General features: G+C 39.0%; 2 protein-coding genes and 1 pseudogene across 3 annotated transcripts; 1 reads left to right on the top strand and 2 right to left on the bottom strand.

The window, feature by feature from the left end:
* Positions 1-14,709: 14,709 nt before the first annotated feature.
* Positions 14,710-49,690, top strand: LOC128488524 (tyrosine-protein phosphatase non-receptor type 9-like; annotated as a pseudogene).
* Positions 49,691-65,471: 15,781 nt separating this feature from the next.
* Positions 65,472-88,994, bottom strand: ANXA3 (annexin A3). Of its 2 annotated transcripts, XM_053461677.1 has the most exons (13): positions 88,917-88,994; positions 85,806-85,837; positions 82,778-82,865; positions 81,686-81,780; positions 81,039-81,152; positions 79,938-80,028; positions 79,390-79,469; positions 69,607-69,663; positions 68,101-68,194; positions 67,276-67,371; positions 66,530-66,588; positions 66,067-66,189; positions 65,472-65,547 (listed from the first exon to the last, which is right to left on the bottom strand). In XM_053461677.1, exons 2-13 carry the CDS (start codon positions 85,818-85,820, stop codon positions 65,488-65,490), a joined length of 972 nt encoding a protein of 323 aa, XP_053317652.1. In that variant the 5' UTR covers positions 85,821-85,837; positions 88,917-88,994; the 3' UTR covers positions 65,472-65,487. The 2 variants fall into 2 exon arrangements, with proteins under 2 accessions (XP_053317652.1, XP_053317653.1); XM_053461678.1 differs by lacking the exon at positions 69,607-69,663.
* Positions 88,995-95,852: 6,858 nt separating this feature from the next.
* Positions 95,853-267,648, bottom strand: FRAS1 (Fraser extracellular matrix complex subunit 1). Its single transcript, XM_053461676.1, has 74 exons — positions 267,229-267,648; positions 254,674-254,705; positions 207,706-207,813; positions 206,814-206,906; positions 202,882-203,041; positions 199,138-199,271; positions 198,109-198,192; positions 196,521-196,622; positions 195,955-196,146; positions 191,481-191,570; positions 190,222-190,260; positions 188,195-188,342; positions 187,589-187,732; positions 184,745-184,879; positions 183,218-183,361; positions 180,257-180,397; positions 177,537-177,677; positions 176,139-176,312; positions 168,322-168,462; positions 166,811-166,954; positions 161,629-161,781; positions 161,119-161,262; positions 158,703-158,849; positions 155,676-155,816; positions 150,191-150,331; positions 149,481-149,621; positions 148,467-148,737; positions 145,334-145,418; positions 144,615-144,935; positions 141,348-141,501; positions 140,762-140,943; positions 138,677-138,793; positions 137,342-137,456; positions 135,357-135,494; positions 134,432-134,464; positions 133,940-134,071; positions 132,888-133,013; positions 132,196-132,443; positions 131,071-131,222; positions 130,299-130,461; positions 129,737-129,869; positions 128,982-129,172; positions 128,742-128,895; positions 127,923-128,186; positions 126,880-127,068; positions 126,498-126,617; positions 126,038-126,217; positions 124,923-125,047; positions 123,450-123,590; positions 122,432-122,659; positions 121,553-121,666; positions 121,053-121,203; positions 120,543-120,702; positions 119,792-119,960; positions 119,406-119,652; positions 116,147-116,491; positions 115,648-115,808; positions 114,681-114,828; positions 114,036-114,241; positions 113,302-113,458; positions 111,693-111,893; positions 110,729-110,916; positions 109,960-110,235; positions 109,521-109,753; positions 108,645-108,805; positions 107,626-107,840; positions 107,082-107,232; positions 106,300-106,407; positions 105,767-105,926; positions 105,352-105,468; positions 105,039-105,205; positions 103,981-104,186; positions 97,632-97,778; positions 95,853-97,174 (listed from the first exon to the last, which is right to left on the bottom strand). The coding sequence occupies exons 1-74, from the start codon at positions 267,329-267,331 to the stop codon at positions 96,587-96,589; spliced, it is 12,054 nt and encodes a 4,017-aa protein (XP_053317651.1). The 5' UTR covers positions 267,332-267,648; the 3' UTR covers positions 95,853-96,586.
* Between the last annotated feature and the right edge of the window lie 19,429 nt (positions 267,649-287,077).

Here is a 287,077-nt window from a genome sequence, read left to right as displayed (position 1 = left end):
AGCTTAAAGGGGGGCATAAAATACACTGCTACATAAGTAATACATCTTGACAACAGGGCTGTCTTATAGCATTGTGGGTCTTGGGCAAAGCGATGCACTGGGGACCCTGCCCACCAAAAAACATGTGAAGCAAGTATTATACCTTGAAAATAAACTTTTGAACATTATTAGCCTTAAATATTTCAGCATATAAATGATAATTAATATTTGGTTTATTCAGAAAAAAAGCACCTGATTGATCAAACTGATTGAATGGGTGCTCTGCATTGCCTTACTGACATCCCAATCCGATGCTGGTCTGCTCTCGTTATCCAGCTTGGGCGACACCTCACCAGATTACATGGGACGTGTACAATATGCATATACTGTATGTGTGTACATGTAAGGGAAAGTCGGGGAGGGCTGGCTTCTTTCAATACAGCGGACAAGCAGAGGCAAATGGCCCACATAGAAATTTAGAGGTCAACTGAAAAAATCCTGCATTGCGGGTATAGATCAAATGAGAACCACATAGAAAGAGAGATCAACTGAATAATGTGCAAATCCTGCATTTCAGTTATAGATCAAATGAGAAGGACATGGAAACAGATCAGCTGAATGTCACATGCAAACCCTGCATTTTGAGCATAGAAGAACTGAGAAACATATACATTAACATTAATATCCTAACAAGATCTATAAAATTGTAAAGTGTTTAGAGTGTATGTGTGCAATTGTAAGAGTGTATGTGTAAGTGTATGGTGTTGGAGTGGCTGTGTGTGCATGTATGTGCAAGTATATGGCGTTGGAGTGGCTGTGTGTATGTTAAGTGTAAGTGTAGAGGTGTCCCTGACCATCTTCATACCCACATCATAATTCTTATGTCGCCCAACCACCATATTCATACCTCCACCATCATTTCCGTCCCCTATGATTACTCTGTATTGCACCAAAATATCCCCTACATCTATACTCAGCATCATTTTCCCTTAATACCCTCCCCCAGCATGTCCCGATTCATATTTTTTGTGTAAGGTGTTAAAATAGATACTGATTAAAATTAAGGATAAAAAAATATAACCAATAAACAGAGGTATTGCTACAAAGCCTCCAATCAGGAAAGGCAGATTATTGCACATACTCAGGGTAGGGATAAAGTGTCTGTCATCTCCTAGGGTAGGGTGAAACATCAGAGAAACATCTACCTTTTCCATATTATTATGTGGTTATAGGCACAGCCACCTCAGCCTTTATTGCATGTAGTCATCTGATCCCAAGATGCTTTGGGGCACAAGTGCTCCCATTTCATTCACACCTTCCCTGCAATGCCTCTGAAATGGGATAGCTGTACACGGGTGCTGGAATCTTGTAGTAGACCCTAGTGTGGAAGTGGGCTTAACCACACACTGTTCCAGTGCAATACTGCGCTTTAAGGCTCCAAGTAAAAGCTCATAAATTCCCAGCCCTGCTTTGGTTAGAGTTGCTGCCTATTCTGAAAAAATAAGTTAAATTTTCACCTGCAAGGGGACAACCCGGACTGTAGTGCTAGCTATAAACCTCTCTAACCTTGGAGTTGACAGCAACTGTTGTAATTTTCCTCCATAACAAAGGGAACCACCTCTGAACTGATACATTGAAAGAGTAATAAATATTTGTAAACAATTCAAACTTGAAGCAGGATTTGCACCAACATTGCTCATGGTGGACATTTACTGATGTCTGTCTTGGTCAATTTAATGATGCTCTATGGACCTTCACAAACCTTGCCACAGACACTGGTGTCCTTGTACAGATACTTTGCCTATCCATGACTTGAAGTCATATGTGCATCTAAGTAGATGAAGAGTTCTATTGACATTTTCAGCCACTGGCTTTGAAGATTCAAGACTTACTGGGAGCTGAAGTTGTGGAAAGATTTGCACCTTGGCCTATGTTATGCTTGTTATAATAGTGCTGGGGAATTTAACTGATACAATAATCTTCCTTGAGTCATTTGTAAGAGAATAGGTTAAACCTGGAAAATGCCCAGATATGCTAAGGTGCATACCAGTAAACTACAGATACTCACGTCTTACATTTGGACATTAACACCAAAAGCTGTACATCTTGAAGGAACTGGTTATTGACATAGGCTATCAGTTGCCAAGAACACAGAGTGCTCTAAAATCATAAGATCTTGTCAATACGTTAGAAACAATGTTTTTTTTTATTCAACCAGTTACAATATTATTTGTAAATTGAATGAAAAATAATGGCTTTCTGGAAGTTTCCTGTTAAATTGATTAAGTTATTCGTAAAGATGTCTAGTTTCAGGATGTATGCGTTCTAATCAATAATTGTTATTTCACAGTATCCCTTCATTCAGGTTATTTTCTTTTCGCAAAGGAAGCTATGAATGATGTAACATTATTGATCATCATTTAAACAAGCTGGGATTAGTTTCATTGGAACTGGATGCACACATGAATGGATATTCAGAAGTAAAACAATGTGTGCATTTTTTTGGATGCACATTGTGTTAATCTTTTTTATGCATTTTTGCTTTGCTTTAGTAACCTTTTGGCTAAGTGTATGCTACACAACTGAGTATTAATAACTATAAGTAGAGTTGCACTCTTGTTAAGTTTTACAATTTATATACATTTTGTGATGTTACTCACACATCCTGGTAATTACTTGATGTCACACACATTCTGGTAACTACATAATTGGTGTTATTAGTAGTTTGGATCAGAAATTTTTGGTTTTGGATTTAGTCATTGTCTTCTCTGTAATTTGTCATCCACTGCTATTATTATGGCTTTTACGTTTTCTGGAAATAATCCTGGCTATGTTATTGCTTTCAATTTATTAGAATTGAGTATAATCTACTGTTTATTGTCTGGAAAAAAACCACTCCCTAAATTACAACTGGAATCTCTCTATATCTACGGTAATAGTCTTGGCACGGTGAGAATTGTTGATCATACTGGAAGGGGCTTAAAGTAAGGATCAATCAGAGTGCAAGTGATAATGTTCGGATGGACCTTTGTGTTAAGCCTCACCCAATGTAAGTAGTAATTTCAGCGGTGATGCATATGAAGAGGGAGAGATAGATGATGTGATAGAGTTGGGTTTTACTCCTTAACGACCAATGATACATTATAACATCACAAAAAGTGGTCCTACAGGACCCATGATGTACATGTATGTCATGATAACTTTACATTAGAAGGGCTAAGTCCACAGAAGATCAGACACGTATACATGTGGGAGATGAGTATACCTTGGCTTTATCAGAGGCCAGAAGGCAACAGCCCTCCCTTGGGGCAGTTGAGTATTTGCCACAAAATGATGCACAGTATGCCTTAAACATGATTGGTGTTTTTACCGTATTTGCTTGAAATAAGACAAGGTTTTTTCAGAGCGAATGCTATGAAAAATACCTATCGTTGTCAGGACTCGGGTGATCAGGTCGGGTAGGAGCCCATGCGCAGGGGATACTTGGGGTTCAGTATGTAACCCACGGTGCATGATTATGCAAACAAAGACACCACAAACAGAAATCCAGGTAAAGCAGTGTATATTATGTATATAACAGGACCAGCAAATAAGGGTAATATAGTCTAAGCAAGTAACCGGACGTATGGCAAAATAAAATACAGGTAATAAGTCTTTTGGCAGGGAGCCCGCTTAGAAGGGCACGACAGACAGAGAGCCCGCTTAGAAGGGCACGACAGACAGAGAGCCCGCTTGGAAGGGCACGACAGACAGAGAGCCCGCTTGGAAGGGCACGACAGACGGAGAGCCCGCTTGGAAGGGCACGACAGACAGAGAGCCCGCTTGGAAGGGCACAAAAGGCACACAGCCCACTTGGAAGGGTACAAAAGGCACAAAAGCAGGGAGTCCACTTGGAAGGACACAATAGCAGGGAGTCCACTTGGAAGGACACAATAGCAGGGAGTCCACTTGAAAGGACACAAAAGCAGGGAACCAGAAACGGTACAGGTGCAGAGCCACAGCAGGAAGGTCCATAGACTTCAATACAAAGGCCCTGCCTGAAGGGCAGGTTCATAAAGGCAGGGTAATCCAGGTAACAAGGCCAGCTGGATGTATGGACTAGGGCTCAACCCAGGTAACAAGGCACACCTGATCCCAGTAATTGAGTTCTGAGTGCTCCAGAGGGCGGAGGGTGGCCACTAGTGGTAGCAGAGTTCTATACAACAGGTATGAAAAAGCGATGGTTCAGGCAGTGAAAAAGTGGTTCCTGACAATCGTCTTATATTCCAGGTCATTTTATAATCCGATTTTAAATAGATGTTTGACTATAACACTAAGATCCAGATCCCCTGCAGCGCTGCAGGGGACCTGGATCCTCCTATCTGGCAGCCGGTGAACGTCTGTGCGATGCACGCAGACAACCTCCGCAGCTGCACTTCTGCTGGGGCTTCTATGATGAAGCACCGGTGTCATATGACCTTCCGGTGCTCAGTCATAGAAGCCCCGGCGAAAGTGGCGGGTAGCAGCGAAGGTTGTCTATGTGCATCATGCAGACGTTCAGAGTGGCAATTAGGGGGGTATAAGGCATATCTGGGAGGAAGAGTGGTATATAAGGGAGGCAGAGTGGCATATGGGGGGGTATAATGCATATCTGGGGTGCATATGTGCATAACCAGGGGGCAGGTTGGCAAAAAAAAGGAAATAAAAACAAGAAATACATTTTGCTTAATCATAGTTTTTATGAAATATTAAAAAATTGTTTACATGTATTTACTTTTTTTCCTATAGAGTAGTCTTATCTTCAGGCTTTTTCTTTTTTTCTTTTTTTGGGGGGGGTTAATCTTATATTCGAGCAAACACGTTAGTAGTTTGAATCAGTAATAAGTAATTGAAAAATGAGTAGTAGTTTGGATATAGTCATTGCCTTGTCTATAATTTGTCATGGTATGATTTTGGTCATTTTCTGGAAATAATGCTGGCTATGTTTTTGAGTCCATATTTTTATTCCATATTTCACATTATTAGTTAAGCTGTGAATAGGTTAACTTACTTTTATATATATGTTTCCCTGTATAAAGTAAAAGATGTTTCTAAACTTGGCCTGGCCTCCCAGAAACAAAAATCGATTGTGACACCTACCACTTAAAAGAAAAAGAACACTGTTACAATAGATATAAAACATTATTACATTGTGTATGATGTTTCTATATCCAACAGGGTCCTCATGTACCCGAGCTATAAGTAGCAGGAGGTTATCAATACATAAATCAGAAGACTTTCATTTCAATTGAGACATTGCTAATTTCTGTGGAGGAAACTGTCAGATTACATTACATTGTGTTATACCAGCAGATTCCATAACATTTTACAGACATTATATAAAATTAACAATAATATGACCAATGTTAAAATAGATAAAAAAACAATATTTAACAAAATAAGGCCCTGCTATCTCTCCTTCTAATGCAGTTCCTGGAGTCAATAGTCACGTAACAGGATTTACCCCTTTGCAGTTTTTGCAGCTTTTTCTGGAAGATGATATCCTGGGGACATTGTCTCCTAATCTAACCTTTACCCTCAGCAAATTAGCAACAACAACCTGTGCTCTCCTAGGGTACACCCCTAGGTTGTCAGACTGTATTAAATCCACCCCCTGATTACCCACCTCACTGCCAGCTTTGCGGAAGATTATACACCCGTAAGGTGTGTGGATGAATCCCTGTTGACATATAAGGTAAGGTTGGGATTCAAGCAGGATATTCCTTCCAAGTGAAGTGAAGGTGTGTAACCTCAATGAGACCGAAACTGGGTATACTTAGGCACTTCCAGGTATACGAGGGAAAGGATAGCTACCTTGATCCTCCAGATTGCCCAGAACATCTGAGAACCAGTGCCAAGATTGCTTGGGACCTAATATCTCCCTTTTAAAAAAAAGGTACCACTTGTATGTCACTTTGTTCAAGCTACTGTATTGTTTTGATACAGTAGTTTACTGTAGGTAAAATACCACCATTTAACATAGTCTGGTTTATGTTGGTAATTGACTAACTGCAAAAATGTCCCAAATAGGACACAAGTGCAGGGTAACCAATTCCAAATAAAAAAATGCACACCTCCCAAATGTGGCATTTTACTAGAACATGAAAATGAACACTGTTCCTGAATTAGGTTAAAGACATTTACACAAAACAAAAAATCATTAATATTGGTGATAAATTAGGCAGGCCAGGGCAGTGCAGTGCAGTGTGTTTTAGTTCTTGAAATACTATTCTTGAATAGGGTTTAAGGCAGTTGCATGTTTATGCTAGCAGCAAAACCTCTAGCTTGTGGACAACACAAAATAACAAATCATTACTATTGGTGACAAATTAGACAGGGCAGGGGGCAGTGCAAAGCGTGCAGTATGTTTTTGTTTTTTTTAATAATGTTCCTGAATTGGGTTTAAGTTGCAGGTTTACACTACCAGCAGAACGTCTTCATTTTGGACAACACAAATAATAAATCAGACAATATTGGTGGCAAATTAGGTGGGGCAGGGGACTTTTTGTTCCATTTTTAACGGTGACTACAATCAATTAGGAAATGTCTGTGAAATTGAATTATTCTAGTTTTAGTGTCAGGTGTGTATGAAAAAGTAGTCAGATAAATCCTGGAATCCCAGTCTCTTCAGTAGGCTGAAGCCTTCTTGCCTTGAGTCAGAAAGACAACCAGCCGCATACAGCAGCAGTACTACCAAATATCCTGGTTGTAGTAGTGGTGAAATATTCTCCACCCCAATTACCAACGAGAGGTGCAATTTTAGTCACTACCAAAGACTCACAGGGGGTCATGTTCTGGTGCCTTGTTGGTTTAAAAGTGAAGATTGCTTGTACGTTTTTCTATAGTCAAGCACAGAATAAAACAACCATCGGTGCCACCACAACCGCCACTGGTGCCGGGGCTACCGTAAGCACTGCCATCGCTGGAATGTTTTTAAATCCCCATTGTAAATATGGGTAGTCACTGTAAGATGATAGCTGACAGAAATATGTTTGAGCCAGAAGAAAGTAACTTACTTCCTTCTGGCTCAGACATAGATCTGGTTGCAGCAGTAGTAGGTTTTGCCTCGTGCACAAGTGGAAAAGGATATGGCCATCGACAATGTCAATGACCTGGACTTACAGTCAGAGGAGAACAAGTCAAGCAACACATCTTCACGCATCTTCACATCAATGTCAATAATGACACTGTAAAAGTATGCCCCTTAAGAGTGACCTGTATGTGTACCGTGTCAAAGTAAATTAGTTCATATTTTGGGGGCCCTTTGCTTTGCAGAAACACAGCTCAGTGCTTACAAACTAATTAAAGAGTCCCACTGCATTTTTTAGTGATGACACAGTTCCTTGTATATTAGGGACCCTAAACCAAGTCACATGGACTCAAAGTTTACTTACCGAATTTTCACTTTAACCATGTTAAACTATGTAAATGTAAATACATTTAGGCTGTTCATATTTATTGTAATTTAAAGGTGTGATTTTACTTTAGGTTGTTTATGTCACTAATATTGCCATTACATATACAGGATTTTTTATTTACCAGTAACAATTAGTACAAAAAACATTACTAAAGATTCTGAATGGTTCGGGAGGAGATCCAGGGGTGATACCATTAGTTATAGCACAAGGTGACACCAACCCTAGTGACAGCACTAAGGAAGTATAGTGACCATGAATATCCAGAATAAGCCAAGGTGAAGGTTGAATATCTTCAGGGTCAGGATAAGCGGCAAGTCCCACAGGCGAGTGCTCAAATGATTCAGACCAGCAACAGGAAAACAGTAAAAATATAATATAGCCAGCTCAAAATCAAACATTCGTAGCAAAGGCTCTAAATACAGAGATGGAGAACTCAACCCAAGCAGAAAAACAATCTACAATATTATTATGTATTGATTTATAAAGCACCATCATATTCCACAGTGCTGTACAACAGGGCATAACTAATAGTACATAACAACTTTCACTTACAGAAACAAAAGGTAAGGCGGGACCTTCTCAAATGAACTCACAGTAGGTTGTATAAGAATACAAGAAAAGTACAGATACCTTTATTTTTCTAGTGCTGCTTGATGGGGTCAGCAGGTGCTTGTACCTAGCTATACAAATAGGCATTTTCCTTAATTATTAGAATCAAAATTGTGAATATCCAATTCTTTTGGACTTTTTTTAAGTTTTAGGGCAAGGCCAATGTCAGCATATGCATTCAGTCAAGTATTCCCTTTATCTTAAACAGCTTAACCATTTGCTTTAGAAATTGTGATGGTATATTTATTGCCGTGTTATCAAGTTTGTCTCTTCAGATATTTTGAAAAGGACCCAATCTGACTCAATAAACTAAGTTGTAGATGCCAAGTTTATTACAATAGTATTAAACATAGTATTTAAACACAGACAAGGTCCCCTTTGTGACTGCAGCTTATAAAACATAGAAAAAAAGGACTTGTGTTATAACCTTGCATATAATGTAACAGATATTTCTTTCTTTCCCAGAGTTTGAGAGGATGACATGAATGCAAGCCTTTGATGACCACATGTGTACGCTCAGCCAATGGAATTACATCATTATGGAAGGTCAAGACAAAATGAAAGCACACTAAAGCTATTTCTGCATATTTTGTACTTTAAGGTCACACTTTTAACCATTTCAGTATGCTTCATTACCTCAAGACATGGGCCAGCTGTATGTTAATTGACATGCATTTGTCAACTTTAACCATTTCCACTTCCCATTTTCTGGTCTTGAAAACAAACAAAATAAGATGGGAAATAAGATGGGCTCTCGGATACAATAACAGGGGTACATAACACAGATGGTCACCAATAAGCCCATCTCATCAGTCCTTTTATAATCACCACTTACATCTTCTTTAGGATAGCTTTGTGCAGATCCCAAAAATGCTTGAAGAGATACTTGAGGTTCTTCTAGAATATTGAGAGGGAAGGTGAAAACTAAAGGTTAGGAGTAAGTAAGTCCCAGGGGTATTACCTCTTTGAGGTAATAGGGAGCTAGTGGAGGAAGCAAATAAAAAACGTTGTGTTGAGAAGTTAAGCCTAGCAGCAGCATCTTTGATAGATCGTAGACTAAAGAAGGCCAGGGAGGAAATTAGAGAAGAAGATAGTTAAGCGATTTTACATAATCAATTTAAGCAATTCAATTTGAAAAGTGGGATCTAGGGAGGATTTTTTACAATAGGTATGATAAGGGCATACTTAAAGGATGTTGTTACAATTCCAGAAAAAAGGGAAAGGTTGAAAAGGTGGGTAAGTGATCACACAGTCTGGAGTGTGTATTGTGGGGACTTGTATATCTCCTTTCCTAGAAAAAAAATCTCAAAAGGAATACAAGCAATTGGGAACTGAACTGGGAGTAGGATAGGTGGTAACGGGATTGGTAGAATTGGTCTCAGGTTGGACGTAAGTAATGATAGCGGAGTTTGGGGTCCCCACAGGAAGTCTCGCAGTGTGGCATTTTTTGTTACGCCATTGGGTTTCACATCCATAAAAAGAGGCATGCATAAAGGCTGCAAATTCCATTTCTGGATATCATTATGCCACTAGCACAAGCGTGTATTTTATAATTGCAGTATCTTTATAAATCAACCCCATTGTGCCACCTACCTGTATGCAAGTGGCCATTATTGCAATCGGGCAATAATAACCCAAGGCAAGAATGTTTTTGTATTTCTTTTCATAAGGTGGCAGCCACTACACTATTAAGAAAATAAATGGGTAGCTTTTTTGTGTTTAGATTTTACAACGTGAATACATGAAGACCTAGAACGTCCTGAAAGTTTGCAATCCATTATACGTCATTATACTTAATCAATAAAGGTACCATATTTTTTTATTATTTTTTTTTAGCGGTAACATGGTCAGTGGCATAATCTGGCCTAGGCAGACCCCTTACTGCTAGGGTGACCACATTTTTTCTGCCATTCAGGGACACACTATGAAGCAGATGAGATTAAACACACAGGTATATATATATATATATATATATATATACACACTGATTCACATATGCACACCGTCACATACACATAAATAGATTATATATATATATATTGTGACAGTGTGAACCCCAGGGAGATGATTAGCATGGCATCTGAGTACAGCTGCTATGCAGATTATACATATGGGTCCCTGGGGTGGAGCAATTGGAGAGCAGGGTGGGCCAATGCTCCATTTCCCCATTCTGTGGAAACTCCATGCCGGGTTTTCCAGGAGGCAAGAAATCTGCAGGATCCGGTCCGGGATTTCTATGAGGCCGGCGTCAGGCCCAGGTGCTGGGCATTAAAAACCCCTGGAGCCTGATACTCAGAGAGACTGCTGAGGGAAGAAGAAGTTTCCCTGCGCTCCCAGGGCAAGGAGAAGCCCCGTACAAGACCATCCCTGAGCCAAGTGAGGCAATACCTGCCTGGACATTTTGTGTGCTGTCTGGGGGAGGATTTCCAGAGCCTGGCGTAGCTGGGTCTGGCTGGGAGGTTGAGGTAGTAGGTGATAAGGCTGGTCAGTCTCGACCAGCATAGTTTAGTTAGAAAGGGCTCCAATTGGGAGCTAGGTTTTGTTTTTATGATTTGGTTTTGGGGTTTGAGCGATTAAAAATAAAGCGCTATTTTGTTCAAAGCTGCTGTTCCTGACTCTAATTGCCCTAGAGGACTGTGCTTAGGACCCCTAAAAGTGACATGTATTGCCCTCATGCTATAGGGTTTGTCACAATATATATATATATATATATATATATATATATATATATATATATCGTATTTGCTCGATTATAAGACGAGGTTTTTTCCAGAGCAAATGCTCTGAAAAATCCCCCTCGTCTTATAATCGGGGTCGTCTTATAATCAGACCTCAAATAGATCTGACAATGAGACTAAGATCCAGATCCCCCGCGGCGATGCAGGGGACCTGGATCCTCCTGTGTTATGCCCCCCCCCAACATACCGGTGCATCTGAGTCCCCGGTGCTTAGTCTGGGCAGCGTGTAGAGCTCTACACCATTCGCGTAGACAACTTCCGCTGCAACTAATCGCGTAGAGCTCTACACGCTGCCCGGACACGCTGCCCGGACTAAGCACCAGGGACTCAGAAGCACCGGTAAGTTTGGAGGAGGGAGTGTTAAACGGGGGGCATAAGGCATTTCTGGAGGCAGAGTGCTCTGTGAAATGCCTTTTAACCCCCTTAATGCCAGTCTGCCTCCAGAAATGCCTTTTAACCCTCTATACGCCACTCTGCCTCCTGAAATGCCTTATACCTCCCTATATGCCACTCTGCCCCATAATATGCCTTTTAACCCCCTAAATGCCAGAGTGGCATATAGGGGTATAAGGCAATTCTGGAGGCAGAGTGGCACATATGGGGTCAAAAGGCATATCATGGGGCACAGTGGCATATAGAGGGTTAAAAGGCGTATCATGGGGCACAGTGGCATATAGGGGGTATAAGGCATTTCTGGGGCAGAGTGGCAAGCCTGGGGGCAGATGTGCATAACTGGGGGGGGCAGGTTGTAAAAAAAGGAAATAAAAACAAAATATTTTTCTCAATCATAGCTTTTATTAACAAACAATTGTTCACATAGTTTACATGAATTAACATTTACTGGTAAAACTTTTTTCTATAGGGTCATCTTATATTCAGGTTTTTTCTTTTTTTCCTAAATTAATATTCAGATTTTGGGGGGTCGTCTTATAATCAGGGTCGTCTTATAATTGAGGAAATACGGTATATATATTTATCTCTCTTCCAATTCACAAATACAAAAAAAATCACACAAACACAGTGACAAACAGTCACACAAACAAACACTGTCACAAACTAACAAACACAGTCACACACATTGTCAAACACACATACATGGTGCTGGCTGCAGCTTACACTGAGTTGGTGTGAAGGAGGGACTTAGCCTATCAGGAGAGGCTTCTGAATTCTCAGGCAATCAGGAGAGTTGAGAAATCTCTCCTGATTGGCTGAGACCTCCTTCACTCAGACTCTTCGTTCCTGGAGAATGCATTGTCCTGGATTGAGGCCGCCCGGGACCCGGGATTTAAAGTCCCATTGCAGGACTGTCCCAGGCAATCTGGGATGTGTGGTCACCCTACTGCTAAACAGGGGGTCGGATTGATCAGACACCTTGGTGTGTTGCTGCTCAATGGGCCCATTTAAACTACAGCATAGTCTGCTTTAAAACGGTGCTGTTCGCGTTGGAGATCTGGTATTTAATAAAATATTCTGGTGGTCCTCAGTGATAATTGGTTTGTTTTTTTTGATGAGGAGGAGAGAGAGGGGTGCCGAGTGGTCGCAGTGCCGGCATTTCATGCTGAGCACCAGAATGTTCTCACCTCAGGACCTCTACAAGGTAAGTGAACTAAAGGGGGGGGGGGTAGAAAGTGAGGAAGTGGGTAGTAAGAGTATTGAAATAAATAAAGAGTGAGAATGAGTGAGAAAATGTATTAATGTGTGGATGAATTGTGTGAATGAGTGAGAGTATAAATTAATGTGTGGGTGAAATGTCTAAATGAGTGAGAGTATGAATTAATGTGCGGATTAATTTGTGAGAATGCATTAATGAATATGTGTAAATGATTTGTGGAAAGGCAAAGATGGCACAAGCAGGGTGTTTGAGCCTTGGGGACCAAGATGGCATAGGCGGGGACAAAGTGGACTAATGCTGGGCTGTTTGGGAACAAAGATGGCAAGTCTTATGTGTGTTATCTGGATGCTGGTCAGGTTCTATGTGGGCAGTGTGGACGCCAGGGCTGGCTTTGGGACATGCGACCTGTGATCTATGCCTGATTGCAGATCCTGGCTGTCTGCCAGAGATAATCCCCTCAGCAAGAAATGGGATGATATACTGCTGGGGGTAGCCACAGAAGTCTTTACAAAGTCAGGGCCCATAGTCAGTAGGGAGGAGGATGGCAGTCAGGCCTCTCCAGTGGCCCCAGTGATGGAGGGTTCCGTCACAACCTATATCTGCTTTATGTGGCCGTACATTATTTTTGTATACCTGAAAATACAGGGTTTGTATGTCTTATTAAGTTGATCAATACCTGCAATACTGTTTCCATGTGTTTATTTGATCTATACCATCAGTGCTGAGTTTACATGGGATTTCCAGTTGATCTATACCTGCTGTGGATCTATACCTGCAATGCTGTTTCCATACATTATTATTGTATACCTTCAAATACATGATTTGTATGTCCGATTCAGTTAATTTGATCTATACCTTCAGCGCTGAGTTCACAGGTGAATTCCAATTGATCTATACATGCAAAGCTGAGTTTTGTGTGTTAATGTGTTGATCTATACCTGCAATGCTATGTTTCCATACATTATTTATGTTTACCTGCAAATACAGGGTTTGTATGTCTTATTCAGTTGATCTATACATGCAAGTGCTGTTTCGTGGGTTGTTTGATCTATACCTGAACTACAGGGAGTAAGTAAAAGAGAGGTATGGCTTAGTGAATGAGGGGACACTGAAATAATTATGGGAGAGAGGACCTCTCAATGTCACAGTAGGGTCAGAAGGAGGGAAGACTGCATTGACTCTTACAGTCTTCCCCTAATTATTATTATTTATTGTTTTATATAGCGCCATCAAATTCTGCAGTCAGTGTGGCAAATATGTTTTTTGGTGTGGCAGCAGAGGGAGTGATTGCATGCTAGGGAGCGTGGAACACTAAAATGTGTTAGCAGCAGGGTCTAATATTAATATATATTGGAAGCAGGGTCTAATATTTATATATATTGGAAGCAGGGTCTAATATTTATATATATTGGCAGCAGGGGCTAATATTTATATATATTGGCAGCAGGGGCTAATATAAAGATATATCGGCAGCAGGGTCTAATATTTATATATATTGTCAGCAGGGTCTAATATTTATATGTATTGTCAGCACGGTCTAATATTTATATATATATCGGCAGCAGGAGCTAATATTAATATATACATTGGCAGCAGGGTGTAATATTAATATATATCGGCAGCAGGGGCTAATATTAAAGAATGAAAACTAACTGCCAGTTCAGCTGTTATTTTGAAATCATATTTCAATCATGGTATTTACTTCAAAGAGATAAGTGCATATTACATAGATAAAAATGCATGTCTAATGTGCGTATATATATATATATATATATATATATATATATATATATATATATATATATATATATATATATATATATATATATATCTCTGTGTCTGTAATCTCTGGTCAGGCCTAGGTCAGGCCCAAAGTTAAATACCTGAATGCATATATGAATTCTATGGAATCTATACTAATAATACTATCTATGCTAACATTATGCCAGACATGAATAAACACTGGCACCAGATCTAAATGTGACTCTGCAGCAGCAACTTCAGCCTGTTGGCACGGATATGCCATTAAGAATGCAGTGGAGCAATACAACATAATCGATGGAGAGAGACAGCTGCCTCAACAGCAGGTAATGCATTTAGGAAACAATTTATGAATGGGGGACTGGAAGTCTAATTCAGAAGTAGCTGCCTCGATTCATAAAAAGCCCCAGAAATCCGCATTCATTCGGTATTCGCTGACGTAAGATCGCTTTCTAAAAGCGTGATTCAAAGCCTCTAGCAATTCCCTTACTAATTGCACAAACCTGGCTGCACATAGGAACTGAAAGCATTTTTGCCCACATCAAATATGGCGGCGACTGCCACTCCCTGGTCGATGGGCGGGACCATGACTTTGGCGTCACAGCCTCGCCTCCCTCTTGGTCCAAAGGGAGGAGGGTAGAGGACGGGACGCGCGGCGGTAGCTGTGACGTTGGTGCGGGCGCTCGGTGTGTTGGTTTGCAGGGCCAGAGAGACGCAGAGTTAGCCGCTCCCCGAGCAGCAGAGCCCGGAGCCACGGGAGGAGCCCGGATGTGCCGGAGTACCGTACCCGCGAAGCAAGATGGCGGAGAAACATCTAACGGCCCAAGAGGAGCGGGTGAGCCGAGAGACACCATATGTATTCACACACGCGACACTCGTGCATCCAGAACGGGAAAATGCTGCATTCATATATGGGGGAGGAATAAGCTGATCCGATGTGTGCATTTGTGTGTGATGTGTAACAACCTTAACGGAATTCAAGTATATGTGACATATAGGAAGGATTTGATTTATGCTTTATGTAGTGTTAACTACTGTCTCTAAAAAACTGGCATGTTCATGGCAAACTTGTGTGTGTGTGTATGTATGTGTAGTGTGTTTGCTGAAAGTGATACCCTTTATTGGGCCAACAGAGAAGATGCAGTATCACATATGCTTTGAGGTCAGCAAACTGCTTCTTCAGATGGAATGTTCTCTCCATCTTTTTCTGTGTTGCTTAATAGATGTATCCCCAAAAGACTATGGTGTAAGTATGTATATATGTATGTATGTATGCATGTGCACACACAGTCTGGAAGAAGCATATATTTATTCAGACACAGTGCATCATAGGGACTGCTGGAGTAGAGGGAGAATTAGGAATAACGGGAGGCATTGTGGTTCCTGTACCAATAAAATGTGGCTATTAAGTTTGGGATATAATTCCTGCCGGTTTCAGAAACCATTCCCGGGTGGTGTCGTAAAACTGCACATCCGTTCCATATGTACTTAACGCTGTGTGGATGATGATGTTGGAATGATGTTTTTTTGAGGTGTTCCACGTATCTTATTCATATGTGTAGAGTGCTAGTGATCATGCTACCGAAAAGTGTTGGGAACTCTGTAGTCTCCTCGCCCTAGTTCTGAGATTTGCTAATTATGACTCTTAGTGGTGGCTTTCAGATAAATCTCTAGGGTTTTCTTCTGGCCTTTTGTACTCTCTCCCTTCTTGCCGGAAGTATGGAACGTGCACAGCCTGTCTTGAGCCGACGGGGGGGAAAAAGTAATGGATCACAAGGAAAGCACCTTCCATTTTATTCTCAGATACTATTTTATAGATTTTTGTGCAGTTTCCATGAATAGTGATGTAACCTAGTGATGTGAAACACAGACTCTGTTTCCATACCTCCTTATAGTGCCCTAAAATAAGCATTAATTCCCATAACATTTTTTCTTTGATGACATCTGAGTTGACCTGGAGGAAAACCACAATGGCCAAGACTGGACTCTGTGTCCTCCCATGCTGCTTTGTACTTTCACCTTGTGCAGGAAAATCATGGAGACAGAAGTTAAAGATGCACATTACAGCCGAAGAGATTATAGTGGTGATGTAATACAGGCAATAGAATGATGCTTTGTGTATATGGAAAGCAGCGAGAGGAGGAAGTTATGTGTGGGATGATCAGAACGAAACTGATTGCACCGATCTCCTATGTTACATAGGTAGAAAAGAGAGAGAAAAATATGGTTCCTTTGGTGGACCATAGATGAGAAGCTGTGGAATTGGGAGTATAGGAGGGGTATAACTTAAAGGAGAGGTGCTAACACGAGACTGCCATTGAATAATATAGACCAGCTTCTGGATTGAGGGCAGTGGAAGTAAGCGGGGATTAAGATGTGGGAAGTAAAGCATAGAATTTGTGATTATAGGGATGATTAAATCAAGTATGGCAGTGGAGGTTAAGAGTTCAGAACGAGAATATGAGGTCATTTCAGCTGTAGGTCATAATGTGAAATGTACAAATTATGAGATGTATGGAGCAAAAGGTGTGATGGGAAGAAGATGATGCAGGCATTAAACGTTACAGATGGATGATGTATTAAGGTGTAAAAGTGTTTGGTGAAGTAGACATAGGGAGCAGACTACCATGGTACTCGAGGAAACATTTAAATTGTTTTGTACTGATATGCGAGATGAGTGGGGACTCGCCACAGGGAACACTATACATGTGAACCGGAATTATCACTGAAAACCACCTTTCTGTAAATATAACGTGACCGTGATTGGCTGGTGAATGGCAGTCAATCACAAAGGCCATTTCCAAGTTGAGACTATAACTACTGAAAGAGATGAATAATTTAGAAAGAACTCAAAGAGCCGCTTTTTATTTATGGAGTATGTCAAAAGAAACCTTAAAAAAAGTGCACATGAAGGGGAAGCGAAGGAAACATTCAACTACGTCAAGGGATTAAATGAAGTCCAAGTGGGAAGTATTTTAAATAGACATGTTGTAGAATGTTTGCTTTAATGTTAAAAGGTTAAAGACTGGAGGGTATTGTGAGAAAAGCCTACTTACAAGCGTTAATCGTTACCTGGAAGAGACTTCCAGTGGAAGTAGCGTAGCCAAACCTAGTCCGACGACTTCTTAGATTATATGAAAGTTGCGGATTAGCAGGATGAAGTAATATGCTGGAAGTAGCTTTTTAGATCTTCTTATCGGGCTCCCATCTCAGGTTGGCTGTAGGCTATCAAAAATTACCTTGTGGACCTAATGAGTTTTGAAAAATGGTGTACTATTTGATATGTCCTGCTTAGTCATTGGTTGGTGCAGTGGAATATTATGGTGCTTTATAAATAAATAGAAATTTAGTTGTGTGGGGTATCTTTTATGAAATACTTCGGGTCTCTGCCCCTATAAACCAACAAATAGGGCTGATTTGATTCCTATATACAAAGTTCTTGAGACAATGTCTGAGACCCAGTATGGGTCATGGGTAGGCGAAGTGTCCGTACCTGGACACCAGTGTCTGTGACAAGGCTTGTGGCAGTCACTGTTACTTTGGGGGCATTTAGTAAAATGTCCCTAACAGAATGTTGCTGCCTATCCCTGCATATGAAATATACCGTATTGGTTCGATTTATAGGCCGCACCCTCAAAGTTTTATTTTAAAGAAAAAATACGCAAATATATAGATATGCCACTCCCCAGACTTACCAATGCACCTCAGACTCCCTGGTGTCTAGAGGGGCCAGCCAATGGACGTCTGCACTTCCGCCAGGGCTTCTGTGGTGGAGCACCAGAAGGTTATGTCATGTCGGTGCTCTGTTCTAGAAGCCCTGACGGAAGTACCGGCAGCGAAGGTTGTCTATGCGCATCAACCGGCTGCCGGAGAGGAGGATCCAGGTCCCCTGCATGTGTGGTTTGCTCATGTAGGGGTGATATTGGTGAACCTGGCTCTCTATTGAGATTAAGGGCACAGGGATGATGTGCTTTTTGTACATGGTACACCAGCTTCTCTGGAGATGATCCTGCACAATAACTAACAAACATGTACAATTATGTTACATGGGTTACACTCTATTAAGTTGATTTTGGTTATTCTAGGGTAATCATTTACTAGCAGTGTTTGTGCCTTTGTGTTGTTAGTGCCATGTTTTTGATCTAAAATATTCTATATATGGCTAAGATTATGCTTGTTCCGGATTCATAATTTTTTATGACGAGTTAATACGTTCTCTTTAAGCAACTGTTCCATCTACGACTGGGCCCTTGTTAAGTAAATTAAATAACTAGATTCCTTGTACCGAACATTCTTGACTTAAATGACTGACTTTTTTTTTTTTTAAGGGCAGGGATCCAGCTATAAATGCTTAAATGCTCAGCTTGCAATCTGTTTCTGTGTACATGTGTTCCTGTTGCTGTTTTCCAAGAACTTGTTAAATTATCACCCTGATCATGTTGGAGACCTTGTCTGTCTTTGTAAATTCTTGTAAGGTCGGAACCAATCACCCTTGAAAATGCACCAGTCGTGGCAAAAAGCGTGGCAGCATGTGCCTTTTGATCCATACATTATTATAGCCACTCCCTAATTCATGAGAAAATGTATAGATCAATTTTATTAAGGTTTTTTTTGTTGTACCGATATGCTACCAGCTGCCCTGCATGTGCATCAGCAGTAGCCCAATCATGCGCGATGTGTATATAGAGGTTTTTATGGAGCTGTCATAGAAGCAGTCATCCACATGTTTGCAAATGTCAGACATGTTCTGATTTATTAAAGCCTTCCCATTTGAACCTGCTCAGCATGAGTTTTATTGTTACTGTTGCCTGTTTAGCAAAAGATATTCCAGTGTGTGGTATCGTAAGATCTATCTTGTATGCTAGCTTTTCTCCCCCCTGTGAATAAATCATACGTTTTATGTAACATAGTGCATTACACTTTTTGTTTAGCGTTCAATATCTCTTACCACTTAATCAAATATACCCTTGTCTATATTTGTCTAAGCTGAGGAGGTGGTGACAGCTGCTGGCGATCGCATGTAGAGGGTAGGGTGCCTTATTGATCCTACTATAAGACCCTCATAATATAATGAATCTTGGGATGCAGCTTTGATGGAGTCGCCGTTACGGGCAAAGGCTTTCCTTAAAGAACAGCAAATGGAAAGCAAGGTGCCTGCCCTGTACTTCATTGATGTTTCATGGACACCCTGGTATTTGTGTGCAGTTAACTCATGTTCCTATATGACACTTTGGTCATTCAGTGATTTGCGGTATGTACTCAGTCTGGCAAGTTCTTGCTTTGCACATGTTCACAAAGACATTGTTACGTCCTTTTGATAATAAGCCCAGACGGCCCATCAAATCTGTTTTTTCACCTCCCTGGGCCGGTTAGAGTATCTCTCCAACTGGTCAATGCTGCCTGTGAAATCAAGATGGTGCAAGAAAATCTTGCTGTCCCATGAAAAGAGTCTATTTTTTTTATGACTTTTAGACTCCTCCCTATGGAAACCAAAAAAAATTATTTTCTTTTTATCCACAAAAAACTAAGCAAAGCAAAATATTAGACCAGAATGCCATTTTGTTCCCTATGTAGTAAGAGAAACAAATGGTACACATAACTTACACAGTGCTAGTGTGTTGCACTGTATTCATTGTGTCCCATGGGTGCCTGTATCTTCTTGCTGTCAAAAGAGGACATCTAGATCATTATTATTTAGGAAAAGAAATATGATGGATAATAGAGATACAGTAGACTCTTTTATCCCCTAAATTGTGAACCTTACCCAACAGCCCATGTTGAATAGGGTGCACGGAGGATGAGAAAATATTTTTTTGATGAATGCAATGATTCAATGGCGCTTAAACATTCCTTGAGTATGGGGGTGCTTTGCATCTCGATCTTCTTGCTGTGGGTACCTTTTGTCTCTAATAGACTGTCTCCATCCAGCTTGCAGCCTGTGGATGGTTGATCCATTAGTAGGATGCTAGTACTGCTGTATCTACGTTTGCAGGGAGTAGGGTTGAGGGCAACGAGCATATCACATATTCGCTGGTGTCTAGAGATACTTTTTGAGCCGTCAACCATTTTTGACTTTAGTCTCGTATAAAGATGTGCAGGTGAGTTGGTATAGACGCGTGAATATCATTATACTGTCTACTCGTAAGTGATAGATGCGCACTTGGGGTTGCACCAGGGCTTGAAAAATGTTTGTGGGATTTAGGAGCTAGGGGCACCTTTGGAGTAGCCAACCTATGTAGGCAGTACAGTGTCGTATTCATTCCCCATAAAGGAAATGTTTCCAAGCAAACATTCAGTTTTCTCTTGGATGGAAGCTATGTTTTATTTTCTTTATGAACAGTTAATCATTATAAGAAAAGCCTTTTTGATCCCTATTTGGGGATTATTGTGCACAATTTCCCCCATGCATGTCTCCCCTTTAAACTGGGTATTTTTTTTGTGCGTGTTAATTACTGTGATTTGCTAAGTTTTATAGTATTGTACTCTGGCACAACTGAGAGATATGCTCTTACACCAAGACAGTGTTTTAAATTCTTGTTGAGCATTCAAGGGTCACTTGAATTGTGCAGCTTCTTGGAGTTCTTCACTACTGGTGCTTGCCATGGCTTTGATTTCTTTGTGTGGGTCAATATCAAATTAAACTCTGTGCTCTGTCATAAAAGACAAATCTGATTATAAGTGCTATAGGGTCCAACAGTTACACTATTTAGGCAATCTGTGTGGTACAATGTGTACTGTTAAGAGCCCACTGAGTATGTCTCTCTTTATGGTGTGTATGCTTGGAGTTTTTATAATAGGGGGGTTTGATGTACAGGGGACATAGTTTAGAGCAGGGCTCGACAAATTTGTTGTGAATCTAGGCGCCAGCTAAAAAAGTTAGGAGCCAGGATTTTTTTTTTTTAGACAGTTGGTTAGGAGTGATCTGATCATCATCAGCCCACTTACTAAACTCACAGCATTTGACCTGGAAGCACCCTGGACTTTCAAGTCAGTGCTGTTTTTTTTTTTTTTTTTTATTATTTTTTTTGATAAATAAATATATATATGTATATATATGTATATATATGTAACACTTTCAATACTGATGTTCCATTGGAGCACAGCATTGACTGATATTTAGTCCCCACAAGCTTGTGGGGACAAATGTTAACCCCTGCAATGCCACGAATGTGTTATACACAATTGTGGAATTGAAGGGGTTAACGCTGCACTATCGCTCTCATGGAGCGATCAGGCAGCAGAGGGGTGTTGACATGAGTGTGAAGACCAAAGAACCCTCTCCCCCTGTCCCTGAAGCTGCCTCTGGCAGCTGGGAAGCAATTGCTGGTCTATAGAGCAGCCATTGCAGGGGGGAGTCTCTGATGACTGCTGTAGGCTTCCATGCCTACAGGAATTATCAAAGGGCGGCGTTGAAGGGGTTAACGCTGCCCTGTCGCTCTCATGGAGCGATCAGGCAGCAGGGGGATGTTGTGTCAGGTCCCACTTGTGTGGGGACCCAATCAACACTCAACCCCTTTTCCTGAAGCTGCCTGTGGCAGCTGAAAACGCTATTGCAGGTTTTCCTGCAATTGCGGCATTGAAGGGGTTAACGCTGCACTGTCGCTCTCATGGAGCGATCAGGCAGCAGGGGAGGGTTGGGGCTGGTCTCCACACTCATGTGGAGACCAAAGAACCCTCTCCCCCTGTCCCTGAAGCTGCCTCTGGCAGCTGGGACGCGACTGCTGGTCTATAGACCAGCCACTGCAGGGGGGAGTCTCTCTGATGACTGCTGTAGGCTTCCATACCTACAGAAGTCATCAAAGGGCTTGTGGGGGGGCTCGTTTTTGCTGTTGCTGGCCTGCCTGGGCTTCCAGGCAGACCACCAGCAGCAGAGCCCCGTACAAAACGGGAATTAACCCCTAAATGCCGCGATCGCGGCATTGAAGGGGTTAACGCTGCCCTGTCGCTCTCATGGAGCGATCAGGCAGCAGGGGGATGTTGTGTCAGGTCCCCACACTTGTGATCTCAGGCTTGGGGGCGGGCTCTGAGTGGCTGTTTTGTCTGCCCAGACTTCTGGGCAGACAGCAGCGCCCCCGCGTGGTGACGCGGGGGCATTTTTTTGTGGACATAAGAGGCTGACAAACTCCTAGGTGCCAGGACGAAATTCTGAGTCGCCATGGCGACCTGGCGCCTGGCATTTGTCGAGCCCTGGTTTAGAGGACTCATTGTCCTGGCTGGTTTGGTTGAAGAAGTAAGGATGAAAGGGAGGCATGGTAATTGCATAGTTATGAGTGGTTGATGCTATAACAAGTCCTGTGATTGGTTGTAGTCCTAGAAGGACTGTTGACTTATCATGAAGTATAGTGTTGGGGGGCACTGCAGCTTACCCCTTTTCAAGGCAGAGGTAAAGATGGCAGCGGGAGGTTGTATGATATCCGCTTTATACCCATTCTCTGCTCTTGTTGATGCAAGCAGCAGCAGATGAGTCACTAAAGCCACATGGATTGTGCGTTTTCTTAGTGATGAGCTGTGACTTTGGGTGTTTATTTTTTGAGCTTGAAATAACTTCACTGCTAGGAATAACTTGCACAAAGGATTTATTTCCTTCCGTTGGCTCATTTTGTGTATTTGTTGGTTTCTCGATGAGAAATGATAAACAAATCCTAAACTAATCCCACACTTGCTTTGAGTGCTAGGTCACTTGAGCAATTTGAGTATCCGGTTTTGTTCTCTAAGTACTGTTCCATCTTAGCGTTGTTGAGTGTGTTTTTCATGTTAAGCAGAGAGACTTCTGTTTAAAACTATATATGTGCTTTATTTGCTGTTCAATGTCTTATTTCTTTGTGTGTTGGCATTCGAAAAGTAATGGATATATATTTCTAAGGTTGCATTTGGATGCAAAAGTTGTATATTGAGCATCACAGTTAAATACATAACCCCTCTATCCAGTTAGGATATTTATAATGTATGTAGAACAGAAATGTTCAATTTATTGTAAAGCTGTTCGTAGTGGAGCCATTCATTCAATACAGGAGGAATGTGTCAGTGTCTCAATAGCAAACCTCTGCAGTATTAACTTAAAGGTACATCTTATTTAATGTCCCTGACACCCCCTCTAAAGAAGATGGTATGTTGTATATTGCATTCTTCCAAAATGAAGCAGAAAAGCCTATGCCTGACCTAGAAGTTGCAGCAGCTGCCCTCCTTCTCTCTGGTCCAACTTTTGTTGCCATTGATTGGCTGCCTGAAGCAACCAACCGGTGGCAGGAAAGCACTGTCTGCAATGTTTGCCAAGCCAGCACTGTATCTGACTGGTGGTTACTGCACTGCAAATATCCACGGCACAGGGGCAAATGCATATGGGGGAATTCTGTATTTGCAAAACACCATGAAAATTTAAAGGGACCATGCAGCTATCCTATGCATTAAAGTGCATATGTTGGCTTGAGTGTTCCTTTAAAGCAGGGCTTGACAAATTTGTTGTGAATCTAGGCGCCAGGTAAAAAAGTTAGGAGCCAGGATTTTTTTTAAACTAACAGTTGGTCAGGAGGGATCCGATCATCATCAGCCCACTTACAAAACTCACAGCGTTTGACCTGGAAGCACCCTGGACTTTCAGGTCAGTGCTGTTTGTTTGTTTTTTTAAAAAACATTTTTTTTTCATTTTTTTAACTCTTTCGATGCTGATGTTTCATTGGAGCACAGCATTGACAGATATTTAGTCCCCAAAAGCTTGTGGGGACAAATGTTAACCCCTGCAATGCCACGAATGTGTCATACACAATTGTGGCATTGAAGGGGTTAACGCTGCACTGTCGCTCTCATGGAGTGATCAGGCAGCAGGGGGGTGTTGGGGCTGCTCTCCACACTCATGGCAGACCAAAGAACCCTCTCACCCTGTCCCTGAAGCTGCCTCTGGGAAGCAATTGCTGGTCTATAGACCAGCCACTGCAGGGGGGAGTCTATGATGACTGCTGTAGGCTTCTATGCCTACAGGAATCATCAAAGGGCTTGTGGGGGCTCGTTTTTTTGCTGTTGCTGGTCTGCCTGGGCTTCCAGGCAGACCACCGGCAGCAGAGCCCCTTACAAAACGGGAGTTAACCCCTAAAACGCCGCGATCGCGGCATTGAAGGGGTTAACGCTGCACTGTCGCTCTCGGGGAGCGATCAGGCAGCGGGGGGGGGGTGTTGGGGCTGGTCTCCACACTCATGTGGAGACCGAAGAACCCTCTCCCCTGTCCCTGAAGCTGCCTCTGGCAGCTGGGACTCAATTGCTGGTCTATGGACCAGCCATTGCAGAGGGAGTCTCTTTGATGACTGCTGTAGGCTTCCATACCTACAGGAGTCATCACAGGGCTTGTGGGGGCTCGTTTTTGCTGTTGCTGGTCTGTCTGAGCTTCCAGGCAGACCACCAGCAGCAGAGCCCCCAAAACGGGAATTAACCCCTAAATGCCGCGATCGCGGCATTGAAGGGGTTAACGCTGCGCTGTCGCTCCCATGGAGCGATCAGGCGGCTGGGGGGTGTTGGGTCAGGTCCCCAGACTTGTGTGGGGACCCAATCAACACACAAACCCCTTCCCTGAGGCTGCCTGTGGCAGCTGAAAACACGATTGCTGCTTTTCCAGCAACCGCGTTTTCAGCCTACAGGATCACTCCGTGGGAGTGATCTCAGGCTCGGGGGCGGGCTCTGAGTGGCTGTGCTGTCTGCCCAGACTTCTGGGCAGACAGTAGCAGCAGCGCCCCCGTGTGGTGACTCAGCCTCTTACATCCACAATTTTTTCTGGATGTAAGAGGCTGACAAAACCTAGGCGCCAGGACAAAATTCTCTGTCGCCATGGCGACCTGGCGCCTGGGATTTGTCGAACCCTGCTTTAAAGTACTGTTCTGCTGGGAGTTGCTGCTGTTTTAATTTTGCAAATCAGTAGCTTCCTAACATGCCAGATGTTATTGCATATCAGACGGTCACCTCCAAGGATCCTGGGACAAATAATAATGGTGCGGTTTCACCTTGTCTGCGGAATATAATACCTAAGGAATGAAATTTACTTCATCTTTCATGAAGATGCTTTCTAGGTTGGACGTTTGCTTTTCCATAGCAGCAGAACATTTTTTTTGTGTAATAAAACCAGATAATAAAATAAGAAAAAAGCTGATATTAAAAGCACCTAAATCGACGTGCCGGTTATCATGTGCACTTTAAAGTTTATGATAGCTGTGTGGTCCTTCTAAGTTTTCATGGTGTCCCCCTTTCTGTGCAGTGAACATATTCGGCTGATCACACCTCCTTGGACACAATATACTTCTTACTAGTTGGTTCAAGCTATTGTGTCCTTTAATATAAAAAATTATATATTAATATTGTTTATGGGACTGTAAACTATCCCTTTTAATGGCTTGTATTTGTACCGTCTCCGTTGAAACGCCTTGCATTGGTAGTCTTCATGCGATCGTTTACGCTTAAGTTTTCAAGTTGTCTAGAAAATACATATGAGTACCAGCACAAATACTGTATACTGTTCATATTCAATGATGTCTAAATTTAAATCCTTAATAGCATCGTTTTCATTAACATTTCAATGAAGCAATGATTTAAATCTGCAAATATAGCACTAATATTAAAGGAACTGTGTAGTCCCCAATATTGTATTTTTTATTTTTTTATCCATATTAGTATTTTTTTTTTATGGGCTCCAAAGCATTTTCTTGAAGACATTCTTTAGTTTTTGGAGATGGAAAATAAGACTTCTGTTTCATTTGGTTCCCCTTCCCCCAGCCGCTTCTATTGAAACCAGGGAGCATTTGTCAATACTTTACTCACGCATGCCCAGTAGCACGTCTATTAAAGTGAAAAGGAGCCGAGCACCCATTGAAATCAATGAGAGCGGCACACAATAACATGTACGTTGGCAAAACATCCGTGTTCAGCTAGCACAGGGGTCTGCAAATTTGGTTTACATTTTTGGCTAGATCCAAAGAGCTAACTCTTTTTTCCTTTCCAATTGTTTCTATTTTCGTATATTACCCCCTGGTCTGCAGTCTGCAAAAGGACAATACACCATAAAACACACCTCGTTGCTGCACTGTTGTGTAGTTAACCCCTTCATCATGGGAAGGGGTGTTACACCATAAATACTCAAGTTTGTATGTTTAACCATTATTCTTATACTTACACTGTACAGTCACGCACACGCACTAACTTCTTGCTTAAACACTAACACCTTACAGTAGCCAGCATTCTACACTCATGCACACACATGCTTACACCATACACTCATGCTAATACAATAATGTAACATGCAAAACACCACACATGCTAAAGTTATAGATGCGCGCGCACACACACTGGCTAACAAAATAAAATAAAATCGTTGCCAACGAATTTCATTATCGATTAGTTGAATACATTTTTATTGACTATAAAATGAAGGTTTTTTCAGAGCAAACACTCTGAAAAATACCCCTCGTTTTATAATCCGTTTGTGACTCGCAGCAGTTACTACTTACAGTCCCTCCCTGCAGTCACTGCTGATTGACTGCAAGGAGGGACAAGAAGAAAGAAAGGGGCGGGCCAATCGGCAGGGAGAAATAAAGGGGTGGGGCAAACTGTCGATTGGCCCTGCCCATTTCCTATAACGTCCACGTGGTTTAGGAACTCATCTAACGGAGTATAAAATTAATATTTGGGCTGTTGAAAGTTAGGGGAGGTGGGGGTTAATTTGGGGGCAGTTATGGTTAATGGGGTGTTTGGGGTTAATTTAGGGGCAGTTGTGGTTGATTGGGTCTTCGGGGTTAATTTTGGGGCAGTTGTGGTTGATGGGGTGTTTGGGGTTAATTTAGGGGAAGTTGTCGTTGATGGGGTCTTTAGGGTTAATTTAGGGGGAGTTGTGGTTGGGGTTAATTTAGGGGCAGTTGTGGTTGATGGGGTCTTTAGGGTTAATTTAGGGGCAGTTGTGGTTGATGGGGTCTTTAGGGTTAATTTAGGGGCAGTTGTGGTTGATGGGGTGTTTGGGGTTAATTTTGGGGCAGTTGTGGTTGATGGGGTGTTTAGGGTTAATTTAGGGGCAGCTGTGGTTGATGGGGTGTTTAGGGTTAATTTAGGGGCAGGTGTGGTTGATGGGAGGTCTTTAGGGTTAATTTATGGGCAGTTGTGGTTGATGGGGTGCCTTCAGGGTTAATTTAGGGGCAGCTGTGATTGATGGGGGGCCTTCAGGATTAATTTGGGGCAGTTCTGGTTAATGGGGTCTTCTCTTCAGGGTTAATTTAATGCTGAGGACTGAGGGTTAATTTAATTTAATAAGGTTAACTTAAGGTGCAGTTAGAGGTAAAGGGGGGGCAAACTAAGGGGAATCTAAATCCTGGAGGCAGTGAAGATTAACCCTGTATTTATTTATAAAAGTATTGTCTGTGAACGAGTCTGCAAATCTGAGTGCACTATGGCATATCGGGGGGGTTTACGGCATACCTGGGGAGGATGGAGTGACTTATCTGGGGGTATAAGGCATATAGGGTATATAAGGCTTATGTGGGGAGGGCAGTGTGGCATATCTGTGAGGCAGCATGGCAAGCCTGGGCTCAAATGTGCATAACTGGGCGGCAGGTTGGGAAATGAAAACGAGAAGTTTTTTTTTTTTATTCTGCCGTTTTGTTTTTAACATCCTACGTTGCTTTATTAAATAATTTTAAATAAATGAATCCGATTAATCGAGCAACTAAACAATTATGAAAATAATTGTTCGTTGCAGCCCTAATACACACTGACTGACACTACGGTATATACATATACACTACTCACCCTCGCCTCGTAGAGACCTGAGACACTGCTGCCCATCTTCTGCCATTGTGAATCCGGCACCCTATGATTTCCTACAGTGGCGCAGTGAAGAGGCGCCCAGCTGGGTCACGTAAAGCACGTAACCCTGCCCCCGTAGGAAAGCATAGGGTGCCATATTCACAATGGAACCCTGGCCATTTTTTTTTCTTCTTCAAGGAAGTGGTCCCTGGGTTTGAGCCCTGAGCTAGCATAAATGTGATGGTCTGCTGCTGCTCCTATTGACCAGAACAGAAGTGCAGCTGAGCATGTACACAATACTGCTTCCTGCGTTTGGTAGAGATAGACAAGTACAATGGACTCCAGTATGTATTTCATGTGAGCTCTCTTTAACGAGATCCTCTGTCCTATATCATATAATTATATTATGACGTGTGTGTTTGTCATTTTGTCACAGTGATTTAGCTCTGTGAATTTACGGCGCTCAATTATAGCCATAAAACATTTGACTTAAGTCTGAGTCCTCTGGCATTTTAATGCCGATGCTTTTTATGTATTTTTTTTCCCCTTCACTTAAAGTTCACCCGGAATAATTACATCTTAAATATGCCATGCGTTTGGCGAGAAGCGATTGGGTATGTAGTTGAGGCTGGAATGACTAATGGAAGATGCTGCTTCAGTTTCTGACAGATTAAGTTCCATTTGGAGGCCAGCACTTTTATCTTTTAAAGCACCGATGGAAATTTGTCAGTGGCCATGTAGCTTTTGGGCCCCCAGCTGGGAATGGGTAATGTGCACCTTTGGTTATTTTGACAGTGTCATGTTATTGCAAATGACTGCAAACTTCGATCTGCTGATGACCTTTCGTAGGCAAGAAGACTTCCTTCTTGGTATGTTCATGAATCTCATATCTTGGTCAACTGCTGGCTGATGCATGGGTAGGAACTGATTTGCCATATCTATAAACTTAAAAGCCTTGCTATCCTGAGGATTGAAAAGTAGGGGGCTGCATAAGTAAGACTGCTGTTTTTACTTTAAAGGATGTTTAGATCACTTTACAAAATACCCTATTTGCTCAATTATAAGAACCCCCCCAATAATTTGGATATTAATGAAAGAAAAGGCCTCAAGGTATGACGACCCTATCGGAAAAGGATCCTGCACACTTGCTTTCATGCTCTGTACTCTTTACCTACTCTGCCAACCGTTCCTGTATCCCAGTCTCCATTTTCCATAGCTCCGTTTTCCTGCTGCCTCTTGTTCTCTGTCTTCTTTATTCGTCAGCATCTCCCTTGGTGCCTATATAGAGCAGTTGCTGTGGAATTTAAATACGGCTGAATGGGTACAGTGGGTCCTGTGTGGTTGTGCGTGTGGCCCACGTGGCAGCCATGTGTGTGCTTTCTATTTAGTGCTGTCATAGAAATGGCAATAGAGATTTAAGGTCACATGACTTTTTATTCATGAATGGGCTAGTTACCCTCTGCAAAGTACCACTTTGTCATTTTTAATGACTGGTGCATGTTAAACTGCAAAATCTGATAGTCTTGCCTGTGCCTTTCCTGTTCTGACCTGTCATTCTTGGCCTTTTTTTGTTTTTTTTTAAGTTTATAATAGACGTGCCAGGTTTTTATTTTATTCTTGTAAAGGTTTCATCACGTAAGGACACCAAAAAAATGACATTTTCAGCATGAATGGCTGCTTTCATGTCTCATGACAGCATCCCCTGAATAAAATATGAATGAGGCAAGACTTTGGTTGATTAAATTATATCTGGGAAGGCTTTGGTCTTTCAGCAGTATTGGGAATGATGCTTCTAAAATTGCGTTTTAGTTGTAAAGGACTTTTATTTCAGCAAAGTAGGTGGAGCAGCACTTCAATTTATATCGCCTTACCAATCAACGAAATGTTCTTGCTTCATTGGTTTCTATAGTTACAAGATTGGTGTGGCCATGCTGATGCAAAGCTATTACCATAGCAACAAGTTGCATAGTCCTAATGAGTGGGCCATTCCACTGGTTGCTATGCAATTAAAAACAGGCAACCATTGCTCCAGCTTAACCACTTATACATATCCACCGATGACAGGCACCCATGGGAAATATCAAAATATATTGACTCGACCCCCAACAAATGATGCCGTTCATGGTTCAGATGCCTGCACAAGCATAGTGGTGAAATGGCCTGGCTACCTATGTAGTCTATGAAACTTTTTTTTTGGTTTTGTTATATATTAAGTATTAGTATCCTGACCTCTCTATTACAATAAAGTTTTTGGAAAAGCCTACTGCATGGCTGTCTATATAGTAAGGGTCTGGTATATTTTACTGGGCATTTGCTGCCTGGACCGATCTGAGGGGGGCAAATGGGCAAAATAGAGGGGATTCTGTACAAAACCCTTCATGCATGGGGACACCACAAAAATATAAAGGGACTTTTCAGACTGTATGTGCATAGGATGGCTGCCGTGTTCCTTTAAGAAAGTGTCAAATATACGGTGCTGTGCAAGAGTAAATGCTATAAAGTACGAACGCTTTATAATTTAACAAAATGCAAGGAGGAAATATCCTAAATCAAATCAATATTGCTGCTGCGACTGCCCTCTGCCTTCTAAATCGCAGCAATTTTTCTAGGTACGTGTATGTGTGTATTTTTTTTTTTGTTGACAATCTACCTGCCGAGGTCCTTAAAAAAAATTATTATATATATATATTATAATTTGTTTTTAAGGAACTCGGCAAGTAGATTGTCCCCAAAAAAAATATTACTATTTTTAAAGCATTCTTACTTTACTGCATACCTGCCATACAGTACTGTATATATCTAGGGGCAAACTACGCTTATCTCTGCTACATTTGGCTGGGATTACATCTCTGCTGTGCACAGAAATAATGTCCGATATGACCGGAGAACGTCTCTTCATGGGGTATGTATTGTATTAAACTGGCAAAACACTGTTGGCAACTGCTCTGAAATGCACGCTTCGTATGACATCGAGATGGCTGCTTTCCTTCTGGTATTGATTTTCTATATCCGTTACCCCGCTTGCCATTAATAACTGGCAATCCTGTGTATTGACAAGTCATTATCCGTTGCTATGAGAAGATTTCCTGATTGAAACAACTTCTGGGACTAGATTTCCGGCTATGCATGTCCGGTTATAGAAATGTATACACGTTAATCTAGATATATACATAATCAGATTTTGTCACATCCGTTGAAGGTGAGAATTATGTTTCGACGCACAGGTGTCTTACCTTTATGCAGCTCTGTCGTCCACAAATGTGTGAATGAGAAGGACCACTGCGCGCAAGTGTATTATGTTATATATGCCGTATATGTGCCCCCCCCCCAATTTAAGTATACATATTAAGAGTGTGCCCTATACTTGGGGTATAGCTATTCAGGGTGGAGTGTGGTTCTTTGTTACCTCTCCTGTGCTGAGTTCAATGAAATCGAGCACTTCTGTTACTCTGATCCAATTGGCAATGCAGCCCTGTGATAACGCAACTAGGGCTGCAACAACTAATCGATAAAATCGATAATCGATAATGAAATTCGTTGCCAACGAATTTCATTATCGATTAGTTGAATCGATTATAAAATGAGGGTTTTTTCAGATCAAACGATTTCTGAAAAATCCCCCTCATTATATAAACCGTTTGAGTGACTCACAGCAGCAGCTCCTACTTACCAGTCCCTCCCTGTAATCACTGTGACAACTGGCCCCGCCCCCTTCCTTCTCCCAGAAGGCCAGAACCACATGGCTGTGACACTCATCTAACTGTAAGTATAAAATTAATATTTGGGCTACTGAAAGTTAGGGGAGGTGGGGGTTAATTTAGGGGCAGCTATGGTTAATGGGGTGTTTAGGGGCAGCTATGGTTAATGGGGTGTTTAGGGGCAGTTATGTTTAATAGGGTGTTTAGGGTTAATTTAGGGGCAGCTATGGTTAATGGGGTGTTTAGGGTTAATTTAGGAGCAGCTGTGGTTAATGGGTTGTTTGAGGTTAATTTGAGGCAGTTGTGGTTAATGGTGTGTTTAGGGTTAATTTAGGGGCTGCTGTAGTTGACAGGGTCTTTAGGGTTAATTTAGGGGATGCTGTGGTTAATGGGGTGTTTAGGGTTAATTTAGGGGCAGTTATGGTTAATGGGGGTGTTTAGGGTTAATTTAATGATGAGGACTGAGGGTTAATTTAATAAAGTTAACTTAAGGTGCAGTTAGAGATAAAGGGGGGCAGACTAAAGGGAATCTAAATCCTGGGGACAGTGAAGATTAACCCAGTACTTCTTTATAAAAGTATGGTGTCAGTGTGCTGTGAACGGGTCTGTGACTCTATGAGGGGCCTATGAGATATCTGGGGGGGTATAAGGCATATCTGGGGAGGACGGAGTGACATATCTGGGGGTATAAGGCATATGCAGAATATAAGGCATATGTGGGGAGGGCAGCGTGGCATGTCTGGGGAGGATGGAGTGGTGTATCAGGGGGTATAAGGCGTATCAGGCACAGTGGCATATGTGGGGGTGGAGTGGTATATGTGGGAGGCAGCGTGGAGTGGTATATGTGGGAGGCAGCGTGGAGTGGCATATGTGGGAGGCAGCGTGGAGTGGCATATGTGGGAGGCAGCGTGGAGTGGCATATGTGGGAGGCAGCGTGGAGTGGCATATGTGGGAGGGAGCGTGGCATGTCTGGGAGGCAGCGTGGCAAGCCTGGGCTCAAATGTGCATAAATTGGGGGGGCTGGTTGGGAAATAAAGAGAAGAAATGCATTTTATCAAAGTTTTTTTTTTTTTATTCTGCGGTTTGTATTTAACATCATTTGTTTATTAAATTATTTTAAATAAATGAAAAATGTACATTTTTTTTATCCGATTAATCGACAAAATAATCGGCCAACTGATCAATTATGAAAATAATCGTTAGTTGCAGCCCTAAACGCAACCTCATAACATTACTTCTGCTCTTCTCTTTCTTAGAGGGTGCATCGTGAATTAAAAAGGCTATAAAGGATTTTATTGTAGCTCCATAATTTATAGCCTTCTTAAGGTCCCTTTCTTTAAAACGGCACCAAACTATAAGGGTGCGGCCTATAATCGGAGGTGTGTGTGGCCCCCAACACTAGCATATATGATTGAGACACACACACCAAGACTGCTTTTCTGTTCTGTCTCACAATTCTGTACATATGGTAGCATGCAAAGCATTTTGTGTCATGATTGATAAAATTGTGTGTGCATGGATGTACTCTGCTCACCCACCGGCTACACTTGGAGTTTTTATCTCTATGCCAGCACAGAGGTGATGGGGGGGGGGGGTTGAAGTGTTTAAATTTATTTCTACCTATACACTTCATTGCCAACTGGCTAACATGATGACTAGCTGAAAGTGTACCACCTCCAAAGTGAATCAGGCACACCTGATCAAAATGTATGTTTACTGAATCATCAATGTGAAAAGCTACTTAACCCCAAAATATAAATGGTTTCTAAGATAGTTTTTTTTTTCTTATCCTTTTAAAAATAGGCAATCGAAGAGTTTCTGGCAGAGTTGAAAAACCGGGAACAACCACAAGTGGTTTCAGTGCCTCCAAACACAGCTGTGAAATTTTTAATGGCTCGGAAGTTTGATGTTTCCAGAGCAATTGATTTATTCCAAGCCTATAGGGTGAGTATATAATTTCCTTTATTCATGAGACAGGTTTATGTGCCAAGTATTTATTGGATAGCAGCTCAAACATCTTTCCCTGATTTTATTGTCCTATGGCATGTCTGGTATCATGGACGGGGGGGGGGGGGGGTTGTGAAAATTTTTTGTTAATGTAGTGAGCACTGAAAAACTGGGGTTTGTTTCAAAAGATTTCAATAAACTTTATTGGTAAGTCTGTAGGTCACAATTGCCGGATTTCTCTAAGCACCACGCTGAGAAAGACACTTTATGTCAATGCTCATAAAGTCCTTCTTAAATTAATTGGCCCAAAGGATGATTCAGACTGAGACATTCTATTGCTTGACACAAGGCAGTAGGGAGAGATCTCAGTGTGTTTAGTAGATTGGGCACGGATAACAGGGGAAGAACTAAATAATTATCATTGTAAAACTGGAAACTACACCATATTTCAAAACTCAGATTTTCCAAAAAAGAGGCATGATGGCAGCCCCCTTAACGAGAAGGGCTGCAACAACTAATCGATAATTATTGATAATGAAACTCATTGCCAACGAATTTCGTTATCGATTAGTTGAATCAATTTTATCGATTTATAAAATGAGGGGTTTTTCCAGAGCAGACAACCTCCACTACTGTCCTCCATTTCCGCTGGGGCTTCTATGAACCAGCGGCTGAAGTGTCAACCAGCGTTGCGCAATGTTCAGCGGCTGCCAGAGAGGAGGATCCGCTGCAGGGGACCCGGATCATTCTCTCTGGCAGCCGGTGGGCGTCTGTGCGATGCGTGCGGACATCCTCGGCTGTTGCTGGCACTTCCACCGGGCCTTCTATGATGGAACACCGGTGTCACATAACCTTCCGGTGCTCAGTCATAGAGCACATTGCTCAGACGCTCCCCAGCTGCCCCTGCTAGACACCAAGGAGTCTGGAGCACGGGGAGGGCATATCAAGGGCACAGTGGTATATAGGGGGTTATAAGGCATATTTGATTTATAACATTGTTAATAACCTTAAAGTACTACAATTGGGTTATGTATTCAATTTCTTAACACATGTTGATTTCTAGAGGCAAATAATTTTTAATTGAATTACACATTGTATCAAGTAGATTTTCATAAGTTATCACATGAATTCTGCAAAGTAACTTTGAATCGTCAAAAGTTCCACAATGTTTCTTATTACACCATTTAACTGAACCCCATAATCTCTCATTTGTTTGTGTATGAGTACCTGTTTCTGAAACTGCAAAATTATATTTGATTCACTGTAAAATCCTGTTTGTAGTCTAATTTTATTTCGACAAGCATGCTTATTGCATTGCCATATACCACCATCTTTCAAGGACAAAATCATTTGGTACCCGTTTGTACATTTATATTCTAATGGAAAAAATAGTTTTCCTGGAAATATTTAATTACATGCTTTTTGATGTTGGGTAAATACCAAATTTTCATTGCAGTACTGTTACGGGACCTTCAAATAAAAACAAAAAATAGGTGGTGTCTGGAGAATCCCTGAGAACCCTCTTTATTTCCAAACTTTAATTATTACTTCTAGCTGTGTAGTTGGTATTTCACTTGCGTCATTGTGGCACAAGATTGCTCAGCATTGTAGATTGAGTAGTTCATCTGGTTTTACAGCCATTCGTTGCTACTTCTGAACAGTCGAGCTCCTTTTGCCCGGATCATACTCCGTAGACTGTATCTTTATAATAAATGACAGTGTATTAAGGATCTAACAAAAAGATAAGGTATTGAAGGCATTAATTGCCCACAATCCGGGTTGTTTATTGGAGCATTGTACAGTCATGTGCCAGGCATATAACTACATACTTGTGGTCCTTATATTGGGTCTCTGCTCCACTGCTTTCCTTTGGATGCTGCTACTCAAGCGATTGCTACTACATTGTACAGAGAGCCCTTATTTTACTTTCACTCCACTAAAGTCCATTAAAATGTTACCTTTATTTTACATTAAAAAAGACTTTACGTTTACGTCATCTATGTTCTGTCAACATAGGGTTCTCCATTAGGTATGCTGAAAAAAACAATTGAACTTTTGTCAAAATCATCTTGTAACACACTTTCCTGTAACCTGCCCTTATGTCCGTGTGAGGATGACTCCAGCCCTCTCCCACTGTGGCAGATGGAACCGTGTAAGGCAGTGGTTCCCAGGCCCGTCATCTAGGCATACAAACAGTCCAGGTTTTGTGGTGTATGGCAGTTACTGCCCTGTTAGTGTGCCTTGGAGACTGCGATGGGAATCACTGATGGAAGGAACGTGTGTGGGCTTGAGGCCCGTGCTGTCTGTGGCATACCATCAAAGAGTGTTTTGCAATTTTAGGTGAGCAACAGTGAAGCTGCGTTATCAGAACCTTGAAACATGTATAACCTCTTTTCTATCCGGTCACGCCTATTAATTTGCGTTGTATCGGCGTTACAGAACAGTTACTATCAAAGGGGTGGAATGATCACACATCTGTGAGATGCTAAGTTGGTGACTCGTCCATTTCAAACGGCAAACCTGCTTTGTGTAGTCATCCCTTACTTCCAGACCAAATCTCCTTTCTCCTCATGTACCATGTCATCGTTGTCTAACCAGTTTGGCTTCAGTGGCTTCTGAGTGAACAGCTGACCTTTCTTTCACGTGTGTTCATGGTATGGTGCATTTCATCACGTGTGCTATTAATAACCCGACACACACCCAGCCAATCATGAACTGCCTGTCGGGAATATCACAGAATCCTGACAGAAATGTTCAGTAGTCTCCAGACCAGCACCATAGTCTGACCACTGCGGTCATATGTGTTGATGGCAAAGCAATAAGGATCTATTGACACCTGTAAGCTTTTCCTTTTTAGCGTGTTGTGTGTGTGTGCGGGTGGGTATGTATAGTTAGTAGGATGGCTTTATTGCGCAGTCAGTGTATATTGTGTTTTATCAGTACCTGGATCCAGTTTGTTTTGGAGTGTTTTGCGGTTGGGATAAAAGATTATTGAGATACCTAGGGGCATATGATTTTTCTGTGTTAAGTAGTTTATGATGCCTTATCTACATTAGCTTCAGGTGTTTTCCAACACCCTTTTGAGAACGATACAAGAAAGAGAGCATTTGAAGATTGTGGGCTGTGTCCAAAGAGCTAATGCGTTCAGACATCTGTTTTTTTTTCTGTCTAATAGCCAGATATGGCCGTGCCCATTTGGATCACATGATCTTTTTTTTTTTTTTTTTTTTTTTTTTTTTTTATTAGGTTTCCATGTTTGTCGGATGCATGCTTGATGGTTTTTATATTTCCGTCTTCTGTAGGCTCACTGTGTCCGCTAGCTTAAATACATTGTGATTAAGTTGGTATGTCTCCATTATAGTAACATCAATAGCATGTTTGTGCTCTCTTATATCAGAACACAAGACTTAAGGAAGGGATCTACAATATAAATCCTGACGAAGAGCCTTTGCGATCCGAGCTGCTGAGTGGTAAATTTACAGTTTTGGTAAGAGTCTGACAAAAGTCTAACCGCAAGTCACAAGTTAGTGATGTAAAAGAAAATGTGTTTTTAATTTTTTTTTAAAAATCATGTGACTTGGTTACTGATCTTATTGAAACAAAAATCTCATGAAAATATTCAGAGAGATTGTCGCCCGCTAGGATATCATATGCTTCTATGGTATCCTCATGACAGGGCTCGACAAACCTCGGGTCGCTGTGGCGACTAAAAACCACTTTCTGGCGCCATCATGAATCCAGCACCCTATGCTTTCCTGCAGGAAAAGTGGGTGTTGTGAGGCTCACCACAGTCGCATCACAAGTCCGCAAGAAAGCGTTTGGTGGTGGATTCGTGATGGCACAAGGTGGGAGAGGGAGTAGTATATGTATACTTAGATTGTTTGTGTACACTGTAGTATCAGTATGTATGTGTGTATATGTACAGTGCTGGAGTCAGTATGTCTACTGTATTGTAGTGCCGGAGTCAGTGAGTGCGCGTTCATAGTGTTAGAGTGTGTAATTGTTGTATATATGTATAGTGTTAGCGAGTGTGTTCATGTGTGAGTGAGGTGCTAGCGTGTATGATGTTACAGTATCACTGAATGAGTGTATGGTGTTTGCACGTGTGTACATGAGGGTAGACTGTTAGTGTGTGTGTTACTGTATGGTGTTAGCGTTTGTGAGCATAAGATGTTAATGTCTGTTGCTGTATGGCTACTGTAGAGTGTGTAAATGTATGATAAGCAGTAACGGTGACCACACAAGGGTTAATGGTTAGTATTTAGCATTGTTTCTGTAACTTAAATTTTTTTTTATTCAATTGCAGCCCGGAAGGGATGCGAGTGGAGCGGCACTGGCTTTATTCACTGCTAGACTACATCGACCGGATGTTACCACTCATAAGGCAGTTTTGCAGGCTATTATCTATCAGTTAGATAAAGCCATTGAGAGGTAATTTATTAATGCTCATTGCTTTCTTGTCCACTGAGAAAGAGGAGGCCCAAAATTGGTCCTTGAGTAGTTCTGTGGTCTTTGCCAAGTATTTTTTCTGTAAAAAGTATTGCAGCGTTTCCTTTGACATTTACCTGTAGTTTAATCTAATCCATACGCAATGTGCTAATTTAACTGTTTTCTACTTAAACATCACTTTAGGCCCCACATTATTAAATTCTAGTTGTACTAAAATAATTGATGAAAAATGGAGCAGGCCACTATTGAAGCTCTAAACCTTTTTCGAATCCTGGAGACTGTATTTATCGTTTAGGGGTTCACCATGCAAGTTTTCTTGCCTTGTAGACGATTCATTGCTATTAGTGGCAAGAATTATAACAAGTCAATTTTGCAGTAATATTAAAATATGCATTAATCGTTGATGCGTGATGACCTATAGTAGTAAATATTCTGTGATATTCATTCTTTGTTACAGGGTGGAGACTCAGCGGAATGGACTCATATTCATATATGACATGATAAATTCCACATATGGGAATTTTGATTATGAGCTGTGTGTAAAGATACTGAACCTATTAAAGGTATGTCTCTCACATGTCTTATTGTTCCAAAGGAGTCTTAACACCTTTCACTTAAAATGTGTAGTAGGTTTCTGGGGAAAATTATTTATATATATAATATAATTTAGGAGTGTCTTCTGCAGCACTTTGCATTTGAGGCTGGTTATCTATTGATTAGCCGTTAAGTTCGTGTAGACCACTAAATATCTGCGGCACGGATGAAAGTGTGCTGCGCGTGCGCTATTAAATCAGATCTGAAACAATAGCCACGCATGGAATTTGAGCTCTGATCATCGGTGGGGGGGAGAAACTCCATTAGTTTATTAGTAAACAATCCTTACTGTTATTTTCCTCCTCGAGTTCTGAGAATGTGAATGAAATCCGACCCACGTGCTAATGGTTCCTGTAAAAGGAGGTGCAATGCTACATGCCTTTATTTCCTCCCTCACCTGCTGATATCTGCTCACCTACGGCTAATGACTATTATTGAAATGATATATTCAATCACGTTGATCTAACCGTGCGTTGTACAGGCTCCCCAAAAGCAATAGCCCTTTAACTCTCCTAACATGATGTATTGTGCATGTGTGTGTGAGCTTTGCGATGCTATACCAAAGTCTGCACCCGTAAATGTAATCGTACATGCCGTTCAGGGCTTATATACATTCCTTCGGATAGGACAAAATAATATAGACATTCAACTTCTGTACCTGTAACTTTTCAGTAATCTGTGTTTCTTATTCTGTAGGGTGCCTTCCCCGCAAGACTGAAGTGTGTCTTCATTGTATCTTCTCCACTTTGGTTTAGAGCTCCGTTTGCTGTTTTGCGGCTGTTTGTTAGAGAAAAACTACGTGAAAGGGTAATATATTGCTTTACCAAATTGTAGGGTTTTGCCAGACATGAAGGGTTTTGTCATCTAAACAATATCAAGTTTTTGTACGAGTTCAACTGAATGTTTTTGTTTGGTTTTATTATATATAACATGTTTGGTTATAAGTATCGTATTCTTTTATTGAACAATTCTCTGTTTTTCTTAATCACTCATGTAGCAATCTGCTTTTACCATTACCATTTGGTGGCTGGCATATTTCTAGATTATAGGTATTTGGCGGTTAATTAGGCATCTGTTTCTACAAAACCAGTTGTGCTATGTGTCCTGTGTCGTGTTTACCATTCTGCAATACAGTCTCTGGCTGCTATCACTAATTACTAGTTTCAACTCGTATAAGCTGAGATTCCAGACTTGGCACTTGGTGTGACATAGGAAACCAAGGTTCTATATCTTTTAATGGTGTCATTTCCTTTTACCATTTATAGTTTGAAATTAATATTCTGTATTTTTTTTTTTTTTTTTCTTCTTTGACATAGGTACGCACATTAAAAGCTCATGAACTGGTAAACCACATACCGAAGGACTCCTTACCGGAACATTTGGGTGGTACATCAAAAATAAGCCACGTTGCATGGATCCAGGCATGTGTCAATTCCAGACAAGGGCAAGAGAATGGCGACTGCATGGACCATCTGTTCCTTATATATGCTGCAGAACAGAACCCTGTGAGTGACAGACTTAATTCTAACTGCACCCAGCAGAATGTGACTGATAACACTAGACTTATACATAATCATTACCACGAAAACAGGACTAAAAATTACGCAGAGGCGCACAGAGCAGCTGGCTGCGTGCACTGGAATGGTTCTGCGCTCGGCGGCAACCACGACTGCTGTGACAAAAGCTCTAGCGGAAATACAAATTGCCGGAGGCCTCCGCCTCAGTCAGAGACCCCTCCGGACACTCCATTGTATAAGCAACCTGCTGACAATCCCTCCATCCCACCTTTACCCCAGAAATCTCGACCACTGCCTGCCGGCATGGAGCCATCTATACATATGCCAGAGGAAGGAGGGATGACTGTACTTGGTTTGGTCCAACACGTCAAGCGCATGAAAAAGAGGGGGATTTTTCAAGAATATGAAGAAATTAGGAAAGAGCCACCGGTTGGCGCTTTTGATGTATCAAAGTAAGTTTTTGAAATGTATTCTTCTGGAATGGCCTTTGGTTGTGACATTAGTAGAGAATGAAGCTTGTTTAGTTAGGATAATGATTGGGGGGAAAAACAAGAAGCCAAGAACAGTTTATAAAGGAGGATAAAATTGTAATTTTGTATGTGGTCACATCAGAGTTAGATGTCTTGTGTCTAAAATGCAATGTATTCCCAGCCAGATGAATGTAAAAAGCTGAATTCTGCCCCAGAGAAGTTGCATCGTAAACATGCTTATTCATTGCTTGCGTAAGAGCTATTGTTTTCTAATGTTAGCTGGGAGCGAGCAATTAATGCACATTTTCTAAAAATATTTTGGGATTTGATCTTCTGTTCCGACCTTTCTCTCACTTTATCTCCGTCTGGGAATACGTATTACTTAGGCCTGTCCCTTGGGTGATCTGGCGGTGACTGGTTCTTTGTGCCTACTTCCGACGATTACCGCAAAGAATATTTTCCCAGCAGCCTTGGTAACGGACTCAAGTGGCCATTAACGACAAGATAATAAGATTGTGTGCCATACCAGCATTTTTTTTAGCAAGGTGGAATCTAGACTAGATTGGCTGGATAGTTCTTATCAGCTAAATGGTGGAATTACATTATGGCTAATCCTACTCGTGCATGCTGTGGGTTATGAACCCGTGTTAAAGATACGTCTGATATGATGTACTTTTACTAGTGCGCACTGAGATCTGTTACTCATGTGTAGAACAGGCCATTAAATGGGTTTACTGATATGGAATGTGAGGACTTGCTTCATTTGTGTGATATATAAAACGTAGATATTTTTGAAACCACAGTTCTAATGAGGTGATGTGACAACATGTGTTTTAAAGGGGCGCTCCTGCAATCATATGCACCTTAATACATAGCTTAGTGTTGCCTTTAAATTTACTTTTTTTCCTCTTGAAAAATCCTTTGTTTCCCCTCTATGCATCTGCGTATTTTGTTATATTTTTTGTTTTGTTCTGGCCGAGGTGTTTGCATTGTAGGAGATGCATGTAGAAGCTTACCCATCAGCCTTTAATGGTCTGGAACTGTCTTCTAAAAGTGTGTGTATGTATTCTTTTGGGATATTAAACCTGCCTTTTATGCTTTCAATGACAGAAATTAATGATGTCCCAAGGGAATCCCCCCCCTTAAATATAGGTCCACTTTCCTCGAACCCCTAACTATATATTTTTGTAAATGCTTACATTTTCCCTTTTCTTTTTTTCCCCCCGCTTCCCTCCGACGTGACGTGGAGAGGATCGTCACGAGGAACTATTCTGTCAGCCACACGGTGTGCAAGCTGGCCGCCTAACAGTTAATAAAATTAAAGCGGCCGGCGTGCACACACGGCGGTCTTGGCACCTCACCTCGCGGCCGCACTGCGTGAACGTGGGCCGATAGACCAACATTCACATGGTAAGACCGCCGTGTGCGCACGCCGACCGATTTAACTTTATTAGGCGGCCGGCTTGCACACACCGTGCTGCACCAGACCGTATGTTGAAGTCCAGCGGGCCGCACGTTGGACACCTCTGACCTAAGCACCAGGACAAAATTCTCGGACCTGGTGCCTGGGATTTGTCGAGCCCTGCCAGAGTGCCAGCAAACTTTTTTTTTTTTTTTTTTTTTTTTTTTTTTTTACAGTTTGAATAACAGCGCCTTGCTGACTTTCCTCTGGGTTCCCACAGGTAGACCCAGAGCCTGAAGTTTCTTAACCCCTTAAGGACAATGGGCGGTCCCTAAACCCATTGAAGACAATGCATTTTGAGGCTTTGTACGGGCTTTGTCATTAAGGGGTTAAAGCATTGACAGAGCCTTACAGTCAGAAGAGGGAGCACGCAAAGCTGTTTCCACCAAGTGTGTTCTTGTTTTTTTTGTTTGCACGTGGACTTGTATTGTTAAGACCCCTTTGTCACAAAAACACATAGCTGCAGCACGACCATGAATTTAAAAAATTGTGCTCTTCTAGAAGACAAGCAGGGGCCTTTTGGGTTTTTTTACATTTTTTTCCTCTGGATTGTGATGTCTTGGTTTCACTAAACCAGGGCTCGACAAATCCCAGGCGCCAGGTCGCCATGGCGACAGAGAATTTTGTCCTGGCGCCTAGGTTTTGTCAGCCTCTTACATCCAGAAAAAATTGTGGATGTAAGAGGCTGAGTCACCACATGGGGGCGCTGTTCCTGTCTGCCCAGAAGTCTGGGCAGACAGCACAGCCACTCCGAGCCCGCCCCCGAGCCTGAGATCACTCCCACGGAGTGATCCTGTAGGCTGAAAACGCGGTTGCTGGAAAAGCAGCACTCGTGTTTTCAGCTGCCACAGGCAGCCTCAGGGAAGGGGTTTGTGTGTTGATTGGGTCCCCACACAAGTCTGGGGACCTCACCCAACACCCCCCAGCTGCCTGATCGCTCCATGGGAGCGACAGCGCAGCGTTAACCCCTTCAATGCCGCGATCGCGGCATTTAGGGGTTAATTCCCGTTTTGGGGGCTTTGCTGCTGGTGGTCTGCCTGGAAGCCCAGGCAGACCAGCAACAGCAAAAACGAGCCCCCACAAGCCCTTTGATGACTTCTGTAGGTATGGAAGCCTACAGCAGTCATCAAAGAGACTCCCTCTGCAATGGCTGGTCCATAGACCAGCAATTGAGTCCCAGCTGCCAGAGGCAGCTTCAGGGACAGGGGAGAGGGTTCTTCGGTCTCCACATGAGTGTGGAGACCAGCCCCAACACCCCCCTGCTGCTTGATCGCTCCCTGAGAGCGACAGTGGAGCGTTAACCCCTTCAATGCCGCGATCGCGGCGTTTTAGGGGTTAACTCCCGTTTTGTAAGGGGCTCTGCTGCCGGTGGTCTGCCTGGAAGCCCAGGCAGACCAGCAACAGCAAAAAAACGAGCCCCCACAAGCCCTTTGATGATTCCTGTAGGCATAGAAGCCTACAGCAGTCATCAGAGACTCCCCCCTGCAGTGGCTGGTCTATAGACCAGCAATTGCTTCCCAGCTGCCAGAGGCAGCTTCAGGGACAGGGTGAGAGGGTTCTTTGGTCTCGCCATGAGTGTGGAGACCAACCCCAACAGCCCCCTGCTGCCTGATCACTCCATGAGAGCGACAGTGCAGCGTTAACCCCTTCAATGCCACAATTGTGTATGACACATTCGTGGCATTGCAGGGGTTAAAATTTGTCCCCACAAGCTTGTGGGGACTAAATATCTGTCAATGCTGTGCTCCAATGGAACATCAGCATCGAAAGAGTTAAAAAAATGAAAAAAATGTATTTAAAAAAAAAAACAAACAGCACTGACCTGAAAGCCCAGGGTGCTTCCAGGTCAAACGCTGTGAGTTTAGTAAGTGGGCTGATGATGATCAGATCACTCCTGACCAACTGTTAGTTTAAAAAAATCCTGGCTCCTAACTTTTTTACCTGGCGCCTAGATTCACAACAAATTTGTCAAGCCCTGCACTAAACATTACCTTAAGGACAAGATTTCTCGTGCAATACTGCTAGAAGTCGCCCACCCTGTTTACAACAGGCGGATACCAACTGTTTTGGATTTGTATTTACTGAATTAAGCTCTTAGGCTAGATTTCCACTTGGTTTTTTTTGCTAAAAACGCCTATAAAAACGCCAATAGCGCCACCTGGCGTTTTTTTTGTGAAAAACGGCTGCAGCCAGATGTTAGCTGTAATTCAATAGGAAATTGCAAAATGCCATTTCCACTTGGCGTTTTTCTGTTTGGCGTTTTTTCAGTCCTCTTTGGCGTTTTTCTGCTTTTTTGGGCTCTGTGGCAGTTTTTCAAAATCGCAGCATGTTGACACTCTGGCGTTTTTTGCAAGAAATCTTGGCGTTTTTCCTCCAATAGAAGTCTATGGGAGAGAAAAAACGCTATGAAAAAGCCATGTGGGTTTATTGCCTTGGCGTTTTTTATGGCGTTTTTTCCACAGTTACAATGCAGAGGATGGACCCAGTATCTGTGTGTCCTACGAGAAATAGGCTGAAAACAAACAGTGTCACACAAAACAAAGTCCTGGACTGGTTCGTATTGCATTTTACACCATTTGGAACAAACATGCCATTACAAACAAACATACCCAACGCATCAACTGGATCCTGCGTGTCAAAAGCAACAGCAAACAATTTGCACCATCATTTGGGGCCAATCTTCCCAGAGGGGCAGACATTCGGAATAAAGCATGCCTTACAAACCACAGAAAAGAGACAAAAGGGTCTACCAAGTAAATGACATCAGGAGAGGGCAGATACTTGCCATTTATCCTAATCCCTTTTAGCTGGGTGAAACTTCTAACTTGTACAGGCTGGAAAAACTGCCTAAGGTCAAAAAAAGCAATTTCCACAGAAAGGCTAAAACGCCAGAAAAAACTCCAGAAAAAACGCCAAAACGCAGGTAAATGCAGTGGCAGTTTTCTTGGCGTTTTTCCTGGCGTTTTTCATCAAGAAAAAAACGCAGGACAAAAACCCAAGTGGAAACCTAGCCTTATAGGAACTTTTCTCAGATGAGTAAAGGGCAAGAGACATCGTTTCAAACGCCATCACATACCCTAGCAGTAATGGAATGCAGTGCTCAACTTTTTATTTTTCTCCCTAAAGGGCTGTACTACAGAACAGTAGCTTTCTTTTAAGTTGTCTTGATTTTCACTGTCTACTTATAGATATGTATATTGGTTATGTTCTTTAATATGCCTTCTTTAACCCCGATTGGGGGGTACAAAGAGCTGCAGCAGAATACCCCTTCAGTTGTCAATTTGTTGAGCCACGGATTGGCTTAATGCAGCCAATAAGAGACAGGTAAGCACTTGTGTTTCTGCTTACGGACTGTGTCTTTTCAACAGGAAGCCGTGCAATCAAACAAAAAATAGATACAGTGATGTTCTCTGTTTGGATCAATCAAGAGTCAAGCTGGGAGTTATTGGCACAGACGAGGTAAGGATTTTTACTAAATGTTAAGGAAAAAAATACTGCTTTTTTTTTATAATTTTCTCTGTGAATATTCATGGTTTGCCACCATGAGATATCAGAGTTGTGTTGATCCAACAAGCCACCAGGTGGCACTAGGCATCTGGTGAATGTGCTACTACAGCAAGATGTGTGCTCTTTATACGGAATTTCAATAAACGATACATTAAATGAGTAGAAAAGATGATTAGTAAAACAGTATAGTGAAGGGGATGGTCACCTAAGTGCAGAAGTCAAACAGACACTATGAGCAATGTGCAGTAGGTATTAATGCATTGGGAAAGGAGGTCCCTGGCCCCACACGGCATACAGTTGGTTGAGGCAGCAGAGGCATTCCTTTAGAACTTTTAAATCCCTTTTTATGCTTGTGCCCAAGTGTTTTTTTTTCTCTTTAGTTTAGTTTATCTTGATGACCTAAGTTAGTTGGTAATTCCTGCAATTTCATATGTGCAAAGTCTCACACGAGACAAAAAATGGTGAGGTTATTGGTGTGTTTTTAACTAAGATTGGAATTTTACTCTCGCAGACAACAGATTATATTAATGCCAGTTTCATGGATGGATACAAAAGGAAAAATGCATACATTGCAACGCAAGGTAAGAGTGTCTTCTGAGCACTAGATGTCACTCTTGGTTATGTGTTTAACATGGGCATTGACAATAATTGTACTATTATAGAGATTTCTTGACACTATTACACTTTATTGTTAAAGTGTAATTGTATAGAAACCATAAAGTCCAGATTGCCAATCTGTCCTTTTCTTTATTTTTTAGGTCCCTTGCCAAAAACCTTTGACGATTTCTGGCGGATGGTGTGGGAGCAAAAAGTCTTAATTATTGTGATGACAACTAGGTAAATAGTCTTACTTTCTCATGCAGAAGTCCTGACCCACGTATCTATATTTATTAAATGCTGAATAAAATATTTCAATTTATTGGTGCAGTGCTTGTGTATGACAAGCGGCATGCAGGTTTATTCACTAACCGATGACTTTAAGTAAGATTAAGCGTTACAACTCCAAAATGCACAGTGAAATCAGGAAGAGCCAACTCAGTAAGCTTTTCCTGCAAGCATGGCTAAACTGGTCCTGTGTAATGCAACAAATAGTATCTCTGTAGACCGATTTAATCTTTATATAACCATTGTATTTTATTTGCAAAGGGTTATAGAAAGAGGACGAATAAAATGTGGACAATACTGGCCCCTCGAAGTTGGGAGGGGTGAAGATTCTGGACACTTCATCATTAGAAACATCCATATAGATCTCTTCCAAGACTTCAAGCTGACACACTTGGAATTGTACAATAAACAGGTAATTTATTCGTTCTCTGGTCTAGTTAAGGGGCCACAGAATATTTTCTCTCTAGGGACTCTTCCGTGTCCCAGGCAGCCTCCTAAACCGTGTACTTTTAATATGCATTCATCAAATCGAGGAAAAATGGCCCCTGCTTTCAGGAGAAGCTACAGCAGGATGCTTTCTCCATACCTCTTGAATTAGTTGATCAGTGTAAAGGGATCCCATTAACATCGGCAGGACTGTGTTCTTCACGTGTACGGGTAGTGTCTACTTAGACATGATGGGTTAAGGGAGAAGTAATTCTTAACCTTGCAGCTTAGGGTTTTCTCCTGCCATTATAGTAAATGTGACTTTGGGCCTGCAACACATGACTATTGCCTGCTTCATAAAAAGGTGGCAGTTGGCCCTGTTGGCTTTAATCATTTCCCCATTTTCCTTTACCTGATTAGAGTGGATGGATGCCCCTGGTGGTACAGTGGGGGTTATGAGTGGGGTTATGTCTTTCTTGATCCCTGTAGCCTCCATGTAACTCTTAAAGATCTAAGGTTCTTCTGTCACATTGTAGCACAGAGGCAGGCAATAGGAAGTAGTGGTAAGAGTTGCAGGCCCCTATTTTCTCCAGGAGACCGTTTGTCAGGGGCGTGCCAGGACTCGTAACTTTGTTGCAGTTCTAATTGCTTGACGCTCTTACAATTTCCGTGTGTGACATATACATCTGGTGGTTATATCTACATGTATGTCTTTGACAGTGGTTTATTCTGCTCTAGAGTGGTAGTTCCAGGGACCCTGCAGCTTAACCAGTGTGTCACTGCTCTTGGGTCAGCTGGGATCCTCTTACCAAGCCCTTGTGTATTCTTCATAAACCGCAATGTAACACATAGTGTTGACCTTTCAATTCCATTTTACTTCTTTAGACGGATGAAAGTAGAAGTGTTGCCCATTATCAGTACATGAGCTGGCCTGACTTTGGAGTGCCCAAATCTGCCTCTGCCATGCTGGATTTCCGATCCCAAGTGAAGCAACATCAGGCAGTGGCTGTGCAGTCCTTAGGCTCTGAGTGGACAGGACATCCTGCGGGGCCCCCGATTGTAATCCATTGTAGTGCCGGAATTGGGCGGACAGGTAAATACATGACATATACAAGGATGGAACGCGTTATCTCATTTTAACTTAAAGCAACCAACTCATACAGATCATCAACTTGAGTAGCGCTATATTCTGTACATTTGGGTTTCCTGGAGCAATAAGCTGCTGTTTAACCACCTGTGTGTGAAATGTTTTCATGTTTTGTATGGTTAATAAGTTGTGGTAACCTTATTTTCATCCCCGTTTCTGTTCAGGTACATTTTGTACTTTAGACATCTGCCTGTCCAGACTGGAAAACATTGGAACAGTGGACATACAGCAGACGGTGAAGAGGATGAGAACTCAGCGTGCTTTTAGTATTCAAACATGGGATCAGTACTACTTTTGTTACATGGCAGTTATTGAATATGCTCAAAGAAAAGGTCTTCTTGCCCCTGTGGAATGGTCAGACACTGAGTTTGAGACGGATAGCGAGTGATGATCACCTCTCCACGGTACTAAATGTATGCTGGTTATTCATGACAATGAGGCATAACCCCAATGGTTCTGGACACACCTGACACCCATTGCCTTGCAGTGGATTGAGAGCCCTCTTAATACAAGGGGCTTTAGCTAATAAAGCACTGGAAGGTGTCCTAATTTATTGTAGCATGATTGCGATGGAGTAACTTGCACAGTTTTCTAGACTTGAAGTTAACCGTATTTTTTTTCCTTTGCTGTTGTCCGCAAAAAAAGAATTAAGTATGTGAAAAGTGTCACAGATCCCTTTGTAAAGTGTGTAGTTATCGAGTAGATTTGGCTAGTCCTTTTTATGAATTTCTTGTAAATTGTAATGTGTTCTCTAAAGATAGCTTCAAAAAGTCTAACATTCAGCCAATGTTACCTAGTAAAAGTCCATGTACCAGGTTACTTGGGCACTATTGTATATTTCTGTATAGCTAACCAACAAAATACAAGTTTCAAGGTCGCAAGGACATGTATTAAAGGTTACGCGGCTTTCATGACTATGTTAGACATGGATTACTGGTTTAAAGTGTTATGCAAACTCTAAGTATTTTACCTTAACCCTTTCTACACTGAAAGGTTTAGGAAAACAACGGCCTTAAGCTATATTTGTATGTTTCTTTTTATTTTTGTTAATGATCTTGATCATAAGACTTTGAGGTGTATCTGTGATGATCTGGGTTTTTGTTGTCTTTTTCTGTTTACCAGACACTAATATATATATATATATATATATGTGTATGTATATTTTAGTGCTGAGTTTTGCATTTAAAACACTGCCTGCATTAATGTGCCTTTTTAATGTATGTGTAGCACAAACTACATAAATTATCCAAATTAAAAAAAAAATGCCTGCATTTATATTCTCAGGGGCCTATATTTTCCTCTCTTGTGGGACAGGAGTGAATTTTACTTTCCTTTACCCTTTTTTCTGTTCTTCAGTACATAATTCTTAAGTTATGTTTTTATCAATACTGTATTTTTTCCAATGTATGTAATTATGTGTACTTTAAGACAGTGTTATGTTTTTGTTTCTTTCCTCCTTTTTTTTTTGGTACGACTACAGGACAGTGGCAACATAATTTAGCTACTGTATTTATAAACCTACTTAATCAACATAAATGTTTTATGTATGCTTTCAGGTTGCAAAAAAACATGTGCATCTCCTTGCCATATTTAAACTTGTAGGATATGTTGGTACGAGGATTGCAAATTAATAGAAAGCATCTAGGTTGAAATTGTATTTGAAATTAAATATTTCTTTAGCCTTCATATTTTGTTTTCGTTTTTTTTTACCTCAATACATGCTCAGATACTATTCCATTAGCTTATATTGTGTTTTCCTAACCACTGATGCTCAAGACAGGCGATTTATATGGGTATCCCGCACATTCCTCAGTTGATGCTTCAGCTATTCTGTTAAATTAAATTGGTGGCTTTTTAATACGTTTAAATCTATTTAAGCTAATTGACAACGAAAGCCAAGCGGAAATGTAAGTGAAGCGGACATAACCCTGAAGGTTGCTCAAATGTAGTAGCTGCATAGTGGCTAAGGGATGAACCCCCCCCCCCCCAACTCATCACATATGGCATACCATTGTCAATGAATGACATGTCTATCATGTCAGCATTGCATCACTACTTTATGGTGTGTATCTAGATAAAAAAAAAATAATTTAAAAAAAATGCGATAGTTTGAATTGCTAGTTTCTTTAAAATGTCTCACAAGAAATAATTTTGAAAGAAACTAGGTTCTAGCTGCCATTTCTTTTGCACTCATGAGCTGCATGCTAAGCGTCTGAGTTAAAGCTGACAATACACTTCCTAAAAACAAAACCATGTACGGTGCTGCAGAATATGATGGTGCTATGTCAATAATAAAAAGTTATCATTTACATTCATTGTGCTAAATTGTATGGCTTTTCCCCTTTAAAGGGGAGCTGTTATCTTCCCAGCTTTAGCACAACTGCTTTTATTAACACCGTTTTAACAGGGCATGGGCCTTTGTTATATGCAACTGTTATATTTTCTGTTTTGTTAAGTGTATTGATGTTTTTAAAATGCAAATTCTATATTGGTTTAGTTGGCTATAATGTAGGGCCTGTGATTTAGGAATATTATTGGGACTATAACTTCACAGGATCCAAGAGCGCACTTTATTGGGACTGGGCATGGTTTATATAACCATTTTAGCAGCGGGGAAAGGGAGTTGACTTCGATAGGAAACAAAAAAGGATCAACGTAACGTACAAGCAAGGGATTATGCAGACATTGGCATCCGACTAAGTTGATCGCTCTTACCACACATAGAAATGCAAATAAGGATGAAAATACAAAATATCAGTCATAATTTTCTTAAAACCTGAGTCTAACATTATAACTATAACCAACTTAACAAATACGCAGTACTGAACTACTCAAACGTCATAAAAATATGGTAGAAATTTTAAATAAGAAAAAAACTCAACTTAATAGCTTTTGAGGTTAGCCAGAATTATGAGGAAAATCAAATGATCTCTCAGGTCCCCATTCTTATGAGGTTGTTTTTGTCACTAGGCGAGTCATAAAGCCTTGCATTAAACTCCTGCCTGATTTTTAGAAATGTCCTGTTTTGTTGTTGTACGTTGTACATTAATAACGTGATCATGCCCCGCCATGTTATTACAAAGGTACAGGTATCAAACACCACCTATGTATCTGATACTTGGATAACGCACTGTTATTTCTCAGGCCCTGCTTAACCCCCCCCCTGTTGCCATGTTTCAGGTCATTCTGGAGGTCACACTGTCGAGGACCTCCACACTGTCGAGGATGTTGGGTGCTGCATCCCCTGTGTAACAGCTAATCTTTGTAACAAAAACATTTTTAAATATTGAAAATGCATTTCCCTGGGCCCCCCTCCACACTCCCTAGCATGCAATCACTTCCTTTGCTCCAACACCAAAAAAAATCATTCATTCACTCCCCCAAATTTACACATTCATTAATGCATTCTCACAAATCATTCAAGCAATTCATCCACACTAATTCATTCACACAATTCATCCACACGTTTGTTCATTCTCTCAAACATGTCATCCACCCATTATTTCATTAATTCTCATTCATTCACATTTATCCACACATGAATTTATTCACGCATTAATTCCTTCATAAACACAATTCATTCATTATTTCATCTTTTCTCTTTATTTCAATATTCTACTACCCGTCTTTCTCACTATATATCACTTCCTTTCTCACTATGTCCCCCCCCCTCGCTCTTTGTAGTTCACTTAGCCTGCTGATGTCCCGTGGTGTGAGGCCTCTATCTCGCTGCTCTGCCGTCGTATTCCGGCGCTCAGCATGAAGCGGTGAGCGCTGGCACCGCAACCAAGGCCTCGCGCTCTTACCACTGCAGTCAGGGCAGCGCCGAGGTGGGGAGTGGCGGAGACACCTTTGCTCCCAGCCCACTGGAGGCCGTGCACCCGCCTCGGTCCTAGCCTTGGTGATGGGACGGCCTCCTAGCACCTCTGTTTTTATGGTGCCCTGTGTGGCCGCACAGCTTGCACACCCCAAAGGCCGGCTCTGATTATGTGATCACCAGCAGCTCTTCCGAAATAGTGGACTGGAATATGACTCTCATTGCTGAGAAAAGCTGCTAAGGTTTTGGCAAGAGTGGCAATGCAGTTTCTGGCCCAGCTGTTTTTCACACTATGTTCCGCTCAGCAATAAAACACTAAATGTAGTGATCATGGTGTGCAGTCTGTTATAGTTTTGCAAATGCTATCCATACACCATTAGCCATAACATTTTAATAACAGACAGGTGAAGGGAATAACACTGAAAATCTTGTTATCATGGCACCTGTCAGTGGGTGGGATATATTAGGCAGCAAGTAAACATTCATCCTTAAGGTGATGTGTTAGAAGGAGGAAAAAATGGTCAAGTGTAAGTTTCTGAACAACTTTGACAAAGGTCAAATTGTGATGGCTAGATGACTGGGTGACAGCATCTCCCAAACTGCAGCTTTTGTGTGGTGTTCCTGGTCTGCAGTGGTCAGTACCTATCAAAAGTGGTCCAAGGAAGGAAAACAGGGGAACCAACAACAGGGTCATAGATGGCCAAGGCTCACTGATGCATGGAGGGCGAGGGCTGGTCAAATCCAACAGACAAGCTACTGTAGCTCAAATTGCTGAAAAAAAGTTAATGCTGGTTCTGATAGAAAGGTGTCACAACACACAATTTGTTGCATATGGGGCTGCGTAACCACAGTCCAGTCAGGGTGCCCTTGCTGACTCTTGTTCGCTGCCAAATGCACTTACAATGGGCACGTGCGCATAAGAATTGGATTACGGAGCAATGGAAGAAGGCGGCCTGGTCTAAGGAATCCCGTTTTCTTTTACCTCACGTGGATGGCTGGGTTTGTGTGTGTCACTTACCTGGAGAACACATGACATGGCTTTACATGTCGCAATCTTATCACTAATATTTTGAACCAATTTTTGGAAATATTGACAAGAGCATCTTTGAGGGAGGCTATAGGGATCAGCTTCCAATATGAATTTGATTGTGAATTTATTTTATGAGTGACACGGCTTTGTGTTTTGGCTTTGTTTCTGAACCAGTTGTCCTCATTTTTTTTTTTTTCATTTATTATTTTTTTTATTATATTGTAAAATAGACAGTTACAAAAAAACCTTTCATTCTTAGAATGTACAAAGTAACATTAACAAATTACATTTATGACATTCAAATACAAAACGATGTCAAGACCAGATTACTTCCCAAGTCAACTAGGGAGGGGAGAGGAGAGAGATATTGATAATATTTCTATAGTAATAATAATTTAACTTAGCAATTGCCAGGATTATATAATATTTGGTATATTTAACCATTCCCGGAGAACCATCTTTGCCATGGAGACCAAATTGCATCATAATTCTTTATATTATTATGAAGACGGTAAAAATATTTCTCCATTGTATATTGATAATTTATTTGAGCTATAATTTGAGACCAAAGTGGAGCTTGTTCCGTTTTCCAAGATCGCGCTATGCATATTTTGGCGGCAGCTAAAATGTTAATAGCCAAATACGATTTCGATTTATTTTCCCAGGGCAAGTCAATATGAAAAAGAAAGGATTGCGGGTTCAATACCATATCAATATCAAATAAACTCTTAAATAAAATAATAATTTCAGATCTTACATTTAAAAGTTTATCACACTCCCACCAAATGTGTAACATTGAGCCCAGTTCTAATTTACATCTCCAGCACTTGTTGGAGGTAGTATTGTACATTTTGTGCAATGAGGATGGGACATAATACCATCTATGAAGAAGTTTGTAGTACTGTTCATGAAGATTTATGCAGTGTATCGCTTTTCTGAGTTTATTCCAGGATTCACACCATATATCAAAAGGGTAAGTAACACCCAAATCTCTTTCCCATTTCAGAATAGAATTTGGTTTATCTAACATATTCTCTTGATCCAAAATGTTCCTTAATCGCGTAATCAAATTTTTTTTATGATGACTATTTATAAACCTGTCTAAATTGGACGGAGAAACTAGTGGATTACTATTAATATAGTTTCTAATTCTTAAATAAGAAAAAAGTTCTTTACTTGGAAGATTATACTTAGTTTGAATTTCATTGAATGAAGACAAGTCAGAAAGAGTACAAATATCTGATATTTTATCTATACCATGAAGAATCCAAGATTTTAAATTAAGATCTTTTATCGTATATTGTATTGTTATCAATGGAGAAGATAATGAACAAAGTTCCGTGTTACCGAACTTTTTTTTAAAAGTAATCATATTACTTAAAACGTTAGAAACAATTGGATTAAGAATATTTAATCTATTTATATCATTTACATTAATCCAATAAAAAAGAAATGGGTCTAAATTTTGGCATTTCCACCGCTCATAGTTGTACCAAGGTAGTTCCGATTTCCGTTTTATGTCCCAAGCTAGAAAGTGATTAAATAGACAAATTTGTTGTAGAGTGCACAAACTGGGAAAATTAAGCCCCAATCTCGAGAGATTTCTAGTAAGAGTGGAACGTGAAATTCTAGATTTTTTACCCATCCATACATATGATGAAAAGGTTTTTTCAAACTGATTTAGAATTTTCACTGGAGTTAATAAAGGTATAGTTCTGAATAAATAAATCAATTTTGGCAAAACATATGACTTTAAGGTATTTAGTCTGCCCATCCAAGAAATTTCCAAGTTCTTCCATTGGATAAATTGAGTTTTAAAAAAATCTAAAAGAATCGAATAGTTGTTGGTTATAATGGCTGTGAGACTTTGATATATTTTAATTCCCAAATAATCGATATATTTTTGGTTCCAATGTATTGCAGACTTATTTTTAATATACTCAAACCAGGAATGTTCCATATTGAAATCAATAATTTGTGATTTGTCTAAATTTAATTTATAGTTAGAATATAATTTATATTTGTTAATACATTCCAAAACCTCTGAGAGTGAGTTTTCAGGGGAAGCCAAGGTGAGTAAAATATCGTCAGCATATAAAGAGATCTTATGCTCATATGGACCAGTACTTATGCCAATGATTTTATTCGACCGGCGTATTAATGTCGCAAGAGGCTCAATTGAGAGAACGTATAATAGAGGAGCTAGAGGACACCCTTGTCTTGTTCCATTATTAATAAAGAAACTAGTAGAGTTTAAATTAGGCCCTATAATTTTCGCTTGCAAATTCTTATATAACGCCATAGTAAGAGTTAGAAATTGACCCGTCAAACCGAAGGCAGTTAAAGTCTGTTCTAAAAATGACCAACTCACGCGGTCAAACGCCTTTTCGGCGTCAAGCGCGAGAAAGATAGCTGGCGTTTTACTTAGATGTAATTCGTAAATTAAGTTTAGTATTTTGCGTGTATTGTCCTCACCGCTTCTACCCAGTAAAAATCCTGTTTGATCTGGATGAACTAACTCACCCATAACAGAACTAAGTCTGTCAGCTAAAATTTTAGAATATATTTTGATGTCTAGATTTATCAGTGATATCGGACGGTAATTTGTGACTTTAGTTAGATCTTTCCCCCCTTTCGGAATAGGAGTTATTATAGTCTGTAACATCTCAGATGGAAAGTTGTTCCCGGAAGATATTCCATTAAATAATCTTAATAATAAGGGAGAAACAATAGATTCTAAAATTTGAAAAAGGGAGATGAAAATCCATCTGGACCCGGAGCTTTATGCAAAGGTAAGTTCTTTATAGTAGTATTTATCTCAGATAGTTTAATCGGAAGATTTAATTCTTGTAATTTTGTCTCAGAAATTTTCGGTAGGTTTAGAGTATTAAGAAAACCAATCGTTTGCGTTTTATCTTTCGCAACTACTGGTAAATTGTATAGTGTACTATAGTACTCTCTAAAGGCCTCACTAATTAATTTTGGAGTTAAATATGTTTTGCCGTTTAACACAATCTTATTTATTCTATTTTTAACATTTTTGTTTTTAATTTTATTCGTTAATTGTTTACTAGCTCTGTTACTACTATAGTACCACCCTTGTTTCAAAGATATCACATTTCTATTTATCTTCTCCATTAATTTTTCTTTAATCTTAAGTTGGATTTCTTTAATATCATCATAAGTCTGAATTAAAGGGTTTAATTTATTGGTAGCCTCTAATTTTGCTAATTTAATATAAAGGTCAGTAAGAGTAGCCCCTTTCAATTTCTTAACATATGCACCCCGTTTTATAAGATGACCCCTCATATTACTTTTAAAGGCACACCACAAAGTCGCGTCTGAAACCATACCGTTATCATTCGTCTCCATAAAGTCTATGGCTAACTTTCGAAGATGTTCTTTAAAGTCTTGAGAAAACAAAAGAGATTCATTTAACCTCCAGTTAGATCTTATGTTAAATTCCTCATTATTTTTAATTATTATGAAAATAGGAGCATGATCGGACCAGGACAAATTTCCTATACTAGACGATACACAAGATTCAATAGATTTAATATCAGACAAAAACATGTCAATTCTAGAATAAGAGTGATGTACAGCAGAATAATAGGTAAACTCCTTCGCAGATGGATTTTGTGTCCTCCAGATATCATATAATTTATTGCGAACAAAACAAAGAGAGAAAGATCTAGCCAAAGATTTCAATTTTGTATTTGGATGTGAGCCAAAAGAAAAACTTTTATCTAATTTGACGTCCGAAATACAGTTCATATCTCCACCTATCAATAGAAGGCCTTTTGAGATATTTTGAACTCTATCAAAAAATTTTTCCAAAAATTTTACTGTAAATACATTGGGTGCGTATAAATTAACAAGTGTATATAACACATCATTCAATTTACAGAGAAGAATAATATATCTTGCCTCATGATCGGTTTCCAAATATAGCTGTTCGAATTTAATTTTTTGATTAATCAAAATTGCGACGCCCCTTTTTTTTGTCCCACTTAGACTAGCTTGAGCAATAATAGGGAATCTCTTATATTTCCAACAGTGGGAAGCACCCTTCTTCCAATGGGTTTCTTGCACTAAGCATATATCCACTTGGTCTCGTGTTAACATATCATATAAAAAGCCCCTTTTATATGGAGAATTTAATCCTTGGCAATTAATAGATGCTAATTTAAGTGTCATTTATATTAAATACAATTACTCTCTCCTTCTCCCCCCCTAGATCTGGTCTACCGTCAAGACATAAACATACACTAACAATCAAAAACATTACATTTGCATTCATACTGTTTACACATGAAAACAATTCATGTGTTTGTTGCCCCATTTAATGTATCGGGCTAAATCAAGCATAAGTGCCGGTAGATGGATGCATCACAATCATGTATTTATGAAAAAAAAAAAAAAAATAAATAAATAAAAAAAAAGAAAAAATCATTAAATAAATAAACAAGCAAATATGCATATATATAAATAAATATATTAAATTATACTAATATTAACGTGCAAAAATACAGATTTAAAGTGCACGTACGAGCATATAAATAAATATGTAATAAATATTACTACTATTAGTGTGCACATAATTGTGGGGAAAAAAAAAAAAAAAAAATTTCATTGAATGAATAAACAAGCAGATATAAGTAAATAAATATATTAAATTATTCTAATATTAATGTGTGAAAGTACCAGTTTAAAGTGCACATCTTATAAATAGTTCTACTTACTACTCTGATTATAGTAAATTGATACTATTGTAATATACATGTTAAAGTGCCAATTGTGCAATTGTATAAAATATTGTTACATATACAAAGGATCTTTTCATGTATAAAATATAATAATAATTTAGGATTTTCTTACTATGTGCCATATATAATAATAAGTAATTATTTTACACTCAAAGAATACAAAAATAATAATAAATAAATAACTTAATAAATATATGCATAATAAATAAATTATTTTATCATAAAGATAATTAAAAAGATATCCATATATATAGATGTATATAATTTAAAGTGCCTATGCAATATTATATATGTGCAAATCCAATACTATGATATCATTTGCCCTAGTAAAGTGACTCTAAATAAGCAATTAATATAAAAGGAAAAAAGTTTCCTTCTGCATAAATTAGTGTACAAAGACACATAATATAAAATACCGTATTTTTCGCTCTATAAGACGCACCTGCTGATAAGACGCACCTAGATTTTAGAGGAGAAAAAAAAGGAAAAAATATTTTGAGCTAAAAAATGGGCTAAAATATTTATTACAATAACTGAATAAGCTATGAACACAGTAAGACACACACAGTAAGACACACACAGACACAGTAAGACACACAGACACAGTGAGACACACACAGACACAGTAAGATACACACACACACAGTAAGACACACACACACAGTAAGACACACACAGACACAGTAAGATACACACACACACAGTAAGACACACACACACACAGTAAGACACACACACACACAGTAAGACACACACACAGTAAGACACACACACACAGTAAGACACACACACACACACAGTAAGACACACACACACAAACACAGTAAGACACACACACACACAGTAAGACCTCCCTCCCTAACCCCCCTTCTCAGTATCTCCCCTCTAACTCCCTAACCCCCCCTTCTCAGGATCTCCCCTCTAACTCCCTAACCCCCCCTTCTCAGGATCTCCCCCCCCCCCCGCCCTGGTCACTTACCTTAAACTCCTGTGTTGGAAGCGTGAGGCGTTTGTCTCGGGTGCCGGCGCTTCACTGCTGAGCGCCGGCACCCGAGACAAACGCTTCCAACACAGGAGTTGAAGCGCTGAGGCAGGCGGCGGCGGCGGCGGCGGCCGCCGCCGCCGCCGCCGCCGCCAGCAAAGGATTCCTGTATATCTGTCAGGCAGGGGGGCCCGAGAGTTGCCGAGCGGTTGTCTTCAGCAACCGCTCGGCACCCCTTGGGCCCCCCTGACTGGCAGAAATTCAGGACTCCTCTGCTGGCGGCCGCCGCCTGCCTCAGTTGCGACCCCGGATTTATCGGCGTATAACACGCAGGTAGGGTTTAAGCTCCGGATTTTAGTTAAAAAAGTGCGTGTTATACGCCGATAAATACGGTATATCGTTGCCCCCCCCCCCCCCTGCCTGCATCTTCGCTCCCCCCCCCCTCCCTGCCTGCATCTTCGCTCCATAAGACGCGGCTGATTTTTCATCCTACTTTGGGAGGAAAAAAACTGCGTCTTATGGAGCGAAAAATACGGTATAAAGTGCATATGCAGGGGGGAAAAAAAAAAAAAAAAACTTTCATATTTTAAGATATTAAATATGTACAAATCAGCCGTTATTAAAGTGCCATTCACAAATAAAGTGATTTTAGTGCAAAAAAAAAACGAAAAAAAAAAAAAATAAAAATAAAAAGAAAATCGATATATAATCGAATATTGTACATCTATACTAAAGTTAAAGTGCCATTTGTGTATATAAAAATTATCAATCCACATAAAAATATATTATTATTAAATTATTACCTATTCAATACCAAAACAACAATTAATTAATTATGACTGTGGTTTAAACTAACTGATATCATGATTAATATATACTGCTATCCATACAAAGTTTCACAAGTAAATACATAAGTTAATAAATATATACAAGTGTAAATAGATAATACGTAAAAAAAAAAAAAAAAAAAAAAAAAAAAAAAACATAAAAAATAAAAATAAAAGTAAAAATAAAAATAACAACAATAAATAAATACATGATTCAAATAAGTTATGTAAATTAATTTGTGAGTGGGTTAACTACTCCGTCCATCATTGCCTTCCAAGCGAAGTTAAAGTGGCTAAAAAATCATCAAGTGCCGCAGGGTTGTTAATTATGTGCGCCCCACCCTCCTTAAACACAATCAATTTGGAGGGAGAGCCCCATTTATATCTGATGTTCAAATCTCGAAGTTTCTTAGTGCCTGTAGAGAATTGTTGCCTAAAGTTTCGTGTTGCTATAGAGAAATCTGGAAGCAACCTTAATTCCCGGTATTGTTCCTTTTGTTCCTTATTCTTATTGAATTCAGTTGTAAAAAGGTTCTTAAGATATAAGTTATTAAAGCGAACCATTACATCTCTAGGAGTGTCAATATTCAGCTCTTTCGGCTTCGGAATCCTGTGGAAATTTTCAAACATTTGATAAACTGAACAGTCCTGTTTTATAAAAATAGAAACAAGGCCATTTAAATATTCGCCCAAATTAGTAGTATCTTCAGAGATCCCTCTTATTCTGAGATTTTTACGCCTTGATCTATCCTCCAAATAAATGAGCTTTAATTCCATGGCTTGAACTTTATCTTTCATATCTTTACTCTTTTCTTGCAATTCCCAGTTCATGTTCTAATACCTGAATAGAGTTTGCCTGAGAGGTGAGTTTATCTAGGATAGAAGCGATGTCCTGTTTCAAAGAAGCTGTGTTGGATGTCATTTCTGCAGTGAGTTTGAGATATAGATCACTTATACTTTCAATTTTAGTGGAGTAAATTGAGTCAGGCTGTGGGATATCGGGACTGATATCCAAAGAGAGATCCACTGAGACGTCCGAAGAATCCTTTGAAGGACGTTTAGATATATGAGTTTTAGGAGAATAATATGTCGTCATGACTTTAGATTTATCCAAACTTATCCTCCTTTCCTTGTCTCTTTCCTTTTCTCGGTCTTTGTCTTTTTTAGGCGGCATTATTAGTAACAAATTGGAACAATTAGTGCATGTATATGCTTCGCCTCTTGTAAGTCTCTTCTATGGGTCTTTGTGTTTGTTTCAATTAAATTTCACCTTTATATCTGTTATCTTCGTCTCCACCTCTCCTTCTCCTATCCTCCCTTTAATCTACGGTCTTCCCCTCTTTTCAAAGATTTTAAGTTCTATATTGTAGGTTTTTTCCTTCTCAGCTATGTTGGTTTTTGTTTTTATGTGTCTAATATATTTCAGAGTATCTCCTCAGATGGTATTTAAGCGTATGACCAGGTATTAGCAATATGAGCAATATATATTATATTGAGGAGAAAAAAAATAAAAAATAAAAATAAATATTAAAAAATTATAAGTAGAATCATATAAAGACACTTAGCTTGAGAAGAAAGCCTTATGTGCACGTGGTGCGTGTTTATCTGGATGCTCTGGATACTGAAAAGGCATAGAAAAACTGAAGGTCAAGCTCTCATTCCTTGTCCAGCATGGAGGATTCCGTAGAGGGAGTAATAGAGAGGGAGGCTGTAAAATAGCTGAGGTGAAGAGGTGAAAATTTGATCCTGAAGACCCCGAAGACGATGTTCCAAATCAATCAGGCACGAAGCGGCAGCTCACAAAGATAAAGAGTCCTCGTATACGGGTTAAGTTTCCCCATTCACGGACGGTTGTTGGTGCATCTCCAAATGCCGGCACTAGCCGCGGACGTAGTTACGTGCTACGTCATCATCCTCTCCTCCCCCATCCAATCCGCCCCCGTAACCCCGTGTGTCACTTACCTGGAGAACACATGACATGGCTTTACATGTCGCAATCTTATCACTAATATTTTGAACCAATTTTTGGAAATATTGACAAGAGCATCTTTGAGGGAGGCTATAGGGATCAGCTTCCAATATGAATTTGATTGTGAATTTATTTTATGAGTGACACAGCTTTGTGTTTTGGCTTTGTTTCTGAACCAGTTGTCCTCATTTTTAACGCCTACATTCCCTTTGTAGGCCTCTGTGATAATAGCTGTGGGTTTGACCTTTACATGGCCTGCCACAGCATGTCTCTCTGTGACCTAATTGTTCTACCCAATATTCTGCTCTACTCCAGATGGTTAGCAACCGGTTTATTCACCACCTAACATGCAAATGCCACAGCTTCCTAGACAGCACCCTAGGACGATTCACCATCACTCTGCAGTAAGGGGCCAGTTGCAACATCATCAAGGTAGTTTAGGTGTAGGGTTTCTTTATGACAATCTATTTTCCTCATGTTGAGTAGATCAGATGCCTTGACACAGCCAGCTTAAGCTAAGGCAGCATAAAGAAAAGGAACAGCATTTTCATAATTTCCATCACCGTTTATGGTATTGAAGAAGGGCACTGACAATATTTCAGAAGCAGAAAGCACACACTGCCCTGATGGAATGTTTCCTCTTTTTTATGGAGGGATTTTGGCTCAGAATAGTTTTAATTTATCCACATTGCTTGTTTTTTTGCTTGTTTTTTTAGCATAAAATACCTTTTTATGGTCATGCCACATCGTCTCAATAGGGCTGCAACTATTATTTTCATAATCGATTAGTTGGCCGATTATTTTTTCGATTAATCAGATAAAAAAAAATGAATGTAAATTTTTCATTTATTTAAAAAAATTTAATAAGCAAATGATGTTAAATACAAACAGCAGAATAAAAAAAAACTTTGATAAAATGCATTTCTTGTCTTTATTTCCCAACCTGCCCTCCCCCAATTTATGCACATTTGAGCATGCCACGCTGCCTCCCAGACATGCCACTCTACCCCCACATATGTCACTCCACTCTACCCCCAGATATGCTACTGTGGCCCCTGATACACCACTCCATCCTCCCCACATATGCCACTCCACTCTACCCCCAGATATGCCTTATATATCCTGAAACACCACTTTGTCCTCCCAGACATGCCACACTGCCCTCCCAACATGTGCCTTATATACCCTAAATGCCTTATACCACTCCGTCCTCCCCAGATATGCCTTATACCCCCAGATATCTCATAGTCCCCTCATAGAGTCACAGACTCGATCACATCACACCGACACCATACTTTTATAAATAAGTACTGGGTTAATCTTCACTGCCCCCAGGATTTAGATTCCCCTTAGTTTACCCCCCTTTACCTCTAACTGCACTTTACGTTAACTTTATTAAATTAATTAAATTAACCCTCAGTCCTCATTAAATTAACACCCCATCAACCACAACTGCCCCTAAATTAACCCTAACTGCCCCTAAATTAACCCTAAACACCCGATTAACCATAGCTGCCCCTAAATTAACCCTAAAGACCCCATCAACCACGGCATCCCCTAAATTAACCCTAAAGACCCCATCAACCACAACTGCCCCTAAATTAACCCTAAACACACCATTATCCACAACTGCCCCTAAATTAACCCTAAACACCCCATTAACATAACTGCCCCTAAATTAACCCCCAACTCCCCTAACTTTCAGCAGCCCAAATATTAATTTTATACTTACAGTTAGATGAGTGTCACAGCCATGTGGTTCTGGTAGAAGGAAGGGGCGGGGCAAGTTCTCACAGTTACTGCAGGGAGGGACTGGTAAGTAGGAACTGCTGCTGTGAACAGATTATATAATGAGGGGTATTTTTCAGAGCGTTTGCTCTGAAAAAACCCTCATTTTATAATCGATAAAAATCGATTCAACTAATAGATAATGAAATTAGTTGGCAACGACTTTCATTATCAATTAGTTGTTGCAGCCCTAGACTCAAGTCAGGACTATGATTACACAACCTCTAATTGTTTCTTTTAAGCCATTCAGAGGTGAACTTGCTTGTCCGTTTTGTCCTACTGCATAAGCCAACTACGCTTGAGCTTTAGGCCAGAAAATGATAGCAGGACATTCCCCTTCAGGATTTTCTGGTAGACCGTAGAATTCATGTTTCCATCAATTAGAGCAAGTTGCCCGGGTCCTGAAGTAGCCCCAGACATCACACTGCCACTACCGTGTTTGACTGTTGTATGATGTTCTTATTGTGGAATGCTGTGTTAGCTTTACACCAGATTGTTACCCATATCTTCCAATAAGCCCCACTTTCTACTCATCAGGCCACCAAATAATATCCCACAAGTCTTGGGGGTCATCAAGATGTTTTTTTTTGGCAAACGTGCGATGAGCCTTTGTGTTCTATCTGGTCAGCAGTGGTTTTCGCCTTGCTCCCATGGATGCCTTTTTTGCACATTCTCTTTCTGTGAACACCGACCTTAATTGAGGCAAGTGAGGGCAGCAGTTCTTTTCAATTTAGTCTGGGTTCTTTAGTCTCCCAGAGCATTAGAAATGGCTAAGTAACCTATTCCAGAGTGATATGACAATGAGTTTATTTTTCGTTTGTCCTATCATTTCCTTAGCTTGCAGCATCATGTTCTGCTTTTTGAGACTTTTTAGCCTACTTCACTTTGCAAGACAGATTCTAATTAATTAGATTCATCAGGGCCTTGGTGTGTCTAGTAAAAAATAAACCAAGTTATAAATTTGGTTAATTACTTGATTTAGAGACAAAGGGGGCAATTAATCTTAATTAATTTTCACATAGGGCCAGGTAGCATTGGATAGGTTTTTTCCCTTCTATACAAGAAATCATCATTAAAAAAACTGCATTTTTAGTTATCTTTGTCTAATATTAAAAGTTTGATGATATGAAACGGTTAAGCGTGACAAAAATGCAAAAAACAGAAGAAACCGTGAAAGGGGCAAATAATGTTTCACAGCACTGTATGTCCTTGGCTTTAGTGAGAGCTTCCACATAAGGAAGAAATGTCTAGGCGTGATCAAGTCCAGACCAATATTAATTAGGCAAGTGGCATTTCCATTTGTAATGGAATTCTGTTTAATATAGGAGTAAGGAGTCAGTCAAAAATTAAGATAAAGGAAAAAGGGTGAGACAAGAGGTGGGAAATGAGTGAAATTAAAACCAGAGGCAAAAATGCCAGTACATAATACCATATACACCATCAAACAGAGCACCGTGTCCTACACAGTCTGCTTGTCCTCTACCTCCTGAGCCCATTGCCTTATGAAAAGCACTATGTTGGATTTTCAGGGCAAGGTGGGGAGCCATCTAGCTGTACATAGACATTTCAGCAGGATGTTTTGAACAAGAATATAGAAATTGGGGTATGTTAACCCCTTAATGACAAAGCTCGTACATGTACGGGCTCAAAATACTTTTTTTTTTATGGGTTTAGGGACCGCCCATTGCCCTAAAGGGTTTAAGTGGCTGCTGGAAACCCATCTGGTTAACTTTCACCTGTAATTTTACAACATTCATCGATTCCCAAAAGGAAGCTTAATCCCCTGGCAATCACACCTTCTCCAGCATACATGGTCAGGAAAATTGCCTGAGTTCTGAATGGATTCAGCTTAATACCAAATATGCAACAGTGGATGTAGAATGTAAATCTCTACCCAGTACTGTTAGCAGTTCTTGAAAGTAGGCCATTCTCTTTCTTATTTGAATCAATGTATCAGAAACATTTAAAAAAACTGGTCCGTACAATACAGGCTATGCTGCCCGTAGGGCTGTGCTCAAACAATCAAGGAGAAAGGATGTTTTCAAAGAGCACCAAGACACAAAAGCCCATACAGCAGCAATTCAGTCCCAGAGTATGTGATGACATAATGAATATGAGGCATGGACCTAAATAACACTGCACATCAGCTTTCCTGAAGTACAAAACACACTTTATATGTGTGATGATATTAACTCAGAATCACACAGACTACAGAATTTTAAATATTTAATTTCACAGATGCGAGTAGAGTGAAAAACACAGTGTAAACTTTTTTTGTTTTTAAAAAATTCTTTCCTTTTTCATTTAGTCGTCACCTCCGCAAAGTTTCAGGAGTGCTGCCCCATAATCCCCAGACGTATCAGACTGCAAGAAAATAAAAATGAACACAGCAGTTTGTAAATGAAACCAACCCCTCGATTAACCTGATCTCCTCTAACCTCATGCTTCACTTAAAAAAATGGAAGAAATTGATAGGGAGGAATAACCAAGCAAATTAGGTCCAGATGGATGCCTCTGATGAGTTAGCATATGATATGGTGTCCAGCTTCTTGGTTGAAGCTATTGGTTCAGTGCATGACATGATGAGATAAAACTATTTACTATAATGTGCCCAAATGAATTTTACCTGCTAATTAGGGTATTTTCCAAGAACCATATAAATACTTGAATTTAGATCTCTACACATTTGTGAATCAGAAGCAAGTCACTGGATGTTGTTAGACATTACAAAAACATAAACACACATATAGAAATACATAACATCCAGCAGCCTGGGTTCAGTGAGATTAATATCAGTCCAAAATAGTGTGTGTGTGTGTGTAGTGTGTGTGTAATGTGTATGTAATGTGTATGTAATGTGTTTGTATATATCCTGGTACTAACCTTGATTGCGGAATGCAGAGAGTACCCAGCCAGCTTCTTGTATTCAGAACGTATATCCAGAAGATCAGCTTCAGATCTAGAAACCATTATTCTTGTCAGGGTGAACTCATCTGTCCCGGCACCCTAATACATAACATATAAAAGCACATTTTATGCCAAATCTTCATGTGCATACCTGCTATGTGCAGATCTTCTCCCCTTGCACAATACAGATTCGGCTTCACAAACAAGCATGGGCACTAACAAATTATTTCATAAATCAATTTATTTACACAGAGGGAGAAAAAGGTGAACTTAATTCACTAGTCACCAAGCTGTTGTACAGGACACATTGAAAAAGGGCTTAAAGTCAAATTCAATAGGTTTTATAAAACACTAAAGAATAGTATCCATGCTATTTTTACAAATCCATCTGTTCAATTTACTTATTGCACACCTGCTTGTTTAATAAGATTATTCTCACCTTGAGTGATTTGTGTAACCTTTCAGCAAAAAAAGCTGGAGTGTTCCTTGCACATTTCACTGCAAGAAAACACAGTAAGTCATGTCATTGTGTTCCGGACTTGAATGAAATATAATTATGTATGTAAGAAAGCTTCTCTGTATACATATTTTAAAACATATTCATCTCAGCATAGAGCATTACAGCCCTCTGCAATCTCTTTATGATCACGAACACACCTCTCGCTCTAATCTCTCTACTTTACTACCCTATAAATCGTCCATCTGACTCATCCATACTTTCCTCTAACGGGAGCTCTAGCTCGCTACCAGCTTTACGGATTACAAATGGAACAGTTTTCCATGCAACCCACCAACGTTTCAATGTCACCAAACTTTCCACGGCAAGATATAAAATCTGTTCTGAAAGTTGTTAACAGATTGGTAAAATCCTATACACACTTCCCTAACATCCTTACTAACTGTGGACATCGCCATCAGTTTTCTATTACACTTGAATCAGTACCTATCGGTTAGACCATTTTGGGAGATACAAATGTCATTGAAAAGTATTGGAATTACTCTGCTCCAATCCATTCCACAAACCAGACTGCCCTGCTCATGGGACCTCAAAAGGTTCTTCTGCAGATGAAAGTTTTTGTAACGTTACATCTTTTTCTATAAAGTCCCAAAAAAGTATCAACTTTATCTACTCTTGAGCCATTTTTTTCTTATTGTTATTTAACCACAGATACTGCAATGTCTCACCTATGGCAAGAAGTAAATCTTCAAGATGGCCAGAGATTTCACCAGCAATGCTCTCTTCAATAGTTTTATTGCTGACTTTCTTGTACTCTTCAAATGCTGTTCACGGAAAATAAGACAAATATGGATAAAGTATATATCTTTGAATAATATCGGTTACATTAAAACTTGGATTTTTTAAACTGGCAATTTGTTTATCTAACATGATTTACTGAATTAAAGCAATTCTCCAAATATTGAATGAAAATATGAAAATTCACTTAAGAATAATAATAATATTTCTCCATAGGTTTTCCACTAGAGTTGCCACCAATATTTTACAGGTAGGCAAGGCAAAAAAAAAAATACCCTGGGACTAATAATTATCCTGTGAAACCAATATAACAGACACTATTTTTTCACTATTCACTATACGTCAAATTTCCAAAGAATTTGGGGGGGGAAACACACAAATTGTTATATAAAGATTAATTTAGATTTACATAATCCCAGGATTAGGTAAATATGTCTAACTTTTCACCAATAGGAAAAACTTTTTCGTTTTGTTATTACCAACAGAATCCATTCCTTACACAATCAACTTTGCTTCTTTTACATTCTTAATTTGTCTGGTGGAGTTAGCAGTTCTCCTCAACTTTCTCTGGAATCTGCTTTAAACATGTATTACTTTACTATGTGCTTAGGTTCTGCATCTCTGATAAAATAATTTAGCATTTTCTCCACTAGCAAAAAAAATGATATTATAATTAAATAGGATTGAGAACATGAGCATTTCTGAACCAACCTTTCAACTATTATGAAACAAAATTGCAATGTGATGTGTCATACTTAGTCTGAGTTGGGGAAAGCTTCTCAAACAGAGAACTTCAATAAATTTATCTTCATCTGTTCCCCATTTTTTCTCCCCTGCATTGTATAGGACCTAGAAAGAAAATGCAACATCACAAGAGTCAATAGATTTGTGTTTATACCGTGTCACTTATATAATTGTGTTCTAGTGGCAAAGTCAAATGTATCGACCAGGGGGCCTAGAGTAGCCAGGACTCAAGGCAGAATTTAAACCCTTATAGAGTCCTTTATGTGCCTTTCTATCAATTTGTTTTGGACATGATTGGATAGTGCACACTGAATATGTTGCCTGCCCTTAATATGTTTTTAGCTATTTGGGGGGTTTGCTGGGTTTAGGGGACAGATAAAGAAAATTGACTCTTGTTACATGCCTCTCACTAATTTGAAGGGCTTGTTATTTGGGTCCTTTCCACCTGTTGTTTTTAAACAACGTAATTTGGAGGGATTTTCATTAGAAGCGTATAGCATCTCTGTCCAGACATTGAAGGTGGTAAATTTGAGACCGGCAGAAGCCTCCAATATCAATTGGCGAGTTATATCACGAAAAGCTTATTTGATTTGATTATGATAATTTTATATAAATATATGCAGGGCCAATATAAACAACTCTTCAGTGACCTGTTCATTAACAGAAATATACAAAGATCACCCTCTGAGACTGAAAGAGCGGAGATTTCATAGACGACAAAGGAAGGGATTCTTTACAGTAAGGACAATAAAGTCATGGAATTCACTGCCAAGGGAGGTGGTGTTACCCAATACATTAGATGCCTTCAAAAGGGGTCTGGATATATTTTTTAGCAAGACATGACATACAGAGCTTCTTGATCCAAGGAGAAATCCAAGTGCCTTTTGGAGTCAAGAAGGAATGTTTCCCCATTTGCCTTCTTTTGGATCAAGAGTAGAAGGTAGAAGGGTTGAACATGATGACTTGAATTTTACAGACCCTGCAAGGGATCTTTTACATAGAAGGAGCCCTACAACACTCCCAATGCAAAACAGAGGTAGATGTAATATTATATATACATCTATGGATACATATATACACACATACTGACAATGGTTAATATTTTGAAACTCATGAAGCAAGGTGATGGCATATTTAGCTCACAATGTCAATAGAATAAAATGGAGGGAACACTTGTCCACCCCTTTTGTCTGCCCACCATGCTGTGAGTTAGCCCCTTGCAAATAAAGTTTTAATATTGTTGAGCACATCGCCAGCAGACCTAAATGTATCGTGGACCAAATCACACAGTTTGTTGGATAAACACAGGAGCGCTTAATCAATGAACAAATCATTAAAATGGATAACCTGCATAATGCAACATTTATAATCCCAAATTGCTACTTGACAAATCGAGCCATTTCAAATGCAGCAATACCGAGTCATTAGTATGTAAAATAAGGGAGGCAAGCTTTATATATCATTCTAAGATGTCAGCGCCTCAGAGCTACAGGGGAGCCACGTCTAGTTTAATTTACCTCTGCATCTTTTTTAGCAAGATGTTCATCCACTTTTGAACTTTCGTCACGTCTGGCCTGTGGGGGAAAAAAAAAGGAAAACCGTTTTTCTTATAGATTAAATATATGGAGATTGATTGTGTTTTTGTAAACAGCGCTAAAAGGTCATCCTCAATCTGAGGCAACAATTAAACCCACATCATTTACCAGCCTATGTACCAAATCATATCTCTTCACTCTGATCGGTACCCCATTAAACTTTAATAATGCAATTTATACACAAGTATAATGAAAAGCACAATTAAGCACTGAAGGTTATCACTGACTTGGGATAATTCTAAAGGTTTATAAGTAGTTTACTCGGAGTATAATGTACCATCTTCATTTTCCAAGAAGATAGCACCTTGCTGACAGTTCTTAAACTGTAATAAAATAGCAAACAAAAACTATTTGCAGGATTTATGATTCTGGATTATTATTCTCATTGCAGTACCTGTTGTCAAATATGGCCCTCTAAAAGCTAAAATTAATCAACCAGATGCCTCTCATACCGTAGTGTTTACAAATCAAAGGCTACACAGCAAAGCAACTTGTATAATTGTGTGTTTATATATATAATATATATATATATATATATATATATATATATTATATATATACACACACACACATACACATACATACGTCTTATGCAGCCATCTGTTGGTGACCACTCTGTTCATATATTGGTAACTACAGGATATGAAATCATTTACAAGCTCTGAGATTTTTTCGAATGCATGCCTCAAAGAGAAATACATTTTTGTACAAGGACATAAGTCACTAAACTGAGAAAAAGGATGGTACAGCGATAGCCTGTAGAACTTCTGGAACACAGAAATCCCCAAGGTGAAGTAAACATTCAAATGTATTTACCGTCTGCGCAGTTATTCAAGATTTCAGGATGCCTAGGCCCTTTCTATAAATTAGCCATTGAAGGTATTATTTTATGATTTTTTTTTTTATTATTATTATTTTTTTATTTTTTTTAAAGTACCATGAGTCCTAACCCCTCATTTGCAAATTAGTGGGTGATTGGTATAACAACATTAGGGAAAAAACATGAAGAAGAAAATAGGGATCTCTGTGATTAGTAGGGATCTAGGTAGCTAATTACTTTTCCCTTGTGAAGAAAAGTTAGTTACATGATGCAAAACTATAAAAATAATACTGGATTATCAGTAGGTATCTGGTTCTGAGTTTCCCTAGTCATGTCCCCTTACTGTCTAGTAGGGCTGCAACTAACGATTATTTTCCTAATCGATTAGTTGGCTGATTACTTTTTCGATTAATTGGATAAAAAAACAATATGCTAATTGTTTGTTTATTTAAAATAAAAATGTATAATTTACATTAAGATGTGTCATTAACACTTTTATCTCTTTATCACAATGGCATTTCTCTATTTGCCTTCTTATTTTACTAAGATAATAATTAAAGCTATATTTTAAAAAGGTACAAGAAACCAAAACACATTATTTCTCAAACTAAGTTTTACCAAAATACCAAAAAAAGTTTTACTAGTAAATATTCATGTAAACTATTTTTCATATTTAATAAAAACTATGATTGAGAAAAATGCTGTTTATATTTTCTTTTATTTGCCAACCTGCCCCCAGTTATGCACATCTCACCCCCAGCTTGCCACTCTGCCCCAGATATGCCTTATACCTCCTATATGCAGAGATGTCCCCTGATATGCCTTATACCCCCCTATATGCCACTGTGCCCCCCCCTGATATGCCTTATAGCCCCCTGATATGCCTTATAGCCCCCTATTTGCCACTCTGTCCCCTGATATGCCTTATACCCCCCTGATATAAGAAAAACTGACAGAGCTAAAATAAGTATAAAAATATATGCTTTAATAAATAGACAAAAAAAGAATAGATAATACACAATACAATATATACACATATACACACACACATATATATACACATACACACACATTATATATATATACACACACACACACACACACACAATAGAAACAATAAATCAAATATTACAGCAATCAAAAAATAGAAAACACAAATTAAGAATGCACATAATAGATCCTGAAAAAATTCTACCTGCCCCACCAGGGGTTAATATATCAACAGAAGAAACACGGGGCAAATAAGCATAAAAATAAATATAATACTCCAGACTTAGCTTGCCCAGTGGTGCTTATTTGTCCCGTTTTCCTTCTGTTGATATATTAACCCCTGGTGGGGCAGGCAGAAGTGGAAGTGAAGGGAAGTAGCGGAGGTTGCGTACATCGCGCACTAAAATCCATATCCCCTGCAGCGCTGCAGGGGACCTGGATCGTCTCCGGCAGCCGGTGACGGTCTGTGCGATGCGCACGGACAGCCTCTTCTCCCTTCCACTTCCGTTGGGGCTTCCATGATGGTGCGCCGGTCCGGAAAGTCACGTGACACCGGAGTTCAGTAATAGAAGCCCCAGCGGAAGTGCAGGGGAGAAGCGGAAGTGGAGGGGAGAAGCGGAGGATGTCTGCGCGTTTTGCACAGACCCTCAACGGCTGGCAGAGAGGAAGAATCCAGGTCTCCTGTGGGGGATCTGGATTCTAGTGTTATAATCCGATCTCTATTTGAGGTCGGATCATAGAAGGAGGGGAATTTTTCAGAGCATTTGCTCTGAAAAAAATAATTTTATAAAATCGATAAAAATCGATTCAACTAATCGATAATGAAAATCGTTGACAACGATTTTCATTATCGATTTTATCGATTCGTTGTTGTTGCAGCCCTACAAGTAACTAAACCAGAAGAAATGAAACGGATATTGAATTACTCCAGTCCTGTAGGAACTGCCTCAAAAGTCTTCTTGAATCACAGGTAGTTACCGAGAGGTCTCCCTTTCCTGGGGAGTGGCTTTGTGAGAAGGTGAGGATAAGTAGATGTGGAGGCTGGGCAAGCCCAAGACAGTCTTATGTGAGCAAGGTGTAGGAGGGAAAGTAGACAAGGAGTGGCCATAGTCAAACACCACTTCCCTGCTCAGAGAAGAAAGTGAGAGAGAGAAATTGTCTTGGAGACCAAGGGAAGCAGCTTGTCACTCCCGGAGTTTTCCCAGGTATGTTTATAACAAATAAAGCAAATTTGAGATGCATCAACCAAGAAAGGCCAGGTGCTTCATAGCCTGTCCTATAGTGAGCCCCCACTTGTGAACATCTCAAGTTTTCGCTCTCTTGTGCCGTTACAGTGAGGTCAAATTAGCCCTGCACAAGGGAACCCACAAACAGCAGACATACATTTTAGCCTTCATGGCCTCATCAGTGGGGTATGGTTGGTACAGTAGGCACAAGTAAGCAAGGAGGTCCCTGTCTGGACTCACCTTTACACTTGGAATGGTCCCAAGAGATTTCAAAGGGGAACATTTAAACAAAGCGGATTAGAGACACATCAACCAGGAATGGACAGCTGCTTCATAGCCTGTCCCACGGTGAGTGCCGGCTTGGCAGCATGTTTAACAAAAATAGGGATAATGACAAATACAGATCTCAATTTAACACTGGTTGTTTACTACTAAGGTATCTAGAGCAATACCGTATTTGCTCGATTATAAGACAAGGTTTTTTTCAGAGCAAATGCTCTAAAAAATACCCCTCGTCTTATAATCGGGGTCGTCTTATAATCAGGCCTCCAATAATGCCTCCAATTTGGAAACCCAAGGAAACTATTTCCCTCTGTAAATATGGTACAATCACCATTGCAACTAAAAGTGTTTCTGCTGATTGTACCACTTTGCACCCAAATTACTCTTTACACATAATATTCACTTGGTGTTTTTATGTGTAGTAAACAGGTTTTGGCATTTTGATATCCACACAAAACAAATACATATTGCATAAACTTCACATGCCAGGGCTGATGCATTGGAAAAAAACTACTTTTAGAGGATTATGGAATTTTCTGTGAATTTACAGTGCTTCTGTAATCCCAAACGTTATATGTAATTGTATTATAAATAAAATTTCAAAAGTAGTGTGAACAAAGCATATCTACAAAAATACATATAGAAGAAGGGTATTTAGACACTAAATCCGGATTGAGTGGTATCTGCAGGGATTGTTTACGTTTTTTTTTTTTTTAAAGTCCAGTTTCTGTAAAAATAAAAATACCAAGGGCTGCTAAATGTTCTTCTATATAGCATCCAGTAAGTCAGTGTACGTATGCAGGCAGGGTTAGGGGGTTGGGCACTCACCCCTCCGAATACACAGACAGTGGTATGAGAGGTTATACTTAATGCTTATTATGTCTCTGATTAACATTTTAGGGGTCTTTTCCACTCAAACCCATTCTATGTTTAAGAGTCAATACACTATTCGGGTGAAATGCTATCTGCATGCCTGATACCCAATGGCTTCCAAAGCAGAGTCTGTTTAAAGTTGCTCTGCTTGGACGAGTAGGTTGGGCAATTGATTTTACAATGGGCAACAGAGAGCTCTCGTGGCATATGGATCTGGAAGAGTTAAATTTAAAGTTGTCATAATCTGGAACTATAAAGATTTAATCTCAGGGTAAAGGACATATTCTCAGAGTCAAAGATACCTGACGGGTTCTGTCGTTATAAAACACCAACACTGGCAACAAACAGGATAATCTGCAGCACAGGATATGAACCCAGTTGTTGGGTCTTGCATAGGAAATTCTGGACTGTTGGTAGGTATGGCAGGTAATTATAGTCTCAGAGCCGGTAACTACATGCATGCAGTTTACAATTATTATGCAAAACATGGGAAATTTAAAAGCTTTGGTTAGAGTAGCACATTCACAGAGGATAACCAAGCATGTTTCACTGTTAATAATAATCTTTATCGATATGTATGGAGGTTATAGAATTTGGGTCTTACTGGCCAGCAGCAGCAGTTACTCGTAAGAAGAAATATTCTATTGTGACATGAAATATTAATGTGAATTATAATATAATCTATTCATGCCAATAAAATATAAAGGTTCCGGTAGAAACACACACAGTAAACTAAACGGTAAATATGAATCTAAAATGTGTGTCTGATTTAATATAAAATGTTTTTGCTCCGCTTTTATAATAAAAAAGCCACATAGCAAAGCTGGAGCTTTTAATAATTAATTATGCAATGTATCTGTGGGTTTGTATATGGAGTCCCAGGGCCACACAGAAGACTCCAGTCACCATATAGGACAGTAACTGGACAACAATGGGTTAAAATAAATATTTTATTTCCTCAGTTAAGAGATGCTAAAGCCACACCTGGATGCAGTTTTTCCATATGAGGCATGTTAGAGACACACCCACTTTACATTATAAAGCTTAGCATGTAACCATATAAGGCATGTAAGAGCCACACCCACTTTACAACATAACGCTTAGCAGGTAACCATATAAGGGTTTGTTAAAGCCACACCCACACTGCATCATAATGCTTGCTGTCATAATAGACCAAGAAGGTGCCTGCAGTGTGTGAGGCCAGTTGGGATAGAAGATCTTTTTAACTACACCAGCAATGTCTTAAGAGGTCCTCTTCTCATCCTTTTTAGAAGGTCAAGAGAGTGCCTGTGAAGGCTTGTTCTTTGAGGCAGAGTTAGATGGAAGACCAGAGATTGCTATGTGCCTAGGTGGTCCGAGTCTGGCTGCAGTACATGGGAGGTAATTGTAACCTTTTCAGTTTCGCACTTGGCACCCTGGACCCCTCTTAGCACTTTTATTTTTATTTGTCACTAGCCGCGGCCCTTTGACTTGGTGTGTCCTAAAGGGCTGGGGCTTCAAGGATGGAGATATTTATCTATACAGCTGCATCGTTTCTTTCACCGCGCACATGCTACTTTTTTTTTTGAGCTATGATTTTTTAATTTCATTGATCAAACTGCATTTTTTTTTGTTCTATTTATCTTGAAAATGCCATGATGGAACCAAGAGTACCCCCACCCATCAACTGGTGATTTCAGTGGTCCTTCCCCTTGCAGGCAGGGTCCAGGAAGATCCGGCCTTCCTGTAGGCTTTCTGGCTGAGAAGGGAAAGAAGAGGCCACTTATCCCTTCAGTGAGCGCAGCCCCCAAAAGAAAAGAAGGGGGCCTGGTGTTCACCGCGGCCCTACTAGCCCCGGCCTTTTCACCTGGTGTGCAGTACATGCAGTATTTATTACATCACCCGAAAGGGCTGGGGCTTCAAGGATGGAGCTCTTTATTATCAAGTCTGCATATGCAAATTTTTTTGTGATTATTTTAAATTTCATTTTGTAAACTGCATCAGACAAGCACCCGGAATTTTTTTTTGTTCAATTTTTTTTCTGAAAATGCCATGCTGGAACCAAGAGATTATGTTTTCTCTGGTGAGGGGGGAGCACTTCAGAGTGCCCCCCCATCAATTGATGATTTCAGTGGTCCTTCCCTTACAGGGAGGGTCCAGGAAGATCTGGCCTTCCAGTAGGTGTTCTGGCTGAGGAGGGAAAGAAGAGGCCACCTATGCCTTCAGTGAGTGCAGCCCCCAAAAGAAAAGAAGAAGGGGATCTGGTGTCCGCCATGGCCCTACTAGCCCCGGCCCTTTCACCTGTTGTGCGGTGCATGCAATGTTTATTACACCAACCCAAAGGGCTGGGGCTTCAATGATGGAACTCTTTATCAAGTCTGCAAGCCTTCTTTCACAGCGCACATGCAATTTTTTTTTGAGTGAGGGTTTTTTTTAATTTTATTGATCAAACTGCATCAAACAAGCACCGGTACATTTTTTTTGTTCTATTTGTTTTGAAAATGCCATGATGGAATGAAGAGTTTATATTTTTTTCTGGTGAGGGGGGCACTTCAGAGTACCCCCCCATCAATTGGCGACTTCAGTGATCCTTCCCTTCCTGTAGGCTTTCTGGCTGAGGAGGGAAAGAAGAGGCCACTTATCCCTTCAGTGAGCACAGCCCCGAAAAGAAAAGGGGGTCTGGTGTCCACCGTGGCCCTAGTAGCCCCGGCCCTTTCACCTGGTGTGTTTAATACATCATCCGAAAGGGCTGGGGCTTCAAGGATGGAGCTCTTTATCAAGTATGCGCTTTTTTTATTTCATTGATCAAACTGCATGAAACAAGCAACCGGAATTTTTTTTTGTTCTATTTGTTTTGAAAATGCTGTGGTGGAACCAAGAGTTTGTTTTTTTCTGGTGAGGGGGGAGCACTTCAGAGTGCCCCTCCCTTCAATTGTCGACTTCAGTGGTCCTTCCCTTACAGGGAGGGTTCTGCGGTCCGTTCCTGATCCAGGGAAAAGTAACCGATCGCCATTTCCAGGGGTCAGGAAGGAATTTTTGGCTTGGAATACAATCTTTGTCCTCCAAGTTTTTTCGCCTTCCTCTGGATCACTAGGATGTGGACTGCAGACTAATTCTGGAAGGATTCTTCCCCTTTAGGGCTGTTTAATTGCACTAAAGATTCTTTGTTTCTTTCCTTGTCACTGTACTATTTTCTCTTATAACTTAAATAAAAAAAATGTTTTTTCAACAAAAATGTAAACTCTCTTGTGATTTCATTTGAGTCTGTTAACATAAAACTAGTGTGAAAACAACACAGGATAAACATTCTTATGATGTCATAGTACGTCTCACTGGCAGGCTGTGAAGATTCCATTCATTACAGGTAATCCCTGGTAAGGTAATTGATGAAGGCGTTGATAGTATAATTTGTAATCACTAGGTCATTGAGTCTCATTTTTATCAGCAAAAGCACATAGGGGAGCAAACTTAATTTTGAAGAATCTTGAAAAAATTCCTAATATTCATAACGAGTGGGGGATTAGCAAACACTTTATTAGCAATAAAACGACCCTCAAAAAAAAAAAGTAAGTGGACCGAAAAGTTTGTGATGAACCGAAAGACTTCTTCAGATAAGATTCCCAAAGTGGGAGTGCTGGAAGCCCAATGGGACAGAAATACTCTCTTTTTAGCCCACAGCTGACCACACTGTCCACTGAGAGGGCCTTTCCGTAACTGCATCCATTGCTTCTGCGATTGTAGGAGATGGCAGTGAGGAAGGAAACGGAAATACAGAAAGGGTTGGAATCTCTAGCAACATCAGGAGTTAACACAGAGATATAAATCTGTTTTGCATTCCTCAGGCTGTTACAAAGAGTTTGCAATCTGGTGAATGTGAAACGTAAATGTACTCTATATTGGTGGGACAAATCTATACATAAAACATTTAGAAGCCGGCAATGAAAACCAAGGGGCCAGCACTGGGAGCTAAGAGTGGAGAGACTATGAGATTCAACATAAAATAACAAAAAATCTATAGACATAATCAGTAAAACTGTAGAAGCCATTGCTAGCTGGCTCATGGAATCTGTCCATCCATTTATAATGTCCAACCAACAGAGAAGATCACCAGACCCAATAAACAGAACCTGGCCCTTTTTTGTATGTATTCCATATGCAAACCTTATGTTATGGCCTCACTGGGGAGGTTGAAGTGTGGATCTTAAATGGGCTTCAATTTCATCAGAGCTTCTTCCCTAAACATAAAACGGAGGAGGCACACACCAGATCACCCTTGATAAAGACATTCTGCCAAAACCGTGGGGGTTCTCCGTGTTACCGCTCACTGGTATTGCTTTTTTTATTACCATTTATGCATATTTTATGTATTTTTCTTTATATCTTTTTTCCATACAGTATTGCTTTATTTTTGTAATAAGTAGCATATTGTGACATGTTTTAGTATGCGCACGTCCTTTATTCATGGTCATTTATGGGCTTTTTTGAGCAAGAGTCTTGGGGTGTCGTACCACGATTAGCAATCGTATTGTATTATTTGGGTGTGCCTCTCTACAATTTCTCTTTTTTTATTTTTCCCTAAATAAACTGGAGGCAATGCATTGATATCCAAGCAGATAAACTCAAAAAGTTCTATTTTATTCTACCAATAATCAACAGATAATGACGCCAAAGCCAAACGACATGATATGTTTTTTGGGGTTTTTTTTTTTTGGAACATTGAGAAGTATTAATTATATTTTGACATAAGAAAACTGTTGTAGTCAGTTTCCAAGAAAAGATCAAATGTAAATTGGCAACAAACTTCAAGCTTCTTGTACCGTATATAAGAGCGAGTGTGACACACGGGATATATTATTCCTTACTTCTGAACAGCTTTATATTATCTGCTAGTGAACATGAATGAAAAGTAGGATTAAAGCATCTGTTATTTTAACTGACATTAACTATTAAATTAGACTTCAAGATCAATGCACGCAGCTTTCCCAAAAATGCGTTAAAACACATATTGCCAAATCTACGTATGAAAATCCCCCCGGTGTTGAGATTCTGAATGCTCCGATGAATTTCTGCCATTACAGACAATTATTTATTTTTAAGGGGACTCATAAGTCACACAAATAGTGTTCTTAATTCTCTGGCATTCTATACCAAGGATCTCAAGAGGAGGAACTCCAACCATATAAACATTATGCATATCTTAAAACTACAGGTAGTCATTTTTTAACAATTGTGCCAAGAACACTGGCATACGAGAAGAAATTAAAATTCACTACCATGTTAAAATGTTCTTTAACCAGTATATGCGATCAACTCATTTGCATCAGTCTATCTGTGTACCATCTATACTCAACACTAGACCAGAGCTTTTCTCTCAGCTTTTATCCATAGGAAAGCTTCTTGAAATTTTTTTTTACATTGTAACAAGTAAAACAAATATTTTTTTCTATATAACAAAACATGGATTTAGTATGGGTAAGTTATGAGCCTCCAGTTTAACATGACATAACAGCCACTCTTTGAGGATCTTGGACTTACATTGGCTAAGAACAGCAGGGCTTTCCTGAAATCACCCGATGTCTCAGAACTAATTTCATCCCCAAGGCTTTTACCATACGCTGAAAAAAAAAAAATACAATAGGGTCAGGTATATTTCTTGGGGCTCCAAATTAATTTACATTCTAGTTAAATACTAGATTAACATTTTAATGATAATTGGACGAGGGGTCAAAGAAATTCGATCAAGGTAATTTAAATGCAAAACAGTGAGAATGCGTAACACACAGACAGAAAAAATTACCGAATAACTAAAATTGAGACTTTTTGGAGAAAAAACAAACTTAATGAGCCCACGTGCAAAATCTTGAAGACAATATAAAAAAAAAAAATAAAAAAAAACTTCCATTGGCATCAGTGCCTGGCTCTGAGATATTTGCCATTGGTCAATAAAAGAAGGGAATACTAAAATACCATGAATTTGTGGTTTAACAACAATGAAGGAACATGGTAAACTGGTGAACGTTTCCTTTTATATCCAATCCCAAAATTTCCATGCTGTAAATATAAACCCTAAATAAGACATGTACCTGTATAATAAGCATCTCCAACATCTTTCATTTGTTTACTGGTCCTTGAAGCTAAAATTTCTATTAATATGCTTTCAGTTGTCCCCGTGCCCTTAAATAAAAGAAAATAGTAATGCATGTTATATGTATGCGTGTCTGTATAAAGGGATGGTGCTAGAGAAAGAACACATACTCTGAGATTACTCTGACCCACATGGACCAGACTACATATACCCCGGAGATACTAGGAGTGAGTAGGAAACTAAATGTATACAAGGGTGAGTACACCAAGGTATCCTTGCCATCCATGGAGGAAAATGGAGGGATGAAGTGCAGAGAAGTATGCATGCAGTGGGAAGAGGACCTAGAAATAAAACTAACACTGCCCTATCCAGGGAAAGAAATACTAGCAAATGACATTACATAAACTAAATTAACATAATTACGGCTGGGCAGGTATTGGAAACCCAGAGCAAACCCTAATCATGGCAAGGACTGATCACTACAAGAGACTTCAATGGGTCATAGAGAAACCTTCCATCGAGAAGTGGTACACCAATATAGCAAGTAAGGAAGCTGAGACTAAGCCACTGAGGAGGCCAATGGAACTAAGGATAAACTAAGCAATATCCAAGAAGCACTAGCACTAGCACATCCAGTCCCAACCATTAAGGGAATGGCTCATTTTACAGATATAATCTCTATACATATAAAAGCCCTGCCACCAGAACTCTGGGACCTACGCTCTATACCCTGCCCAAGGAGACTTTGCCTCCAAAGAGCTGACGCATAGTGCTGTATGGAAGGGTGTAAAAGAACATCCAAATAGTGCTGTTTGCAAGCAGGGGTGAGGGGCTGCCCAATAGACCCCTGTGCAAGGGGAGAGTGAGGGGCTGCCGTATAGCGTTAAAAGGGGGAAGAGTGGAAAACAAACAGAAAAGGAGAAAGATGGGGGGAGGAGTGGACAGAAACAGAGTTCGGAAGAGAAAGAAAAAAGAAAGAAAGAGAACATTGTACGTCCTGACTCATACATTAGTATATACTTATGAAAACATGCCCGATACACATTATAGAAAGAGTTTACTTGGGACACTTAAGATAGAAAATAGACCAATCACTCACTTTCATTGACTTTTTTATTTGTTTTGCATCAAATAAAGCTGGAGACAGAATGAGGGACACCATGAGATGTTCAAGGTTACCAGAAAGGTCACCTTTCAAGTCATCTTTAAGCTCCTATATAAAGCAGAACACCGTTAATGCAACATAGAAGTGAAGATCTAGTATATACCTTATAAAAAATTATTTTACAATAAAAGTTTGTCTTATATTCTGAAAAACACAGCATACCTCTGATTCCTATTGTTACATAGGCTACCTTGTTTGCATAAGGCTGCCACATTATACATAGTTTGGAGAATAATACAAGGTTGAATTGCACTTGATCTCATCCCTGTAGGACAAGACCATCCTTGGCATGTGCAAATTAATCTGTTTATTTAACAGCTCCTTGCCACAGATTCCGTAGGTCTAATCATATCGACTGCCACAATTGACTCCATGTTACTTAACTTTGGTAATGGTTCTTCCCCTTACCATGCGTGAAGACCACCAAATCAGATTAGATATTGTCTGTATTCTAATAATTAAATTAACTTTTTTGATTGGATGACTGCAGATAACCTCGGAACTGAAGAGCTCCCTCAGCGATCTGAAGAATTTCCTTCTAATTTCTTGTTCATCTTCATTACAATCTGTTGTGTCATTACCTTCCCACAGGCAGCCTGATATTCCTTGGCAATGAGCTGCCTCTGTGCATTTGACCTCTGGGTCAGAATGTTGATTAATGAATCCTCATCAGTTCCTAGCAGTTAAGACATATATAAATATATATTAGAATGTGAAACCTTCAGCCCTATTTTCATGTTAAATGCATATTAAAGTTTATTTTTCATGGACTGCAGTGTAGTTTACAGCAAGTAACTCCTCCCCAGCTGCTTCTACTGAAAGCACGGAGCATACCACAACACGCATCTGGCACATGCTCAGTAGAACTCCCCTTCTAGTCAATGGGAGATGAGCTCTAAATAAAATCAATTGGAGTAGCAGCAGCCAATCACATCTATTTTATGTGAACAATGATGCTGACATACATGTGATTGGCTGGTGCTTCAGTGACCAAGGTGGAAGTACTGTACACACTAACATGTCCTAGTGTCATTGGTGGCTGGGGAGGACTTAAGGTACACTGAAGTTTCATTATCTAACTCATAACTAAACAATGCATGATCCAATTCCCATGCAACAGCTTGGAGTCCGGGTAAAATGCACTCCAGCATGCATTTAAAAAATAAAAATAAACTAATTTATTAATGCGGTTTAAATCAGGCTTCTTCATTAAAAGTAAGCCCATAAGAAGTTAGAACTGCCAACTGGTATGATTAACGAATTGTCACCCCAGGGCTGTTATTAGACAACATTTTAAAAATATGCAGTACAGATTTGCAACCATTATGCAAGTAGATAACTATATTACGAGCAGCGTACTTGCTAGAGACAGCGCCAAATCCATTAGATACAGGAAGAGTCATGTCCAAATTATAAGGCATTACTGAATAAACCAAGATAAGCACTCTAACCATACGTAGAAGCAAACCGAGCAGTATAATAGATCACACAGTACTATTTAGCATGTTGGGAGGTCGAGCATGGAGTGAAGCATTTACAATAACAACAAGGAAATACAAAGTCAGGCCATGTTCCAAGGACATGGAAGAAACACACAACAGGGATACTAGTACTAGTAGTATTAAATAATAATAATAAGAAATAATAAAACTATAGTTCCCCTTTAAACTCACCAAGTCCTTTGATTGCTTTTCGGACAGAATCTGCATCTTTGCCTGCATTGAAGCCAGGAGCATCTTTAACAGTTCCTTTAACGCCAACCTAAATGGGTTAAACAGACACAAAACACCCTTACTACTGAAGTAAGTATAATAATATCATATCATGTATCACATCAGTTTCTGGGAACCTCAGTGTCATAGTCATAGCTATTTATAAAAGTATATTATTATTATGTATTGCTTTATATAGAGCCATCATATTCTGGGGCTGTACAATGGGATACGGAAAACAAAAACAGAGACCAGTGACTTTTTAAATGTTATTTTATCTAAGAACATATTACAAAACTTTAAATTATATTCTGTCATGAGAGTGAACATCTGTATAGTTTTCTTAATATAAGGCAATTTACTCTTTACAATCAGACTCTTCCTGCCAGGTCTTCTGTATGGTAGCAGTTTTGTAGCCCTTCTATTGCTCTGTAGTCCATAATCCTTTAGCAAGTGATAGCTTTATGGTGCAGTTCTGAGAATATATTCACTCTAGCCTTTGACTTAGGTAGAATGTAGACATCTCTAAATGGTCCATCAAATCCAGAATATGGTCTGAAACTCCTAAGCAATGTTTTGCAAGTACTCTGTCTTTAGCCACTCACCAGTTTTTTGCACTAATATATCAAATAAATCCATTTACAATTTTTGGTGATTTATATGATGGAAAATTCAAGTGACTTTTTTCTTGTGGTTGACCTCATATTTTGTAGGGGTGACATTTAAAAAAGACTAAGGCCTCACAAGTATTTGAGAGGTCCTACAAAATGCTTTTAAATGCAACGTTTTAGACCCAATAATTTGACTATTCTGATTGTGAACGTAGTCTTTATTATTTTGTGTGTGTTTGCCAAGTATTTTTGACAATACTACTGTGTGATAAATACGAGATGGAGACAGCCATTTATCAGAAAAGAGATTAACTGCTCTTACAAGCTACTATAGCACAGCAATGGAAACCCTTGATCTGGAGAGCCACTGTTGACATAATGAGTTCTGGGAAAGGAAGGAAGGTTATTAGCTGCAGTACTGCAGGAAATCACATTTCCAAGTAAACATTGAATCTCTTGGAAAAATGAATTTTGCAGCTGAAGGTTATCAAAAGATTGGACCTCAAACAAGTACAACTTGCGGAAGGTCTGATTTCTCCAATGACAATTTTATTATAAAAGATAGATTCCTGTAAATATACTTTTGGTCTTCAGAAGGACTGTAATCTATCAATGACAAGCTGAAGGAACATGTGAACATGGCCTCTCCTAAAACCAGATGTATTCAACACTGGTGGTGTGTGGGGGTTGCCAAGATAGGTAGACTTTAGTTTTGGCAAGCTTGTAGTAAATAAGCAGACCACTAAAAATCATTTGACATATATAAAGTAGAAAAAAAGAAATATAAAATGCATAACCTAACTGGAGTAGACATCCTAAGCTATGCCATGCTTTTATTTATGAATGGATCATGGGACACGGCCCCAACTCTACTTGAATACAGAATGCCTCAGCCTCTATTAGTGAGCCCCAAGTTTTTATATCCACTTGGATTAACTCAGGAAAACATTAAAATGGAAACACGACGTAGCTTTGTGGGTCAGTACTCCTTAGTACGTTTCTAGAAACTATGGTAAACTATGCACAAGAAATGTATAATACATACATATAGGAAGAAATGTGACAGAGAAAAGAGATTACGTTCACAAATGCTGGATAAAGCAAAAATAGAAAATGCTTAAGGAGAGAAGTGGAGCAAGGTAACAAAGATAGAACAAAGGACACATAACAATGAACAGAGATACCATCAAATAATAGACGCACTCCATCACCAGATGAGGAGCATGTAGCAAGCAAGGAATGAATTTACTGCATAAAAAGAGCAAGATTTAGGGTGAAACCCCAAATGTATTTGGCTACGGGGTCTAAGCACCATTTGGCTCCATTTCATACTCTGACCTTCTAGTTGTTAGAATGGATGTGGGGCTGTTGTTAGAATGGATGTGGGGCTGTTAGAATGGATGTGGGGCTGTTGTTAGAATGGATGTGGGGCTGTTGTTGTCTACCTGCATCTCTGCCAGCACAGTGTATGCTCCCAATGCGCACCTGCTTGTGGCCTGTACTCTGAACAAACCATAATTATCAGATTATGGAGAAAAAAAAATGTCTTCTGTCAAGTCCCCTGACAAAACTAAAATGGAATGGGCTGGTGCTTGGCATGACCTGCAAGCCAATGATAGCAACCAGGCTTATCAGCAGGAGCACACAGGTACCTCTACCATCTGTAAAATAAAACAGGAATATTTTGTTGTTTCTTTCCAGTTGTTGCCGGGAGGCAGCTCTTCAGAACAAAAAATCAGACCATGAGCCATCACAATTTTAGAAATGTAGCTTAGAGCCCACTAATTCAGTTCTCACAATAGGTTTTCAGAGCTGTTACATTTCAGTTCCTCTGCCCACTGACAAAGGCTTGTGGAATGCGGCCGTCATTGTTTATTGTAAATCCTTTCCTGATTTTCTGGCGCACAGTAAAAAGCAATGGATATTTCCACCGGGTTTTTTTTGTATGTTACACATTTTTGTACATTACTGTTGCATCTATTGAAAGTTTGGTAGAAATGACAGATCCTTTTTACCAAAGAAACTTGGTGATTTAGACAGTTCAGAGTAAGATTCATTTGCTCCATTATATAAATATTTTTTTCTTATTTATTCAGCTCACAAAAACACTCCAATAACCAATTCTGACTACATGGTGTGTAAACAGAGGTTATATTATAGCTCGCACAATTACTTTTCAAAGCTGGTCAATCCAGTTGTAGTATGCTTTATATAGAGCTGAGACTTTGAACTTAATGGTGAAAGTTTACAATCTGTCAATATTTATGTAAAAAAACTTGAGCCTATAAAAATACATACATTGTATGCGTGAAGATGTCTACAGAAGGCATAGGTTAGCTCAGTAATGTGGACCCCGAATCTCTTGCTGATTTACTTACCCATGCAGATGCCATGCTGGTTTCAAATGAATCTGAAAGGAAAAATTACAAAAGATTTCAGAAAAAATTGCCAAGCTTTACTTTCAACGAACAGTAAGGCCATATCCTTCCTATTACATCATCCCCATTACCAACGCTTGGATCTGTCTATGAGGGTTGTGACCTAACCCGTATCTGCCAAAAAAAAACAAGCCTGTAGAGCAAGCTGAGTCTGGCCACATTGGGCAATGGCCATGTTTGCTCTGCAGGTATGTCTTACTGGCACAAGCAGGCAGTAAATTAGTGGGTTCTGTTTCTATTGCCTGTTATACAGGGTAAAATGGACAGTGAGATAGATAATTACAGATTCATGAAAAAATGAGCATGATTGGCCCTCTTAGTACAGCATCATATACAAAATAAGACTTACAGAACGCACAGAATGAGAAGAAAATCACTGATGTAAAGAAATAGGAGCATTAAGCATTCAAGCAAACGGCACTGAAGTAAAGTAAAAGTGGACCTATTCTCAAAAAAGGTGCAGATTACACTGTCTACTGCAGGTATGTATATGACATGTTATATATATTTATATATCAGCATTATGACAGGGGTCAACAAATCTGGCATGGTTCCAGGAGACACCCCCCATACTAACACATACTAAAACTCTTAAAGCACACAACAACATACTAACATGCTTACGTACATTACCATACTTACACACATACCTCACGTACACAGTAACATACTTACTTAGATGCACACAGTAACACACACTTTTTGTGTTCCTCTACCTTTGTTGGCTCAGGACAGCCCTTCTGCTCCATGTTCTCTCACATACCACTTGCGTCTGTACCCCCGGAAAATGACATCCTATCCCAGCACTCCAGCCTGGCTCGGCGGTGGTCGGGAGCACTGGTGTTGGGACCCCCACTGGACGCAAAGTACAATGTGCCGTGTGAGCATTGTACTTTTGTACAGCTACCAAGCTCTCCCCTGCAAACCCCTAGACATCAGGAAGTGATTTCGAATCGCCATAGCAACCTGGCACCTGGGGTTTGTCGAGCCCTGGTTTATGGCATTGCTAGAAGTTGTATATAAGACCTGAATATTTAATATTAAACATAACTTTTCAGACAGTTATCACCGTGTATCTCCTACATGGAAGATGCACTTTGTAGCCTAATGAAAACGTCCATATAAAATACTTTTTTTTCCTGCCTGTGGATCCCTGTACAAAAATATTGTTCAACCTGAAACATTATAGCTTTGCCCATTGTGAGCCATTCTGTTTATTAGGTGCTGTTCCAGTTTCTCTGTGGAACTGAACACTTTTGCAACCAATTGCAGTATCCCAAGAACTGGTTTATGACCCAAACCCCTCCCAGAAATAATTCTTTAATCAAGTTAATTCATATTTTGAAGAGAACACCATTCTCATGTTCAAAAAAAAAAAAAAAAAAAAAAAGAATAAAATGATCTGCAATTAACGTTTTGTGGAACAGCATCTTTAAAACAGTCCCAGCCCATGGCTAGAACTCAGTGACTTTGTTAGGTCACTGAAAATACTTTTACTCCATCCTCTAGAGCTTATGTAAACTTTCCCATCAGGATGTGATGCAAGTCAGCAGCCCCACCTAAGCTTCATGTATTCCACACACACACCCTTACCTTCCTCTCCAAACTTTTATAGAACCCTCAAGGTGCTTATTCTAAAGAACTAACGTCACTCTGAGAACTATATAGCAGAACATGTATTTATATTTCAATTTCAGCTTTAAGTACAATGGTATCAAAGCATGAGCTCCAAAGGCCCGTGTTATCAATTCGAGTATAGACACTAATGACTATGATCTCAGCTGATATGGCACTAGGCCCACCAGTTACAGGTTAAATAAATAGTATTTTTATTAAAATCTTTACTGGTCCCATATGTATCAATGATTAAAGCATATTTCTAAATATTTTTCAGAATGTTAATCCAAAACATTGATTTTTCTACATGAGTCATTGTTGCGCTGTACCGATAAACAGGTTTATATTATCCATGTAACCTCATACCTTACAGCCAACAGGATAAATAGGGATAACCGCATCCTGGATTTGGGATAGTGCAGTAGTTAACGTTATTAGTATAGTATAACTACTAATTTTTGGCTATAAAGGATTTTTGCAGCTCAGTGATATTCACTGATATTCATACAAAAAAGTGAATAGTAAAAGTTGTGGCATGGACAGATCAGAGTTTTTAGATACGCTATTAGATTCATTGGATACAAAAACTAAAACCCATGAATTACGGTATTATTTTTTGTATTTTAAAGACATATTTGAGTCATTCATTGTCTTAACCCGTGCTGCTCCTAACTGAACCTCAAATATAAGATACTAATACAGATCAATAATAATAATATTTTATTTACACAGCGCCAACAATTTACGCAACGCTTCTTACAGTTCATAGACTAAAGACAAACCTATATGTTAGGTAAAGAGGGCCTTGCTCGCAAGCTTACAATCTAGACGTACAGGGGGTATAGAGAAAAATTAGGCCTGTTTATTTGGTACCATCATCTACCAGTCCTAAACTACCAACTTATAGTAGACCTACCAGTAAACAGAGCCTTAACCCTTTCGGTGCTGAGGGTGTGAAAGGCTCCCGTCTCTCTTGATCCAGAGAAATTCCTGTATATTGATTAGAATTCCTATAATATATACCGATTATATATATATATATATATATATATATATATATATATATATAATCATTAAGATCCCTATATATAGGCAAATCTTCAACAATGGACTTCACTAACACACCCAGGCCACTGGCAGGAATAGTAAGAATGAGTACCTAGAAGAAGGTTCCCAAAACAGTGAGCCTCCAGTGCTTCTCTAAACCTTCATTCCTTTTCCTTGTTCAGCTGCTGCAGAGCCTCTTGTGGGCAATAAGGTTGACATTGCAAGAGGATCTGCAGGAGTTTCCAAGGTACAAACATATTCTATTTCACATGAAATCCTATCAGTATTTATGGGTGTGAAGCACATCCTGAGCTGGACATGAAAATCACAGCAGTAAGTTAAAAAGTTTATTCTGAATGAAAAGTCATGAGATCCAGGAGAACTCACCAAGCTGTGAGCCCTGAGCACAGTATGTTCCAGACACCCAGCCTCCTTCAGCTTCCTCCCGCAGACAGCAGAGTCAGATGAGCCTCTGCAACCGCACCCGGAGCTGCCTCTTCCCCTGTTTTAGGAGGAGCTGCCTCTTCCCCTGTTTGTTTTAGGAGGAGAGGGGAGGGTGCAGCTGCACACCTCTCATGGAGATCCTCCCCATACACTGGGGCTCTTACATTTCCCTTCACAAAATCATAACTTTTTCTGAAACCCTTTGTCTGCCGGAGGCTTTGTTTATTTTTAACCCAGCATGCAAAATGCACAATTCAGTTTTAAGGTGGGGCACATGAAAGTGTTCAGTAGTATTAAAAGCAGGGTGTTTGCCCCACTCATCCTGGCAAACTAAAAATAGTAGCTCTGTAGCTGCCACCCCACATCATAGTTTAGGACCCATGTAAGCCAAGCTGAACTTTTGAGTTGTTATTATTATTTATTGATTTATATAGTGACATCATATTCCATAGCGGTGTACAATGGGTGCCACGATTTTGTTGAGATAACAAATGACTTGATGATACTTTGCATGTTGTGTCGCTGGGGATACAGTATGGAAAGCTGTAATGCGGAGGAAAAGACAAAAGCAGAATTAAACCCTTTGAGTGCCAAAGGTCCGGTTACAATCCCTCCTTCCCCGAGAGGCCAGACCCGTATTTGTTGTTTTGCTTTAGTTAGATTGAGGTGAGAACGTGGCTATTGATCCATACCTAACTTAAGCCAAACTGTGCATAATTATATGCACCTGTCTTTAGAGTGGGGGGAGCCCATTTGACATGACTGTTCCCTACAAGGCAGGCTACCAAGAGCTCTCCATCTGTTGGAGACAGGGCCAGCCATACATGATGTGCCACCCTTATGTGCATGGCTAGCTCAGGCTGGCTTAAACAGATCACCAAACACCGTTCCCAAGCCAGAAAATACACAAAAGTGACACTGAGAAAAGCAGCTTTTCACCCTGAATCTCCTAGCTAAACTTGGTACAAAACATTCAACATAAATGTATAGATTCTAATCTATGTTTGCCTAGGTACAGCTTAGTACGTGTTTAATTTTCTCTCTAGAAGGAGTTGTGGGCAGAACCAGTTCACGTCTCATGCTGCGTACTGGTGTGTATAAGTGTCTAAGTATTGAATTCCTGGCATACTTTAACTAATGGAAAAAATGTACAAGAAAAAAGTTTCTGCGCATTACTCAAGCACAAATTATTTTGTTGGAACCAGATTGTTTCCTCGGACGTCAGCTTTCATAGGGACATGAATCGAGGCACAGAAGTGTAATATCAGGGGTAGCGGATGGAGCACACTGAGCGTAAGGGCCGGGGTATGGTGTTATTTTCCCAGTGTTCAGACATAGGCAGTGTGTGAGGACTGCATTGTAGCAGAAGAGCTGGCACTGGCCTACCCCCAATGAGCCAACAAAGGCAGATGTGTGTAAGTATGTTTAGTGTATGTGCAAGTAAAGACGTTATTCTCTATGTGTGTAAGTTACATAGTTACATATGCTGAAAAAAGACATCCGTCCATCAAGTTCAGCCTTTCCCATCCGTTAATTGCTGTTGATCCAAAAGAAGGCAAAAAATCCAGTTTGTAGCTTGCATCAAACTAGGGAAAAAAATACCTTCTTGACCCCAAGAATTTAGTATGTGTAAGTATGTTACGTGTGTCTGTAGGTATGCTACTGTGTGTGTAGGTATGTTATTGTGTGTATGTCAGTATGTTAGTGTGTGTAAGTATGTTAAGATGTGTGTTTGTATGTTAGTGTGGGAAAATGTATGTTACTATATATGTGTTTGCATGTTAGTGTGTCACTGTAAGTATATATATATTAGCGAGTGTTAGTATGTGCAAATATTTGACTGGGTATGTGTGTAAGTATATTAGTGTGTATGTCTGTGTGTGTAGGATGAACTTGAGTGCCCCAATTATACATCTCACAGGGGCCCGACACTTCTTGTTACATAGAAACATGAAACATAGAAACATATAAAGTGACGGCGGATAAGAACCATTCAGCCCATCTAGTCTCCCCAACCTCTGAATACTTTCCTTAGTCCCTAGCCTTATCTAGGTTCGCCTTTTGTCTATCTCATGCCTGCTTAAACTTGTTTACTGTATTAATCTCTACTGTTTCTATTGGAAGGCTATTCCATGCATCCACTTCCCTTTCAGTAAAGTAAAAAGTAAAAACCGTTACCCCTGTAGCTTAAGACTATGTCCTGTTTTTGTGGTAGTACCATATTTGCCCGATTATAGGCCGCACTCCCCCCCCACTTTAATTCTTGCGTCCTATAATCGGGGTTTAGCGCAGGGGTGCGCAATTTGTAGCGCCTGATACCGGGGATATGCATTTCTGGGCACCGTGCAGGTGTTTTTTTTTAAATTTCCTTTTTAATTTAGCCCTACTGCGGGCAAGCAGCAGCGTTAGGATCCAGATCCCCTGCAGCGCTGCAGGGGACCTGGATCCTACTCTCTGGCAGCCAGTGGACGTCTGCATGATGAAGACAACAGGGGAGGGCTGGCAGCCTACGGCGTGGAGGGCAAGTCTAGTCAAGTGGCCCATTGCGCCACCAAATCAACCCACTATCCATGACCATCTTTTCGTGACACATGTTGATATATTGTGATAGAATTGGAAGTACGACAGTACACTAAAAAAAGTCATCATACATGGGATGCCTGAAGCCACAATTTAATACGACTAATCATTTTTAATAAAATATGCAGATTGAAATAGATTAAATAACACAAAATCTTCACTTTTCTGCTTGACTATAGTTCAATTTATTACTACGAAAAGTAAAGTGCCAGGAAACAGATGATCAAATACACACCAGGACAGGCTTTGCAACACAGACACACCAAAACACACATACCAGGACACCAACAGCCACACACACCAGGACAAACTCTGCCACACCGACACCCAAACACACACACCAGGACAGGCTCTGCCACACCAACATCCAAACACACACCAGGACAGGCTCTGCCACACCGACACCCAAACACACACACCAGGACAGGCTCTGACACACTGACACCCAGACACACACACCAGGACAGGCTCTGAAACCCACCAGACGGGCTAAGCTACAACAATAATAAAAAAAAAGTATTTTCCACATTGCTTTGTCGTTGACCCCCCTTTTGTGTAATGGCCCCAGTTGCTACCCTTGTGTACTGATGCCGCCAGCATAGATAAAATGCTGCCCTGCAGTATGGGGGATGTATCTCTGACTAGTTTGTTCCTTCCATGAGTCTATACATCCCCATACTGCAGGGCAGCATTTTATCTGGGCTGGTCAGCAGAATGTAAAAGCTATATGTGTCCTGGAAAACATGGCCAATGCAGTCACCCTAATGCGCCCACACCCTTGTGTATTGCCCCCAGCTAGCCCCACATTGTATATTTATCCCACCTCCAGCCCCCCTTTTAGTATTGATTTATGTGATGCCCCCAGCTTCTATGGAAGTGATCGCGGGGGGGTTGCGATCCCTGCGATCACGATTAATGCGGGCTTTTGTGCCGCATTAAAGCCAGCCATGGTGGTCGTGCAGCCGCACCGGCCACTCGGCCGGCATTTTTTTTTAACATTTTGTCCCCCGGCTCAGCCCGTCCCTAATGTGTATATTTTTTCTTTAAAATAGGAACAACTTTAAGGGTGCAGCCTATAATCGGGTGTGGTATATACTCGAGCCAATATACGGTATTTCTTCTTTTAAACTCTCTCTTCATCACGTTGTTTCTTTAACCTTTCCTGGTAAATTTTATCCTGTAATCCATGACCCATTTTAGTAGCCCTTCTCTGAACTCTTTCCAAAGTATCTATATCCTTCTGCAGATACGGTCACCAGTACTGTACACAATACTCCAAGTGAGGTCTCACCAGTGATCTGTACAACGGCATGAGCACTTCCCTCTTTCTACTGCTAATGCCTCTCGCTATACAACCAAGCATTCTGCTAGCATTACCTGCGGCTCTACTGCATTGTCTGCCTACCTTTAAATCCTCAGAAATAATTACCCCTAAATCCCTTTCCTCACACGTTGAGGTTAGGACAGTATCAAAAATTATATACTCTGCCCTTGGGTTTTTATGCCCTAAATGCATTACTTTGCTTTTATTCACATTAAATGCCAATTGCCACAGCTCTGACCATTTTTCCAGTTTACCTAAATCATTTGCCATTTGGCTTATCCTTCCAGGAACATCAATTTTTGTATCATCAGCAAAACGACATACCTTACTGTCAGGAACTTCTGCAATATCACTAATAAAAATATTAAAGACAATGGGTCCAAGTACAGATCCCTGAGGTGGCCCACTGGTAACAAGACCTTGTTCTGAATAGACGCCATTGACTACAACCCTCTGTTGTCTGTCACTCAGTCACTCCTTAATCCATTCAACAACATTGGGATCTAAACCCAGAGATTGCAGTTTATTTATAAGTCTTCTATGTGGCAAAGTGGCAAAAGCCTTACTGAAATCTAGATACGCAATGTCTACTGCACCACCGCGATCAATTACTTTAGTCACCCAATCAAAAACAAAATCAATAAGATTAGTTTGGCATGATCTTCCTGAGGAAAACCAATGCTATTTTGATCTTGAAACCCATTTGACTTTAGATGTTCAACAATACTGTCCTTTAACATAGTTTCCAATAATTTACCCATAACTGAGCCCCAACAGAATGCTTTTCTGAAAATATTTATTGTGATAATGCATTTTTTTGTTCTTTAACAAAAAAGTGGGGTTACAAGCACTATGGTACACTGAAGCACCCATGCTGACCTAGGGTGAGCACATTGGCCGTGTTTCCAATTCCAGTTTTTTTATGCTTAAAATTTGACATTTTAATCTCAGGATGAGCAGGATGAGGCCATACCTAACTCAACTATATTCATAGTTACATAGGATAAAACCTACTGGATGATGGAGATAAATGTGCCTTTCCTTTACTTAGAGGCCTCTGTGAAGATCTGCACTGCTACGTATGAGCAGGGATGTGACCTTTGGCTAATATACTAATACCCAGTTGACCTGGTACATACATGAAAGACTTCCATGAAAAAAACTATTGGTTTGCTACCCAAAACACAGATCTTAGAAAACCCAAATATACCCGTACAGAGAAAATGTTTGGGGTCTTTAACAAGAAGGAAGAACCTCAATTATCTTTCCACTTCTGAGAAAGAGACTCCATAGTGATATGTAAACCAGAAAATATAGATATTCAAAGTTACCAAAATTCAGTTTATTAGTACAAATGCGTTTCATGGCACAAAGTATTTTGCTGATACAATATATATGTGCATATAAAATAACAAAATGAACATTGATTTTCCTACTTTCTTATACAGCACCATTACAGAGTTACTGAGTCATCTCAAACTAGGACCCGTTTAAAGATTACATAGGGCTTGTGACCACTGCGAGACTCTCTGCAAAATCAGGATCTTGCTCCAGCATCCTATCTACAGTACAGCTGTCAGTCACATTCTGGCCGGTATATAAGAAAATGCAAAGATCTACGGTAGCAGAGCTTGGTTCTGTGTGCAATGCATGGCAGGGCTACCCAGGCACAGCTCTTGAAATGTTGTATTAATACTGTGCAACTGTTAGAGCCGGGTATAGGCTTACAGGAGCTGGGGGCTGAAGTTGGATAGCCCTGATCCATGGCACAATGACACAAAGCTTCCACGTTGTCTTTGTCGCTTCACATAATAAGGCATTTGAAAGATAATGTTGCGATTTACAAATAGTGCTATAACATTAAATATCTCAGGAATACATGTGTAATTTCCAGTACAAAAAATAATGTGACCTTATATATTACAGTATATTGTAAATCACATTACAGTATATTGTTTAACCAAAAAATACAAGTATAGTAGTCACTTCTTGGTTGCAAAGTGCAAACAGTATTTTTATTTTCCTCTTTCTTCTCTTTTTTTGGCAATTTCTAACTCTTCATCCAGAAGCCTCCCGTGCCTGCCTACATATAAATATAAAAACCAAGTGCCCCCCGTCATGAAGCCTGGAAATCAGGTTTCATCTCTAAATAGGAGCCACACATTGCATAGAACATGTACAAAATATACTGTCTCTGACCAAACAACTGTTATTGACCTTGGGGAAAAAGGAAAAAATAAGGCAAGTGTGGAATGAGTTATAATGAATGTAAGTAATAAAATGGGCCCAAGTGCACCATCTCAGAATACATTCTGCCTGTTCTTATATATATATATATTAACTTCAGGCCAGATTTCCAGGCTGACTACAAGAAAAGTAGACTAGTTCCCAAATATACCCAAAATATATTGAAAGATCTTTTCAGGGCAGAACTGAAGAATTAAAGAAGCAGTTTAGGTTCTACGGGGCCCTAAATCAGTGAAATGCCCAGGGCTTCAGTTTAAGACAGTCCTGAAGAGGACATCCTAATGACCAGAACTGATAATGACAAATGAAGGTTTTGTTTTAAGGCATGTTCCTGAGGTTTGTTTCTGTACATACCGCCACTAACACATCTGTAAAGCATGATGGGATTCATTAGCTGCGAGGAAGTCAACGAGCACAAAAGGTGCCAATGTCACAATAATCGTCAATACACTAACCGTGTCCTAAGAAAACTATTCTTCACTATAACAGAACTCACCAAATAAAACAATCACACAAGACTGTTTCAGTGCGCAAGCTTAAGAGCACCAATATAAAAGAACTATCTTTATCCAGTATACCAGTTTACTATTTAACCAAATTACCGTGCCCCTTCCTTTCATGGTGTGTCTTTACGTCGCTACCTTTGTATTATTTATCTTTTTTTTTTGAAAATCTCAATCTTCCATTACTCCTGTGGGAATAGATAGATTCCACCTATTTCCTCAACCTTCTTTCTACCCGATACTTCCAGAAAACAATATTTCAGGACCAAAAACATAACTGGTATGTGATATTAACCCCCCACACACATATTAAGAAACCCTTGGAGTGACATTTCAGATATGAACGTGAAAAAATATATAATGTTGAATAATTTAAACCTCCATATCTTTGCCAATTGTATGTTAGCTTGTCAGTGTTGTGGATCGCAAATCATTTATTCTACAGAAACCACTAGCACAAGTGTTATGTTTTTTAAAAATGGCGTATGACCTACCACGCACACTAAATGCAAGGGATAAATCCTGATTTTCTTTCAATCTATTTATATATATAAAAAAACAGTTTAATGTGCATATAATGGGATTGTTCATCACATCTACATTCAGTGCATTTTCACAATAGTATCTCTGCTATTTGAGCTTAGTGGCAGTGTTCCAAACCTGTGCAGCACATTGTTGGGGGACAAAGGGGAAAAGAATCAGCTTATTCATTCACGTTTTGCCCTTTGTATTCGTACACGCGTGGGTATATCGAGGTAGCTCAGTTGCGCGTTGAACTATGTACTGCACATCTGTCCATCACTCGGTCCTTACTTTTCCCTTTTTCATGCCAGATTATAAAAATACTGGTGCTTCTTTCTTTTTTTTTTTTGTTTCTTTTTCACAATGTATAAAAAAAAAAAAAAACACAACAGATTTATTTTAAACAAAATATATATTCTGCATGTGCGGCTGGGTAATCAAACTTCTGTTCCATCGTGTAGATTATTGTGGACTTTGACTTCTAGATTAACCTGCTTCACCTTGACGCCTTTAACTTCATAGACGTCTTGGTTGTCGTTGAGGAGATTAATGTTCCGCACAGTGCAATGCTGCCTGTTGAAATTCTTCTCTGCCAGGTTTATGTTTTTCCTTGAAGCCTCCACCTTGGTGTTAAGTGGATATTCCTCTGCCACATCCCTAGGAGGCATCTTCTTTTTCTTTCTCCTGCACTTCTGCATTATAAGGCAAACAGCCAGGAGAACGAGCACCAAAAGCAATATGGCTGCAAACGCACTTCCGATGGAAGCCCCTGTCTGAGAAGCAGAAACTGCAGCTGTCTCCATTTCTAGACTTAATGTCTTCATGTTGGTTCCATTCTTAACCTGGTCTCCTTCATTGTCGTATATCAAAGAATCATCCAGCGTGAGCCTCCCGTTTTTGTCTACCAGATCTCTACGTCCACGGCTCAGCTGATAGGTTAGTGAACGCTGTACTCTGGGACCTGCCATTGTTTCTGGGCCAATAATGTAGATTACTTGAAGATACCACTGATGTCCAGTTTCAACCTTCAAGAGAAAAAAAAATAGCAGAAATGTCTTAAAATCATATGTTTTCTACTTATGTTTAGAATCCATAAGTAGAAAGAAAACGTTTAGCCTTACAATTAACATTTTTTTCAACTTACTATTAATTTGATGATTTAATAATTGTTTGGGGTAAGTACAGAGTTGGGTTAAAACATAGATCTTCTGATGGTAAACCAATATTTACTTTTTATTATTGAATAATTTAGGGTATATTATAAACATGTTTTTGGTCAGGAAAGTTTTTTTTAAATATATAAGGGGTTTTGGGCTGGTGGTACATTTGCAGGCACTATAAATAACTTTGCTGTGATAGGAATAGCCACCTACGTAATAACGTATTCCAAGTGCATTATTATACTGCCACACAACGAAGTTCTACCTGATCCACATGGTCAGTCAAAACAAACCAGATAAGACAGACTATGAGTCTCTTTACCTTGTACAGAGCATCAACTTTCATAGTAAATCCATCCACCCCTGGCATGCTGTTCATGGAACTGAGATCTGGTGAGTCTGACACAAAGCAAGCATCAAAGGGGACATCATGGAAGAACTTTTCAGTCACTTCCGGCTGGTGGCGGTCCTGTGGTCAATGTGAACAGAATATCTTTTCACTATATATAAGATTTTTTTAAATAACATTAAAAGCTGTATAACCAAGAAAGAATCTGTCTCTTTTTTTCAAACATTTCTGTTTTCCACATATCTTTCTGCATATTATACTCAAAAAAGTTTTTTTGGAGTGAGAATGTAAATTTCAAAGGTAATAATTTATGTATATATATTTATGTATATATATATATATATATATATATATATATATATATATATATAAAATGTATATATATATAATACATATAACATTTACAAATACTTTCATACACAAAGCTTCAATTTAAAGAATCAAAAAGGCACTTCAGGGAAGCAGGGAATGAAAAGACAATTCCTTTAACTACATTTCTCCCAAAAAGAGCCATGCTAACAGCATCTACCGGATTTCTATTTAAAACCAGGAGGATGCGTTCTCCTCACCCATGTGAATAATTACACTGCAAGATTTCTAAAGCATGGTACAGCAAGGAATATATATATATATATATATATATATATATATATATATATATATATATATATATATATATATATATATTGTAGGGGACAGCTCACGCATGGGGCGGCAATGACAGTTTCACACAGGTTTCCAACGTAAAAGCGCGTTTATTTAGATGTTGTAGTCACAGAGCACCTTGTAAACAAAACAAACTATAAGCCTGTCCGGCTCTAACTAAACAGCAGGATACCTCTCTAGCAGCCTAAGGTCTGTCACAAAGCAAAGTAACCAGTTTTGTATGGGGTAAAGCTTCATACCTGGTGGGCTGCAGCGCTGGCTGTAGCTGCTCCTTCATTCAGGTTCTCCCTCCCCTTGCAAAACAGCCCTCTCTTTTAAGGCTTCCTCCCCAGTAACGAGCTTAGGAAGCCTCACCTGAGAGCACCTGGGTTTGCTACCATGCCTGGCTGAGGTAACCAGGTGAGATATATATACCATCAACCACGCTCCCATACACTTTACCACATATCCCCCCCGTCGACTCCAGACCAGAGGTCTGGACAGCGTCAGCAACCATACAGTACACCCTGGACAACGCATCCGCATTCCCATGTAACTTCCCTGGTCTATGCTCCACTGTAAATCTAAAGTTTTGCAAGGAGAGAAACCATCTCGTCACTCTTGCATTCCTCTCCTTATTCTGTTTCATCCATGCCAGAGGAGCATGGTCAGTTACCAACACGAATTCCCTGCCCAGGAGATAATATCTCAGAGACTCCAACGCCCACTTGATGGCGAGACACTCCCTTTCCACTATGGCATAATTTTCCTCGGCTGGGGTCAGTTTCCTACTCAAGAACAGCACTGGGTGTTCTTCCCCATTAACCACTTGTGACAAAACTGCCCCCAAACCTCTAGCAGACGCGTCTGTCTGAACCAGAAACGGTTTCCTAAAATCAGGGGAAACGAGCACTGGCTGGTCACACAGGGCAGACTTCAGACTCTGAAAAGCCCTTTCTGCCTCGGGGTTCCACTTTACCATCACTGACTTACCACCCTTTGTTAAGTCTGTCAATGGTGTGGCCATGGAGGCAAAATTGGGCACGAACCGACGGTAGTACCCGGTTATGCCAAGGAAAGCCCTCACTTGTTTCTTTGTTACTGGCCTAGGCCAGTTCTGTATCGCCTCAATCTTATTGATCTGGGGTTTAACCAGCCCCCTACCAATGATATAACCCAGGTATCTTGCTTCCTCCAGACCCACTGCACATTTTTCAGGGTTTATGGTTAGGCCTGCATCACTAATGGAGTCTAACACGCCCTGTACCTTACCGAGGTGACTTTTCCAGTCAGACGAAAAAATTACCACATCGTCCAGGTAAGCAGCGGCATAATCACGATGTGGTCTCAAAATCAGATCCATCAGCCTCTGGAAGGTAGCAGGGGCCCCATGTAACCCAAATGGCATCACAACATACTGGAACAGGCCCTCTGGAGTGGAAAAGGCAGTCTTCTCTTTAGCCTCCTCAGTCAACGGTATCTGCCAATAGCCCTTTGTAAGGTCAAGTGTTGTAATGTACCTTGCCTTCCCAAGCCTCTCAACCAGTTCATCCACTCGGGGCATGGGGTACGCATCAAACTTCGAGACCTCATTTAATCTCCTGAAGTCATTACAGAACCTCCACGTCCCGTTGGGCTTTGGGATTAGCACTATGGGGCTTGACCATTCACTAGTAGATTCCTCAATAACACCTAATTCACGCATGCGCCTGACCTCCGTGGATACCGCCTCTCTACGGGCTTCTGGTATCCTGTATGGCTTCAGGTTCACTTTACTGTGAGGCTCAGTTTTAATATGGTGTTTTATGAGGTGGGTACGGCCCGGTAGGTCCGAAAACTTGCGTCTGTTTTCCTGCAGGAACTCCCTCACCTCCTGCTTCTGGGGCACTGACAGTGCCTCTCCTATTGTTACTGGGGGAACTGGTTGCCCCACTTCTTTGACCCCTGCCTGGGTCGCCCCCAAAGACTCCCGCTCTTTCCACGGCTTGATCAGGTTTACGTGGTAAACCTGGAAGGGTTTTCTCCTGCCCGGCTGATGGACCTTGTAGTTCACCTCACTCATCTTCTCTACAACCTCATAGGGACCCTGCCACTTGGCTAAAAACTTACTTTCGACGGTGGGCACTAAAACCAGGACCCTGTCCCCAGGATTAAAGGCCCTCAACCTGGCAGATCTGTTATAAATTCTGCTCTGGGCCTCCTGCGCTCTTTGCAGATGCGTTTTAACTATAGGCATCACCGTCGCTATTCGCTCCTGCATCTGAGCCACATGTTCAATAACACTCTTATATGGAGTGGCCTCGGTCTCCCAAGTTTCTTTGGCAATATCTAACAAACCCCGTGGATGTCGGCCATAGACTAACTCAAAGGGGGAAAACCCTGTAGACGCTTGGGGCACCTCCCTGATAGAGAACATGAGGTAGGGTAATAGACAGTCCCAATCCCGACCATCCCTTTCTACCACCTTTTTTAGCATATGCTTTAGGGTTTTGTTAAACCTCTCCACTAACCCGTCTGTTTGAGGGTGGTACACTGAGGTACGGAGGTGAGCGATTTTAAACAACTTACACAGGTCTTTCATGACCCGTGACATAAAGGGCGTACCCTGGTCAGTAAGAATTTCTTTAGGGATCCCCGTGCGAGAGAACATGTAAAACAACTCCCTAGCAATATTCTTAGAGGCCATGTTTCTTAAGGGTACCGCCTCTGGGTACCGGGTAGCATAATCCAAGACAACCAAAATGTATTGGTGTCCCCTAGCAGATTTGACAATGGGCCCTACCAAATCCATGGCAACTCTCTCAAATGGTACTTCAATGATGGGAAGTGGCACCAAGGGGCTACGGAAGTGTGGTGTTGGGGCACTCTTCTGGCACGTGGAGCATGACTCACAATACCTTTTTACTTCTTCATATACCCCAGGCCAATAAAATCTTTGGAGGACCCTCTCTTGTGTTTTATTAGTCCCCAAGTGCCCCCCAAACACATGGTTATGGGCTATGTCCAGCACCAGGTGTCGGTATGGTTTTGGCACCAGAAGCTGTTCCACAATTTCCTTGTTAACTTTGGTGACCCGGTACACTAGATCCCCATTCATGGCAAAATGCGGAAATTTCTGGTCAGCTTCGGGTTCCTGTGGTACCCCATTTACTACCGTGACATTTGCCCGTGCAGTTCCCAGAGTGGGGTCTCTCACTTGCTCGGTCCCGAAGTTACCCCGAGACATTTCTAAATCTAAGACCTGTTGGCCGGGTAGGGAAGTTTCTTCTTCTTCCTCCCCAGCTAACACCTGCAAGGGGAAAGAATCTTCACTATACATTTCGGGTGGGCCTAGATCCTTTTCATCATGCCCCTTACTGGTATCATTGTTCCCAATGGCCGTCTCACCTGACCCATTATTTACAGGGAGGGGTACAGACTCTGCCGGAGTTTGTTCCCCAGCTGCAGAAACGTTCCCCCTTCTCCACAACTCCCAGAACAAGGGGAAATCGCGGCCTAAAATAACCGCATGCATAAGTCTTTTTACAACTCCGACTTCGTAGGTCACAGTTCCAGATGGGGTCACCAACTTAATGGGGGCCACAGGGTAAGCTACAATATCCCCGTGGATGCATAGCACTCTTATGTGCTTGTTCGGCACGTAGTCCATAGTCACAAGGCCAGCCCGAACCAAAGTCACCAGGCTACCCGAGTCCAAAAGTGCCTTCACGGAGCAGTCACCTATCTTCACCATACAAAAATGCGGCTCAGTCTCTGATTCTGGAATGGCTGCACAAACCGGTTCTGCAAACAGGGACTGACGCCGACTAGCGTCACACACCATGGGCTCTGAGTTAAGAGGGCAATAGGCGGCTATGTGTCCCCACTCATGGCACCTCCAGCACTGGGGGGTCCCTGGCCTCCTTAGTAGGGAGCCCTTTCTAGGATTGTGGGGTCCCATGGGTTCAGGATCAGTCTTTTGCCCTTGCCCAAACTCTAGAGCCCTGCTCTCTCTCACATTTTCCCATACACCTCCAGCTGGAACTCTCTTACCCAAAGATGTCGCGGGTCTGACAGTCTTGGAAGGTGTTGGTGCCGCAGGGACCTCACGGAGGAAGTCCTCGGTTGCTATGAACCTTTCCACCATGTTGACAAGCTGCTCAGCAGTTCTGGGGTCTCCATGCCCAACCCACCGTTGTAGCTCCGCCGGGAGGGCGCAGAGGTAGTGGTCCATTACCACCTTTTCCACAATCTGGGCTGGTGTAGTGGATTCTGGTTCCAGCCACTTGCTTACAAGATGAATCAGATCATACATCTGGGACCTGGCAGGCTTGTCCATGGTGTATTTCCAACAGTGGACTCTCTTGGCCCGAACAGCGGGCGTAACACCCAGGCGAGCAAGGATCTCCATTTTTAGTTTTGTAAAGTCCCGGACATCCTGCTCCCCGAGGTCATAGTAGGCCTTTTGCGGTTCACCAGTCAGGAAGGGTGCAATCACTTCTGCCCACTCTGCAACTGGCAGTCTCTCTCTCTCCGCCACTCTCTCAAATACGGTGAGGTATGCCTCAACGTCGGGTGTCATTTTTTGTAAGCCCCGCTGAACGGCCCTCCTCACGTTAACAGTCTCAAGGGGGCTTGTCTCCACTTGTTGGGGCTGAGCCACAACAGTCTCTCTGAGCGCAGCAATCTGCTCCATTAACAGGCGATTCGTTTCCTGTTGTTGGGCCATAGTCTGCTGTTGCGCATGTTGCTGGGCGTGAAAAGCCTCTGCATGAAACTTCCGTTGCTGTTCCAAGGCCTGCTCATGTCTCAGGTTAGCCTGTATCAGCTGCTTTATCACTTCCTCCATTGTGCCAGATGGGCCTTACAGTGCTGCAGCCTTCACTCAGGACATATGCTTCCGGCCCTTTAAATGTCCACAAAATTCAGATGCTGTGTTTTGTCCTGCCGTTGCTCCTAGCACAACTGTGCCCGCATTCTCCACCAATTGTAGGGGACAGCTCACGCATGGGGCGGCAATGACAGTTTCACACAGGTTTCCAACGTAAAAGCGCGTTTATTTAGATGTTGTAGTCACAGAGCACCTTGTAAACAAAACAAACTATAAGCCTGTCCGGCTCTAACTAAACAGCAGGATACCTCTCTAGCAGCCTAAGGTCTGTCACAAAGCAAAGTAACCAGTTTTGTATGGGGTAAAGCTTCATACCTGGTGGGCTGCAGCGCTGGCTGTAGCTGCTCCTTCATTCAGGTTCTCCCTCCCCTTGCAAAACAGCCCTCTCTTTTAAGGCTTCCTCCCCAGTAACGAGCTTAGGAAGCCTCACCTGAGAGCACCTGGGTTTGCTACCATGCCTGGCTGAGGTAACCAGGTGAGATATATATCCCATCAACCACTCTCCCATACACTTTACCACAATATATATATATATATATATATATATATGCATCTGTGTCTAAAATGGGTCTAGATAAACCAGATGAGCAAACAATGTCAGATGTGCAGCACAAATATCTTGGGCTTCAATCAGATTAAGAACAAATTAGCAATTTGTATTTAATGTTCGGCTGTATTCACTCATGTTGTTTTATTGCAGTATTGAAATAGTAAAACACATGCAGAATTCAAATATTCAAGATTTGGAAATTCAGACACAGGCACAGTGAACTTATTATCTACATAAGGAATTTTTACACTACTAACCAAGAGTAGAAAACGGTGCTTTAGGTGCTTATTCGGTTGAATACAACCGTATTGGGGTCCTTCGTTGTAAATGGTTCCGGTCGGGTCAAAGAAAGGCACATATCCATCTTTTCCAGTACAGAGATAGACCTTCTCTAGCTGCAGCTTGTAGGCAGAATTGAGGTTTTGATCAGGATTCCACAGCACTCTACCATATAGGGTTTGACCTGTAAGAGGTTAACAATACAATCAAAAAACAATTCAAGATATAATCAAGGCATGTACAACATGTTAACTATTACTATAAATGCTGACCATGTTCCAATGCATGATGTGGTCTTAGCTGTCGTTTAAGTGTTAATGTGACTGACGTAACGTAACTTAAGTTGCATGGACTTACAGTATACAACCCACATAGTCACTTATTCATTACTGCTTGGGATACTTGTAAGTTGATGTGATCGCATGTCATTTTACATTTTTACCAGTAACGGGCAAGTTCATTAATATAACTGTTAGCCTTTTTTTTTACTTTTTAGGGTGGCTGAAGATGAGGCATCACTGATTTTCATTGTCTACTTACTTTCCTGTTAAACAAAATGTGCATTAAATAGATCTTGCCCCGTACCTGCATTACTTAAAGCAGGGGGTAGGTAAGTAGGTAGGTAGGGGGAGAGGCATGGTTGGGCACATTTTTAACTCCTAATCCAACCAGTCTTGGGTTAAGGGGCGAGAGGGAGGCATAGCTGGACTCAATGTGTGTATAAGTTTTTAATAAGAGATACGAAGTCCCAATCCAAAGTGAGCTTTGGAAGTGGTATTAAAACTTGCATCAGTTTAATTGTGCTGCAGTGGAGTTGAGCATACTTTGCGTTTACTGTAAATGCAAGGCAATAGTAAATATGTGTGCTTCGGCCCACTTGCGCTTAACTGCAGCTGCAAATTATGAATAGACCAACGTCCAAGAATATCGGTTTTTTTTCTCTTATCCATTCTCTAAAAGCGATATAAAGCACTAATGTAACAACCTACAAATGCTTTTGTTTTTAGAGAGTAATAGTTGATCTTTAATAATGTACCTTTTGAGAAGGCTCCTTTATAGTCCATCTCTGCTAGTGACATTTCAGACTTGGAGGGGTCCATCAAGAAGACCTTTTCGTTGTTACAAAGCTGAAACTCTGTATTTAGTGAATATACAACTGGGACAGGCCGATTAGTCTGCTGAAATGCAATGGGAATAAGGAACCTGGAGACAAAGGGAGAAAGAAATATACATGGTATGAACAAACCAAATGGTTTTACACATTGGCCCCAAGATCTCTCTCTAACCTATGTGAAATTGCATACATATCACAAGTACTACACCCGCAGCATTAGGACCAGTTTGCTGACCTTTCCGGAGCATGGGCTGTGCAGGCTAGAGGCTTGTCCCCAGGATCAACCCATGGCTGTGTTGGCTGCACAGTACAAGGGATCAGATAGATGGTATATTCTCCCGAATAGTCTTTCCTGAAATCAGAAACAAGATGTTAGTTCTGGAATCCATGCAAAAATATCCTGTTAAGAACACTCTACCCTTACAGGTCGCCTACTGCCAACAAACCACATTGTTTTCATACAAAACACTTATGTGGCATCAGCTGATTATAAAGACTGGGTTATGATCTCTTGGTAGCATCTAATAATCACACATATTTTTGGGTATGTTTTTAATTCACTGTAACTGATATTAAAATACTTAGACCACATCCCTGAATTTACCCCCTTCCCTTACCTTGACCCAACTTACACACCAGCTTGGGCTTACCTGCTGTATGAGCTGGTTGCTCTCCATAATTGATATGGAGAATCAAACGTCTGTGCGCTCCACAAAGACTGAAGGTCAAACTCGATTCCACCCAAGTGGTCTGGGGACATGATATGAGATTTCACATCTGGAAGCGTGTGGTGTTCCATGACAAACTGGCCTGCAGAATAAATATTACATGTGGAAACAGATCTCCAGGATAGTTTTTACACAGTACTTGCCACCTGCAGTGGTTGCATATAATAAGCTACTCATAAAAGTGTGTTAATCTGACATTAATTTTTTTTTGTATTAAGATATCATATGCTTAGGAGTTAAACACAACCTTAGTAAGATTACGTGTTACAAGTAAAACAATTTTTTTTACATTTTATTTGCTACCATACAGCCAACAGGAGACGCCACAATGAGCTTCTTTGTTATGTTAATAGGCAAGTTTAAGCACAGTTATGGCACCAGAAAATGGTTTGCTAGGAAAAACGCTATAAATCCTGTAGTCTCAGTCTCAATAACCTATGTATTTGCTTTCTTACCTCTGAACTTAGCGTGGGTTTTAAACTCGATAACCAGTCGCCCATCCTCTCGAATATAAATCCTTATGATCTGAAGCCTGGCAGATAGCACACTATCTGTCTGAATGCCTATGAGATAAAGCAGACAGATGTTCAGCTGTGTTCACACAAAGAAGAACAGCACTCGCCCCTCTCAGTAGATTTACAGAAACGCCAAATGGCACAACCACCTGCTGTTCTTTCTTTTATTTTGTTCTATATTCATGGAATACAAAAGGTAAAGTAGAACACTTATAAGGCCATGCATCTAAAAAAACTTAGGGTTGCTACTTACTTGGTATTTAAAACCTGAAGCCTAGTAAAAAAATATATATTTGATGTTCAATAGAAAATAATATGGAAACAATAATATGGGCTTTATTTTTCATAGAAAAGATGGCAACTGTACAACCAACAATGCCTGAAGCATAAGAGTTGAATTTTAATGTTCAAAATTCAGGCATTTTCCTCTCTGGATCTGGGCCTTGCATACTGGCAGATCTGCAGTAATATGCCACAGCACTGGTGTCCAAAGTGTGTGGTCCACAGGCTGTCTGCAGTAGTAAAAATAACGTAGGCTTCAGTTTTTATGAAAAGCGTACCACGGGAAGGTGGCCACATGTGTTTTTAGCTTGAGGGATAACAGACAGCAATGCTTTACTTAGTATGCCATTTTGGAACATGTTTGGAATCCTAGCACCAAATCAGTATTTGAGTACCATCTGTGCTAGTTTGAAATATAAGCGTAGGCTTTGAAATCATACCGGTTCTCCAGAGGACAGTGTCATAGAAGAAGGAGAATTCCATCTCGGTGTGATGTTCCAACGATGCCCATCCTCTGGGCGCAGTCACATAAATGTATGACACGTACAGGGGTACATGAACTGTCAGGAACGACTGAGCAGAGTCCCTCACCTACAATGTATTTTAAATCACAAAACTCAAAATCACGTTTCCGTAAGGAGTCACTCAAAACATATCTCTGTTCTGCATGCCATGCTATTAATAGTGCGTTGTTGATTTAGACAACATGGTCCTGTCCTGCGACTATATTGCTCTTGATGCAGGAAGATCCTGCTGGTACCTTTTTTGTAATGCGAGCACAAACCTGGCTGATCTGAAAACTATTGGTAATTAATGGAATTAGCCTACAATTAATTCCTCTTTAAATGGCATGTTCAGAGGATGTTTCATTTTCATTGATCTATTTGTATCACATCTCGATTTAGACATATGTTCATTTTGGTTATTGTGCACTCAGCCAATACAAGTCAATACAGCCAAGACACAGGAAGTATTGTTAAGCACCTGGAAGTCGGCTGTCACAGCTCCACTGCAGACGTCAATGAGCTCCGTCATATCGTAATATGCGTCAAATGTCCAAATGCAACTCTTGAGGTTCAGGTGCTTGTACAGTTGGACAGTCTTTGGCTCTCTCACGGTGGGATCAAATTGGTATGGCCGGTCATATCCTGGACCCACCGCTATGCTGTCATATGTTACCTCATCCAAAAATCCCGCTTCTAGAATAAAGAAAGCAATGAAAATCTCAATTCAGAAAACCATCAAATAAGGTTGTATGAGTTCGGGAAGGGGTGATATAGGTTAGGACATTTATTACCCTAAAAACAGATACGGTCTTATAAAGAAATCTTAATTAAGAAGCAATTGACTGATTTTACGCAAGGAAGAGGGACTGCATTAATAAATCAGGGTAGTGGAGGCGAGAAGAGGTTGGCAAGTTCCTGATTATATTCTTGCAGTGAATAAATACAAGCGGTGTTACTTATTACTTTTCTTTCCATTTCATCAATTTGCTTTTAAATCACTCTATTCTTAGCCAAAAATTGTTCTAGGTGAGACGTTCTGAGGCAAATAATGGTCCAGGGTTATCGATATTCCTATTTGAGTACAGATGAATAAAAATGAACTGATCAGCTGTTTTAGAGAAACACACTTATGGGGAATGTATCTTAATTTGCTATTCTCTGAAACGTATCGCTGCTCTACTGTTAAGTTGCTGCTTGTTGTTGATTGGTTCAGGAAGCCTTTGCCCTGAGGTGGAGGGAGAGAACGTCAGCACAGGGCATTGATTAGAGTTTCAGTAACAATGCAGACAGTCATCTATATGCGACCTTCCAGATATGTGAGTGATAGAAGAGGAGAATTTACAATTATTGATAATTCCCCCTGGCTTATGTGAGTTTTTAGGTTTCCCTGTATTTTTCTAAACAGTTCTGTAGCTTTCTTTCAAATTGTTTGGGGGGGGGGGATAAGAAGTTAATAGGTTTTACAGTAAAAAGTGTTTAAATTAGCAAGTCATATACCTGAAATACCTCTGAGGTCACGAATGGTGACCAGGTTGGAGCATACGTGCTGGTGTCGGTACACAGACTCGGACAACAGGAAGTGCAGGTTGTGTAGCGGCATCGTGGAAATGAGCGGCAACATCCCATCCTGGTGAGGGATTTGTACGGATATATGGATCCTAGCAGAGGAATGAAGTATAAATATATTTATAAAACTCACAGACTGCAGACTACGTACAAGGCCGTGTTAATGGGCTTTACAGATGGAGAACAAAAGTTCCTGTGACTTCGTAATTAAAAATGAGATCACTTTCCTTTCTTACAGCAGATGGCACAAAATTGCTATTTTTCAGACAACAATTGAGTCGTGACTGTGAAACCTTTATACCTAACTTTATTGCTTTAGTAAGTGAGCCTGTGTGCTGGACATGGTGACAATTATCAAAAGCTCCGATGTTCAGGCCACTGACACTTTTTACTCATGTGTTTTGCAAAATAAGCTTTATCAGTATAGGCGCTCCACACAAGAATGCCAAACATTGTAAGAGTGACTGTAGTAAGTTTATGTTAATCATGATCCAATATTGAATTGCGCTTAAGTTTGTTTAAGTAATTATTCTTGTTTAAGATATCATTCTTCTCTTAATACCTGGGCAGGTGTATGTTTTTTTCTGATATTAACTGACTAAATACTGTATGTATATCACAGCCGTGAAATACCGCAATACAGTTGCGGAAATTGTGGACCAACATGGAAATACTCTGATCTACAGAGCATCTATGGCCATCACTTCAGCTGTGCTGAGATCCTGCTGAATACTGTTCAGGGCTTATATCTCTGCCTTCCAGTGTCTGGAGGAATGTTCCGGCCAGCTCTTGGCAGACAAGGATTACCTGTTGGGATGCTCTTTGTGCTTGACATCCAGGTATTTCAGAGTGGCAATAAAAGACTGGGCCTGAAATCCTCTTGCGGTCCCTGCCACCACCGGTGTGTGACATATGGCACTGTCTGTTCCTATTGTGACAATATTGCTTCTCAGTGGTGTTCCCACATGCCCGGCCTTATCCACTGCTTTGGCAACACATCGGACATGGAATCGTCTGCTGAAGTAAATGCTATCCAGGACCTAGAAAACAGATGAAAAAAGAATGTTAACTATACAGTAACTTCTTTTTGGAAGTCAAATTTGTCTCTTATTTCTTTTTTTTTTACTTTTCTGGCAACAGGGGCAGTATGACTAGTCTCTTTACAAAACAAAATGGAGTTACATGTGCGCTTGAATTCATATACAGTTAGCATCAATATAAATATCTTAACTTTGTTCATACTCACCATGTGATTGACACTTGTGAAAGGTGTGGTGTCTGTGATTGTTTCAAAAGGAGATCGAGCGCCATTGGAGTCAGTGGGTGTTGCCACTTCCCAGTTGAATAAGATAGTAGACTGGTTGATGCCAGCTTCTTCACAACGCTCCCTCATCACAGAATACTTGGGAAAGTGTGGATCACATGGTGTGACACACACCAATGGGTACCCAGGAGATGGGGATTTCTTCACCCCCTCTTTGGTGACATCTTCTACATGGTCATAATCGGCCAATGATACAACCTGCAGCCAAAAACAATGACTTGCATTATACACTGTAATAAAACTAAGGTGTATTCACTAAATTAAGAGCTGAATTGAATATCTCACTGACTTGTTAATGTTAGGCGATTTCTTAAGTTATTTTTCAAGTTTAACTAAACCGTATCAGAATCATTAAATAATAATAATAAAAATAATAATAATTTTTTTCCGCACTGCAGAATACCACAAATTTATTTAAGAAAGGTGGAAGAGGTGAGAAGTAAAACTGTAAAAAAAAAAAACATCAGCTTCTCATGTGAATCATAATCCTATTCATATATATAATTATAAAATATTTGTTGATAAAGATGAGCTAAAGATGGCAACTCCTAACTGTGTTGTGATAACAGAATTTATCTGCGTATCAAATATACCCCAGCTTGGCACTTGGGATGCCATGGGGAGTTTCTTTTTTAATTGTGGTGATCCCATGGAATTCTAGGATAGTGGGATATAAAGCAGGAGTACTCACTATAGGGGGTGATGGTAATATCAGGCTTCCTGTTGCCTCTTGGTCGAGGATTGTCACAGTAGCGGTGGTAATGTCTCCAAGCACAGCTTCAACTGGATCATCTGGCCCAAGAACTAATGAGAAGGATTCATGCCACTCCCTGTCTTCATTAGACAGAATTTCCACGTTAAAGATGATATGATCAACACCTGCAAAACCAATGGAACAGAGTGGATCATTATAGTCAGTTATAGTTATGAAACCATTTGGATTCCAGAAAGAATCCTTAATGTGCTAACTTCTTTCAAGTTGTAGGTTTTATTTCATTACATGAATAATATTACAACATAAAATATCAGATTATATGCTTTGTAATGATCACTTTTCATGTTCACTTGAACTTCTGTGTGTATGACCAGGATGGAAATCTACGGTTAGAGCCTAGAAACTGAGACCATTATTGCTTAAACACAGGTGGCTCAATTAATACCAGACAGAAGTTCTGCTTTAAAATACAACCAACTCATCGGGTATAAATAACGTGATATAAAGTTGGATATGTATGAAAAGTGATTCTAGTGCAACATTTGAAAAGTGGTTTTGTCACCATAGCCACCAGTGGTACTTTCTAATTAGCAGACATATTCTCACTGGTTGCTATAGTTTATATTGGATTTTTTGTTTTCTTGTTTTATCACTAGAAGACTTTGTTGTGCCTTTCCACCAGGAAAGAACCACTCATATGTTCTGCTGAATGGTATATCTCTAGCTCAACTGAGTTGAGAGATTTGATACTAAAAACCTTAGGATGCTCCCCTTTATGTATAGAAATGTGTACTTTGGCCACCTGGCATGTGTCACAAATGTCAACCTTAAGCCTCCTTTTAACCTAGATGGCTTTCAATCGACTCTTTTATGAGGTGCAGTGGAAATTTCTAAATTTCTACAAGTTCAACGTGTTTTTTGTTTACTTTTGTTTACTTACCAGGACTAAATTTAAGAACCCGGCTTTTTGGGTAGTAATCGACCCCAGACTGGGCAGATCCATCTCTTGTGCTACAGCGGACCTTTGAAGTTCTGTTTTGGTCTCCTCTTCTGATCACTTTTATATTAAGCGTGGCTATTCCGTCAAGTTCCTGGGGCTCTCGAACTTGGTAAGTGCTCTCTTCAAACTCAATTGTAGGGGCTTTGGGAATGGAAAATGCAAACATCTTGAATTAGTGAGAATCTAAGCTAGAAGTAATTATCAATAGTGTAAGCTTTTAATATAAAAACATATTTTCCATTAACTGAGTATATACAGTGTATGTAGATATATATATATATATATATATATATATATATATATATATATATATATATATACACACACACATATATATATTATACCATAGTTATATTATATGCAGTGTGTTATGATTATGAATAAGCTACATTTGTTAGACATAACAAGATGACATACAGAAATAACAGATGAGCTCAAAAGAGCTTACAATCTGAAGATAAATAGAGCAGCCTCCTAACATAAGTGATAAAGGCTAATACAGTGAGTTCTATGTTTCTCTTAAAATTGGATTCAAGGCATCAATGAAGGGGGTAGGAAACAAATTATTCAGGTTATTGATGCCACAAAGGTAGAAAGATAAATTAATTTAAAATCCATTGTATTGTTTTTGATCCATTTGCTAACAGGTCAAAACGTGTATGGAAAATGTATTTATGTGCCATATATTTACTCCAAATATTCTACACATCCTGACGTTCATTTGATGGATGTTACTAATTCTCCTAAACAAATTGCACTGTAATAAGGTATTGCCATATAATAAGCAATGCTTTGTGTCTCATGGTGAGAAAAATGTATAGTATATCATTCATTCAGTGCTTTCACTCAGGGTATTCCAGCAGTAAGCATCTCACAAAATGAATTAATATATCATTTAAAGGGCATGTTAACATGAAAAATGTCCATGTTTTCTACCTTTCAATATGTCACTGAGCCTCGGAGCTGGAATATATTTATATACATACAAAAAAACAAGGACTCAGCGCATACCCTTATATTTCTTAGCCGCCCACTACATCAAAATACTCCAAAATTGGCCATAGTGTGTGACTGGCCCCGTTTTTTCCTGTTAGATGGGGCTTCTAAATAGTGTTTATAGGATCCGTTATACATATTTACTGGGTGGGTGTGCTGATTCCATCCTTTGTTGTGTGTAAACATGGGTGGATTCAGCAGCACCCCAAAACCTGTATTTATACTCTTCTTAGGTTAGTGCTTCCCAGTGTTAATTACGCCCATATCAATGGAAGTATTTGGGTACCACTTGATTGCATTATAATTTCTGCACCACTCTGTATGTATGTATAATGTACACATCATACAGGGCCAGTTCTAACAGGTGAAGCCCCCAGGCGTTGGCCCTTCATCATGCATAATTAATTTGGTGGGTTTAAGCCTCAAAGCTTCTGCAGTCTTACCCTTTAGTGTACAACTTGCAGAGCACTCATGTTGTGAATGAAATGTTTAACACAGTGTACATTTTGGACGACATCATCATCTTCATATTTAGTGATGTAAGCACTCTTACCATCCTCATCATTTGAAATAGTGATTGTAGCCATGTCACTCTTCCCAATTCGGGCTCCGCTCCAGTGACTTCCAAGAGGATTGCTGAGATAAATCCTAAATTGCTCTTCAGGCTCGAACACCGAGTCGTCGTTGATAAATACAGTACAGTTCTTCACCTGCCACGAGAGTTACCAACGACTGTGAGCAAGCATCTGGTATTTTATTACTGTATACGCGCCGATGCTCCGTCATGCTCAGCAGCCGCTGTACATCACAGAGACTTGCTTTAAAAACGGATAACGAAGCTGTCTGGTTCCATCTATCAGCCAAAGTCCCTAAATCTTAATCAGGTCAGCCGAAGTTTAAAGGGACAGCAGACAGTGTAAGGAATCACCAGCTAACCACATTAAAAACAACTAACAAAAGTACAACAGGATCCAGTATTTCAATTTGTATTACTCTTAAGAATTTTCTGCCTGCACAGCATGGATAATCTACTGTATGCTTTCAATGGGATGAAAGGATATATGCAAATATTGCAAGCGCCGTCTGAAAAGTGCAGGCATTCTTCAATGCATTGGATGAAAAGAAATCTCACATGCATCAATCAATTGAAAAATAATGTCCTTGAAGTTTCAGAGACACTCTATTCATGTTTGAAATGTACACAGCTAAATATATGCATGGCGCTTTTAAGAAAACGATCTAAAATATTCCTATTTAATAAGCGCATGCACAGCTTAAGAAACGTACTTTTTCTCCTTTGAAAAATGTCAGCCGGGAATCATCAGAGTTTCTTCTTTCTTCAAAGTCATCCATCACACGAGCTGTATGAGACTGAGTGTAGCAACGAACTGAAGACTCGTAACTCAAGTCTCCGGTACGTATGACAGGGACATGCAGTACTCCATCTTTCTCCTTTACCATCAAGACATCTTTACTGAACTGCATGCTGGGAACTGCCGATAAAGAATGCACATATTTATGCCGTATTTCAATTCATCTATTGCAACTTCTGTATGGGGAAAGTGTTACACTGGATACATTTCATTAGGTTGGAGGCTGAGCACCAGATTGGGTTTCTATTCAAACAACAAGTTGATGCTTATGGTCAACACTTTGGCAAAGTTTGGCCGGAGACCTTGGAACTATACCTAAAATACACATTTGTTTTTTTATGTTCTTTAACATGGATACAATACGATTAAAGCATCAGTTCTGAATATATAGAACCATGAATAAAATCACATAGAGCTGCAGCCAGGAACTGGCCTCATCCACATAAGCAGTCATTAATGGTATTAATTAAAATTTTAAGCTGCATAATAACCAGTAAACTGGGAAATTATTATTTTTTTGGAGTTTCATCCATGTTAGTGCTATAATAATATAACTTACCATCCTGAAAAGTATCATTAATGGCAACTGTTGCTTGAAATGGTTTGGTAAGCTGTGCCCCATGTGCAGAGCTAAGGAAAACCACAAACGTCTCCAAACCTTCAATCACCGGATGCTGAGCATCGTCCAATATAGTCAGAGTGCAGAACTGAAGGAAAGAAACATACATGATCCCGTAGAATAGCAAACATCTGAATACAAGTTTAGCCAACATCTCATGGTAGCTACTTGAATATGAATCTTACGCACTACGAAAGCATCTTGAAAAAGTGATAACACTACCAAAAAAAAAAAGGTATTACCCCGATTTTCTAAAACAGTTTACTAGTTTGCCTAAATGTAGCATCAACGTAGACTTGTTTATATTTCTATAACAGCAATTCAATATGTATTGCCTTTTATTATGTTATGTTTTTTTTTACTAATAAAAGTTATTGTGGGTAAAGATGATGGAAAACCCTTCCACTTAAATTAAGGGGGTAGTAGAAGCATTATTAAACACTCATCTGCAGACACCAGACAAGCCAGAAGGCTTGTTTTTTTCCCTCAGAAATCTCATGGTGCTTTCACAACCACAAGGGATTCTGGGTAGGCACATGCAAAAAAGGTGCATGCAATGATCACCTTTTGCCTCTATATCCACTTTATACATCGACCCCTTGAGAGTAACTGCCCGCTGTACAAGACCAATTAAAGGCGCTGTTCCACTTAACCAACCACTTAACTGCACTCTCTAGTATGTTAAGCAAATAAACCACAGTAAATCTGTCATTTTATTTATTTTTGAGAATTTTTTTTTTGTTATTATGTCACCTACTTCTGTGTCTTATGACAATTAAGGGCCCCCAGTAAAAAATAAGAATTAGGTCAAATAATAATAATAAAAAAAATGTTTCTGGTAATGGTATTATGAATAATGATAAGTTTTATTGTCCTAGCTCAGTTAATACACAATTAAAAAGCTTACCTCTACTGTTTTTCCTGCCCCAAATTCTATCTTCTTGGAACTTGGGATATAGTCAATCGCAGGAGAAGCAGATGGTGGGTCTGATGGGCGAGTGGCACACCACACAGAAGTGGGAACAGAAAGATCTGGTCCACTACGAATAACAGGAATCTCTATAGAGCCTACAATAAAATGACAAACAATACAAATTAAAAAAAAACAAACAACATAATAAAGCAATTTATAATGTGAACCAAAATGCATACAAAATGTGAAATCCTGATGTCTCTTTTTCTAGATTATATATTTTACTAGCTCAGGATCATTAACCTCTTCTGACCTTCATGATGTAACATAGTGTCATAAAAATAGTGAGAACACATTTCGTTGAACTATACATAACAGAAAAACCTACTAAAAAGTAGGAAAACAAATATTAGTTTACTTTGAGAAAAATGCAATTCTGTATTTAGGATATACTTGGCTACATGGTGGGAGTTTTGCTCTTAAAAGCTTTTACCTGCATCTTCACTGACACTGAAGGTGGCATTTCCAAGGGAGACAGTGGAAGCGTCATTGGGTCCTTCAATAACAACTTTGGCTGTTGCTATGTTTCCAATCCGAGCATTCTCAGATGTGTCAGCCAATGCTATCTCAAATTCCTCTTCTTCTTCATATTCACTATCGTCTATTAGTTTGATGTCACAGGTGGACATGGTAACGCCAGGCCCGAAAATGATGCGGTTCTCGTTGGACATTGTCCTGGACTTGAAATCTGAGCCGGATTCTAATCCGTAGAGGCTGCTGCCTTTAGCGGTTTTTGGAATAGTATAGCAAATGGCCGAAACAATGCTTCCTGGATCACCTGCGAGGAAACACAGTCATGTCTTCATACATTGATCAGCAGGGCATGGCTAGGTTTAACATACCTACCAACATTTGGGACAAGTTGGGACACTTTTATTTACAATGATGTTGTAATAGATGTAGCCATGTGTGTGTTGGGGGGTTACTTGACTTTTTACAGGACCGTATCATCTTTTCTGTAATGTAGTAAGGCCTTAGACGTGTATGCATCATTTTATTGTTAATTCAGTGGATATTATTGTGACTTTTACAACTGTAAAAAAAGATGTGACTTGTATCAAGCAAATAATAATATAATAAATGAATAATAATATAATAATAATAAATAATAATTGTAATTACACATCTAGCCATGAATTTTACAAAAAATACTCTTGTTGGTCTAGTTGGCCAAGAGGTAGCTCTGCAGGTGTGTCTGAACTACAACTTTCAGATAAAGTGCAGATAATTACTAATACTAATACAAACACTGCTACTACTAATATTATTATTATTGGTATTATTACCTTTAGTTATGGTTTTGTGTTACTAGTCGCTGATTAGTTCTCTCTTTGCTCTTTCTATGGCCCATCAATGGTGTCTATTTTAGTGAGGACTATCCTATGTTTAATTTAGCTGGCCAGCTAAAAAGTTGGTGTTCGAACGCGATTTTCTGGCAGATAAGTTAAAGGACTGTTTGACTGGGCCTGAACTTCAGTTCTAAAGCTATCAATACTTTCACATTTGTATGCTGTACACGTTTCCAGGTTTCGTTATTCATTTTAATCTGTACAATAATATTGCTGCTATTTCCTCTGAACAAAAGTAACGCTTGCCTGTCTTACCAGTTTCTAATATAGAAAAACTGAATGTATAATATGAACCTCAACTATTTTTTTTTTCTTACATTTTTCATTTAAATTTTCTGCAGGCTATAAAAACGTTTTTACATTTAAAGAAGCAATTTTGGGGCACCTCAAATAATGGAAATGATGTTTTCAATCAAGGCAAAAGAAACCCATTCATCAAGAATATAGATAAAATACAGAATAATATTTCAAGCAATGGATGTTAATATTTAAATAGGCCATGGCGGTAAAATTGCCTTTCGCCAGCGACTGGTCACAAATAAAAAATGGATTTGCTGCGGTGAGATCACCTCTGATTTATATATCACAGTCGGAGGGAATAAACTAATTTACAACCAGAAATAACGATAAAAAACTCTGTTCAAATACAAGATAATTGCACAGCAATCTGCTGAATAAATACAAACAATACTTTTATTGGTGTGAGGAAACATTGGTAGATCAGGGGCACAGTCACTTGTCCGCCTGTGATTACCAGATCTCATCAGTGGTACATTTGTTAACAGGCACCCTGTCCATACCCGAGAACTCTCAGTTTTTGATCCTGAGTCTCAGGATTCTTGCCCAATCTCTCTCCGGGCGAAGTGGCAGATTCTCAGGGTTACACCGTCTTGAGCTGACTCCTTCCTATTAAGTGACCCAGTTAAGTGTATCTTTAAATAATGATAAGTCAAGATTTGTATGAGGACCGGTACTAGAGCCATTTGGGTAACACATTTGACGAGTTGCTACATGGAATCTTTACCATCGGCTAACAAAGGAATCAGCTAATTTAAAAAGACCCCAGGTATGACCATGTCTTCACAAAATAGCACCTATTTAATTGAGTCTGCAGACAGATTTGGAGGGCATAAATGGGCTGCGAATTCCTGTGATTACAAACCTGCCTCCTCCATCCGGAGAACAGGGTACTTTTTCCCACAGTATCGGCACACTGCTCTTAATTCTGGTAGCACACATGTCTATATGGAAGTATTGAAAGTGTTCTTTCCATCTGTGTCAAAATGGCCAAACTTTTTAATGGTGCTTGACAAACAGCTACAACCAGGATTAAATGTATCTAGATTGGGGCCCTTTAGTCAGAACTAAACATCATTAACAAGGAACAGTCGTTTCATTAATCAAAATGTGAAGTAAAAAAAAAAAATAGAAAAAAAATATGTTGAAAATAAAATGGATACATGTTTTTATAAATGTATTTTTCCTTTTTTGAGGCAGACAAATTGTGCAGGTGTCTCTAGTAAGGTAGTGGAATGGTAGACCAAGTTGAAGATCTGATCTAGATCAGATGTGTACTGGACTATACTAATATTAGCAGTTCATCAGCATTCATATTCATTCATGTATGAAGATAATTAGAATATTTTTTACTGACCAGCTAGATTTATTTTCAAAGATGTTAACTTGAGTACAGTTTCTATGCATTTCTTTAAGGGGTAGTTTATTGTTTATACTCCCCTGCAAAATCTCCTGTCATACCCCAGGTGGCTCCTAACATACATAACTTTAACCTTTTTCATAGATAATTTTCACTAAGCAGGCAGGTGGCAAGTGTGAAATTGCATACGACCTACAACATAAGAGCCTTTCCATTGATGTTATAATTACATTTCTGCACATTTTCAGAGAATAATAAAATAGTAAGCTAAAAACTTGGGTATGGTTAAGGTATGACATCTGTTGAAGAACACTGGCAAAATAAAAAGTAGAGGATTTCACATTTACCGGGAAAAGCCAACAAAAGGCAAAAAAACCATAAAAGGTTAGTAATGCCTTAATATAAATAGCATTTAAGTAATAGTATAAAATGGCAGATGTTCTTTCCTCTTCCATTTATGAATGGCAGCAACAGCCGCATCCTCAAATTAAAAAGAGATTTACGAAAACATGAAAATGTGCAGATAAGAACACTTAGTTATTTTCTATCCTCATATTATAGGTATCTGAAAATCAGAAGTGTCAAATATAGGATGGATCCTGACATTTTGTCAGGTTCTCTAAGCTGGGCATGGGGAAAAATGTTGATTTATTTTAGTCTTGTGACTATAATACAAGAGAACAAACCTTTTCTTTCAATAGGCGCTGAAAGGAAACCAGCACTCTCATTGGCCCGATACATCTTCTTATCAAACTGCAGGGTGGGCTCATCCTCGGTGTCATTAATGTTGACGACAGCTTTAGTGATGCGGCCCAGTAAAGCGTAGGCAGGCATGCTGAGCTCCACTGCGAAACTTTCTATGTTTTCGTATACCTGGTCATCATTGATAATGATTGTACAAGCTTTGGTGTCTTCTCTTTCATCAAATTGTACCTGACAACATACAAAGATGAGTTAAATTGCAAGTCTTACAACATGGGACATCATGTTTTAACATGAGATGCCAACAGGGGTAGTGCTGCAATTATTTAAAGAGTCCACTATAGTCCACTAGGAAAAAGGCATATCGTACCTGGCCTGCATATTCCACATAGTCCTGCTGGCCCGGCCTCGACCCCACACTGGAGCTGGACTTTGCGGTTCCTTCTTCTGTACGACATAGTACAATGGCATATTGATTGAGATTCCCAGTTCTTTTTACAGTAACGCTGATGGTACCTGCTTTTTCACTCACGTTGTAACTGTTAAAATGAACAAACATTATGTTGTTTTTTTTAAAATGTTCTCGTATTTTAAAAAATTAACGTTTTTAAATAAATTCACACAAAAGCCCTTCCAAGCATTCTTTGTACTGCAGGATCTAGTGAGAAAAGAACTCATGCCTCTGTTTCAGTGTATTTAAACCTGCTTTTAATTGATCAATAAGAAATAATATATTAGAGAGATTGTAGACTAAGCAACCTAACAAAAGACCTCTGAGGTCTTGAAAGCTTATCCACTGATTCCTTTACAATGTCTCCATGCATACCCCTTAAATTAGGGTACTATCACACAAGATTAATTCAGTTTGCACGCTGGTCAGATTTAATTCCGAATAATCCCCAGGAAAGAAAATGAGGCTCCCAAATTGCCTAAAAGAATAAAATGCTTTCAAGGGAGGAACTGGGCTGGGTATGAGCATTCTTCCCAATTCTTACAACAATATTTTATTAAATTATATATTTTTTTTCTCAAGAAGAGTGAAGTATGTATTGTGAATGCAAATATGTCCCAGAATTCACCCCAGATAATGTAAAGCAAAGCTCGCAATGTTGTAGGCTTACCTAACATGTGTGAAGCTAATCAGGGACCACTGGATATGAAACATGTTGTCACTGACCACATTAGGCTTACTGTCTTTCACTAGGAACTTAAAGTTGTCCATTGTTTCTTTGTACTTTTCATTGTGCAGAATATACTGAATAAGCCCGAGGTTTATATCCTCTGAAGGGAAATAAAACAAACATAATGGTGTCAAAAACAAATCTGCACACACACAAAAAATATCATATTTAAACATGTACCACAATAAATATGAAACACAACCGAACACTGATTTATGTGGACAGACGGGTAGCTCAATTGTATGAGGCAAAACTTATAACTTATAACTGTTTGCACCATATACCAGTTATACAGTATGTGTTGGGGAATCTGTGTTGAAGCAGCTTGTTCGCATTCCTCTTTTTTTATCATATTGCATATACGATATAAATATATATATATATGTGTATATATATATATATATATATATATATAATGATATAATTATTTTTTTACTTAGGCATTTGTACCTTGAGTAAATGTGCTGACAGAGACACCAGGCTTGAGTTTGTTCTCCAAATATCCGTGATTCGGCCCACTCGATATTTCATAAACCAGCTGCTTGTCTTCCGTGTCTGGATCTATAGTCATTAATTCCTTCTTGGTAATGAAATTGCTAGCCTAGAAATAATGTTACAGCCACACAGACTTATTGCTTAGGAATGAGCATGCCACAGAAATTAACACTCACTTTCATTGGCAGAATATGCACCTGTTTTTTGATAAAACAATATTATCTTTGTAACTCAGTCACACCAAATGGATGTAGATCATGTTCTCTATATTATTTTATTTGTTACACGGTGCTTTATGTGCGGATTTTATTACCAAGTGATATTTTCCCATTAAGCAAAAAATTGAAATGGAAAATGAATAGTAATCTATTATTATTATTATTATCTTTTATTTATATAGCGCCAACAAGTTACGCAGCGCTTCATACAATACATATATAGGTTAATAAAGGTACCTTGCCGTCCATGTATTCCAACCACTGAAGGCCTAGGTTAGTGACAATTCTTGGTGTTCCATCATCCACCGGAAGGATGTCTACCTTAAACCTCTGGGGAGCTGCTGTCACGATCTGAAACAAGTAACCCGTTTCACCATTTACTATATTCTGTAGGCAACAAAATGTCTATTCAACAAAGGGATAAACACATCTCTACTAAGAATGGGCACAAGGACAACATTTTAAATGCAGAGTTGAAATAATCAATGTTTTGCTGTGAGCCGGAAATGCAGTGTTCCTGAGCTGATGATACGGCTCCTGCTTGTTCGTATGGATCAAAAAGGGTATTAAAAGGGTGTGCAAACATTCATCAATTAAAGGTAGCAAGGTAAGCACTTTGCATGTTTGTTTATAGAGTGGGTAAGAATAACATGAAACCTACATATTGCAAAACATAATACTATACCACATGTTGTATGTGAAGTATATTGTTGTTTTGGAACAGGAGACATGACAGTATTTAAATTTTTTTTTTTAAATAGTGATACAATTTTTGTAGCAGTCCATTAAAATGCACTGTATGCTGGCCATCGGACACATCAGGCAAAGGCCCGTGGACCAGTACCCATTCATCAGCAGTGGGCTGATCAGCATCCATGAGTTGCATATTTTAACCATGTATTACGAAGGTTCAACCCCAGAAATATTGTCCTCCAACTAGGCCTTAAACTTGTTGTGGGTCAGGAAAAGCTCATGTCCATTCATAATACATAGTCGAGAGAATTTATTCACCGACCTACAAACTGACAGGTTAATGACTAATGCAAGCAACACAGTTGGTAGAGCATTTGACACATAAGTCAAAGAGGCCCAAGGTTATGAAGTATGCAAATTCACCTCTTTCTCTCCTTCCTCCACAATGAAGAACTGGTTGGTCCCATCTGACACTGTGAAAGAGAACCGATCTTTGAGGGTGTTGCTGCCATCATGGCTGTAGCTGATTCGGTTCTGGTAGATGTCGTCCATTGTGAATGTGGTGGTTTGGCGGTAACTCTGACCATTACTCGTACGTTCAATAACTCCGAAGCGAGGGGGCTGAACAATGGTAAATGTGACAGTCTCTGCCTGTTTAAGGAATATGGAAAATGTATCAATTTAGGACAGCATTTATAGTATGTATATATGATTATTTATTTATCAATAAAAACAGTTCACGGTTAAAAAAAGGGAAATAGGATAAGTGCAGCAGTATAATAATGACTGTAATAGAGTTCTGATATAATGAGCATTTGAGTAGTTTTCACATGATAATCCTAAAACACTGCATTCTAGTTGAAATTAATTGAATTCACTAAAACAGCACAAATAGTAATGAATACTAATATTTTTATATTATTTGTAAAACTCTAGCACATTGTTTAGTACTTTACAACGGACAAAGCATACTTATTTGTAGCATAGTATATCAGGCAGGGTCAAAATGTATTAACAGCTTTCCAGGCTAAATGTTCAATCTAGGAGAATAAAGTAACCTAAAATTATAAAAAAAATTATATTAAAATGTGATCCATCTGACAGCACCTTCAGAAATTGGCACTGTTCTTTAAAAAGGAATTCCTTTTTTTAGGATGAAGACTTCGAGATAGCCTCTTCTATGACTCGGTTGGTCTTGGCATTACGTCTACATTTCCAGAGGTGAAAAAATCTTTACAGTACTTGATAAATCTCCCCTAGCGATTATTCTCTGCTATCATATACATTACTGAAACACATAATCAAAAACTAGCTTGTGTTTAATTTCAACGTATAATGCAAATCACAGTGTGATAACTACAATTGTGGATCCCGTAAATATTCCCTGAATGTTCCGCCAACGGCAAAAACCCTTCCAGTAGACCAGCTATATTTACTGTACCTCGGTATCCGCATCTGACGCCTTCAATTCAAACTCAGTGATGGTTTTCCGGACGCCTTCCTGCACTCGCATTCCAGCATTGTGAACCACAGGCAGGGAGTCGTCTACTTTATTTATAGTGATATAAAATGTTTGTGAAATCTAGAATAAAAAAAAAAAACCAATACATTATTTTAACTATATTTAAATACATTATCATGAAAGGGAAAATTAATTTGTTTAAAGAAATATACAATGAAAAAAACTTTATTCTAACAAAATCAGTTGTAATTCCATTTTTGTGCGTCGGCTATGGTAGGTCAATCCTTGAGGGTGATGGGTCACTGGGAAAACCCTAAGCACCTACACAGAAAGGCGTCCTTATTTATGACTCAACTTAAATGTCATTTCAATCCCTTTTGTGCCCTTTCCTGCACTTTAGTCAGTTAAAATATCCTTTTACTGTGGTACTTGAGGAATTCGTGCTCTTTTTGAGATATCTTACAGATTTAATCTTACAATTTTATGAAATCGGCAACGTTCTTGTGCTAAAAAAGGCAACCACCCAGCACTGTCGGTTACAAAAGTGCCACCACACATCAATGATGGGTTCCAAAGCCAACTAGTGGCCCCTTTCTGCATCAGGCTTCCATATATATATATATATATATAGGTCTTAGCATAGACCTATACAGTCCCTTTACAGTTAACTACTAATAAACATTGCTTTGTATCCAGAAAGGACTGCTTGATTTAATAATAAGACATCGAAAAAATAAATGATGGCATCCACATTAAAAGTATATAATATATGAAAACATTTAAGATGACAAAAGTACAGAAGCATATAATGTGGAACTGTAAACCAGGTTCTGTTTAAAAGAAAATACATTTTCTGGTATATAATATGTGGTATAATGAAATGAAAAAATGCCCAATTTTGCCTCAATTGGTTATAACAGAGCAGGCAAACTAAAAGTATGCCAAAACTTTCAACGTAACACAAACATTAAATTATTTGATACATCTAGGCTCAGGTTATTTCAAACACATACATAAAAATAAGGATACTTTACTAGATATGGATATTTGAATCTGGCAGGTAGAAAGCTCAACCTGTCCACCTAGAAATGACATAGACCCACGAGGCCTATCTGTAGGTGCTTTAGAGCTCCTTGAAATTGTTTAGGTTTTGAAAAGACCACAGCATGTAAGGCAGCTTATCCTATACGACCCATAATCTTTATATATCGCTGCAGAATCATCAAGAAGGTTGTAAATTTTAGAGAAGGTGGTGAGGTGAGACATGAATAACATGAGCCCGAAGCACTTGGTATAGCCGCGATTATTACCCAGAACAATAGAATCTAGACGAGGTGTAAGCATTGGTGCCTTGGGAAATCTCTTGCAGGGATATTGCATCTGTAGGAAGATCGTTCTAAAACAAATAAAAATGCCGTTTCACAATAATGAAAGAAAAAAAGTTTCTTCTACCTCATTGACACCATCAGAAACTGCAAAGGTAAATTCATCGGAGTGCTTCTCTTCAGCGCTGGTATGGATGTATTGGATGCTTCGAGATTCTAGATCCGCCTGGCTGAAGCTGCTAATTTTCATGCCTATGTGCAAAGTAAAAAAATGTCCAAAAACTGCCATTTCCACCCAAACATTTAAATGTCAAATGGGAGGCTTATATACACCATTTCTAAGTATAAAAACATCCCCTCTTTTATCTATCCCTACATAGTATGTAAAGTGAGGGTTGAATTTGCTTTATACAAGTGATGTAAAAATGATAAGTCTTTCAGAGACACTCTGCCACCAAAATTCATAATATTGCACCATATTAACAGCATCAATATTTCAATAGGTTTTTTAATTAATAAAAAATAGGAGGCCACAGACGCTTCTGTTACCACATCTTTTTTCCTATTTTGGTCCAATAAAATGTAGCAATTTCAACTAAAGATTCCATTTTCCTTATTGATACAAAAAACAGTACTGCTTTCCGAGGATGTACAGATGTATGCGAATGCTTGCTAACTGCTAAAAGTAAAACAAATTCCTTTCTGCACGGACAGTAGACAATTATAGTAATGTATTCATCTTTGCATGGTTAACATTAACTATTCCTTTCTGAATTAATGCTGCAGAAGTACCTTAAAACACAGCAGTTAATATTAAACTTAATTGCTATGTAAAGTATGTTGAGCCCTGAAGACCCAAGCATACGAGTACAAGAGGTACAAGCAGAAAATATTTCATTTAAAAGAGGAACAAGAGTAAAGAATAGGATGATGTTTTGAAGTTGATGGAAAGGAAAGTTAGGGAAAAACATTCTAGAATCGGGAAATAGAAATTTGTACTTTGTGGATTAACCTTGGAGTAGAAGTGCTTATCCCTTAATCCAGGGGTAGGCAACCTTCGGCTCTCCAGATGTTGTGAACTACATTTCCCTTGATGCTTTGCCAGCAGTATAACTGTAAGAGCATTATGGGAGATGTAGTCCACAGCATCAGGAGAGCCGCAGTTTGCCTACCCCTGCCTTAACCTATTATGTGGGAAACGGTTCTTTGCCATCAAACACTATGTTACAAAAGGAAACCTACCAGGTGATCCGAGATGTTCCAGGTGACCAAGGCTGGGCTGCTTAGTTATGCGGAACAGGAGATCCCTGGGTTCGCTGTCCTGGTCCGTGGCAGAGAGCTGTAGTGTGGTGATTTTTTTAACCGAGTTCTCGTCCAACGTGAGTCCTTTATTGGTGGTAATGGATGGAGGTAGTTTGTCTTCTGCCAGGGTGACAGCAACAATAACTAGGATGGCTTCAGCAGACATATTTACAAGATGCCATGATATCTTTGTCAGCTGTTCCCACTCAGTGAAGTATAAAGTAACTAGTGAAAACATAGACTCTCCCCACCCAAATATTTGTTTTCCCATTATTCACTATATTTTACATATACTTTCATTACTAAAGTCTTAGTTAACTTGATAAAATTAATAAAAATGTTAGCAAAACAGGTATAAGATAAGGTTGCGAACCAAAAAGAGGTGCAGACACATACGCACCTAAAATACTTATGTAAAACGACTGGTCAATTAGCTTATTCTCCTCAGAATCTATGACATCAAACTTAAAAGAAAAGCTTCCTCCTGGCTGTCCTTTCATGTGCTTGTACTGAACAAATCCTACAAAAAGAATCAGATGATCAAAATTTTTCTAAATGGCAAATATTAGCAACTTGACCTATTTTAAAAAAAATGCTTAACAGATACAATACGTCATTTGATATCATTCAAAAGAGCTGTTCTACCTGTTCTGCTGAATCTAACACCATTATAACTGAATCCAGGATCAGAAACAAATCGTTTGTATGCTAACAGATGCCTAAACATACCAAAAAACCTGACTACATGAAAACAAAAACAACAGCAGGACTTGTCAGCTGACCTTTGTTAATATCCACTTGTGTAAAGCTACTGATAGGTCCCTTCACTGAAATCTGGACCGGGTTGTTGTTTCTTGACATCTGTAGTTTCCCCACAGCTGGGTCCTTCTTCATGACGTACCGGAGTTTGGCATCATCTGAATCAACATCTGTTCCCTTTAGATGTTGATCAGTGATTGTAGCCACTGAACCTATGGGAAATAAAAAGAAAATGAGTTAGGAAGAAGGCATCCAACTATAAATAAACAAGCAACTGCAACATTAATTGTATATGCTAGGATTATGAACCTTGATAAATCTGTCATTTTATTCTTTCCTCGGAAGGTTTAACCACATAGAAATGGCACACTGTTCAATGTGGGCTTTTTCCGTTTCTATGCAACAGCCTATCTGTGCTTACTTTTGTGTCATGTGACAATGAAATGTTCCTGACAAAAATATGAATGAGCCAAAAATTGGCATGATCAAATCATTATTTCTGGGAAGTGGCTGGGCATTCAACAGTACTAGGAATAGGCTTTCTATTGCTGCATGTAGTTCTAAAAGCATTAAACTCACAATTATATTTTTAACAACACAATAACAAGAGGTGGTTGTACTGTGGAAATGTACCTTAGTAGGTAACAAGTTAGATTTGATTTAGATTTGATTTGAGATCTGTGATTTCCTAGACATCAGAAGTGACAGAGCAAAACAGTCAGTTTAATTTTTGGTTATTATTATTATTATTATTATTATTATCTTTTATTTATATAGCGCCAACAATTTACGCAGCGCTTAATACAACACATATATTCAAGGGGTATGACAAGACGAGAATTGACAGACTAAGACAAACCGATACATTAGGTTGAGAGAGCCCTGCTCGCAAGCTTACAATCTTGAGATACACAAGACTATACAAAAAGGTAGAAATATGGACTATTTAGGAGGTTGGAACCTATAACACCTGTGTAAATTAGCAATTACACTCAAATATGATCTTTATGTATGACAGATTATGAGTAGATTAATTATGGTGTAATTTGAAAGCAATGCTAAGTACCTGCTGAGATCTGTAGGCCTCTGTTTGTAGCTAGTCTTGGGGGTTCTTTTCTCTGTGGCTCAATAGAAATCTCTACCCTTCCAGTCTCTGTGTACTGGCCATCTGAGAGAGAGAAGCGGAATTCGTCTGAAGGTTTGACCATGCTTTCTGGGGTGTATACAATCAGTTCGTCTAAAACGTCTTGGTAGGTAAAAGAGGATCCCTGGGACAGGATACGTCCGTTGTCCAAGGGTTCAGAGTAGAACTGCCTCCTTCGCAGGTATCCTGAAGAGAAACAACAATACATGTAAATATGAATAGACAGAACATTCAAGTAATATATCATCATGTATGCAATCATCTCAGCAACCAGGGAATACCTATTATAGGACAGGGGAAGTCTACAAATGAACTATTTTAAAATCTGTCCATAATTTGGTAAACTAGATAAATAATTTGCTTAAAATTTGGATCTTGTGAGAGATTCCCACACCCAAAGCATGCTTGTGCTGAAAGTGTCTCCACTACTTTACTGCCAGTGATTGCCTGCTTCGGTACTTAGTGCTGCTAGGGCAGGAGCTCAGTGGGGTCATGTAACAAAACTAAAGTAGCCCCATGGCAAGAGCATGGCTTCCCACACAGTGGGTGAGTAGCTATTTAGACTACAGACAAGGTAAGAGGTGTGTGTTGTTAGACAGTGTGAGAGAGTGTGTGTTACTGTGTGTAAGTGTGTGCTATGGGGGGCGGGGGTCACATTGGAGTTATAATATACCATAATGCAAAATTACATTTGTAATGTCTACATAATTACAATTGATCCACCACTCAAAACCATCATACCATGGAAAGGTGATTTGGTTACAATGAACCTGAGTTCATTGTCAGGAGTATCAACGTCCTGGACACTTATACACGTGTTTCTTATCACTGCTCCTGTGTTGTCGTACACCCTGAGCGGCAATGTAGAGATCTGTGGAGGCTCATCATTCTTTCCCTAAAGTTGACAATAAGATAGAATTATTCAAATTGCACATAAACCGGAGGTAGCCATCGTGTGAATGTAGACTGCTGCAGACTGACCTGTATGATAATACTGATGTTGCGGACGTCAGTCTGGCTAGTTCCATCTGTTATGTAGAAACTAAAGAAGTCCCCACTGGGCTCAACACTATCATGGACACTCTGTACATAATAGATGTTGTTTTCCGCAAAATCCTGAAACAGGAAGTAACTGTCTGAACCCACCTGACCAGCCACAGAAGTACGTCCACCTAAGAAAACAATAGTGAAGTGTCATAAACAATAATATTTTTCATATAAAGTGGAGAATATGGATGTAATTGGCTATAAGGACACGATTAGCTATCGCTTGTTGATCCAGTGAGATATCAGATTCCTTTTTAAAGCACAGTTGGGAGTCACTTCAATTAGTGTATTTTTTTTGCCTTCTTCTGGATTAACAGCAAGAGTGAACTTGGTGGACGTGTTTCTTGTCAACGTAAATTACTATGTTACTATTTTTTACTAATATTTACTTTTATTTATACGTATAAATGTCATTAACATGTTTTCAAAGACATGGAGCCTGCAAATTACTGAATTCTATCTTAGATTTCATTATTTTTTTGCTCTACTAACTGTTGAGCTCATTCTAAACAGAAGCCCAAGTCACAGAATCAATTGCTGCCTGCAGAGAGTAAGGAATAATATCTTAGAAAATATTTCTTTTTTTGTACACGGTGTGAAGTACACTCAGGTAGAAATGAGCATACATACAGGCGCTTAAGAATAATTATGAAAACATAAAAAATGATGTTTATTTTAAAAAGTTTTACCATTTTTAATATTTTCAAGGTAACCAAACTTTGGCCCACTGATTATCTGAATTTTCTGCTGCCTTCCTGTAGTTGCAGCATCTGGGGATATTATCAAGCGAGGTGACAGGAGAATCCTCCCTCCTTCTTCCACCTTAAAAATAAAATCCATTGCGTTATTCATTATTCTATCAAAGAAAACAACTCTCTCTAGTGAGCAACAAGAAGAGTGTCAGAAAAAATTTACACGTGCGTCAACATAAGCATTAATGGCTACATAGTTTGTTGGCTGTCCTAAGGTTTTGTAATTTTTGGGTCCATTCAAATAAAGTGGCCATCTAGATCAAATCAAGTGGAATTCTATCACTCACAAAACAATTCATATATTTGCTAAAATACAAATTACATATGCATGTAACTTGAGATGATTTTTAAACAACAACTTCTTGTCTCTATAGTTATGTATTTAAAAATAGCTATATATTTAAAAATAATAAAAAAAATAGTATAGGCCTCCTCATTAATGATAAATGCATAGGCATAGGTTTGACAACAAACAATATGAAAGCAACTGGGCACTTACAGATATCTGTTCTCCAGACCGGATGATAGGAAGCTGCTGGGTGGCTGCAGTAATAGTTATAGTAAACATCTGGTTGTCCAGGTGGACATTGTCAGCATTGTAGACAGTGAAGTGGAATGTATCAGTGACAGTCTGACTCTCAGTTTCGGTTATTGCAGAATATCTAAAACAGATATACAATATACAGACATTTGTATGGAATCCTCCAAAGTTACTCTACATACCCTATTTTGCTACATAGTATAGACATATTCTAGTCCAGGATAACAGGTCAGGGGGCATATCACTTCATCAGGCTCCCAGGTGCACTGCTGCTCAATGGGAAGGTTACAAGGCACATCTCTGATCTTACCAACAGGCCCTTTTACATTATGGAGGACTGTGTCCAGCCATCACAGCCTCCATAGCAAGCTGTACCTGACCCCTTGTGTCCGTAAGAGGAGCATCATGGTAGAGCATCATATTATTAGGCTCAATGGTAAGAACAGTGGCCATAGAGTGTCTAGGGGCACTGCCTTTGGTTAGACATAAGGCAATGCCTAACTTAAATAGGTTCTGTAGGTTCTAAAGTAGAGGTTCTTATGAAGAATTATTAATGTTGTTTTTTTATTTATATGCCCACTGTTAGGGAATCTCTAAACCCACAGCACTTGATGGTTTGTGAAAACTGGCATAGAGACCAGTAAACTAATTTTTGGGTAATATTAATCTCTGCGATATAACATAGTATATTGCATTGATTTTGTGTATTGAATAAGGAGGCACTACTTACTTAATCTTCTGTTTGTCTATGTCTTCCATAGTAAAAAAAGAGAATTCTGACAACTCTTCGGCATCTTCTCCAGGTTCAGCCTTGGTAAGAAGGCCATACATGGGTAGAGAGACCAGCTGGATTCTGATCTTGGAGTCAGGAGAATTATTATCCTGTTCAAAGGAAAACATGCTTAACAAGATGTTGTGTGCACTGATTAAGGCAGTAATTGTTGAGAAATGGTTGTTTTTCTTTGAAGTTGCTCCGTCCTTTATTACAATATTTCCTTATGTTCCCCATTAGTATGTCAGACAGTAAGCGCACAGAAATCACAGCCAAGTAATGGCCTTCCTTTTATTGATAATCTGTCTGTTTTGGTCTCTTAGCTGCATTATTGATTCAACCTCCTATGTTTTGGCTGTGTTCCTATTCCCATCACTTTGTTTTAATGCTTACCTCTTATACCAAAATTGCAAGTAATTTAAAAATATATGCAAAGCTGCCTTTTTGTACATCTGTGAAAATTAAGGGAACCTTAACTTTTAAGCAACTTTAAAAGTTTAAAGGAACTGGATTTGTTTTTAAAAAAAACAGATAGGTTAAACAAAATCAAAACTTCGATTTTTTTCATTAATTCTTGAACTGGTCAGAGTATAAGATGGAGAAGGTTAAATATAATTCGGGTAGAGTTGGCCAAAAGCAGACGTTGGGAATGATTCAATTCGCATTCACCTACACTTTAGTGAACAGACATTTTTGGATCATGTGCACCTTCGTCTGCGTTAGCAAGGAGTCCATTATCACCCAGGGGAGAGGTCAGAGGTTGTCAATGACACTAAATACTGTCCTATCTGCTTCTATCTTCCAGCATCCTCCCATGTGCTTGGTTGTTCAAGACATTTTGAACATGCTGAGAGACTTAACCAGGCTAGCAGGTCCAGTATACCCAACGGTTGGACAGCTGCTAAAAACCAATAAGCTTCTCAGGGCCTGTGCAAGGTATTGCTATAATAGGAAATCAGTAACAAAGGATCAATCCTTTGCAATTGTAGAATTATTGAATTTGTTGTGCAATTTGTTTTTCATAACTCTTACTTTTATAGCCTGCAGGGGACATGAGGTAGGACATACCAAACAAAAACATACCATGTAAGCGAGATGGGACCTTGTTATAATAATAGAGCTTCTGCTGGTCACGGTTATAGCCAACAAAGTGCCTGGAACAAGACGTGGTCCATTATCATTTGCAGGTGACACTACCACCCTCAAAAGGGTTGTGGTGGAGGTGATACCATCCGTCACTGCAATCTCCATGCTGTCTTCTGTCGTGCTCGAGCCTCCGTGCACATAGTATAGTGCGTTTCTGTTGACATCTTCGTATGTGAATGTATCACCTTTCAAACACACAAGCATTAATTAATAGCATTTATTTAACCAAAAATGATGCATTGTCAAAGTGTGGGACTGACAATAAATATGTCAATGCAGCCTTGAACAGCAAGGCAGGTGTTTCCATTTTGTTTTATAGGAAATTATTCCCAACAGTTGCGAGCATCTTGCATAATCCCAGATAAACAAAACAAATGCGCAATGAATTTTAAACAACAAGGCAAATTAAGATACAACTGAAACAAATTACTTTTGAATAAGGAACAGCTGTTTAGCAGACGCCTGTGACCAGGTACAGCTCCTGTGCCAAGACAACCCCAAGAAAAATGCTTGCCGCTGAGAACTGAAGCCTTTATAATATGCAAGGCAAAACCCTCTTTTGTATAATTAGTGTATTAACAGTGGTCCCTGACAGCTATAACAAGTGGATGGATGGTTTACAAACACACCTGCGTTCATAGCGCTCTGTACGCCGGCTTCAGACTTCATTAACAGGCCATGCCGGGGTTGTTCAACAAGCTCATAAAACAGATCTTCTGGTGACGTGTCTGTATCTGTCACGGTCAGGTGTACCCCTGAAAACCAAAATTAAAATCTTTGATAATCTGCTTTTAAGATATATATATATATATATATATATATATATAATCTTATTATTATTATTATTATAACAGGCACTTACAGAAGACATCGCTGCAGTATTAACATCTCACGAGGTCTACTAATTGCTCATACCACTATTCTTCATATTGCTTGCATGGTATTATTATTGGCCTAAATTAGTTTTCTACTAACTAGCTGAAAATGTAAAATATCATGAAACTGGGCACAAAAAGTGGCAAGACAGGTCACTGTGCCCCGACCCCTCCTTCAAATTCTGCACAAGCATAGAATATCAAATCCTTTAAGGGGATCGTATTAGTTGAGTTATTATACACAAGACTAGTAACAATAGTTTCTAATGGCTCTTTGCACTGTGGGTACCCTGATAATTAAGCATGTTATGTGCGAAACGCGCCAAGATTCTGTTTTTGTTCTGTTGTGGAGTGTTTTGCTTCATGTGGATACAATTAAAAGCTTACAAGCATTGGATTGACACTCCAAGACTCCATAGTCTTGTTTTGTTCTTGTTGTTTTTACTGTTTTTGTGTGTTAGCTAAATATTTTATTTCAATTTTTAAAGTAATCAGGGAACAATGCAGCTACCACGGCAAGACCAATGCTTTCTACATTAAATGAACCAAGGCAGAAGAAATGGGAGAAACATGGAAGACATGGAATTGCAAAAGGGTATTTAAAGAATGTTCAGAGCTTTATTGCTACTTTTACTACTGTTACATTTGTTAGATGCTAATTGCAGGGGCGCTGTGCTACTTTGTACCAGAGGCCTCCTTTTCTTTTATTGGTTAATAGATCCTTGAATGTTAACAGAAACTTTTCCAGCAACACCATTTCCCTCTAAGACATAAAAGTGATTAAAATGCATATGGCCACTCCTCACCGATGGGAGCTCGTCCTCCCTGTGTAACCTCAAGAAACGGGGATGAAATCTGAAACACAGGAGGCTGCTGCTCAGTGGAGAGCAAATGGATGGTGAATGGCATCTCAGGTGTAGTGAACTCCCCATCTGACACTGTAGAGAAAGCAGGGCACATCGATGAAAACAACACAGCTCTGGGTGATGTACCAAGATACCTTTGATCTCTACTATACTCCTTGCCTTAGGGTTCTAAAGAAAGATGGCATGCTACCTATCAAACAACAAGTTCTTTATACGAATTGATTTACTAATGTGGCTAGTAATTCAGAGATAACTCATATGTGAATATTAAGTAAATATGCTCATGACTATCTACAGATTTACAAATCTCTCTTATTTTATATATTACATGCTAAATAAATATCACTGTTCAGATTGAACATTGTTTTCTATAAAACACAAACAAAAAATCCATACGGCCTTTGATCATTAGAAAGGATATTTATGTTTTACCTGTAAAGAAGAAGCTCACAGAACCCGGAAGACCTGAAGGAAAAAAAAATTGCTTTGTTTTATATACAAACTGTAGAGATCAGAAGCGGTGAAGTATAGGAGTAAAAATGATGGGTGCTCGTATACTGTAGGGCTGCAAACATACTGAGATTTCAGGAACCAAAAATATTTATTTCTGATTACATTAATGTAAACCTAAAAACCATGCCTGAAGACAACTCATGACAATTTTAGTATTGAGCATCAGTGATGTTTCTGTAATTCCACTGAAGCCAACCTGACCACACATTATGGTCAATCCGGCTTCAATGACCACAGAAAGGAACAAGGTGAAGATACTCAACTTCAGAACATTGTGATATTAGGTAAATGATGACGTTGTACAGTAAGTATTTAATGCTTTACATGTGTCAAAGTTTAAGGATGTTCCTGTGGAAATACTTCAAATTCATAACTACAATTCTATGTAATTACAGCACCACAGAACGGGAACCTGTCAAAGATGCTGAAGACTAAATTTGTCCAACAAGTTAGCTTGTAAAATTATGTACATACTGTATGTGCATCATACTTTCTTTTATTTTATTTTACATATTGAAGACTTTACTACGAGTTAGTTTATATAATAAATGAGCAAGATTTATGTCCTGTTTTTCCTAGGTTTATTTGAAGTAAAGTTTGTGGTCGAAATTGCTAACGTTATACTATGTACCTATGGCTGTTCTTGTGATGAAAGGGGCTGTATTCATTATATGGATATAGGGAAGGAGTAGGGGAGATTCTGGAATCAGGGATGAGGTCAAAATCCGTGACTTCAAAAGGAGGATTATCAATAATGCTGTGCTACTTACTTTACTTTCGAAAATAAGCTTTTAGAGTTTGCTTTTCTTTTTGTAGCAACACCAAAAACATGAAGTTTTCTTACCAGTGAAAGAGAAGTCCATAATCTCGCTGAGGTGCGGTGCGGCTCTAGGTGGCCGGTATGCAATATTTCCCTGATTAATATCTGCTTGGGTAAAGTGCCTTACAAAGGACATAGGTTTATCTTTATGTTCCAAGATGCCTGTGAAATGAGCAGCAAGAAAAGTGACTAGTTTACAAATATGATAGGCATTAGATCTCCTTTATTATCCCAGACAGATTGGCTCTGGCCTCCTTTCATAAGGTGTGTGTACCTCCTGTTATCCTAATGTGCCTGTCTTATACCGTAAAGTCCAAAGTAAGCCTGTCGGCACTGTAAACTAAACTAATAATATGAGTACACAAGAGTTAAATACCACTAGGAAGAGCACTGTATGGTTTCATCCTGGGCACTGTCCAAAACTCATTTCATAAATACATACAATTGCTTCAATATTCTGATCCATAGCAGGTACCATCACTTCACTGAAACCAAACTGATATCTGTGTAGGGAAGCCCTTGGCTTGAATTTGTTTTAGGTGACACATCTCCTTCTTAGCACTGTATAGACGTGGCATACCCACAGTAGTGGCTCAGGCGAGAGTTCCAAGTGTCTAATGAAGCCCCCTGCATGAGCTCAATGATCTCAATGATTGGCTGTTTCAAGTACCCAATACTACATGGGGAGGGAGTGATGAAGCTGCAACTTCTCCTTAAGCTTCCCCCCCTACATGTTTAATGAATGCATAGTACTGACAAATGCATTAGTTGGCCTGTATGGGAAATTGAACTGTCCCTTTAAGTAAAGGAACCTTAAAAAGTAAAACCAATGCCAAGCAAAACCATTTTATGTATGTTTGCGTTATGGCAATAAACACCTTTAATGAATGGTTTTCTGTGACTGATGACAAACAGCACTTATAACGTGACAAATGATCAACCGAAAATGTGAGCAGTCCAGTCTCTACAATGCTTTGCCGTAATGATTTTCAGCGGTATTTTTAATATACACCACATGTAGCTTGTTTCACTGCTGAGTTTTCAAACTGAACAAATAAATCAATTTAAAATCCAATTTTGTTTTGGTTATTGCTCACTGTAAAACAGTAATGTGTGAACTGAATTTAATTCTACTAGCATCAATGGCTCAGCCAATGAACACCCCTCCCCCCCTTGTCGAATTCCACTACTTTACAAGATTAATAATCCCATGCATGTTTAGACATCTGCTGAATTAGCTGGTTTACCATGATTACAAAATAAACCAGGAAAAATCAGGGCTGGACTGATTATGAGGTCTGGTGAAAATGTTCCTCTTGTCCACACGCATAAATAAAAGCACAGTAGCCAACTTACCGTACTTGGTCAGAACAGTTCTGACACGAGCCAAACCGGCTAGCTGACCCAACTGATGCCTTGATGAGACATTCTGGGTGTCATCCATATTTACATAAAGACATCTGCTCATAAGCAAGGCAAAAGGGAAGTACCCGAATTAAATGGACAAAATGTAGTTGTTGCAGAATATAGGATGATGTCTGGATGGTGCTATGTAAGGTGGTGGGAGCGGAAGGAGACATACTGGAAGCTTCATCAGACACGTGGAACTGAAATAGCTGGCTACTGTGGGTTCCAGAATCTAACTGAACTCATGGCAACTGACATTCAATTCAATATTTGACTTTCCAGAACATTATATCCCTTGGTTGTCCAGCTATTCCTGGAGAGAGGTCATAGACCATTTCCAGTGGAATCCTTTCAAACAGGGTCAACAACACAATGATATGCTATATTAACTATTTATCGCTCACTCTATATTGCTTTTTAGTTTGGAATTATAATGAAGCCGAGAAACTTGAGCCTTACGGAAGCCCTTAAGCGAGTTATCATAAGCAACAAAGTAACGGAAGCCTTCCTGTATTCCTTAGCAAGTTATAAAAATAATTACTCCTATAGCAGAAATCTGGATTTTATATATATGCTGTTAAGGCAAGTCTGGTTTTCCTCACCTTCATGCGGCTGTAAGGGTACCGTTATATTGTAGACTATTTTATCACTCGGGCTTTCTGTGTCAACAAAGGAAAGATAATGGGATCCAATCACTGTCACACGGTCTTCAAGAGCCTACAAAAAAAGAACGTTCTGTAAGCACACAGCCCTTTCTTTTTTATTTACATCTGCCTGCTTAGACATAACTTACATTTATTATGACTGTGATTTTACTTGGGGGATCGAGTTCAAACATACACCATGCAAAAAATGAAGGAATTATTATGTTTTTCTTGTATACTTATTTTTTTAAGACCACTGCAAAAGTGTTTTTTTCCCCAAACATCATCATAGTAGAACAACTGCATCTCTATACTCTTCTTCGCGAAATAGCGACTTTCAGCATTGTCTGTTTTATTGTTTTGTTGATATGCTTTAACCAAGTACCATGTGTCAGAGACAAAAAGGAAAGTGTCAAAGACAAAGAAGTATGTTGTATTCAAGGTGATTAGAGAACTGAAGGACATTTGGATATAAGGATGCAAACATAGGGGTTTATTTACTAAATCCTGAGTTTGCAGATAAGTTCTAAAACATTTCTACTTCATTGCCTTTATTATACATTCTGCAGGGTCAACCCCACTGAGAGTCTCCTGTACAAAGGGATGAATTGGACTGGCATAAAGAATAGTTGATGGCATTCAAGTTATCTTCGAAGACTAATTAGGTAATTTGCATTTCAGCTCTGCCAGCAAAACTCACCATGGTTAGTCCTTAATAATGCCTGGTGAAGCTGGGAGAACTGAAATGTTTCATCTCAACACAACCCACCTACACATTCATGAAAATCCCTCTAAATATGGTTAACAGATCAAGTAAAGCGTGAATCCGAACATTTTTAATAATCATAGACATGGCTGACAATGTTTGTGCTAACGGCTCTGGCGGAAAAGAAAATCCCTACACTATTATAAATATGATGAAGTATCAGAAGCCCGAATAAACCTTTCGCCTGCAAACTCTTTTTCATTTAAAGTACCCCTCTGATGTCCATTGTCTGTTTCCAATTACTGGTACTATTGAGGTGGCGGGAACAGGGTCAGTGTTTAGATGACAGCACATCCAAATACTTAAAATATAAACTTTATACATTTTTATATTTAATATCTTTTTAAGTTTGCACATTTTTATTATAAAAAAAACTGTAATCGTCTATTGCCCCATGAAGTGAAGAACTGTCACCATCCTCCAACAACAGACTTACATATACTGCTTTTACAAAATACCGTGCAGAAACATTATGCTGGGCTTACTGCCAATGGACTTTAGTAAATAACACTACACATATCCCTTACCGTCATGTGCAGAGAGGATCCAGGAGATAGCTGAGGAGCACCAGGGTGATTGGGTAAAATACCAATGTTGAACACATGTCTGTCCTGGGTGGCCTGGGTACTTTCTGTACTGGAAATCTGTAAGTAAAATCATAATACAACCATTAAAAGTGTCGTAGGATTGGTAAAACAACTCTACTCAATATGCTGAATTGTTTCTGCTGCACTGCACACTAATGCCGTGGAACACATGCAGTGTTGGTAATAAAGTAGGAGGACAAGACATCAAAATAGTGAGTTTGTCACGATAAATGTAACAATAAGTCAAGACATGGACATCCTTGCTCATTTGTGCCAACAGCAAGCCCATGATTTTCCATACGTCCTTCTGCAGAGGACATTTCCCTTGCATTTCAGTTATGGACTGCTTTTATGAGTGAGATCAGATTGATATGTCGGGGGAGACATATAGCTGGCTATTACATTACTGGCTGTTCTCCGTTGAGATGGTCTCATACCTCTTTGTACACAACATGGTGGATGAAGCATGACATGTCACTCCAACTCTTCTTACCCATGACATCGATGCCACATTTTGTCCCAAAGGACACATTTGTGCAAGTCTATGGCTAAATGCAATCACGATGTTACTAAATCAGCTAGCCATGAGCACACAAGCAAACATGGTGTAGAGATCACAACTCTTGGCAGCTTATACAAAAAACCCCATGCAGTATTAAAACTTATGCTGTTTTTTTTTCATTCATGAAAGGGCCCCCTTGGTTAATTGCAACATACAAAAGACTGTGATCCATAAGTGAACAGACTCCTCCATCCCCCGATTATAGAAAACTTGTCTCAAATAGCGATAACGAATATAATGGATTCATAAAAAGAGGGAATCCATTTCTGTGTTTTTCAAAGGCTGACGCTTTTATATGTCTCAGGTAGGCAGGACAGCATTAGGGAGACATTAGAAGCTGGGTTTAAATTAGAGCTAATTCTGCATATTAGCTATGACAATTGTGAACCTAAATAATAATGACTGCAACATTAACGGAATATCTATAATAGGCCTTATGCAAATATAAAACCAGGTGCGCTAACACCCTGCTTAAATGTATAGGGCTGGCTTTCCTCTGAGAGCGCAGGATGGTGAGTTCATTATGAAACACGATAACAGTAATTTAGTCTAGTGTTTAAAAGATTTGCTTACATCTGCACCAATGATTCCCAGTGCACTCTTATCTGTCGGAGTTATCTTCTGAGTTACTTTGCAAATTACTTTAATCACTTGTACTGATGGATAGCCAGAGAACAATCATCAAGAGGTCCTTGTGATAATGACTGGGATGAACTATATGTGCTGAAACTCCTGTAATGAGCAGATGCTTCTAACACTTAAGAATGTTCGGAAACATACTCTGTTCTATTATCTCATGGTACAGAAATCGGCCAAGCATTTGCAGCTGATTTCCAGGTAGGAACACACCTTTTGATGTGAAAAAAAATGAATAGGGAATAAAACTGTATAAATACAGAAGCTCCTTCTCAAGGGCAGTGTATTCTCCATCCTGGATACATTGGCGGATCTGTGGTACTGTGTGGGCCACATGACAGGAATGCCTTTGGGATTTAGGGAAAAAAATATTTTGTGCAGTCCTTTTCCCCTTTAGGAAAGGGCAATTGGGACTCCTAGAAGTTATGCACTAGGATATGAAAGCATACCCAAGCTTTCCACTTCACTGACTTCTGCAGTATGGTTAGCAACGACACTGCAAGGACCAGGAATGGTGATTGTAATGTGTGAAGATTGTACACCTGCATGTGATACTCACATTTTCACAGTCTCTAGGATGACTACACTGATTATTTCTTTGTGAAGGGTCATATATCATTTAGAAGCAGAGGTTGGGGCAAGATAACATGAAATGAATGATCTAATACAACATTTTAGAAAGTGTAGAAACTCTACAAATACCTTTGAGGGACACATCAGACTCCTTAAGGTTTATTCCTACATTTACAATGTAAGGTGGCAGTTTATTGACTCTTCATACATACATATCACAGCATAATGTTATCATTATTACATTTCCACAGTACCTGGAAGCTAAAGGAGTCTCTCCCTTGTGACTGGGGTCCCAAGTGCCTGTACCACACAAGCCCCTCATTAATGTCCTGCTGGGTAAAGGTTGTGGCGGGTGTAGCCAGCCTTCCGTCAGGCAGTCTCTGCCAGCCATCAGCAGGTCCATCAGCAGGCATTGGGACCAGTAGCACCACTTCGCCTGGTATGTAACAAGAAAGCACGGTTCCATTATACGCAAATCATGGGGCTATGTAACATACTGTACATATATTTTAGATGTGTAGACAGTATAGCGAAATGTTTTGTGTGGTATTTGTGACGGTTTTAATAAATGCTATTAAATCTTTCCCTGTTTCCATGATAGCCTTTTATTAAATAAGTCACATTGATATTGTGCAAACTACTTTGACGTAAGGCCACTATACGTGGATCAATAAAACACACATAACATTCATTTCTTTTTTTCCTCACCTTGTTATTGCTATTTTTGTCCAAAGCTGTATTTGAACCAACAAGTTACTTGGTTTATTCTACGACAATTTTTCGAAGTGCCGCAAATCCTGAACTGATAAAGTCGGGAAGATATGAAAGGCATGTACTTACCAAACCTTGGCTGTTCATTTGTGATTGTATAGATGACATTTGAGTCAGGGGCACCAGGCACTTTTGCTTGCAGAAGTCTACTGGATATCTGAAGCATTCCTCCTTCTGGCACCCACACAGCAGCGTTCAATACAAGTTGTAGCCCTCCTTTCAACTGTTTGGAGATGAAGGGTTAATCAAAAAGTATCTCTTTTGTGTTTTTTTAATAGCTACTCTGAGATTTCAAAAAAAAAACATGGAATAATTTAAATGTTAATCATTGGGCTTTTCTATAATCCTGATTAATGCAGCCAGTGAAATTTCATGCAAATACATTAGAATAATTTACAATTTGGATTCACCAATATGAGTTTTGGTTACAGATATTACAGAAATTCTATTTCCAATATTTTATGTTCAGATTTGTTCTATTTTGTTATAAACTACCAAAAACAATGTTTAAAGAGTAAATGCAGGGAATAAAAAAAAACCTTATATCCTAACGGTAGTGTATTTTAGCCCTTGATCTAACACAAAGCTGCCTCCAAAACTTTCTCAAGGAGGCCAGGTAATGTTACTATGGAGGCTACACAGCTAGTCACAGGCCTCTATAGTGTAACCAGGCCAGTTAAAATGGAGATCTCCAATGTCCCCATCCAGTCCATGGCGGAGAAGTACACTGGGACCTGCCCACTGCTTCTACATGACATCATCATGTGACTCCATACAGATAACTACAATACATTGTGTCGATTTGCATAAGGTGCCAGGTTACAAAACAATTTTAACCATCTGATCCCTCACCTTTGACATCACTAGAGCTTAAAATTATCCTGGTGTAGAAGCCATCCAAATGAGAAAGCAATTGACATAATAAAGATTTTTTTTTTCCTGGGCAGCAATTATATTCAGTATAGCTTACGGAACAGCACCCAGACTTGGATCATATGTGATTAATAATATCTCACAAACCCAGAAAGGCTGAGAACGCAAAAAAAAGCCACCAGCTAGATCAGTTTGCAATCAAAACCAAACAAAGCAAAATTCACCTAGATCATGTCTGGTCAGACATTTATTTTTTCATCAAAAGCTTAGAACATTAGAAGATTTACTGGGAGAAAAACTAATCAGGTGTAATTTGTTTTTATTACTGTTGCAGGCTAAGCCTGGAAACTCTGGCCAAGTGTCATGAACATCTGAGAGATTTAGTGGAAGTTAAAGGAGGTCTAATGGTGGGAGGGGATTACTAGTCAGACCATATGTTACAGAAGCTAAACTTCAAGTATTATGTAATAGGGATATAAACAAAATATATGGACTTGCAAAAAGCCACAAAATATGTTTACTAATTATATTTAGTCAATGTCAAGACATATCACAGGGTTGATGTTTTTTCAGTCTGGTAACATAAATACGAGCAACATTCCATGTTTCAATTTATAGAGACACTGAAACCAAGTTGATGGCTATTGAGTCATAAAATAACAGTCTGTGAAATATGACTGATAACACAGAAATGGTCAATAATGTTAATCAGATTCACTCATTTTTTTCAGAGGTCAATTACTCTTACTGTAAAAAAAAGATATCCTGATGGACTGATCCTCCAATTATCTCTACAAATGACTTCCACATACAGTTGGAGCTTTTTGAGATAATAAAGATGTCTGACAAGTTTGTCGTATACTCAAAAGTGGGAGAAGGTGGAGAAGACAGCTAAATATCCCTTACTTCAACCTAAGATCAAAAGACCCAGTAATTGCCTCCAGGGCCTGGTGCCTCCTAGGCTCTAGGGCTCCAGAATGGTGAGGAGCGCATACTTCTTATTTGTCCCACAAAGCAGTGACCTGATCAGGTCCTACAACAGGTCTCTTTTAATGCAGCATCGGCAGTGGTCCTCTCTGACACCGCGAGCTGGGAAGTGACAATCTCCGAGCGCGCAATGAGATACTTGCTGCTTATTTTGTCACTTTAAGATCAAATTTTATTTTAATTAATCATATGTTAGTTGTGTATAACAACCTTTTGTAGTAATGCTCCTGGGCACAAAAATCTGCTAGTCCAGAGACTTCCTTGGCATCTTTGTAAAGCATGTTATTCATACCATTATTATGATTGTTCTGATTTTTGCTGCGTGCCCTGTAATTTAATGTTTTATGTTTTGTATGCAGTCCTTTTACAGAAACCTAAAAAACGTACAATGTTTTCCATTTTCAGGCTTTGTAAAACTGTACATTACCTACATCATATTGTAAAACAACAATATATTTTGAGAAGACGCATAAAAAGGCTTATAAACTTTACAACACAGCAGGTACTGCTGTTTTTCTCTATAATCTGCATAGGAAATGTACATGATATGGACAAATAAAATGTTTCCGCTAATGTACGTTGGATGCTCAGAGGAACACATTTTCAAGTGTTTTTTTTTCTTTTTGCTTAATCCCAGACGCTATACTGAGAATAAAGTGATATACACAGCCTGTGTGTCAGGCTTCATGCGGCTTTCATATCCATGCACTTATTAAGCAGCAATTCTCACAGAAATGTACCTGTTGTGTATGTGATGAGATTTTTGAACAAGGTAACCTACCGAGTCACTTATAAGGGGGTCATTGGCTCATTAAAACCACAAACCCTCTAAACAAAACAAAACCAAAACAGGTGTATTTTTTTTCTAATTTCAATATTAAAGTGAAAGTTTAGACTGAAAGGGGTTCTGAAATAATAATCAGAAATTTGAAGAAAAAGAAAAAGTTAATTCCTGATTTTCATCTAACTGTAATGGTGTTCCTTACTCGTGCTCTACTGAGAGTATCAAATCTACTGTGGGCTCTTTCATGTTTGCTTTTTCCCTCACTGCTGCTTTTGTTTTTGCACCATCTGGCTTCGTACTCTAATACTATTACATATCTGCTCAGTCAACACATAAAAATAAGAACAAAAGTATGTCTCAGGTTGGTTTGGGCTAGGCCTTTTAGTTGCACTGAAGAGTAATGTTAATGCTACACTATGCAAAGACATTTTAGACAATTGCATGCTTCTAACTTTGCGGCACCAGTCTGGGGAGAGTCCTCCTGTTTTGATGAGTATGGTGTGGAGAAACATTTGTGGCCTGTACAGAGCCCTGACCTTAACCCTGGAGCTCTGATTGCTAGCCATGCCATGGAAAACAGTGGCTCAACAAATTCTGCCTAGCTTACCTGATAGCCCACTTGTACACCTGGAGTTCCATTGTGGAATACCTTATCATTATAGTTGTTCTATATTTCAAATGTTAACACCCACCTTTTCTGTAATCTTGACATGGAAAAGAACATTAATAAAGTTGTATCCATCATTCACTTGGAAAAGAATGACATCTGACTGACTCTCAGAACCATCGTGGACATAGTGCAGAAGGCCATTTTTAATGTCATCCAGGCGGAACTGGTTGAGGGGAGTGTTCCCCGGAGGAATAACAAGACGACCATGCCTTGGAGATTCTAGAACAGCTACCATCACCTCCTGCAGATTGTCATCATCTCTCAAGTCTAGGAGAGACTTTGTGATAGCCCCTGTCTCTCCCCTGCCAACCAGGAGACCACTGTTTCTAATGACGTATGTTGCCTGAAAACCAAAAAAACAAAACATCAATAATAATATGTGGTATGCTTAGGGTTGTATGTGTTTTAAGTCTGAACGAAACAACTTTTTGAGCAATACAGGTCATTTATAGAATCAATGGTTGAGATTATATTAAAGTGAAATCTATTTTCCCACCTTAGTAAGTATTCCATGTACTTAAGAGGCATTTTAAATACAAAAGATGCCGACACACAGACACACATGAGCATTCATTTTACATATTGTATTCTGAGGCCATTTCAGATTCCTATTGAACTACAGATTGAAAGGCTATTCACATGAACATTTTAAATACTCTTTTTATCTTGTAGACTAAGAAGCCAATTCACCAAGCAAGGAGAGAGAAAAGATGGCAAAGCTTACTATAATGGCCATGTTACCTTTGTTGAGATAGCTTGTACATTGATTGATTGTGGCTGCGAGGAGAGCTGCCCATCACTGACTTTAACTGAAAAAAAGCCATTCCTAAATGACATGAAGAAATGAGCATTAGTTTGGGAAACAACTAACTACAGATACCTAATATTCTATTCACATAACTGAAAAACCATCAAACCCTTTCCAGGAAACAGTGGACAATTATCAAATTTGCATTTATACAGAGCCATAAATTTAGTGCAGTTCATAAATGCGCCGTTTTCTATAAAACTTTATGTCTTAAGTTGTTGTGTTCTTGGAATTTGCAATAAATCCCCCATAACTTATGTGACATGTTTAATTTACTGTTCAGTAAAAAAGTAGATGAATTCAATGGAAAAGACATGACTTAAAAATAAAGTATCTTAAAATAAAAGGTAGAACAGCCATCGATCACCCTTCTGACCATATACTGAACTAATATGACCTCTGCTACTGGATGATGTCAAACATCAATGAGTTGCTGCCCCAGATTTCATTGGTTGGTTGTTTTAACAGACAGCCTAGGAGGGTAAAAACTGTCGATGAAAGAGTCCAGGGAGCCTTTTGGAGTTGTGTTCCCCTGATATATGACAAGTCTTTAGTGTCTATTTTTCATTAGTCAGTGCTTGCGTTTCTAATAGTCATGGACTCAACTCTATGCCTCTAAATGGTAGCAGAGTGTTCATAGTAGATTTCATTTAATATGGGCACATTCTGCCCTGCACAACCACTGCCAGGCTTTTGAAAGTCATGATCTGCTATCCCATTATTGCGTCCGAACACCCAGCACTTTAGTAGCCGTTTTCTCCATGCGCAAGCTGTTGAAAAATGCATTGGGCCCAATAACAGGTGTCGGTTAATGAAAATGAGCTGGCGACCTTTGATGCCAATCATCTCTTCTGTACAAATGAACAACATAATATGTTGTCCCTTGAATTTAGTCATTCTGTTTTATGTTATTAATACTAGATCATTACAATAGTGTGCATGTATATTAAATGATTTGGAAATGTAGCGATTGGATTTACAGCAGAGAAATTCCGCACGCTCCATAAAGCAAGGATGTTTTCCAAGCTTAGTTAATTTTGTTGTTAAATTTAAAATAATAACATGATAAAAGCTAAGGGTCGTTAAGTGAATACTGTTTTAACAACACAGAGGCAGCGCCAGAGCAATAATATGAGACGTACTTATTTCATCTGTCAAATAGAATTGAAGGACACCAAATGTGGCCTCATCCAAGTGCGTTTAGATGCTTGCTGAGCCTTCAAGTTAATGTAGCTTAAAAATCAAGAACTCCAAATTTCAGATTAAACTATTTCTCTGCACTTGCACAATTCAACTTGGCTTTTCTTCAATGTTATTGTCTTTCATTTACATATTGGTTACTGACATGTCTTCTATAATGACTTTTCTGTTGCTTAGCAACCTTTTTACCGAACCAAGCTCTCTTTTCATCAACCTCTTGTGTTGAAGAGCACTTGGTTTACAACGTTGCTGCTTTATTTCATTTCTTATATTCACAAGAATATACATTAAAACAATATTACACTCAAAAATGTAATGGATTCACACAAAACACCAAAGAAACCATCTGCTTAGGGTCCTATTAGTGACATCCAATGTTCCTCAACAAAAAAGGGTATTTTTAGGAAGGCCGGAAAAACCAAACAGCTGGGTCAGCCAGGGGTAGAGACATCTTAAATTCTTGACAGGGAATCTGTCTTGGACAATTGGTAGAGGAGCTAACAAGGAAGTAGGTTGTGCTAGATTTAGTATTTACCAATGGAGACTTGATTTCGGATTTCACTGTACGAGAGTGTTTGGGCTCCAGTGTGGTTTAATATACGGAGATAGTTTTAGTTTGGTGCAATGCACCTTTTTTAAAATGGCATATTCATCTAAAATGTATGAGGACATTGCGAGGTTAAAAAACAAATGAGGATGGCACCTTTTTTTAAATATATGTGAAAAAAACATAAGGAAGAAATAATTAAAGACATATAAAGGTAGTAATATAAATAAAGGTATAGATCTAACCGACTGCTTAAATAAATACATCTATTCCATTTTCACAGAGGAAGGTAAGGGGAAGGGACCTCAGTAAGGCCAGTAAGTGTTATGTCACTAGTTGACAAATTAATGGAAACCATGCTAAGGGAAAGGACTGTTAATATTTGGATGTAAATAATGTGCATGATTATAAACAGCATGTATTTATTGTAAGGAGGTCTTTCAAATTAACTTTATTTTGACTGGGCAACTAAAATAATAGAGCAGGGAGGAGCAGTAGCTATCACCTATTTTGATTGGACACTGCCCCCTTAGAAAACATAGAAATAAATTGGGGTTTGGATGTTAAAATGATTTAACTTTTTATAGTCGGGAGTGTGGCAGCTGCAGTTTAATGTTAATAAATGTAAAATAACGCACTTGGGATATAAAAATCCCAAGGCAGAATATAGCGTTGGGGACGCTGTCCTGACAGTGACAGCAGAAGAGAGGGACTTTGGAGTAATTATTTCTGATGACTTAAAAATAAGCAGGTAATGTAAAAAATTATTGGAAAAAGCAAGCAGGATGCTGGGTTATGTAGCAAAAGGATCTTAATATGTATAGCTTGGATAAAAGACAAGAGAGGGGATGTAAAATAAACATTTAAATACTTAAATGGAATTAAAGTACAGGAGGGAAGCTTATTTGAAAGGGAAATGTTAGAACTTAATGTAAAACTAGAGGGTCAGAGGCTTAGATGTAACATAAGGAAGTTCTATGTTACAGACAGGGTGGTAGATAAATGGAACAGTCTCAGTGGATTTAAACATACATAGGAGAGGCATAAAGCTATTATGACCCTGAGAGAGGACCAAGGACTGATTGGGGTTTGAGTCCTTACATCAGACTTCTTATCTGCTGTCAGATTCTATGTTTCTAAGAATTGGCCAGTAGCAAAGAATTTCATGGGAACAACTGGACCATCCTCCTCCTCCAGTAGGACAACACATGAAAGCATGGGTGCTTAGCAAACTAGGATAAACATGTAGGCTATTCCCTAGCAAAGCCTCATAAGAGAAAGCTTGATCACTGTAGAACATGTGATGTAGTTATACTTACCTAGACTTTTCTTTGCTGTGCTTGAACCTCACTCTGTTCTCTTTCAAATCCTCCCAGCTGAACTGCGAGTCCTTGTTAAGGGGAATTTCTTTGCCATGTAACATTTTTACCAGTCGCCCATTGTTAGGAGGGGACACCACATGAAATGCAAGGCTGGTGTACTCAGTGTCCTGATCTTGCACATTCATAAGGGTCAAATCCAAAGGTGTGTCTTCACCAATACCTACTGTGACTGACCCATTCACAAGAAGCATAGGAGCGTGAGAATTAACTGAAAGGAAAAAATCATAAATACTCGTTGAACCATTTTTAGGGCCAAGTCTATCATACCATTCTTATCACTGTTTATAGGTCCCATGACCTATGCTTAAGCTCTCTCTTACTGATATAACTGTAAAATGACCTACAATGACCTACAGCCATATTTTATAATTTAGGACTATTTTCCAAACAGTGACATATTTAAAATATCTAAAAAAAACATATTTCAAAACTTAGCAGAACTGTCAGGATTTACTTAGAATTTTAATTGTCAAATTATTCAAATCAACTACATTTATTATTACACTCATAAGGCATACAATTTGTGTATGCATTTCACCCTTCTCCAACCACAATTCACTAACTAGACTCATGAAAGCCAAAGCATAGAAGCGATTTGCCTGGCATTTTGGTTCTCGACCACCCTTGTGTGCAGCAATAGTTACACTTTTTCCATCTGAGCTAAAATGTAAGACTCTCCTGGGTGGGGATTCACCTTAGGGCAGTTTATTTAAACCCTGTCCATTGTCGGCTGAGCTAGTCTCATCTTTTGCGAGAGCAAAATTTAATTTTATTACCTTACAGCTCTGGAATGTAGGACAAATACGTCTCACAAAAGTTTTACTGTATGTGATAATTGCTAAGGATTTATGATGCCACACATCATGAGCCGCACTTATGTAGCTACCTACAACAACACAAAATTCTGTCTCAACCGGCCCTCTCATATGGTGGCTTAGTTACAATACATACCTTCGCACCTCCTGCTTGTATGATTACTTGAGAAACCACGACCACAGTGTGAGACACACAGGTTATTTTTTAAAAACATCTTGTTGGTGCAAAATCGGCACTTCATGGCTTCATCGCATTCCAGGCAACCAGGGGGACAAGCTAAGAGACAATCAGGAATGAAAACGTTTTATTAGAACAGACAGAATAATCTGACCACTGATGGACACGTTGCCATCATAATTTACCAGTTTTATTTGCAATGCTAAGGCATTGGTTCTATGCTACAACTAATGATTGAGAGCAGGTTTCCAGGATATCTTCCTATGAAAATAAATATATGAAGAATAACTCCACCCAGGTTTGGATTATTTTGTTATTTGGTGAAAAGACCTTGAAATACCTATGTCTGTGCCAAAGTTGACTCATGTTGACAAAGTTGACTCATTTACTTAGTTTATAGAAGAAATAGGTTAAACCTTTATCGTGGAAAACAGGGGATTTTAAGTAGACAGCCTACCAATGAGCACATAAAACTTTAAACCGATGTAAATATACTCGGTATCAAAGCAGGCCAAAGGATAAAGCTCCTCGCCTCCCTGCAGCCCTCTTCTGGTAGTCAGGTTGCTCTTACAGATCGTTTGTATTTCCCTTGAACTGCACTGCTACAGTCTGCAATGGATGCAAAGTGTGGAAAGTGAAATAATAGCGTTTGTGTGGGTGCTGTTTACCTAGACACTTGCGATCAGCATGGGATGATGAATGCTGTTTCCCACATTCACTGACACACTGTCCATTCAATAGGTAGAATGGAGCCTTGCATTGGCTGCATTGATTAGGTCCATCACAGATAAGGCAGTGTTCACCGCATTCTGTAAAACAGGTATGAACAAACAGTAAGCAAATTGTGATTGACAATATGTCTGTTTACCACTGTCTTAAGTCATTGTTATTCTTTTTGCAACTAATAACACATATCAACCAATATAATTACATTCTGGATTTTAAAAAAACACACATTAAATTACATGTATATTTCGTATCTGAAGCATGTGTCCTGGGGATATGTTTTCTTTGGGCCTTTAATTTCAGCTTTATTGCTCTTGTTAGGAAATATGTATTTATGGTTTTAAACTATAGGCATGACAATCATGTTTTTTCAACGATCATCAATACCAATTAAAGTTAAGACGTGTCATTAAATTCAGCCGCATATGTTTTGGAGATGGCAGGATTTGTAAATTGTTCCTTTGAAAACAGGGAGACTACTAATTCCATAAAGAAGCCTCTCACAGTCTGATTAACCAATCAAACTGCAGCCTTGATTCCAAAACTATGAATTGGCCCTTAGCTTGCAGGTGGTCAGAGTCTAAGGGGTTTCTCAAACTGACAAAGTGGACCAAGCTACCTGCCATATCACATGCACTCAACTCAAGAGGCCAGCATATCTTCAACACTCATGACTGAGGTCCACTAAGGAATGTATGCTAACATTTTTGGATAAATTTCCTTGGGGCCAAGAAACATGTCTGATTCAATGTACTGCCCCAAATGATGGCAGGAGTGTCCCTTTAAGAAGATAACAAGATCAAGCACATTTTTAGAACCAAGTTGCTGTAGTTTTCAGTGCTGCAGCTGCTATATTCCAATCCAGCATTAATCTGAGTGAAGTACCCGTAGTTCGTTCCTATTATTTGCTGTCACGACCAATGGAGTTATTATAGAATCCTATAATGTACAATCACAGTATCTATTCTGCAAGACTCTGACAGCACAATTTCCATAGTTCTGTTTTAATATCTCTTTCCCCTGTTTTAGGAGCATACATATACAATATCGGCTTATTCCTCGAGGATGCCGGAAAGAAAATCATATGCCTAATAAGAAGTTGTTACTGGGATGAAACTGAGCTAATATAAACATGCATTAAAAAATGATAAATATATGAATAAGAAATAATAACGCAAGGGGAGATTTGAGGACTGATAAAAGTAAAAGAAGGTGAAAAAGGAATGAAGGAGGCAAAATGTGAATTTTCAAAGAGCAATAGAAAACATTAATATTTATACAGGAGATGCTGATGGCCTGATTATCTCATGGTCAGACAACCAGGAATAAACTGAAAGATCATCAATGACAAGTTAATAAATAATGGATTTGCAGCCTGCCTACATTGTAATAATGTAAGGAAGTATACTGCTCCTGGATCCACTATTATCATCAAAAGAGAATTCATCATTGCTTTACTGCTTGGTTAATTAATGTATGTAAATTACTTTTTTTTTGTGTGCTTGTGGATGGTTTCAGTTGTATGTATGTAAAAATGAATGAATGTAACATGATGATTGCCAGTTTGGGCTGTTTTCAATCATGACTATGCAAAGGCAATGTGTATAGGTGGTCTGATCTCTAAAGCGTAATTACCGACAGCGCTGTTACAGGAGGGACGTTTGCTCTTTGGGACCCAAATCCCTCTGCTCGGAATGCTTGTTGGGTATAAATGCTTCACAGTGTTCTGGCCACAATCATGTTTATAGAAACATCAGAAATTATTTAAATACATTGTTTCTCATTCTAAACTCCTATTAGGTTAAGTTGACAGCTATCAATAAGTCAATAAAAAGTATCTAAAAAGATCATAAGAGTGGGTCTACACAATGGAATGTATTTGACTGCACAGAGCAGCTTTACCTTTTAAAGGCTCAGTGTATTATCAAATCTATTAGTCGATATTATCCAACGTTTTCAAGTTATCAAAGCAGAGCCAAATAACATTTCATTGATGAAGCCAATAACAATCAAAGGATTTTCAGACATTATTGGAGGTAACAATAAAAAGCCGGAGCGCTGCAGTGACCTACCTTTGTGACTAGTGTCCTAATTGCTCAGACAATTCTCCAGTAATGTTTTTGATGACCACATTTCTGGAGCATCGCTATGAAACCTGTTCTTTTTACACTTGCAAGAGTAACAAGACAGTAAGGAAAGACATTGGACTCGACCAACAGCTCGCATTCTTAGTGAATAGACCTACTTAAGTGTTATATATTCATCCTAATGCCAATTCCTTTTCTAGGTATAGTATTATCTAGAACATTTTTATGGGCTACCATGGTATTGCAGTTGGTATGTTTAATCTTAGTGCTGTAAGCTTTAATAATGGTAAAAATATTTACAGGTGCTTGGTGCCTTGGCAATTTGGAGGCATGTTCCATATCTGATGACAAAGTTCTTATTTCGTCTAAATATATATAAGTTCTTTATATAAGAAGAGGTAGGAACTATGGACTCAAATTCAATAGGTGTTATTGAGCAGGGTTAAAGTACTTCTCTTTATATTGCTTTTCAGAGGCAGTTGGCAGAGGCATCATCAGCGTAAGTGCTTTACACCTTTCACAAGTTAATTTCCTGAAGACAAATAAAGAGAGTAAGCCATGCATCTGGTAACACAATAATGAAAATATCTTGCCAAGGTATGATGGCACTTCTTCTGCGTTTTCTCACCGCGTCAAAAGAAGGCTTTGAAAACAAAGCTATCATGGGAATATTGCCTAACCTTTTCACGGCTCTGTCAGTAGACGAATGAATCAATCCAGAGATGTAAGAACCTGGGATTAAATATCAACGGCTATTATATTATGTGTGACTGCATTGACATGCACAGGAAAGTAGTCTTTGCATGATAAACAGTCAACAGAAGTTTTAACAGGTCTGCACTTGAATACTTTGGAGAGTTCTAGGTGTGTGACTCTGGTTCTAGGTGTGTGCAGATCAAGATGCAGGGGGATATGTCGCAGGCAGCCAAAAGTCATGCCTCCAGGTGTCTTTATTTCTAGTTTGAAATTCTATACATATTCTGCTTATCAAACATACACTAACCAGTGAGTTTTAATTAAGCTAAATAAGATTAAGCCCCTCGCTATTAGCTAAAAAGATAACACTTTCGTAAGTAGTCAGTGAGGGTTTAGATGAGGACCTAAGTACTCTATGGATCCAGGATGATGGTGAAATACCCCCTAAGCCAAGTATCCAAGCTTAAAGAAGCTTTACGCTAAACTGACTGGTATTATACTCACTGGCATATCAAGGTGATAAGATTAATTCCCTTCATGACTCACACTGCCTTCAGAAGAGTTTAAAATGACATAAATTAAGATTAGTTGCAGTCAGTCAGCTCAAGTTCTGATAAGGGAGACCTACCATAAGATGGGGGTCTTTTGACAGCCTTCTCTGTGCAGATCACAGGGATATGACATGATATACCTGAAAACCTCTGCAATATAGCTTTGATATTCCCACCCACCCATTCAGAGCTGCTGCCCCCTTGGACCTGCCACCCTATGCCTAGACCAGAATATATGTTTATATTAAACGCAGAAGCCAGTATAGTAAAGAGAAGTATTCTTCTTGAGAGACTGAGATGCCAATTCTGAAGCAATACTTCATCATTTCATTTGGGAGAACTACTGACAAATACTTCAGTGAGAGTTACCATTTTCGCCTTCTTTCACTGTAACTCTGCATAAGCTCGGATGGGCAGAAACTGGTGGTTTACTAAAGAGATTGCATTTGTCGATACATCATGAACAGTCAAGTGACCAATACACTGGCAGAAACCGAGCCACGCAAACAATGTTTTTTTCTGTGGGAGTTTCTCTGGAACATAGATTGAAAGGCAAATAAAATGGCAATAACAAGAGGAATATGGAGAGTGAGATTTAGAGAAACAAGAAAACTGAACTGCTAGTCTTCATGTGACCTGCACACGTGAAAGACCATGCAAGATTGAACCCTTTTCTGACAAAAGAGGGCGCTCCTGAGCTAATTGCATACAAGCTCCCAATCGCCGCGCACACGCAAGCATGCACAGATACATAGCCTTGCTGTCTGAAAGATGTTGGAAATAAATAACCGAGCATCATTTCTCATGGAAAAGCAGACGTACGACACAGAGACGCAAACCTTAAAGGTGGCACAAAACATTTCATTGTCCGGTTTCCCTTTTGATTGTAAAGACTACTAAAATCTTGATACTGAAAATGACTATTCCCCTCCAACAGTTATATCGTTCCAACCATTATACTTGAAATCATTAGCTGTTTCACCATCCTGTTACAGCTCAAAATAGGCAACTGGCTCATTAGCTAATATAACAAGGCAATCAAGATGACACAATGTAGGAGGACACTTCTTACAACACAATGCAAAAAAATGTATTTTTCTGGATACGATACAATGTAAATGAACATATTTTAGTAAGGTTATAATACCCCATGTCCACTATTATGGCAACCATCAGGTATTCTTCGAGAGAATTACCTGCCTGTAAGTCACATGCCTCACTAAAAATGGACTGTCGTAGATCTATCACTGAAAGCCATGGATCACTTGGGTTATGTTTCTTTACTGCTAGATTTTTTATCCACTGTGTATAAAGTTTCCCTTCCCATTTATCATTTAGCAAAGATTGCTTTGGCATCTAGCTATTAGCCCAAGTTTTATTACATTAGGGTATCACGCATAATCATTCCCATCAGTATGATATATAACGATAATTAAAAACTTCAGCAAGATGGTAATTCACAAAAAAAACATAATCAATATATGTTAAAAAGAAAAGTTTGTAGTTAGAAGAATTAAAACTGGGCAAAATCTACATTTTTAAAGAAAATCTTTTTATTTAGCTTTTATTTCTAGAGAGAGAGAGCGGGAGAGAGAGAGAGATATCACCCTTGTATTTATTGTTTAATTTATTATACTCTCGGTATGAATAGACTTCATTTAGGAATGGACTAGGGTAGACAATTGGTCTCACACTTTAAGGATAGCACCCAATAAATTGCATGTACAGTGGGGCAAAAAAGTATTTAGTCAGCCACCAATTATTAAGTTCTCCCACTTACAAAGGTGAGAGAGGCCTGTAATTTTCACCATAGGTACACTTCAACTATAAGAGACAGAATGGGGGGGGGAAGAATACAGGAAATCACATTGTAGGATTTCTAATGAATTCATTGGTAAATTCCTCGGTAAAATAAGTATTTGGTCACCTACAAACAAGCAAGATATCTGGCTCTCACAGACCTGTAACATCTTCTTTAAGAGTCTCCTCTGTCCTCCACTCGTTACCTGTATTAATGGCACCTGTTTGAACTTGTTATCAGTATAAAAGACACCTGTCCACAACCTCAAACAGTTAACACCCAAGAAACCTACCTTGGCACATCTCCCCGTGTTTGTAAAAAGAGGGTGGACATTGCTGAACACAGCCTCCGGCGTGTAGAACGTACTGCTCCATACACTGCAAGCAATCAGTCTTGAGAGGGCCTTTGCAGGCATTGCAACTCCAATCACATTCTAGAAAAGGAAAGAAATACAGTAAGTAGTGAGTAAAACCACTTCAGAAAATGGAGAAAGGTTATGAAAACTGTGGCATGCTATTTGTTGGAATCCACAGAAATGAAAAAAGTAGTTCTCATAGATTATATTTATCGACAGGAAAGTAATTCCATCCAAAGTTGTTCTTATCTGGAGATGGTTTTGTAAAACATAAGTCATACAACAGACACGCAAGAAGAATACCTTAGCTTAAAGAAAATCGATAGCTTAAATATAAAGTCTAAAAGTAGAGTATCCTCTATTAAACCAAGTTTTAGGTGGAAATCTTCTTTTGAAAGCAAAAAGATTACAGTTCAGGCAGGAACATAATTCCAATCTTAGAACCTTTTTATACAAAGAAGATAAATGGTTTGCATTCAACCTTTGAATCAAAAGAAGTTCAAAGTGATTTCCTCCCATAAAATGTCTACACTGGGTACGGAGAGGCCGGCATTCAAAACCAGTAGTCTGGTGCTCAATCCAAATTACACTTTACCAATCCCAAAACCTTAGGGGTATATTCACTAAAAGGAGAGTGTGTGGGAGAGGTGTGGTTACAGCTCCTTGACTTCACTATACATTGTGAAGGCACATCTCCAATAAGGTTATGTCAAGTTTGGCTGACCCTGCATAATTAACTAAATTAAATTTCTTTCGTCCTCTCACCTCTTGAATTATGCATTATACGGGGCCAAGTCAGCGCTTTACGCTGGAGGAACCTGCCAGTGTTGGCCCTACGTAATAAATAGTGAAGAGAGTTAAAGCTTCCAAACAGGTTCCAGATGTGTAGAATCTCATTTTGTCCGCCATTCATGGACTTACTCAATTTTAATGTATTTGTGAGGATATTCTAAAACTCCACGAGGTTATGGAGCTGGAAAAATCAGCACAACAATTTTCAGAACACTTTTTAATAACACATTTAATGCTAATAGAGAACAGTCAGGGTGTTAAAGACTGGGTAAAAAAACAAGGTAAAAACAACACCTTCTTTGACCAAAAAATCTGCTCTTGTACACTCTTGAGCTTTGCTTATTTACTTCTCTAGGCTGATGGATCTGGGCGATTCTAGTTCGCTACTAATCTTACTCTACAGGCGCTAAATAAAAAATCGTTTCTGGTCTATTGTCTGATGATCTATACAAGCCTAGCTTGATCCAGTCTGCAATTAGATTACAAAGTGAGACTTCAAACGGAACCGACAGATATGTCAAATTAGGAAATTATTCCAGCCATCAACTGCTAACAGACAAGTCGACATCCCTCCCACACCACTGTGCAGCGAGTGGGAGTTGAGCCGAGGGAGAATTCTTTGCAAGTGTTTCATTTCCACACTTGCTATTTTTATGTACTTAATGTTTTATCACAATTACAAAAAACCTACTTTTGCCAGATCTGTAATATGGATTCCAAAATTCCTAATCAGGAAAATAGTAAGGGACGTGCCTGTATTGTTATGGAATGGCCAGCATTCTAATCAACCAAGATAGTTGGTAAATGTGAAGAGCAATATATATATATATATATATATATATATGTATATATATATGTATATATATATATATATATATATATAATATGCATAGATAATATAGACTGGCTGACTAGCCACCTTGCAACACTTGCCATATGGAAGCTGCAATGGAGGTCTGTGCTTACTTGGCATTAAACCCCTACCGTTTCACCGCTTTTTGTAGGCTAAGAAAGTGAAAATATTTTGGTTAATATAAGGAAAACTTGGCTACCAAGGTGTGTGTGTTTAACATCTGCAAAAACGTGTTTGCAAAAATGGAAGGAAATAAAGTCTGCATTATAGAAGTACTGAAAGATGAGAATACATGATAAGTGCTAATAAAGCTGGCATGACCACAAAAATGCAGACTTAGTCTTAGCCAAACAGAGCTTATCATAATATCACCAGAAAGGTTCACCGGCAGTTCACACAATGGATCCATTACAAACGCCTGTCACTTGGCCTTTTGTATGGGTTCAATTTATCAAATCTCCTGGCTGCTAAACCAGGGAGAAAACATGTATCCACCGGCAAGAATAATAAGGCAAAACAGTCAAGTGTAAACCAATAAGGCTTTTATCCTTGGCAATATTGACTCTACATTATTCCCTCCAGGTTAGAGATAATTTCCTAGCTTGGAGTCTGCTAGCTACCCAATTAAGGGGTTAATTGTCATGCCAGAAAGGTCTCCTGGCGCCAAACGCGTCATTAGGAACATCAAATAAAAGGAATGCCTTAATAAATGTGGTTTGCCTTTTCTTCTTGACTGAGGTCGCCATTGAATTTTCAACTGTCTTCTGTAATTTCAGATATTTTTGAGTAACCCTGTATACAGTATATTATTATATATTATCATTTATTCAGCATCGACAATTTACTTCTAATGCCTGTGCATTTGTGCACCATCATGTTCATGCGCAGACACGCAGTACTGCTGTAACAGCCAGTGGTTCTAAGTGAAAACTGCTTGTTTTACTGGAAAAAAAACAAGAATAATACATTTTGTCCCTTACAAATAAGCATTAATACCCTAATATATTCTCAACACCTTATAATTATAACAAGTGTCCTATTCTATTATTTGACATTCGAAAATATTGCATTATCTAAATACCAGAATCGCTTTAAAATCAGAAACAATAAAAAACATGGAACATTTGTTTTGGACGTGACACTTGTAAAAAACAATTTTGGGAGTTCTACTTTATCTGAAGAAAGAACATGACGGACAGTCTAAGATTTATTTGCTTAGCAAATAAGAGAGTGAAAGTAATAGTCACTGGGCCCCCCGTAGAGACTTTAAGAAGGAGCCTCTAAACACGTTCATACGTTCTCTTTGTTGGGTATGTTACCTCTGCATGTTCCAGCGCTGTGGTCCAAATAGTACTGCTGGGTGCAGCTGTCATACTGGCATTCGCCGAACAGCAGAACCTTGCCTGGGTCCTTGCAAGCCGTACAGCCCGATGCAGAGTCACACGTCAAGCACTGACTGTTACAGGCTGAGCAAAAGAGATACGACACGAGAATGATCAGAAAATGGAAACGCCGTAATTTTAACACTCATTTTTTTTTTATATAATTTTTGTGATTTGCTGTTCTTTTGTATATATTGAATATTCTATTTTTTTTTACATGTATTATATGTATGTAAATTCAAGTATGCTTTTGTATTTACTATGTATAATTTTTTATTATTTGTTATGTTACAAAAATGTTTTTTTGGAAAAACTTTAATAAAAATATTTGAAAAAAAAGGGGGTATACTGCACGTCAATCCACAATCATTAGTAAATTTCATCATTAAGTTGCCCAGCAAATCAGAATATGTTTCCTAAAGAAAAACAATGATCCCAAGTGCTGTATTTTGTCCGTTACTGTGGGGGAAAAACTGATTTAAAGAAAAAAAAATATATTATTTTGCTTCAGTAAGTTCTAATGGACACGCTCTTTATGGAAAGCCACAGCTGGAATGCACGGAAATTCTATTCGTGTAAGGGAAATTCTACTCATGTGGGAAAATTCGACTTTACAAAAAGGGTAGTTGATACCTGGAACAGACTTTCAGTGAAGTTAGTGCAAAGGAATTCAGAATTCAAGAAAGAAGTGCGTAAAGCTGTCCTAAAGAATTAGTAGCAAGTGGGCAGATTAGAATAGCCAGGTGTTTACTTTCTGATGTTACTGTCCACATATATATTTCATTTGTATGCACACATAGATGTATTTATTGCAACTTAATTAAGTAGGACGCCTATTATAGTCCAGTTTCAAAGCACCCATTACTTTTCTCTGTAGCAGTTCCAAAAACACTTATTCATGGTGCTCTTGAAAGAAGGTAAATATAATGATTGGCACCCCCTCCGGTAATCTAAATCTCTTTATAATTGAACTTGCTTTTTCTTTCAAAACTGTTAACTCAGACTTTTCCCCTTCATATTCATACTTGACATTTCTTCTTGCAGGTTTAAGAGTACTTCACAATTTTTGGTTCGTGAAAAGACGTTAAACATTGAAGAACAGAACCAAAAACAGTTACTTATTAAAATATTTGTCTTGTATTTATTTTTCTAATAAGTAGATTGTTATTTTGTTAATCACAATTTGATCTTCAATAAATCTGCTTCAGTACATCAAGAAAATGTCCAGCGCACTTTAAATTCTTTGGCTGTATGGTCACATTTTTTTGAAGCTTGCACAAGTCTAATGAAATCCACTTTTCAACATCACAGGTTGCAAGGACCTCTTAACTCGTGCTTTCTGGCCAGATCTACCCACTTCCAAATACAGTTCTTGACTAACTTGCACATAATAAATAATGCAATAATATTATCCCACTTCCCAAATGAGTCATTAGCAAGATACGTGCTTCGGGCAGGTTAAGACATGGTTGTATGACCCCAATAAAGACATCATAGGTGTGGCTTGCCCGGGTAGTCAAAACATATCCAAGTCGGGAACATTTCCATGGGCTCTCTCTCGTGAGTCTCTCTTTATACATAACCTAACCACCGTATGAGTCCCAGAATTTCAATTAGCCAACAAAAACTATAAGTCAAAGTGAGGCTTTTGTTTCCATCATCTAGCCGACATTTTTTTACTTGGGGTAAAGACTCCTTAATTGCCTCTTGTCTTAGATTCAGGATAGCCATATGACTTTCCCATGCATGTTTCCATTTACTCACTGTATCAACCTCTACCACGTATCTGCACACAAAGGTTTCTGATGGTATGTACATAGATGGTGAATGGACCCGTTCAATGAAACAATTAAGGGGGCTGGTGAGACGGGAAGCAATGTATGTTTTAATATTCTGTTATGTGGCCACTACCCCCGCAGAGATCTGGGTCCATGAGATCAAAATGTGTATTATAGTGGCATTATAGTGGCATCTTAGCTGTAAAGTGAGAAGCAGAATGAGCTGTAAGTTGAGACTTCACTGAGTTCCAAAAAGCAAGCTTTCATGTTCCAAAGACTAACACAGAGGTATATCAACAGCCAAATGAAATGGGCTTCCCCAATTTGGCATGAAGCTTAAGAAGCCAAAGGGTGGGTAAAAGCCGTAACTGTGTTATGCCAAGGCCCTATCAAAAAAAAATCCTTTCCTAGTCAAGCACTTGAGAAACCTTAAAAGTATTTACCACATATTTAATTCAAAGATTGAAAAAAGGAGATTTGCCGGCCTAATCTCAAATTGCTTTAAGATATGTTCCTTAAAAAGAGCAAACAGCACTCTAAGGCTGAGGAATGCCGATTACTGGGCAGATACCGACCTTTACAAACACTGCCCTCACTGTAGTAGCCTTGGTAACACGACTGAAGACACATGCCATTGTGAGACAAAACAAGGCCTTTTCCACAAGAAGAGCAAGAGGTCACTCCGGGCCCACTGCAGCCTTTACAGGAGGGGTGGCAGCCTGTAGGGAAAACACGTAAGGAGTCATAAAAAAGGACCAACCAACTGATTTATTATCTTCATAATTGTTACAAAGCAAAGGGACACCAAAAACAAAGAAAGTGAAGGCAGAAACTAGCTAGCACCAACCTAAATGGCTCCAGAGAAATGTACAATTCATTTGTGCTTTATAGTTTTACCATGTTTCTTGTTCCTGCAGGATATATATATATAGGTCCCAAATCCCACCATCACCCTTGAGCCCATAATTAATCAAAGCTTTTTACTGGATTATTCTTGGCATCAAGTACATGACAACAGACCAAGAAAACTCATACACTGTAAGAAAATGTTACACACAACTTTTTTTCCATAAGAAGCTGCTTACGTTTACAGGTCCGACCCTCTGCGTAAAATCCAGCAGGACACTCAGGGACGCATCGTTCTTCGCAAAGGTAGTACCGAGAATACGGACATTTCAAGCAAACACTGCCCGTGTGGTGCAGGTTGGCGACGCACAACTGGCACTGAGGGTGACAATCTTAAAAAGAGAAAAACAAGAAGTGATAGTCAGTAATAGGATTCTGAGGGTTTTAATTAAGATCATAGCAAGTCTGTTCTATGTTCAACTACTGGCAAAAAAAAGTGAATTTGAAGACTAGAAATTAACAGTAAATCCAGAAATTTAAAAAACCTTATGGTATGTTATTGATGTTCAGTTTTTAAGCATGTTACAGTTCAATCTACTCCGCTTGAGTCTACTCAACTAAAGAATTTGAATGTGATACAATAAAATTACACGTTAGCATCAGCTAAAAATTCTAAGAGCATATAAACCAATTTCTAGAACTTGTGCCCTCATTTTTTTAAAAAATTTTGATTTAATACATGATTCATATTAAATTATATGACCAATGTACCAAAATATAAAACATTGCTGTAAACAAAGTAGCTAACAACAAACAACATTAGGCACTTGTTCAGAAGATTTTAGAATTGCGAAAGCTACTTATTAGTAACTAGGATCAGTTTATTTTATGAAAGCTCATACAATGGTTCATAAATTGCCTGTGCCTTCATTTTTAATGTGCAATAGCTCAATATTAACACTGACCATGCAAAAAAGTGTTATAGGAATCATTTCAATGAACATCAGATGAAAGTTATGCAAGTTTGTTAACAAAATTATAACTACAACAAGCTGGTATTCTACTCAGAACAATAGACATTTTATGTTTTTAGGTTTTTTTTCATTTTAAACTTGCAGTAAACTTCTTAATGATCCTAAAGCCAATAATGCATTTTTGAGTATACCCTTTAAATAGTTTTTATAAGTAGACTATTTTAATTATACCATTTTTTTTCATATTTTAAATATCTAATTTATATGGATTTTTATTATTATGCTGTATATTTTGCATAATAATAAATAACTTTAATAAATGCTAAACAATCTGGTGTGACTTCTGCTCTTCCAATAGCGCTACCTGCGCTAGAATTGAGACCTCCACTCTGTAAATCTTTAAATTAACTTGCAAGGGTCTTTAGTCTTTATTGTTTTACTTAACAAAATAAATATTTACTTACCATACATATAAAAGGTACAATGGAGTAGTAGATCATTATAACCTATGGATAAAACTAGTCACACTGAGAATCGAAGATACTAGTTGGGAACGGGGAACAATTGCTTCTCGGGTGATGGATAGGAAGGTTGAAAGGTGAGGTGCTTAATAGATGTTTCAAGCACAAAACCCAAGTAGGCAATCAATAGTATTGAGCGGCTTGTCTAAGGGGGAACCCGAGGAATAACTCAACTTATCTGGCCCATTAATAAAATCTTATCAAACCTTTAACTCTCGAAAAAGAGAAAAGGCAGTTTACAGCTGAAGGATGCAGGACCGCAATAAAAATAACACATATGTCAGCAGGGTGAGAAAGATTGCCGCTCTCTCTTCAGCTCCGAGAAGCAATATAAAGTATGTTGCAGCGTTACCTATTTCTTCGTAGTAATAGAATATGTAGAGGAAACACTTCCCCATATTTTAAAAGTCAGAAGATGCTGAACAAAACTGTGCTGGGATATGGTACAAGTTCTGGGATGACTTCAAAAAAAGACCTGGGGGTTCATGAAATGTTGCCGCAAATTAATAAAAAGTGACCAAAGTATTTTCATAATTGAGACTGTCAGTCCTACTGAGATTAATGAACTTCGTCCTCAACTTGTCTCCTCCTAAGGAGTCAAGATCATTTTGTTGAGTCTAAGGCATTTTATCCACTAAACTCAAGGTATTTTGGTGCACATAGTCAATGTGTGATGTTGTCAATATGGTAGCCAGTCAGAAAATAACCTTTTCAGATTAGTTGGTCTAGCCTGAAGAGCTTGACTTGCCTGTCAACATGGCGTGACTCAACTATTGATCTATTTCATCACGTTCTATCACTTGCTTTTATAGGTGGGGAACTACTGCTGGAATTAAAGCACAACGCATAGAAAACAAATCAGACCAATAGTTACAGCGTCCAGAGGTAGTTCTACCGTATATGCATATTAAAGGGGCACTCTAGCCATCATGTGACTTCTTAAGCCCCCCCTATTTAGATGATAAATAGGTATGATTTATACAAAAGCCCATCTACACAATCTATGCTTAGAAGGCAGATTGATGAAGCTACAATAATTTACTCTAGGGGTTATTAACTTGACTACAATTAAGGAATCTACAAACTGCAGGACTGAAAGCAGACTCATGGATTCCATACTGGGAATGGTTTTATATTGAAAAATATATCTGGTAAATTACTAAACATCAATAAAAACAAACAGCACACATTGAAATTACATTGGATGACCAGCATTGCTGCAACATTTGTTTTGTGCCTAATATGTCAATTCAATCCTTTATCTGTGTGATAGAAAAGTAAAATGCTTTTAAGTGAATCAATGGCGCTTGCCTGAAAAACCCAAAATAATGAAAAAAGCCATGGTATATAAGATTTATTGAAGAAACTTAATAATGATTTTATTGTAATCCATTTTTTGGAGTCAGGAAACGAATCGTGTTAATGAAAAACTGCAATACAGTTATGTTTGCACAAAATTATTTTAATAGTTATGGAACTGAAATGAAGCAAAAGGCAGGCACCCAGAATTATTTAAAATATGATGCCCTCCAAAATACATATCCATGTTATGTGAATAGTGACTACTGGGCTTTTTTTTTTTTAAGTAAAGAATCTCTGATTGAAACAATATCTACCATTATATTTTATTACCAGTAGATAAGCAGTAGTTATTGACTTATAAACAATTAACATATCCAAAGCAATTTAAGGCAGAATTTAATTTGCTTTAGAATCGTTCAAACCTACATTTTAACTGGATAATTATCACCCTGTCTAGGCGGCTTCACCCGTAAATTTGTTTATTGCCTCCTCCCCATGGTTAATAGGGGGTCCAATGCCATTCCAGTTGTTTTCCTTCCATTTGTTTGTGTGCTGCTGGAAACTCGTTCACACCTCGTTGACATGTATCCTTTAACCATTCCTCACTTATTTCTCCATGTAATGGACATTTCCAATACATGCCTTACCCAAAAAAAACATTTTTGTAGGACTTCTCCAAATTGTAACTTATTATGTATCTTCTCAGATTTTGGTTTTGTAATTGTTAAGGGGATCAGGAAACAAAAGGAAGGCTACGTAAATATATGCCCCAAACAAGTTTCAGGCAGACCAACCATTACATATAGACAGGTTTCTTTGGTTGGAGGGATGATGGATTTACTTATGTGATGGAAAAAGATAAACATTGAGCCCCTAAAATAAGATACAGCTTAAGATTTTACTTAAAACTTAATTTCAGAAAAACACGACTTCCAAGCCATTAGGATTGATGGATACGCAGCAGTTCAGTGCTACTCATCTAGTTTCATAAAGTGAATGGATGAGTATAGACTTATCTATCTGATTTAAATGTTGTCTGCTAAGACTCCAAGGAGCAAGGAAAACACAGCATAACCAATGTATCTAGAAGATCACTTAACTTGTGAAGTGTAACTTGTGAATGACAACATAAACATTTTTGATACACTGCCTAAAAGCATAAATATAGTTTTTACAAAAATAGGGGTTTGTTTGAAAAGATGCCAGGAAGGTTGGTGCCCACGTGAACGTTATCCAATTCAAAGCTCATTGGAAAGCTCCGCACAATAATGTCTGATGGCTGCCAAAGATGCCCCCATTTTTGGGGGAAAATATTGGTGTGACACTTCCGCTCCTACCTACCACCTGTCCCCGGAAATGTTCCGGATTCCACTGACCAGCTAAATAATGTCACTGATAACAATGCTTTTACATAATGCCATAGTAAGCCTCAAAAGTAATTTGCAATATTGTAAGTAAGTGTCTTTTTATTGTCCACAATTTATTGAAATGTATGAAAGTTTGTTTAACCCCTTAAGGACCATTTTTGTGGTAAAAATATAGTGATAAATTGGACAAAGCTAATGAAAAAACCTTGTAACTAGGTTCTAATATTTGTCCTGAGTTCAAAAAATACTCAGCGTTTTGGTATTTCAAAACTATTTGTTTTCAAATCTGGTAATTTTGCCCCCATGTCCTGTTTGGGAGATTATCGGAGCCGGCCAGTTCAATTTACCCCCCCATCAAACCACATATTTTTTAACACTAGACACACCAGGATATTTAAGATGCTGGTATTTAAAATTTCTCCATGCATTCATTCTACCACTAGCATTTGCCCAACTTTGTTGTAGTAATATTTTTGGTGCTTTTTTTTTACACAACTTGTACTTCAGGTATAAAGTTACAGCTCCTGGTGTATTTCACTACCAAACAACACCCCAATATGTGTTCAACAACATCTCCCAAGTACAGTGATACCACCCATGGATGGGTTTGTCTGGTTGTTTGGGGTCTGAAAGGCCACATTTGGGATGATTGTGCAATTCAGTTTTTCAATGTGAAATTTTTGGCATCTTGGGGTCCTGTGATGTAGAGGCGGGCTAAGCAATATATGGCCATATAGTGTGACAGAATCCCCAATATTTATGCTTAGATATGTGTATTTTGAATGGTATTCTCTGGGTATGCACTCAATTCTTGCTTTGCTTTCTGTACTTAATGGTCATTATTATTTTAGCAGCCGGAACTCTAAATGTTTGTGCCTTTTTTTTGCTTTTTAGGTTGTATGCTTCCCTATTTTGTATTCAATGTTGTTTTCACACTTAACATGAAAACTGTCCAATCTGACACTTGTCAAAAGATTTACAAAAGAAACAGAACACAAAAGCGTTATAGGTAGCCTATGAAATATATTTTTTCATAATTCAGTTTCAATTTCAGAAATATTGTTATACAAAAACAAGATTCTACCACTAAAACAAAAAGGACTTTAGGAGTTAGTAACTTTATATTCTCTTTGTGTCAAGAATGGAAATCACAAAAAACAAATCCAGCTTGGGTATTACATAGAAATATCTCACAATAAGACATACAGTGATGAGGGAACATTCTCAGGCATAAGCTTTATGCACAGTTACACTTACCCACGCAATATCCTACTAAGTTTAGGTACTGTCCTTCTGCGCAGGTGGTCTTGCAAGTTCCATCAATGAGAGCAGCATGGGGGTGGCATGACCGGCAATTTGCACTTGTAGGGCCACTGCAATCTTTGCAAGATGGGTGGCATGCTATATTCGGGATTAAGAGAAAACACTGCATCAATATATTGATTATAAATATATAATGTATTTTTCATTGTGGTGCTTTCCATCACAGCATAGTTTTAGTATTTACAGATGTACTTATATTTTTGATCTATAAATGTACTAATTTACTACTGACTCTATGCACGTACTGTGCCTGTGTTTATTTGTGTTTTGTATATATATATATATATATATATATATATATATATATATATATATATATATATATGCTAATTTATTAGCCTGTAGTTGGGTGCTGGCTTTTCACCTTTCTTTCTTTTCTCTATATATGCAGGGGGCCCTCTTCTAGGTCTACCTGGTACGTCAGTTTTGGCACACTTTAGACCAAATTGTTTCCATACCTCTATGTCCTTCTCCTCTTCATTCCTACCTATATAGACTAGTAGATAACGATAAAATCACTTTTTAATGATTTTTTTATTCCTATTGCACAATACCACAGATGGTTACAGATTTTTGGTGGGGGAGGTGGGCTAAAGACTTCAGTACCCTAGAAGATCCAGTCCTCTTTAGGCTTCAGTCTGTAACAAAAGAAAGGGGCTACAAAAGGGCTGGGGAGTGCTGCCACAGAAGAGGAAGACTGGGAACATTGTTTCCACTATGGCCACATGGAGCACCAGCCATGGGTTTTCACCACAGTGGAACCAAGAATCACAAGATCCTCAGGCTTCGCAAAAAAAAGTAAAATAAAAAGTCTATGAGAGGTCAAACTTAGGCATGCTATACCGAGGGATACACCTGTTACTACATTGAGTCTGCAAAGAAGCATAATGAAGCTTTCATTCTCCCTTCGCTTGATAAAAGCCCCCGGGAGGGGTTAAAGAGTTTATGTTTCGGTACTCATGATTTGGGTACAAAATAGTATTAGGTGTGTGTGTGTGTGTGTGTGTGTATATATATATATATATATATATATATATATATATATATATATAAGGTCCAAGAATTACAATTGCACACCAACCACTGCTTATCTGCCCGGTGCCAAATAGCCGTAGCAATAAATCATATAAAATCCAATGATAGTTACCGGCACTCCAGGGACTTCTATAAATAATTACACAAACGATTTTCTGGTCAACGTTTCAGTCTATTTTATAGTAGACTTTCATCAGGACATGATGAAAGTCTACAATAAAATAGACTGAAATGTGCCGGTAACTATCATTGGATTTTATATATATATATATATATATATATATATATATACATATATATATATATATATATATATATATACACACACGCACACATAACTAATGTGTGTGTGCATTTATTTTATTACCATGGTAACTCTGGTTCTAAATCAGTTTTAAGCTGCTACTCACCATGGCAAGCAGAATCCTTGCTGTAGAAGCCCTCAGGGCACTGTTTCAAGCATGTCCCCTGATACAGAACATCTGGAGAAGAGCAAGCTGTGCAGTTTAAATGGCCTTCTCCTGCACAGCTTTGGCATGAAGAATGGCACTCTGCAAGAAAACAAAGTTGGAATCAATACATAGGCCAGAAGGTTTCTAACCAACTTGTGAGGTGAAATACAATAGTTTACAAAGCATTGCAAATGCTTACTCCACATCAAAGACAAGGAAATGTCCCAGATTTTGATTTTACCGGTTGGTATCCATACAACATAAACCTTGTAGACTGCTATTAGAACTGCTGGCATGTTACACACCCAAAAGCACATTCCATCTATCCACTCGTGTTGCTATAAGTTGCAAACATTTTGGCATTTCCTTCTTGTTCCTATCTATACTCTATCCAGCCCAATGATCTCCACTTTTAGAGCTGCCTTCCATGCTCATCCCCAAACACCTTGACCATCCAGCCATCTCTTTCCTACCCAATATCTTGACTTGGACTGAAGACACTGCTTTCTTTACATTTATTTTTTTTGCAGTTCCAACTATGACCAAAAGGAATCTAGAATACAATTTGTCAAGGTATATGACCAGTTTTTTGTGTTTCTCTGTCTGCTTTGTGTGGATTGTTAATGTCTGTTGCACAGCACTGGACAGAATACATTCTTGCCAGGCGTGTTTCTTAATGTTATTGAAACTGCTTTATGTCAAGAAGTTTCTGGCCTTCTTCTGGGCCCTCTTCAAATCAGTGCTGATATTCTAAATTTCAAAAAATCACCATCTTATACATAGGCTTATATTCCCACTTACTGGATTTGATATGGTCTGATAGGTACAAGAATCAGAGGAGCAACAGAGGAAATCATTGATATACTTCAACTTTCCAGGTTGTCCCTCAACGTAACTGGGTTGTCAACCTGGCTGAAGACCAGCACTGTCTTCACAACCATTTAAAGAGATTTAAAGCTAAGCCTTCACAACCATTTAAAGAGACGTTTTCCCATCTAAGATAAAACCTAGAATTCAGATTTAGATATTACAACTTTAAGATGTCACATTTGTCCCCACCAAAGGAATAGCATGAGTACTTTCTGATGATCAGCCTCCATGAACAAATTTACTGTTACTTTGAGATGCAACTAAATAGAGAACATAAGTGAATATTATCTTGTAAAGTGGTTTAAAGCACATGCTTAAGTATTACTCCATTGCCCATTCCATGTACGATGGCTTAAAAAACAATCAATAATGCTTGGTTTCAAAATACCCATAAAATATTTAGCAGTTTAAAGCAGCCATTTTCATATAGATATGCACAGATGTCTCCTTATACACAGTTCACGGAATTTTATCGTATTTCCCATCTTTTCATTTTTGTGCATTGAAATCCAATGAGCCGTTTAGGGCGTAATTATCTCGCCTAGTATAACATTATGGCGCGCGATGTGTTTGTCATCATCGCATTACCTCCATCCTTCCATTTTTACTGTCCATCGACTGTATGTTTTGTCAAGGCTGAGAAACTTGGACAGTTGCTATTTTGTGCTGAACATGATGTGTGCATTCATTAAACTGCCAGGCCGTGAGCAGGAAAGCATACCATTTATCAAAGTCTGCCTGTCTGGGAAAGCAGTGCAAGGGAGAGTCATATTTATCAAACATCAGACCCGCTAGGGAAGAGGCCTGTGTCGTTAGGAAAGTTCTGTATGATTACAACAGATCGAATACAGCACAACAAACAAATGACTAAATATGTAAAATTAAAAATGATCAAATACAGAAAAACATCATCAATAAAATCTTTGTTCGTGGGTGATGACTCGACGTGTACTGTTAAGGGTGCTGTCCTACATTAATTGCACTCTCTAGCTAGTTAAAGAGACACTTTAGCCATCATATACACTTTAATGAATAGGATGGTTGAGAGGTCCGTTTGAGCTGTCCCTTTTGCAATTGCATGGGGGGTTCGGGAGAATCCCCCATATGTATTACCCACCAGCAATTTTCAATACCAGAGATGTCTTTAGCTGAGCACTTGATAAATAGAACCCTAGTCAGATACAGTGATGACAAACACTGCGGACGGAGGTCTGTTCAGCCCCCTGTGTGCATGCGTGGAAAGCACTACTATTAATTTCAATGAGGGTGCTTTCCTGCCACTGATTGTCTTCTTCAAGAATCACTGGACCATGGAGGAGGAGTGCTTTATTATCTACAGTAACCTGCCCCGTAAGCAAAGAAACCTTAGCAGATCTATCATTTATTTTTTTTTACTGAAAGTTTAATTACATAAAAACAAAACAGAACACATTTTTCAGTTTCCATGGCAACAACCATCACAACCAGTAGTCACGTGAAAATTAAGTGTTCCTAGAAAACTCTATGAATGAATCGAAAAAGGACTAGTCGGCCTTGGCCAGTATATGCAGAGAGAGGGGTACTAATCAGATACCAACCGTCCTGTTCTGAATACAATAGCATAAACAGTAATGTACAATGTAAGATGAACTATCTTGGGGGAAATGACCAGGCGATGTCAGTCATTTATCATCGTCTTCTGTTTTCTATTCCAGACAGCAATTGTTTCCACTACAAAAAATATAATGTATGGAAAAGCCACTATCTGAATTACTTTTGTGAGTAATTGAACGGTTCCAATAACAGAATACATTATGCCATTTATGAGTCAAACTAGCATTGAGGTTTTCTTTCAGGGTAGATATTTCCAATGAACTGTCATGAAAATGAAAGAGTAAAGTTTATAGAGAACATTTCTGGTTATATATTATATATTGCCTATAGATGTCTACAGCTCTAAGGCTCTTTGTGGATCTGGGTAAGTTGTGTTATAATTACTAAGGACAGAAAGCTTCACTTTCAAACTTGAAAAACAAATCAGCTGTTTGTTTTCTGAATCTCAGTATTTATCACATACAATTCCAATTATTTTAAGAAAGAAGAAAGAAAAGCAGGTGAAACAAGAAGAAAAGGTTGGGTAAAAGTGATTGCTTACTGATGTTGTTAAGGGCTACTAAAATGGCTAATGGTTTGCAGGACCAGACTAAGAGATCTCAATATCTATAGATGGGAGGGGAAGGGATGTGATAAAACATCTAAATAAAAGTACAGAACAAATGATTATTACAAAGGAGGGGCAATGTCAGGTCATAGTCTAAAACAAGAGGGTCACAGGCTTAGATGTAAAGTAAACAAAAAAAGGTTTTACTTTATTCAGAGGTAGTAGATAAGCTGAACAGCCACCCAGCTAGAGTGGTAAAGGTGAATACAGTGTCTTAATGCTGCTCCCATGACCTGGCGACAGAGCACTGTGACCCAGAGAACCCCTGCTTCATCCACAGACTCCAGGATTGAAACTCTGAAAGTTTCCAGTTATACATATGGCTAGCCTCAACCTATGACGAGATCAAGGACTGATTCTTCACGTTAGGAAAACCAGGCACATAATGGTTCTTATCTGCTGTTAAATTCTATGTTTCAATGTGTTGTCATCAACAAGTGCTCAATCGTACTGTCACCCAAATGATGTGGAAACGAGATCCAAATAACAAAAAAAACAACCAAAAAACCTTCTGGCTAATGTTTTCTCCTTGGCAGAAATTCAGAATAAAATTGGTTATTGCTCATTGTTTATAATGACTAACTAATTAGACGAAGAGTAAAACTTTGAAGAGACTGTACTAGTAGAACACTATTACTCTTCGTCTTACCCTGTGTAACCCATAGCCTTAAATGCCTCCTGACCACAATTTGGCAGGCTTTCCTCAAACTGTCAAATAAAGCCCTGAGAGGGTGGGTCTTGGCTGATATGATTCTGGCTTACGAATCCCACGAGCTATCAACTGTACTTGTTGTTATAACATGTTAACTATGCATATTACATCAAACTTCCAGTCTGTAATCTACTGATTTGTCAAACACTGCCAATACTTTCATCACCACCTTGCACATACCGAAAACTGATGCTAAAAAGATTTTTCTATAAACTCTGGACAATATGTATATATATATATATATATATATATATATATATATATATATATATATATATATATATATGACTACCCAAAGAGGAAAGGTGAATGTATGACACCAAAAAAATAACACTTCCCTTACAATATCACAGCCACTTTATTATACTCCTCATGTGTCAAAAAACAAAGACAAAAAGTGTGAATCGAAAAGTTTCCAAACAGCCATACACCCCACAGTGATTGAACTTACAGAGAAAAGGCCTCATCAATCAATTGATCTTCTTGACGAGTGCCTTTATAATGTGTCAGGGAGAAAAAAAAGTGCAAGACAAAACTAAATTTTACTTAAGCCAAGTCTACAGTACAAGGTTTAGTGAGATAGATATATAGAACATTCAGGTTCATGCATCTCATAAAAACAGAGACTTTGATGGCAGATAATCTAGTCTGCCCATTTTTCCTGATGTGCAGATCAGTCTTTGGTCTTGTCATAAATAGGGATACCTGCTCTCCGTCTATAGAAGTCTGAAATGGGACAGGTGGGATATACTGGAATACACCCTGGTTTTCCCTAGATGTTGTCAAGTTTGTGAAGGGAAACCGATTGGAAGGACTGAAACTGGGCTTGCGGTCACCTAGGGTGATTAACCTTACGATGTGCCAGGCATGTCATTGGTTGTTGAGGGGTTAATAGTCAAGGACATCATGCAGCAGAATCCAGGGCTTCCTGGTGCACAGTAGAGACTGGGCTTATAAAGGCATCAAGCAGGTTGAGCAATGGACACAAGGACATTGCATGGATGGCCATCCAGGGAAGCCTCCTCAAAGGGCATTCATGCATACTAGGGGGCTGGGCAGATCCTTTTGCACAGGGTTTTCTTGGAAAAATGAACCTATGTATTCTCTGGAGAGAAGTTCCCTTCCAACCAATATGTTCTGTGTGGACTTTTTCCAGGAATTCACACAGAGGGTACCATCAAAGAAGCATGGTATCTAATGTGTTGTGATTGTGCTTTGCTATGAACCGCCTGATCCTGGGTAGGGAACAGATCACTGTCCAAGACAATCTCAAAGAGGGCGATTAACCTCCATACCACCTCTTATCTGATCCCCTCAACCCCAGGTGTCATTCCTGCCGTAATACATTATTTTTTGTTCCCCTGGAACTTTTTCCATTTTCTTGTTATTTTCATGATCTTTGTTTCTTTATAATATGTTACAGATGAATGTATAAATGATTGTCGGTGCTGTACTGCAACACAGTAGCCTACTTACAAGTGTTTAAGTGTTTATGATGTAAAAGATGTTGATTGTACACACGTCATGGTTGTACATACATGGTGAAGCTGTTGACGTTTATATTCTGCGCTGTGTCACAGCATGCCTTGTACATGAAACATGCGTCAAGTATATGAATAGACTCAACTGGGGCCATATTGGCATATGCGGATATAATTTTGCTTTGTTAAAGCAAAACAAAATATTTATAGGGTGTGTTTTGGCTTTTTATATTTCCAGTTTTAAAATAAGTTTGAGAAGCAACCTCTTATTGCATGGGAATGAGTTTTCTATCGACTTTCCCTTTGATTCATTTCACACCAAAGGTGTTATGTGCTGCCATGGAAGACCGTTTAGTCTACTAGACTGTAAGAATCTCCATCAGTTAAAAAAAAACCTCATTCAAACACACTAAGAGTGTTCATTTCTTAAACAGAACACTGTACTTTGCTGCATCTATTATAAGATAGTGTAACTGGTTCTATTGAATAAAAGGTAAAGCATGGGGAGAATACAATATATCACCTTTACTCCTTATAAATTCACAGTATATGACAAATGTATTTGCTTCGCAACTGCAGATGCATTTTTCTTGACCTAATATTATAGAACTGCTTCTCATTACAAGTTCCTTTAGAATGGAAACTGCAATAAAGGGGAAATTGAGAGCGCTGAAGCAGAGTATTTCTAATTACACTTCTCTGCCTGAAGCTAGCAACTCTAACAAAATATTTGGTTTTTTTAGGAAAAGGTAGGTTAATGATCTCTTTAAAATATACACAAGTCCTAAAAATTATTTTTTCACAAAATACCAAAGCAAAAAAACCCCAAAAAACTGATATGAATCCTAGTTTCCAGTTGGTATATTGTACCTGGGATACTATATTATCATTATTATTATTATCATTATTACCTTTTATTTATATAGCACCAACAATTTACGCAATACTTCTTACAATACACATATTCAAGGGGAATGACAAATCTAGAACTGACAGACTAAGAGAAACTGATAAATTAGGTAAAGAGGGCCTTGCTCTCAAACTTACTTTTAGCTTTTTTTTAGGATTTTTTTTAATCTTGCCCGAGGTGCATGTTAAGAGCGAGGGATTTCCGGGGGTGAAGACACACTTAATTGACTGAACCTCCCAAGTTGACGTTGCTCAATAGAAACCCACCAATACATTGTGTATTTAAGACATTAGTAATGTTAAGCTGCATCCGTGGTGAACAGCTCAAATAACCACCTTGTAAGCCTCGGAATTATCTGTGACCCTTATCTGGAAAGCAAGCAGAAATCCAATTGTACCTAGTGGTACAGCTAAGGCAGGTAAAAATTAAACATGTGCCTCACAAGCCTATGATTCTTTCAAAAGTGTCCCTATTTAGGAATTATAGCCCCCTTTCAGGACCCTGAGCCACCTGGTTTTTTTTACATAAAGTTTATCTGCCCTTATTCTAATTGACCCACCTATTTAAGCGTATAACTTCTCAGAAGTCAACGAAATCTATCTCAGTATTTCATCATCTATAACGGTAGTGCCCTTTTTTGACCATTTGAAATGCTGGAAGGCATCTTTTCATTATTTTTGGGTATTAAAATGTAATGTTTTCAATATTTGAAAGGGATACAAACAAGCTAACAATATACCACAAAAAAAATCTCAAGTGTTGTCCATTAGTTTTGTTTTTTGAATGACAGACGCTTAGAAACATTTATGATCGGCTGATTAAAATTCATGATGGATAGCCTTAAATCATTATGTTTCATAAATCTGGATTAGGTTCTGGAAACAAACATGTTCCAGAAGGGAGCTATAAGAAAATATGGTGCTAGAGTCAATGCAAACAGTGAACGTTGCCGATTCCACATTCTTCTTTAGGGTGAACCGACAGGAGTCCAGCATGTGGCTAATATCTATGCTATACTTAATGTATACAGGGTATACTTTCATTTTCATACAATCAATAGCCAGTGCAGCAGTGGCCAATGATACATACAAACTGTATGTGCACCTTCGCAGTCTGACACCAAGCTGTTTTATTGGATAGATCTGGCTAGAACAATACTATGCAGCAACATTCAGCATCTGCTTCTTGAGAGAAAGGCTTCCTAGAAAGGCTTGTTTGCCATCTGCCTGTTCATAACTTTCTGCCGTGCAGTTGATGGGCTGAAATAACGCATAAGGTTATCTGCTGGGGCAGTGTCCTGTACTTGCGTCCACAGTTACATACTATTGCCAGATTTTTTTATAGCCAGGATCTGCAACTGTCAATGCGTCGCCAAATTGAAATCACGTAAATGTCAGAATTTTCATTTAAAAAAAAAAAAATCATAATAAAAAATGTAATAATTTATGTATAATATAACATATGCATAATTTCCTTAATATGGTTATACTACATATTAACAATGCAACATTCAGAAAGTGATATTTCATGTGGCTATAGGCTGTTTAGAGACGCCCGCAATCATAAAGCTCCAGGACAACGGAGTGGCTGTAATAGGCTTACCTTGGCATTCGCTACTGATGTCCACATAAAACTGAGGCTTGCAATGCGTGTGACACGTCCCGTACGGCTTTCCTCTGTAGAGCTGTACAGCCTGAAGGGACTCCTCTGACTTCATACACTTTGTACAGTGAGACACTTCCGGGCCTAAGCAGGTCCGACATGATGGATGGCAGGCTGGAGATACAAATGGAAGACAAGCGCTGAGTGCCCAAGGCTTTCCACATGGTTTCAGAATTTTAACAGATTTTTCCGTAGTATGTCACTGGAGAGGAAGCTCTTCCACCTCCCACGTATTAATATACTTGGGCTTCTTCTAGGGGCTTACAAAGTGCTTTAAGATAGACCCAGGGTTTGTCTTAAGATTATCGGAACCAGTGCTACAGATCACTCTGTGTTTGTTTTTTCTGCTGAATATCCCTACAGTGAAAATAGTGAAGTCCTTCAATTTTCAATCAGTGATCTACAGTCAATTTTGTTCTCCCTGATAAGTATTTACCAATGTGCATATGACACAAACCCGAGTGTACTTTTGATGCGTGGCATTCACTTGTGCTGCCAAATCATTTTCTGATCCATCCCTAGGCCAGTAATGTTAAATGAAATATGTCACTTTTGCTACCCAAGGGTTGCAAATAAGAAAATCAATCTTCCAATGACAAGCAGCAATCAAAAAATGTCTGTGCCTCGGGGACCTTGATCCGCAACCTGTTCTATTTTCATTTATATTATAGTCCAAATAAATTCTACAGGAGAAACAGTGATTGACATATTGACAAAAAAAGATTATTTTACCATAAAAAGCCTGATAGCTTTGGGAAAGACATCTCATCTTTGTTTTCGCTTTCCAAATTTAGTTAAAAAGAGCAAAACCGTAAGGGCACCAGAATACTAACTTGGTGCTATGTTCTCACTCACTGTGTATATTACTTTATGTAGAAATGTCAAATACATATTACAGTAGTAATAAGCAAACATGACTCACTCCCTCCCCTCTCTCTCTCATATCTATGCATCCCAATATTCTGCATTAATCATTTATATAAAACCATCCTGTCTTATCCATACATGATACGTAGCATTCCACCATAGTGTCCCTTTGGGACCCAAATCCCTCTGTCCATCTACTCTCCCCAATGTCCCTTTTTCTCGGATCTCAAAGTGTTTGATGGGCATGAGTATATCAGTGTTAAAAATACACAGTAATATGGTAAAGTCAAAATCTTATTCTTATCTTCTACCAAAAAGTCACAATAACATAAAATGTCTTGGTGAAGTTTTGACCCCTGGCCTCACCCCCTAAAACAAAGGTTTCCTTTTGGACATTTGACAGGTGGGGAGGTATGAGATAGAGAGACATATAGATAGACGAATAGACAGCAGATGAAACAAGTCTTGTACCATAGCAATGACTGCCATCCGAGAAATATCCCTCTCCACAGTTGCTTAGACATTGGCCTTTCAGCAAGGTCAGAGGTGGTAGGCAGGATGTGCACTGATTAGCCAGGGGTCCAGAACACGATGCACACTCCTTGTGACAGGCTGGGGGAGAAAATGATAAAGCTTCAGTAAAATCACATAAGAAATGTAATAATAAAAGGTTATAGGCAGGCCTGGACTGGCCATCTGGCACACGCTGACAGCGCCACACACTACCGATCTGCCCTCCAGTGTCAGATAGGGGGCTGCAGCACGCAGTCACCTGCTGGATATGCCTGGCCGCACGTTATGTGAGCATAAAAAACATGCCCACATACCCAGCCAGTGCATTTCCATCATCAGATACCCATTGGCCATCATCTCCAGTGCACTTCTGGTTCTAGAAATTTCAACAAGCTCTTTCCAATGTTATATGAACGCCATTAGGAACATTCATGATGATTTTTAACAGCAGTAGACAAAATCTATTAGACAAGTGTTTTTATAGTTGCTCCTTAGTTCACATTACTTTTCACTGTACTCAATAAAGAGATATTCAATAATTGGTGGCCAAAGCAACTGGTTGCTTGTAATACTCGCACAAGGTTTGAAAAGTGGCCTTATCACCATAGCAAACTATTAAATATTCCTGTGGCCTTTCTTCTGGATGCCATCAAGATAAGATCTCCTTTTCCACTGAAACATACAGCAGCACGGTAATTGTTTGTAGCTGTAACAATACATCAGTGTTCAGCAGGATCCTTGTATACTTTTGCTGCTCCCACTAATTTCAACAGGAGTGCTACCGAGCATGGGCAGGAAGCATACCTAAGTACACGTCCTGCTTAGAGTAGAGGCAGCCAAGAGGAGGAGTAAAATAAGACTAAAGAATGCCGTCACTGATTTGTGTGCAGTTAAATGCATTATAGTTTAAGCCAAATTTACTAATATACATTTAAGATTAAAATATGGCTGGAGGGACCTTCAATTTTAGCTTTATTTAAAGCAGATCTGTCCCACAAAATCCTAAACCTATGTAATTGTGTTATAGATCAAAATAGGTAATATACATATCAGGAACCCACATTATGTATATACCAAGGGAACAACCATTTCAACGACACAATCTCATAATTTGTATGATTATTCCTCCTCCTTAAGCTATTCTTCTATGTTTGACAAGTTACTAGCCCACTTTACAAAACATGCTGATATTAATACTTCCTCTTTAAAGCACATAATATTGTTTCCAAATTCATGGCTCTTTCAAACTTTGTTCCCGAAGTCAGACTTCCGTGAAATATAAGCCATACAGCTGTGATCTGCCTATATATTCACAAACAATCAGAATGATCAGCAGGAATAATAGAAGGAAGTGTTAGTGCACGGTTTCCAAGGTAGAGATAACTATATATATATATAAAAAATGTTTTATTCGTACAAACGGCAGTCTGTGTTCTAAGGAAACACATTAGTACAATTTAAAGTTTTGTAGAATCGGGCCATTTAATGTGGAACAGAAATTCTCTTCATATACCACGTGCTGTACTTGTAGCAGTGAGTTGTCACTTGCTTTGTAACAAATGACATTAAATTAGCAATAATGGCAACTATTTATTGCTTGTCGTTCAGAATCATATCCAGGCTGATTTGATTTCGTCTCGCTCCTCCGCGGAAAAAAAACACAGATTTAATCAAAACTGACTAGAATCCAAACTGCGTCGTGTGAAAATAGGCAATTGAGGAGGATAAATAATGTCACTGGATAATCTTCTTATATAGAAGATGGTTTCTGCGGACATCAGCATGTAGTAGCACGCACATTTCTCAGCATTCTCTGTTTGCATCATTACAAGTGTAACTTTTACCTTTTTTTTTTCTATTAAGATATTGAGATAAGATATTAAGATATTAAGATATTAAGATATTGAGAAGAAGTAATATGCCTGTTTTTAGTTTCGAGCATGTAGCACACAGAGTTATAGCCACTGGAATACTTTTGTCCTTTTAATACTCACTCATCACTCATCACACATGTGTTTGGGGTGGCTTCTTCAAATAATGTATTAACCCCTTAGGGACCGGGCTTTTTTTTTAACTTTTTGTACCCTTCGTGACCAAGGCTGTTTTAACACTTTTGCGGTGCTCGAGTGTAAGTGTAATTTTCACTCCATTCTTCCCACCCACCTTTACAAGGACTAGCTGAACTAATCAACAACAATCAGCAACTTTACATTGGCAAGTGATAACAATAGGAAGGAATGATCCTGCAGATCCTGGGAACAGGAAGTTAAAACACGTAGTCCCATCGTAATTTACATGCAACATTTTAGGTACATTAGTGTATAGAACTGTGGGATTTGTAAAATGTGACATAGCATTCTAACAATATGTCTGATATTTCTGGGCAAATATATATCTTTTATAGGTAAGCACACACAGTAAGATGCTTTTGGAGGCAACTTGAGTTAACGTAGCCAGTATGTGATTTGAAATGTGAGGAACTGGCTGATGATAATATAGCAAATTATTATGGTGCACACAATGAAAAATAATAGTAAAGATTAAATATTTTGTAGAGGTTTATTATTTAAAGCTATCAATGGGTTAACAGCTAGATGGCAAAATAACGTACAGGGAAAATCTTTGGAGCTAAGCGCAATCCAAGATGTCTTTCTGCTTCCTTTGGATTGGGCAATTACCTGTGCACAATCCTGCGACGTCCATGTAATACCCCTCGGGGCATTCCAGAACACATTTCCCTCTGTAAAACATTCTGCCCCGGGCACAGGTTAAACATCTACTGTTATCGGCCAAGCACGTTTCACATGAAGGATCACAAGCTTAAAGGAAGAAAATAGAAAAATGTAATTATTACATGAAAAGAATATATTACTACAAAAAAAAACAAGGTAAGCATTTCTTATGAATAAGGCCTTGATGTGGCCTTTTTTTTCACATTTTTAAAGATTCTCCAATTCTCGTTGGAAAAACTCCTTGTCCTTGACAATGTGAAACACAGAGCCAGATGGCCACTCAAAATAATGACATTCAGGTCATGGCGAAATGATGTCATTGTTTTTTCCTGCAACTGTATACTGGACCATTTGGCTTTAAAGAAAGTTCCTTGTTTAAATTCCATGCACTGTCCAACTTACCATCTGCGCAAAAAAGGGTACAAGTAACACTGCTTATATCAATGTTCAGTGTTTATCAAAGAATGAAAGTAATACTGTGTAAGTGACACATATCTTCATAAAATAAACATAGAATCTATCGCATTGACATTTATCATTCCCGTAATGAAGTTGTTGCCTTCTGCTGAACCCCCCCGTAAAGTATCTTGTCCTGTCAGTGCTTTCCATACTACAGGAAACAAAGTACTATTCACAGACATTACTGTCCTGGCGGCATGGCTCATTGTCTGGTCTGATGGACTGCGGAGCACATCAAGCAATCAGCTGGTGCAGGCTTTCCGTCTTTTCTTCAAATGAGCGGATCTGTCAGTTTTAAGGAGCTTTTCCGCTTTACATGGTGCTGCTTACTGAGCCAAATAATGGTCATAAAGAAGACTAAAGGGTACTCATCTGTATTCCATTCTGCATGGGAATCTCTAGCCCTACTTAATACAGGAGAAAGTTTTCAAATAAGATTGACGTGTTATTAAAAATGCAAAGCTGATTCGCTTACTCTGAAAGAGGGTGACCACTTTTTGTAACCACTATAAGCTTAGTAAGCCTTTGGTTTACTCACTAAAGTGGGAGTTGGCAGGTTGTCGTTTCAACTCCCTAAGCTTACTATGCATTGTGCAGAGACATCCCTCCCAAAGTTCTTGGTGAGAATGGCCCTGCATAATGCATAGTTTAATCAATGAGGTGACTTTTAAACAAGGCCATTCAGGCTATTTTTGCAGTAAAAGCTCACTGGGAATGGCTCTTCATAATCCAAAGTGTTATTATTAAGTTGAAACTGCAACACTCATGCCAACTCCCTCTTTAGTGAATAAACACATGCGGTTTTACAGCTGGTCACAAAATATACACAGATCTTGTCCATAGATGATATAAAGTGTTAACTTGCCCTCTTTAGAGCATCTAAGCGTTTACTTCACCAGAGGCCTGACTGATCTTAGGAACATGAGCAATGTAGATCCATAATGTAAAAATAAAATCAATAGCCCAGGTTATCCAATATAACGGTCCCAGCTCCAATCTTCTTCTGGGTTTCCTTTACTCAAAATTAACAGTGACCCACGCAGAGGTCAGCGTGAGGGCCTGGTCTTCTGGATTTGATCCATAGAGCAGAACATCTGATATCTTCATAGAGAAATGGCACCCAAAAATTCAACTCACCTCCCCAGCAAAAAAGTCTTCTGGGTCCCAGCTCCACTATGGCATTTTCAGTGCAGACAACCAATATACAAACCATTCATAAGTGTATATCCTTTCGGTGAATTGAAAAAAATACATGAAAAAAATAAAAAAAGTGCATGCACAAACACGAGTCCTTTCCGAAAAAGTAGTCAGGTGGTATGGAAATAAAGTCTTCTCCGCACATACCAGAAAATGCCAAAATTTGAAGAGCATTCTGGTTAGGTGTTCCTGGAGGGTCAGATGCACCTAGGACTTTCACCTTTTACAGAACTAGCCAGCCAGTTCTCTAATCTGCAAGTTGCTTGCAAAGACATGGAAGTTCAATGAGATCGCACATGTCCTTGTCTGAAACTCGGAAAAATTACACCCCCACTTAAAAAAAAACAATATTCCTCAATAAAAAAACTCATTACAGAATGTAATTAATATTTTGTCTTAGTATCTTTTGAAATGATGTAGACTGACTGATTAGCATGCTGGGTCTAAAAATGATGATATTAAAGAGATAATTAACTATGGTACAAAGATTTGCTCACAAAATGTCTAAATTTAATCTACATGCTCTTTGCATAAACACTTTATCAAGCAGCTCTCCTTGTATATAATTCAGCACTGACACGGTTAAGAATTTTTATCGACACATTAAAAAAAGCAAAAAAACAATCTGCAGTCTGCAAAAGAACAATATGTTCTCCATGCAATCCGGCACAATTAATATTTCATGGGTATAGTTTTGTGACTGGTTCGGTGTGATGGGGTTGTCAATTTGAGTCCATAGTGAGTTTCCGGATTTCCGTAATTAACATGTAATCAGGCATGTAACCTGTTCTATCACTGAACATTGTGCTATGGAATCATTTTTTTTTTTTGCTACTTATACCATTATTTTTACTAATAGAGCCACGGGAACATAAAGGGTTAAAAAAAACGAACTCCATTAACGTCTCTACCTTTACAGCATCAACCTGCAGTGGCATGCTGTCGCTTTCATTGCCATACTCAAGCCGGTTCTTTTCATATTATCATCTAGCTGACATTTTGATATTTGAGAACTAAATAGCAGCTATTAAAGGTATTGTAAAATTGATGAATTGATTCTTTTTTTCCATTAATGCCAACTAATGCTATCACTACATCAGTTATTTTGCCTGCATGTCAACTCCTAGTTGCTGGAACATGCGCTTCTGATGTTTTTTCAATTTTAGGTAGGCACTTGTAGTTCTTCCAACAGACATATCTGTGCTCAGGTCACACCAGGTAAGAGGTCCCTATTCAGAGCAAAAGAACTACCTGCGCATGTTGCGTTCTGCACGTAGAATCCTGGGCCGCAGCTGGAGTCACAGTACCCGCTACGCATAACCCGTGATGGATCCTTGCAGCTCAAGCAGTCCGCTTTTGATGGTCCGCGACAAGCGGCACACGATTCGTGACACGCTATAAAAGAGAATTTTAGGGGACATCAGAGACACAGACAAGCAGCCCTATCCCACTGTACAGCGCTGCGGAATATGATGGCGCCATACAACCCAATAACAAAACCATTTGTATTCTGTTTCAACAGTGTTCCACGGCATCCCGGGAGTCCATTGTGTTTTAGGCTCTTGAGAACAGTTGAGTATAGGGACTGCTACTTATACATACATATGCATTTGATATGCTGATATTTGATACTGGAGCCCTAAAACTGTATAAAAACACGTACAATCATGGTGTAAGTGTCTATCAGGTTGTTATTAATGACTCGCTGCTCATCCATAAATGTCCACATTTATCTACAAGGATATGGTGGTAGATAAATGGAACAAATTCCCAGGAGAAGTGGTAGAGGCTAATACAGTGAGGGAATTTACACATACATGGGATAGGCATAAAGATATCCCAAATCTAAGACACGACCAAGACATTATTAAGGCCTAATCTATGTTTCTATCTAAATGTTGCTACTCTTCTCTACTTATGTCTACTGTATCAACCGAGCAATAAAAGTATGACCGTGTCTGGGTCATCTGGGAAATATTATCGGTGTAGTCCCTGCTTGCCAGACCCCAACAAAAGATAACACTTATCACAAACTAAATCCTATGTTGTGGAATGCTATATGGCGTTAGCCGGAGTTCATTCTTTTCTATGGGTTGTTGAAAATGAATTACGGACACTCTAGAATTCAGGGCATTCTCCACCGGCTTCGTATTATGCAATCAGTGCAGCCAGCCTGAACTAACGCAAATTGGATTTATTCCCAAGAGAGCCAATAAGCAGATTTTCCCAGGTTCGTTCAGCGGAGGGAATATTTGCTCACATAAACGCATGTAGCCATTGCTTTAAAAATTAAGCCATAAAATGAGCAGTTGGTTTACCCTGAGCTCTAGAGAGGTGAAAACTCAAATACAAACGAAGTAAATAACGTTCTGCAGAAGAATTTCCAATGCACAGAAACATCAACAGAAGCGGATTCTAACAGTAAAACAATTATACCAGGGATGCAAATCTAAACAATTATTGTCTCTTTAATACCTGAGAAAATGAATTTAAACCATTAAGCAATAAACCGATACCCAACGGTGTTTGAGGCTCTCATTTCCTGGAAACGCTGAAGAACCAAGAATATTATTAACCCCTTAAGGACAATGGGCGGTCCCTAAACCCATTGAAAATAATGCATTTTGAGCACGTACATGTACGGGCTTGGTCATTAAGGGGTTAAGGTATAGCCCACATGGGTCATCAATATTTCATTCTATTCACACATAATAATAAATATGAATTGAACGTTTAACATCGACTAAGGGCTCTCGGGACACGCACGGGGCCAATTACCTGCACAGACAAGGTGGTTCTGGAAATACCCATGTCTACAGGAGGTCACACATTGACCATCTTCCAGGAGGAGCGGTGCTGCGCAGGACGTACACTCAAAGCCATTTTTGCAAGCGGAGCATGTTTCTTTGCACGCTATATACATAAAAAGAGAAAAGCGATGTTATTAAAACCCAACAGCATTCACGCAATATCATCTGTCTTTTTAATCCTCATTAAAATACATTATTAATATATTCCAGGGAAGCATTGCAGAAGCCCTGGACACTAGTAGCACAGCGACAGTTTGAACAGTAAAAAACAAAACATACAAAAGGCTAAGCGGCAACTGGCTTTCTGTAAAACTAAAAGGTGACTATGACTGAAACGGATTAAATTCCAGTTCTATGTTTCCGTCAATTACTTTGGACACATCTGTTTGGAACGAGAACCTTCCTATTTGGTATCACATTTGCAGAGCTCAATGAATACATTACAGTGTAATTAAAGTTCCACACCTGATAGGGATAAAGAGTGCGATGATGGAGTTAAAGGGATGCTTTACAGACAAATTGGACTAAAAGGTTCTTCTCAATTTATTTAGCTGAAACCTTCTCATATATATCGGCAAAATAATGTACAGTATATAGGGGCAAAGGGAGCAGATGTCATTCATTTCAGTAAATCCATGAGCACGTAAACTCATATGGAAGCCATCAGTAGCATGGTAGACAAGTCAACAATGATGTTTGAGGAGGTTAACCTGGCAGCTCTGTCAGAGATTGTCTATCTCAACCTAATGAGTATTGTTATTCCCCATTAACTTATTCCACTTTTTTTATGAGAGCTAACAAGTCAAAGCAGAAGCACAACTAATATCTCCAAAACTGTTATATTCTTTGAGAAAGATCCATGGAGCCGTCTAAAATCCAGACTAATGGAGAACAAAAAGTGCTAAAATGATACTCCTTGTAAGCAACTGAACTCCCAGACCACATAGTCAAGTAACAAGCCTTAACTGCTCAACTTTGTGTACATGCTTATTGAACATAACAATTCTTTCAGGAAAACATGGAATCATCACTTATCTAATCAGATCAAAGCAAACCTCTGGGGAGCCAACTGAGATCATTTACGTTCAATTCATCTAAACTAGCAGTAAAGTGTCCAGATCCCCTCCATACGAAAAGAAACTGAAAACAAATATTACGATACTAAATCCATTTAAGGGACACTCCAGCCATCACGTGCACTTTAATGCATATGATAGGCGCATGGTCCTTTTAAATTTTCATGTGGTCTGTTGCACAAATACATGGGGGATTCTAGAGAAAGCTAAGTGTCCTGCATGAAGTGCATTTGGCTGAATGCATCTCGCTGCATGTGATGTACTCACCTCCAGCTCTGGTAAATGCTCTGTGCATGGGGTCTGTTTAGATCCCAGAGCGCATGTGTAAAGTCTTCCCGTTGATTTCAATGGGAGCACTTTCCTGCCACCGACTGGCTGATTACTTCCCTGCCACTGATTGACAGCTTGAATCAGCCAATCTGTGGCAAGAAATGTCAGATCATGAAGGAAGAACAAAGATTTTGCAAATTCTGTATCAGGTAATTGCTTTATTTTTATTTTATTTATTTTTTTCATTTGGAAGAATGAATATTACATTGCTCACACTTTAATATGCATTCTTTCATAGTAAGCGTCTCAGGGACATTAAACTGTTCCTTTACTAACTTACGAAGGATCTTTTAAAAAGAGGAGCATTTAGGGAATAAAAAATATTAAATAATTATTCACTTGAAGGGGCTTCATGCCAAAAGTCTGTCAACATTTATTCCCAAACCCATCTTATGCTTTACAAGGATATATGTTGCAAGTTGCTATCAAACATTCAAGAAATTAAATATGGGAGAAATAAAAAAAATATATATATAATAGAAAAAAATGGGTTTTAGACATAATCTTTGAAACGCACTCATGGAGTATAATACTTAGTAAAGCTTTTTAATATTTTAATTTAATGTGTTTTTTGGTACTTATTTGTTGCAATTATGTATGTAGTAATCATTATTAATATTACAATTATTATATAGTAAACTATATCCAAATACACTTCATAAACCACACTATTCTGTAATTCTTTGCAATACTGGCACATTAAATCTCATCTTGCAATGAAAAGGTTAATCCGAGTTAAAAGTTTAAAATGTTCTATTCATTTTTTGATCTGACTAAAATGTTTTGTACTTTATTGCAGATGTTTCTGTTAACGTTCATTGTAGAATTTTTGATGGCCATTTTCTCAATTCTACCCCCGAGAATTTGAATTTAGACAGGTCATTGAATCACAAACCATTTATTTTTTACATCTGTTAAAATCAATTAAGGATTAGACGGATCATTAAATCAAGCCCAAATATGCCGATATTGTTTCAGAGGGTTACTTTATGTGATACAGTTAATAGACACATTTTGAACATTTTAGTATAACTCAGTATTTATATTTAATTCTCAGAGGTGTCACCAATTTTGTTATTCACATTTGTGTTTCAAAATCATTACAAGCTGAAGCGAGCACATCTATGGGAAAATATTGATCATGATAATGAAAATGTGGAATCCTCCCCTAAAGAATCCTAAAAATGGGGTAAAATATTATGGAATATTTAGAAGTGCTTTATTACTCAGTAGGCTTGCGCAATAATTCTGTAAAATATCCTTTGATTGAAGGCAAGATGCAGAAAGCCTACCCAGCCGCAGAAAAGGTTAACTGTAGGATGAAGAATATTATCATGCTCGCAGATGCTTTAATAATGGAGGAAAAAACAGAAGACCCATTTCTCCACCGCTGGAACACAGTGTACCTCGACATGTTTTCCCATCAACATAGAATCCAGGGTCGCAGCTGAACACGCAGCGTCCCATCTGCAGCAACCGGGCCTCGTCACGGCAGATGTCACAATAGTCAACAGACTGAGAACAGGTTAAGCAGTCTCGGTGACACTGTTCTAAAATTAAAAGGAGAAAGGAATCATGAGATTCGTATTCTACCCCACAGAGAAATTACGGCTCTGTAATGAACAAGGAGAAGCAAATAGCATCTGAGTTTGTTTCTGAGAGACGTATTTTCTCTCTATTACTCACAATATTAGGAGGTTTTGTAAGGTGCAATGACGTGTGTCTTCGTCTAATGTCTCAAAGATCTAGGACCACCTAGTCATCAAATGGCTACTTAGAATCCATAGATGTGACTGGTATTACTCTTTATACTTATTGGCTTGAGTTGCATAACATTTTATAAGTAGCTTTTCATATCTAATAGCGTTAACTATCCTTTCCATATTGTAAAAAAAAATTCTAATAAACTCACAATGTATTTGCATATTCTTCCATGTTGGCTCTAAGCTGACATTAGAAAAAGTACTGCTGAAGTGTCCTCACGTAGAGTAAAAGCAGCAGTCGCTACGTACCTGGCTTGCATTGCGGACAGCACTCTCCTGCCACATTCACAGCTAGCGTGCCAACTGGGCATGTAGGACAAGATGGCGAGAAGCAGGTCACGTGGCCATTTTTGCACTCACACACGTCACACAGACCTCTGCTCCACTTGTCACCGTTCTGGAAAATTGTGAGAAGAGGATACAAAAGTGGATGAATGGCTCATTGTGAAATTTCCCATTAAACATTTATATAAAGAAAACATCCCATGCCTTTATAACAACGTGTAGTGTTAAAGGCAATACATCATTAGTTACGGTAAAAGCCACATAGTTCATTAGTTATAGTAAAAGTTAGCTGTCCCACTAATCTTGGTAAAAATCCAGTTTATAGAAACATATTTTAACCTCTATCGCTTCTGCTGGAAAGCAGTTCCACTTGTCTACAACCATGCCAGTGAAGTAAAACGTCCTTATATTTCACCTGAGCTTCTGGCCATCTAATTTTATTCTACCATTATTCCTCTTTTGAAATATACTTCTCTATAAACCTCTTTAAGACCTTTGTTAATGCAGTTACTCAAGCAGTATGTATGATTTTATTTTTAAAAAAATCCATAAAAGCCTATTTGTGCTTCTCAGTTAACTAATGTCACCATTAAGGAATAAATCACTCTATTTGCACTTTGGTGATTCTAATGCTTCAATTTGATCCATGCTATTTAACTTAATGTTAATTAACTCTCTTTCCCTCGCTGCCCAAGCCACCATTTGATGGTTAAAACGCTGGCCTTTTAAATATAATTATCTCAAATACTGCCATGAGAAAAAACAAGATGTAACACCGTAAACTGAAATATCGTTACTCAGCTTAAAGGGGAACTGACAACGCCACGGCTTTTAGCCTAACATCTCTTAAAGAGACAATAAACTTGCTTTTCTGTCTATAAAATGTTTAATTAAAAAAAATAAAAAAATTAAAAAATTAAAAAAACAATAATAATAATAATAATAAAATATATATATATATATATATAAATAAAAAGTATGGTGATGACTACAAGGCTATATGGCTATTACTATGACTAGCACACTGTTTGTTTTTTTCTACTAATAAGTTGACTACCTACTAGCTTCTTTTTGTTGGCCAAGCAGTCATATCGCTTAGGACATGTTGAGTTTACATATTAACTTCATGGAGGCTCAGATTTGTGGCTCAATGCGGCAGATCCAGCATTACCTAATCTAGTTCTTTCCCACCATTAGAAAGGCTGTCCGAACAAATCAACAACAATCAGCAACTTAACAATAGTGGAGAGGTATCATTAAGATGCGTAATAATCATTCAGAAAAGATAACTCCTTTATCCATGGCTAACATACGAAACATTGCTTATTTTAATCAATAGAGAGTTACGCAGATTTATTTTACGTATAGAACTGTGAAACGTTGAATGTAGGAAAGGTGACAGATCTATTTTAATACGAAGGTGGAAAATGTGTTCTGCTTTGACAGCAAATGTACAATCAGAGAGTGGGAGTAAAGCTTCATTGTTTTCCTTGAAATGTACCTTTGACATGTGTGCATTAAATCAGTAATTTTATACGAAATACCGCTAGCTTTGGTGCACACACCTCTATATATGTATGTGGATTTATTACGCAAGCTCTTAATGCCTAGGGATTAATAGGCACATATTGGAAAAATGAATTATCTCAGACTATAAGGTGATTATTATAATAAGGCTGAGCAAGTCTACGTCTATCATTTTCTGTTCTACTTGAAGTGCAAATATTCAAAACCCAGAAGATAAAATGTGTTGTTTTTTTTTTACATATTGTTTTTAAACGTAGCCCTTACTGTACTACTAAGTAGTGGAAATTTCTGTGCGTTCACCTTTTTTTTCATTCAAGCTATGGCTCGCTTTAGCCTGCTGTCCACGCTTATTCCAAGTTTGCGAATAGAAACATATAAATACAGATGGATTTACACCATGGAGGAAATCCATCAATACTGTCATGAATACAGCTGAGATAAATCCAGACCACGGCTATACTTACCATCAAATGTTTTACTCCAACCATATCAGAAAGAAAATACTGGGAGACAAGAAAAGAAATAGCTGTGTGAATATATTCCATCAGCACATTTATCCGATGCATTGCAAACATTCCCTAAGTACTGCAACCTGCATTCCAGGATAATCTACTACATAGATTCAAAGGACTGCTGCTCTAATGTTTACATGTTACATAGATTTAAGGTCTTAAACTATGGGAATAAATGAACATTTTGCGAAGCCTTTCTGATGTGTTACTTGGACAGAAATGTTTGGCAAATCCAGAGAGTGCCATATTTATACACAATACATTCTAAGATATAGGATTAATATGCTCTCTTCATGCACTCCCGATTTCTAATTTTAATTTTATGTATATGTTTATTTTCTGTATGATTAAAAAGTGTTTCTGTATACTGTACTGGGAATTTTTTTCAACTGGTGGGAAGAGTAAGATAGAGAAAATAATTTACAGTATGATGATATGATATACAGAATGATGATGTCATATACTGCTCCTTGACTCGTAACATCAATTCTGTTAACAAATATTGATCTTTAATTCCGTTACAGAAGAGCTGTCACCTACAAAACACTTGTTTGAAAAGAAAACATAAAAATACCTATGTTATACTGTATGCTACAACACTTAGCAGTGTTTGGACTGGACTTCCATTTCTTGTCTTTTCTGTTGGGGAGATGGTATATCTGATCATGTAATTGGTATCCCTTACCCGGTTGGTTGATCATTTTTATTTTTGCTCCTTTTTCACTGGAGTAGAAAACATGATAGTAGGAGGAACTGGAAAGTCCCCCAACAAAAAAAACATTTGAAAATGAGTAGGCTGGCGTATTTCACTAGAAATATCTTACAATTGCCACCTTTTATGCAGTTGTGTACTCTGACAAAAGCCAAAAAGACCTAGGGGAGGAGGTCCGAGGGGGTGGCAGCCAACTGGGCAACTGGCATCCCTCACACACCCCAGCAGTTAATGGGCCAACTGAGAAGATGAGAAATCAACTCAGGTTTGCTGAGGAGGGCTATGATGACCTTTGTAGTAGCTCTTCAGAGCCACCTAATGCATGACATTCAGAAGCTGGGGTACTGCCCTAGGGCAGCCATTAAATCAGTCACTGCAAGTATGCTAAAAGATGTATAGGGAAGTTTTATGTTCTATTAATTAACATAAAGTTTACGCAAAAATGCAGTTTTGAAGAACACTTTAGGCTTCTTGTTCCCACCCAGAATGCCTGTCTTACCTCTTCTGTGTGTTCTTTGTAGATACAGTAGCTGGTACTTAATACACATTCTGGGCAACATTTCCCGTCAAAATGAACCAATTCTTCACCCTGATGGAGATAGCAAGAATCCTTTTTATAAGGAGTGCATTACGCTTGAGGTCAGAATACCTGCTGTGTAAACAACTGCTCAGCTGGAGGATTTAAAGATCTCACATTAGACATGTCGAGGATTGGTGTCTTGAGGGATTTGGAAATAAAAGAAAGAGCAAATTCAGCATACACTTTTCTAGCTTGTTTATACTGTATATTGCGAGTCTAAGGCTGGGTATGGTGTTGATCCTGCAAAGATAGCATCATATACATGAAATGTATAGGAAATGCAATACAATCAAATATTCACTTGTTAAAGGACAAGTGTCATCTCAATTTTCATCTAAAATTCAGGATAATTAAAGCTAACAAAACAGAAATCAGTAGTACAGCTGTGTGAAAGCTATCCATATTCTGTAAACAGTTAAGATATGAAAAATATTAAAAGTAGTGCAGCCCCCCATGTTGATGTGTGGAAAAATCTCAATGGGAAAGATCTCCTGCCATTGACTGGTTGCTTCTTGGAACCAATCAGTGACAACAATCGCCATGCTATTGCGGAGGTGCAGCTTCTCCCTAACGTAAGTGTTTTCATTTTTTTGTGTTAACCTTTTTTTTTTTTTAAATCCGCATTAAACTACTCACAAGGTTCTCTAATATCTATTTTTTGGTGAGGTTGTCTGTGACATTAAACTGTCCCTTAGCATTTTCCATTTATAACAGCACTAAAGACAAGTCACTCAAGTAGCTAAAGCTTGAACTATAATTTAAAATCGGTTTTGCTATTACTACGGCGCAGTAAATATTTATCACTTACATAAATAGGCCGGTTTTGGTGTTATAAATATACATATACAGATAAGGTCAAAACAACTTTCAGGGACATAATCATCAAAAAGAATATTTCGAGAACCAAAGGCCATCCGTTAAAACTTGAGGTAAGCAAAATTTAGAACACAGCATCCAGGAAGGATTCTTTACAGCCGCGATAGTTAAGACCAATTTGTTTTTTCTCATTTGAAGCAGGGACATGTGGCCGTTTAAACACGATGGACTTAGGTCGACTTTTAACATTTTTTTACTATTATGTGATTTCTGTTTTATTGCAGGAATTTAGAGGAAAACATCTGAAAGCATTAGTCGCAAAAATCAAAAAAGTAAAAGTGAAAAAAAATATAGTAATAAAAGATATAAAAGGGTCATAATACAGAATTGATCAGCTGAAAGGAAAAGCTGTTTCCTGCCAAGGCTAGAGTGGGATGTACGGCTCAATGAAACATGAGATGGGAGAGGCACAACCAAGACTTCTACACAAGCTCACTCGCTTCATTATTTTCAACCCAAAGAATGTTTGGAGGAGAGGGAGGAACGTACCATCACTATAAACACACTATATATCTCCCAGCGTTCCTGGGGCTGCAAAGCCATCCAGATATATAACAAGTGCTTCACCCCCCTACAATGTTATAAACACTGGAATCATTAGAGATCATTTTTCAAGAGCAGATTTAGCAGTTTGAATAAACATAGCTAAAACTGTCTACTGACTATTGACAATGGGTATTCTTTTGTCAGATATGACTAAATTATGACTAAAATACACTTATTGGTGTAACTTTCTTGTTTTGGTTATTTTCCACCTCTTTGTTTTGTCTAAGCACATTTCTTGGCTAAAAAGATAAAAGTAGGTCAACTATAAAACAGGGGTAGGATAGTGACCTACTTTTATCTTTTAGCAAAGAAATGTCAAAGGCCAAAAGATAGCAGAAAGCAAAAACATTTTAATGATAAAACCAATCATTTGAATACATAATCTTAATACCGGCCCAGACTTGCAATTGGGCAAGGCAGGCACATTGAGCCATATGCCCTATTACCGTATTTGCTCGATTATAAGACGAGGTTTTTTTCAGAGCAAATGCTCTGAAAAATAACCCTCGTCTTGTAATCGGGGTCGTCTTCTAATCAGACCTCAAATGAGGTCTGACTATTAGACTAAGATCCAGATCCCCCGCATCGCTGCAGGGGACCTGGATCCTCCTGTATGGTAACCTCAGCTGCTGCCGGCGTCTATCACCGAGCGCCGGCGAAAGTGCCGGCAGCAGCCGAGGTTGCATAAGCGCATACCTTCCCGGGATAGCCCGTCCACTGTGGGGAAGCAGAGCCGGTTGGGGAGATTCCTCCAGAAGACCGGAACCCGGCGGTACTGCGCTGTCCCTGCACAGACCTCTTCAATTTTCTGGAGGAGGCGGGGCCTAGCGGGGTCACACAGCGTCATGCTGTAATCCCGCGGGAGCTGCAGCAAGAGCCTGCTGAGGCATCACGGTGAGTGAAGTGCCTGAGTGGGTAGTTAAGTGTCTGGGTGGGTAGGTAAGTGTAAGTGTCTGGGTGGGTAGGTAAGTGTAAGTGTCTGGGTGGGTAGGTAAGTGTCTGGGTGGGTAGGTAAGTGTAAGTGTCTGGGTGGGTAGGTAAGTGTCTGGGTGGGTAGGGAAGTGTAAGTGTCTCAGTGGGTAGGTAAGTGTCTGGGTGGGTAGGGAAGTGTAAGTGTCTCAGTGGGTAGGTAAGTGTCTGGGTGGGTAGGTAAGTGTAAGTGTCTCAGTGGGTAGGTAAGTGTCTGGGTGGGTAGGTAAGTGTAAGTGTCTCAGTGGGTAGGTAAGTGTCTGGGTGGGTAGGTAAGTGTCTGGGTGGGAAGTGTCTGGGTGGGTAGGGAAGTGTAAGTGTCTCAGTGGGTAGGTAAGTGTCTGGGTGGGTAGGTAAGTGTAAGTGTCTCAGTGGGTAGGTAAGTGTCTGGGTGGGTAGGTAAGTGTCTGGGTGGGTAGTGTCTGAGTATGTAAGTGTCCCCCTATATGCCACTCTGTCCCATGATATGCCTTTTAACCCCCTATATGCCAGAGTGGCATATAGGGGGTTAAAAGGCATATCATGGGACAGAGTGGCATATAGGAGGGTATAAGGCATGCCTGGGGGCAGCTGTGCATAACTGGAGGGCAGGTTGGTAAATAAAAGGAAATTAAAAACAAACAAATAGTTTACATGAATTATTATTTATTTACTAGTAAAACTTTTTTTCCTATGGGGTCGTCTTATAATCAGGCTTTTTCTTTTTTTCCTAAATTAATATTCAGATTTTGGGGGGTCGTCTTATAATCAGGGTTGTCTTATAATCGAGCAAATACGGTATTTGGATTCTGGCATTTAGTATGAGGCTGCCGACTACACACTAGCACAAATGTAACACACACACACTGCAAAAGTGTAAGAGGATATTGTGCGGCTGCTTGCATCCGCCACATGGTCACATGTACGCCATTTTATGTGCTAATTATAATCCGCAGCCCTTCTGTTCCCTGTCTTTTCCTGGTAAACTAGTTCACCTTACAGTTCTTTCAGTTGCATTTTGAAAATCCTAAAATATGTATTCATATCATGTCATCTACCGGTCACTTTCTTTGTTCAAAACTGAAATTCAAATAACACAAAAACCTTTACTTGTTAAATTGATTATTTTCAAAGCAATTTGCCATCATGTTGAGGTAGTCGAATACTTCTTATACTGTATGAAATATGAGTTCACGTCAAAGTAACACTTCTGACAGGAAAGCACACACACTCATTCATTCATTATTAATAGAAAGATATCCTTGACAGCTGAGTGGAAGTGTATTCTGTGTCATTTACCATAATAAATCTGGACAGGGTGCTGAGAGAGCCAAAGTTCTTTTGAGAGTGTTCCAGAAAAAGAAAGTTATGCAAGTCCTTCTAATTATGCAAAGTTTGGTTCTACTTTCATAGCTAAGCAATACTGTATGGGATAGAGTACTGTGGTAGGTCACAGCAAAGAAACATGTTTAATAATCACTTGAAGCTTTACAGTAACTTTATTTATTACTTAAAACATTTCCGTACTGTTTTTGAGGCTAGGGAACAAAGGAGCAACATCAGCAGTTGTGTCAACAGAGTTAGCTTAATTACTTAACGATTCCAACATAACCAAAACCATACATCAGCGGTTGATGGCTTGCCTACTGTTTAGGGTCTAGACAACCCTTACGCGTCTAATCAGTTGGATAAACCCATGGAGATTGTTTCCTTACAGTAATTTTGATATGCTGGGAAGCAAAGACTTACCATAGGACCCGTTACTAACCACTGCTTGCTATTGGGCAATCTAGTCTCATACTTACATGCATTTTTTGACCATACGATTCTACAAATTAAATTGTTGTCTCTCAGAAGACTTATGGACCAAGTGCAAAATGTGCAATGGAAAAGCAAGTTCACATTCAAAGTGTTTACATCTTTATAAATATAATTGCTTGTACCAATTATTCTAAAGAAGCACATTAAACATATAAAATATATAACAACTCGTCTTTATACAATTACGGAAGAGCAGACTTACCCATGAACATTCTACTTTTGCACATTGTGCCTTCTGGCAGAGGACTTTGCCTCGGTCACACATGCAGAAATCACAGTTTGTTCCATTCCAAAGTTCTCCATGGTACCTGACTAAATCTTCCACCATGCAGCTTCCCTTAGACGAAACACACTCTTCACAACATTGTCCAGGCCGTCGTATTTTCGTCTGACCCTGGTAAAGGTGGACAAGATATTGTCAAGTTGCTGTCACTGTTGTGTGTACATTTGATATTTGTTAGTTTGTTACTTTTGTGGAAACGTGTATGAAGTCTACCTCAATAATGTGCCCTATGTGGTACAAAAGATGGAGATATATATTAACTAAAAGATAAATAAAGTTACCGAAAAATGGCTTCCTTATACTTTGAGAACTATAGTTTATATACAATCTAATACATCCCACGTGACAGAATTGAATTGGTTTCAACGGTGATAACACTAATAGTCAAACTTTGCAGTAGGACGTTGCATGCATGTCCAATATTCAGTGAGTATAGTAATGAGATTATGACTTTTCATTGCAGAAGACTGAACGTGTCCCTTTACCTTGTCGCATGTAAGAGGGTAACAGGTTTTTGTATGACATCGGACATCTCCTTTGTCACACATACACGTACTGCAGTCATTTCTTTTCCACTGTGCTCCATGCTGATAGAAGGAAAAAAAGATTCCAAACAGTTCAAGCTATATACAATATATGTGTACAAGCATATAAGAACATATTACCAGGACAGATTGTACAATTATGGTGGAATTACAGATAAAACACTACATATATATTTTTTATGAGTTGCCTTTCTTCAATTGGTTTGTCCACTAAAAAATCTCTCAAATTTTTAACCCACTGTATAAGGAAATAGATATAACCAGAAACACCCCCCAAAAGAGTTGGGTCTTTAGCCAAAGTCAATACCTTTTATTGGGCCAACATGGAAAAAGATGTAACGTCACGCAAGATTTTGCGTTTTTTTTTTTTACAGAGGGAGAGACCACTGAGGTCCAAAAAGTATATATTATTTTATATCTTTTACTATCTTGGCCCATCAAAAGGTAGGAACTTTGACCTAAGACTCCATCTACCAAAGTCTACTTTGTAAATAAACCTCATTTAATAGCATGTCTAAAAAAAGACATATGAAGAAGTAAGAGATTTGTGTTTAAAGCTTCAGGGGCAGGTCAGAAAACAAATACTGTAACATTTATCTGTAATGCAAAGATTTTTAAGCTGTCCAAATTCTACATGCAAGCCACGTACTCTTTTATTTAATAAAAATGGTGCAATCCCAGAACAAATGAGGAGCTCGCAAGGTTAATCCCTGATGCAGGTGCTGGCCTCACTAATTTTCTTGCTGACGTCTTTATCAGAGCAGAGCTTTTATTAAACACTTAGACAGTGAGGTTACAGGAGTCGCCGGAGCAGAAACGCAAACATATTAAATGTTTTCTACGGGGGATGAACCTGATAGAAATGTGGCTTTTATCAGCACACTGCACACGGGCCTTTGAAGATGTCAGGTTATTCAGAGCCTCACCTACCCCACGCCATTCCTATCTCTACCACCGCAGCTCGCCAGGCAACGTATACTATTTCAAAGGCAAATCCCACTTTGCTGACCCCACAGAGTAGCGGTGTTTGTTCTTGTATACTGAGCAGGACAGCACAGAATTGTCTCATCTGACTTTACACTGATTATGTATGAATCATACTGGATGAAAAAAGAGAAATTGTGTTTGCTGTGGACCGAACTGCGCTCTGCTGTGATTTAAAAAATGAAACATTAGCTACCTGTAACATGAGTGGGGTCAGAATATATATATATATATATATATATACAGAGAGAGAGATAGAGAATGTATGTACAGTGAGAAACGCTGCATAAATTGTTGGCGCTATATAAATAAAACACACACATATATATATATATATATATATATATATATATATATATATATACGCTGCTTGCTTATAGATAGATAGACAGACAGAAAGACAGACAGGTAGATTGATAGATAGTCAGCAGGAGTAAGCCTTACACCACTCAGGGAGTTTACAATATTTCAGACGCAGTGACAGCTTTGCTGGGTGTAGTTTTACAAAGATGAATGAAGAAATGACCTAATCCCGGGGAATTACCTCATATTTGATTCCAGATATGGTGCAGGATTTTGGAAGGCACTTTGGACAACATTTTCCAGGAATGAGAGCTAGGATTTCATCCTAAAAATATAATTATATGTCTTATTTGTCAATGGAGAGGGGAAGAAATGTAGACAAGAAAACACTTTTTCCATCAACAAATGATTATCAGGCTAGTACAGGCAGGTCTAAAGTGATATAACTCTTTAACAACATACGCAGCTTGTAAAGCAGATTCCGAACATGTGATGTCATCCAGTTTACCTTAGGTTACCCAGTCTTAGTTAAGTAAAATTAAAGTGTCAAATATATATATATATATTTGGAAGATAATTTAAAAAAACATATCCGATTATGGGAGATACATAAATAAAAAGTACAGTCTAACCCCAAGCATGATCCTCTAGGTCTTATTTTGTCTCTTGGGAGGATCTGATTTATAGGCATATAAATAACAGAATGTGTTTTAAACATGCAAATAACAAGCATCAGATCATTCTACTTTTTTGTACATTATAATACCATGGGAGTAGAGGAGTGTAGCACAAGGCTTTATAGACCACTGTAATATTTTACTACACGAGTTTAGATAATGTTGTAAATATATAATCACTTTCATACTTTAATACATACTGTACAGTATGTCTGTTATCCTTTGAAGAAGACATTTCAATAGAATATTTCCCATATAATTCCATATATAAATTCATGAACCAGGCTTTCATAAGCCAGTAACTTTGTAAAAAAAAAGTGCAATAAGGCTAGATTTGAAGTCCTCAACACATATCTGTACATGTAACTGTATATTTGCTACATACTGTATATGTACCAGTATTTAAATTGTACAGCCACGCAGAATATGTTGGGGCTTTGTAAGTAAACACATTCTAATAAATAATAATAATAAATATGTCTTCAATATGTAAGGGAAATAGATTCAAAGTAATAGGATTGATTATATCCTGAAAAACAGTCAATGGGTGATGTCAATATAGCAGCCCTGTTCCCAGAGAATGTGGTCCTCACCTTATCACACAACAGAGGCTGACATGAGACGGTGTAGCACTCCGTCAAGCCATTCCTACAGGTACATTTAGAGCATTGACTAAGCTGCCATTCCTCTCCATCCTGCAACTGGTGTCCCTCAAGAGAACAAGAATCTGCAAGAATCAATTAACAGTTATCCAATTTAGTATTTAACAATAGTATGAAAAAAGTAAAGTATTTTTTATGATCAAAATATACTTTCTGCCTATTGCTGATATAGACATCACCAGGCCAAACATCATTAATATTTATGTACAAAGCAGTGCTGACGCGACCTTGTCCCCAACAATTTAATCCAACAATTGGGTACACATACTACAGGAAAAGGAACACAAATCCTGCTGTTGGTACACTTAAAAGGGGTGTTTTTTGTAGAATTTTGATTTTTTTTTTAATTTACACATTGGGGACACACTGGGGTTTAAAAACAAACTAAGAGCTAAATAATAGGAACTGAGAACCCTGCTGAGAACCTTGCAATCTAAAAGTAACAGTGAGTGAGACATAAAATAATGGACTGCTGTGGAAAAGCAGAGTAAAGCTGCAATGAAAGTGATTCATCCAGGACTAGATTTACATTTAGATTTGTGTTTAGTTACACAGGCACACAGGTCTGTTAATCCATAAGAAAGCAAAAAAAAACAACCTAATAATTATCCAAGAGGCAAAAAACCTCCTTCTTGACTTCAAAGGAAATACAAATTCTTCCCTATATCAACATTTCTTATGCTAAAATCCAATTGTTATAACCTTGAATGAGTTCAATAAAAAGGCATCCAAGCCTTTTTTTGAGAGTACTGAACTGAACCAAACTGAACTGAATCATTGGGAGCTAGATCATGTCCATAGAACGTACGGTTGGAAGTCACGTTACCTTTGTCAAGATTTGTGACCTGGACTATTTTGTTTCGTTTCCTACCTAGAATCGAGTGCCCAGTTGTATTCTTCTGAATAGAGTAGACCTCATTGACTTTCAAGGTGGTTAACCATCTTCTTATTATATGCCATATTAACCCAGAGGTTTTCCTTACCGAACAGCCCATTTGGGTCCCCACCCAGTAGATGCACATTCATCTGCATGGTCCCTTCTAAGACAATGGAAGGATCATCACATCATCCACATTTTCCCATGACATACAGTTCACATATTGCTGAGCTAAGCATTTAAAGGGATACCCTGCATGTGCAACAGAGTAATTGATACACCACACATATTGGCACTTTATATTTGCTGGTAATATTTCTACAGGCATTGAATTGTGTCTGTACTTTGCATCTTTACTTTACCTCTCTGCTGAGTTACCACACATAGCAGACCGCAGCTGTCAAATCACTAGTCTTATTTATTCTTAGCATGTGGTCAATTAAAGTTTATCAAACAATGCACCCCAGGTACAAAGTACTTTAATCAACCTTTGATTAAGCAACTAGAAATAATTCACGCTAGACCCTTTTCTATTTAATAACATATTATTTGCGCTGAGAGAAAATGTCACTAAGTGGCATCACACTAAGTGTACCTAATTGGATTCAGGGTCTCACTTGAACAATCGTTCCTTTCCCAGTGTCCCTAATTAGACAAGCCTGTCAACATAACAGGGTGGCATGACCAGATACGGGGGGTACGGGCAGTGTGACTCTGGGAAAAAAAAAACATTTCAATTTGTCTATGGATATTTAGTATTGAGCAGAAGAATAATTGGACCTGAGAATTATCTGTATGAAACCTGTGGCAGCTAATGCCAAAATACTTTATAAGTGGACTTAACTGTCTAGGTGCTAGGAGGCTTTAGAAATCTGACATTCAAACAAGGACTGCAGCCATCATCTCCCAGCAAACAGGCTTTCCTTAAGAAGGCCATTAACCCCTTGAAGGAGGGGCCAGTTTATTTCTATACATTTGCCAGACGTTGCCTTGATATGGTTCAACTAGAAACCGCTGACGATCGTTAAATTAATGCTAATAATGATATGGTTGGTGTACATGCAATTAACATATAAAATGTCAAGATGGTGCGAAACCATTTACAAACAATGTATTGCTCGACACTGAGTTAGCATCTGTATTCTATGCAGGAGATCAACAGAATTCCATAATACAAGAAGTTTTCCCTAGGTAGATGTTTTCAGTAGTTGGACTAGTACTGCAATTCTAGATGGCCCGTTAATATTTATCTGTGACACACAAAACCTTTAAAAATCAAGTATCATTTGGCAAGGCAGCGTATAAAAATTCATAAGCATCCAATGGACATGTATCAGCCCCAGAGACTCTCCTTCAGCTGCACAGTTTCATCCATAAAAGGTCCAGAAGATGCATTGCACAGCTTTAGTAATATTGTAACATATAGAAATATAGTAATATTGTTTCTTCTCCCGCACCATCAGAGCACAGACCTCTACCCTACAAGACATGAGCAGACTTAAGGTGTCTCTGTGTAACCGCATGCAAACAGCATTTGGCGTAAACATTTCAACAAATCTGGTCAACATGTCTCCTCTCTTATGATAGACCTTTGGAATATTTGTTAGAGTCTCTCCTTACTAATTTGGATGAAAGGATTAGATGCGCTCTTTGTCCAAATCTGAGCAGAAAGGACAATGACAGCTCTTGAAATACGAATCCAAGATTATACATATATACTTTGTGCCTAATATACGGTAGTTTTCATGCTTTATTGCCATCAGGAGACCTCAACAAAATGTCAACTTTGCAGTTCAGCTAATATGTATTTAATAATGTTATTTTAGTTGTGCAAGATTATTGGCAAGATGCGACTTTTGAGATATAAAACTAACGACAAGATGATTTTTTTTAACCTGAATGAATTGGCTGCAATCAATGTACGTATCTTATTAGGCTATCATCTTCATATAAGTGGGAGATTCAGGAACCCAGACCTACAACATTCTAATGTCTCGTAAGCAGCATTTGTTGTGGTTTTATCAGTAAAGTTCCCATGGATGGTGTCTTAGAAGGTGCAGGAACCTTGGCAGGCAGTCATTTCTAGTGACAACATAACACTGAGAAAAGTAATGAGCAAGCACATTAAGACTGGTCTTTGGGGGGTCAACATGCTGAGTGATCAGCCTAACCAAGGTAGCTGTATTGGATGGCTATTTGAGAAACTCAGAATACTTCCTTTTCATCAGACAGTCGCTAGCAACCAAGGAAGAAGCTTACGCACAGAAGGTTGTGTGGTTGGGATATGTGGATTTGATGAATCTGGACATGATAGAGTAGAAAGATGGTAGGACACTATGGAAATAGCAGTGTGAGTTCAGGGATGAAAAAATAGTCGAAAAGTTGTAATGGATCCTATCATCTTTGTATGTATTGTAGATCGCTACTAAAAGAAATAAGTAGTCTCTGACAACCATTAGCATTACAAAGAAACACAAAAAAGGAAAAAAGCAAGCTGTGTGGTATCAAAAGCATTAACCAGAGACAGCTCCAGATCAACTGAGATAACTAAAGCCCAATACAATCCAAGATAAGGTAAGAAAAAACTAGTACTAGAATTATCTGTTAAACAAAGAGTTAAATTCCAAGCAAGCTATGATTACAGCAATGATTCTATTTCTGGATAAAAGCACATCCGTAGCTGCCATGAATGACAACCCACAGAAAATCACAAGAATCAGAGTGCTCTTTTGAGCTATAGTCCACTGATAGATTGTTGAGCATGGACCAAACTCTAAGTACAGTGTCATCACACTTACCTCCGGTTCCCACACACGTAGGGCAGCACTCTCCAGGAGCAAGGTGCTCAACTTCTCCTCGCTGGCATCTTACGTTCAGGCAAGGCTTTGGGGCACATGTAACTTTCCCATTCATACATGAGCACACAGTGCATTCTGATGCTGTCCACTGAGTACCGTGCTGCAATAAAACAAACAAGTTCAGAACAGTTCTGGTAATGTACTGAGTTTGGAGCGATTGAGTATATTCCATGGAATTGTATGGACTTTCTGTTGGAATCTTGGAGCTACATTTTGTACGAGGAAATTATTTGAGTCTTGAGAAATACATCCCGATGTTTCATGAAGCATAAATATATTGGTAGATCCCTATAAGCATTCAGGAGTGTGGCTGAGGGTTAATTACAGGAGACATGGTGTATAGCAGACCAACAAAATAACGGCCAGTATTTCAAATGGCCACAGAAAATATTTTTTATTGATATAACTCTATTTTTAAAAAATAACAAATTTACTAGTGATCACACACATTAGACTTGTAGAACACTGTGATACACTTCTATCAAATGTTCTGAGCCCCTAAAAAAAGAGGGCCATCCGTGGATGGATTTCTGTGCCAAAGAAAAACTGTCCCTACTAAACAGAGTTGTAGGTTGCTTTTCTAAAACATTGGATCTGTAAACACACAAACCCTTCAAATATATCATGGACTACAAGATTACTCAGCCAAGAAGCAACAAACCGACTTGTAAAAGTGGCAAAACTACACAGGCGTTAAGGTGTTAATAAGCCAATGAGCAGCACTGGGTTGTAGCTTACAACTGAAATTAACAGTGACCTTTTGCTTTTCAGCACAATGTGTGTTATTCCTCTATCACGGGGAAAAGAGGCTAGGCTTTCAGCTACCTTACTCTTGTATTAAATTGGATACACTTCTCCTGACAGGAGGATTAATAGTCCTTGTGCTGAGCCGTCCCAAATCTGCAGCACAGAGACCTTAGCAGCATGGGAACGGGCATCCAAGGAGTGATTTAGCCCGTCTCCCTGACTTGAATGGTAACGACTGCAGTCCTGGGCCAAGTTCCCAGGTTCACAGCTTCTGGGGCAAAATGTTCATCAGCACAGAGGTCATGTGGAAATAATAACCATAACCTGCCCTGACCCGATTTCTCCGTGTGATAAAAGAAATGCACGCTTGGATAATCTTTCATCTACTTCATAATCAGGAGTAGAAAAAAAAGTTGCAAGCTCTACCAGACTAGCTGTTCTCACACACACACGTGTAGCCTACACATTAGACTGCTGCGTGTCTATATATAATGCAGTATATATTAATGATGTTTCTACAATTGCCAGAATAAGCATCTTGTAGTCTATCCTAGGGCCACCCTCAGGGGGTACAATAAGTACCTGTGTATGCCATGTAAGCACTGGCAATTGTGTCCACGCTACTTGTGTCTAGGCTCTTGAGGGCTTTGGAGGCCAGTGGCCATTTTCTGGACATTGGAAAGTGATTAGGTTTGTATTGAGCCCCCTATGTTTTTGATGGTGGCGCAAGTTTTTCCCAGATAAATCATAAATGAAGAAATCTCCTGAACTTAGTCTTGTGAAATAAGGGTAAAAGTGCAGATATACCTAATATTCTTTTTTTAAAGAGACTCAGCTTTTCCTCTTTTCCAAAAGAGGAAGAAGTTAATATTTCAAGTTTTGTGATGCTCCCGGCAGAGACAGAATGATGGTTATTACATCAAGCCTTTTTGTCAAATTACATATTTATGGACACTGGTCTTGATCGTTTAAAAAGTCTAAGTAACACTTCAGTGACCCCCTGACATCCAAAAGTTTTTATGCCGTTACAGAAAAGCTAGCCTTTATTAAAGTTATAAAGCATCTCACAACCATGACAATCCTTCGGTTCCCTCACAGCCAAGAACAAACTAATATGTTGTGTTTTTATATTTTCTATACATTGCACCTGCCCAGGGCAATAATACATGATGCAAAACATTTGCTATAATGACTCTATTATCCCTTCAACACTAGTTCATCCTGAACAATAGTTAAGAGATGTTGGATGTGTCTTCTACCATAACACAAGTATCACCCGTAGAACCAGAGAATATATCAAACAAAATGGCTTCTCTTCTGTATGAGATGCAAAGTAGGTGATCTAAGAAAGCGTGCCTGTTCTTCTATACAAAGGACAGTAAAGGGGTTTACATGTATGATAGGCATAAGGCAATTCTAAGAATCGAGTATGGTTTGAGGTCTTATAGAAGGTAGGGAAAAAATGACAGCCTTGGCCTGTATCAGTCTTAGCCTGTATCAGTCTTGGCCTGTATCAGTCTTGGCCTGTATCAGTCTTGGCCTGTATCAAGGTCATGGATGCTAGCAAATACGAGCCACAAAACATCTTAAATATATAAAATAAACATTTTGTCCTTTTAGCTGTAGTGTCCTTATAAATGACAGTGTTCTGCATAAACAATGGCACCATCCAGTTTCAAGGGATACGGAACATGTAAATCGTCGTTTTGATCATAGGTCTGGCATGTATCTGGAAAATGTTCATTTACATAAGCCTGGGGTGTTATGACTCAGGGCTCGGGGGAATTTTACTATGCTGCATAAATGTTTGGAAGTCTTTGACCACTTCCATTTTTGTCTATGAGACTACTCAGAATACTCTTTTGTAATCAGACTGTTTTTGACGTAGTCACTGACAGCGAAAATAGAATACTAAAAACAGGATATCTGTTATTAACAAATAATATAACTAAATTCTAATAGGATTTTTTTATAGTTTGGTGGTCTTCACAGCTGAAACAAGGGGACAGGGCTAGCTCCAGATAGCTTCACAAACGGCAAGGAGTTGCCGTAAGCCAGATGGGGAGTTGCCATAACCAATGCAGCTCCCCTGCAAGGAGATCAAACATGCGGACAGGTAGTCAACTCTTATTTTAGGAGCCTCTGAGATAAATCCGAAGAGTTATCAGGTATGCTTATCTTAATAGCAACCAATGTCCCTGCCGAGTGGATCATTCTCTTGGTTGCTATGGTGATAAGAGCACTTTTAAAACTTTGCAATAGAATCAATTTTGTGTCAATACATTTTAAGATGGAATTTCTAGGAAAAAAGGGCTAGAATAGTGCTATGACGCAATGTCTCCATATAGGCTTTTTAATATTTGTTAACTAGACTCTAATCAATGACATTTTATGCATGAGCTATCTACAAATCAGAAACACAGTTGTTGCACTGTTAACGTAAAATGATGTCTTATATCTGAGTCTAAAATGAGGAAACTAAAAGGTAGAGTTTCCACACCGACAGAACTGATGGTGCTCGAAAGTGAATACTTCATTGTATATGTGAGCAGGAAGCAGACTGGATTGCACAGAAACATTTCTTCCCCCAGCGTGCGGTGATTAAAAGGAACAATTTATTGTCCCTGACAGCGTGATTAAAGAAGAATGCATATTTAATTAGTCCTTGAGTACTTTAGTATGTATTCTTTAAAAAAACTCTTACATGAGTTAGAAGCTGCAGCCTTGCAGCTGCCCTCCTCCACGGTGGTCTGTCAATTCTTGCCACCGGCTGACTGCTTAAAGAAGCCAATCGGTGGTAGGAAAGGGCTCCCAAATCAATGGAAGCTCCTTCCAAGCATGCTTCAATGAGCCAGCATAGCAGCTGACAGGAGGTAAGTATATCATATGCATGGAGACGTGTTTGGCAAGAATCACATCTCCAGCATGTAAAATAGCTGCAGGTGGGAAAATGCATATGGGGGCAGCTGCATATTGTATCCAGATCCATACTGCATTCCAAAAACAGAGATTTCGATTCAAAATAACAAAAAATGTCCTTTTATTTTCTATGTAATACCACATATTCAACAATGCAGAAAAGAAAAAAATGATGGTACATTTGCAAACTTTTGATCTATACTTACAGCATGGACTGTTCCTTCGTGCTGGCAAAATCCATGACTTCCTGAAGCACATTCAGGGCAACACTTGTTATGTTCAATGCGGAGAATTTCTCCCTGAAGAATGAATAATTCACAATCATTTTTTGAACAAAGATCAATGAGCTGATGTTTACCTAAAACAACCATACTAAATTTGTATTAAAATTATTGAAATAGATTAGATCTGGAAACCCTAATCTTAAATATGGCATATAAACTATTCCTACTAACTTAAATTTTATAGAAATATATTTTTAATGAATGTTTTTATTGTTTTTCTCATACATGGTGCAAGATCAGTGCTTCTTATTATTCAGACATTTTGGTAGCGAGTATTTTTTTTGTCAAAGCTATCTGGCAAGTCAATTTGGGAGAACACAAAACAAGCAAGCAACTTAAAAAATGATGGGTGCAGGCAGCATCAAATTTTGCGTATTCAGTCTATTTGTTAATCTTGCCCATTTAAAGGTGATGTTCCTTGTTATTGCAAAAATGGCTGCCTAATCCCAATTTAAGGCACTGTCATAGAGCTGAGGAGCTACACCAACTTCATAATAATAAATCTGTGCATTATAATGATGTGTGAAGAACACAATGGTTTGTAATAATGGTGCACAAATTATGAATATTAACAGTTTATATACAGGTGCCAAACTCCAGGCCTTAAGAGCCACAATCTGACCATAATTATTCGGATCCCCCAGCATGAGCACTTGTAGCTTAATCAAAGTGGTTGAAGCTGATAAAATCACTTATGTTCAAAGCAAGGATTTAATGAAATATTGCTCTGTTCAGATGTCTCTATTTCATCTTTTTTACATTTCAGAAATGAGACAAACTCTGTTATGACTTCTGGTGCCGCATATCATAATACCTTTGCGAAGTCACATTGGGGGTCTCTGCAAATGGCGCTTTCACACACCACAATATCATCGTGGCAAGTGCAGTCCAAGCATGACTCCGGCTTCCACTCAGTGTTGTTCTGTAATCACGAATAAAGGAAAACAATGGTCAGTCCAACATTTGAATTCAATAAATTCAAGATAACACGATTTACAGCAAAATGCCCTCTAAACTCATTGCCACCAATCCTATGGTGGCACCTTCTCAATTGATTTATGAAAAGAATGTAATTTTGCAGAAACAATTAATTTCAATTATCACATTACTGAAATTACAATGAAGAATAATGCAACTGATAATGGATTTTACTGATTGTTTTCATATACGCTTTTCCCCTCATTCTGAAAAAAATAGGAATCAAAAGAGGTCAATTTATCAGACGTTTCTAAGATGTGGTTCAAAAAAATTGTCCTAAAGTAATAATGAGGTAGTGTAGTGATAATAACCAAAGTTTCACTTTGCTGGGGAACCATAGACCTTATTCGCTGCTAAGGATGCGTTTAAAGGGCTCGAAGGATCCTATATTCTTAGCATGTGATAATGAACAATGTATTTCTGCCAGCAAAGGATAGAATGATAGCGGTACTATTTCACACGGAGTCTATGCCATGGGCCCTGCTGTGACCTACACAACATATTTCACCATTGAATCAATAAACTCTAAGGCTCAAGTGGTTTATATATATTGAATGCTCTATGGCATCCATGTACAGCAGCTGAGCAATGCCTCATGTGTAAATTGGATATAAATCACTAAACAATGTTGGGGGGGTTTTCGGCCTATAGGGTGCAGAGGCAAGTGATCCATCTCGACACACATCCATACATTTTATTAGTGAGCATTCAGCTAAAACTACAACAGAACATAAGTCTCCAGGCTCAGAGGCATACAGCTACTTGTCTACTAGCTGGATGGCATATTTCATAAGAACGTCCACTGTGTTTACTTATGATTCTCAGGCATGCGGTCACCTACCATGAACTCCCAGGCATTGATGACTGAGATATTTGAAACACAAATACGGTAGCGCACTATTGCAGAAGCTGATTAAGCAGCTCTGTGAGTTCCCATCAGAAAATTGAAGACATAGATCTAAGCAAATACTATATAATGTTGCATTCCTATAATCTGTTTTCAAGATGCAAAAGTGTAACCATATGTATGTGAGTAAGCAATTTGTTTAAATTAAAGACGCAATTTTAAGCTCCTTCACATAGAGATCATAAAAAATGCAGAGCCTCCACTGAATACATCCACCCAATGTTAAACCTGATATTGGTTGCATTTACTTTACTGATTTGTAAAGGTGATCATCGTTTTAACTTAACAAATTGATATTGTAGGCCATTGCTGCTTCAATGTGAATAGCAGCAGATCTTTAAGGTGAGCTGTCACCGTCCCAAATGTTTGCTTTGCTGGAGGGGGCAGATTTGCATAATTATTCTACCCCTGTGATGGAAGCTGACAGCTCCATAAGGAACAGAGAGGACAGCAGTTATATTAAAGTGGCTCTGACATGAAAAAGTGGCATGACATTATTCAAAAACATCAATCTCGCTTAAACCAAATGGGTCAACAAAGTCTTAAAATTATTGGGGTTCTGTATCGAATGTGATTCTGGTGACAACTGCTATGTCAGCTAATAGAATGGTCCAATCAGCAGCGTCATTCTACCAGTTACCATGGAAATAAGGGCACTTTTTAGACTCTTTATATAGAAACCCCACGGTGTCTTCCACAGTCAGCCTAGGAGATCTGACGCTGAGATTCAAAGCAGTCCTGCCCGTGTCAAGCTGTGCCATCCTTTATTCTTTCCAGTGGCTTGCCCCTTTCAAGTTAAACCAACCACTAGGGCTTTAGGTTCCATAAAAAGGACTGAAAAGTATACAGCTTCGAAACAATGTAATAACCAATTGAAATAAGTTAACGCAGCCGAACAATACTAGATGCAGCTGCTATTCTTAAGCTGTGGAAGGCAACATTGGAGTCATTTTGATAATACGTCTTAATTATGGGAGGAAGCATCCATTTCATTTATGTGGAGCACTTTCTTTTGATAAAGATGGAACAATCCTTCTGATCCTAAGAATATTCTGCTTTTGAAACAGGAAATACTCCAGAGCCTTACGTTTAATTTTTTTTCACTGGCCAATGCCAAGATATACCTAGTAATACATAATTTGGAATAGATAAAAAGAATACAGCATAAAATTGCATTATTTAGCATCGTGGACAGGTTTGTGCATGTAAATCTAATGATGGCTTATATCATCAGCCCTGTTAAAGCACATTTCACAGGTGTGGTTAAAAGAGTCACACATTAGATAAATTGGCACTTAAAAACTTACAGAAAGAATACGATTTTTTTATTTTTGTTTTTAGAGGGCAGTTATTCCATCTCCAGAACAATTCAATGAAGGTCAGGTATAAAAAATTGCCTTTTTGCCATAGCAACAGATGAAAAGTTCCTACCAACTGAACAACTCCTTTGGTTTCTATGGAGATTTCAAAAACAGCACCAAAATGACATTTCATATATGACTACTAATGTTCACTACAGACTACTAATAGAGCCAGGGGTGGAAGGTTCAGTTGTACGGTGGGTTGTAATAGCATTAATAATTCCCGTTTACCTTTACTGTTCTTTAGGTATAACATTACATACTTCCTGACATGTGGGAATTAAAAGCTAGGACAGTAAGGACATGGACCTTTCGGGCACCCATGTCCGCAGGAAGCAATGTATAGTGCTTATCAGGGCACTCACACAGAGCACAAATTAAAACTCTTACATATAAGTTGGTTGCCTGTTACAGGGCAGGTGTACGAATTCTGGACTATGCTGCCAGATACAGGATTGTTGGGGGGTATTATTTTAGCAAATAGCATCATGTTCTGTGGCTTTCTGAATATGACCAAGACCTATCATCATGGCACTTCTCTAGATCCAACAAATGTTGCAAATGGAAAATATATGTCAAAAAGGATAAATCTTTGCTCCGTAAATCATTTCTTCAATGATGATATGGTGATAATACAGAATGCATGGGATTTAGTAATGCTATGAAAATAGCAAGCTTTTCAAAGCATGTAGTTCAGTAATACCCAGCTTTGTACATCAGACCGCAGAGCGCTGACCACTTGGCTCATTCTACTTTGATGTGAAATGTCTGCCTCTTGGAAATAATGTTACCATCGCCTTCACAGTAAAGAGATCTGAAACTATCTGCAGCTGTTCACACACCTCAGTATTGCACATGGCGATAAAACAGCAAAAGTCAACTAACATATTGCTAAGTACACATATTGTACTACCATGTGTAATGAAACATTATACAAAATACATGGCACCAGAATAAGTATGTCTAAAGACATTAGCCAAATGGGAAGATGTCAGTCATGTAAACTATTCAATGTTTTGGTGTGATTATAATTAAAATAATATAACGGACTTCAGTGGGCAGTATACGTTTCTATATAACGCATACCCCTCAACATTTCTGGTGTCCCAAAGGGGACACTTGTGTTGGGGATGTGTGGCTAGGGACTGTCTGCCCACCATAACCCAAGAGCAACCTCGTCGGGGAAGAGTGTCATGAGGAGGAGCTACAATTGAACTCTGTGTGGCAGCAGCAAAAACCTCCATTGATTTCACAGTTTCTTGGACTGTTCAGGGGATATTAGGGGACCCTCCCTAAACGTCTCCTGCTCCACACTTTCAACAAAAGGTATAGCAACGGGTACTGTACCTAAAAATAATCATGATTGAATGTGCCCTTTTAGCAGTTTTGTAGCATGGAATCAATTTAAATGATGATTTCTGTCAAACCTTGGTCGGTGGACTGTATGCCAGATAAGCACTTGCATAGATCACAAGAGTTTTCTGTTTTAAAAAATGTAAACTGATATGCAGAGGCAGATTGTTTAGAGGCAAAAATGGCACAGGCAGGATGTTTGTGGCTAAGATGGCACAGTCAGGCTGTTTTTGGGCATAGCTGGTACAGGCAGGCTCTTTAGGGGCACTGACAAGCTGTTTGGGGATAAAGATGGCACAGGCAAGCTGTTTGGGAACAAAGATGGCACATGCAAGCTGTTCTATGTATTCAATCTGGGTGCTGGACGGGTCCTGTCGATGTACTCTGGGTGTTGGGTCAAGTCCTATGTGTGCAATTTATTTTCCAGGGCAAATACTTTGTGTGCAATCTGGGTGTCAGGGCAGTGTGGGGTGTGTAAATTGTGATCTATGTCTGCAATTTAGGATTTCAATGCATTATTTAATTGATCTATACATTTAATGTTGACATTGAATGTGATTTTCAGTTGATGAACTGCAATGCTGTTTCCATGTGTTATTTATTTAATATATAACTGCAAATACAGGGTTTGTATGTCCTATTCAGATGATCTATACTTGAATGCTGGGTTTCCATGTGTTGTTTATTTGATCTATACCTGAATTACATGAGAGAAAAAGAGTGGTGTGGCACAGTGAAGGAGTGGACAAAGGAAGGTGATTATGGGGGAGGGGCACAAGGGGGGGGATACCTAAGGCTGGCCCTGATCACGACTTGCATGTACGTTTCAGGTCAGGCACCATTCGTTTGCTATGTGACATAGTATTGTGCTCCTCACATGTGGCATGAGAACCTTTCACCTGGATGGTGATTATATGATAGAGGGGCAAGTAAATGCTTGCTCAGGGTCCAATCTGCAGCACTGTGTTACATTACACATCTGCATGTTTAGGAATACCTTTTGGTTATTAACAGTATATACAAGCCGCACTGTATCCACTTGGCTGTGTTTGGCACTAGGGGGAACAAGGATGATGTAGCCCCTGGAGAGGAATCCAGATTAGATCGACAGAAAATCACCACTGAATAAATATTTGACAATAAGCTGGATCATGCTTCATTAATTGGTTCTGCACATGTTTGCTTTGCCATATAATGTGCTTTCAGCTGCTAGAAGATGCTTACATTTATCTGCATTCTGGATCTTTGGATGGATGACAGCATTAGCATTTTATGTGCTATAGGCTGCTAATACTCGCGCACACAAAAAAGACACCAGTGAAATGGTAATGGACCGTACACTCCCTGGTTTCTGGATCATTACAGTTCCTAACTGCATCTAACTTATTAAAGGACAGTTTTAGCTTTCTTTGAATTTTATCACGGCACACATTTTCATGTCCCTTTTGGTCTTTAAGTACACAGAATGGCTAACAAAGGTTTACCTTTCTTGAAAAATGTTAAAATATATTATGCTTGGGTCTTCCCATAGCAAAACCCACCAGCTGTGTGCACAAAATAATCTTCAGTTACCATAGCATTACAGCCACATGATGTTTTTAAAGTTACTTATTTCTTACGGTGATCAAGATGGCATTTTTGGTGATGGCATTCAAGAAAAATTACTCTTTTCTGAATCTTTTGTGGCTCAAAGCAGTACATTTGGATCAACAAGCAAAAAACATGTTCTGCTTTGCTAAATATGCCATATACTGTGATTACACAGCTGAAGTGTCCAAGGAATTCCTTTAAATGTTAGCAAATATGTATTATTATCCTAAAATTAATTAGGACACCTGCAATGGTTTACATACGACCACAAGCACACACACACTTAAGAAAAATGTCAACTCTTTCAGTCTTAGTGAAAAGCAGAACAAGACTATGCAAAGCCAGGACCACACGGATATTTACCTGCCATGTGTGACGGGTTGTTACAAATGTTTTATTGCCAAAGACCAGAAGCTTTTTATTTTCTTTTAAAGGTAAGCTTTTGTGAATGAAAATGTACAGAATGTGCATTCATTGTGATTGTCTGGATGTATGTGGACTTAAACAAAGCAGGAAACATTCTGACTGTGTATGTTTAGAGTAGAGGAACAAAGGGGGCAATGAGAATGTTGACTTTCTGCAGTTATAATGGAATCCATCTACTCCATATCCATGTGAGACACATGCTAGGTTTTCAACATATTACATGTTTGCAATTCATGTTATAATTGTGACATGCTATGACAGTTCCCTTGATTTAATTGAGATGGGACTGCATGCAGTGTATGTTTGTCACATATGTGTCTTCAGGCAAACACTGGAAGATTTTAACCCTGGAACACGCCTGGCTTGGTAATCAAGTACTATAGTGAAGTCCAAAGAACATATGTGGCTTACAGAATGTTGAATATCAACTACTGTGCATTTGTCCTAAATGCCACAAATGGGGCTGTCTAGAAAGCCCATAGGCAAATACAGATACATTTCTTCCATCACACTAGCGACAATATACGGAAAAACAATTAAAAAACCTTTTACAACCTCCTTGCCAGCCCTCCAGTGAGTGTCATCTCAACATGGTTTCTGACCATACAGGTTATCTTTTAGGGTGGCCAGGCAGGGATACTCCAAGATGTGACCTTGGAAGGGGAAGGTTAGCCAGCTGAGCATGATCAGTCGGGAAGTGTGCCCAAGATACCTGGAAGTTATTTCTGCATCAACAATGTTTGGGTATCAAAATATTCCTGTTTAGCAACTTGGGGTTTAGTGAATAGACCCATAATGTTGTGTGATCGCCTCACTGACCCTCAATTTCAGCTGGCACAAACACTGGAATACCAGAATTACTTTGTAGCATCCAGTAGAATCCAGTTTACCAATGCACACATTATATTGCCCTAAACCTTGATACAATCAAATACTCTTCCGTGCAATAAACATTCCAAAGTGATAAAGAGGAATGCAAATTTAAGTGCTTTTAATTTATTTAGGGATATCAATTCCGCTCTTCGCAAACTAGAGTGAGTGTTTTATTTTTGCCCGTAGACTGCTCTTCTGGAAAATGCCTATTTATTGAGTTGTCAATGTTAGATATTTTGATTGCTCATCATCAAAAACAGTAATTTAATATCTCAGTTGCAGGCTCCATCAAAAATCAATCTTATGCAAACATGCTTTTGGGCAGGAAATAAACCAGTTTCAGTATTCCAGTTAGCTTAGCGATTTCTTTTTTTATGAGCTTCCGCAATTAATCTTAAGAATGTAAAGAACCTTTTGACTTGGAATGCCTGTCTTTGGGTCCATTGAACAAAGTACTTAAGCATGCAAAATAAACATACGGATTTGGCATGTTAATGCTTTGCCTATAAGATGTGGGAGTGGGGCACTGTTTCCACAACCACTTCATTAGTTAAGAGATTGTTAATGATTCTGCCTAGTGATGTAAATTGCCAATTTTTTTTGTGGCCCAGTTTGGCATCTGAAAGCACAGCCAATACTTTAACATTCCCAAAATGTTACACGTGTCAATTCTCACAGTGATCTTATTGCCAAAGCCAATATAATCGAACTATAAAATGACTCCTATATCTGAGACCATACCTTCCAACCAGGGCCGGCCCTGCTATGGAGCAGAGTGGGGAAACTTTTGAAGTACCCGCTCTGCGCCCCTCTCTCTCCTCTGCGAGCCCTCTAGCTCGGTCTCGGTGCCGGCTTATAATGCTGAGCGCCGGAATATGACGTCATTTCCGGCGCTCAGCAGTGAAGCAGCGCGCACGGCGGCAGAGCAGGGAGACTCTTGCCGCAGGACTACTGGAAGGTAAGTGAAGTACAAAGGGGGGAGATATAGGGTAGATAATAGGGAGGGAGGTAGATAATGAGAAGGTAGGGAGAGGAAGGGTAGATATTGAGCAGTGGCGTTATTTCAAACTTCGCCCCAGGCGACACTATGTCTTGGGCCGGCCCTGCTTCCAACCTTTTTACAGGCCAACCTTTGGGAAGGTGTACTTAGCTAATAGACTGTATTACGTGGGTAGAACCAGTAAAGCATCATCAGGGACCAGAAAGCAAAGCTTTATATCTGCAGAACAAGCAGGAGACTACTGCTTCTACCTCAAAATAGCCTTGTTGTGGGATTGAGAGGCACATCTTACAGCCAAAGCCATGGTTTTTAAGGATGATGAGTTTCAGGCTGTGTAACTAAATACCTGTAAGGTTCTTTACTATGAATCCAAATCTTTTTATTACTCTTTGAACATATGCCAAAACAGTATGACCCATGGCTTACAAATACTGGGCAGACCTGCTCTATATCAACACATGCAAAGCTTGCCCTTCAGATAAGCAGGCCATTAAAATTCACAGTTATTAAAATGCTAACTTTTTACAAAGTTGGTAAGTTACAAAGCACAGATGCTAGTAGCTGAAATATTAAGTGTTTGGGAAGTTAAATTCACTCCAGAGCAGAATAAATAACAATAACTTGTCAAAAGCTAACAAAACAATTTTAGCCAATACACATCTGAGATTCTCTGAGGCACAATAATAGTTTTTAATGACTTTTGGCCATATAGGCTTACACAGTGCTGGCGCTTTAATGTATCAACATTTTCTGCAAATGTTGTACTTAGTTGCATGTTTAATTTGAAAATTTACAACCCCAATGCCTCAATTACAGCCCAGAAGAATAGGAAAATTAGACATTAGAGGCCTGTTGTTTTCCATTGTGTGGACAAATAAAATAATATTTTTCCAAGAATTCTTGCTTTGCTCACATGGAGTCATCCCCAGAAAATGCATTTAATCTGCACTTCTCAGTAAAAGTGATTATTTAAATATATATATGTATATATATGATTATTAGTTATTGTTTTATATAGTGCCATCATATTCCGCAGCACTGTACAAAGTGTAAGCAAGACATAACAAGATGACATAGAGAAACAAAAGGTGAGTTTACAATCTAGACAATTATTATTGTTATTTAGATGCGCTAAAGAATGTTTTTCCTGTTACTATGGAAAATGGCTCAACCTTTTATCACCTTAAAAAGACCTTTAGAAAGTTGATGTGATTAAAGGGTTAATTGTGGGCAAAATTTGGAAATCTGCAAACTAATTCAAACTCTGTTATATTCTTTATTATTATTATTATTATTGCCTTCAAACTCTTTCCCTAGGCTGTATTCTTAAAGTCTGGTCTACCCTGAAAGTAGGAGCTGGCATTACTGGCTCCTGAGACTGATCCAATGTAACAGCTCCCACCCAGCACTGTTACATTTAAAGAGAATGCGAAGAGGAGGCAGCCTCCACTTTGTCAGCAGACTGAATACAATATAGATGAAACATTGCACAGACAGCTAACAACTTACCTACCTGGCTTTGCAGTCTACTCCTGTGTGTATTTAACCTCTTTGACTTGTGTGTGTAGTAGTCCTTCTCAGTGCTGGAGTGAATGTCATTGTGTAGTTGACTTTAGCATTGTACTGCAAACCTTTGTGAATGTGAGGACCTTGTTGTGACATGGCAGTACCTGTTTTTGGGGTCACAAAGCTGCCCAAGTAACTTGAACAGACCCACACGTGGCATCACATCACATTGGGTGTGCAGATTAGTGGGCACATAATGTTAGCAAGTGACATGTGACAAGTCGGGACATACTTAAATATAGAAATTGCATATTCTTATTATTCACATCAGTAAAGCAACAACAAAATAGAAGCGTGGTAATATTTGCCCCATTTTACAGTCAATTATGTTGACTATTAGTAGAGAAAAGTACATCCTGTCATCATTATGTGCATTACGTGAAAATGATTTTTAGCAAGATTCTCATAACTGTCATTAAATTGCCTGTTAATTACCTGTTTATGAAAAAGGACTGTAACTTAAGTAATGTTCCTTAACTCAAATACGGTAGCTGCTACTTGGAAGGAACTAACCCACTTAATAAATCACGTACGTCAAAAAAAATCAATGTGCTTTTTCCATTAATACATAAAAATACATTTTAACATTGTGCTTTCCGTGTTCGGAAATTGACACTGACTTCCAACTCAAGTTACATGAACACAGGCTTTACATTATCAGTGCAATTAATCTGCTGATTAATTTAATTAAAGTGGAGACGGCTGTCATTTACATTAAAGTGCTGGAATGTCCCTCATTAGGTAGCCACCATTAGCGAGTCACTACACTATATTATATGTGATGGGCTATTAAAGGGTACATACAATCTTGAGAACAGAAAACTCACTTTGTTACAGAGAAAACATAATACATGTAATTAAAGAAATACAGTTAATTAAAATAAAATAAATAATCGATTGCATCAACGGAATATTGGTTATAACATATAACCAAAGAAAGGTATAGCAGTGATTGTTATGCTAGGCCATATAGAGAGAACATTTCCCATTCTTGAGATCTTCTTCAGGATTCAATAGCCCTTTTAAATAATCTGTACAAAACAGGTTTGATTGCCATTGCTACCCAATTTAGGGGACTGAAAGCAGGTACTGCGATCTATGAATGAACAGCAGTAGCCTTACACCCGAGCAGCTTGGAGTCTTCATTGGCTCTCATAATACAAGCGCATGCTACGCCGAAGCCTATTCATAATGTTTAATAATAGCATGCAGTCTGCTGACTGTAATTATGATTTATAGATAGGTTTCCATTGAAGAAGTGCCAGCATTTGTAAGTGGATACTGTACATTTCATTTCTCAGACTGGCTTGCAGTAATTGTGCGCTGTTTAATGCTAGATACCCCTCTTTCAGAGTACAAGCATTCCTGGGGGACCCCATCTCACAATTACTGTGTGCTGGTTACACAATTCATGAATTATGAAGGGTCATTTTATCATAAACCACTTTAACTAATAAACAAGCTGGCTTGATTGAACATGCTTTGTTATCTGGAAGGATCCGGCTTTGCATATTATTTTTTTATTTCTTTTTAATTTACTTTTTTATGTTGTTTTAGTAACAGGGATAGAAATACTGAGGAGTACACTTTTGAGTAATTGCTATTTTTTTTTAATATTGATACATTGGTTGAAGTATGTGTTCAAGCCAACAGAAGGTGAATTATTGTATTTGATGGTATCACATTAACTATACATAATGAGAATGAGATAAGATGTCCCTGATTTATGCATAACTTATCATGCCAATTTTGGACCGCTTAAACTATACCTTCATCTAAGTTGTTGTTGATGCCAGGATAAACATTTCAAGCTACGCTTAAGCAGTCATTATTGGTAAACCCCCATCCTGTTGGTACATTAGTTTCCATGGAAGAACAAGGAGAGAACATTCATGGAATTCCTATGTAATTGGTATAAAAACTATGGAGATTATGATAGAAAATACCTTAATATTGCAATGCAATCAACATTCTTTTAGAACAAGACTTTATAACCATAGTAATTATTAGACCTAAATAAATCAAATTACAAGACTAGAAACTAGAAAATAATGTATTTTTAGGGCATACAGAAGAGGATATATAAACAGACACTCTGGTCTTACGGATTTCAGAAGTTTGAATACACAGCATCAAGGTAAAAGTCCCCCAACTCGCAACCTCTGAAAAGAGAAACATCTCTGGCAAACTTTAATGGCGGAAGGACGGAAGCAATTCATTGAATGATTAAAGAAACAGTAATATCTTTTTTTATTATTATTATTATTCAATATAAAACACCATGCAGTACAGCTTGGCCCCTTTCCCTGTGTGCCAGTGGTGGGTTCAATTATTCAATCAATCCTGACCACAAAGGGCTGGAAAGAGTAGAATGGATGTATGTAAGATTAACAGACACATAGGAATGGGCTTACATAACCATGGGAATTTGAAAACATTATCTCCCAGGCCAGGTTGTTATATCTGTCATTATAGTCAATTACATAACTATACCATACAGAACAGACATAATACCGGTAATAATAATAATAATTATTATTTTTTGATAATGATGTTAGTGGTAGATACCTCCTATTATACTTATAGGCATGGTTTATTTCTCCAGTCCCACCTATAGGTCATGTTTTCAGTGGTTTACAGGCTGGAGGAGGTTAGTCTGTCACTTGTCATTACATTACATAATATATTTTTATTTTTTTAGACTCTGTATAGCAGTTATAGGCAATCACTGCAAAGAACCCATTTACTGACCTTGAATTTCATACCATAGATAAGAATTTCCAAATACCTGAACAAGTCATTTTATTATCAGCCTCCCTCTCCCCGCCTTTGCCAACATATTTTGATTAGTTCCGTTCCCTTTCTTCTGTTACTTTCTTTAAATTCATGCCAAATTACACTTGTGTTATCTCTCTCACTGTTAACCTCTTAGTGCCAGTAAGATGAGCATCAAGTAGACTAATGGGTTCTGAAATAGTTAAGATGTAATCCATAGTTGTTTAATTATGATATTTCTAACAAACTTAGGGATGCAATACTGCATTTTGAAAGGGAGCTTAGTAGGCAAGGAGGGATGATGCGGATCTAAATGCCACTTTTGATCATGGCATACTTTTGTTTTTCGTTCACCTGGACACCTAAACGTGTGATATCACGATTGAACACACCAACATTAGGTGATGTTATGGTGTCACTACATGCATAAACCATAGTATGTCATCTCTACTCAATTTGTGCTTGTGCAGAGCCATTGGTGTCATGCTTGTGCCAACTGGCATTGGCCTGGAGAGCAGGCAGCTGAGAAAAAGGTCTGGTTCTTGGGACTTTACAAGGCAATTCAACACTACCAGCAACTTATTTCCACTTTCATTTTAATCCGTGACATTCTTTATAGTCTTGATTTCATTTTTGAAAATTACTTTGAAAAAAATTACTTTGAAAAATAGGTATCCATTTCAAACATACATTCAATGTTCACCTAAATTGTGAGGTCCATTATTTCAGATGATTTGCCATGTTTCATCTTTTTTCTTTTTATTACCGCTGTACAGTTTTCAAAGCTTAACTGTAGGATCAGGATACAAGGCAGAATTATGTTAGGGATAATAATCTGGTGCCTTTTGGGGTGAGTTGCAGTTGGAAGCCATCAGTAACTTTCCCTACAACCCAACTGGAGGTTGATGTGTGCTCCTCAGCATGTATCAGATCTTTGTCTATGAGACATTAGTGAGCACAGTCTGGGCAACTCTAAAGAGTAAGCCCAAATTAAGCGACCTGGTACATTTTCATACAAGGATTCTATGGGCCACATTCATAACATGCAACAATAGCACAATTGGGTGGCCAGAGAGAGAGAGAGAGACAGCTAAGAAGAAGCTATTTCTCCAATTTTCACATATGTCCTGCCAGATATGATCTAAATAGAAGACACATACTGCCTACCAGTGAAGACAGATGAGAAATGAAAGCCACAGTAGCTGTGATATACACACCTCACAAATCCATCTTGAATGAGAAAAAAAACCTATTCATCTTATGTTCCATACAGAAACTCAAAAGAATCCCTGGTCTAGAAAAGGAACACCAACCTAGCCAAATGTTATTGTGTGTTCTTTTTTCCTGTATAACTTGCAAACCTTTCAAGCAACCATATGTTTACCTGCAGATAAATCAGTCAACAGACATACAGAAAAAGGGATGAAGGGTTTATCTGCAGCATGAATAGGTAGTGTACAGAAGTAGCCAAACTTATTAAAAAAGTAATGAAACTTCTCAGTATGTGTGTGTCAAAGAACCAGAGGTCCAACCAGTTAATACATAGGCACCAGCTAAACCCCACAGATTGTAATATACAGTGCTGCATCCTTACACTATGCTGTGTCTCAGGCAATGCCATTACTCACAATTCAATTATGGAAGCATGATCCAGAATGGAAAAGAATAATAAATACATTATAAATTATCGTGCCTTTTCTCAAGATGTTATTTATGACACGGGCATTTGTTACATATGTTGTTTACCATCAGGATTTTGGTTCAGCTCTTGGGAATCCCCCATCCCTTTAGATATGTGCAAACATATGCTTAGTAACGAAAACCTCACGTGTAATGAAGACTTTTTTTTCTATATATATACATGCGGCGAGAAAACATATTAACGTAAGCCAGCAGCAGATTTGGAGGTTCCGAGTCTTTTTGCATCACTAATAACATCCCGACACGTTCTGATTTCGTATTATAACAAACACTTTCTAATATTCAGACTCATATTGAACTCATATTAATCCCAAGCTGCTTGTGCTTACATTTCATGACTGCAATAAATGGTAGGTATTATGGAATAATGTCACAATTTACCTTAAAACTGTTTAACCGCTCAAAATGCATATACTTCTTTTTTTATACTCCAGTAACTAATGTAAAGTGTTGTTTTGAGCAATATTATTGTTATCATTGGGGTATATAATATATAATTGAATTTATACATCCCACATACTACAGGGCTGTCCATGTGCTGGTTTCCAATATGTGAAATGTATATGTGTCCTGGAAAACATGGCTTAGGTGCTCAAATATTGCAGGCAAAAATGTTTCTTCTGGTAGAAGCGTTGTCCTATCAGTTTTTGCGGGACACATATACATTTCACATGTTGCAGACCAGCACATATAACGTGATGACGAGCAGTATGCTGGATGTATAGCGGAGTAACTGTTTCCCTTTTGTGAGATTATACAAAAAAATGGTTTGACTGCTCCTTTATAACTTAAATTGCGTTCCAAGTAACCAGAAAAGTGGTTTCTTGTCTTCTTACCACCCAGTACACCAAAAACGGTTTAATGTGTAAATTTCCAAGCACTTACCGTATTTGCTCGATTATAAAACGACCCTGATTATAAGACAACCCCCCAAAATCTGAATATTAATTTAGGAAAAAAAGAAAAAGTCTGATTATAAGACGACCCTATAGGAAAAAAGTTTTACTAGTAAATAATAATTCATGTCTATTTTTTTTTGTTTTTAATTTCCTTTTATTTACCAACCTGCCCCCAGTTATGCTCATCTGCTGCAAGTTATGCACATCTGCCCCCAGGCATGCCTTATACCCTCCTATATGCCACTCTGCCCCATGTTATGTCTTTTAACCCCCTATATGCCACTCTGGCATATAGGGGGTTAAAAGGCATATCATGGGACAGAGTGGCATATAGGGGGACACTTACCCAGACACTAATATACCCACCCAGACACTTACCTACCCACTGAGACACTTACACTTACCTACCCACTGAGACACTTACCTACCCACCCAGACACTTCCCTACCCACTGAGACACTTTCCACCCAGACACTTCCCTACCCACCGAGACACTTACCTACCTACCCAGACACTAATATACTCAGGCACTTCACTCACCGTGATGCCTCAGCAGGCGCTTGCTGCAGCTCCCACGGGATTTCAGCATGACGCTGTGTGACCCCGCTAGGCCCCGCCTCCTCCCGAAAATTGAAGAGGTCTACCGGATCTGCTTTGGGACGGCACAGTGCCGCCGGGTCCCGGTCCTGCAGCAATCTCCACAACCGGCTCTGCTTCCCCGCAGTGGGCGGGCTATCCCGGGAGCAGGAAGGTACACACGCATGCAACCTCGGCTGCTGCCGGCACTTTCGCCGGCGCTCGGTGATAGACGCCGGCAGCAGCTGAGGATACCGCACAGGAGGATCCAGGTCCCCTGCAGCGATGCGGGGGATCTGGATCTTAGTCTAATAGTCAGACCTCATTTGAGGTCTGATTAGAAGACGACCCCGATTACAAGACGAGGGGTATTTTTAAGAGCATTTGCTCTGAAAAAAACCTCGTCTTATAATCGAGCAAATACGGTAATATTTATGACCATGGCCCACAAGACCCTTCGGGAAATGAAACAAATTAACACACTACTCCTTGTAACTGAAATACTTTGCTCAAAGAAACTGCTGAACAAGGAACTCTAAAACACTTATTTAAGAGACGTAAGTATAAAACAGCACAGAGAGATTTATTTGACTTTGTAAAGCTCTTGTGGAGCCCTGAAAATATTATCATTTTATGTTATATTGGCTAAAGCAGCTCCTCGGAAACCAATATGCTTTGCATGATTAGAATGCACATAACTACGCAGACACGAGGAGGAAAGAAAAAAAAAAGTTCATTCTGTCGCTTCATTTCTTTTTTCCTCATAAAAAAATAAAAGAACTATCTTAAGCCGTACAGAGGAAGGTATATTGGAATTTTCACGAGCCGAAGAGACAAGGCGCCTTCAATTACGTAACATTACAGAAGAGAAATGGAGACAGAGGTGCAAATATTGTTCATGATGGAAAAAAGAATTGTAAAACTTTACAGCCCGAGGACGAAGCGTGATGTGTGATTTATGGACACTGTTCAGCTGTGCCGAACTGTTTGGACGGAGGGCCGCTGGATTGCTCACAAACGCTGACTTGCAGACTCGTCATAGCAAAAGCTGAGAGCTAAACTTAATGAAAGATGAACGCAAGTCTGGATATTGATATAAAATCACAATAATAATGGGCCCTGAGGGAGTATGGCCTGTGTTTATGTTGAGGCTCTAACCTCTGTCCTTTTTGTACTACTTAACTGCTGCTCGTGGAAGTACATTATAGTGAACTTCTATTCTGAAGAACATCACTATTTAACTTTATATTGCCTTCTGGCTATCATATGCAGCCATTTGTCGCACCTAGGTCATTAGGTAGCTGCTGTCCTTAAAGTGCCAGGGCCGGCCCTGCATAGAGGCTACATGAAATCAAAATGAAGACATGCCAAGGCCTGCTCAGTAGCAATAATTGTTAGAATTATTTAAATAATTAAATGGCATTATTTACTTTTTTCTTCACATCATGTTCTTAAATATTCATAAAATACAGAAAAAAATTATAATGAATAAATACATAAATAAAATTATTTAAAAAATAATAAAATAAAGTATGTAGTAACATGTATTTGTTTTGTCCTTGTGGGTTGCTTATTAGGTCCACAGTATTATTCCATCATGCTGCAGAACCCATAGCTAAGAGCTGGGATATGATATACATATACCGGTATATGGGGACGGTTGCCACAGTAGGCAGACATAGGCAGTTCTCTGCTTATTTACCGCAGTTATATTTGTCTTGGTTCCTTTAAAGAGGTATTTACAGAGGTTTTTACAGGGAGATTATGTAGTCATTGCAAAATACAATGGGAGCACTGTTCGGAAGATTTGTCGAGGAGAAAATGCACTTTTTCATGTGCATTCCAGTCTTGTGTTAAAAAGAATATTAATGTCAACTCTTTCTGTGTTCAAGCTGTAGTGGGGGTAGACCAGTAACATTAGTCCAGTAACAGAAGAACTTTAACTACTTAAAATCAGTTAACTAGCACTTCCGACAGGTGGTCTTGTGAGTTTGTGGCCATGTCAGTCACAATGTTTGTCAATCAGCCATGCAGACTTTCAGCATACCTCCTCTACAGGATCTCTACTCAATTGCCAACTTTCACATTTGAAGTATCCATATGTACTTCAGTGCATATATATCAACAGGACAAAACAATCTATATATATATATATATATATATATATTTAATAAAAAGGTAGATTTTTCAGCAAGACATTTATAAAATTAAATGTCATTAAGCTGCCATTATAACGGGGTTGCCAGAACTCTGTGACTTTTGCCCTGGAAAAGCAGAGTACCTGCCTGATTAATGTTCTCATGGTTTCTTTGTCCTTTTGTACTGATATCTCTGCCACAGAAAGATCACTTCTAAAACACATCCTTTAGAAGGCAAGGTGTAAAAAACTCAAACTAAAAAAGAAAGGATGATTTGTATGCCCAGCAGAAGTACATTAAACCATTGTAAAGGGTGACTTGGTATATCTGGACAGGTATTTTTAGTGTTGTTTTTTTGGTTACTGGTCTACTTTATCTATGATGAAAGAAGTAGTAAGGTACCATGGTTTTTGCTGTTCAAAAGAGAAGAGGACCTAATATAACTGAGATTACGAGAAGGCACAAATCTACAAGTTCTCCCACTGGACTGCCAGATACAAGCCTCATAATGGAGAAATGATTATTCTATTAGTTATGCCCCTAGTCATGGTGGACTGAAAATAGACGTAACACAGTAACATTATCTGTATTTTACACAAATTTGCATAATAGAAAACATTAGTCTATTGGCAATTTTCCATCCAAGTGCCTTTAAAGCCAAGAAGCTTAAAAAATATTAGTATTATCGTCTCCTTTATTTACTTAGGTATGACCAACATTCCCCACAGCGCTGTATAATGAGGGTTGCATATATACGTATAAATAAATAAATACATACAAGGTTATCATGAACTCTGCTTTATCATTTAGAATGTAGCAGCACAATTGGCAACCTTCCAGCTGGTATATGCTCCCATCCTAAAAAAAAGAACCGGAGAGCCTCCTCTCAATCAGGAGACATCTGTCATGTTAGTACATCTAGGTCCCAGGTGAGCCCTATTAGCCAATCCCAGTTGCCTTCACATTAGCACTGAGACTTAAGGTCCGTCCCCAATGGTACTGGCAAACTCAGCGTATCTACTATTACTTCTCCTTTTTATGTGCAAGTCCAATGTTTACTTCCTATCAGGGATAAATTAGGAAAGCTCAGCATATTGTGAATATATTGCACTGTTGAGCATTAACAAGAAACATTGTGGAAAACCAGGAAAAGTAGATGTGTTTGTAGTTTAATGTTATTAGCCTTAAGGTGACTCAGAGCTTGCCACAAACTAAGAACTCTTGGTTACCTGCCAACGGCTAGATATAAGAATTTATCTTTCAGTAAGCGAGAAATAAATAATTAAAGAAAAAAGTTAGTTAACTTAAAGCAATACTGGTTTTGAGAACTGCAACTATGGTTAAGTTTAGCCAGACATTAGGAGTCACTTGGGTGCATTCACTAAAGTCTACTGAGCATGTGCAAAAAAGCATACTGTGGTATGCTCCCGGCTTCCAGTAGAGGCAGCTGAGGGAGGAGTTAAATGAGATAGAAGTCTAATTTTCCAACTTCAATAACTAAGCATAAGCGTGCAAAAAAGGGCTGAAGTGCTCCTATCATTCTGGGGGCATTTCACAAATGATTCTAACAATCAATATACAAAAGATCACAAAAAATACACTGCATTTGCTAGCACCATAATAAAGTGAATGTAAATGAACCAAATCATTTGTCTTAGGTTCAAACATAATTTGAATGTGTATTTAGAAATCACTGATCCATAATGTAAGGGAGTTATTGAAACCAATGGGGAATGAACAAGTCACAACAACTTATGGAAACCAGGAGATGGTAAACTGGTTAATTACTCCCTTAAACAATATGGCCCTCTCATTTTCAGAAAGACATCTTTATTGTATGATGGTGTGATTCACACGCAATACACATACAACAAATGGGCGCAGAAAAAATGAGTGTGATTCATTTGGAATACTTTTCTCTTTTATTATTAGACAAAATAAAATAGTTAAAAGAGGACTTATTTTAAACACTCCAAAGAGAGGTGTTTGATCCGTTAATCAATATGCAGGGGTGTAAATAAAAATGTGACCCTTCCAGTGTCTGCTGAACTATGAAGAGTCCTTCAATTAGGGAATGATTCAGAGAGTTTTCTAATTAGCCAGAAGAGTTTCTAATGAGAGGCACTTGACAATTCTATTTGCATAGTCAGACCCTGTTACGCTTTGATGTTGTCTGAAACCCATTTTATGTTTTAGACACTGTTTGCTTTAAGCCTTCAGTGGTGGGTTAACTTTCAACCTGCATTCCTTGGTATCAACAACAGACTCTTTGGAATACAAAATGGTTCTAGACTTCACAGGAACTTTAAAAACACTCTAATCACTGCATTCCATAAGGCACTGTGTTCCAACAATTAACAATTACACGCTTAATAATGGTGGATGTATATACCGTATATCTTTTTCAACAAATGAAGTGTGAAATGGTATGAGAGTGCTACCATGAGACCTCACGTATAATGATCAAATGTTGTATTCATTTAAAAGGACAATTTTGTATTTAGTTGAGCTATTCTGGAACAGAGGTTTACAACATTTCACTTGTTGGGCTTTTATTATTTTTCCACCCCCTTCTATTTGGTAGACCCATGGGCAGTTACTTTATTGCAGGGTTGTTTCCATAAAGCCTAGGTGGCCACTATTATCTGTACCCATTGTACCTGTAACCACTGACCTACTGAAGAACAAAGGATCCAGTCATATAGCAACTCCAGAAATAGTTGAGTAGTGAGAGAGAGTCAGCTGACTGATGTCTATGTTTCCACAATGGCGATATAGGAAGAATATGTCACCCATGTCCCTAAAACGTCCAGGCCCAAGTCATTTAGTGTTCTCCATTCCCACAATAAGGGTAAGGCTCGCCAAGTGATAAAAAGATGGAGAGTGTTGCAGAGTGTCTAAGAAGCCTTCTTGAGAGATGACAGACAGTTACCAGATAGCATAACTCTTCAGCTTTTCATCATGTAATAAATCTCTACGTGTTGGTGTGTTTAGTGGGAACTAAAAAGCTCTCAGGTGATCTGTATTCAACTACGTTCACCATATACAATGCTGTGGTGGAGTCCAGACAGGAAAAAGTTACCATCAAAGCAGTGCAGCTGGGAAGAAAGAATGCCAGGTGCTAATAATAATCCGAGGAAGGTATTTCAAGATTATAAATCACTGTTTTGTCCCATATTGGGACTGCAGAGATGCACTAAACTAGAATGATGTAGTGACGTACCTACATTTATAAAGAACCTCCTTTTTCACATTCAAAAGGAGCTTCTAGCCCATAAATATGTGTGACTAGCCCTGTCCCTAGCGTACTCTGGAAAGTTCCCAGGTGATACAGCATTGATTACACAGCGGTAAGAGGTGAATAACAAGAAAGGCCCTCTACATTAATATTTTTGTTCTGCTTCCCATTATAATACTTCTATACACATCAGAAAAGCAAATTTTCCACACAGGACAAGAAAAGGGGCACCTCTTCCCAGTACAAACAAAACCCCATCCTAGCTAGGCCCACAGGAAACACATTGCTTTTTGTTGTTTGTGTGTTTTCCACTCAAAGTCTATGTAGGTATGAATTTACTGCTCCTGGTATATGTCAAACAACACCCCAATATATATTCAGCATCATCTCCTGAGTACACTGATACCACCCATGTTATTTGAGGGCGCGCCATCTTGTGAGAGGCAAAATCTCTGGTATGACGTTTGTGACTACTCTCCTGCAATCGTCGCCAACAGTATGTATTTCTGTGACATGTCTGGCAGGTCAATTGTCTTTAAGGGGTCAACAAATAATTTTATTCCACACTCAGGAAGTAAATGGCTTAGATTTTTTCATTGCTGCTGTGGAAAAGTGTTTGAAATGTGACAACAAATTCTGTCACAGGCTCAGTAGGCTATGTTCAATACCAACCATTTCATTATTATTTGTAGTTCATTGTCTTTCGACCCATATATCGCAAGTGTCTTCATTCGTTAGGGCCTGCATTTATTAAATACCAATATAGTTTTCAGCACTGGTAGAATTAGACAATTTTTTTAGCAATACAGTTAGGTACTAAATCTCCAGAGCCTTCTTAAAAATGTACTGTTTTTGTACAAATATTAAGACTAACTCAGACACTTGGCCATTTAGTAACTAGTCATAGAAAAACTACTGTATGGGGAGCCACAATTTTGATAATGTAAAAGTAAAAATATCAATGTTCTATCAATTTTGATGAGCCCTTTGAAAAGATGGACACCAAGGCAGGAAATAGGAATGCAAGAATTGTGGGATTTGGGTCTGAAGGTGGCCTGATCTTTCAGAAGCCGAACACTTGGTAGATATGGGGATTTCTGTGTGTGACTGTGTGTTTTCAGCTGACTGTGGCCTTGCGATCACTGGTGAAATACTATCACAATTTTATTTTGTGCATTTAATAGCAAAAGCTTTTTCTCTGACAGGCCCCCTTTTCAGGGAAGATATATCACTCAGAACCAGCGAAAAGTGTTATTTCGTTCTGCGCTCTGAATAATACTAGATGTATTAAATGTGTGACCATTTTCTTCTGTGAGGAGGATAAAAGAGAATATTCTCCTACGAAACCTAGACAATTTCAGGATTAATGGACCATCAAAGTATTTCTCCTATATTTCCTCTCTTCTTGATGATACAAGATAGAGATAAATTGCCATATATGTTCTTGGGAGAGAAAATTAACTATCAACTCTAAACACAAAAGTGATGAAGTCATGATTTATGCTAACAGTGTTAGGCAGGGCAATTTATCTATGTTTTTCAAATTCGGGATTTTATTAGGCAAGCTTCAGAAAAGTGACCAACAACATCCATCCTACATTAAATGTAGGCATCACAAAAATGATGTTTGTGAAATCACTAACTTTTCCATTATTTCAAGGACTAGTTTACAAGTAGAAGTTGAATTGAGCATATGTGTGGGTTGGTTATCTTTAACGTAATATCCCACGTTATAGTCCCATAAATAGCATTCTTTGTTTTAATAATAATAATAATAATAATAATCTGGAATATTCAATCATACATTATTTTTTGTGTTGCCAATGCCCAATGTCTATCTAAAGGTTTAGGAAACACAGGGTCTTGTCTGGCGTCCTACGGTGGTATGTCTGAATTCCTCAAGTTCTCAATTGTGGGGGTTTTCTGTTTCTCCTTAATTGAGCTGGGCCAGAGGTCTCAATACACTGTTCACACCTGAGGAAATCTTAAAAACCAAGTGTTGGGTGTATTCTTTTACTTGATAATAAAGCCCACGGTATCACGGGCACAGTGGACGAGATGAAAAACTGACATATAGTACAATAGTCCTGTACTTTATGAAGAGCGGGGTGTCGCTGTCTCTCTATAGCGCCATCCTTACAATGCCCCCCACAATGGGCAGGCTGCTTCTCACTTGCTCTGACCCGTGACCCCTCAGTGTCCGATCTGTGTGCCCGTCTCTCCCCCAGCCCACACTCACCTCAGAGGGAGGGAAGCCGCTCTGGTCATGAATCGATCTCGCTGCTCTCTCTAGGACACCGGCAGTAATTGTGGAGTCCCCCCCTTCCTTAGCGCTGCCTTACATTAGCCCACCCCTTTCCTGACTCCGCCTTGCATTACTCACTTAGTTACCCAAGTCTGTATTATTATAAAGATATTGGACTACAGGATAGCAGCTATTGGCCCATAGGCTTCAGGTATCAGACTCGGGTAGTTGTGGGGAGAGGCATTTGAGGCACTTTTATCTTGTCCTGGCAATTTAGTATAGTATAGTATAGTAGGTTGAAAAAAAGACTTCAGTCCATCGAGTTCGACCTTTCACACATACCCACTTCTAAACTTGATCCAAAAGAAGGCAAAATATCCTACTTGGCAATTACTAATTATGCTACAAGAGGGGGAAAAAATTCCTTCTTGATTCCATAGTGGCAATCAGATTACTCCCTGGATCAACTTGCTAAAAAAGGCATCCAGACCTTTCTTGAAAATATCCACAGAGTTAGATAATACAACATCCTTAGGCAGAGAATTCCATATTCTGCCAGTTTAGCCACTCATAGTCCCCTAACCTAGCTCTGCCCCTTCCAGCTCCCATATGGACAAGTTTATAGGTCCTCTGGGCCTGCAAAGCTGGGAAGCTCCTAGTTGTGTTTTGTACAACTCATAATACATTAATTAGAGAATATTACAAACAAAATTAAGCAACGAGAACTCACAAGCTTACGATCATGTATTACATTCTTGTAGTCCTTAAATACTAGAGCTAAGTTCAACATTGAAATGCTCCACTGCTCAAGTTTTAGGGTATGCAGTATCATTTTGTAACATAAAAGCTTTATTATGTCTGGCCCAGTGGAAGTAGATGTTCTGTTTTTACAGAACATTAAATACACACTTTTAAGTCTTAAACCTTGTGGAAAAAAGTTAAACCTCTAAAAATTTCAGCTATGGCGAAAATGATGCCTCTGTTAAGCTTTGGAGTTTGAAATGATGGCCTTACATTTTTTGGGATATTTTATTAATAATATATTTTTATGATATATAATGAATAATAATATGTAGAGAAACATCAAATATCATAATTAAACCCTTTGTTAGATTTATAGTATATTAGACATCAAAAAATAGAAAATAGTTTAAATTGAAGCCATAGAAACTAATTAAATGTTCCTGATGCATTCCACTAGTTGTACAGGTAAAATTATCATTTTTCAAATTTTGCTTAAGATTTATTTTCGTTTTTTACACCTAACCAATGCCAATTCAATTTCCTAGTAGTGTAAGAAAGATCCAGAACCTTTTTTCCCCCCACCCTGTAAAGGTAAAAGTAAAGTTTGTGCTAATCGTTCAAATACATGTACACGATGTACACACAATTCTGAAACTTATCACATCGAATGAAGCCCATGGAGCAGCGCAGCTTAGTAGAGTGGGTCTTGACACAGCTAGTGGGTGTGCATATGGGTGTGGCTAACATTAGGGGTATATAAGTGGGAGCCATTTTGTAAGAGGCTCACTTAACTGTTTTTCCAAATCTGGGTTGTCTCGCCCTCCCTCCCTTTAATAGTGGGTTGTGGAGGTGTGGATAGTTTGGGATAATTGTTTTGGTACAGTGGGTTTTGGTTTGGTTTTACTAATTTGACTAGGTTCAAGTTAGTTTGTTAGGTTTCCAGCTGGCCTGTGGCTCAGAACCTAGGGTGGTGTAGGGGTGTCTCGGTATGTCCCTACATTTGTTATTATTTGGTTATTCAGTGTGGTGTAGGGGTGTCTTGGTATGCCCCTACATGGGTTATTATTTGGTTAAACGGTGTGGTGTAGAGGTGTCTTGATATGCTCTTACAGTGATCAATGGGTTAATGTGGAGGCATGTGGGGGTGCCAATGTTCATACGGTTAAAATGTTTATAATTGGGGGTCATTGTCATTGTTTATGAAGGGGAAATATGTTATCACTGCTTAATTGTGATGGTCGGTTTTGACAATGACTTTTAAGTATTGTAAATTGTTAATAAAGCTGTGGAAATTATATTTGCACTCAATAAAGGTGTTTCTGTCTTTTTTTTTGGGGGGGGGGGTGTTGCTTTGTGGGTACAGTCATCATGGGGCACATTGGACTATGCGCCTGTCAGGCTATTTTCAGTTTAAAATCACCACAATCACAATGCAAATCTTCAGCAGCCAAACTGAGATCAAAATCATTGGACAATTAGGTTGAATTAAGCCAAAATGTCTGTAAAGATAAAGGTTGATAAAGGGGACATACAAAGACATTTTGGACAATACAATGCTTCCAACTTTGTGGGAACAGTTTGGAGAAGGCACGTTTGCAATAAATTAAAACCAGGCAGTTATTAATGTATTAGTGATGATTATCATTATTAGCAATAAAAGAACTGACTGTACTGCGTGTTAGTTAGTTTCTAGCATTTCTTCCATGGATTCCACTGAATTGCAGATATTTTCATTAGCTTTAATGTAGCCTTTCTACCACCACCCTACCACCCTACCACCCAATGAGAATTTGATTTAACATTGGATCACAATGTGTTGCCTTTATCAATTCAAAACTAGGTATAGACAGGTCACCAAAGCGACCTCATTTAATACTGTTGCCCCACTTCACTATACTGATACTACCTGGGAAGCACCCTGGGTTGGCTACCAGAAGCTCCCCTCCTAGTAATTAACAGGACTCTGGTCAGTTATCTCTTTATCTCAACAAGCTTTCAGACCTCTTCAGGTCTCTTCTGTATCCGATCAGCTGTGGAAGTTTGTAGAACTAAAGTGTAATTTACTTGATAACTAAAACAAGACCTATTGTGTAGAAAAACATAAAAAGTTAATCTCTCTAAGCAGTTTTCATTTTGCACTAATGTAGGAAAAATAAAAATAAGCAGATAGTTATTGCTATATTTATGAAAGAAAAAAACGATTAGTAGTTATATACACATATATTGGTGTCCATAAAAATGCAAATTACTGGCTGCAATGTAAACAATCTGGAATAGAGAGAATAGAGCATTTGTTTTATTGGGCATTAGGCCAAGACAAAGAAATCTAGCATCCAGCCTACGGCACATGGACAATGAAAAGACTAATGGATGACGAAATTGGAGTGGCCTGTGTATGTCCATTATAGCGAATGGTTGAATACCCAGTCAGCCAATGCTATTGCTTGTCAATGCAAAGTACATCGTAATAAGCAGGTTTACAGAACAATTGTGAACAAAGCACACAGAAGTAAAATGCTAAAAAATATTATTATTCGCCCACAAGCTTAAAATAAATGGTCCGTGTTTACAACGTTTTTCACAGAGTGTCCTAAACTAGATGAATCGTTTATACAGCAGCAAAATCATTATACTCAGAAATAAAAATTTTACAGTATTAAAATGCATGGCACTGAAAAAATGAACATCTCTGTTTCTATTACTAAAGTCTTGGTTCTCAAAGCTACATACACTAAAAAAAAAAAATGAATTTCATTGTAACCAAAAACTACTTTTTTACAAGATTTTAAATTCAGAATATCAAAATTAAAATATTTTATAATTTTCTTCCTACAATGTAATACATTAAACAATTAAAGTTGTTTTTTTAGATTATTCATAATAAGCAATACATATCAGGGGTCATTTATTCTAGGCCCATGACAGTGTTTGAATTCTTTCAGCTTTACCCATTGAGAGTAAAGCTGCTAATTAATGCAATAACACATTGACAGAAGTCCACTGATATTATACAGTTTGTTATCCTGGTGGATTATATATATACGTAGGCTTTTAGACAATTATCTTCTACTTTTGTGTCACAGTTAGTGAGTGATTTTACTGAGGTATCCTTCAGCACCAGAGTTTCCAGTGACCCTTCCGAATATGCATCTCAGCTCTTTAAGATTTTGTAATTTACAGAAATGTGTAGGCCTGGGTTGGCCTTTGACCACAATGGGCAAATGCTTGGCGGGGCCAGTAGCCAACAGTGCTTCCCACCTTTCTTTCACTGCATTATCAGACCTTAAGCACATGGCCAATTTTACATTTGCGGTCCAGTAGACCACTTCTGGCCATAGGGTAGGAAGAAAGGCACGTTGCTCCAAAGATAGGAGAGAAGTGGCTTAATGGTACTTATAACTATTCATTTAATATCCCACCTATTCATTTAATATCCTAACTATTGTTAATATGCATTGGTTACCGCACCTCTGTTGAGCAACTGCTAGAGGACGAATAGAAAAACAGTTGCTTAGAAAATATGTTTTCTGCAGCACTATACTATCTGATCATCCCCGTTCTCCTTTGTGTAAGGAAAATAAGTTGCTGTCAATTATGTTAGTGATAAGCAGAAAGAACAATGAATACAAGGATTTTATCAGTAGCAAGTAAATTTAAGAAAATTGTTTTCTTAGTGCTGGGAACTATGGAAGGAATTTTGATTTTAGCATCGCCTTTATTAAGCAGATAGGAAGGCTGCAAGAAATACCATGGGGGCTATACATTATGTTCTGCATCCGAGCGTATCCTCAGAGCATGTTTAAACATCCCTGCCTTGGATGAATCAGAGTTCTGAAAGCATTTTTTATTATGTTCATATTTTACTGTAATCCATTTTTATTCATTTTTCTTAATCATTTGTAGACTGAAGTGCTATGCACATAGACGGAAGTTGTCTACCCATATCACCCCGTCCCACTCCCCTATCCTTTCTTGGTTCTTATACTAAAATCAAGTTAAGTGTCTTAGTCCACACTTAACTCATCGATTAGTTTTATTCTTACTTCAGGCATTTGTATTAACAATATAACACAACACATGAATTTCAATGCTTTAAAGGGACACATTGTTGTGGTGTCTGTTTTCTGCATTTGCCCCCTATCCCTACCTCCCAACTATATACTGGGGCAATTGATGTGTCAAGCTGACCACATCACCCAGCATGAGATATTCGTACTTCCAGTTACCGCTTTAGTGCTTTAATATGCATCCTCCTTCAATGGGGGTGTCTGGGACGGTATACTGTCCCTTTAAGATGATCTTACATGTAACGTAATGGGCTGGTGGGTCACAGAGGAATGTGTTTTTTAACTTAGTCGCAACTTTTCTGCTTAGTCATTTGAAAAATCAAATAGAAGGCTCTGAGAGAGAACAAGGTGTATGTTGGCGCTGTTCTCTCGTCCTTCTGAATTATTTACAAATAAATTATGCAGAGCTGCTGGGCTACGAGTTGACTTTTTAATGATGTGAGCAAATGTAATATCTTTGGTATTCTTAGAGCATGTAATTATATTTCCTGCATAAAATATTTACTTACTAAGAGCTGCAGAATATACAAGCAATGTATGCATACGAGAAGAAATAAAACTTAGCGGGAATGATTTTGAGAGGACCGGGACAATTGGTTGGCGGGGGCTGGTATATCTAAATGCCTTTAGAAAATCACATAAATCAAACTGACAAGAGATACATTAATCTAGTTATTTTGGATCATAGGACAGCCGGAAAGTCCATGTATGGAAGTCATAAGAATTAGAGGGCAACTCAAAGTTAAAAAGTAAATGTAAAAAATGATTTTATACATATAATGATTCATTTATATTTTTTGCCTTTTGGGTCCAACGTTGTCTTAGTGGCATAATACAAAATGTTGGTATACCATTAGTATGCCTTGCGTTTACGCATATGCAAAACTCATGTATTGTCAAAAATATAAATCTAATATAAATGACATAATATTGCATACGCCTGATTACTGTACAGTAACGGCAAGGTCAACATTAATCAAACTGAGAAACTATAAAAGAGGTGCTTTCCTTTTTATTACCCATATATTACTAGTAGTAAATAGCTGGGGTATATCTTTTTTCCAGAATTTTTCCTTTTAAAATTTCTGCGAAAACCAAAATGCTAATTGTATCTCAGCTCACTACAGAAGTTAACTCAATCTGAAGAAGAAACACCTAAGGCCTCAAGAGCTCATGCGACTCTACATGTTAAAAAAAATCGCCTATGACTATGGACTCAATGCACATAGCTGTTTAACACCCGGGTACTTTAATAAATAAAAACATAATAATAATAATAATAAATTCTTATAAATTTTATCCATAAAAGAAACATTCAAGTCTTGACGCAACTTGTACCAGACAATTATGAAACGCAACATAATGAAAGGAAAAAAAATGTTTTGACTAGGAAAAAATGATTAGATTTTAACACAAAAATGTCCCCCCCCTCTCTTTGCTCCAAAAAAAATAAAAACCACAAAATGCTTTGTACTGTTCATCAATTTTATACTCATCTAGCATCAAGCAATTAGAGTGTACAGTAATGATTTGCACATCACAGAAGTACAATCTACCCAATCTAACTCTATTAAAAGTATGAGGTTTATTTGATGAAAAATGTAACAAAGAATGTTAGATGCCTCCTTACTTAAGAACGGTTACACGTTTTGCCAAATGGAACGTGCGAGGTTAGATTTCCGCACCCAGTTATTAAAAGGCATCAGTAAGACGTATACTCATCTTTCATGGTGTTCTATGAAAAACAGCGAGAGAGAGTTTAACTGTTACAGCGAACCCAAATTAGGATACCTCCCAAGGTACATCCTAATAGGCAAATTATCTTCTGTTGTAAGTATTCACCATTGCCACGCATTGTATATTGATGGCGAGATCCAGCTTGCAGTCTGGCACTGCTTTTTAAAACAAAAAAAATGACAAATTGGAAGTTTTAAAGTGTTGTGTTTAAATGGCGCGTTGAAATGATCTTTTGAGTACTGTTGAAGTATGAACGGGGATTGAATGGGAAACAATAACAGTAAACCAAACAGCTTGTATAAAACCTTGTGAAGGCGGAAAATACAGTGCATGAACCAGCTGTCGTGGTATTGGAGCTCCCATCATAACTTTGATGGCCTTATGTAGCTGAAAAGTGTAGCTCTATAAAGGCTATGGGAACATTATTTGTCTAAAAGTGATGAGAGATCATTTGATGGCCCCTGTGGCTCTTAAGCATCAAATGAATGGTTGTTCCTCTATGTCTGTAGTGTTACAGACCGGCTGAGATGATTTTGGTTGGACCCCAGTCTGTCCATGGGCTATGATTACGACATCTAGGTACCTACACAGTGCTATGCGTTACCCTTAGTTTGGCTGACCTCTTGATCCTTTTATTATATTAACCAAACTTTTTTTCTCTTACAGCTGTAGGACACACATTATTTGAATATCTGTTACTATAACGGAAATCTGCTTCAAAGCCATTTTTGAATATGATAAATCACTGACCTTGTGCCACTGTCTAAGAAAGATTCAGAGAATATTAATGGTGCATTGCATCTTCTATAATTAGTCAAAGGTGACTCACTTTGCATTACCTGTATGCTAGTTTATTGGAAACTAGATCTACTAAATATTTGCGTACTATAGAACTGCTGATTCATGCATGAATTCTCATCCAAAAAGGTTTATTATATCTTTTTAGTGGACTGAAGTTAATAAGATGTACACTCACACAGACTGGGAAGATCCTAGAGGTCCTTTCTTCCGCTATAAGGAACTTCTGAGGTCTTGAAAGCTTACGTGACTCTCAGTATTAATATCCATATAACTGCTCTACTTAAACGGCATTTAATTAATTCATTCATTAATATGATCTATAACCACGTATGCCAACATAAGTGGCTAGATGATGGGTAGAAACGACTACCAACTCTCAGTTGAACATGTTACACCCCTGTTGGGTTTCTGTCTTTTCACTGGAGTGTGCACCTTTCTGTGGACTTTGCAGAAGTTGCCTGTGTTGACCATTCACAATGCATAAAGGATTTGATAAGAATGCTAGACCAGAATACGCCACTACGTTTAATAGTGTAAATTAGGGAGATTGCCCCTATGTAAACAAATTACCAATAGAAGCTCTGTCTCTGGAGTCAGAAGGATGGAGAGCTCTTGGCATGCGGGAGACGTAGCGACGCTGCAGGCACATGGGTTTTCTATTGGATGTTTTCTTCTGATGTTATGAGGGTCAAGTGATGATGCCATTCATGTAGCAGGTGCCCTGACCTTTGACCATGCAGCTACTCTGGAATCCTGTTCCAGCTCGTATCCTGACCCGGCTTCGGGTACCCACAATGCGGTCCAAGTATCCTGGTTCACATCTTATCTGCTCCTGAGTTCTTGCCTCGCCCAGTCAGATGAAGAAAAAACATCTGAGGTCCCAAAAGCTATTTAACTTTACTTCTTTTTCTGTCCATTTCAACTAGGAATACCACACTTAAGCCACAAACTTACCGTTTTCTGAACAGAAATATAATATTATATAATTGTAAGCTCTTCTATTCAGGCCCAGGTAAATAGACCAGATTCTATGACTGTGGATAAACTTATTCCCAGTAATAGAACATGGGTTCCTCGAATGAAAATATGAGATGCAAAAACAGTAATGACGTTTATGCCAGTTAATATACCGGTAATTGAGCCTTATGAGAGATCTGGTAACTCATAAAACTGAATCCAGCCATAAATACTTTCGACTTAGCAACTGTACAGTGACTGGCTAGTCAATAAACTAAGGTTGAAGTTCGAAATAACATTAGTGGCAGATTTATGCCAAGTAATAGACGAGAGGTGTGTTCTTCTCATTTACTCAGCCTTTTTGCCCTGTGGTTTCGGTAGCTAGAGATGAGACAAGCTACCAACAGAGAACCGTAAGCCTCTGTAAAGCTATAGACTCAAAATAACTGTTCAGTGCATTGGCTCCGAAACTGTAAATCCTGAATCGTTCACGTTAAGAGATGAGATTGTGGCTTTAGCTGTTACTGTGATATATTACAAATATTAAAAGGGAGAATAAGCCTGTTTTCCTTTCCCAGTGTAAAGCCCGGACTGTGGCAGTAGGTTTGGTAAATGTTTGGCCGCTTGACCTGTATCCCAGGCACACAAACAGACGTAACAATGACACTTATAATCATTCTGCACTTGCAAGACCTAACAGTATTTTACTGAGAAATAGGCTTTTGACCGAAAATTAAAAGCTGCCACTCTTATCCGTTATGAAAACTTTTCTGTGTCCTATTTTGCAGTTTTAAAGTCTCAAATCCTAAATTCATGTTTTGATTACTCCCACTGAGAAATAATCTAAGCTAGGGCATTATAATAAAATCCACACAGCATGGAATCTCAGCTCAGTATTTTCTTAAAGGTCAGTGGACTCTTAATGAAAAACTAGAAGAAAAAAAAAATGTGCACATGTAGTAGAAAAATAAAAACATGCTAACATTTTAAACTACAGTAAAGTTTCAGCATAAAATAAATATTAACTAAATATTTAATAATCAGCCGTTCTACAATGAAGCAGAACATAATAAAGATAAAATAATATATGTACGCTAAAAGGTGAGATTTATTAATCCTAACTTTGGATAAATTTACACTGATGACCACAAATTAGGCAATTTCATTGGCTCATTGATTAATCAATTCTCTTTATACAACAAACTAGAAAGGCAACTAGGCACAAAAAACGAGGAGTTCAGAGATAATCCTGTCTACATCTGGCATGCTCTGCATGATGTATGATGCATCTTATTTTAGGCATATTCCACAAATTATTGCGCCACTTACTTCAAGCATATGCCCTACTTTGAAGAATAGCATGAAGAAAGTGTAGGATATTACTCCAGCCCTATGACAAAAAACGCTACTTTCGGTGTCACCTAAAGAGAAAACAGACATATTGTGGAAAATGTATATAATTAGAAAGGTAGCACAGCAAAGTAAATCAAAGTCTATTGAACAGATAGACCTTATTCTACCCACACCTATTCTTTGTCACTGGAAACTTTCCACTTCTTTGATGTCAGAGAAGGATTGTTCAATCATAAATGATGGAGGACTTTTGTCATTTTTTTGCTCATTCATAAACATATACAATCCGAGGCTCATTTTTCATCTGAACGCAAAAAAATAGCAAGTCATCTATATTATAGTTCTCAAAGACAGGTACCCTAACTCAAATACCAAATGTACAAACAGCAATAAACTGTAATGGAGAGCCCAGAGCTCCATTGATTACTTGGTAAACAAAGAAGAGAAATGTTAAAAAACTATCAACTTTACTGGCCAAAGTTATTCACTAAAATTTCTATCTATTCTCTGTACCTTGAAGCTATGAACTTCATCAGGAGGTCGGTTTTATAGGTTTCCCACAGGACTTCTAGACACTCGCAACGGAGTTCAGTCTAGACTTTTTTCGACCTTAAAATGTGTTTGTGATCCTTCCAACAACTTTATACTGTGTTTTTATATTTCCATGAATTGTCAAACCACTTGCCATTTTTTAATATATGCCTTTTTCTCAAGCTACCTTCTCTGGGCATGAGGACCATTATGGTGATCTGTGGGACTATAAAAATATTGTAAAGGAAACAACAATATCTCCCTCCAATAATTTAGGTTCTGTGCGAACCCGCACACCAATTTGTACCAAAATCTCTTTTTATGCATAACACTCCAACATCTCAAGCTAAAGCAGATTTTATAAAGAATAACCCCCCTGAAGACACTTACATATAAATGGACAAAAAAAAACCAACTAAAATTACCCCATAACAACACTTAAATAATTTATATATAAGTAGATGAAAGAAAACAGGTGTTGTTGTTAGACACAAAAACATCAGTATAAAATTGTAAAATCAGTGTAATTAACATTTCAGAAAGAGTTCAAAGTCAGGCAATCCTTATATCCTTAGGCAAAATACATACAGCTGAGTAGGATGTATTTAGAACAGGAAGTATCAAGAGATACATAAATAATCCCTAACCCCATAATAACCAGGTTACTTTTAAGGGAAACTCCAGTGTCCCACGCAGCCTCACCAAAGAAACAATGGGCACCACTAAGGCGTTCACGCTCTACCACCTGATGCAGTTAGTTTCACGCTCTACTACCTGAAACAGCTTTAATGCCACTTTGATGTTGCCAGTTATTATTTCGATACAATGTTACAGTTGAGAGCAGTAATAATATTAAACAAAGAAACTGCAAAAGGCTGAGTGAGAAGGGGTAATGCATTTTTCTATTACATAGTTTTAAATGGAAAACCCCATTGAAACATCAGTTTAAGTGATATTTTGTTTTTGTTTTTTTCATCCTGGAGATGAAACAAACATGGTGGCTAACCTGACAGGAAAGTCTTCTGCAGCCGTGACAGACTTTTAGAGCTTAACATGTGCGGGGAAGTCTGTACAGCTATAGTCTCTGTCGAAGCAAGGGGTGAAAACAAAGAACTCCCCAGTCAACGGAAATACAGTTGTAGGAGGACTTTAAGAGGTAGTAAGCCCCCTTTGCCAGAAGATAAAGATGTGATAATAACAGGAATGCGGCAGAGCGACATTGCGTCCCATTACTGAAAGGGAATGTCCAATAGGCTCCGTAATACACTCAGGCATACAGTAATTTAATGCAAGCGGTTTCCATCAATTCCCAGGAAAACTAATTTGACCCAAGGACAGGACCTCACACCCAGTCCATTCTTGGCTCGAGACAAAAACAAAAATTTTAGCGAAAAAGTGTAAGGCAACAACTTTTCCAATAGCATTTAGATAATTCGTGCTGAAGAAATACTCCAAATGAAGATTTATTCATTTCATTTTTTTGAATGACATGAAGACGGTAGATCGTTATTCATTGTTCCAATTTGGGTGTTTCTTTGGTGTTGTTGAAATCTGTGAAACAAATAAATACGTTGTCCTAATGCACGTGCATTTTATTCTGTACATTTTGATGAATGAGCAGGTAGAGCACACACACTGAGCCAGCAGGTAGAGCACATGCTAAGCCAGTGGAGAACATGTCAATGTGTAAACTGGGCCAGCAGAGCACACACTAACATGTGAACTGAGCTGCTGAGCATAGGGTAAAGTGGCACCAAAGAATGTATATTATAGCACTGTGCAAATAAATGATATACATTTCTCAAAGAATGAATAAAATAATGCATTTGCCTTCTGAAGAAGGTACGGCTCCACAGCTGCAGTGTACCACCCTCTCTGTTTTCCCATTTTTCACGCCATTGAGCAAATCAATGGGGGGAGCTTTCTGCGTGCGGTGTCTTGTTGGACTTCCAGGAACTCTTTTGGCCTGGGGGTGAGGAAAGAGGCAAATGCAGAATGCCTTCATGCATTTGCAAGGAGGAAACTTAAACGACCATATAGCTATCTTATCCATTAAAGTGTGTATGATGGTTGGAGTGTTCTTTTAACAAAAAATTCATCCATACTAATCTAAGTTTTGGGGACAAAATCAACCTACAACTAGAAATATGTATTTTAGAAACTATTTAAATTGGGTTGAAGTTATAAAGTGATGAACAGCACTCCTGGAAAGTTTATAGCTCTGAGGTCATTTAGGTGCAAAGGAATGACTAATATGGATTTCTCACAAGTGTCCCACAGAAGGATCAATTAAAAACAAAACACTGCTCCAGGACCTAACTTCTGCACACTTTCCGGATAGCACTCTTTACATCACATCTAAACGTATAATCAGGATATAATTACTGGCTGGGGTTGAAGCATGAAGGCATTCTTTTGTCTTTCTTCAAGTTCCCAGCTTTTGTCCTATTCCGAGCCTCCCTGCTTGAGCTATTATGGTCAGTTTCCAGCTGTCTCAGACTAAGCATGGTTTTTATTGTTCCCTCTGAACTTAGGAGATAAATAAATGCCTGTTGCTATTTGTGTTAGAACATGCCCACGTTCCACCTGCACAACTTCCAGGCCCTTCATCATCTCATTGATCAAAAAGCCACTAGCATGCAAAGCTACATCAAACATTCAGACACTTCCGACATGAGCACTGATAAACGTAGCCTTCTGTGACAGCGAACAAAGAGCTCAGCCCAACTCCTACCCTCTCGAAAATAATGATCTTAATTTCCAAAATGCACTCATCACTCTGATATCCTAGTCATTTACCTATTCTCCAGAAATAATAGTCACGGGTAATGAGACATGGATGTACTAATGTGGGTCGCTGTTATCTTGATGTTTACAAGGAAAATTAGAACATTTCACAAGCATTCCACTTCACTTTATTATAATATAGGAAGTACATGTGTAAAAACATACTGCACGTACAATCTTTATGTATACATTATATTTTTTTTTCCTGTTTTAAGACAATTAAAGAAGTACCAAAAAAAATACCACTATATCAAGATTTTCCTGAAATGTAGCCTGTACATTTTACATGGTTGTGTTTCAACACCCAAGATTTTACCGTATGTCTAGACAGTTTACAGTCAGTGGATTATTACTCGACAAGTTTCTCCTGGCATCATCTAAAGCTACTGTGAGCACCTAATGTTAGTAGCGTTGGTGTTAGTTGTGTCTCTGGAGAAATCTGTGTGGGAGTAGCCACCGATGCCTCTATGATATGCCTCAGTCAGTATTCTGGTGGACTTGTAAATCCGATTCACAGATTCAGTGTCACAAGAACCTTTTAATAGACAGTACGCTTCCTTTTTGCATGGCTCCTCTGTTATTCAGAAGACTAAGAGGAATAATACATTCTCTGACACGTACCAGTCATTATAGAAAGTATTCTTTGTGTTCAAAGAAATCAAAGGAGTCAATGCTCAGCATGTCCAACAGCATTTATTTCAGGTGGGTGTTTTGCTATCAATGTTTTATGCAGAATAGCACCTTCTAAAGAATTAATGAGAATGTTTTTGGACAGAAGTGTGTTTATACAGCATAAATACTGATTCATGTTAGAAACAAACATTTCTTTGTCCATGTTAATGTTGGTATATGTCGTCCATGTATATGTTGGTATGTTTTAGGGTAATTGTCAATTGGAAAAAATAGAACTTAATTTCTGGTTGTCCAAAACATTATCTATGAACCCAAAGTACAACAATATATGAGCTAATGTGAACCTTGTCCCTGAATACTGGTGTACCACTGCCCCCCCCCTTCCTTTCCCAAATGAAGACTGACATAAGTGGATCCAGGCCAAAAGTGGACAGAGAACGTATAAAACAGGTGACAAGGAGGCATCGTGCGGTTTTCAGACTTGGTCATCGGCGGTGGTGCCTAGCTTCAATTGCCTAGGGAATAAGACACTGCCTCAGGAGTTCGTGTGAAGAGCTGTCAGGCACTGAACCTCAGGGGTAATATGAAGAACTGATTGCAGTAGAAACTAGCTTCAGGGTTATGTGTGTGGTGGTGTGAAACATACATGGGTTACTAAAAAGAGGTCAGTCTATTAATAGATGTGTATTTTAAATAAAGCAATTAAATCTCATTGGTTTTACTTGAAGAATACTGAACGTGCTATTACATTTGGGATTCAGTGGCAAAGCCAATCTGATACCTTCACAAAACGTTAGCCAGATCTAACGTTTTGTGCCCTTTTGAAACGCCAATGGCGTGTGTTACCAGGGCATGCCTAACATTGATTTTCAGTGCATCTGAAGTATTGGGGGTTATGCCAGGACATCCTTCTATTGATCTGTCACAAAAACATTGATACAAATCACAAAGAATAAATCCATTCCTATAATTACTGTATATTTGCAATACATTTCACATTTTACTATAAAAGCACTTCAGGAATAAACTTTATCTTTCTACTTAAAACCAAACCTTTCACAAAGCATTCCTATTTTTAAATAAAAACCTATATAAATGTTTAAGCATGCTCTTTCACCAATTCAGCTGACCTTTTGTAACTAAATGTGGCATTGCCATACGTGGAAACTTCCTAAGCTTGGGTATCTGGATCTCTGCCTCTTCTGTGGGAGGGGCTTTGCATGGGGCGGGGTTAGTTAAATATAGGGGTGGGATAACCACATACATCATTAAGTGGGCGGGAACTGGGCAGGGAGTAGGCAGAATGTGGGTAAGGAATGGGTCTGGTCACATATCACTTCCCTGTCCTGGGAAATAAGAAACTGACACGGAGACCCAGGGAAGCGGGGCTTCACCCTGAGACTCTGGGTCAAACTCAAGACATTTTCCAGATATGCAAAGATTATTCTGAGTACAGAAATGTTTTTAATGTAAAATCTGGCAGATCTGTTAAGAGTTATTTTCTTAAATGGGCACTCCCACCATTTTTTTACTGTATGTGCATGTTTAATTGACCAGTAGGACATTATATGGTAAATAGGTTTTTGTTCCGTGAAGCAGAAGGTCAGGACAGCTTACATAACATTTTGCATGGATGCTCCTTAGTTCCTGTTTTCCTACGCAGTAAATCCATTATTTGCTACAGTTGCGCGTCGTCGTTCCTAGCCAGACACTAAAGAATACTAGCCTGATCCGGTGCCACAATTGCATTATGTAAAGGAAGAGCGTTGTTGAAAATACAGACATATTTTGCTATTTTTCCAACAGTACATATTTTTCGCAGTCATTTTGCATCCAGTGTCACCGTGTAATTCTATGATGATCAACACATCTTGCTATAGTTTAGTACTCATGCAAAACATAGGAATACATAAAATGACTTCTAATGTGATATTTAATACATACATATCCCTTGTAATCATTGGATACTAACAAAATGATAAACTAGGATGTTAGAGTAAGTTCCCCTTTAACATCCTAGAGAGCTCAATTCATATTCTGTGTGAAGCAGCACATTTAACGGGGCAGTTGCACCCATTTTGCTTATAGATCAGGGAAGCCATTATAGGCTCTGGTGTTACATGTTCAGTAAATGAACGTGATTTCTGAGAAGCAGCAGACGACTGCACTTTGCTATGTGTCAAAAGCACTGCAAGTCCATACACCATAGGACAGACTTATCACAGATACCATATTGCTGTTAGCAAACATTTTATTTGGTAAGCCACCCATTGGATCCTGGTTTCCTTTTATTTTCTAAAATCAATTCGGAATTGCTAATAATTTAGAATTGCTATCTAATCCTAGATAAAACATTTCCATTTTTTTTCTATTTATATAATATAAAATTGGAGAAAAGAATGATTCGATTTGGCATATTCCATCTGCCAACGATACAGGAGATGGTTTCCTCTTTTATCTTATGTAATGTATTTAAGAACAGGAAAAAATACAGAATACTCATTCTTTGAACATGTTCCAGACCATGAACTAGTACACATACCCAAAATCACTATTAAAGTGAAAAAAGAAGTAAGTGAAGAGGACCAATGGGCCAGTGCTTACTGTGTATGTAAACTTCCTAACATTCAGAATTTTCAGATGCTTTACATGCTAGGGATGTAGCAAAGCATTTATTAACTTTGAGAATCAACTGCAGTATGTGTCTCGGTATAACTTATTTGCTGCAGGCAAGATTTCAAATGCAAGAACTTCAATTGTTTATTGATCGACTGTACATTGAAGGAACGCTGCAGCTTGCAATGCACAGGCTGAATCCCCAGCTCAGGGGGCAGGATTGATTCTTGGGACATTTCACCATGACCTTAAACAACCTTCGCAAATTTGCTTACTTTGTCTATGTTTGCTTATGCGCCCCAGGTGTATTTTACATTGTGGACACATAGACACAGGCTAAATCGTGAAAAATGATATTTAAGCTTTATTTCTCCTAAGCTGTAACTGTAATACAATGTAACATTCCTACAATTTAGTTTGTTCTTTATTCCAATTTCTAATTGGTAGCCTGGTCTTTTTCTTTAATGGGTAAACCTTCTAAAGCTGAAGAGCACCAGGGGATCAGAAGATATTGGGGAACATGTGCTTTCTGTATAATCTAATCCATTTTCTAGCGCTTAGCAGTGCTTTCATTAACCCAAATCTTGAAAGTGAAAACTGTACAATTTCAAAGCAGGAGGTTGTCCAAACTTATTAGAACCCACACAGTTCATAACACTACAAAGTAACTGTGGCACTGGATGCAAAGAACTGTGAACATTGGCAAGGGGAGCACAATCATAATACAGAAGGGTATAATCAAAGGTGTTTGCAGTTGAGTTAAACATTTCCCTGACTTTACTATGAATTACGAAAGGCTAAACCCAGTGAGATTCTTCTGCAAGAAGGACTGGCCCTACCTCATACATGACCAAGGCAGCTGCCAAGGGTGCAAGGCTGGTGGGGGGCATCATCACACAGTGATAGAAATGCCATGGCTGTCCCTATGTAGTGTTGGTTAATGAGGGCATTTTCTAAGGTTTGTAAGACAACTCATTGAGTGTGTCATACATTATGCTCGGGCAGCTCAGCCTTTCTTGCAAAGGAATCACATCAGAGTTCACCCTTCATAATGTAAAGTTCAAATTTTGAATTCATTAGCAAACTCCAGGTTTAGTGAAAGCATCCCTATAAGGACTCTGTTTCAGGCCAAGCAGAGAACTAGAGGTGGAGGTCATTGGAAGGAATCTAGCCATAAAAGAACTCACAGCCTTTGAGCTGCTTGTCCTTCACTTTACCTGCCACATGAGTTTATCACTTTGACAATGTTCCTGTGAAGATGCATCTTAATAAACACAAGTTGCAACAGGTTCCATACCGGTTGCCAACCCTTCATTTGTCTGCACTGGTTCTCATTACTGAACTTATAAAATGCCACCCCCCATAATCTCATAGCCCGTGTGTAGTCTCTGCTTGTATAATTCTTCCTTGTTGTGTCACCCAATACCTTGTTTGCTGTACTAGTACCTGCATTATCCTGTCCTGATCTCAGCTAGTCCCTGTTTTTCAACTGCTGCCTGCACTGCATTTATTTGTTTCTGTCACACATACTGATTGTCTGTATCTCTTCGCTCCTGAACATGCATTGTCTGTCTTTGGTCTATTCTGTTTGGTTCCTACAGTGGTGATCAGAACACCTTGTCTGGTTTGTAGACCCTCCCAGCTGGGGACTCACCATGGAGAAGACCCGGACATATTGCCAATTAAGATTGTGGCCCAAAACTGCAACTGATATCCCAACAAAATCAATGCAAACTGGGCAGCTTTGTCCAACAAACATTAGAATTCATCAAAATGTGATCGCCTGGACGCACCTTATTCTGTGGACAAGTAAAAAAAATATAGGAAGCTGAAATGCACCAGTGCTACAGCACACCTCCCTTCAGTTCTATAGGACAAGCTTCATCTCAACGTAAACACAGGAGCACACCACAAAAACAGTTTACTTGATTATATAAAGATGTCAAAACCGGATGATATGTGCCTGAATTGTGCTTACAACATAACCCCCTATAGTTCTTGAAATCTTGCATGGAAAAACATAGAAACTGGTATATCATATGTTAAAATGTGAACTCCTAGCTAACATACAGTAGATACAGCAGTGAATGGTGAGTCATTGTGTTCTAGTTATCAGTGACCTCTTCTCTTTCTCAGCCCCCGTCTGTTTTGTTTACCATTACTGGGTATTGTTGATATCTATATTGATTAAGAATCTTAATGTATTTAAGGAAAATGTTCAATAAAAACCATTAACTGATGTCCTCCATATACATATGCATACCTTAAAATGCCTAGCTTGTAGTCTCTTAGCTAATTGAAAATACTACAAAGTATATTCTTTAATGCATTTCTTTGAAAGATATCGCTTAATTTATTTCCTAAGCACATACTTTGATAATTCTGTCTAATGAAAGAAAATTTGCCAATTACTTTCTATTGTATTTCAACCAGGCTCTTACAATAACCTATCACATAATTAAAAATGACATACAGAGAATATTTTGGTCTTGTAACAAATTGCTATGAGAAGTAGCACAATTTAAACCCATTATGGGGAAAATGACATTGTCACAACTAAATTCATTTATTAAGCATCTTTTTTTCCATTCAGTATTTTGGAGATAACACATATACAGTATATTGCTTAATGAACTGAATTACTGAATGCTTTATTTACGGCAAGATACATGATTCCTGCCGATAAAACAACCTATAACTTTCCAAATTAAAAAGGGATATACCGTATTGGCTCGGATATAGGCCGCCCCTGTATATAGGCCGCACCCTAAAAGTTTGGTGCTTTTTTAAAGAAAAAGTTTTTTCCTTTAAAAAAGCACCAAAAAAAACATGCTGCCACTCTGTCCCCCCCCCCCGAGATATGCTGCCACTGTCCTCCCCCCCGAGATACGCTGCCACTGTCCTCCCTCCCCGAGATATGCTACCACTGTCCTCCCTCCCCGAGATATGCTGCCACTGTCCTCCCTCGCCGAGATACGCTGCCACTGTCCTCCTCTGCCGCCCCCCCCTTACCGGAGCAGAGTCCCGGGTGTCTTGCGGGGCCGGCGGGGGACATCTACGCAATACGCGTATACAACTTCCGGTGCCGGCACTGGAAGTTGTATACGCGTATTGCGTAGATGTCCCCACCCAGCCCCGTAAGACACAGCAGGGGAGGCTGTCTGAGCGTATCGGGGAGTAATATCGGGAGTCTGCTCCGGTAAGTCGGGGGTGGGCAGAGGTAAAACGCATCGTGTGGACGGTCCGCACGATGCGCTTAGACAACCTCCCGTGCCGGCACCCCCCCCCGTGGAAAGTGTCGGCAGGGGAGGCTGTCTGAGCGTATCGGGGAGTAGGATGCAGGTCCCCTGCACCGCTGCGGGGGATCTGTATCCTAACCCCGCTGCCTGCCCGGCGCCCAGGACTGCATGTCCCGGGCGTCGGGGGCTAGACCCCGAATATAGGCCGCACCCCCACTTTAAAGACTTAAAGTGGGGGAAAAAAGTGCGGCCTATATTCGAGCCAATACGGTATATATATATATATATATATATATATATATAAATACCGGTATGTACCTTTTGATGGTTAGACTACAAGAGTTAAGTTCTGGCAAAAACCAGGAGATATTTGTTTGCGCTTCTGCCTTTTCTGATCTTAAAAAGTCACATCCTGCAAAAAAATGAATGAGCCATTGGAAAGATGAACTCATTTTATGTCTTCAAGCAGGAAAACAGCTGCCCAGGAGAAAATAGGAACAAAGTAGCTGTATAAAAGAATTAGCAACTCCATGAGTTGCCAGGAGCTGCAATTAAATAACCAGATGTCTCATTTTATTGAAATAAATACTATTTAGAGCTATATTAGCATAATATTCTGCAAACGGGAAGGAAATCTCTTGTTTTGTACTGGTCCCTAATGACCATTTGAATTATATTATTATTTGCTTTCTTGCTGTTTACATTCTGGGTAATTTTTTCTTGTTACTGTTTTGCAAATGGCAGGGAAACAGTTCTAATGCATATTTATCAACTTGTGACTGTGTATTGGTAAATGACAAAAAGTCGCTGACGGTTACTCAATGCATATGAAACTATAAAACTAATAAGAATAAAAGAATTAAAAGCACACAGAAAAAGGCATATCAATGCGTCAAAGCAAAATGAAAAGACATTTTAGATCCTCAGGGGAAATGTTTACCACTTGAAGGCATAATGGTATTCCCCAATGAGTGTGATTACCAATTTGCAGGACACAATCTAAGAGAATAAATGATGTGAATCGCCTAGATACATTTTAATTTTTACTTTGTAACAATTAAGTTAATTTCTGTATCATTCATGAGATCTTTTAGTTCTCTGTGGCTAGTGTAGAGAGTAAAATGAAATCTACTAAAACAACTCCAGTAGCGCTCACATTGGATGGTCTATCTATGATAGTCTTAAAGGCGGGACAGAAGGGACACCTACTCTAGGCTCATGCTTACCTTAGTGGTCAATGGCAGCTGTCCCTTGGGCAACCGCTGCCAAGGTCTACAGGTGGAGGTCTACAAAGCAAGAAGGAAGTATGGGCAGTGGGCGACACAAACCTCTTCACTAGAGATTCCTTATTTGCTAACTATGCATCACCTGATGTTGGCAAGCTCTAGCATATGAGATTATATCTCGGAGCCCAACAGCAGGTGGTGCACAGAATGTGAGGGATCAATTGCTAGTGGAGAGGTCTGCGCTAGGTGCCAAAGAAACCTCCACCTTAATTGCACTGCACCACAAAGGATAACGGTAGCTCTGGGCCAGGTATAACTGGGATGATGAGGGACAACTGGAGGAGTTTTGCCCCAGTCCTCATAATGATTAAAGGTAGCTCTGATGGCTAGATCCAGCCTTCTCAGTTTCTCCTAATGTTCTGGGCAGCCTCTCTGTCTCTATTGACACTCTGACGCCTCAGGCATTAGCCATAGCGCTGAAAAACAATCGGTGGGGAAAGGGGCAATTATGTATAGGGCTCTGAGGATGTAAGGGCCCTGGGCAACTGTCTTTTGTTAATCTGTGGTAAACAGGTCAAAACACATACCTAAGACTATAGTGGTTCACATTTTAATATATTAAAACAATATAGGGAAGCCTACCTCTGACATATAACATCAAAACCTCCCACTCACCCACTTACAACCCTTATCCCGCCCTACATTAACATCATTCACTACCACGCACTCCTCACCTCCTATTTCTCACCCCTTATCCATTCCTCTTGTATCTGTATGTCAATTGCTGTATTGTACTTGTCGTTATCTGTCGGCGCTTTATAAAGTATAATAATAATAATAATAATATATTATACCACACCCAGCATCATTAGGTATGTTCCATAATATTTGTCCTCTATCTTACCTTTAGCAACAATACATATGATTTCGCTATGGCTTTCCCAATATATATATATATATGTATTTATAAATATGTGTGTGTAGATATAGATATACCCACTAAACCAAGCCCTATGATATACTCACGTAAGACTGTGGAAAGCTCTACAAATACTCTATGGTGGCAGTTATCTCACTCTGATCGTTTTTTATTATTAGCCTGGATCATGGGTTAGCTGATACTGTAATTAAAGCAGTTTCTACTGATGTGGCTCTAATCAAACTAGGATCGTTTGCCTTTGGAGCCTAGAGTATGGTGCTTGGGGCACTGAAAGTCATTTCACTGAGGATATTTGAAAATAAAATCCAACAACCTTGTGCAATATATGTTGTTATGAATTATTTAGATTACTCATTTCTTTAGGGATATTTGTTACTAAAATTACACAAGTCACCCTAGCTGAAGTCTTACAGAAAGGTAATGATATCGCTACAACATAAGTCACAAGAACCATGGAATTAGGTAATTTTGGTGTTACTGTGTCATTTCATGGTAAATTAAAATATATAACTTTGAAATGATGTACATTCTCACAAAAGGTACTTTAATGTTGACAGACATTAACAAATTATGTTCAGAAAAGTATGGCATTACCATGCTAGTCAACAGTTTCAATTCAAAAGAAAGTCCTCAGCAGTATGAGTAAGACAGCCCATCACTGCATTAATGCCTGATAATGTCTACTCCATGACTTTTCTGTAAAAAATGACTCATTAAAAAGGGACAATTTTTTGTCCCAAATATGTAAATTGAATGGAATATGCTTCTGTTTATATTCCAGGGTACATATTGTATTACTTATTGTCTGTGTCTTGACTTTTTCACTTTTGACTTTTTCCAACCGCAAAATGCTTTTTGTTTAGTTGAGGGAGCTTTTATACATTATGTCACGGTCATTAATCTGGCATTCAGATGCATTTCACACGTATGGTGATTGTAACAGAAACGTTGTTAGCAGCGGTAAGCGCATGCTTCCTATGTGGAAATGGAGGACTTAAAATACCATTGTAGTCCTACCCGAGCAGGTCCCTGGGAGTACTGTGGCATATATATATATTTTACAAATAACATACTTCAAGCACAACTAAAATTCTGCAGCATAAACTGGACCGGTGCTTTGATGACAAAGTAAGCATAACATATTACATATAAACCGTGGTCGCAAGATCATATAAAAAGTTCTTATTACATGACTGTTGCAGGTGCCGGCTTCTGAAGATATAGCTAATTATGAAATAGCTTTTCTCTTATACATTTGTTAGCCAATTCACTAGCACAATGTATAGGTGAAATACTCTACAATGGCAGGTACGCCTTAACTCAAGGCCCTAATAGAATTTTGAACTGGGAGTGAGTCATATTTAGGCTTTTGTTCAAATTACTGAATGAAAAATGAGTAATAATTATAAGGTGGCTTGAAACTACGCTCTTTAGTGAACAGGCACGGTAGTTCACAGCAGTACAACAAAGAGGCAGCAGCTGTACATTTCAATAATAAAACTGGATTCAGTTTGCATAGGTGTAACATTTTCACCACTAACGCTTGCATTCCGTGTCATATCATTTTAAATGCTTGGTAGAATTCCATAGTAGAGTTATACAGAAAACAGACAGGTTTATGGTTTTTGAAACTTTTACTGACAAGGAATGCCTGCCCGGAGATATATTTTGTCATTAGGGATTTGTGGAAGAAAAAAAAAAAAACAGTAAATACATCACTTTTAGTACTTCCAAGAATTTCATAAATATTGCTTCTATCAGATGTAAGAAAGGGCCACCAACCTTTATTACAGTCACCTCAAGAAGTACACGTATGATACAGAGGAACCCCAGCAAGTATGCAAGGCCTTGATTTCTGTGACCTGTTATTATTATTATTTACTGTTTCATAAAGCACCAACATTTTCTGTAGTGCGATACAATGGGTAGACAGGACATACCTAGTAGTGAAATTATTCATCACACCATCTTGAGACGTGTGAAGCACAGGCAATATAATAGGAATACAATATAGTAAATGTGGTCAGTGTTCTTCACCCAACAGTTATCTGGATGACTTTAAGAAAGCATATATATATATACATAAAGGTTAATACGGACAAGGTTCCAGTGAGAATGCCATCTTGCAGTCAGCCAGGTATTTTTTTTCCCTTTATGATTCACAATTGGGAATCACTTGAATGATTTTTGGATCAACAGCTTGATGGACCTTTTTCAACCTAAATTACTATGTTAACTACATTATATGACATCACTGTATATGCTCCTAAAGGCAGGGTTTTTTTTTTTATTTCTACACGAGCTAACATGTACAAAAATGTTTGCGCTTAACAGACATACACCTGACAAGCAATGTGAAGTTTATGAGATACTAAAATAATGGAATGTTCAGTGGGGCCCTGCTTGCTAAAATATTCCAAATGTGCAGTGTTCTCTGAATAAACACATTGTCATGTTAAAATGGTGATAATCTTTCACCACTGCCAAGTATAATGCAAAAAAGAAATATATAAAAATGTACTTACCGCAAACAAGGAGCCCTGGTGGACACAGACACCTGGTAGGGAGAGAGAAAAATCATCCATTAGAAATTCTGGAGATAAAATGGCAGGACCACTAAGAGCTTGATTTGTTTAATGGATAGAATTTAAAGCTTCAAAAATGAAACTTGCTTTGTGACAAGTTTGGTCAGCTGCCTTGTGGATTTGTATTCCACAGAAAGCCACTCACTTCTACATTGCAGTTTTACAGGCAGGCCCTAAGAAGCCAATATATTTATGGCTTTTTCATGACTCACTTTCGTTCAACCATCGTGGATGTAATTAATACTGCCCTTTTTTTAGATGCCACATATTGAGCTACCATTTGATAATTGGATAATGTCAAAGAAAACGTTCAATGAATAATAAAAAAAACATCAACAGATAAAAAGTACATATTTTATTTATTGGTATTCCTTATGGCCATGAAACATATTCTATGGAAAAAATCCTAAGCACAATTCCAAGTACAACGGGGGGGGTAGATAATATCGAGGGAGGGAGAGGAAGGTTAGATAATGACGTCGGCGGGGGGGCAGCATTTTAAACTTCACCTCAGGCGGCATTATGTCTTGGGCCGGCCCTGAGTACACCTTATGATTCAATAGCTTGTAGAACCACCTTTAGCATCAATAACTTGAAGTAATCATTATCTGTATGACTTTATCAGTCTTTCACATCATTGTGGAGGAATTTTGGCCTGCTTTTCTTTATGTTACTTCAGTTCATTGTGATTTGTGGATATTTCTTTATGCACAGCTATCTTAAGGTCCCACCATTTCAATCGCGGTGTCCTCTAGGCTTTGAATGGGTCATTGCAGCACCTGTATTCCTTTCTTTTTCAGTCACTTTGTTGCACATTTGCAGGAGTGGTTGGTATCATTGTTCTGTTGCATGACCCAATTTCAGCCAAACTTTAGTTACCAGACATATGGTCTCACATTTGACTCTAGAATTCTTTGGTATTCAGTTCATGGTTGACTCAATGACTGCAAGGTTCCCGAGTCCTGTGGCTACAAAACAAGACCAAATCATCATCCCTCCATTGCCGTGCTTAACAGTTGCTATGAGGTGGCACTGTGCATTATGGTCACACATCTCCACTTCTGTCCAAAGGGCATTGTTCTAGAAGTCTTGCGGTTTAGTCAGATGCAACTTTGCAAACCTAAGTCCTGCTACCATGTTCTTTTTAGAGAGAAGAGGCTTTCTCCTGGCAACCCTTCCAAACAAACCATGTCTGATTGTACTGTCTTAAACTTTAACATTTTACATGCTAAGACCTGTAGAGTCTGAGATGTAACTCTTGGGGTTTTTGCAATTTCTATGACCATTGCATGGTCTGACCTTGGGATGAATTTGCTGGGACGTCCACTCCAGGGAGGATTGGCAGCTGTCTTGAATGTTTTACACTTTTGAATAACCCTTTTCAGATTGATGGGCAGCAACAATTGCTTCTCTAAGTTCATTGCTGATGTCTTTTCTCTTTGGCATTGCGTTAATGCACACCTGAATGTTCCAGACCAGCAAACTGCTAAAACTTTGGCTTTTCTAGAGGTGGTTAAAATTTCTGATGATCAATTAATCAAGGGCATTTGACTAACAGCATCTGTCTGGTACTAAGCATCTTAATTCCTATGGACGCAATAAGAGTGCACTTAGCTTTCCACACATGGTTTCTCCATTTTGGCTTTATTTGTTACATAAATCCCGACACAGTGCAATATGTCATGTGTTGTTGTTCACCTGAGGTTATATTTACCTAATTTTTAGAAGAATGCATATGAATGTACTCACAGAGTAATATATATACTTCTTTGGAGGGTATGTCAGTGAAATAGTTAAATATAAAGATTATATAATAACCTGGAGGAGTGTTGGCAGAAGGCTAGGCAAGCCCCTTGACAAATAAAGGGCTCATGTGAGGTGGTTTCAGCAATTAACAAAGCAGCACACACAACTTACAACGTTTAATAAAGTGTACTGTCAATAATTTGAACCTGGTTATTACGTCTATTCTCACTAAGTTTAAAGCACCCCTTCATACTAAGGATGATGTAGTAAATTTCAGGGAAGGATTAGAATAATTGCCAAACATTCAAATACAAACCACAGCAGCCACATTAGATAAAAGTCAAACATTTATTCATTATTCTATTTTGTTTTTGTTGTTAGATCAGCGTGGCTAACAAGCCTGAATTAAAATTCTACCAAAGCATTTAATACATTTAACAAGTCTGGGCTCTACTTGGGTGGGAATAACTACCTATCCCTATGGTTCATGTTGTGTATTTTAGCAATAATTGTGCTGCTAGCATTGTACCTTCTAAATCACTCGCTAAAGTGAGCTTCAAAGAAATTAAACTGCAAATAGCAAACATCTACAGTGTTGATAGGTCACTGACTGGAGGAAATGTTTCATTCTGGATCCAAACCTAATTCCACCCTTCCGCTTGGTAAAATTCCAATTGGGGAAAACCATAAATAGGCATATCAGGAAACTTCACAGCAATCCTTCCACCTAGCCATGCCTCTCCCTCCGCATGGGTAGGAACGGTTAGCTGCAATTAGATAAGGGAGGCAGAAACATGATGGGAGCGGGTGGCGCTTCACATCAATCCTACACATAGAGATCAAAAGGACAGGTCTGAAGGCTATGCAACCAGCTGCCATGTGAAGGACCATTTAAAGAATTTCCTGTGAAGATAATTGTTTTCTAAAAGGGAGATAAGAATGCTGAGATGTTAACAGTACAATTGACCTCAAATAAACGGCAGACAATACTAAAATAGCCTCCCCAATAGTCATCAAACTAAAACTGATAACCACTTCATGACCAGGGGTTTTCCCAACCCTAGACACAAAAGCTTAGTTTGCCAACAGACACCATTAGGGTCAAATCCATCAGATACATGCAAAATAGTGTGCCAATGCACAAAACTTCCAAAGTGATAAACAAGCACCATTTCAAGCATCCCGTGTCTAACACACATTCACAAATGTTTTCTTTTGAAGCATGAGGGACTCCCTTCTAACGCATGATCAACACTGCCCGCAAAGCCGAGACAGCGGGACAGTGCCTGAAAAAAAGAGTGACCGAATCTGTAAATGTACAACATGGAAATATATAAAATTTACTTTTATGAAAACAAAATGACTAACCATGAAGAACAACAACATTTTAAAAAAACGACCAAGGTTTGAAAGGTACCAGCAGTGGGATAATGATAAATTAGGAAGGAACGCATCATGAAGAATCAAGAGCCTTCTGTACTATCCATCCTAGGAAACAATAATAATTAGTTCCTTCAGGCCACCACTTCCTAGCACTATGACTGCAGTTAATACTATGGCTAGGTTTCCCTACTCCTCTGCGAGAAACGCACTGGCCTTGCTATTGTTTTCGAAGGATTATTATTGGCCATTATCTATATATTGCCAGCAAACTCTAAATAATAACTTTTAATGGAATACAAGGGATGACTGTTTTCAGCTTATACTAATTATTTTATGTTCATAAATATTATTTTAAGTAAATCTACATTTCCAGAGAGCAGCTCAAAAGACAAACCATGAGGTTTGCAAATACTCCAGGGACACACTTACGGCTCACAGCACAGATATATTAATTTCCCCACTGCATGGGTTTAGTACAGATGTACACATATTTAGGGGAATATACCAGGTACTTCATCTAGTTTTATCACTGGCACATGCAATAGATCGTTCTGTTATTCTATTTATAATTTAGAATATTTTATATGCATAACAAAGACAAACAACATCTATGGCCGATCCCCTGTGAAACAAATACCTTTCACCATCTCACCTTTTTAGCTTTAAAAAAGCACTACTGAAATGTATTAAGACAAAATGATAGCCTATGTGTGACGTGAAATATTAGCAAATTAACAATAGAGGAGACATGACATAAAGGGGAGGAACAAAAAAGAAAATTACAAGGGCAAATTACAAGACCCGTTACTAGTGGAATGGCATAAATTCTACTTTTAAAAAACGTATAAAGATTATGGTGGTTTCCAGGAGGCTGCCAATCATGGGCCCTACTAATTGAAGCTAATACATTAGTTTTGGTTGTTATGATGTTTCAATTACTACAGTTCTGCTTGTTTTTTTGGCTTACAAGTTTTAAACAACGTGTACAACAATTTGCAACAAAGCTGGCCATAATGCAACAGTCACACCAAAAACGCATTTTTTTCTAACCCTAAAGTGGCTCATTTCATTATGCTACAAGTGTGATTTTAGTCATTGCACCTTTCATGTATTTGTAGCACCTTTATAAATAATCTCCAATGTGCATGGATATGCATTTGTCACGTTCTAATTTTTTGACAAGTAGACAGATATTCCACTTTTTTTTTATAATTCACACTAAATAACATAACTAAACACAATGCTGGGTAATTATTTGGTGCTCTTACTATACTTAACCCATCAGTATTATGCCAGAGACTATTATAATAGACAGCTGTAAGCAGTATGATTTACCCCCTGAACTAATGCAAATCAAACATGGGGTATTGTAAAAGTGGTGGAATCACCAAAGCAACCAGGAATTGAATGGTAGTATTCAGCCAAGGGGGAATTCCCATCCTGGTTAGGGTTATAGTAGAGTTAGAGTAATAAAGCATTCAGAAAACAACAATGCTATACAGCTAGGTCTAAAACACATTAACCCCTTAAAACCTTCATGATGTTCCATGGCCCAAAAACCTATTATGACAGCATGGAATATCATGAAGAAAGTAGAAGTGTGATAAAAAAAAAAAACGTACCCAAGGCAGTCCTTGGGAATCATCATTAACCAGTGGCAGATATTTTGAGCAATCACGGGAGACTTTTAATATTTAATGGATGCATTGGGTTCTGAATGCAATGCTCCATTCATACAAAGTGCTTCTGATAATTTATTTAAAAAAAAAAAAGAAATTGCCGTGAATGAAGCCGGAGACTTCCTTTATGAAAGGATACAGTCAATGAGTAAAGGTTCTGCGCTCTAAACAACCTAGTGGCTGTGTGTGGAATTCCCAGTGCAACATACAATGAAGCAGTGGTCTAAAATCTTAACCCTCCTATCACTTCCTACCTGACATGAACTGAATGTTTCTACAGTTTCAAAATGGCCTCCTACACATAATACTCCCCACTGCTGTTATTTGATCCATGTTTTATCACCTTATTTTAAATTAAATTGAATTATTTGAACAGTGTAACAGTGTGGATCGCAGTATGGCAACAGTTAATAAATAATAAAAACACCATGGATTGTGCTTTCTATAGTATAAAGTATTTCATCGAATACCTACTGTTCTAACGCAAAAAAGTTTACCTTATTACAACGACCTTTTAACAGCTTTAATAGCTAACACTACAACTGAACACAATACCAATGGTTTTAATTTAATGAAGGGAAGATTCCTGAAAGCTTGTCATTACAAAATACTATAAAATAATGTTAGTCCAAATTAAAGGTATTACAAGGTTCTGCAACATTCTGTTACTTTGCAATAAACATATATATATATTTAGCTTAACCGTATTATTTTTACGTAGGTAACACAGCCAAAGGGACTGAAACCTCTGTGCAAATGCATGCATATCTTGAACATCTACGCTTTGTTGGATTTTTAGGAATGTAGCTTGACAAGCATGCCCTGTACTATAGATAAGAAAAAGTTTACAAATCACACTGCACGGCCCAGAGCCACTGAGATCCAGGCATGGCACCCTAATCTCCGCAAAGCACGAAGTGCGATCTAGTGCCTCAGGTCGCGTGAAAGTGTGATTCTCTCGACACCTATTATAACCATATCAGCAAAGCACGTTTGTATACGTCTTTATAAAGGGAGTGGGTAGAATGAAGGATAGAACGAGACATATTAAAAACGTAAGCTTGGGTGACAGAAGTTGGGGATCCCTGCATCTTAAGGTAGACATGCCACCTAAAATCAAATTGAATTAATGAATAGCAAATAGATATGGTACATGGTTGTGCTAACACATAGCTCTACAGAGCTATGAAAAAGTATTTGCCCCTTCCCAATTTCTTTTGTCTATTTTGCTTGTCATATTTAAATCTTCCAGATCATCCAACTAATTTGAATATAAGACAAAGACAATTTGAGTAAACACAAAAGCACCTCATGTGAAAAAAATGAATTGCCCCTCAAAACCTGATTGAAACAATTGCAATTAATTGTTTGTGATAACAGACAATGAGTCTTACGTTGCTGCGGATTAATTCTGGTTGAGGGTTTTCAAGCCTTTTTAAAGGTCATATGGCAGCATTTCAGTCGGATTCAAGTCATGACTTCGACTAGGCCACTCCAAAACCTTCATTTTGATTGTGGAATGCTATGTTAGCTTTACGTCAGATGCAACAAATGTCTTCTAAAAACTTCCACTTTTGACTCATGAGTCCACAGAATATTATCCCAAAAGTCTTGAGGAGGGGTCATCAAGTTTTTTTGGTAAATGCGAGAGGAGCCTTTGTGTTCTTTTTGGTCAACAGTGGTTTTCACCTTGCAACTCTCCTATGGATGCCATTTTTGCACCATCTCTTTAATCAAGAAACTTAACTGAGGCGAGTGAGGCCTGCAGTATACGAATAATAACACAGAGGTCTATAAAGTCTTATTTTACACTCATCTACTCCTACGGTATTATAATTAGGATAAGGATCAGTATGTTATTTGTATGTTTAAAACACATATTTGTATGTTTAAAACACATATTATACTGTTATAACATACTGTTATTTTTATATTTATGATCATCCCAGGAGATTTAAAAAAGACCTAGAATATCATGTCTGGGGATAAAACTTGCATTTATTTATGTATCTCCCATCAGCAGATTGTTTGTCGGATATGGTTTGTAAATTTAAGGGCACCATACCTTCTGAAATTTTAGTGACAGTTCTAATTTAAAATCTTTGTCAAAAAACTCCTGTAATGAAGATTTTTCATATATAATTAAAAAATATTCCCAACAGTGGTTCTGAAATATTAGTTGTTGCCATGTTCCGATAATACTGGAAAAATATTGTATGGATTTGGAAATTTTGCAAGGGCATTTATACGTGTAAGTATTATTTTTGCTTAAAAAAAAAGATGCTGTATGAGTGAACTGCAAAGCGTGACAAATATACAAAAGAAGACGGAATCGCGAAGGGGGTTACTGCATCTTCTCAGATTTATGAACATGAGTTAGATCTGTTCCCATCCTGCATTGATGATATCTAACAAGATTGAAACAGCTGGCTCTCTGGAACATGCAATTCCGACCGTATGCAGCGCTCAAAGCCATGTATAAAGTAGCAGGCTTGTGCAAATAAGGGAGCCCATGTAAAAATGGGTAGATGATCCACCTTATGACCTACTACTTCTACAGTGCACTGGAATCTTTGCACTTTAGAGCAGAATCATTTTTAGAAATGTCTTTTTTTTTGTAAAGCTATTTATTTATAGATTAATATATTCAATCAACGTTTCAGGTCCCAGCAACAAAGGGTCTCGTTGGGAAGATGTGTCTATATTGACATGAGCGTATCTTCTCTTGCTCTACTCTATGCAGTACATGGCTTTTCTCACATCTTGCTCACGATAAACACACAGAATCTGTGGCTAGGCCATGTTCTCGAATTTCTTTGCATACAGCTGTTTCTATCAGATATTTTACGATTCAAGCTTGTTTGAACTCCACAGTGGTGGGTTGGCAAGGGGTGCTGTTCCTTGCATTATGCATTTACCTTTTTACTGTAGTTATGACGGTCTTTGGGCTGGTAGGTGGAGAATATTTTTTATGTAACTGCACTTTTTGTTGGTTTTTGGTTCCACCATATTGGTGGGATATAAATGGTTATAGAGAATATGCAGCTGCTCCTGCTTAATTCTCAACGGTAAATTTCCTCACCTTTTGATCTGTATTCCATCTTCTTACTTTTTCACATTTTCTCTTACCTACACACACACACACACACACCTTTTTAACCATTTATCTTCTTTTTAACCCTCCTCCCTTTTTATCCCGATACTCTCTCCTCTCACTTACGTTTTCAACCTTGCCTGCCATTTGTTCCACCCCACCTTGCTTGTCTCTTGTCTTTTTTAACCCTTTTCTCTTATTTCATTGTATCCTCTTTTTTTTAACATGCTAGTTTCTTGCTTAAACCACTTCCTCACTTTTATCATTCTCCTCGTCATTTTATAGCCCCCTATACCCTAATCACATTCTTCCCCTTCTGTTTATTCCTTTTTTAAGATGAAGCCTGAACCATAGCAGTATGGTGGGAAGAGCACTAGGGTCTGACCCACAGGCTTAACGTTTTAGTGCCGGTTGTTGAATCTTTTGGGAAGGAGCACTAGGTCTTACCCTCCATAGGCTTAGACCTCCTTAGCAGCGTGCCTTCACTCACTACAACCTAAGCACTTGGGTAGTCTGTACGGTGGGGCTGTCTGTGTTAGAAATTAGACATTTCAAAACCTCTTAAAATAACTCTAGGCGTTATGGTGTGTAAGCACATCTAAAGGAAAAGTGCACTGTTCTTTGATAGATTTTCTTGCTATTTCTGCCATCATAATTAAATAACCCCAGTAGTTAACTCCTTACCTACCGCCTTTTTTTTTTTTTCCTAATCTGTTCCTTCGAACACTTATTAAAAGTTTTAAATCCAAGTCTTGGCTACTGCCGTCACGCACCATCCCCCCTCTGTACTTACAAACTTTTCAAAAGCTTCCTCAAAACTTGTTTTCAGATAAGCCTATTCTTCCCTGGTATTCAAAGCTGACTCCATAATGGGACTACCTGTGCAGCCGCAATAACCGTATCTGCCACCCACCTTGTGATTTTCATTTGTTTTCTAGTAATACCTGGATTAGAAACTCAAGATTTTTTTCCCACATTTTATTATTATTTGCAATTCTGCCGTATCAGCAGTTAACAAACACATACGGCTCCGCAGGAAAGAAGTTTTGTGGGCACATACTTGTAAAAAAATCTATTATTTTTTGTAATGTTTATATGGACAATCATGCCTCTTTCCAACGTGATTAATAAAGAAAAATGTTTAGAAACCATAAAGAATGGAGTGTGACAGAAGAAATAGCAGCCTGCTAGACAGGCTCAAGGCAATGTAACTAGAAGGGAATGGGGCTTATGTGGCCTACAAAGTGTTTTTACCATAGAAAAGGGATTCCATAATTCTATATTAAGCACAGTCGTTTAAAAAACTGACATGCTCTTCAAATGTGCGTATGAAAGGAAAGGAGAAAAGAAAGGAGAGAGTCGGGGAAAACAGAGTGTGTGAATGAAAGGGAGAGACAGAAAGAAAGCTTGTTGGTTAATCAAAAGGTGGGAAACAAAAAACTTCAGCACAATCTCTGGCTTGACCTTAATGCACCTTCCCCCCACTCGGCATCTCTGGGGGATGGAAATCTCACTAAAACAAACAGAGTACTTATGGAACAGCAGGCCCTGGCACTGCCTTATATTTTTCTGCTACATTAATCCCCTTTTTTTTTGTTACGGTGGAGAAGGTTGCAAAATAGAGGAATATCTCCTGATGCCGGTCTACACACTGGTGCAGAACCTTAATGCATTCCATTCTGGCACCGGTCTTAGAGAGCTTCATACAACAGGTGCCAGCCTTCACACAGCGAGGCCGCAAAAAGCAGAAATAGACATCATTTTCAAGGCAGTTGTTTAGGATCAAGCATTGGACAGCTGTGGACAAAATTAAACTGGGAGCATTTATCGCCTCATAACCCAAGTGTTGGATTATTTTTATTCAGAAACTTTACGCAGTAGAAAAGTGATCTGGAAGGACGAGGAGACTTGTCAATTCTACTAACACTGTCCAGAGGGATTAGGGGTATATTATATTATTAATTGCCAAAACTGATCATTACATTTGATTATCTTCTATGGCGGCTAGTAAAAATTTTACAGGTAACACAAAAGTTCTAATGATCATGTAATCAAAAATCTTACAACAATCCGCTCACAATGATCTGGATTCCAGGGTCGGTTATACCTCTATCTCTAATTGTTTTAAAACACTATAATATACAAGATACAATAATAATGACAACTACAATTTCTTTCATTTTTTGTATTAATGGTTTCATTCATAAACAGACAAAGGCTCGGCAATTCAAGTTGTGAGTTGTTTTATACACACAAACATGCTGACCACCTCTACTATGGTTTCATTCATGACATTATGTCATTCCAATTTACGGATGTGTTGTAGTGTTGAATGTCAAAGGAAGATTGGAAGGAAAAGAGCGTTTCTTGGAAGAGTTAGAGTTCACTAACCAGGCTATTTTAAAAGCTACTGAAAAACTTGCTTATAAAAAGTACAAGAAAGACATCGCTCTCCTAATAGCTTGTAAGAGAACACAACCTCATACTCCTTCTGTACCAGTGTTCATCCTGTTGTATAAGTTGCGAGTATAAGTTGTAGTGTAATATGTGACAGATCCCCAAGAACTGGCATCTTACTATTTTCCTTATTTCAATTTTCTGGCTATTGCTAAACTCTTGGCGTTGGTACTCATACAAGCTTGGCATAAGTGTAACCTTGCCCACTCAATCTGATGGTAGGGGAAAGGGACTTGCCCTCTTCTTTTACATTTTGTGATTGATAAAATAACATCAGAGTGCTGTATCCAATAACCATGGAATATCAATAGGTCATACACGCATCTAGATCAGCGTCGTCCAAACTGGGGTGGGTTCATAAAGTTCTTAGTACCGGCATATGGTTACGTGTACTTCTTTCACATAGAGAGTTAAAACAGTGTTTTTTTTCTCGTTGCATTGCAGAAAAGTGTACAAGCGGACAGCCATATTCCCCACCCCACATCTTCACAATTCAGCCTCTGCATTATGTATAAACAGAGAAATCCTACGAGGCGTCCATGTGCATGGATGTGCAGAATAGCTCCAGGTGTACTGGCAACATTAACTCAATTGTGCCCTTACTCAGATCTCAGCATCTGAAGAATTCCATGTCAACTTTCAAATCTTCAATCTTCCATCCGTGCCAGCTGAGAGAATCGTTTGCATTGAAGAAAATGAACCAAATTAATTAAGCCTACCTTATCTTCTTGATCTAAGACCATTTAGCCCAAGCGGGTTTAGAGGTTGAGACTGTGGGTCAAATGAAATGTCATCTACCTTGCATTGATGCCACCTGTCAAGCTGAGGCCAATGTCCCATCTCTTCTATGGGAACTAAGTGTTTCCATCATGTCCATCATTTGAAGTTCACAATACCATATACATTGTCTCTAATTACCGTATGTAGAAAGTGTTAATACTACATAAATAAATAATAATTTGTTACTAAAATCCTCCATGCAGACTAAACGTAGATTGATACATACAGAATATTGAATATGTTTTGTGGGCTTGATCAGCATGAGAAGTGGAGTACTTATGGCTCCTTTAGCAGCCTTGAGGCAACCTCATTAGTAAAATCTGGAGTATACTGAGGACATACTCTATTACCTGTCAAAAGTATTTCCATGTTGATTTAGCTAAATATTTTCTATTGTGGGTTTGTAATAAATGTTGTACTGGTTGTATCTCAAAATGCCTACAGGCTACATTACTTGTGAAGAACAGGAATAAACTTTTTATGAGTAACAGAATGCAGTCTATGGGAATATATATATATATATGTGTGTGTGTTTATATATATATATATATATATATATATATATCATAAAGAGGCAATCCATTTATTAAAAGTAACAATGAGTAATAGATGCTTGAAGTGCTGACAGACCTTTAAATTACTCTCACTGGAAGCAGCAGCTCCTTAAAGGAGACAGTGTATGAATTATGATTATGAATCAACTTTAAATAAAGGGTAGGAGGCAAATAAACCGAATTAGAGTACCTAAGAGCTTGCAGTCTAAATTGCCTCCAACTCATTGGTTCTTTGCAGATGCATTTTTCTAAACTGTACAAGAAGATGTGATTAAAATAATAAATATATAATAATGTTAATTTGTAATTGAAAATATATTATGCTTATTGTGATCACAAGAAATAGATTAGCTAAGTCATGATGCTTCTGCATTGATCTGCTGTTCTGCATTGGTATATATATATATATATATATATATATATATATATATTTATTGATCTTCATTTCTAAACTTGAAAAAGCCATTACTCGGTTTACTTCACTGTGCTAACAGAGGAAAATGAGATTTGTATGACAACAGCAGATTACTGGGCAATTCTTCATGGGATGCTGTAAGAGAAATGCATCCAAATTATCTTTATTCGGTGTGTTAACCCTTAACTGACACGAAAGAGAGTGCCTCTAGAATTCTGTACATGCAACCCTGGTGGTGGGTTACCTAAAAGCACTGTGGTTTAAAGGCACAGAGAATGGAATCCTGCCATGTATTAAAAGTTAAGTGCAAGAACGGGGCTCCAATGAATTCATGCACATATATAATAAAGTATATTATTCATCGTGCACATTTAACAAGCGACTGACCTTCTGATTGAAGAAACAGTGTTGTGAATCCCAGGAAAACCACTGACACTGGAAGCCACCGTCTCGTGTAATCCATTCTCGAGATAGATAATTTCCCAAACATTAACAGGTTAATATCCAAAGGTCACTTTGTTGCCTGTGAACGTCCAGTCTGGTTCGCCGATCACAGGATTCAAAAGTCTGTGGCCATAGTGGGCTGGAGGATGGTGGGCAGCAATCACAAATCACAGCACCCTCATCAAAGCTCCTTCTGCATGCATTTTGGCCGCACGGGTCCTTTACAGTAACCAGGCTCCTAAATGAGAAGCCCTCTCCACAATGTACCTCTACAGGGAGGGTTTCGCCTGAGTATATGTGTCCAGCAGAGAAGTTGGGTTTGGATCAGGTGGCAGATGTGAACTGGTGCAAGGTGGACCTGGTCATATTGTGTCAGCAGCCAGGATCACACTCTCAGAAGGACACCTCCTCCCACCCCTAACTTTGCCTGCCCTGCATGCAGTGCACCCTCTCCCCCCTCCCTCTCCTGGGACTGCCTGCCCCAGAAATAAAACTCCTGGCCTCCAGAGACTGGGACAGCCTCGTCCCTCCTCTGAGAGGGAGGTGTGTGCATTGACAAGGAGTCAGGGCAGATAGGCTTTTACCGAGCACAGGCGAGCTGCCTTTAGCCTGCAGCTACACATACTACTCCTGAGCCCTTGCAGAGGGAGGGAGATCGCAACCCTGCAGGGCAACCGGAGCCTCCCCAGGAGCTGCAAACACCTTGATCCCTCTCTGCTAGCGAAAAGAACAATAACACCCGCTGTCTGATAAGTGAATGATAAGCCTCTGCTTATAGACCACACTTTTTGTGATCAGCAGTAACGGGCTCTATGGGAAGTGCAGGGGCTTCTAGTGCCAATCCACGCCGAGGAAATGACTCGTGTCCCTATCTCATCACACAGCAGTCTATCATTAACATGCCGTCTAACTCGGTGCGCGCAGCTCTGTCTATTCCCTCTCTCTTGTATAACGCGTTCCCTCCTTCCTCCTCTCACTATGTATCTAGTGTGCATTTATCTCCCTTTCTATCTCTCCCACCCATCCACCTTTCCATCTCTCCGTGTCGGTGGACACGGGCGGCTCTGGCAGAGATTCCACAGAGTCACGTGGGGGAGAGAACGCGCAACCTGATCCCCTTAATTCCTGCAGTTGAGTTCGTTCTCCGCTTTTGTCTTTGTAACATGGATCAAAGCTCCGGGAGCCCAAGCGCATGAGCTGAGCAATTGGTGGGGAGGAAAAAAAAAAATAGAGACAGGGGCTCTAGGGAACCTCTGAAGTGTATGTGTCACTAGAGGACTGTTCTTCTAACAAGCAGCATTACTTTATGATAACTAGCAATGTGTCAATTAATAAGGGGGTCATCAACAGTAGTCAAATTTGTTGTATCAGTCCCATGACCCCCCCAAGCCACTTTAATAATATAGAGATAAAAGCTGGGAGTCTGCAGAGGCAAATATACAAACATATAAAGAATTCTAAACTAATGTTAATCACAGCAAATACTCTTAACCATATAATTAAGGTTTTCAGTATTTCTTCTTTGAAAATATTAATTTTATTCAGTTTGCCCTAAAATCAGTGTTGGTTCCGTGACACAATTTGGGTTTCTGAGCGTCGGAACAATCCGTTTCATAATCGGTGCAGGGAACCGACATTAATTGTTGCGATCGTGAAGACATCACAAGAAATCAGTTCAGTTATCAACAATGTCGATCAGGTTCAGTAACGTTATCAGCCGTCATTTTAATGCCAGTGTAAGAAATCAATAATCAATTTTAAATCACCCAGAATTAGCAATATCAGCAATATCTCCCATCGTTACGAGATCCGGCATCAGCAGTAGGTTTAAGCAAATGTCCCAAGCAAATCCAGCATCAATGTCAGTGATAACATCGGTATCAATATAAGAAAACGCCAATATCATTATATGTTTACGCATCAATGTCGCATACCTGATTCCAAATCAGTATCATGAAGTATGTTCTCCAAGATCAGTAGTACTTTTCAGATTAAATATATTGTGTTTGCATTACAGAAACAGCCTGAAATTAAGAAGAAGTGACTTGCCCGTTCAGTGTGCTGTTAACCAGCAGATGCACATGCGTATGGTCTGTGATACAAGAGAACCTGGCAGGAGTGCTCCACCACTACCATGCCTACCATGGTTGTCTACATTGTGGGCCTGGCCCTGGAAATGACATATCAGTGTTGTACAGTTTTTGAAACATAAAACATAAAACCATGCTGTTCAAACATAGATGGCAAATTTCAGTTTGTATTTACACTCCAGGTATCAATGACCAACAATGACTACTTAGGCCCCAACAGCCTAAGAAACTTTGTAGATGGGACAGAAGCATGTGTTGTGCATGAGCAGAAAATGGGTGGATATTGAGCCGCAATAAGCCCACTCTTTACACTTCTAACTTCTATTGCTAAGAACACGGACCTTTAGGTACATGCCTAGTGGGGAAATCTCAGCCTTCAACACGTTATGTGAGATACAGTATGTTACCTTATTATACTCAACCTCATTGCAGCCTACCCTAATATAACATAAGAGCATACGGTAATGGCTCTATTTTGTTGGAACGAGCATATAAAAATTAACCATGGCAAATTTACAGCGTAATAGTGCTGATCGGGCAGTAATGAGCCAGTAGGAGTTTTCACATTTTCAGGCAGTAATAATGTGTCGGGATTATTCCTCTATTAATGAATAACCCCTATCATTTTTAACTGCTACCGGCAACTGCTGGGCTATTACTTTTTAACATAAGAACTGTGATTGTAAGAGGGGAGCGTTCTAAAAAAAAAAAAAGCAAATACAGTTATTTTGGGGGGTTTTTACAGTCTAATAGCCATTTAATAATTAATAAATATGAATATCTGACGAAAATAAGGATGTTTGTGAGTAAATGCAAGCTGGTGTGTAGGTTTTAATGTTACACCTTCAATAATCTAACATAAGCTTACATAACTGCAAATATTGTTTTTATATATACATATACATTACTCAGGAATGTATATCAGATGGTTATGTATGGCTGACATTTAATGGGTGGTCTGTATAGTGTTTAACCCCTTAAGGACAATGGGCGGTCCCAAAACCCATTGAAAACAATGCATTTTGAGCCCGTACATGTACGGGCTTTGTCATTAAGGGGTTAAAAGCCTAGGCTGGAGCTGTTTTGGGGTGGAGGTGGGTCAGTAATGTAGTATGTTAGAATCATGCATGGATCCCATGAAGAACAAGTTCCTCCATGTAAACATATCAGTAAAATGCTGTAATTTACATAAAGATATGCACAAGCTTTGAGAGCCATCACGAATGCACCAAAACGCCAAAACTTAAGGCGATAATGACTTAGCTAGACTTGGTCTTCACACAATGACTCTCGTGTAGTCTACCCATTGGGGTGCCAGTCACCTATTTGCCCCATTATAATTTAATTGTAATGTGAAAAAAAGTATAAACTGTGTCTGTGTGTGCTGTCCACTCAGGATCCGTTTAAAAATCTGATCAACCTGCCCAATTTAACACTTTTGAAACTAAATTGTAATTTTTCTTGAGCAATGGCCCCCAAACCGTTTGTTCTGTCTCCAGATTGTTGTATGTCACACCACATGTTATGCCCTGTTTACCAACTGTACAGTCAAAAGGTCATTTGTAGAATAATATGTATTGTTAATCCTTCACATTTTCCCTCCAATTGTGAGAAACCAATGTTTCTGAAAACCCTTACGAGGAGTCAAAAAAAAAAAAGCTTTAAATCAAATTATGAAGAGAAGAAAATAATGAGAGACAAAGAGAAAGGGAACGAACAAAACCTTCAAAGGCTGTGATAAAGCTACATTATCTGAAAGTGTAATTCCAAAGAATGAAGGATGACACGGTACTTCTTAGCTAATGTTCACATTTTAAGGAGAGAAGAAATGCACTGTGATTGAAACAGTACATCTGTTTCCTCCAGAAGTCGTTAAAACAAAAATTTCCCTGTCAGCAAGTTCTTAGTTGCTCCTTTACCTGAGAAAACAAGAATTTTAGAGAGTCTGTGTGGTATCCCTAGAGCACGATAGAGAGTTATTTTATTGCTGGGGGTACCACACAAGGGCTTGTGGAGTACAATACAGGGGCTGAGGGCGATGCAGGGTTTGGGGGCTTACAAGCTTTCTTGCGCCAGGGACCCTAGCTCACTAGTTCCACCACTAGTCCCTGACAGACACTTTGCTCTTAATCCACAGTATTGTAGGAAAGTATTTGGAAATTCCAAACATCTAAATTATTCCCAGCGCACAGGTTTTATAGTACTTCAAATTCATTCTACAATTTTATAGCTCTATAGCTATCTATGGCTTAGCAAGCACATGTTTATGCTGGCCTAGTGGTCCTTCCTCTTATAAGACACAGAAGGAAGAAAGGCTAGTCTAGAGTAGACAGAGCTGCACAGAGTTGCAAGTGGGCAAGTGAGGACGTGAAAGTCCTTGCCTAAGTGAAAAAAAACAGAGATCCAGAAACTCTGTTATTAGGTCTCATACTTGGATCCTTTGGGGTAAATCCATACATTTCCCAGTTATTAAAGGGAATTTCAATTACACAAAAGCCAGGGCAATTTTAGCGTATAAAGCAGCACTTTTTTAAGTCAATCCTGAAAAGCAAAATCCGCCACCAGCATATGGTTCTCACGCTGGCATCCATTCTATACAGGCACCAAAATGTTCAGAGTGCAATCTAGCTTGTCTCACACAGAGGATGCACACGAAGGGCTGGTCTACTGGCTGCGACACTGAACAAATACAATCATATTGCACATCGGATTGTTTACTTTTAATTTTATGCAACTGTCAGTTAGATGGTCCGTTGTTATTGCGTATGTTATGTCCATTGCTGTCCTCTTCAAATGGCCTCTGTGGAGTACAGAAGCCTAACAAGTACAATAATGAGACTCAGTGTGCAGCTATTTACAATTGGAGATGTATGTCTAGGCCCATTAGTCAGAACAAATCATCTTTGGGACTCAGGACCCAATAGACTTCTGCTATGGATATATTGTGATGATCAAGAACTCAGCATTCTAAATTACCTTGGAATATGAAGGTGGTTTATGAATAAGGTAACAATAATAACTAATGTTTTCTCTCTACCTTGCCACTTCTCTCAATGTCTCATAAGTCCCCCTCATTTGTTACCCCCTTAGAACTGTATGAAACTGCTCTACATATTAATTTTTACATTAAAGGGTAAGTGTTGTGGAAAACATGATCTCAAAATGATCTCAAAATATAGTACTGTATACAGTGTTGTAAATTAGCATTAAATAAAAAGTGTTTTTTTGTTCTAAGCAACATCCCTGATCTGCAGACACAGAGGTGCAAACAAGTTATTTAAGGTAATGGTAACGGAGTCCTATTTGTCCACAACAGACTTTCATTAGTCAGTGTCTGGGTGATTAAGACTGTGCCATGCTATTGTTTACCACAAGCCAGTCTGATAAGTCGGGGAGTTTGTCTTATAGCTTGGCCACAGATAACCATACCTGGGATTGCCAGGTGAGCACTGCTTCTCCGGTTCTCCGGGTCAAGACCCGAATCCTCCTGGACGCGGGAGCTGGGCCTTGACATGCCTACTCCCCGCCCTTTTTCCTTCAAATGTGGGTGTTTCCCACTTCCGTCGGCGGGAACGCCCCCGATGTCAGTGGGAACACCCCCAACATCAGGGGGAACTCCCATTAATGTCAGCGGGACCGCCCACCGACATCAGCTGGACCGCCCACCGACATCAGCGGGTCCGCCCACCGACATCAGCGGGTCCGCCCGCTGATCTCAGTGTGCAGTCTCAGCCACATCCCGAAAGGGAAGGCTCCGGGTAGCTGGAGCCCAGTAGTTCCCAGGTATGCAGATAACAAAGCTATAACATATACAAATTACTCATATGCAACAGTCTGAAAATATTATATTATGCAAAAACTAGTGCTATTACAAAAAGCAGCACAGTACTTTTGAAACCTACTGTGTAATCTTTTAATCAGATAGTAGTAATAAAAATCATAGTGGGAGTTCTCCTTTAAAGACAATGCGTGACTAGCTGGGAACCAACTGCCATCGGCCTAAGAGTTCTACGTTCTGTCAAATGGTTCCAACGGCAGTTCTGAACTTTACTGATTGCGGGTGCACTGCCCTCGTTGAAATGACTTTGACAGACTGCTGAGTAATACTACGTTGGACCTTGATACTAGCTGACATTGTCAGTATTTTATCATACAGCACATGACTGAAATATCACTGACAACCAGTCAGGGATAAAAAAAAATATTTTTTCAGTTAAAGTTATACACAAGTCCCCTCAGCTCTGAAAATGGTTTTCAACATGCAACGAAACTAAATTTAAGGATAAAAAAAAACATTTTGGTGTATTTGTGTACCAACTAATATTTTTATTCAGATCATGGCCCAGTGATCTTGAAGGTGGCAGCAGTATTGAGGACAGGCAGGTTATTATCAGTGGACTACAACCAACAAAGAGCTAGAAAAAGACCACCCAGTAAAAGTGGATGAACATGCTCACTTAAATATACCTTTAACTAAGAATGTGCTAAAGAAATATGACTTCTGTACAGGAATGGGAAAAGTGTCCGTACAAGGACATCAGCGTTCGTGGCAAGGTTTGTGAAGGTCCATAGAACATCATTCAATTGTCCGCTGCAGGCCCCTTTAAATGTCCAGAAAATGAGGTGTATCATCTGATGTATACCTTACAGCTGATCACAAATGGTGGAGAGGGTCTAGCTAAGATCTAGCTTTTTCCCCGGGATGAGTAATTAATAGGATCCTGGATAATGATGTCACAAACCAATTGCCTTATATACTCTATCAAGTGCTGATCCTAAATCCACAAAATAAATGCATGCATGCACAGGTATTGGTACAAGAGACACAGCAAGTCCAACTTGGCTTGCACACTATGGGGGTAGTGGTAATTGTGGTAAAAGTGGAGAAATCAGCACAAACCGTCCATTAGGATATGTGGTGTTGTCTGTGGTTCCTTTGTCCTTATCCCTACCAATGTATATTTGTGCTACATTAATCTCTAAAGACAGGGGCAAATACGTAAGCTATATCAATGTTTTATTGAAATTATTGGTTGTTTGTAATTATTTTGGTACAGCGATGGAGAGAGTTAGTGCACAAAGCTAACGGAGAGAGGAGAAATAAATACAAATGTTTCACTATGTGTTTTTTATACAAATCCTCTGTGGAATTTCATGTACGTTTGCATCCATATGAAACATACAATTCCATTACACGACTTAAGGTTCGTGCATAGGCGATGTTGATGGATTCCTTTTAAAACATAAATATTGTATTGTGTTCAAGTAAAGATTACAGTGAAGTAGCTTGTCCAATGAAAAATATCAAACAGAAAGAGCAGTGTGTGGGGACTCTTCCCATCTAGAAGTGGAGATAATGGTCTTTTAGCAAATTCCCACTAAAAACATTTATATACATATAGTTTTTTATACCATAAAGTGCTGTTGCATTGAATGTAAGCATAACTGTACATTCATGCCTTGGTCTGACTATTATAAATGATCAACTAGGTGCCACCAACGCTGATTTTCGGAAACGAAAGGTTCCAGATCACCCCGAGTCTGTGCTGTCACGTAACATTGCATACGTTTAGGTTCTGCATTTTGGTTGCTCATGAACCATGGACCTCAAAACTTGATTCATGCTGAGTACTACAATAAATAGCGGCGCTGCAGGAACAGACACTGATGTTCTTCAGGTAACCCTTTTTTAAATTGTTAGTTTTACATAACTATGCTAATAATATTACCTCTGTAAAATGTATAGTACTAGATAACATAGGCCTGACAATGTAATGTACTTGAATCACCCCTTGTTGTTTTATCTTTATGTACACAAACTCTTTTTGCAAATCGCGCCTAGTAGGCGTATTTCAGAGGCAAGACATACATTGATCCGCATACACGCATACTTTGGCGAGGAGTCGGATATCTGTGCGTAGGAGAAAAATCAGACTGTATATCATCTAATGGGCCTTCTACGTCTCAGCGAGCAGGATATAGAAAGGGGGAGAAGGGGAAAATATGAAGGACTTTCTACATAGTAGGACACAAATATCCTTTCTGTGAAAAATTTAAGTAAATTGCCTGGTTGACTCCAGGAGGATGACGCCACTCACAACATCTTTGCATAAATACGCAGACCGCAAGTGGCATCAGATGCCCTTTGCGTGAAGCCACAAAATGTGACCTAATTTTTGGAATGCATGTTTTCATGCAAAGGGAGTCTGACTTCAGTGGAGGATATTACCAGTCTCTTTGGTCCGAAGTCCTGCTGGCAGACACTGTTTTACCTGTGGGAGTTACATTTTACCTCAGAGTTCTATTACATTAAAGTAAAGGGTTTATCTTCACCCTTAAAAACTAGATTTGTTTTGAAACTTCAAACATAGAGTTCATTAATCTTTAATTTGCATCACATTTATGATGTCCCAGTACACTGCTAGAGTTTGTCTGTTGTAATCTGCTAAAATAATTCAATTAAATAAATAAACAGGAATGTATTAAGAACTACTTCGGGCTAATTGATTTAAAACCTCAGAATTTCATTAAGTGAAGAGAAAAATGAAATAGGGAAAATCATTAGATCTGATTTTTTTTTCCAGTTGTGGATTATGAAGCTATAAAGTCACCTCAGAAGTTTGCAAACAAATAACTTTGTCAAAGTTAGGTATCTATTCAAGCAAATCATGCATGACTGAGCCGCCATGTGTACTTTAAATCAATTATACTTATTTGACAAAAGGAAACCCAATTAATACTAAGAATTAAAAAGTATTAAATGTAAAATCAATTATGACACAACCAATGTTTTGTATACCCAAACATTTTAAGCCTGAAGGCCTGTAGTTAACTGCTAAATGTTATACAAACAAAAAATGCCAGGGCAGAAGGAAAGACAATGATGCAACATAGAGGGTGCAAGTGCATACTACATACTTACCAGAATGTCATGAGCGACATTGTGTTGGCCACCACAAAAAAAAAACACAATGCAGAAGGTAACCAGGTTGGACTTACCAAGAAGGTCAGCAGAATCCCAACCAGTAGCCACAGGTAGCTGGGTTAAGCATGCCAGAAGCTTCGGCAAAATATCAAGCTTCCAGCTGTCACATCTTTGCGGCCAGGTGTCTCCCACTCCCTAAACATGATCTTAGCCAAATACACCATGTGACCAAAACAATGCGTATACCTGACCATCACACCTATATGAGCTTGTTGGGCATCCCATTCCAAAACCATGGACATTCATTTAGAGTTGACCCCCTCCCTTTGTGGGTGTAACAGCCGCCACTCTTCTGGTAAGGCTTTCTAAAAGATTTTGGAGTGTGTCTGTGGTAATTTGTGCCTATTCAGCCATAACAGCATTTTGAGGTCAGGCACTGATGTTGGACAATAAGGCCTGGTTTCCAGGCGGCGTTTCCACTCTATCACAAAGGTGTTTGATGGAGTTAAGGTCAGGCCTCTGTGCGGGCCACTCTAGTTCTTTCACACCAAACTCATTCAACCATGTCTTTATGGCCCTTGCTTTGTGTACTGGGGCACAGTCAGGCCTTCTCCAAATGTTCCTGGAAAGTTGGAAGCCTACAATTGACCAAAATGTCTTTGTGTACTGTAGCATTAATCCTACTCTTCACTGGAACAAGGGGCCTAGGACAAACCCAGAAAGAAAAAGCCCCAGACCATTATCCCTGCTCCACTATGCCTTTCAGTAGGCACACGCCAGACCCAGGTTTGTCCATCAGACTTCCAGATAGTGAAGCCTAATTCCAGAGAACACATTTCTACTACTCCAGAGTTCATTGGCAGCGCAGTTTATACCACTCCAGCCAATGCTTGCAGACACACAGTGCCTGTACTGATATTGCTTCCAGTGGCAGTGGAACTCTGTAGTGAGTGAAGATACAGAGGACAGGTGACTTTCAAGCACTGCACACTTTAGCACTCAACGGCCCCACTCTGTTAGTGTGTGTGGTCTACTGCTTCATGGCTGTGCTTGGGACAGCCACTGGACACAGAATGGGGTGATGCAGTTGGGCTCTATGTCACCAAATATATTGTTTTATATTTACATGTGAGTTATGTGTTTGATCTATGTCTACCAAGAAAGTTTTATTATATATTATATACAGTATATATTTATAACCTATCTGCCCTATTGGGCATGGGATAGAAGTGAGGGGTAAGAGTGGGCTCCATGCCCCAGAGGATAATTCTTTAGTCACCAAACTGCCACACAACATTTAGTTTTTATTATTATTATTTTAGGTTAGTTAACCCTTAACTAGCAACAGCCTCACTGCATGAACTGCTTTATCATTCCTTTTGTGCTAATTTTATGTTTAATGCAGTTTTATTTTCCTTTCCAAATTCTCAAGATTAGTCATGTATGCTGTGCTGGTTTCTGGATTCCCTCAACTCTTTTACCAAATCTTTGCGAGATAAAGTCTAGTAGAATATTAAATAGCAACATGCATTTGTGAGATGCCCTTTATAACCAATATTCATGCATACAAGGGCACATTTATTGCTTTTCATTGAAATTGACTTTTTGTTACTGGCCTGTAATCTTAATGTACCTGAAATAGCGGTCTTCTCTGAGTCTCTTACACACTTGATGTCATTTCATATCCATTAGCATTTATAATTGCCAGAACCAGGCATTGTATTACCACACATAATTTCCTTACAGAATGCTTATTAGAGAAGATTCATAAAAAATCATAAAACTTTCCTGGAATTAAGAATGCATGGATTGCATGACAGATGTGGCCTCAATTTCCTATGCTAGGCCTACATACTAAACTAAAATATCAATAAATACAAGAAAGTCAGAATTCGGTTTGATAAGACCACAGCCAATTTATTTAAAATTAGTATTACCATGCAAAACATGTAATTAAAACATAGCTGCATTAACAGGGACAATGACTACCAAGAACACCAATAAATAACATAGACCAAAAACCCCCAAACTTATGAAACTATTCAGGTTCCACGCCACGCCAACTTAAGGAAGGATCTCTTGATGCTCAAACCCAGACCCGCCAGGACCCTCACACCAATTTTACCACCAAATGTTCTCACCACAGCATTAACCCCCTAGATACCTAGTGTCTGCTAAGAGGCCATCCCTTGACACCTTCAGCTGGATTGGCTCCTCCACCCAGAATAAACATGGCCTTTTCACCCGGGAGTCTGCTCTGGTAAGTCTTGGGCACGTCTGCACGATGTGCTTTAACAATCTCCCTTGCCAGGACTCCCCTCGTGCGCTTAGACAATCTCCCGTGCGGCACTCCCCTTGTGGAAAGTTCTGGCAGGGGAGGCTGTCTGAGCGCATCAGAGAGTAGGATGCAGGTCCCCTGCACCGCTGCGGGGGATCTGTATCCTAACCCTGCTGCCTGCCCGGCGCCCGCAACTGCATGTCCCAGGCTTTGGGCGCTAGACCCCGAATATAGGCCGCACCCCCACTTTAAAGACTTAAAGTGGGGGGGGGAGTGCGGCCTATATTCGGGCAAATACGGTGTATCATGCTTGGGAACTGTTCCGATTTTGCTGTGACAGTCCTGATGTTTGAGGCACTGTTCCGACAAAATTTTGTCCGGGCAGGTGTCCCGGCAAATGTGTGTGTGTCTCACCTCTCTTCACTGAGCCGGGGAAACTCTGTACAGCTTGTGGGAGAGCCACTGCCACTGAAAAGATTGTGCATTCTTTCTCCTGGCGATGGGAGTTTTGTCAAAGGGGTGGGGCCTCCACGACCACCTGACCATGTCTTGGTCAGCACAGCTGGTATCAGGGAGAAGAGGGCAGAAGAAAGAAGTGGGGCTGAAGGAAAGGAAACAGGGGCTTTGAACTGGTCAGCAGAGAAGGTTGGGAGACATTGAGAGAGAGCATGTAAGTGAGAGAGTAAGTGAGAGTGTAAGAAAGCAAGAGTAAGAGAGTGAGTCTGAGAGCATGAGTGAGAGTGTGAGACAGCATGAGTGGATGTGTGAATGGGAGAACGGGAGTGTGCAAGAGCATGAATAAGAGTGGGTGGAAACGAGAGCGCACAAATAACTGAGAGAGAGCATAAGTGCATGAATAAAAGTGAGTGAGAGTATGAAAGAGTGAGGGAGTGTGAAAAAGTGAAAGTCTGAGAGAGTGTGAGAGCATGATTGAGAGTGTTAGAGAGCATGAGTAAGTGTTATGCTGTACCATCATCTGTGTTTGTACCACTGTCAGGTTCAGTATATACTTATGGGAGTTATACCTCCAGGCGTAATTTATAATTATTGGTGTTAAGCTGCACCACCTTCAGCGACTGGCTTACTATTTAATGATGGGAGTTATCATGTACCATCATTAGTGTCTGGCTTGCTATATATTAATGAGAGTTTTTGCTGTACCACTGTCTTTGTCTGGCTCAATATATAATGATGAGAGCTGTGCAGTACAACCATCAGTATCTGGATCACTATATAATGTTAGGAGTCAAGCTGAACCAATGTCTATGAAATAATGGGAGTTGTCATGTACCACTATCAGGCTCAGTATATATTGATGGAAGTTATACTGCACCACCTTCAGGCTCAGGATGTAGTAATGGGAGTTATGCTGTACCACCCTCAGTGTCTGACTTACTATTTAATGATAGGAGTTATGCTGTGCCATGTCTGGCTAATTGTATAATGATGAGGGCTATGATATAACACCTGCATGTGCATAATGGGGATTATAGAGCACAACACACAAGGTTACTTTACTGTCCCATTGTCCCTAATATCCCATTAAGCATATGCAAGAAAGCAGAAAGATCTGTTTAACGCTGCTACCTCCAGGCTCTGGGCAATGAGACCACAGGAAGTGGCAGAGCCCCAGGGGATCCCACATCCCTAGAGCCTTGGCTGCAGCAGACATTGGTCCTAAATTGCTATCCTCAGTCTGAGATGATATGAGACTAATGACTCACTAAGGTATAAGTTTTCAGATCTGGAAAAATAGGCAGACTAGATGGGCCGAATAGTTATGATCTGCTGTAAAATGTAATGCTTCTGTGTTTGTATATTGTCATTACAGTCAAAGACACTGGGGATTATTAAAACAACACCTTTCTGTTTCTCTGTGGGCAGATGCCCTATCTGGACTGAAAGGTGTATGATTGTGTGTGTGCAGAATCCTCATACTTCCAGTAGTTCTACTAACAATATTGGCACCTTCCCTCACTAAAAAAACTCTAAATGGTTCAATAATCAATATAGTTCCTGGACAACCATATTGTTAATTGTGGTTCATCTGCCTCTCTAGGTGCAGCACTTGCCACAAACTTCTTGACTGTGTAACTCTGCTAGTATTTTCTTCTACCAGGACCAAGTATGTTCTGCCTTGGAACAATCTCAAGTTACAATGTTTTTTATCCCCTGTTTATTCATGATCTACAGGAAAAAATTTTAACCAGATGTTTTAAGTTTTAATACTCTTGGTCCAACAACTATTGACCAAGTATAATGTATATTAGGCTATATTGCCTTAAAAGCTGTATTACTGTAGCTGACACATTAGACCTATCTTTAGATAATAATGTAAGCTTTTGAAGGAGTGTTCTAGAAAAAAAACAACAACAATTATATACATCTTAGAAAGATTTGCTGTAAAAAAAAACACAATTTTGTGCGTAAATGGTGCCACCTATGGGTATGCTGTGAAAATGAGATTCTACCACTAATTCATGGTTTGCAACATAGTAACATAGTTTGTAAGGTGGAAAACCTAATTCATGGTTTGCAAAAAGCATGTACATTGTGTGAAATTGTTTTAAATAAATACATTTAATTATATTGGGAAAAATTAGGATTTGGTTTTAACAATAGATGCAGTAGTTCCTTTGTTTTAGTGAATAGAGTGTACCTCTGTCACACACAACTGCATGACATGTTCTCAAGAATGATGACACTGTGGATATATCACCCAGAAGAAGGGTTATTGTACATTACAGCATCTTAATGTAGACAGCCACAGTTGTGTCTTACACAGCCAGGCTTACGATTATACCATATACTTCCAGGCTCTGGATACCCAGAGGCCACCCTCTTCTGGAGTAGTGGTTTCATGAGGGGTGTGACATGACATGAATGGATGGGATCTATGTCATGAGTGTGCAGGGACTGTATGGGAGTAGAATGTGACAGTGCCTAAATACCGGACCTGAGACCTGGAGCGCTTCACCTGGCGTCTAAAAAGCAAAACCTGGTGAGTTCCCAGGTCTGCTGATGATCCAGATGACGGGAGTTGAATGTGTGCCTTGGCCATTTGTATTCTCACCAACTTGGATGGATGTGTTCTGCTATACAAGGATAAAGTGCACCGTAACTGTAAGAAAAACATATATATGGACATTTCTTTGCAGTTCCACTAAACCTCCAAAAAATTGGAACTTGTGGCAAAATGGCTGCATAGAAAACTACACTCTTTCTTTGTCTTGTTTGCTTTCTAGAGATATATACTTTTGTTGGGGCATTTCGAACTAATGAGCTGCTAAACTGCCCAGCAAAAAAATAAAATATTTTAATATGTAGAAGGCATGTTTCTTCTTGTAACTTCCAGAAAAAAAAACCATACAAAAACCTATGGATTTGGCATATACTCATAATATGGAGAAATAACTTTTGGTAATTTTCTCTGAAAATGAATTAAGAAAATTAACAATAAGGCTAACGCTGGTATCCAGAGAAAGGCCTAACTATAGTCAAACCAATATATATATATATTAAGCAGATAAATTAAAAGAAACACAGGGAACCATGGCTGAACAAACATAGGGTAAAGCTGTAAGCCAAGCTGTTTTGGGGTAAAAAGTACTCTCAGTAAAGAAGGGGTTATTTAAAAAAAGTCAATGAACACATTTTCCTCCTAGGCTCACAGATACTGTGATTTTCATCTTGACCACTAGGCGGTGCCATATGCTCGTACAAACGCGTTTAATAGTAGAATGTGGAGGTGTTATCCAAATCTGACTATTTTTATTCTTGAAATGATTTGAAGATTTCTGTTGGCAGCGGTGAACATTCATTCGCTTACGTGTACAGCAGTGAAATAAATCATGGGCCTCTTTTTCAACATGGTTATGTCTCCTATTTGATGTGGCCCTGTCAAGTGTCATGTGCTGGACAGCGATATGTTTAGCCCTGTAACACAGAAGCAGACTCTAGCCACTTGAGTTGTTTATTTAGCCTGCTGGCTATAAAATACAGGTCTCGCCTCCCTCCTACTACATCAAGCAGCATCTCAAGGGTACAGTTTGTACTTTCTCTGGCTGAGCTGCTCATACTACGTCTTCTGCACCTCAAGCATAATTCCCATCTAGGCTGAAAGCAAAGCATAAACTATTTTGGATCCTCACCTTCTGTGGCAGCTTTATGTTTGTAGGGGCTCTAAAGAGATATAGGTGGTACCCATCTCTAATACAAGTGAAGAGAAAATAACTATGCATAAAGTCAAGAACACTATTGATGATCATAGTTTGTTTTAAAGAAAATATGCAGTATAGTAGTATAACTTTATGAAGAATCACCACTTGAGCATCCCCTAAAGAGGTCTCTTAGCACTATAGAGAATGCGGGAGGAGTGATTTAAGCACCTGCTAAATCTCCCCCTATGTTAGCGCCACATCTGCTTGCTTTACAACTTCAATAGCCTAAGGCTTGACTTTATACTTTTATTTATTACCTTATGCTGTTATACCCCTGCTGCCAGTCATCTTTCCTCCTCTGTATCCCTATATATTATTTATCTGTTGACTGCTTTCATATTTGACGTGGCCAGTTTTTTCACACCTTCAATTTTCAAAAATCCAAGTGGTCACCAGGGTAGAGCTAGGAATCTTCAGCCTAGTCAAAAAAAAAAAGGAAAGAGATGGGGTTGGTGCAAACTTGGTCTTATCACCTAAGCAACAGATGTAGAAAGAAACTCTATGCTTATAAATATTAAATAGAATAGAAACAATGCACAATAGGAAATCCAGGCTACAGAAGATGACCTGTGCACTATGCAAGAAAAAACAGAACAGCCACGTTCAAGCTTTCACTGTATGTCAATTTATGCTGCGTCGATAACAGAAAGCTAAAGAGATATAAATCAAATCAAATAATTTAACTGACACAAAGGGATGGTACAGGCAGAGGTGCTCTTGACGATTTGTCCATAAACACAATAATAGCTGTTAAAGTCAGAATTGACTTCCAGTAGAATGAATTAGAAGAAATAGAGCTTATTAAATAATAATACATATCAAATCAATAAAAAGTCCCTATTGAGTCTCCTAAAATATTTTCATCATACCTCTCAAGTGTCCCTCATTTTATTCCTATTCCTTTGAAGCCCGTGGTGTCATGCGATAAAAGAAATGGTGCCTAGTGCTTCTTGCCAAAGCGACATAAAGCCACAGTGGATGCCAGTCTTCTTCTCAGACCACTGATGAGGATATATGTTTTGGATCTCTTTCAATGAAAGCTTTCTTCAGTTGTTGAACTGCTCCAAATTATATGATTATAATTGTACGTGCACGGAGAGAGAAATAAGACACACGACACAGTCTGGGTCTGGTCCAAAATCACTCTGTTTTATTACGATACGGATATAGGTTATATAGTGTCCAATAAAGGAGGACGTCTTATCACATAAAAGCATCTTAATTGGTTAATTCCTTAAAACTATGCGGATATAGGCAGAAAAACCGTTATAAACAAACATCAGGCGATACTTAGGTAATTTCCTGGTATCTAGAACAAATTGCGGTTAGTAAAGTATAGAGTACATGTTTACGTAACTTGTACTAAACGCCCTAAACTATTGCTACTTGCGTCTCTCGCATATTTGCGTGAGGTTTGACCCTTTACACTGGTCAGAGCCAGCTTATATTCATTACAACTTATAAGCGTTTCTTGCTGAGATATATATAGACATAACTCGGTTCCATAACAGTCCCCCCTTGAATATATGATGGCTGACTGTCCCTAAACCTGTCAGATCCTACCGGACATAATCCCGCATCCTCTTCACCTGCAGTGGCGACAAATTATCCCTATTGGATAAAATCCCGGTTTCAGGTCTTGGACATGTCCCTCGGATCTATATGTCCCTAAATGGGATGGGGGTCACCGTTAGGGGTGACCCTCGGTTTCATTGCTTCATAGAAAGGCGTGGAACTGCTTGGCTCGCTATCATCATATATGAGCATAAGCGGAGTTGTTTCGCTTACAGCAAACATCTTGTCACACAGACGCCGACAGCATGGAACCACACACAAGAGAATGAAAGCAACAATAATCACAATAATTATTAAAATAATTGCCAGCTGGACCAGGCCCTGTTTCCATCCTTTAAGCCATCCGAACCATTCAGCCCAGGGATGGTCAATTCCGGAGTTATGCTTCAATTCATCTCCTAGAGCAGTTAACTTTTTAATTGCCACTGTGAATTTCCCGTCGGGACCGGTATTATCTGGGATGAATGTACAGCAAGTTTCTCCGATTATTTTACAGACCCCGCCCTTTTCCGCTAGGATCATGTCTAATGCCATACGATTCTGGAAAGTCATCTGGGTTGCGGCCTCCAATTGTTCCCATAGTCCTTGGAGCGCGTCTTGGGTGTAATTGACAAATCTCTGCTGATTATAATAGATATAATTAATCCAATCAACATTTTTATTTATTGTAACCATTGGAATGAGAGATTCAAAACCAGCAGCTACTTGATCCCGGGCTTTATATTCATCTGGGACCCCCCCTAGGAACTCCTATCGCATCTATATACACATGGGGGTCAAAGCTTCCCTCAGGGGTTTTCGAATTACTGCGTTTCTTACGGGACGGAGTGGACTGGACCTCAACTGGGACTTCTGACTCTTCTGACATTATAAGTAATGGCATTATGACTTTGGCCAGTGCACACTCACCAGTCCAACTACCTTCTAATTTGGTGCGCAGTTTCATGTCCCCGCATAGCCAAAAGATATCTCCCAGTGAATAGACATGATTCTGTGTAGGGAATCCCGTCAAATTGCTGTATTCAGCACAATTTCCATTAGAGAATTTTCCAAGAAATTTACCAGTACCTTGGGTGTTTGAAATACAAACATAAGCTCCAGAATATATAGTTATTCCGTCACTAAATCTGGGAGCTTCAGTTAATAAGGGATATTCTTTCTCCCATTTCTCACATTCAGGGAATTGGTTACTGGTATTGGTATACAAACTCAATAGACATAACAGTGACTGATAGGGTAATTGTAAAGATACTGTTCCAAGATGTGGACGAGCTCGGCCACACACATAGCAATTAGACTTGTTGTGCTTAATAGCAGAATAGTGCATCCACTCGAGCCATAGGTTGATATCATTATATCCAGTTTCTATGGCCACTGTATCATCATAAGTGGGATTTGCAATAGCTACCATACTTAGGATAGCACGAATAACCTGGTATGGGAGTTCTGTTGGGTCTGGGGCTTGACTTGGAACTGGTGGTTTAAGGGATTTACCTGGTGATTCCTTCTATTCCGGACTATTATACATATCTTTAAGATAAAAGGGAGCACTACCACTCGCATAGCCATATTTGTAAATCCCAAAAATATATTTCCTAGCATCGGTTGGCCGTGGATTGTTTATAGTAAGAATATACCGTTGATTCTCACCAGTTCCAGTAGATATAAGGGTCATTCGTGAGAGTAATGATTTACCATATTGATCTTTAAGGGCTAGGGCTTCAGGGGGCTTATATCCCCAATTAGTACCGGAATTAGTTATAACAGAACCCCAGTACCCGCATTTGTCCCCCCATTGCCCTCCAGTATAACAAATGTACCCAACACATGTGCCTACTTTGATGTCACAAAATCCGGGGTCATAATTATCAGTGACATCCCCGTCCTGTTTCATTACCCCCAGGAATTCATTGACATGGCGTTTGGAGACACAGTCTATAATGTGACAATGTTGGAATGAGTATGTGGCCACGGTGGTACTACTGGAGTTATACCAAAAGGTAGGTGGGCCTGATTGTTTTGCATCTCTTGTAATGGCTACTCGACCCCCCTTATGACTGGTAGCCTGGGCTGGTTTTCCCTGTGTGTGTTGGAAAATGAATAATAAGAACAATAGTGGGATGCCCACTCTTTTGCAAAGGATATACATTCTAGGCATCGCCGACTGGAGGATCGTATCCTTTGATTCTCTTGCAATGCGAGGCGTGTATCCAGGTGGGCTTCCCTTCGACCTTTATTGAGGTAGGAGTTGTTAGCAGCACTTGAAATGGGCCCTCGAATCTCGGTTCAAGAGTAGATCGGACGTGTTTCTTCACGACCACCCACTCTCCAGGCAATAGAGAATGAGTACCTTCGAGGGTGTTGGGATCTGGAATAGAAGAGAAAACTTGGGCATGTATGTTAGACAATTGAGTAGTCAGAGCAATAACATATTTTGCCATAGTTTCGTAATTGATTTGCAGCTGTTGTGGGAAGTACTGTCCTAGCCTAGGGCTACTCCCAAAAAGTATCTCATGTGGGGTAAGTTTGTGTGGCGTATGTCTGATAGCAAAAAGTACAATGGGTAGGCATTGTACCCAATTTAGACCAGTCTCTTGTGTCATTTTCAACATCTTTGATTTGATTATGCCATTTAGTCTCTCCACTTTCCCGCTACTCTGAGGTCTGTAAGGAGTATGGAAAGCAAGATGTGAGCCTATAATTT

The sequence above is a fragment of the Spea bombifrons genome, chromosome 1, assembly GCF_027358695.1.
Source record: "Spea bombifrons isolate aSpeBom1 chromosome 1, aSpeBom1.2.pri, whole genome shotgun sequence".
NCBI lineage: Eukaryota > Metazoa > Chordata > Amphibia > Anura > Pelobatidae > Spea > Spea bombifrons.
Note: the sequence above shows the minus strand (reverse complement) of the source record. Positions and strands in the feature narration are given on the sequence as shown.

Coding starts and splice junctions, on each gene's coding strand:
- ANXA3 (XM_053461677.1), bottom strand. Junction 81,153..81,685: donor ATCAGGCTGCCTGTGGGAAG/GTAATGACACAA, acceptor TGCTTTATATAG/GAGCTTAAAGATGACTTGAA. Junction 69,664..79,389: donor CCCTGCTGTTCTTAGCCAAT/GTAAGTCCAAGA, acceptor TTTCCCCCACAG/GCCAGACGTGACGAAAGTTC.
- FRAS1 (XM_053461676.1), bottom strand. CDS start 267,331: ATGTTTGGGAAATTATCTATCTCGAGAATGGATTACACGAGACGGTGG. Junction 168,463..176,138: donor CATCAGTAGCGAATGCCAAG/GTAAGCCTATTA, acceptor GTTTTCTTGCAG/AGTGCCATTCTTCATGCCAA. Junction 126,618..126,879: donor ACAAGTGGATATTAACAAAG/GTCAGCTGACAA, acceptor TTCTTTTTGTAG/GATTTGTTCAGTACAAGCAC.